We start from the raw sequence: 222,540 nt of genomic DNA, 5'->3' as shown, positions 1-222,540 counted from the left end.
CACGCGTAACTCATACTGCTTCTACCACAGCACCCCAGCACTTGATGGAAATCAACCCACGCTTAATGTTGAGCAAGATAAATCAGCGAGAAGAGGGAAAGCTTGAGGACTCTTTGCGGACACGGTGCTTTCCACAGCTTGCAGGTAGCATTTCAGGTCGTCTGTTGCACCAGTATTAAGTGCAGAGACACTGGGGAAGGGCCGACTGTCTTGAAAAGCAGGGTAAACCCCTGCGACTGCCCATAAAACAGCCCCCCTGGGATGGTGTGTGCTCGGGGGACCTGCAGGCCTTTTCTTTCCAAGGTGCTCTCCAGCCTGGGGTGAAGCCCGCAGAGGACAACTCCAGGCAGAGATGGGGGTGATGCTGCGCAAAGTTGGGACCTGCCCCAGGCTCCTGGTCCCAAACCAGGACGCGGGTCTCTCCAACCGGCTCCGGGGAGCACTCCGGGGGGCTGCGTTTCCCCGAGGGGCGCAGAGCAACACCGCGGTTTCTTCCGCACGCCCCAAAGCCGCCCGAGCCCAGGCCCCTCGCCCTGCGGGGACACCCCGAGAGGCGGCGGCGGGGGGCGGCCACCACGGCGGCCCAGGGGCCCCCTTCCCCTCCCCGCTGAAGGCGACCGAACCGCCGACCCCCGTCGCGGCTCGCGCCGGCCTTTCCACAACGGCTGCGCCACCGCCCGGCTCGGCGGAGGGCGGGGGGGGGAAGGGGCCGCGGAGGCCGGGCTGGGCGCGGGCCGCCGCCGCGCTGCGGAGCCCGTCCTGCACCAGGCGGCGGAGTCGGCGCGAGCGCCCCGGCGGCACCACAAGCTGCGGCGGCGGCGGCCGTGCCCGCTCCGCCTTCCTCCCCCCCTTCCTCCTCCTCCTCCTCCTGCCGCCTCGGCTCCGCTCGGCTCGGCGTCCCGCACGACGCGGCTCCCGCCCTCTATGGATGGCAAGGCAGCACCCAACGGCGTGGCCACCATCGAGGACAGGATCTTACGGATCACGGGCTACTATGGATATTACCCGGGCTACTCCAGCCAGAAAAGTAAGGCGCCCCCCACCCCCGCCGCCCCGGGGGGCTGCGCCAGGCGCCCCCCGCCCCCCGCCGCGGGGCGGCTCGAGCCGGCGGCGGCCGGTTGGTGCCAGCGGCGTGGCCGGGCGCTGGGCGCCGCTGGCGGGCGGGAAGGGGCCGCGGAGCCGCGCGGGGAGCGTCCCGCGGGGGCGGCGGGGCCGCGCGGGGAAACTTTCCGTGCTGCTTTGGCCTCAAACTCCGGGGTTATCCATCTGCCTCGCAAAACCACTTAGATTTCTTTTTTTTTCCAGAAACGTAGCGAATTACTGAGAATTTTTTTCCTCTGTGCCATTTAGTAGGAGACTTCATGTATTTATTTATTTATTTAAACAAGCAGCTGAAATTAAAGCACTTCGTCCTCGCTCAAACTCGCGGGTTTTTGAAGTTTTTAATTAGAAACAGCGGGTTTCTGGCGGCGGGGGGGACCTCAGCGGGCTCCTGCGCGGTTGTAGATGTCCCGGTGCTCGGCGGAGCTACGTAACGACGCGAGTTAGTGTAATGAAAGACATGATTCATTTCCAGCACCGCGGACGTGGATGCAGTAGGGTTTTATGGTAATTTTGCGGTTTGCAAAAGCTGCAAAGTGCCTCCGCTTAGCAAGCAGGAGGGAAGTGGAGGCAACTGTCCTGGAAAGGCAAAAAACTTAGGGGAGCTGAGCACGGAGGAGCGGATTTTCCCCTGCGCGTTCCCGCTCTCCGTGGAGTCGAAGGAGGTGAACTGCTTGCTAACAGACCTTGCTGCTCTCCAGCTTTAACGCCAGAATTAGCCGAGACCAAACCACCAGCATCAGGCAAATATATCTGCAGGCTTTTTATGAAAGGGAGGAAAGCCATGCAGTGAAGCCATTAAAAAAAAAAAAAATATATATATATATATATGTATGTGTGTATATATATATCTCCTTGGTGTAGTGGTCAGCTGAAAGGCAGCCAAGCAGGGTGGTTTTATTCAGCTGCTGTTCGTAGCGCTAATGGCATGGCAGGTGTTACAGGCATTCAGTGAAGTCTGTTGGTTTGTGCCTAGGCAGAAGAGGGGTTAGGAAGGAGCTGAGAGCAATCTGGAGGAATGGATGTATGAAAATCCAGGGATTACTGAAGCCTGAGCTAGGTGGGACCGAATCCTGTGTCTGATTCTTCAGCAGCCCTGGGGCGATTCACCAGAGGAGGATGAGGATATAGGCGTGATAGTTTGCCGCGAGTTTGCTTTGGTGGCAGAGTGCAGTTCTCCGGTCTGCAGCAGGACTCCCGCTCTCCGTGAAAACACAGTCCTGAATTCAGCGTCGGTGCTGCAGCCGGCTCTGCCCAGGTGCATCGGAGAGGGCTGCCCAGGCGCAGAAACGCTGCTGTTGCTGCTTGTAGTCCAGGACCAGGTTCTACGGATGCTACAAACTGCATCTGCTGGAAATTAGATAAAGCGTGCCCGGAGAGGCCAAGGTGTTCACAAGTGCTGACTCTTGCACTTTTATTGCTAATCTCTGAGCCTTTTGTACCTTTGCTAAAGACTGGTGCTGAGGAAAAAAAAATTGGGATTAGTATCTCGGGTTTTGTTGATTAAAAAAATAAGTAAATTTCGTGGTCATCATGCTCAAAGAGAAAAACTAGAACTGCATAACCCGGAGGTATCCCCATCCTCACATGTTGTTAGGTAAATGAAAAGCATGTACTACTTTTAAACTATGAACACTTTTTAAAGCAGTCTGATAGTTTTTGGAACCATCACTGTAATTCGTGGAGGGCTTGCAGCTGGCAGTATTGGAAGTGACTAACTTATTCTCGTTGTGTTTTCTGGGCGTTTTAAGGTGCCTTAGTGTGGTATGACTTTCAAAGAGAAGATGATCTACTCTATCTGGGGGAAAACCAGGCGTCCTTCAGGTGTCTTGAACATAGAGCCTCTTGGCACTGAAGCAGTGAGAGTTGCTCATCACTGCTGCAGACCTTGGCTTGGAGACGTTACTGTGCTCCTTTGCCGAGGCTGAAGTACAGCTTTCGAGTGGAGTTACTTTCAAGTGCTTTTGACAATTATTCTCTCAGCTAATTGTGCTGTACAGCTACGGATCTGTCATAGTGTCAACACTCAAGGTGGGAAGTTCATTCAACTAATTATTAACGTACTTGGTATCTCAGTGCCTACCCTCTCCCAGTGGCAGAAGAGCCGTTGCCCTGCCACATGCCCAGTCCTGTAGCTTGTGCAATTAATCTGCTTGTGCAGTCAATCTGCTTGCACTGTCACCTTGCTCCGTGCCTGGCACTGTAGGATGCCTGGGGAAAAGGGCAGTTGCGGGTGAGCTGTTGTCCCCAGGATGGCTTGTGCTCTCTGCTGCTCTTCTGCTTCCTGGGTATCCCTCGGATTTGATCAGGGAGCTGGCCGGGCACTGCATGGTGATGTTTGGATGACGACAGTCTGCTGCTGGTCACCACCTTCTTTGAGGCTCCACCTTGTCCCCAGGCTGCTGTGCCCAGCTGGGGACAAGGAGAATATTTCCCTTTTCGAGGAAAGGTGGAGGCTGGGAGTGGGGGGCTGCTGCTGCTCTGACCCTCAGCTTCACCTCGGGGGACCTGGGGAATGGCAAAAAGAGCCTGAGGTGATTTACATCCCTCCCTTAGTGGATCAGCATGTATTTCCTGGTTCAGCAAGAGTTGTGTAAGGGTGTGAAGGCTAAGGATTAAATGATCAGGAAATCTAATGTCAAAGGTCCGTAGTGTACAGAGCTGTTATTACACGACTGCAGTACTTTGTAGAGACCATTGCTCCATCTTTTCTACTGGGGCGTACTACCTGCTTCAGACTTGGGAGTGTGCATATGTTGATTCTTTTGTTAATTTTGAGTCACAGACATGGAAAATAGTGTCTTTATTTCTGTATGAGCCATTTGATTAGACAGAGACGTGCATTTTGATCCTGTATTTGCATCCATATATCTTGCAGGAAACATATCCTGCATAATAAGAATTGGAGCAAGAGAAGGTGTTTTAAGTTTTTTTTCCCACCTGCTCCTGAGATGGAGAGGGCCCTCCTGATTGCGGTCACCTTGTGTCTTTGGATGTATGGCTTGGTCCCTGAATTCCTGCATTTAAAATGTGCAGAGTATGTATGAGCTCTCTGGCTTGCAAGCGAAGGAAGAGGTCCTGTGTCTCTCTTCAAGTGAATTTCCTCAAAGTTAGTTCGTAATTTGTCCGTAAGCATCAGTTTTCTGCTGGCGTAGAACAGAGGCTCTCGTCTTTGATCTGGGGTTGCCAATGGTGCTTCCATGTTTGTGACTGCTTGGCTTCATGTTCCAATCTGTGCATTTTCATTTGATCCGATCCAGCTTTCCTATCTACGCAAACTGTGGGAAACCATATTCCCTCTCCTAACCTTTGCCCTTGCTTCTCATTCTTCTTTTGCTTTTTGCTGGTAGTACAATCATCTTTTAGTGTTTCCAATCTTAAGAGTATGTGCATTTTTTTCTTTTTTCTTTGACTCAGTCCAACTGCCACCCCATCTGTCTTTTCATCTCAGTATTGAAAGCTTTTTTACTTTCATAGTACTAAGTTTCTCTCCTTCAAGTATGTCCTAACACCCTTTCTGTGCCTTCCACTGAATTAAAACTGCTCTAGCCGAAGTTTCTTATCTCTCATCTTCATCAGCTTTGCCAAGTCCACACCCAAGTGGAGCAGTTTCTGTCTTTGTAGCTCTTTTCACCATCAGCAAAGTTGTATGTTTAGTCCTGGCTCTTGCCATCACAGACTTGCTTTTTTGCAACACCCTTTTCTCTGCTCCAGACAAGCGCAGAATAACCCTACTGAAAATGCTGTGGCTGCGGTTGTTCTCCTGGCTTATCATATAGGTTGTCACCTTCTGGTTCTTCATTTTTGAATAGATTGTCTTCCGTTGTGCAAAGCTTTTTTCCACCCTCCTGGTTTCTCTCATTTAGGTCTGGAGGGTTTGTTAGACTCTGAAACCGACCCCTCTGTGTGTTTTCCCATGCTGCTTCAAGCTCTCCTGCTTCTCTCCCTTCAGACCTGCCTTGGAAAACCTGGGGTTGCGTGAGCTCCTAGTAGCAGAGGATGTTGTCTCATGTGCGTGTGCAATGATGGAACTGCCAACTGTTCCTGGGCACATGGCGTAATGGTGGGTAGCCACCCCTCTCTGGTGCAGCTGTGTGACCAGATGTGTCTCCTGGGGTGCTGGAGAGCCGTTATAGCAACACTTGGCAGCTGGGAAGAAATGCTGAACTTGTCCTCACATTAGCACAGATGCCATACAACAAGCCTTGTGTTTTCTTAACTCACTAGAACAGCTCAAGCAAGGTTTTGTGGTTTTATGTGACAAGTAAAGCCTCAAGTCAGCAATGAACTTAAGTGTCTGCTTAAGTCTGAACTTGCTCTAAGCCACTGGGCTTTGACAATGTGTTTAAAGTTAAGTTCCTGCTTAATTACTTTGCTTAATAGAAGTGGGATTACACATGCTGAACCATCATCTGAGGCTTGACAATTTCAATCTCCTGCTCTCCTGAAAGCGTAGAAGTCTGTACAGGAGAAAACCAATTCCGAAACATTGGAGGGAATTTTCTTCTGGTTATTACAGCAGCTGTGCCAGCAGCTCTGCTGCAGTACGGATCACATGGCAAACCAAGATCATCTCAGCATTTACCGAATGCTGTACCCTCCTGGTGGCTCGTCACTTCCAGCGAGAGGAGCAGTCTGTCTATTTACTGGAGATGCCCCGCTGCTTTTCCGGCAGTTTGCATAGCCCGTGCTCCCTCCATGTAGAGCGTGCACAACGGGAGAGACCGTGAAAGCAGCACTCGAGGAAAGGTGCCTTGAAATTCTTGGTGGATGAGGCAGGTCTCACTGATTTGTGTTTGGTGGAGGGTCTGGGAAGGAGGTGGTGGTGCCTCATTCAGCTTCTGTGTAAGTTAGAGGTCTCAGGGCTACTTCAGACTATACCAGTTGCAGGAGCTGCTGCTGTGGCCCCTGTGCTGCTTGATAGTGTTTGAGTTTCAAGAGCTGCAGATGCACGCCTCGGCTGGAACGGGCCTTATTTCCAATCCCTTCCTTTTCGTGCTGGGCAGGGATTTCCCATATGAGAATGATTCCCAGCTTTTAGGGAGGGCATTGTGCAGGAGGGACCAGTTTGCAAACTGGAGATCTAACCATCTCTTTGCCAGCCCCAAGGGCACAGCATACAATACAGTCCTGCTGTAGTTGTTTCCTCCTTCCAGATGTCTTGTCAGTCTCTTCAGACCCCCAAAAAAAAGTTATGAAGTTTTTTTTTTTCTTTTCCAGAAAAATGTATGGCACAAATGCTCCTTTGCCCACAACTTGTGACAGGGCCAGGTATCTATTCTTCAGTGGATTAAGGCCAGACTGTGGGTGGATTTCTGTTTGGACTGGGATGGGCAATGTGGCAGGCGTGCACTAGCAGCTGGAGCGTGGATCTGAGTGACCTGACTTGAGGGACTCAAAGCATTTCAGGGGATGAAGGGTCTCATGAGCTGGAAATGGAGGAAACCAGGTTCAGTCCTTGGCTTTGTCTCCGTCACTGAGCCAGTTGCTTTGGCCCAAATCCCTGGCATGAAAATGAGGTGCCTGAATATCTTCAAGAACTGGACTGGATATATCTGTTTGGTTCCCTGTCTGGGGATTTGTCGAAGCTCTGTGGTCTATTGAACCTTGAACCCGTGAGCAAAGACTGCCCCTGTCGCCACAGCCACTCTCAGTCTCCCCCTTACCTTGGTATATAGGTGCAGTTTTGAGCAACTGTGTGCAAGGAAGATGAATTTAAATTGGGGATAGATGCAGGAGGGACACTATGGTGACCATGGCGATGGGGAGCTTAACCTTGCAAAAGGAGACTGACGGAGCTTGGCTTGTTTAGGCTAGCCAAGATGGGGACTTGGCTGCTGCTGCAGACACATCTTGGGAGGATGAACAGGGAAATGCTAGGAAAGAATAGTTATTTAAACTGAAGCAGTGTGTTGGCACACAGACAAATGGGTATGAACAGGCCATGAATAAATTAAGGCTGGAAATTAGCAGAAGGCTGGAATTAATGGCCAAAAAAAGTCTCTCCCAGTCTTATGTATCTAAATAAGAATTATTTCTCAAGCCTTAAAGATGCCTCATAAAGAAATTTGCCAAGATTTTGAGAAGGAATTACTCCTATTTGGCAGAGGAAACTGAGACACTAAGGGGGGTGGGGGGATGTTAATTTGCCAGAGGTTGCACAGAACAAGACATGATGTTTGATGGAGAGCTCTCGTCCTCCACTGGTGACTGCACAGCGGCTCTTACACCGAACCTGGCCTGGCCTGCTGAGATTGGCTAGAGGTGCTTGCAATTACTTGATGGCTTTCATTGCATGCTGTCTACCTGCTTTTCAGTTCCTCTGCCCTTCTGCACCCGTTTGTGCGGGCCGTTCCCATGGAAAGGCTTCCTCGCTGCCCGGCCTTTGGAGAGGGGACGGCTGGGCTGTGCCCTGCGCTGGGGGGTGGCACAAGCTATCCAGCAGCTTGATGCTTCACCTCGTTCGCATCCGTTTCCCTGAGGTGGCTTAAGCTCACTAAACGTCACGTCATTGTGGCAGTACGGAGCTGCGTGCCATGTTCTTTCCCTGTTTTTCTCAAGAGAGTTGCTGCTGCGTTATAGCTGAGTAAGAAACGACCTGGGTATGCCGTGAGCTCCAGGAGCTCTGCTGAATGCACGGAAAATGCAGCCCTTAGTTTCACTGTCTTCCTAGTGCTATTCCTTAACTGCCTTCCCCAGCTCTGGTCGTGGTTAAATGCTGTAAAATAATACTCCAAAGTGCCCAAATCATTCAGAGCAAGCTTTTGTCTCTCCCATGCTTACACTCTTTTTTTATTAACTGGTTTTGAAAGTTTGCGTCAGTGATCATTCCTTCTCCTGCGCACTTGGAAATTGATGGGCTTTAGCTCAGCTACCTGCAGGCCTGTTCACCCATGAAAGTGAATTCGCAGCTTGCTCCTTGTTGAACAGCCGGTGGCAGGAATTTTTTCACGCAGATCTGTTGCTGGATGATTGCAATAATGAATAATGAAAATACCTGCAAAAAATTCATTGTCTTTGTGGCAAATGTGCAAATGGGGTAGGAGAAAGAAAAAGGAAAGAGCTTAACTGTCTGGATAAATTACTCACCAAAAGTAAGTGGACCGGCTCTGCTTAGAAAGAGTAAAAAGAAAGAGTAATTTTTTTTTTCTTGCAGTAGAGTGAAATGGGCCTCCCTAGTGGCATATGTTTTAGGCTGGCCCTCTGCAGAATTGCGAATTTCACTGCATAAAGGAGAAATCTGCAGTGTTATGCCTAGCCAATACCCAGGGTCTGGCTTAGACAGTGATGACAGGGCTGTAAGCAAGTGTCCCAGAGACTTTGAGTGGCAACAGTGAATTTATTCAAAGGCATGCGGTATGTGTTCAAGTCAGGCTCTCAATATATCTGCCAGGCAAAGAAGACTTTTCTGTTGTTACTTTAAAAACATTGATTCTTCCTAGACTTCACTTGCAAATAGTGTTGCTAAAATGGACTTGCCCTTTCCTGCGCTCAGCTGGGCTGGCCAGGGTCAGGCGTAGCACAGTGGCATACTGGGGAAGGTGTTTCTGCTGTCCTTTTGTGGCATTAAGCAGAAGACAATTTGTTCCTATCTTGGTTTCATTAGGAGCTAAGGCAAGGGAGCAGGAGTCGGGTCTAGGTTGGAAAGCGTTGTTTCCCCGTTGTTTCTGGCTGTTGCAAAGCTACCCTCTCTCTATTTTATCTGGTGCAGGAAGAGCTCCCATGCCTGTTCTGAGCCTCCTTTAAGTTTCCAATTATATATTTTGGTGGTGCGGTGGCAGGGGAGGGGGCAAGCACCAAATGTGCAGTTCATGAGCAAATATGACTCCCTCCGCCAAAACTGTTCCACCAAACCCACTGCTAGACCAGTTGCGGGCCTGGCAGTGACAAGTCCTCTCCATCCAGAAGGAAATTGCAGCCTGAGGCTAACTTGACTCCTTCTGCAGTTTTATTCCTTCCTGTTTCATGCACTTTGTGCTCGTGTTGTGACTAAATTCATGGCTGGGAAGTGGCTGTTTATGGCACTGAAGTAGTATTGCTTGAGCAATTGCCTGCTGAAGCAATATATAGCATAGCTGTCTCTCTTCCTGCAGAGGCTGTCTGCTGGGGAACATTTTGATGAGGGCTAGCCCACATCTTTGTTATTAATGGGGTAGTTGCAGATGCTGTGCACCTCATTAAAAAATACTTTCCTTTTGGGGACTGATTTTTAGTGTGATTCATAGGAACACAACCGTGCGTGTCCATTACAGCCAGTGGGCATTGTGTACCTGAAAGTTTAAGGGTAATGCTGGAATCACATGCTACTAAGCCTACATAAGGTAGGTAAGAAGCAGGGCTGGGAACACAAGTTCTCTGTCAGAGTGCTCCGAGACAGCAGAGTGCTTGCATTAGCACGGTGTGATTGACATTCAGCATCTTGAACTAAGTTGGCATCTTCTAGCGCACTTTCATTATGACCCTTTTCTTCCTTATGCATAAAACGTGGGACTTTAGAAATCTTTTCTTAGATAGTTTGCTATGCAGAGTTTGCAGCCCTGGGATTGTGTAGGTGCAGATTGGGGTTTTTCTCTGCAGTGCCAGAAATAACCTGTTGTGTGATAGATTACAGAGGCTCGAATTTGTAGCAGCTCGTGTGCAAGTGGGACGCTTCGCAGTACCCACCGGAGGAAATTCTTCAGTGCTGACAGCATGGACAACAGGAAGGTGAACTCTTCATGGAGCTTCTTGTTCTGTGGTTGCACCTCTGCCTGAAAAGGATCAATTCTGTGCGTGAGAAAGCATTTATTCAATTCTCAGTACTCAATGAGGCTGCTAAGATGAAGAGTGGGTGGAAAATAATTGAACCTAGCATTTATTGGGAAGGTTGGAAAGAAGAATGTTTCTGATGAAGTTTCCTGTTTTTTAATCGGTTCTTGCTTCTTTCTAGGGCAGGCTGGGCTGAAAAGGAAGAAAGAAATTGTGAGGAATTAGATGAGAAATATCTTTAAATATCTTGTTTTCTCAGAATAGAAAATAATTTAGACTGTTGAAGTGTCTGCCACGTCACTGAAGGAGTGACACTTCATATGCATTGGGAAAAAACATTGGAGGAAGGGGCAAAAGACATTTTTTTTTTTTTCCATCTGAAAAACTTAGTTGAGCTGTTGTTGGTGTGCCGAACCATACGCGTCCTGTCAAGGTGATTCATCCAGCTCAAGGCCTGCCTTCTGTCATTCCTGTTGGGGACCCTTTGGCAATGGACATGGCTTTATCTGTGCTTGTGCACCACAAAGCTTCGCATTTGCAGGGAGCATTGGACTGACTTCAGTGTGCAGTTGACATCTGCTGTAGCATCCTTGTAGAGGTAAGGGTCCAGGAATATGCCTTCCAAAGGCCATCTGCTCTTGGAAAAACCTCTTCCACCCAAGCATGTAGGAAGCTTGGGCTACCTTGAGCTAGATCAGTATGGCACTGCATGCAAGTGATGCTTTTTTCTTTACAAGAATAAAGGTACTAGTTGTCCTAGCTTTCACTACTGAGGTTGGTTTCGCCAGGTAACCAAAGCAAGAGGTCTAGGGGAGCACTCAGCCTGTTTAGCCTGCCTGTCACACAGCTCATGGAAGTGTTTCTGTGCCTCACTTACTGTTTGGCAACTCCTGTGAGATTAGGACTGTCGACTTAAAAGCCTGAGGTTGTACTTCACCTATAGATGGATTGCAGCAGGCGATAGTGCAGAGGGGTTTTTCTGTGCCTCCTGTTCCTTTCCAACACTGAATGGGTGGAAACAGTGTTAATTGGATCAAATGAGGGCAGGGCAGCTTTCTTTCTAGGTAAAGGGCTGTGCTGTGTCTTTGTGTGCATCTGCTTTGAAGTGAACTCAGGCTAAGTGTCTTGAGTATCCTTGAGAAGACAGGCGTCCTCAGCTCTGGGCTGAGAGAGGTCAGCTGGAAGAAAAGATGCCTGTATGTGGGCTGACTCTAGAGAACTTGCTTAAACTTAGGTACTTGTATTGTATGCAAATGCAGCAGTGGCTGTTCAGAGAGCCAGAGTTTAAGGTGGACACCTAGAAATACTATTTTGGTGAGTATGTGCACGTGTTGTAGCTGTAGTGCCCTCATGTTCTGTAAGTATGACTTTTAGAGGCACTCCTTTGAAAATGTGCCCCTTGACTATTATTGTTTTAAAAGACTTAGTGACGTTCCGTAGCACTTTGCAGACATAAACCATTCCTTAGAGTTTATTGTCTTAAGGAGATGAGCAAAATGGGAGGCACGGTTCTCAGATCTATCTTACGTCAGGGAACGGAAGGTAGAAGAAATCCATCACCATCCCTGTGCACATTACTAGTAGCAGTTGTATTTGGTCTCTTATTTGAGCTGAGGTCTCAGATTTGCATTACAAATAGTAGTAAGGGACAGACCTCAGTTGTCTGGGCTCAGATTTACTTTAACTCCAAAGCTGCTCCCAGAGGTGGGATGTTCAGAACTGAGGATGTTTCTGGTCTAGCTGTAGGCAAAGATTAAGCACTTTTAAAATACTTTCTGGTGAATACAACTCTGGAGAAAAGCATCAAGGTTCTGATCACTTCCTCTGCTTTTCTCTAGGGTGAAGTGGTCCTAATGCTTATCACCTGGCAAGATCACCTTCGTGCAGGAATATCCTCTGATGGCTTAATGATTGTTGTCCTTCACATCCTCTCTGTGAGTGGTGGATAGTGCATGGCTAGGTGAAATGAGAAATCCCATTTTACTGGTGTTCCCCAAATTCTCCTGTGTCCCTGCTTGGGACTGTGACCAGGCACTGTCATTAGAGCAGATTGTGGGTTGCTCAGATAGCCAGATCTCCTCTGTGCATGTGGAGAGAAGAAATGTAGATCTTCCTTTGAGGATTATGGTCATCATCTCCTGCTGCATTCAGGTATCAGAGGCAGGCCTCTCTAGAAGCCAGCTGGACAAATACAATGCAGGTTGTGAACTGAATACATAAGATGCCAGGTCTTCTGTTGTATTTATGTTTGCTCTCTGTATTTCAGTGCCTTAAACCATTTTCCCTGGTCCTAACTTTCCCTTTTCATCCTGTCAGCCTTCCTTCTCTCCCTGTGTCTGTGGCATCAGATTGGGCTGGTTGAGGGGGAGATATATTTGGTGCCTTTGATGTGCTGAGCCTTTTTTTTATAGGCTATGAACAAAAAATGTGTCTGTGTATTCCCAAACTGAAGAATACACAATTACTGTTCCCAGCCTCCCTCTGAGAGCAGGCTTTGACATCATTCATCGTTTATAATTTATGATATTTTAGTAGCAGTCTGTTAAAGTCTAGAAGAGAGTAAAAGGGATGATTCTGAAAGGAAAGAATAGCCCTGTGCGTTTTGGCAGTTCTATGAGTTGGTTCCTGCTCTTTAGAGTTGCTGCTTGGTGTCTCTTTATTATGGAAACATTTTTTCAAGATGATGTTGTTTTGCCTAATGTAGGCACTTCCTGCTTGTCAAACACATCCTGGTATGCACTGTTAGGACTTTGCACCTCAGTCCTGGGTGTTTTAAAAGCATATTACAGAACGTCTTGTAACTCTTCTGTGAAATTTTTTAACCTGGTTTCTTCAGGAAACAGGGCTCATGTGAACATGATGTTTCTGTCCCTCATCCACTAACTTTTCAACGTATTGAGCAAATTTAACAGAAGGCAGAGAGCACAAAAGTCACTAAGCCTTGACAGACCTTGTGAAAATAGGTGGCCAGCTAGAAGAAGGTCCTCTTGGTTCTCCTGCAGCAGCAAGGCTGTGGAACTAGCTCACTGCTGGAGAACAGATGATGTACTGTGTAATTTTTTGTGGGGATGGGGGATCTTATCCAAGATGCATCTAGTTAACATCTAGCTTTGGGCAGCGGTCAACAGGAAATGTGCAGAAAAGGGTATAAAGCAGCTTCCTGGTATGCTTCCATCTTTCATTGATTTGTGCCTTGGAAAATTCTTGTTGTATGCATGTTTTAGTAGCCTATGATGGGTATTTCTTACATGAATTTATGTAATTGAATTTTAGACACTGGAGAATCTGGCCAGAAGACACAAATCTGTAGGAAAGAGCTTTGTCCGTTTTGCTGTTGTAGAATTGCTCGTCTCTGCTGCTGGTTCTCTGGATATGATCCTTCAGCTGATGAATGAGGGTAACTCCCATTAGCTCTCACAGTCAGACCATTCCCCCTCTCCCCAAATATATACAGAGACCGAGGGAGAGCAGGAGAACAAAGCAGTAGCTTGTTGGGTGTGAATAAGCATGCTGTGAAGCTAACGCATCTTTTACTCCGTGATTCTCTCCAACACACAGAGATACTGGCCTGGGAGGAGAGACCTTGGCTTCATTTGACTACTTCTCCAGACTGTATTGGGATGCTGAAGTCTCATGGGACCTACCTGTATTTGTGATGCAGTAGAAACAATGAAATGTTTCTACAGGACAGTTTCAAGTTTTGGTCTGAAATTCAATCAATAAGAGATTAATTTCCAGAACCACAGCTATTCGTTAAGGGCTCTAGAGCATGCTAGATGATGGTTGTGAACCCTTTGCAGTTTTAAAAAATGGAGAGAATGTAGTTGTTCTATTAAGACTACAGAAAATGTTATAAAGTATTAATGATGATCATTTCTTCTTATTTGAAATAATAAATCCAAAGTTAATTTTGCGCTTGCTGAAAACTGGCGGCTCACTATTAGCCCTGTATTTCTTTGCTGGTGGAATGTAGAGCTAATACTTAATATTTTATCTACTTTGCAAAGATGTTATTAGACTCACAAATATGTCATAGCGTCTGGAGGATGAAAAGTTAGCTTCCCCCTCTTCCTCCTGCAGGTTACTGAAACAGAGGGCTCTGCAGTCATTTCAGTTATCTTCCTGGCACCTAAGAGCCCAGGGAAAGAAGACATTGCTGCACAGAAGGAGTCTCAACCATATTCTATAAAGCATTAAGTTTGTCTGTCTTAACAGTGAATTTAATATTCAGTGTAACTCTTAGCTTTGAAAAAGGCAATAAAGAAATGACACTGGGTCTGTTTATTTAAAGGTGTAAGTTCCTAGAAATTAGTTCTGTCACCCACACCATCCATCGAGTTGCTAGTTGTGACACTTCTGACCTGTGTTGAAAATGAGAATTTGACACTGTGGTGACCTCACTGAAAAAGGAGAAATGCCCCAGGGGTTTTATAAATAGGATTCAAAGCAAATATTCCTTTGGTTGCCTCTTATTATTCTGCTGTATATTTTCTTTTTTTGCCAAAGAAATCAGCGCTGTTTATTAATATCACTGTGTAGCGACAACATGAAGCCTTTTTAGTCGCTGCTGCTTCAGAAAGTATTGTAAAGTCTGACATCCCTTTGAAGAACTGTTCTTAGCCACTGTTCTATTTTTATTTTTGAGTTGTTCTCCGCTAGATTTTTTTTCCTTTTTATTTTATCCTTGCCTGCCCTGAATTTTCAGAAACACTTTCAGATCAGCTTACAACAAGTCAATTGAGCTCTTTCCTCCTGTTTTTTCCCCCACTGTTACTAACTTTTACTGGACTGTGCCTTCCAAAAGCTAGTTGAAGGATAGTATTTTCCTTGAACTCCAAACTTGCAGTCTTTAGAGAAATATCTGCTAGAAGCACTGACGTACAAAATCTATTAGGCTCTCCCTATTGGTGTGAAACTCATTTATGCAATGCTGCTGGATTGGATAACTGCACTGTGCTTTGGAGGTAAAACACACAATTTAGTCTGGCTTTTGTAAGCATTAGCACAGAGAAGTGACTTATAATGAGATCATCTTTGCAAAGCTATGGAATGTGGGTTTATGAAGATCTCTCCTGGTTTTCCCATATGGTTTTGGGGAGATTCTTTGAGAGCGGAGACCTTTTGGCAGGTTTAACATCCAAGTGGCTGCAGCTAGGTGCTCTGGGCTGGCCCTTGACCTCCGGGAGCACCGGTAGGAAATGGCAGGCTGTGAGCACTAGTAAGAGAACACCGAGAAAAGAGATGCTGAAGGTTACTGGTGAAGATAATTTACTTATCCTGTCTCCCCTGTGCTGTTTGGGCTTTCCCAGCATAACAGAGGTCAGAATGGCTACTGGAAGCTGCATGTGCGGAGCCAGGTTGAATTCTAGCAATGCCTTTTCATTGCCCACGTCCCAACCCTTGCAGGGGGGAGGAGAGGGCTGGGCTGGAGCTATCTGACTGCTGGAAGTAAAGCACTGATGACTGCTGGACAGCAAATTAGGGCTGACTTTGGCTGCTTTGACAGAGGCTGCAGAGAGTCCTAGAGAGCCTGAGAAAAAGGGCAGTCCCCAGGTGGTTTTAAACTGCTTTTGCTTCTGTGAGGTTCCTGTGCCAGGATCAGAAACAGATGCAGAGGAGTTTGTGATGGAAGTCCTGGGAGTCCTGTGACTGCTGGAAGAGGCACAGCACTGGCAATTAAGGAGTTTGCTTTGCTGGCATGGCCAAAGACTCTAGGAGGCTTGGCTTTAGCTTTTTGTCCTGTACATTTGGTCTTTTGGAGAGAGGCGAATTTGGTCTGCTAATGCTCTAAGCCCGGTGGATGTAAGGCAACTCCAAGTTAGAAGCCATAGTGCCATGGAGCTCTGCACTGTGCTCGCCCCAATAAACCCTGTGGCTTCACAGTTTTGAGTTGGGGCTGGGTTATGTGTGGTGGGCTCTGAACGGGGCTACAACTTGCTAATGTCTACATGCAGAAGACTGTGGGGATATACTCAGAATTTCAGTAATGCTCTGAAAGAGTAGGATACAGAGAGAATGGGTTAAGAAGCTGCTGTGTCTGCATTAACAGTTTCTTCACTGAATTTTGCAAACATGTCCTTATTACTAGCCAGAAGGAAAAAGTTGTTTTTATAATTGTAAGTTAACAATGATCATATATGCGACTTGTTAGTTGCAGTGTGGCAGTGAGAGGTGTTGAGAACAAGGGAAGTCATTTGCGGGGCATATCCAAAAGAGAAGTGTTTCTTTCCTTCGTTTCTGAAGAGAGTAAAAATTTAGTGTAAGGACAGTCATGATGGTGGTTAGTCTTATTATAAGGACAGAAGCGTAAGCAAGAGTTGGAAACACATCCATAGGTGACATTACAGATAATTTTATAAATTATTTGGTGGTCTTCTGATTCTGATTGTTAAAGCTTTATTGAGTAATTTATTCACACTCTATATATTCTTTATAAATGTGCCCTTAATGTGAAGTGTGACTCTGTCAGATAATCGGCTCTCTGAAAGGATTTCCATCACAGTGGTGGAGATGTAAAGGCATCTCTGTCTGCTTCACCAGAGCATAAGAGCACAAGCAGTAGGTGAAATAAAACGTTGTTTGTGTGGAGTGGATCAGATGAGAAGTGGAACCAGCCCATCCATTTGAACCGGCACTTTCCTGGAACTGACATGTGAGATGGGCAGAGAAGAAAGTTTTGAATTACCTTCCAATTTTGGGGATTTTGGCCCTGCTGACAGTTCACTCAAGCCTCCATGCCGTGTTGGATGAGCACGGTTGAAGCACTGCAGCAGTCTCCACCACATAAGATTGTGAAGTAGCAAATACTATATCCAGCTGCTTTTGATTGCTTGGTCTAAGACAGCAAGGAACTGCTCAGAGTTGGATTAATTGGGGATGCAGCCTTTGGTGCAGATCTGGACCAAGACTTAACTTTACCTCAGTGGATTAGTGGAAGGGTGCCTTAATCCTGCTGCTGCTGCACCTGTTCTTAGAGCTGTGCATAGCCCATTTGGTTGTGGGGGAAAGGTTTCTAATTCCCTTTGACCTTCTTTGAAAGTCTTCATCTTTATCTTTTTGAAGAGAGATGTGAAAGATGTGAATCCCTTCAGTGCAATCCCCCAGGAACCTTGGCATTTCTAAAGTGCACAGGGGGATGTCTCCCAGACACTTTAATAAAACTCAACACCATGAACTCTAAGAAGGAGCTAACAGAATATATTATGTCTGCTCTTTCTTTGACCTTCCGTAATTGCCTCTGATTGTTCTATTACAGCAGATCATTTTAAAGTAATTATGGAGATAAGTTGGAAGTATAAAACCACAAAAATAATCCTAAAACTCTACGAAAAGCATGGCCAGGCATCCACGTTGTGAGTCAGTGTGCTAGGATGTTCTTTCTCAAGTAGGATGTTACCCAGGTTATATAATGATTTGCTCCTCAAGTGAAGTTACGTGACTAGGCATGGCAGAACCTTGCATGATCTTTGGTGACATTTTTGCCATTGATCCAGATTCCAAACTCAAGAGAAATTTTGACTAAAATGTTTGGGACTTGGCCTCTTTTAAAAATTCACTAATAAACCCCCTGGGTTGAGTAGTGATTGCCTAATCTGAGGATCACAGAACTGGAAGAGGCAATGACATATCACTAGTGTATCTGTCTAAGCAGGCTCACCTATGTCATTCCTAATGGATATTTTCATATCCACTTTTAAAACATCACTGATGCAGATTGCCCATCCTTCCCAGGCAGTCTGTTCTAGTGCTTATTTCCTAATGACTAACCTGGTCTCTCCCTCTGCAGCAGTCTCCTGCAAGTCTGAGGACCTTTATCTTGTCTTCCTTCATCTTGACAAAACAAACCCAATTCTTTCACTTTCTCCATGAAGTCATACTTTCTAGAAATTTACCAATTTTCTTTTTCTTCTGGACTGCATCCAGTGAGCTTACATCTTTCTTAAAAGCCAGTTCCTAAAATTGGACATAGTTCTTCAGGTCTTACCAACGCAGCCTTGCAGAGAAGAAGAATTACTTCGTTTCATTAGTATGCAATGGGTTATCCATCTCAGTTCTGTGTTCTTTGACAACAGTATAACATAGGTGACTCAGCTTTAGCTTGGGGTTCCCTCTAAACTCAGTCCTCTTCTAGAAAATTGCAGCTATTCCCCGATCTGTGTCTGTACAACTGATGATTTCCCACCTAAGTGGAGAACCTTTCACTTTCCTTATTGATTTTTCCTCCTTCTCCCCGACCATTTCTCCAGTTTACCAAAATCACTCCAGTTCTTCCAACAAACCTGTAGTGTCTCCGTTTAATATCACTTTCAGATATAATGATTAAGCTCTGTATTGTGAAAATGTTAAATGGTAGAAGGAACCTAATTTAGCATCCTTCTGTTTAGTAGCAAACTACTGTACTGATAGCAGCTCTAGGTTTGATTCTTGAGTGCTTTCACTCTTGGTGAAATAGTTCCCTTTTTGTCATGCTGGGCAGTATCAGAAGCTTTACTGGTGTCAAGATTTCTGTTCTTCTCTATTCACAAACCCATTATTTTGTCATAGAAAGAAATGACAGTCTGGTGTGATTGAGTCTTGATGAACCTCTGTTGCCTGTCATTCTTGTTTTCTTACAAGTAGCTTGCTTTATTATTTGGTCTGGTATTTTTATGGAAATTAGGGATGGACTGCCTGTTATCTCCAGCTACTTGTATTCCTTTTTTTTATGCTTTTCTACTCTTACAATTTCCTTTGCATTCCTAGAGTTGTCAGAGATCCCTGTCATAGTGCTTAACTAACTAAAGTCCCAGAGCTGAGGCCAGTGTTTGTTTTCTTGGATTTACCAGACCAAATAGTTGTTGATTTAAAAAAAAAAAAAAAAATTATCCCTGTAGATACAGAAGTTCTGGGTAGGTCTTGGTTCAGTGCCATCTCGTTGTTCTTCAGAATATACTGTTTCACAGGATGATTTAAGTGACTGCTAAAGCACATATGAGACAGTATTACATTACTCTATTAAAAACTTAAAATGTACATGTTAAGATGAATTCCTAATTTTCCTTTATGTTTATGAGATGATCAAGGTCAGAACTGAGCAGATAATGAGGAAAAATTATTGGTGAACTTGTCAGTGACTTTGAAATTAACTTTGTAACTTACTTTATGATCTTTCTTTCCAGCATTTTGCCAGCGTTTTGCAAGTGAAGTCATCTCAGCATATTGCTCACAGATGGTGACATTCTTAGATGTGGTATATGACAAGCAAAGGTTCAGGTACCATGTGGAGTCAGATTTAAGTGCTCTGTAGACATGGCCCTGGCGTTTGTGCAGGTTGAAAAATTCACCTATGTAACATTGTGGAAGACTGAATGAGTAGTGAAGCAGAGACTAATTGAATATCAGAAGAAATCTGTTAAATGATCTCATTAATATTTTGTAGCAGTGTTTAGGGAATTGCTGAAGATTGTCCAATGAGAGTCAAATCCAGGCCATCCAGCCTGCTACCTTTTGCCCTGTGATCTTGAGAAATCACAAATATCCATTAAAATAGTATATGGTCCCACCAGCAAACATCTCTCCCTGCATCACCATGTGAAAAAGCTCTTAGCTGGACCAAGAGTTGCTGCTGTATCCCCGTGAGGTCTGAAGGGTGATGGAGCTGGGATTCAGCATCTAGCCTCTGGTGCTGAAAAATCTGAATAATCCCTAAGTAGTCTGTAAAGGATGTCTTCTGGGCAGGGAGCAGTGACTAAGCCGTGTGAGTAAGGTTAGAGCTGTCTGGCCTGTCTACCACAGCACGTACCAGTTCCCACCTTGAGATAAGAGAATCTCCTTTCCAGCCCACTAGAAATGATCTTGGGGCCTCTTCTCTCACTCACATCACATCTTTCCTGTCTCTGTCTGTGGGAGGAAATGTCTCCCCTGCAGTTGTCTAGGGAAAAGGGCCAAACAGCTGAACTCTTCATCACTTGTCACACACCGAGCCCCAGTTGGATGTGTCATGCTCAGACCGATTTCTGAGACTTCTTGAAAATCATTTTTGGGCTCATAAACATCTGTCTCTGTTTAATATTTTAAAGATTTTTCTTACAGTGCTTAGTACCCATCCTATAAAGGGTTGTCTCTCCAACCAAGTAGTCTAACTTTGGTTTAAACATTCAAATTCTCGTACAACTCAAAGCAGGGGGACGCATCTTTCTTAAAACTACTGTTGCTGTCTCTTTGACGACTGTAGTGGAGTGTGGTGTAGGTGAAAGTTTTGGATCAAACTTTCAGCTTTATTCATGTGTGTGTGTAGTGAGAGAGTGAGTTTTTGAAAGCTAGAAATCCAACTTAATAGAGCTAAGAGTCTGGTGTAATCATGGGACTCCTGGAGCCTGATCAGTACTTCTGAATAACCTGAGTCCTAATCCAGTGTGGCAGATCACAAAAGCTGGCACACTTTGACCTGAGATCTGTCTGGGCCAGATCCTCGTTTGGCAGAGCCTGTAGGAGATGCTGTGGGAAAAGAAACGGGACAGGAGTGCAGTGATCCTTTGCTGCTATCCTCTCCTGACTTCAGGCCGTCAGCCACTTTCAGAACCATAAGTTATCTCTGGACCATTGTATTTTGTAGCTGCTGATGGACCTGTTTTCCTTAAACTCATCTAATCCCACTTCGAACTTGCTTACACTTTTGGCCTCCACAGCAGCCTCTGGTAGTGAGTGCCACAGTCTGCTTTTGCACTGTGTGGAGAAGCTGCCTTTATTCAGTGGCCCGCTGACTATCTCGTTGCAAACCATTTACTTTTCACGTTAGCTTGGGCCCCCAAACTTGTCTTCGATGTTGGTGACAAACTCTGTGACCTGCCTGTCGGCTGGAGCTGGTGGGTGCAAGGTGTTCGCTGTGCCGTGGTGAATGGGGAGAAGCTAATGAAAAGAAAAATCCTGCGCGCTGTTTATATGAGTAGAGAGAGGTGCTGATTTGCTGACGAGGTTTTTCGTGGTTGTTTGTTCAGCAGTAATTAAGGTTCCAGAGCTGGAGGCCTGACTCAGGCAAAACTCCTATTGAAAGTAATGGGAATTTTACCTGGAGCTGGGTCTACAGAATTGAGCCCACGATCTTTTCTTCTGGTTGCTGCATTTTCTCATTTGAGTCTGCTTGCAACTAGACTGTGCTTACTGGTGCATAAAGTGAGTTAATTTTGGTCTTGGCCCGTACTTATTTGCAGGTACTTGTCTATCAGCACTCTCTGTGATTGTGGGGTTTTTTTTTTTTTTTTTGGTCCTGTTCAGTGATTATTTCTACAAATCCTGAATTGCAAGCCTGCAAGAATCAAACAGAGAAAGCAGATCACTTGTGATGGATTCAGGTTTTGTTTGTCCTGTTGTGGAGTTTGTGTTTGCTTGTTGGGGTTTTTGCAAGAAAAACAAGCAGCTGACTAATAAGCCTAAATCTTATATACAATTAAGTGATAGCAGCACTGTTAATTTAGCAATCACATGAAAAGAGGAGTGTTGTGTGAAACTAGAGGACACTGTATCTCTGTTACTTTCTTCTATCTGAAAAAGCAAGAAAAGCCTGCTCTATTAGTTTTTCTAGAGCAGCAATATGTTTTTATCTTAAACATGCAATGTAACATTAATTATTAATCACTAGAATTAAAAATAGAAATAAATGTAGGATAGTAATTTTGTATCTAGGTAAATCCGAAGTCTTTCCATCTGAAAAAATAGGGCTTTACACCAGTGTAGACAAGTGAGTGAGATCAAAATCAAATCACTTAATGTTTATGTGCTTTGTTTGACAATTCTTGTGTCGTGATGCTTTTCAGAAGCCTGCTGGAGTCTATTTATAGCCTCAAATTTGAGCATCTGACCCATATGCTCCTGCGGACAGCGGGGGTAGTCTTTAAATGCAGACTATAGAGAGTGCTCAAGTTGAAAATGCTTTTTTAATATGTCCTTGTTAAACTATGACCTTCTCCCCCAAGATCTGAAGTGGGGTGACTTGTGAGCTTGGGTTCACTCTGAAGTAATTGCTTACAAACAATCCCTTTACAGCATAAGAACTTATTTCAGGTTTACACTGGTGTACCTAGGATCAGGATGCTGCCTAGCCCTTGGATGCAGAAATCCTACCGAAACAGTGATCAGTTTTAGTGCCTTCTACTAACCGGGAATTGAAATTTGCCTTTGAGCAAAGGTATAGCTGTTGTCCCTGCAGTCTGACTCTGGCCTGGGTGGAGACGTAGCAAACAGAAGCTGCATTCTGGGAGACTTTTTTAAAATGTGTAATAAAATCAGATTGATGCAATGGTTTGCTAGGGAGGCGTTTGAATAATATACTGAAACATAACATAGGAGTTAGAATAGCTCTCGCAGTTCTTGTGAACTTAGAGCTGAGTCTGCTGGAGTGTCTCGTAAGGGAAAATGAAAAGCTCTGTGCAGTCTTCCAGCGCTGTGGGTAGATATTCATGTCTATTAATGATTTTACTCCTCTCATTAATCTGTTTGGTATGCATTAAAGAAAATGTGGTGGTGGAGGGGGAAGCTCTGTATTTTCCCCTCTGTGGGGTTTCCCCACTAGTCCATCCAGATCTAGTTCACCCAGATCTAATGCACCTGGATTTCCAACTGTGGTTGGAAAAGGTGGGTGAGGGGGAAGATTTCGATAACCCCTGTAATGAGCAAGTGATGGAGACTCCTAGATGTCATTGATCCTCGGAGATCCGTTTGAATTTTCACAAGGACAGCTCTAGTCTGGAGCCATTCCTCAAGTATTTCTCTTGTCACTCTAGTATTGGGGCTCCTGTGGTCTCCCTCTTGTGTGTGTTTTCTTGTCCACTGAGATGAAACATGAAAGTAGAGGTTTAAAATGCTCTTGGTATAAATTCTGCTCAACCCTGACCTCCTTTGCTCACCTACTGTAGGTATCTGTGGTGCCATCAGAGGAGAACAACCCTACCAAAACTGGAAAATTTCCAGTAGGAAACCGTCCAGCCAGGAACACAAACTGAAAAGGACATCCAAGGTCACAGTTTTATTCAGTGGTATCACAGGCAGCCACGTGTGTGTAATACTTCCTTTGGTGTTAATCTACAAGCTGTGACTCATAGCACTGCTTACCTGCTACCACCAGTGACATCCTTAGAGTTCGGAGACACTTGGACCAGTGAGCTGTTTAGCTGCTTTCCCTTGACTGAGTTTGACAAGCAGATGATCAGCTGGATCTGTGTATGTACTCTTAAAGCCTTATGATTCATAGATGTTTTTAAGGCCAGAAGGAATGGTTTTGATTACCTCATTTGACCTCCTTTATTTTTATATTATATGACATTAAAATATGTATTATTTATCATTTATTTAATATATAAAACAAGGCATAAGTAATATGATTATAATAAGTGTGATATAAAACCACAGTATAGTAGCCAGTAATTTCTCTTTAAGCTATGACAAATCCTTGGAGAGTCAGGGTAGTCTCTGGCTATAGCTGGACTCAGTCCCTGGCTCTCGGGAAGGGAATATGAAGGTCTATGCCTCAAACTTGTAGCTGTGAACTCAGACATGGTGCCTGTCTACCATATGTGAATGTGGAGCTCATGTTCAGATATTGGTTGACCAGTGCCTGCTTAGGGGAAGGTCATTTCAGGCTCAAAGTGGATGTCTTACAGAAATGAAGCAGTAAAAAAGGCAGTACCATTATTTTTAGTCATCTGAGCAAATACAAACCTTCTTGTAGGGTGTGGACTCATTCTATACCGTATCCTTGGTGTTTGTCCTGGCTGAAGCTCATGCCAGTGGAGTTTGCTCATAAGTCACTTGCCCTTGGCAATTAGATCTGACCTTAAGTATATGCTCTAGTTGACAGGCTGTATCTCTGAATGAAAAGTTATGATTTTCATATTCTAAAAATAAAAAGGTACCAGCCTTATTGAGAAATCAAATTATAGACCCAATTCTTCTGTAATCATTACCAGTGTAGTTCTAGGATAATAATAGAAATCAGGTAAGTTATTTCCACCTGTTTTACCCCAATGGAAACCCACAGATTTTACTGGAATAACTGGAGACCTACCCTGATGTAGTCGAGGAAAATCTGGCCGATGTGTTTTTGTTTCAAACACTTCATACATATTTCATGCCCAGGGTGTGAAATCATTAAAATAGAAAGACATGCAAAATCTTAGTTAATCACACAGGTGGACTGGTTTTCATTTGCAGTTTCATTGACCTTGACCAATACGCATTCGTCTGTCATCCTCCGTTAGCTTAGCTTTTCCTCCTCTTAACTCGCTCTGTACAAACACACCCCTCCTACTAAGCATGTGTCTTGGCCAGATGCTCAGTGGGTGTAAACCTGCCCCGCTAGAGTCAAAATAGTGATGCTGATTCACACCAGCTGGACAGCTGCCCGTGGATGTGCTCTGTCCATCAGAGTTTTATTCAATTGAGAAGGATTTCTCAACTTTTTCTCTGGTTGTTCTGCCTCCGATCAGTATAAATCCAGGCTTCTAAGAGTATTTGATCATCCTTTTTGCCTATTTTGCATACTGTGCCACACATCCATTCAGGATCAGAATAATGCAAGGGTAACTGCAAATGTCCTGCTGTTTGCTTGTGGTAGAAATTATTGTGTGATGCTGAATTAATTAGTTTTTAACGCAAACAAGACTGGTTTATATAAGCACTTGGAAAGGAAAGACAGACTGCTAACAAAAAGGTTAACTGCTGTGTTGATTAAAAAAAAAGGACTTTAAAATGCTTTATAGTTTTGCAACACAATAAACTCTCTTTTTATTCAGCACTGCTAATATGAATTGTTTAGGAGTTTTTATGAAAAAAGCTGGACTTACTTCAGCTGTCTGATTAGAAGTCCTGGACTTTCATGCAGCTCAACTTGGTATGTTTGCCAAGCACTTTTATTACTTCAATCAATTTAAATTTGCAAGACTGATGATCCTGACAGAAGCTATTGGCACATCATGTGATCCTAGGAGCTAAAAATACCATTCTCTATGGGTCTTACTTATTTCATCCTCCCAAGCCCAAGAAGTATTAAAAAAAAAAAAAAAAAGAGAGAGAGAGAGAGAGAGAGAGAGAAGTTTGTGCTTTGTGTGTACCAGTAATTTACTGAGGGAAAAATACCTGGTGCTTTTCACGGAGTCTTCAGGACGCTTTGTTGTTGCAATAATGAATTATTCATTTTGTAGAAGTGCCTGAAGTCTCCAGTTGGAATCAGGGCCTCATCCTGCTATGCATGTGCACACAGTGAGAAACAACATCTGCATAGAAGAGAGCATACATACAGTGTACTTATGCAAGAGAGGGTGAGACTAAGAGGGAGAACGAGGCATACAGTCACAAACCCGTCATTAGCAGAGCTGGGAATAGAACCACTGTCTCTTCTGGCTCTAACATCTTGTTTCTTAATCCACAGTGCCGAATTTTGAATCTTAGTTAACTAAGATGCTTCTGCCCTCCTTGCTGCAATATGATGGCTGAAAGGTAGTTGCAGGAAGGGCATCAAGTCTGCCCTGGACTGTGACTTTTCATTTTTAGAGAGTGTGTTTTAGTGTCTTTGTTTGACCGTCCAGACTTTTGCGTTGACCAGGTTGAGGTCATTAGGATCCAGTGTTCACTGTGTGTGTGTGAGTGAATAGTGGCTGGATGCTTGCATTTTGACTGGTGAATTCTCTTGCCCCAGAATAGATCCTGGATCGTAGCGGCTCGTGCTTGCCTTCCTGTGCCCACTCACGATAGAACGTGCTACTGAGAACCTTAAAATCAGTCGTCTGCTGCTCAGCAGTCACTCAAAGCCAAGGAACCTGAGGAAAGTCTCCACGTTCTGTAGGCTGTACTCCATCTGACCAGCATTGCACTGTTATTGGCCTTTGCAGTATCTGACAAGCTACAGTCTGATCTTCTGAGACCCTCTAAACTGTTGGTTTTGTCTTGGTGCCCCAGCCAAATGTAACCAGAGCAGTGAACAGTAGCAGCCTGCTTGAAGGGATGTTAGGAGGGTGATGGAGCCCTACTCTTCAGTATAATAGCAGACAGTATAAGGGGCAATGGCCTCAAGTTGCAGCTTGGGAGGTTCATTTTGGAGAGCAAATTTTCACTAGAAGGTAGTACGTTATTGGAACAGGCTGTCCAGGGAGATGGTAAAATCTCCATCCTTGCTTCTCAAGATTCAGATGAACAAAGCCATAGCAGGTCTGATCTAGTGTTGGCCATGGTACCACTTTGAGCAGAGGTTTTATCGGAGACCTCCAAAGACCCCTTCCCACCAATGTTTCCATGTCTATATTGTAGAGCAGCTGCTTTTTATAAATAACTGATGAAGCAGCAATGCTCAGTTAGTCCCCTGCACCATGGGTTTGCCAGTGATCAGTGCTGTAAGTCAGTTCTGTTTGTGGTGTTTGTTCTAATTCTTGCCTGCTTCCTCCGGCGCAGGAAGCTGGGCATCAAGCAGAAGAGATACTCCTGTATCAATAACATGTTACCTAGGCTTGGCTTTTGCACCTGACTTCATGTGAGCACATGCTCACACCCAGTATGGGATGTTTCGGAGTGAACTGTTTTCTTTTTTGTGTTTGTCTTCCAAATTTGCAGAGATGAGCTTGGCTTCATCCTTCTCATTTGGAGTATTTTCTTCACTTGTTTTGTTCTTCATTCCACATGAATTTCCGCCCCATTCTGAGTTGAAAAGCCCAGACATGGTTGTCTTCTCTCGGCTCCTTAGATCTAACCTCTGAATTGTGTAACGTGGGAATGCCTGCATGGTGCAAGACCTGCTTACATGTTGCTTGCCTGGGAACTCCTTTAAAAGTAGTAAATGTCGCAGGATCTTAACTTGGAGCTCCACAGAGTCCTGTAATTTCTGTATGTAGCATCCTTCCACAGGCCTTGAGGGGGGAAGAGTTGCCTGCTTGCTGTTGGTGCCTGTGCCCTCTGCAGTGTCTGAAGCAGTGTGCAGCGCCTGGGCTCTCTTTGCTCTTCAGAAGCAGCAGTAAGAAACTGTTTGTAGCTTCTGTGTCCTGATGGACACTTCAATTTTCTCTTTCTGGGCCATGATGTGACACCTATGTGTTAACATAGTTCTTATAGGGCTAGGACAGCTGAAGACTGATGTTGTGGAGATGAGAAAGTTGGAGGTAAAGTCTGATATGAGGAGCTGGAGGGTTATTTAGAGAATTAACTTTTGTATAGTGAAGCATTTGACTCAGCATGGTTGTCCTGCCAGGGACTTAATATAATTTGCAAGGTGTAAGAGTTCTCTAAAGGGATGAACAGATACTCAAATGAAGAACTAGATAAAAATTTGCACTTTGGACATGAGCAGGTGTTCTCAGTCCTACTCCCTTTCCTTTTAGAGGCATTTCTATGCAGACAGCATCTCGGCATTGCTGAAAAATCTGAAGACAGCGTATTCACAGACAAAGAGCAAACTATCTCCCTACAAACAGCATGGCAATGAAAAAGGAATTTTTTTAGATGGCCTAAGGAAAAACTTCCTTGCAAAGTCTAATTAGGATCAAATTAGAGCAAATAAGGTTTGATTGGCTCCAGAAAGGCTAGCTTCATAGGGCTCATCCTTGTTGGAAGTACTTAGTCATCGGCCGACGCTAGGATTGCTCTCATCTGCTGGAGGCAGGAGAGAAATGAACTGAGGTAATGAGCAAAATACTGTAATCTTTTCGTCCTTATTTGTCTCTTTGGTATGGAGCAAAAGAAGTGAAAACCCTGCAGCATTTATTTGGATATGGTTCTTGATAATGAAAAGTGCCACTAGAATAGGTGCAAAATGTGCTTATTAAATCGGACATCTGTTCTCTAGTGAAGCCTGTTCGCTCTCCATTGAACCAGCGGTTCGGTCTGTGCTGTGAGTTAAATACACGTCTGAGCTTGCACTGGAGATGGTACCCTGCCATCCGCATTGGTGACGTGCAGGCTGGGCTGGAGAAAAGGCTCTTGTGTGGTCTCTGGTGGTGGAGCAGGAGCGTGCCTTGCCCGGGTGGTTGCCGGAGGCTCGCGTCTCTTGAAATTTTGTGTAGGATGCAAACAGACAAAGGCCAGTACATGGATTTTTCATGACAAATTTTAATTACCTGAGAGCTTTGAGTTTATCAGCTAAAGAAACTTTTCCTGTCATTCTGGATTCTATTATTATTTTGTCTGTAAAGAGTCTTTGGTGGTGAAAGGAGATAACAAGTGAAAGTAAGCCATCCCTAGTTTTAGCAACAGAGCCTCCACTTTCCTCTGTAACAGAGAGACAGCAACTGGATAAGAGAACATATATAAATATATGGGCTCATTGAACATTCTGGCAACCTGCGGCAGACAAAGTTTGTATTGAATTTACTCTGTCCCCTAAAAGATCAGCTTGGTGAGACATGCCCTTCAGGGATAACTTTCTCTAATCATAAATAAAACATGCACTTTCCAAAGAAAGCAAAGGAAGGAAGCAGAATTGAAAGATTCAGCAGTAAATTAAGACTCTTGTTTTGGTTTTCTCTGATGTTTTTCTCCTTAGCAGTATTTCTGTTGGTTTTGGTTGATGCAGATGAAGGTTCTGTTTCTGGTTTCACCCCAGCTAACTCACTGAATTTTACTTTATACTGGTATGAAATGATTCGGAGTGCATTAAGTGGTTTTTTCTTTAATGTTGTAGCATTATGCTTTTGTAGGGGTGCAAGAAAGAAAACTCAAATTTGGGAACGGATTCTCAGCCAGTTGTAGTAAGTTCTCTTGAGCCATGTGACCACAGCTGCTAAATTTCTAGCTTTCAAAGGTATTTTATTATAGAGCAAAATATGTAAGGCAAGGATCAATGCTGCTTTGAGCCTTCCTCAGTGAGTTTCTTAAGCTTTTGCTGGAATGTGAACAAAATACTTAGGTTTATCAGTTAAGGATGAATTCTTTGCTTCTTTGGGAAAATTCTTTAACTGCTGGATGCAGATCACCTCCCAAAGATTGTGAAACAGATATTAAAGGCCACATCAAACCTTTGATTTGCCCAGCTAAGCCTATAAAAAAACCCAACCATGTTTGCCAGAAGATCTGTGAATTGGAGTTACTGTTCTTGCCTTGCGATTGTATGAAAGAAAGTCCAGCGTACAAGCATTGCTGGGCTTGACTCTGCTTCCACTGGTGTTGCTGGGAGTTTTGTCAGAAGCAGCTGACTCAGATCTGCAGTGATTTGCATTGCTCCAACAAGAGCTTATCTCTCAATGAGTTTGATTGAGCACTGAGGACGTGTGGAATGGGATCCATCTGTAGCTTAGCCCTAAAAAGAAGGGAAGAGACTAGCAGCAGTAAACAGGGATTATAAATATTCCTGTATGCCGTGGGATTTCTTTCAGACTGTGTTTTTCTCCAAACTGTTGTACTGTGTTTTGGCTCAGTAGCAATAACCAGACTGTTTCCTCTGATGGGGCCAGATGTCCACTCAGCAGACGATGCTTGTGACAAGGATCTGCGCCGATTTCAGGATAGTGGGAATGTTTTGGTTGATCGTACTCTGAAGTGAAGACAAAGTGGAAAGCATCATCATCTTTGCATTGATAATATAGATCTGAGCTGCTTATTGCCATGATATAGGGCACAACAGCTGGACATCACAGCTAGACTGGTAAGAATGCCCTTCTTGTGGATGGCAATTGTGCAAGTAAAAAGCTCGCTCCATACCCACTTCCACAGACTTCAGGAGGGCTTGCCTCTTTATGCTCCCAAGGTCCAAGTCCTTGGACTGCTAGGCATTCAAGTAAATGGGAACTTCCCAGTCTGTGCTTGCCATTCTTTGGGCCTGTCCTTTCCAAAGGAATATGCAGCAGCATCAACCCTTTTGCAGAACTGCATGTTTAAATCATAGATGCCTTGTGAAATGGATTGCTTAATGGAATGAGCACTGCCATAATCCAAAGTAATCACCAATATGCTGGCATCTCAGGGGAGGGAAAAAAAAGAATCCGTGAAATCATTTTTTATTAAAACAGTAATGAAGTAGATGGCCTGGTGTGTGCATCACTGGATTAGTCACACTGGTTTACAGAGAAGCCACTATTTTTGACTGAGGTATTTCATTTTAATGAACATCAAAATTATATCCATGTTTGATTATTTGGAGGTGTAGTAATGAAACGGGTGAGAACACCGTTCTCATTTTACTTGGAAGAAGTGTATTTTTTTTTCTAATGCTTGATATCTCCACTTTGTTGACACAACCTAACAGCAAATAATCCAAGGCCTTTGTGGGACATTTAGTAATTTTGATCCTTAGGTAGTTCCACTGAATGTTTTGCTGAAGCATGAATAATTTTGCACTAGGTAGCAGTGCTGTTCTACATTCTTTGCTCTGATCCTGTCACTGTAAGTGTGACTTGTGGTTTCCCACCCTTGACCAGTAGTAAAACAAATGCACGTTCCACTTTGCTTGTCCACAGACTCCGGCTGATCACTCGGCAAAGGGTACCGTGCTGCTACCTGCCGAGCGTGGGATGTGCTGATTGTAATGGAACAGGACCGAAGGATTCTGGTGCGCTCAGAAATGTCTCAAGGGACTTTAGGACCATCCTCATGGATATTGCTGAGTGATTTGTACTTCATATCCCACAGAGCTGACACTCTTCTCTGCCAGCCTAGGTTCTGATAGACTTTCCTGCAGTGGTTGCTTTTGCCTGATCTCCCTTTTGGGGGTTTCCTAGAGCTGTGCCTCTGAAGTGGGTTGAATGGGCTGGATCATCTGCTGGGGTAAGTCAGACTATCTCCACTTGAGGCTACTACTAGTTAACACCAACTGAAGTTAAGGTACGTAGGGATCAAGCCTCTTTTTAGCCCTTACCTGCCTCTGCAGTGAGGAGAAAGAAGCACAAGGAGCCAGATAGCAGCTTGCATAATTGAACTGAGGGGAATTTCAGATGGAGGAAGCTGTTCTGGCCATGTCCATGCTTGGAAGCATGTAAGCCTTCCGATCTCCATGCAGTTTTTAGTGCCCTGTGGCTTTTTGTTGCTGCTGTTTGGTACTCACTTGCTCAGGACAGCTTTCCATCACTCCTTCATTTGTCTGTGGTGTGCAGGCGGCATGCCAACTCTGCAGAGGAGCTGGGCTCAGTGAACTAAATCCACTATGCAAATCATCTTGCCTGTCTTGCTGGATTGTTCAGTCTGTTAGTGAAGGCTTTCATACTCTCAAGTCAGTCCAAGCCAAATAGTGTGAGTGCTAAAGGCGACTGAAAAGACTAGTGCGGTCTGATTAAGACCTCATCATGCAGAGGGTAAGTTATCAAAATTGTACTGCAGATTTGTACTTGCTGGGTCATGTTTGCCCTGCTTTAACAGGGTGATGCAGTGTCTGTCTACTTGGACAGTGCCCGTGGAGTGAAGCAGAGCTTATTGCATCTCTCCAGAGCTCCCTGCCAACTGAGCCGTGAGATCCTCTGACTGCGGCCATCCAGACTGCCGTATGGAGGTTTTGCCTGAATACCAGAGTCCTGCCTGTGGAAGGGGTTTGGCACTTTTCTGCACCTCTTGGTCACCTAAATACTGTAACAGAGTTGATCCAGGGTAATTTAGAAGCAGCTGTGTTCTTGAGCAGATTCTTTTTCCTAAATCACCTAGGCACTTCAGGATTATCCAGCTGATCTTATGAATGAAATACTTAACTTCCAGGATTTGGATATTTTGCTATGCCTAGAAAACTTAGCACTTCATCCAGAGTTATACATCCCAACTTTACAGTGCAGAATGAACTACCCAGTAATTTGTAAGTGTATTCCCACTGTATCACACTAGGGTTGGCAGAAAATGGGGACAGGAGTCAAGTTAAGGTTTAACCCTGCTTCCCAATATATTTTATTCTACTGCTACTACGTTGCTGAAATATCTTCATTCTGTTCGTATGGCTCTTTCTTGATATGATTGGTAGGGCAGAGTTAAGGTTATTTTAGTGCATGAAACTGCATTTCCATCATAGGTGCGGATTTTCATTCTTAACTCAATCTTAAATTCATATGTTTACTTTGTACCAAAGCCTATAAAAAGCCTGAGTGTAAGACAAGCATTGCCCTGAAGCTGGGGGAGCAACGTGTTTTTGATTCGCTGTTCATAGTGTTCTTTTCCTACTTTCAGGGGAAAAATATGTTCAAACTTTAGTGTCCTCTACTTTAATTTATTGATATGCTCTCTGAACCTTTATCTTGATGTCATTTTTGTCTCAATTTTTGCATAAAATAGATCTCACAGCCTCAGCCTAGTTCAAATTGTTACTCTTGTTGTTGTTACCAGCATTGTTTCATTAGTCAGTGCAACAGCAATCAGAGGCTGGCTCTACTCGGTTATCATCCATCACTATTTGGAGGTATTGATTTGTCACTGGAAGGTGTCCATATTGTTGTCTGAATGCTACTTTGTCTCGTTTCCGAGCATGGAGAAGCATAGCCTCGTCAGACATGCATTTATATCAGTCTGTTTCTTCTGCGTTCTGGGCAACAGGCTATGCCTTGTGAAGAGCAGCCAACTGAGGCAGGACAGGTCTTGGATGTGAGCAGTGGCTTTATCACATAATACCCATCTGGGAATTTTTCAGTCGACGAATGTCACAAGATGGCAATTTGCTGGAGTAATGACTTCTTTGTGGGAATGCTTCATCTGAACTGACAAATGAGGAATGCCCTTCAGGTCTCAGCAGGAATTCTGATCAAAGGGAATAACTAGTAGTCCGTTGCCTAAGGCATTGCTGCTGGAGTGTGGAGTTCAAAACCTCATTGCTCATCATTTGCAGGTGGAATTTTCAACAAGGACGAGTGCAAAATCCTGCCTCTGGGATGGACAACATGTTGCGTTGGTGCTGGCTGGGTAGGAAGCAGCTCTCCAGAATAGGACCCGGAGGTGCCAGTGAGCAGAGAGTTGAACATGAGTCAGTGTGTGCTCTTGTGGTGGTGAAAGCTAATAGCATACTGGGCAACGAGTAAGTCAAGGAAAGTGATTATCTCCTCAGTGCTGGTGAGGCCACATCTGCAATGCTGTGTTTTGCACCTCCTGCTTAGCTCAAAAGAGGTCTCCAAAGTGGAGAAAATCCAATGAAGGACGTGAAGATGGTCAGGTGGCTTGGTCACAGGTCATGGTTGCTGTCTGCAGTTACTTAAAGAGGTATTATAGAGAAGATAGAGCCAGACTCAAGCTGTATACAGTGAAAGGACGAGAGGCAATGGACACAACTTGCAACAAGGGAAATTCTGTTGGATATCAGGAAAAAAAAAATTAATCGTAAGAGCAGGTAAGCACTGAAACTGGTGTCAGAGGTTGGAGAATCTCCATCTTTGGAGACATTCAGAACTTGACTTGATGAGGCCCTGGGCACCTGACCTAACTGAGTTGCAGTCCTGGTCTGAGCAGAAGGTTGACCAAGCACATGCAGGGTCCCCTCCAACTTCTGTTACTCTGTCCTTCTAATTTAAATGTTATCTGCAGGGTCCTGCTGAGCGCTCCCAGCTTTGGGATGGTTGGCTCTTTGTCTCTGCTGTGGGAATGGGAGAGAGGCAGCTCTTCTAGTCCTTCGAGAGCCTTCATTTGCTGTGGCTGTTCTCTATTTCCCTTGGTCTGTTGATGCCTGTATAAAAAGGATGCAAGTTTAGTCGTGAGTCTGTCCTTCCCGTTCTCAGTGGTTGCTGAACAGCATTGAATATGGTGCAAACTGAAGCTATTTATGGCCTTGTCTTGCTCAGAGCGCAGGGGTCAGCAGTGCAGGCCACAACTTCACCTTATCTATCTCCTCTTCCCCAGGTTTGCAGCTGCGCACATGAAAGCAGCATGGCTCCTGCTGTCCGTCAGAAAGCTGATGTCAGGCACAAAGCCACCCATCATCGCAGGACAGCTTGGCAATTTGTGGGGCTCTGCAGTTGTGAGAAATGTGGACAGGATGGTTTGCAAGAACAAGCTGTTCTGCTTCGGGTCTCTCAGCTGACTAACTGGGGCCTCTCCTTTAATTAATTATTTAAACAAAGATTCGTGATGCTGGCACAGAAGCCAGCTCTGTCCTGAAATGAATCAGCTGCTTCACAGAAAGTAAAGGCGCTGGGCTCGCTTTCCACCGTAGGGGCATTCAAAATGAGTACATTCAGTGTCTACCCCGGGCAGGGGTTTATCCAAGTGACCTCTGAAACGAGAAGGTCCTGTCCCTTTTCTCACTGATGGGCTCTAGTTGCAGTGCTGCTTGAATAATTTGAGTTCCTCATCGGAGGAGTTTCCTTTCTAACATTTTTCCCTGCAGTGGTGCTTGCCTCTGCATCGCCTCCCTTTTCTGCACCTTTTGGGGTAAAGGCAAGAGAAGCTTTTTTCCTGTTTCTGTAGCAGTCAGTGCTGGTGTTTTAAGGAGCCCAAGGGATGCTGAGAAAGTGAGAAAGGATATAAAGAAGCACCTTTACGTAATGTATCTCAGTTTTCCATTTTGAGTGGAGCTCGGTAGTGTGTCCGATCTGAGGGAGAGAGGTTATCCATGTTCTGCTCAGTGCGGTACTCTCTTGCCTCTTCCCCTGGTCTGTATATTTGGCACATTCCCGGTGGAGGCAACGTTGACTTGTCGTGTGTTACTCTGCAACATTTTACTGAAGAAACCTACCATGTAAACCCCACAAATGAAAGAAAGTTACCATGAAGCAAAAATGGCCAATGTTTTTGTTTGAAAACTGTTATTTAGTTCCCCACCCCGACTTTAAATTCTCAGATACTGGCACTCACATAGGAGTTGTAAAGAAGACAGCTCTGAGTTTTCTAGCCTGACCTCTTTGAGGTGCAGCACTTGGAGGGTAGTGTATTTGTGCAAAAGGGAATCTCATCCCTGTTTTGCTGTGCCTGATTGATGGTAGACTTTGGAAGCCAAGTTCTACTTCGGTTAGAAAGGTGCAGAGAAAATTCATGCAGGAAACAGCCTTTTGGGGCAAGTTAGAAGTAAATCTCTCTTACATATGTTAATGTTTGATTTCATAGTAAAGCTAGGAACTATGTGGTTGTTCCATTATGTAAAGGTAATAAAATTGAATAGGTTTATGAAGATGCATCTGTGCAGTCTAGTCTTGCTTACAGCTGTAACAGGCAGTGAAGGATCTCTGTAGAGCCTCTTTGACTCTGGTCTGTACCTGCCAAATTCGGCGAGCACACACCTCATTTTTGAAGGAACGTAACAATTGCTGCAGTTAGTCAACCCTTCCGTCCCAGCCTTCTGTGTCTGCAAATGGCCACGATCAAATTCGTCAAAGCAGCGTGTAAGAAACCCCACGATAATTCCTACCCCAAAGGAATAATCTTTCTCTCAGCCTCTTCTGCTGGTTAGAGGCTGGTTTGCATTATGGGGCTTCACCATGTACAAGGAACACTGTGTATTTAAATTGTCTTTGATCTCTGCACATTGATCTCAGTTTAAATCAGTGCTGTGATAGGAAAAAAGAGAAGCTGCTCCTTTTATCAAAAATGTAAGATTTTTTTTTGTTTGTGCTCTTTGAGTTGGTCGGTGATGAGAGCATAAACTAACAGGACCAAAAAATAGTAGTAGTAGACCTGACAAATCAGTTTGTTGGTATTCAGAGTGGCCTTGTGGCTCAGAATACCAAGAGGCAGCTCTCTGAATCACTGTCAGGTTGCTAGAATAGAGTACCTCCTTACTAGGGCAAAATAGTTCATTGTAATACTTGAATAGGCTGTTATTTAAAGGCCTGGGAATCTCATTCTATACACAGCAACATTTCAAGGGGTAAAAGACTGCATTTATATTGCTATTGTATTAAAATTTATGCTGGCGCTGCAGTCCTGGAGCTCCAGTGGAAGCTGAATTAGCTCTTTCATTCTAAACTCGTGTTCTGGCTGCTCATAACTATGTAAAAAATTACCTGTGGAGAAGAGGCTTCTTGTTCTTGATCTCAGCCCGCTAGGATGTTTGTTCTTTTAAGAGCTTCCAAATCACTCCGTATTGTTCTGCATTTTTCGGTGACGGGGTTGGAAGGAGGTGTTCCTGGCGGAGCTTTCCCTACTTCCAGGATTTGATCCTATATTATTTGTTTAGCTAATTTTTTGCTGTGATAGAGACTCAGGATACAGCTTGTCCTCTCCCACCCTCTTCCTGTAGAAAAGAGGGAAGCTCCTCACCTCTGTACTGGACGGGAGAGGGAAGGGAGGCCCAAGGACATGAGCTGCTTTGCTGGCACTGTGCTGCCTAGCCGACAGCAGAACTTGAGGGTCGCAGAGGTCCAGGCCACTGCTCCGTGCTCTGGACCACACTTCATCCTCAGCTAATTGCTGCCCTGCTTCTAGATACAAGGAGAGAGGCTGAAGTCAGCTCCATTACCTCTTGATCCAGTGGCAGTTGCTTGGCCTCTTGCCTTTGTGCTAGCATCCCCTGGGATGTGCCAGGACCATGTAGAAATGGGAGCTTGTTTCACTTTTGTTCCACACTGCTAATAAAAAGCAAAAATAATAATAAAAAACCCTTACAGTCGGAAATAAAGATGTCCTCTTTTTACTTAAGCATGATGCAGCCTAAATTGAATTGCATCTAAAGTGTGTTTGTATGCCATTAATGAACCATATTCTTATGGACTCTTCACTCAGGAGATGGTGGATTTTGAATTTATTGTTGGAAATGCTTCCTTGAGGAACCTTCGCTACAGTATATTGGTTGTATTGCTTTGCTAGTTGGGAAAAGGTTTCTGGGTTTTGGGTTTCTTTTTCCCCTTTAGAATTTATTTCTATTTTTTCCTCATTCCCATCTTTCATTTTGCTATCAGGACAAACTGAGCTGCACACTTGTTCACAGAAATGCCTTCTTGGTACTAGCTGAGGTGGTCTGTAGGCAATGGCCTTGGCCCAGGTGATGTCAGGGAATAGGTCGCTAAGATGTGTTCAGAGACAGGAGCCAGCTTGTCTTCCCCTCTGTTCCTCTGCTGTTTAGGTCTGACAAATCCCCACTGGGCTGGCTTTGAACCTCTGTTGAAATTCTGGCCCCACGCTGCTTTGAAAATCCTCCCACAAGTGTTTATGTTTGGAAAAGCTGTAGCCTTAAGGGCCTCCTGAGTTCTGGTCCCAGCAAACTTATTCCACCAAAGGATCTGGCAAGGAGATGTCCCTCATGGGCACTGACACCTCAGCAATGCTTGTTCTCCCCTTGCATTACAGCCCTGTTTGATTTCATTTTCAGCTTAATGGTTTCAGAAGCCACCACTGAAATCCTCGTAATACATAATATTCCTGGCTTGACGGTTACCGCCTGCCTGCTCAAAGGCCCTCTCGTAATTTCATCTGCATGAATTATCCTCTGCTTTGCATCTTAAGATCACCAGTGCTGTGGCTGATCCCAAGTGGCTGATCACTTTTATCTCAAAAGTGACTGTCAGGTGTAGGTGAACAGTCCCCAAATCTGCAGTGTCTGGACTGTGATTCTGGTCAGAGGAGCTGACATTTCCTTTATGATGATGATAGGGGCTTCACCCAGGAGATAACCAGGATCTGGTCAGTGGTGGTGGGGATATAGGACTTGTGTGTGGTGAAAATATCTGGAAGCTCTTGAAAGAATTAGGTAGGAAAAGAGGTGCCTCAGTTCTTGCTGGTCTTTGAGAGCTAAAATACATCCGTCCTCATTTGTACTTGTGACTTCAGGAGCTACGATACGGTCAAAAAGAGAAGCTAAAATGAGCAACTTGTTCTCATTTTTCCCTCTAGTAGATGTATCAAGAGGCTTATGACCAAGACTGGGAAATGTCTGATCTTGTTCTGGTCTTTCTTCTTAGTGAGTGGACAGCGGGTCTCTTTCAGGGTGCTTTTGTGGCACTGATGGCTTAGGTGGAAGCAGGCCAGGTTGTGAGACTGGTACACTGTGCTAGAACGCTCTTGTGCCTGTGCTCTTGCGTGTGGTGCTACAGTGTCGTCATGCTCTACGGTGTGTTTTATGATCTGATTAAGAACGTGTCAAGGCAGTTATGTTGGGATTCTCTGTCTTGTCTGAGCTGTTCATGCAAAGTCTCACTTAGGTTTTCAGGATGCTACAGTAGCTGCATTTTCTGTGTGCTCTGTTCCCTTCCCGCTTCCATTATTTAGGGCTCAGTACAGCACAGCTCTTAAGCCTGTACCTTGTTCTGAGCCTGCAGGTGAGTCCACTGAGAACAGATTTTTAGATCTTAGTTCCAGTTTTTGCTGTAATTATTTGAATGATAATCACAGAGACAAAATAAGACTATGGATACAGGTAGAACCACAGACATGAACTTGAGCTTTTTTTTTTTGTTTGTTTTTAATTGCTCACCTCTCTGCAATGAAGAAGCCAATGGAAAGATCCTGTGAAATTATGCAAATATGAAGTAGATGCTCCAGCTGGTCTGGAGTGGTCCCAGATGTGTGTCTTAGGAGAAATACGTTTCTTGGGTCTCGCTGGCATCTAGAACAGTGCTGGTGCCAGTGGTTCCACAGAGGGACAGTGTCTCTGCTGCTGACAGGCCCAAAAATGGCACTGCCAATAAGCAGCTCCTTCTGTCAGTCATCCAGCTTGTTCTATACATCACTTTACCCTAGGCCTGTCTGTTTTGATGACTATTAAAAATATGAGGTAGAGAAATACTGAGAAATTTTCTGCTTTGGGAGGGAATATTGTTGCTTGGTTGATTTGAAAGCCAATTAATGGCATCAGGTCAAAGGCAGTTGCTTCTGCTACTTCCCAATTAAATTTATTTATTGATGGATGGAGCAGGGGGGAGTGAAGAATCTTGATTTTCTTTTTCTCCTGGAAGAATTGGCTTGCTATTGAAGTGGTCATTTCTCCTCCCCTCTGATGAGCTCTTGCTTTATCTTAGGACCGTGATGATACCTGTAATCACTGTGGATGATGTTTTGATGCTGTGCAAATACCATCTGTCAAAAGTCTGTTACTTCAGTGAGTCACTGTCCTTATGAAGTATTTTGATGATGTGCTACAGAACAAGCACCGTCGTTCCAACCTTACAGATGAGGATTTGCTGCTCAGATGGATCAAGTAATTTGCCCAAAGTTACCCAGGCAATCTGTGGCAGGGCAAGGATTCAAACCTGTCTCCATCTCTCTGAATAATCTTATGCCTTTTGGATCAATATTCCTTCTACCAGCAGAGCCTCCTATGGCTGCAATGTAAGAATTCATGCAGGAAAAATGACTCTTTCCTGTACCTTCTCTCTGTGTTTGGGGTGATGTAACAGTATGTGTGTAACAATAGGAAGTTGTATCTTTGAGTGACTTGATGAAGGAGTCTCATCAGAGCTGAAGGTTGCCACTGTCAACTTTCCCCTCCTGGGTGTTTTTTAATGCACAGAATCTCACAGAATGGTTGAGGTTGGAAGGGACCTCTGGAGATCTTCTAGTCCAACCCCACTGCTCTAGCAGGGTCACCTAGAGCACGTTGCACAGGATTGTGTCCAGACATCTCCAAGGATGGAGACTCCACAGCCTATCTGGGCAGATACAGATAGGCCTGGTGTATGGGTGATCACAGGGACAGCCACAAGTTTGTCCTAGTCCTGGTCTTTGTGTGCCCCCATTCAGAGTTTCAGTCCTTCTGACATGCAGAAGGTGACCTTGGTGACCCCACAGTGTCTCAGCATCCTTGCTACAGCAGGTCACATTCCTGCAGTTCCTCCTTAGGGACTGGTGGTAACACAGTGACCACACAACCTGCTTGTGTACTAGCAGGGTGTAAAGGAAGAGAACATGCTTTCAGAGCAGCAGTCTGCCTGGCTGTCTCGCTATCCCATGGACGTGGTGGCCTTACTTTGTCCAACATCTAACACACTTCCAGGTGCAATGCTGAATGCTCCCTGTAATCCTCCAAGCAGCTGCTCCCTGCTCTCTACCCTCTGCAGCAGATCTGGAAAAGATCCATTCTTCAATCCTTGTGGCCTCTGGTGGGCATCAAGGGCTTAGCTGGGCTCAGCTAAGTGGTTTAGTAGCAGAAGGAAGTCTTTTCCAAGGTAATAGCTTGAGTGCTTTCGCTTAACAACCTACCCCTATCTGTCTGCTGAGAAGAGGCTTATTGTAAGCTTTTCTTTTTCCCTTTCCATTTGTCTCCCTTACAGACGCCTCCTCAAACTGACGTATTTATGCAGTAAAGAGCTTGCTTATCAGCCACTGTACAATGCTGAGGGAGTGGTTCAGGGCCAGTCTGTCCGCATCTGTGGACTCTGAAAGATACAGTATGTACCAGAGTGGTCAGTGATGCTTTTTGATCCCCACGGTTTGCTACTGTTGTGAGCAAAGCTGGCCTGTGCCCTGCTGTGCAGACAGAGCATGGCATGTCCGCTGTGTGACATAATCCTTTTGACTGGGGGATGCTGTGGGGGCTTTGGGGCGTATCATGCTCATTTTGGGGCACCACTGTCCAAGACTCCTAAGGGCAGTCCGAGGGCTGGTGAACACTACCTGCATGCTTTTGTTTAGTCCAGGCGAGACAGCACTAGGGAACACGTGAGCTCTCAAATATGGGTGGGGAGAGAAAGGACTAAACCATTCTCCTTGTCTACTGTGGATGAAGCAAGAAGTGATTGGGCTTAAGGTGACTGAAGGGAGTTTGGCTTGACATCAGGAGAGACTTTTTAGGGGAAAGTCTATGAATCGGTGAGAGTGACTTAGTAGGAGGCCGTGAAGTCCCCATTGATGATGATTTTTGTGATCAGGGTGGATGGAAGTCTGTCAGCAATGGTTTAGCTAGAATTGATCCTGCTTTGAGGCAGAGTGATGGATAAATGACTTGTAAGGTCCCTTCCAGCCATCTTTTGTGATTTCTGGCTTCGTTGAGGCCGGTGAATTTTGGAGCAGAAAAGGCTTGTGGAAAAGGATAGCTCCAGGTGACCCAAAAGATTATATTGATCTTCCCATGGGATAGAATAAGATGAAGCAGGAATTGTTGCTGCTGAAAATATGAAGATTTCTTTTATTTTCTTCACGTGGGTTTGATGAACTCCCTCCTCCTCTACTCTTTCTCACTGCTGCTCCTGCTATGGGGTACTGCAACATCTGAGCTGGACTGAATAGGCTCACAGTGCACATTAGTGCTCATGTCTAATGCAGATAGCTGTTTCTGCTGCTCTGGTAGAAGGCAGAGAGGGATGGGGACTGCCATGCTGCATATGTTGCCAGCCAGGCCTGGCTTTGCAGTGCTGTGCTTGCTCGTGAGGGCAAGGAGCTCTTGGCTGACAGGGGTTGGAGCTGGCAGTGCTGTCTCGAGGCAGACTTTAAGAGGTTTGGATCAGTGCAGCTTGCAGCCATGCTTCTCCTTGACCAAGTGGCACTTAGAGTCCCTGAAGCATGAGACGTAGACATACAGGGACAGTTCTAGTCCCCAGAAATTTCTTGTGGAAGAAATGAAAAATCGTGAGCAGAATCTACTCTTGCTGCTGCATTATCAGCCTGTAGCTTTGAAACGCTGCAAGTCAGATTGCAGAAGCCTAGCTGCATGCTCCCACCTTACCTTGCGCAGGCTCCGGGGCTCGTCTAATTCAGCAGTGAGCTGATTTAACTTCCTAAATGGCAGGAAGCTAACTCAGAGGAACAAAAGGGTCACTTTATTTTTTTTTAATCTTCTTTCTGGACTAGCAAGTTAAACTGGCTGTGAGGACAGATGTCTACCAAAACTAGTGCAAGGGAGAGCTGAGATAGTGTGGCTGGAAGGAACAGCAGGGATGGGTGATGGGCAGAGAGACCTTTCCTTTTAGTAGTCATAATGCATAGTTCTGATAGCTTAAAAAAATACACATTGCAACACAAGCATGTTGCACCAGGAGCTCAGGCTTCCAGGAAAAAAAAGGCTGCGAAATTTTCAGTATCAGTGTTTTGGCAGAGTCTGGGGAGTGGGATTTGCCCTCCTGCCCTTTGGAGGCCTTTTAGGTGAGGGTGGGAGACATGATTCATCACAGAGCTGGTCTCACACCACCTTGCTGTAAATCCTTTGGAGTCAGCAGAGCTGCTGGTCAAGGAGAGAGGAATGTGTCCCTTTGCTCAGCTTGGGACAGTGCCACCGTGTCATCCTCCCTCTCTCTAAGGCTAAAGTTTTATGATTAAAAAAAGAATCCTTGAATAAAGAAACCTGAAGAAAGCCCTTAGACTATCTGAGGAAAAGGGTTGGGGGAAGGTTAAGCTTTTGGTCTGCAAAAGTGCAAGTAGCTATTCTGCAGTCCCCTTGCCCTTCCTTCTATTCAAGTAAGATAACATTGCCCTGTCTCAGATGAATATTTTTAATACTCACGTGCTTGCACCGTGCCAGGCCACGGACTTCTGAAGTTAACTAACAAGATAAAGCTGCCAGTCTCGGTATTCAGTGAACAACCTCGGTTCTTAATCTTCTTCACTGAACTAAGCTTACTGTACACAACATTGTAGAGAAAATGCATCTGAGAAACTGTACAGTATTTTCAATAATTCCTGGCTTCAGATGGATGAAAAATGTTGTGGGAATTTCTTTCCTTGCTCTGTTTTAGCATGATTTTCCCAGGAAGATGACTGTGTTTGTGTACAAGCCTGATCCTTTTCATACGTATTCATATTAATGATCGTATAAATTTTATGAAAAATTAGTAGGTAGAGAAGAGGAAACCCTACTGATGTCTCTGCAGGAAAGACCTGCTCATTATTGGATATCAGAGAATTCATGCAAGAGGCCAGCGTGGAGCAGCAAATCCTTAAGAGCCAGGTTTCGCCGGCTCTGCTGTTCTAGATTTGCTTATTTTGACACTAGACTGAGACAAGGGAGCTTCAGCATGTCCAAAAACTGACTGGAGGTCAAAAGCCAAAAAATGTAGAGAAAGGTTTTCAGGTGCATCTTACTTTCGACATTTTTCTTTTCTTTTTGAGGTACACCAGACTTTTTCTATTCCCTGCCTCTAAATAAGGCCAAATCCTCCTATTTCCTAGAATCTGCGAAAACAAAGTGAAGTCATTTTTGTTTAATTCTATGTTGCATGTGCAACTAGGAAACGCTGCCTGTTACCTCACATGAGGCTTCTGATCACTAGTTGATGATGAGCCTGAATTGATTAAACTAAGTTCCTAGTTAAGTTTCTAATTAAACAATGAAGATCTAGCCAAACTTCCCAAACCTGGCTTAGCTACTTTAGCTGCATCCCTTTGATTTTTTTTCTACAGTTGGCAATGGCCAATTTGGGGCTGTTGACAGAGGCAAGCTGTGTGCTTGTCTGTCTCTCCCCTAAACAGCTGCTATGCAGCAAAGTGGAGGTTAGGAGGAGGGAACAGGGATTCATAGGGAGACCTTCAAAAAAGCTGTGATTAATTGTGTTGGAGTTACTGATCAACTTTGCTGAGCCCTTTCCAGGAAGCAGACAGGTGTGGAGCACTGTCCTAAGGGAAAATTTGGGTCATTTGAACAGCTGTAGCTCATCCTCAGGTAGAAAAATCATGCAAATGAGTGGCAGTATTGCAGTAACAGCCCAGCTTGCACAGTATCCAGGTAAGAAGAACTTAATGTGCAAACATGTAGCCTCACCTGTACATCCATTGCACTTCACTCATCCACCTTTCCTTCCTGAAAAACTTGGCCAAGAAGGACTTGTGACCGTGGTGATAATTTTATCTGTTATCTAGCTGTACGTCTTCATATTCTGCTCCTTCAAGCATCTAAAAGCTTCCTCTCTGACGTGATTCTGCTCACCAGAATACATTATAGTTTCCCAAAGAAAAGTACTTGTGCTTATTATAATTATTGCAAAAGTGCTGAGTGTTTTCAAGTGCTTTTCATCATCCCCAAATGTGGAAATACATGACTTAGCACTTTCTTTTTACTGGCAGCTGCAAAACAGGCCGGTTCTGTATTAGTAGAGCACAGACAAATCTGTTGCAAAGGAAGCGTTTGTGATGGTTGCATAGATGTTTAAGAACCACAGCCATCTAACTATGGAGGTTATGGTTTTTCTCCTCCCTTGTGTATAGACGATGAACCGGATATCTGATATTTCTTAGCAGCCACAGGTAGAACCAGTTCTTTAAAACGGACTCCTCGCCTACTTGAACTCTGCCAGACTTCCCTGTTGCCCGGTGGTCACGGCACTGCCCATAATGATTAGAAAGGCAGCTGAGAGGTACCATGCACTTCCAAAAAATCTCACCTTTATTGAGCTGGTTAAATGGTATCTGGATTTTTGTTTCCTTTATACCAACACTCAGTTATGGGGGCAGAATACTTTGGTGAGCTTGGTGTTCTTAAAGGGTTAATCTGCTGTCTTGGGCTTTCTCTGTCTCTGGCTTACTAGGGAGAGGAGCTGAAAGAAATTCTACTCAGCCAAGCCATGTGACCCTGATAGCTCAGATTAATCTTGGTGATAAATTACCCTGCACAGGAAACGTGAGATAAAAATGCTTTCTATATAAAGTGCTGTACCGAGATTGCTTGGGTGAGTGTTTGTGGCACTGGAGGTCTTAGTAACAGAGAGTGGTAGAACTCGTAGCAGTTATGAGCACGGGGGAACCTCATGGTGCCTGGCCACAGTCATCTCTGCAGCACGGTGCCACATTGCTGCCTCTCCTTCTGCCTCGGGGTGTCTTGGGGGAAGACGCTTGACTGCCCAAAGAGTCACAGCTGGGACCGGAGCTGCCCTCTCATTTGGACCAACGTACCCTGCCCCGAACAGCAGTACCCAAGGTAATGGGTGGGCGGATGGCAAAGACAAAAAGATGAAATGAAGCTGCGTCTTAATTTGTTGTCATTGTTACCGCTTATGCCCTGGTAGTATTGCTGCAATTCCTTTTTTTATGGGTGAGAAAACGTTCAGCCTCTGGAAGATGGTTGTGGGGTGCCGGGTTTGAGGCTGTGCTGAGCACAGAGCTTGGTGTGCCTTGTAGTCTGGGGAAGAATTTTTTTTCTCTGGCTTGGTTTCTAACTGGAATCGATTCTTGAAGGCGAGTGCTGGCCTTGGGCCCAGTCTCCGATGGAAGAAATGGTCCTTCATACTCTTCAGTCATCTCCTTTCAGGCAGCTAAGGAAGTTGCTGTTGGAATACATTCAGGGGTCTTCATTTCTTCTCCAGTGGGAAGCATAAATGAGAAACCTCTGGGCTTCTGTTACTCCTTGGCGATGGGGCAACATTCGGATTATTAATTGTTTGTGGAGCAAGATAGCACCCAGGTGGGATGGGCTCAATGTCTGCTAGGCACGGTACAAATTAAGGGCAGACTGATGCTATGTTAAGACTCTAACTACCCGTCACAGTGCAGCGCTTGTGTGGAGGGACTTTCACAGGTTCCTCTGTCAGATAGTTGCTGGTTGATAACTTCCATACCAATAGAAATTGGTAATGATCTGTCCTGGGGATTTTAAACTGGGATAGAAATCATCTAAGCTAACCAACATAACGAAGACCAGGAAATGTTATCTGAGGGGGGTTCCCCCTACCAAGTGTTTGATTTGGGCTTCCCCCCCCCCCCCCCCATTTTAAAGCAAATCTTGTTTTTCAGAATTATGCTCATATTAACCTGGTTGGCTGTGACTGTCTGCAGGTGAATTGACATTTTCTCCAGAATGTAGCTTATCTCTTCTTCAGCTTCTGACAACAGCACTGACAGTTACATTGTAAAGGCTTGGTATCTCGAATTAAATCCCCAATGTAAATTCTCAAGAGAATACAGTTCCCCAGACAGTTTGATTTGATTTATTATCCTTAGAAAGCTTAACAACCTACTGATTTTCAGGGAACAGGACGTATGCTTTGCTGAGCTGCACAAACATATTATGAACATGATAAAGCCAGGAAATTCTTCACATGCAAGTTAAAAATAAAATTTCTCTTAGCATCCAATAATTTAATTAACCACTAATAGGAGAACTAATACGCTCAAGCACATAAACTTCTTCAGCCAGATTTATTCTTTGCAGTGAGCAGCTTTACCTAAAGACATTCATGATTTGCTGGACAAACTTTTTCCTCTGGTTAATGCTACTTTTTAAAACATATCCCTGGCCCTTAGAAGCTAGAAGTGCTTAAATGTCAGATTTAATGACTATATATCAATTTGGCTAATGAAAGACAGCACCTCTTCCTAAAACACTTGCTTGCAGAAGATTTGCAAGTTATTAAAAAATAATAGGAAGCTAGGTTTTCTGGTAGGAAAACTGCTTTTGGTTTTCACAGGTGGTTTGTTTTATTCTATTACAATTATTTCCCTGTAGTTGTCTGTGCTGGAGTTTTCTTCTGGGTTGTTATGCGTGTTTATGTGTTATTATAGTGGTTGCAAAGTAGGTTTACGTGTGGCTAGTGAGTCATGAAGCTGTGGCATGTTGTCTGCAAAAGGTTTGAGAAACCACAGTTAAAAGATTGTCTGTAGTGCTTTTGGAGTATTTTCCATTCCAGTTGGAAGATAAAGATGTACGATAATCCGCGTGAAATTCTAATGGATGGCAATGGCTGACATCCCCAAAATGTTGCCGGCTGCTGTTTTACTGCTGCGTGTGTAGTGCAAAACAGTTACAGAAACGCAGGTGGGTCACATTTCTCCCCAGGTCTCCCAGTGCTGGAAGAAGAGCAAGGATCCTGTTTGTTCCTCAGAGCGTTTTGATCCTGAGTTTATAGCCAAAAGACTGATGCTGCTGCCGTGGATGCAGGAGCAGATCTCGGGCGAGCAGGTCTGTGTAACCCTGAGGAAGGGCGGATTTCCTGGGGATGGAGAGCAGCTGGCTGGTGGGGCTGGAGCTCCTCCTGTTCCTATCAGGCTCCTCCGGAGCCCTGCTGTAGTGGTCCAAGGAGATGTGAGTTGGTGCTTTAAAAACATATGATAGACAAGAGGCTTTTCTTCTCCGCAGAGCTAATCTGAGTTTGGTTTGAGGTTGTTTGTGGCTCGGACCCTGCCTGCATATGCACATACTCCTCCAGTAGAGCCAGATCAGCTTAAGGAAAGAGGTGCTCTTCTCATGAGATGGTTGGTATGTGGGGGTGATGACTGTAGCACTATCCTTAAAGACAGTGTCTCATCAGGTTATCATGGACCTCTCATTTCTTTGCCTCTGACTGCTTCTCTTGAGTGGAGGTAATGTGGGAGCAGGTAACTGAGATGCTGAGTGAAATTGCAGCCAGAGAGGGAATTGGTGGGCATCTTCTCTATGGTCACTTCCTCTAATACTTGGTTATGGTTAAGCTGGCAGCATCGACTTTGGGTATGGCATCCTTCCTTCCAAATGATAGCACCTTGTTTCCAGGGCTTTCTCTGGCATCCTGAAAGCCCTGAGAATTACCCCCTCTGACGAAGGGACAACTGCTGCAGTTTAAATTCCCACCCGGATTGGGATTTCGCTGGTAAGTGTGGTTAATGGGGGATAATAGGACTGCTAAAAATTCAGCAGGACCTTTGGGCACAGTGGTGGTACTCTGCGTTCAGAACAGGCTTGGAAGGGACTTCTTTGAATCTGGTGCTGTAGCGTGGCTTGTACCGCTTTGTGTTTGGGTAAGTAAAACTGGAAGCTGGGTTCGTTCTAGATGTGAGGAGTGAGTTAAATGCTGTGTCGGGAGAGGCTGTCAGGCCGCTCTGTTTTGTGCTTCATAGCTGTGGTGTTCTCCGGAGTTTTGCTAAGGAGTAATTCGGCATTTAGCAAAGCTCTGAGAAGATAAGGGACTATTATCAGAGTGATGCTGTGCTTCTTTGGAATGGCTTAAGTCAAAACTATAATTTAAACTCTGATTTCTGATACAGAGCTGCATCCCAAAGCTGTGCTCAGCACAACAGAGGTGGGTGGGTTTTTTCCACGCTCATGCAGTACCCGGGATCTGCTTTGTGCCCAGCAGACTTCAGAGCAGTCTTTGGGCTGCTTTAGGTTATCCCAGTATATTGTGCTGCTTAAGGGTCTCCTCTCTCTGCTCTGCCTTGGCAGAGCTGGGAGAAGCTGGCGTGGAGTCAGCTCTGCCTTCTTTATGCCCATTCAGGTTTTCGTCGGGATAGAACAACTCCCTACTGCCTGTTTAGTTCTGTTTTACATTTCCTGTGCTCTGTTGTAGCAATAAAGAAGGACTAAATCATAGGCTGGGATCTCATCTTTAAAGCTATTGCTCTAAATGCCCCTGGAGCGCCCAGGCCACAGAGCCACGGTGTGGGGATGGTGTGCCAGCGCGCTTGCTCTGCTCCCGGACTTGCCGTTGGCAGAGGTTTTTTTCCTGTCTAGATGGACCTTTAGTCTGATGTGGTAGGGTTGTTCTTGTGTTAACTTTCCTTTGCCCCAAAGGGAACGTTAATGCCTCCTATGAACAGGATTTTATATGTTCCTGTGCAGTGTAGAGATCGCTTGCTGCCTCAGAGGTGTCTTTTTTGGAACTCAGGTAACTCAGAGGAAACAAGAGTCTCGAAGCTCCCTGGGCTTTTTCTGGTGCTGCCTCTGCTGCTCCATCCCTTTGGAGGGGCAATCTGACGTCTCTGGTCCCTCAGAAACGGGGCTCTGCTTGGGCTCAGCACTGTTTTAATCCCGATCGGAGCAGCGATCCACATAACGCAGCAGGCCTGTGCTGACTGGTGCAGCCGAAGCGGGGAGGCAGGCTGAAGGGAGGGCAGGGCGTTAATGAACGTTCGGGAAGGGAATGGATGGGAACATTTAAAACTGGCTCTTCTGCCCAAACCAGCCCCTTGTCAAACCATCCCTAGGATGCGAGTCAGACCGCCACAGCCAGGCTGGGCTGGATGCGGAAAGCCGATCCGCAAGCTGCCGCAGCTCATCCTCTGTGCCCGCCGTCTCGGCGCGTCCCCGTGCCGTCGCAGCTGCGGCGCGCCGGGAGCTCGGCTGAGCTAAGCAGCTCAGAAAGGACCGTGCTGCAACCGGTCACAACAGCCCGTGGATATTCGCAGCAGGGAGTTTGGTTCGTATATGATTTAGCTTGTTTGCAGACAGGTGCTCGCGGCAGACAGACAGGCAGCTCCGCGCTGGGCATTGCGCCGTGGGCTGCAAACGTGGCTTTGCAATGCGTTTGAGAGGCCAGTGCAGCGCTTGCCCTTCTGCTCCGTGCTGGGACTCGTGGGGTCTGAGCGCTGCCCCAGCAGGAGCCGAAAGGGAGATGCCTGGAGACGCGTGAGCGAGCAGAGGGCATGGGCGGCCCGGTGGCACAGAGAGAGGGCACGGGCCTCTCGGGTCTGTTGTCCGTGGGACAGCGTTGCAACCTCTCACCTGACGCAGGAGCCGTCTGATGGGCTTGAGCACGGGGCAGCCGGGGGTTGCATCCTCGCGGGCTGCTCGAGAGACCTGCTGACCACGTCTGGGGAGCTGTGAGGCTCGCCGGGTGGGAGAGGTGCTCTGCGTATCACTTCGGCAACACAGGACCTTTAGCTCCGATTGCTGAGAGAGGGAGACCTTGGTGGGCACGAATTGCGTGCCCAGTGCATGAGACGTGGCAGCTCTGAAAGAGCAAGGCAGCTCCCCTGTTGTTAACATTTTGCAGTATCCGTGGGTTGTACAGTGATACTAGACATAGTGAGAGTACCGTGTATTTTATTACTGCCTGCCGTTCTTCTAAGAAGTCCAGCTGCAAATACTGAAGCGGTCCCCATCAGCGCTTGCCGGCCAGCCAATTTTTGAATGAAGCAGTGGATCGAATGAACACCTGCTTGCTCGTCATTCTCCTGATGAAGAGAGTAAGAAATCAGCTCAAAATTCATATAGGCTTTATTGGACTTGCCAGTAGGCTATACACTCTTCAGTTATTGCCTGCAGGAAACTTTTCATTTACTGGAAATGCTGTGGTAGTTTGGGCTAAAAAAAATAACACTACAAGGGCACAGGGCATAATTCCAATTTTCCAGGGTCTCTGCTCCTGGGAGATGCTTGTGCTGATCTAAGCCAGCTTCTGCAAGGTGTCTATACTGATCACAGGCTGTTCAGCGGGGCAGAGTCTGAGCTTAAATAATATTGACTACATCTAGTATGATTGTCTGTATCTGACTATTTATAGTCTAAAGCCATGTGTCAGGCGTTTGTCCCAGATTGTGTCTGAGAGTACGTTTTGATAATAGATTTACAACTGTGGGAAAGAAGTGAGGCTGTAGGCATAGCATTTAGATGGCATTTTGACATTTAGATGGTATTTTGCTTGCTGCTGCTGTTGCCCAAGTGGTATAATTTCTTCATATTTCTTAAGGAAGTTTAAGAAATGCAGGAGTGCTGCTGCAGCGTTGCGTGCGATAACTTTGTCTTTAGACTGACCATATTTTGTTATGTGATGGTCCTGTCTGTGATTAGTAGCTTGACTGGCAGGGAGCAAAAGACTAGTGGTCTTTTTAAGAAGTACATGTAATGCTATACCTGATTTTGGGGAAGAGTTTTTGCAGAGAGGCAGTGAATGCAGCTGGTACGTGAACCTGTGTGGGATTTGGGGATGCCAGGTGGATGTCTCTGGTGCAGGCTGATATACCTGCTTTGTTGGTAATCCTCTACAATTTGCAATCTTGACATCAAGGCTGAATGGCTTTGATTTGGCAACACGCCATGGCTTGGCTGAAAAGCAAGGTGGATTAAGGCAAGAAGCCCCGAGTGAGGTTCTGTGGTCTGCCGTGTGTGAGCAGGCAGAGCGGATCTTCCCGCTGGGCTGACTTTAAAGAATCGTAAAGGTTGTAAAAATGTCCAGAGTTTGCTCCTGCCTTTGGCCGTGCAGCTGGGTGGCTTGGAGCGGCGCTTCGCCTCCTTTCTGCTTGCAGGCTCTGGGGCTTTTTGCTTGATGCAAAGCTGGCAAAAATATTGGCAGTTGATAAATTGCCATCTTTATTTGTCGTCTTGGACAAGACAACTCATCTTCATAGCAGCTGTGGAGAACTTGTGAGACTGCAGGCAAATGCCTGAGTGCTGATTGCATCTGAATTAAGAGAGGAAAGATCTGCCCAAAGAGAAGGGATAAATGATATATAAATTATTGTTCCCCCATTGCTTTCTTTTTTTCTCTATCACAGGTAGAAAATTTCAGCTGTAGCTTGTCTATGACCACTTGGGTTTGTTCATCTTGAAGTGTTGGGCTTTAAAGGTGACTCGTGGAAGATATTAATTTTTCCAAAATATCATGGAAAGATGGAGCCATGGCAAAAGTGGAAGCAGGGTCTCTACACTTGTGTAGAAAAGGGATAAATCTGTAGGAAAACAAGGCATCATCTGTTCTGTTGCTCAGAGAACAGCTTGTTTTTTTTTTCAAAGATCTGTCCCTGCACATGGGAGGGCTTTGACCAAAAAAAAAAAAAAAAAAAGAAAGAAAAAACTTCCTGCATAACCTGCAATTTCCTTTGGTCCCAAATAAAATGAGGCGTAAGCACCTCTCTGACTTTAAATAGCACATGATAGTCCTCAGAGTCGGATGATAGCATCAGTAATACTGATTGGGTTCAGGGAATTAAACGAAAGAACCAAATCTGTGCTGCTTTCATCTGCATTCAAGTGGTTGAGGAGAAAATCGATACTTGTTAGCTAAATAGGGACAATATTGTCAGTGTTCAAAGTTATTTTCCGCCCTCCATAGTCTTTATTTTTAGAGCTTGCGAGTGATCTTGGATCTGCTCAGATTGAGGAGGCAAAGGATGATTTGGGGGTTAAGACTGGAAGAGGATCTGTGAGATTTAGTTTCAGTCCCCTGCTGTTCCACAAACTCCTCTGGTGACATTGTGAATATTCTTAGTCTTCTGTAAAATTTAGGCAATTTGCCTCCTGTTTGTTTGTCACACTCATTTAGATGAGCGATGCTGGGTTGGTGGTCTCTTTTATGACCAAGTCCAACATCTTCTGTGGCTTTCCTTGATCTTTACCAATGTTTACAGTCACTTCTGCAGTGCATTAAGTCTGTCTGCTTTTGCTTGCAGCGTCTATAATGGGCTTGGTTTGATGATGGAGTCCTTATTGTTCAACGATTGGAGTTGCTATACGAGTTTGCCACTACCTACTTGCATTGGTCAAGCTGCAAGATCATAGGGGGGCTGGTAAATCACAAGCGACCAGAGTCTTTGTGACTCTGGTCATGGCCAAGAGACCTTTGTTTGTCCCTTTCTGTAACTTTTCAAAATAAAATTCACATAGCACTGTTGGCATCCAGGAAAGGTGGCTGTGCTCTTTCTCTGCCCTAACTGTTGTCTGCACCATCTTAATTGGCTGAACAGTTTTTGATGGATTATAATTGAGACACTTTCAAGAGTTTGTATTTTTTTTTTGTTCGTTTTGTGTCCTACTTATGCTCACAGTGACCCCGTCTGGATTTAACGTTGCCTTCTGGATGCTTGAAGAGGAGCATGTATTTAAGTGCTGCAAAAGAAAGATTAAACTTACCTTTCAGCTAATCTTCATGCAGAAGAGACTGCCTAATTTTACTGTCACGTGTTTGAGGATTTGTATTATACTATAGCAAATCTCCAAAGAAGGATCTGAATCTTAATGTTAGCATCCCACCTTATACTAATTTTTACTCTTAACTGCACGTGGCAAGACTGCTGTTGGGAAAAGTAGTATTTGCTTCTTGAAAGGGGAGTCTTGTTGTTAGTCGTACTGCAGTGTGAGAGCATTTTGCAGCTTTGACTCCAAGGAATTTAATTATCTGTATCTATGGCTTGGTGATACTTCCCCTTTGGACCCAACACATACCTTAGCCAGAGCTGCTGCTAGAAGGTTTATGGGAACTTTACAGTCTTAGTATCCCCCAAGGACTTTTTGCAGCATATCTAATGGAGCTGCAAGGTCTCATCACCACTCAGTTCTTTGGGACATGTGTTTGGTTCTGCAGTTTGTCCCTTCCTGCAAAGCCTTCTGCCATAATGACTCTTCAAGGACACCGATCCTTTCAGTCCAAAGCCACTTGAAGTCTGAGGGATCTCAAAAGCCTGCAAACTGTGGCATTTCAGCTAGTCTGCCTTCTGCAAAAAAACCCTCCTTATGTATTTCCCAAAAGACAGTCATGGCTAATCTCCTCTGAGACCCTATTAGAAGAGGCAAAGATCTTCTTCGGCAGACTTGCGAGGGCTTGGCCCTGTATCCTGGCAGCAGGAGGGTCAGTGTGGCCTGTAAGGATGCCCACTGCTGGCTGTCATTTGTCCTATCCTGCCTTGGGGATTGTCCCCACCTCTTCGACAAATCTGCTGAGCTTGCTTTTTGGACTGCTGGGGACACCTAGCCTCAAGTTGCTGTCAGAACAAAATCATTTATCCATGCTTCTTCAGAGATTTCCCTTATGAAAACAGAAATTGTAAGTGTTTTAGCTGTCCTAAAAGCAGAAGACCTGGAAGTGGTGTCTTACTTCTTCTCGTACTTTGGCCTTTGCCTAAAGTGAAGTGACAGCAAACAGAACAGAGACATAAGAAAAAGCTTATTTCACTCCCCTGGGAATCTGAATTGTTTCCGTTAAGGGACATTTGTGGCTCATAACTTTAACATTTAATTCCTTGGTAAGGCACATGCTGAGGGAGCACTGTGGCTTCATTGCTAACGTAAGATACTGCTGTTCCACAAGCTTGATGCCTGAGTGTATCACTGAGGTGTGTGTGCAACAGACAGTCCACCTTTGATGAACTTCTCCATAGATCAACTGGCAACTAGATGGCACCCCAAGGGTCTGATGAAAGCTTAACCTTGGCCCTGCCTCTGTGATGAGAGCCCCTTAATCAGAAGCTGCATCCTCAAGATTGAAAGACTCAGCTCTGATGTTACTGAGTTTGAGTATTTGCAACTGATGGAGGCTCACCTGGAAGCAGATTGCCTGGTGGTTCATCCTGCACTAAATGGACCATGTGGATTAGTGCATTAGAGCATGTTTCCATATATGGATGCCTCTGTGATGAGTCACCTCAAAAAGAGATTTCTGTCATGGACCACAGCATAGAGAAGTGACATGGTTAATTGGATGGAGCTTGGGTCATGGCTTTGTGGCTCATTGCTTCCTGTGTGGTCTTTTGGGGTCTTGGTGTCGGAGGACTCCTCTGTCTGCTTTTCTAGAGGACTTCTGCAGAGAATGACCTAAGAGTCCTGGTGGACAAGAAGTTGACCATGAGCCAGCGATGTACCCTTGTGGCAAAGAAGGCCAATGGTACCTAGGGCTGCATTAGGCAGAGTGTTGCCAACAGATTGAGGGAGGTGGTCCTTCCCCTATCCTCAGCCTTGGTGAGGCCACATATGGAGTATGGTGTCCAGTTCTGGGCTCCCCAGTGTAAGAGAGAGATGGAGCTACTGGAGATGTCCAGCTGAGGGCCACTGAGATGATTAGGGGACTAGAGCATCTCTCAGACTGGGACTGTTCAGCCTGGAGAAGAGAAGACTGAGGGGGGAATCTTATCAATATGGATAAATATCTGAAGGGAGAGTGTAAAGAGGATGAGGCCAGACTTGTTTCAGTGGTGCCCACTGGCCAAGGGCCAATGGGCACAAACTGAAACACGAGAAGTTCTGTCTGAACATAAGGAAAAGCTTCTTTACTGTGAGGGTGACTGAGCACTGGACCAAGTTGCCTAGGGAGGTTGTAGAGTCTCCATCCTTGGAAGCTGGCTGGACATGGTTGTGGGCAACCTGCACTAGGACCCTGCTTGAGCAGGGGAGTGGACTAGGTGATCTCTGAAGGTTCCTTGAGATCCTGAACTGTTCTGTTCTGTGATGGCAGTGCAAGAAGCTGCTGAGCTTGTCTCCAGTGGTGCTTATGGAGGGAGGACTTGTCCATCCCAGGCAGGATCTGGCTTTCCCCAGTTGATCAGGATGCAGGTCCTTATATCTTCCAGCCAAACACTTGGAGTGGCCTGAGACGTCTCAAGCTGTTTTGTCACAGATTAGGAGAGATCTGGTTTAACTTTGTGCCAGGTAGCTCTGGAACAAGGACATTTTGTACGTACCGAAGGAAGTGATCTCCTCTGGATGTTGTGTGATTCTTCATGATTAAATCTGAAGTGACAATGTGAAATAACATGGAGTAGTGCTGGGGACTGCATGTTGCTTTCGCCCTGTGGACTGAAGGAAGTGGCAAGAGAAGAGCAGGAGTCTCAAGAAAAGCTGCTTGGTAATGTCTTGAAGGATGCTGGGTCACAAGATCGCTGGCACCTTCTGGAAAACACCAGGACACATGAAACCCTTTTTCTGAACTTACTGGCCTTGTGAAGGAGGGTGCCATACTTTGGCTTCCTTTACATCTTTGGAGGAAGGAGGGCTCCTGGGGCATTGTGCAGTGCGTAGCAGGGGCAAATCCTCTTCCTGAAGGACCCCTCTGATAATGTTATCTTTGGTGTGTATGACAACTGCCCGCAGTGTCACCCTGGAAGGGATGTATTGCATCATGTGTGGGCCAGTGGCAGATCAGTGTCTTGAGGCTTGGCAGAGTTGCTGTTTGCTGTGCTATGCTGGGCAGCTTGGGAGATCCTACAGGTACTGCAGATGGCCCCCAAAAGCTCTTTTGCTCCTCTGGCTTGCAGATTTTCTTCTTTGGATCTTCACAAAATCCCTCCAGGTTCTTCTGCCCAAATGCAGCATCTTGCTTGCAGCTGCTTGTCTTGAAGCTAATTCTTCTCCTTCAGAGTTTCTCTTCCTTTCCAGTTTCCCTATTGTTTATCTGTATATTCTTCTTTCATGCTAATTTCCCTGTTTCTCACTCTCCTTTCAGTGAATTTTGGTGGCATCTCTCCTTTTCCCTCCCTGTATCACCCAGTAATCTTCCTTCCTTCCTTCCTTCCTGAGCAAGCAGCGAGTCCTTTGTGCTAACTTTTGCAATCACTTCCTGACCACGTTTACAGTCATTTAGGTGGTGTTTGTAAAGCTGTCTTTTTTTAAAGTCATTCCTTGGCCTGAAGTCTGCCATATGGTACTTTTAAAACCTCTGGTTTTAAAAATCGTTACAACAAAGCCTAGGAGCATCTGCTTTGCTTTTACAGACAGTGTCAGCAAACTGCTGGGTTGGCCAAAATCGTGCGGTCATTAAATCACTGTGATGTTTTTCATTGTCAGTTGAAGTTCTACCACTCAAGCCTAAAAATAAAGTACTTCCAATTCTGCATGTGCAGGCAAACCGTCGCTTTATGTTAAATGGATTGATTAAATGTTCCGCTTAAGTGTGCTCAGTGAAGCAAGTGCTACCGAAATGGGATCATTTTCTTTGCTGAAACATCCTTTTCATTCCTAAGGTTTCTTTTAAGAAATCAGAAGGCTTATTTAAGCTCAGACTTGAGTATTGAAAATGCTGAATTTTGCCAAACTTGATCTCTTTGTTAAAGAGTTGCTTTTTATCTGTCATGCATAAATTTAGTACTGGCTAAAATGGAATGGCATCAAGTACATGACGGAGCCTGCGCAGCAAGTTTACACCCTGTCCTTGAAAGTCTGTGATTCCTGCTGACGTGAATATAGTCCTATTTGTAAGTGAAGCAAGAAATCAGCAGTTGCTTCCACTTTGGCTAGACAGCCTGGCAGTCAGAGAGATCGCTTGCACTTGGGTGTCATGAGGGCTGACAAGTTCCCAGGCAGCTTGAGCTGCTGCAAAGCTTCAATTTTAATTGTTTTCTTTAAAACTGCATTCTTGAGTTTAAACCTTTCTTCAGTTAGAGGTGGAAGCAGGTACAGGCAATTGCTAGCTGCAGTGTCGCTGGTGGAATTGGGTACAGCTCTGTCGAGTCAAGGTGGGCAGTTGCACCAAAGTCAATGGAACAATTCGCTTAACCATATGATTGAAACTGCTAAACCCACCTGGTCAGGAAAATATATTTTAAAGTGACTTCTCTGAGGCACAGCTTGAGCCTTCTCTTCTTGTAGTCCTGTCTTGAAGCTTTGACTGGTATCTTAACACTGTAGCAGAAGCAGTTTCTCCAAAGTGTGTTATTGCCTTCCTCATTTTTGCTGCTTTTTGTAAAGCAGATGGATTTCAGTGTCTCCTTGGTATAGAATTTGCTCTAGATTTTTTCCCTTTTTTTCATAGGTTCTTCTCCCCGAAGAAGATAGATGAAAGGTGGCCAGAAGGCCTTGGACACCTTGCACAGCCCCTGCAAAGGGGAGTTTTGAGGTGTACAATTTCTGATGAACCAGCCCTCTCAACTGCACATAAATATTCATTTTACAGCCAAATAAGCTGAGATGATTTTTATAAGCTGTTCTTTTTTGAATGGGGTCACTTTTTTCAAGTCTTCAGGGGCGGTTTTGCAAGGAGACTTGATCATCTTGTTGGCCTCTGAGTGAAAGGTGGCTGATTCAAAGTGCAGAGTTTTGCAAAATTTCCTGCTCTGATATTTTTGGCTGTATCCAGGTGACTTAGGCTGTACCGATGTCCCTGTGCTACTGTTTCTTATTGGCCGAATATGTCTCATGGTCTTTATCCATATAAGTGGAACTGGAGCCATCTTTGGCCCCTGAGTTGTTTGGCAAAATTTTAAACACCCAGGCGAATGTTTGCTCTGCCAGCTGCAGACCTTCTGCTGGTCCCATTGCATTTTCCTACAATCCTGGTCTTAGGTAATGGAGAAGCTGGGCAGGGAAGTCCTTTGCTCTGGCAGGTAAATTATAGCCCTGGGCATCATCAAATACCCACAGCTTCCAAACATATTTCTCACAAAGCTGTAGCTAAGTGCTCGAGCACTGGGAGTTACCTGAATCTCCTGCTCTGTTATTTGGTCATGTTCAGGGCGGTCAGCAGCCTTCCTTCTCCTTTAGCCGTTGGCTCTTGGTATGTGTAGAGAATTAGATTCCAGGTTGTGTTTCCAGGTGGCTTCATTCAAGTGTGCTGTATCGTTTCCTTCTTTCCAGATTGAATTACTCTTTCTTTTTGCAAAGTGAGTTTTCCACACTGTTTTAAGGTGGTTGGATAAGCTTAGGAGAGGAGATGAAACAATGCACGGTGTGCTGCTTGTGTGGGACGTGCAAGGAGTGGACGTATAAATTGAGCTGGTGGATACGCTCTGAAAAGCCACCGCCAGCTCACGTAAATTAGAGCAGCCATTTGGCTGCTGTAAATTACTCTGGCTTAGGTCAGGCTGAGATCAGCTATGATTAGAGAATTGTAGAGCTGATACCAGCTCTCTGATTTATGCTGAGAATATTTTTTGAAGCAGAGTTTGGCTTGATTATTTTTAATGAGTTCTTAAGACAAAAATGTTTAGGTGGGGGCTTATTTACTAAAAGTTTGTATTAGATCTACTGTTGATGTTTTGTAGCTTAAATACATTTACGGTTTCTTTGGCTGAAAGAAAGAAAGTGATTCTGGGATGTTTTACAGGTGATATATGGAATACCAGGTATGGTATCACAGCAATAAAGCACATCGGATGATGAGCTACAGGAATCATTTGTATCCTGTGTGTGCCGAGGCTTCGTGCATCGCTGGGCTTTGTGCCTGACAACTGCAAGGGTGTTAATTGTTACGCCGTAAGTCACTGCTTGAAGTGTCTTGCAGCGCTGTTACTGAGCCAAATTCTGCGGCCTTTGCTCAGTGGTTAAGGAGGAAGTAAGTAAAGAGTTATTTGCTCCATTATTCATCAATGAAATAAACATGTTCTGAAGTCCTGTGTTTAAAAAAACCATGTACTGGTTGGGTGATAAGGGTGTAAATTAAGCAAAAACATGTAAAAAGAAGAATAACTTTTCCCATCAGTTTAAATAATTTTGGAGAAGGATTATTATTTCTGCAGAGCCAAATGAGCCCCCACCAGTTTCTAATTTGAGAAGCTATTAAGCGCACTAGAAGGAAAGAAGAATTTGCTGGAATTTTACCCAGCCAAGTAAGTCTCATTCTTGATCTGGTTCCTTCCTCCTATCTTGTGAATCTGTCGTGGTACACAGCCAGGGCCCCTCTTCATTGCCCAGGGTAAGCAGGGTATAAATTATTCAATTCTATCCCATGCTGTGCTTGGGCTTACAGGTGTCTTGACCTTCTTGGTCTTGGTTTTAAGGCCCTCAAGTTTACAACCTATCTTGATAAAACCCAGACCTCAGAAATTGAGCTCTGCGAGGAGCGGCCGTGGCCGTCCGGAGGGTCTTTGGACCCAGGCAAACGAGCGACTTCATCTTCAGCAGTCACTGAGTCACTTCCTCCCAAATCCCCAGCTTTGGGTTATCCTGCAGTGCCTCTGCTGGCTCTGACACTTGGATTAGCCTCCTCTTCTTGCTTAAATACTCAGCTGCTCCGTGTGGTTTCTCCCTCCTGTTTTCTGCAGCGTGTGACTGAGCATGGGTGGGCTGGTTTTCAGGTGTGGTTTTCCAGACCACCTCCGTGGCCGCAGCGTGGTATGCCACATCAGTGGGAGCTGGGTGCTGTTAGCTCTTCTTTGGAAGCAGCGGTCATCTCCCAGTTTATGGGAGATGCCAAAGTTATGCCAAACTCCCAAACCAAACCCAGCTGTGGCCTCTGGACTCCTCTGTTGGCCCAGTGCTGCTGCCAGCAAAGCTTTAGTTGCCAGGGCCATCTCCAGCTTTGGATGTCTTTTGGAAGTGCCAGCTCAAAGGCTTTCCACAGGGACAGCAGATCAAATTTGGGAGCCTATCATCTGAGAACCCTGTAAGGTTTCCCGTTCAATTTTTGACCTGCCTTTGCATTAGTACCTGACAAGCTTAAACACCGTGGTACTGAGGGGTTACAGTAAATATTTGTTCTTATTTCTGCTGTGGTAGCATCTGGGAGGCTGCTAGTGAAAAGCGAAGTGTGTTGTGCTGAAACACTGTTCATATGCTTGAATTTCAGATTGGATCGAAGTGGACAAGGAAGTTGTGGAGAGATGAATGTATTGGGACAGAGTCACGAGGGTATCGGTAGCTGGGATAGGTATTAAACAAAATCCTCACTAGCTCCCTTCGCTTTCTTTCCCTGCAGACCATGGTACCTTTTGTAAGCAACCTTCTGACCAAATTGGAGCGAGACGGGGATGCGTTTCATACGCACAGCATGTTTTCCATCAACCCACCAAATAAAGGAAAACTGGATTTTTTTTTGCTTTGTTTTTTTGCATTGCATAAGTATGTAAGGAGCTAGGATCATTAGAATGAACTTTTCACCATATTTCAGGGCCAGTCACTTGTTTTGACATTTGCAATCTGACTCTTTGGTAGTGTTTTCCTGCTTGTGTCAAAATGAGTGGCCTGGATCCTCTCATTCTGTTTATGTGTTTTTAAATGAGAAATTCAGGCATCTGTTACATTCCCATGGAGAGAGGAGGACTAAAATGTGATCTAGGCAACATCTCATGCATCTCTCCTAATATTTATAGTTCAACGATTTAAAGAATATAAATTAATCAAGTTTGTTGGGTGAGAAACTCATTCCAGCATGTTCTTATTACCATGGGACGGCTGAGTAGGGAGGTACTAGCGGGTAAATAGAGAACTACAGTAGAGACGGAGCAGGGGACTGATGATAGCTGGCTGTTACCAGAGGCAGTTTCTCTTCTACTGAAGTGTCTATTTCTGGCTCGTGCATAATATGGCACAGATATTTCCCAGAAGATAATGTGTCTTTTATTTGAAGCAGGCTCTTTCCGCTGACTCCAGGTGAAAAGCCAGGATATTTGGATTACGGGCTTGTGTGTGTAATTTGCCTTCAGTGTAACGAGGCCCAGTTCTGCTCTGGGTTTTGTGCAAGGCTGAATCCTGCAATTACAGCGTGGCCAACCTGCCGCTTTTGAGCCGCGTTTGGCTTAAGCATAGCAAGTGGGATGGCCTTCCTGGGACAGCTTTGTGTGGCTGATGGTGGATTAGGGACAAGGTGGCTGGAGCGGGCACTACAGGAGTAAGGGGACAGCAGGAGATAAGATAACGTTAACTAAGGCCATCACAGCAAGGCCAGCCCAGCACCATGCCGTAGTCTGGTGGGGGTGTGTTGAGGCTTCTGGGAGTCCCGTCTGGAGATCACCTTACCTTCTGCTCTCTGAAGAACGGGATGGGTGGATCTCGGCTCAACGGGGGTACGCAGCCTGCAGAGTTGATCCCCCTGCAGTAATTCGTTGCTGTTAACTTACAGTGGAGTTGTTCTGGATCTAGTGTTGTCTTTGTAAGTTATGTATGGGATGATCAAACGCCTTCAGCTATAGGGAGGGATCAACATGCCTTTCCTCGCTCTGGGCTGGCTGGCAAATCAAGCAGGTGCTTTTTGCAAAATCTAGAGCTGTCCCAGGGCTACTCATGACCCTGGGGAGCCTGGGAAGGCTCAAACGCTGCTGACTCCTGTCTCCTGCCCTTATGCTGTGGGCAGGATATTTGTGCTGCAGACACATTGCTGCAAGGCTGCCGCTGCCTGAGGTTGTTTGGATGTGTGCTCAGGATACCTCGTCTGCCACGCCGTGGCTGTTTTGTGACAGCAGAGATGCTCCGAGCAGCCAGAGCCAGGGGCAGAGTCTGCGGAGGGGCTCTGCACTGCAGTTCAGGAGCTGTCTCTATCTCTTCAGAGTTGCATGCGGAGACGAGGACAAGCTCTAACTGCTGTATGGACACGAAGCCAAGCCAGATCAGACCTGTGATCTGTCTTCACCTGAGTTCAGCTTCAGATTTGTAAGAGAAAAATGTGAGGAAACTAGTCACCAGATGTCAGATCTGTCAGTATTTTGTCCATCATGGACAGATAAGGTGCCGTAAACTAGGAAACACACATTAAGGAGTCTAGTACTACGGTACAGAAATGTCCTGTTCTGCCAATGCAAGCAGCACAGGGGAAGGAAAAATAACGGTACAGAGCATGGTTAACCTTGGTCACAAATGAAGTGTCTAGGGTGAAGTCCATCACTGCTAAAGCTCTGCGATGGGAGAGGACTAAAGAAATTGTATGAATAAGAAAATCCAGTTGCAGTAGCTAGTTGTGCCATTCCTGTGTTGGGCTCACATGGAAAGGGTGTTAGCTACATCATGGGGACAGCCTTGACGAATCCTTTCCCACGCTTTGCACCCTTCCAAATGCTGCTATAATGCTGGCTGCCCTGATGCGGTGCAGCTGCTCTATCCTTGTGCTTTCTACATCCTTTCTTCTCTGCTACCTTGGATGTAAATGATGTGCCTCCTTTGCAAGGCTCTGCTGACCTGTCCGTGCCCTGTCTCCTGTCTGTCTGTGCTCTGCAGAGCTGCTCTTCACTGCCCAGTTAAAGCAGCTTCTCACAGAGCACCCTCCCACGTTCACCCGTGCTGCCCTTTGCACAAGGGAGGCATCCTCTAAGCTGCCACAACCTTTTTGCTCATCTCTCAGATTTCTGCTCAAAAATCTCATTGCCTGGGGTGCCTCCAAACCTCCGCAGCATGTCCTGTTACCTATAACCTGGTACCAAAAGGCAGACTCGTTGGCCTGCTGCGCAGGTCCAGATGCTCCGTTTTGTGTCTGTGTTCTTACTGTGTGTGGGAACAGAAGCTCCAAGCTGGGAACTTCCATGGAAAGGAGTTTTTTCTTTTTTTTCTTTTTTTTTAAGTCATCTTTTCTGAATATTCTCAGTTTCTGTTAGCAAAAGTGACCTGAAACTCCTGCTTTTCATCAAGTACCCTGGGGAAACCTTGCTATGAAATACTCTTGCTCCTTTGAGATAACCTCTTTGATTCAAAATGCTTTGAATCAGAAGGAAAAAGTGCTGGCAGTTATGTTTTACAGACCATAGCTACCACAATGGGGCAATGCCTTGTTAGACAGATAAATGTAATATATGGCCATAAAATCTGTCTGAACCTCCCTGGCTTTGGAGTTTGGAGTTCACCCAGAGCAGGACAAAAGGCCCATCGTGGGATGCTGTTGAACAGTATTGTTTGTGAAATACGTGAAGCGGAGACCTGGTAGTTGTGGCTGGTTGTAGTTTGGATGCTGAAGGTATCTACCAACCCAAATGGGATTTGTGATTAAGGAAAAAAGTGCCAATAGATTTTTTTAGCAGCCTGGGGAGCCTTGTTCTTGAGTCTACTGGATGCACAGCATCCATAAATGTGTGATGCAGAGACACTCAAATGACTGCAGCGGAGCCAGCGCAGGTCTAAGCCTTGCTGAACCCAAACTCATGTGTCCCTGCAGCTGGATCCCCGCTGTGTGCAATGCTCTGGGTACCCTGGCTCTTGTTTCCAGGATAATCACCCCCAAATCTTCTTCCTTATTTTACTTGCTAGAATAAATGTCACAGTGGGTCACACAGCAGTGGGAGGGGAGCAGCACCTGGGGATGTGACACAACCTGCTCTGGATGTGCGTGATCATGCTTTTGCAGGTATAAAAGCAGGAAAAAAAATCCACAGTACCTGAAATGTTCCATGTTTGTTGAGCCCGGGTGACTTATTGGAGGCTCCTGAATTTTTATGCGGGCTCTGAAACCAAATCGGTCTGCGTTTGTCAGTATTTTCCTGTAGTGAAGGACTGTGGTAGGTGGCCTCGGATGAGCTGCCAGAACATGGTTTGAGGTGTCTGGCTTCGGGCAATGAAACCTTGGCACCATGTTCTGACGAGGAGGAAACTTTGTCAAAGCAAGCGGGAGGGGAGGGGGAAGGAGAGGAGGAAGAGCCTGAGACGTGAGCGCCGACTCCGCAAAGCGGACCGTGGCCTGGCCTCGGCTATCACGGGACTCCTCCGGTGCCCCGCTCCTGCCAGTCACCTCTCCCTGACCGGCAGAGCCGTCAGGCTCCAGCCCTTTTCCAAACGTTTCAGACAGTCATTCCTCCTCTCTCACCCCCCAAAGCAGTTGAAACCTAAATTCCTCATGCACTTCCCTGTCAGCTGCTGTTCTCGTCAACTTACAGTATCTGCAAATGGCAAAAAATAAAGCCATTCCCTGTATACGTGGTGTCCGCAGCCCTCGCTTGCTGGCACGAAGAAGAAGAACAATGTATTTATGACAGCTGCTCGGGCGGTTGGATCAGCTGGGAAGGTACTAGCTGTTATGGAGTTAAGCACTGCAGTGCCTAAACAAGAGGGACTGAATATACGGCCCTCAACTGCGGGGGTTTTTCTCACCGAAGCACTGATCCATGAGGTCTTGAATGAGGCACTGGATGAGTTCAGCCTGCAGGCTGGCATCTGAGATGGAGAGAAGGGAGGAGGTCTCAGAGGTGTGGGCCGCGTCCTCCTGCCCCATCTCCGGTCCCTGGAGGCCCCACGGGGTGGGCAGTGAGGGCACGGACTCATTATGGCTTTGCAGATAGCAGAGGGCATAGATATGGGCAATAGTTCACACTGCCTGGTGATTTGGGGGCATTACACTTTAAAGGCATTTTACTTTTTAAAAGGTAGGTCCCGATACGTTCTCAAAATGAGCTTTCACAATGCACAGAGTCAACATTAGCTGTGGTTTTTCAAAATCCTGGCTCGGGAAATACACCTTGCAACGTTTGCAAAGGATTCTGGCATGTAAAGCCACCTACTGATGTGGTCCTAATTAATATTTTATTACTTTATTATTGCTATACTTTATTATTACTAACATTTTATTTTTCCTAATGCAAGGTATTTGTATTTTCTTTGGAATTAGATGTTGTAATTAGAGTTTCTGGGGCTTTCTAGGGAGCGTGCGCTCCCTCTTGCTCTACTGGCAGATGTTTGAATATGAGGCAGTTCCTCTCTCCGCCCTGCCCTGAAGCACACCAGGTAGCAGAGCTGAGGGTCAGGCTGGTTTTTCTTCCAGCCTTTCCTGGGTTCACTTGGCTGTCACTGTAGTTTTGTTCTGGCAGTGTTAAATCTCATGCTAACCTGTAGGCTATAAAAGTCTTGTTGGGACCAAGTGACTAGCTTTTTTTTTTTTTTTTTTTTTTAAATTTGAGACATGAGAGCAGGAGGAGGAGGAGGAGAGCCTTGCAATGAAGTTGCTGGACTGCAGGTGAGGTCTCAGTTCAGTTCTGATTTTGTCCTGTCTGCTCTGAGACCTTGAAAAGGATGAAAAGGCTTCAACCTGAAAACAGACTCGACTCAGTTTCTCAGCTGATGAGAAGCAAATGCGTAACTACCTTTGGCGGGTACATGGAGCTTAACTTCTGACTATGTCAGTCCCCTCCTCGGTGAAGTGAAGATAGTTATACCTTCTTTCTCTCCCATTTTGCATGTTTCTCTTGTATCTCTTTAAATGCAGGCTCTTTGGGCCAGGAACCAGGTCTTCTCTGTGTACGTGCAGTGCCAACTGCAAATAGGGTCCTGCTCGTGGTTGGATACAGTAATACAAGCAATGGGATAACTAAGTGGAGCGCCATAGCTGTTTTCTATGGATACAGGTTCGACTTTGACATATTTTGCCCAGAAGCAATCTGAATTACAATTTCTAGGAAAAGTGGAAAAGAGGCAGCGAGTTCGAGTCTGCATCGCGCTGCTGGTAACGGGAGCCCGCAGCCAAGCGTCAGTCGGCGCGGGTGTCGCTCCGTGCAGGGCTGCGCTGCCTGCACCACTCTCTGCGACTCCTTCCAGACAGGCACCTCGGGCACAACGTCCTCGTGGTGTGCTCCCTGCGGTGGCTTGAGTGCCCCAGGATAGCCTGGCTGTTGTTCTGACCAATGTGTAAATCGTAGAGAGGCATTTTTGTCTCTTCCTCCCACTCTAAGTTTTATGAAAAACAGAGTCCAAAGATGAGCTGTGTTTTGCTAGCTAGGAGCATGTTGCCTGCTGGGGTGTGTTGGCTGGCAAGTAAAAAGGTATTTGGGAAGATGTTCAAGTCTTAACCCCAGCAGGGTGAATGCTAGAACTTGCACTGATTTCAGCAAGGCAGAGTTTTATTGGTCTTTTTTGCATAGGAACAAAAACTAAATGGCTAAAATATCCAAGCCTGGCATCTCGTTCTGCGTTCTGTTAGCTGCTATTTGTGACACCCGCTCAAAAAGCGTGTAAATCATTGCACGCTCTTAACCTGACACCATTTCACACACTCCTGATGCACTCTTCCTAGGGATGCGTGAAACAAATGAATCCAGAAGCTGAAAGGCTTTTGAACCGGGCCCTTGGAGTGGAAAAAGTCAAGACAGCCAAATGAGATGGCTTTCAGAGGGCTGGTAAGCACCAGTGCTTTCTGTGCTGGAAAACTGCAAGGAAAACAATGCAGACTTGGGTTCCCCAAATGCCAGCAAAGTCGGCAAGAAACTGTTCATGCTGACTTTTGTTCAGATTTTTTAGAGTAAATAGAAGGCCAGTGCACACATTAGTTCATTGGTTAATGTAGTTAAAATCATGAATTAGCAGTATTCTCGAAGATCAGGTCTGTCATGCTGCATGATAATTGTTTATTGGTACCTCGGTCCACAAAGACATATCTGAGCTTTGGTTCCTCCCTGTGGGACTTACCTGCTTGTACTAATATTGCTGTGATAATGCTTCACTGTTTTTTCTGGCTTTCTCAAAGCAGTTCCTGGAGATTAGTTATCTGTTTTTTCCTACAGCCATATGAGGCAGATAAATAGCATATGCCCATCTGTCAGCTGAACTGTCCCAGTTCGCACACGCTGACTCGAGGTCTCGTGTAGGCTGCTTACAAAAGATACCTAATTTAGGTGTTGTGACTATCAGAATATCTGCGCCCAAGACGATAATGAAAAGTTTGAACCACTTGCTATCCAGGGATCTGGCTTCCTCCGTAGGAAAGAGGAGTTGTCCCAGCCCTGAGCGTTGGAGCTCAGTACCGTCCTTGCTGTAGAGCCTGATCTGTGATGCCGAGCGCCGTTGGATGGAGCCTGCCTGTAATCAGGGAACTGTGTCAGTGCGACAGCATCTCCGAGCCCGTTCAAGCGCCGCCGCCGAAAGGCAGGATGCAGAACCGCCCTCCAGGGATGAGCAGAGCAGGGTGCTTTTGTGTTTGCCCTGCAGAAGTCAAACGTGTGGCCTCGTGGGATTTATGTGCTAAACACACATTATCATGCGGCTGGGGAGGGGTGGGTGTCGGAGGGTATTAGGATAGTCTAGCTGCTTTGTGAGAATTAGGTTGGCAAGGAAATACGTTGTCTCTGGGAGCTGGCTGTAGAGTCTGTTCATGAAAAGGGCAGTCTGTCGTCTTTTAATCAGACAGGCAAAAATGGGCAGGGATGGGATTGCCTCCCTAACATGATCTAAACGGGGTAATCCACAGGAACCCGTCTCTCTCTGTAGTCAGTGAAGACAGGGTCCCCTAAAAAGGGATGGTGTGAACTGCCCTGGGAAAGGAGCAGTGCTGATGGAGGGCGCCTTGTCCAGAGCGATGTGGCCTGCATTAGCTGAAATGAATCTTGCCATGGACATTTTACTTAGCCTGCCTCGGTGGGACTGTCTGGAGACATTTGGATGGGTATGGTAGCTCCCCCCACCTACCTTGTGCAAACAGGCTGTAACCAGATGGCAAAGAGAATTAAATGGGAGACCCAGCAATCCTTTTTCCTTCAAATGCTGATGATTGCTAATGATTGCCTCTGTTTATTACTGGAGCAGACTGTGTGCCACCTGTAGAGCTGACTTCTGTGCAGGAAAATCCACCTTTGCATTGTGTAGGTCTTGCTTGGTATGTGCTCCTCTCTCATCATTTATTTTACAGGGAAATCCCTTTTAGGATGAGCTGAGCTGCATTTGTCAAACTTTAAACATCTTATTTACTTGTGCAAGGGTGGCAGCTTCCCTCCTGGATTTGGCCCTCAAAACCTCTAGTGTAACCACTGTGCACACTATTCCAGGCCTCCTGGTGATACAGCTGATAACATGCTCTTGGCCGCGTGTGAGAAAATTACAGTAGCTTTAATCTATGAACCCAGTAGCACAGACTAGGGAAGGATGTTAGGCTGGAGAGCAAAGCTTGAAAAGCTTGCAAGCTCTTCCAACCTGAGGTGGGCATCTTAGATTAATTTTTGTGGCTACTTGGAACAGGACAAGAAGTAAAAGGCATGAACTGCAGTCAGGCAGAGTCATGCTATCGGTTGGGGTAGTGAATCCCTGAAGTAGACTGTGGAGCCTTCAATTACTGAAGGTTTTAAATAGCAGGTTGAATGTGTGTCCTCCTGGAAGGCTGAGTGGGACCTTCACTGTGCCAGGGAAGTAGATTGAGTGACCTCTGGAGGTGTCCCATGAAATCCTGGATCTGCAGCTTTTAAGAGTGATTTCCTCCCAGTATTATGGGAAATTTCCCATATGCTGAGCAAGCAGCCACTTTTTAAATGTGTACGGTGATATAGGCTGTGTCTTCAGAAATGCTGCTTGGAATAAGAGTTGCAAATTTTGCCCTTAGGGCCCCTTATAGGCTTGGCCTGGCTGTGGCTCGGGTGGCAGTGGGGAACGGATGATAGGACAGGAATTGCGAGGGTGGTTCAGCCACTGAGCCGTTTAGCTCCCTATCCTGTCTTCAGTGGTGGCCACTGAGAGATGTGTCTTGGAAAGATAGAAGGAGCCACCAGAAAGCAAAGGTAGGATAAAATGTTTCGCATCAGTGTCTTGCTGATTTTGAAGAGCTGAGTTTGAAGCATTAAGAGCAATGCCTGCCAAGCTAATGGCACTATCAGAAAAATTTATATTGGGGAAATTGTACTCATTCACTTCGGAGTTTTGGCCAAAACATCCAAGCTCGGTGGTCCAAATTCAAGTATCATGTGGATTTTGCTTAAGCCGTCATGCTAAATATCTCCTGCAGGCTGGCTCTGGGCCATCAGAGAGGTCTGGGCACAACTGAGGCAGGCCTAGGTGAGCAGGACAGTTTATGGACTCCCCATTTAGAAGCAAAACTTGCATGCTCTGGATCACACTGTCTGTGTCTGCATACAGCCTCCGTGCCAGGCAATTTCCACAGCATTATTTCTGGTGAATAAATGGTCATTAAAAAGTCCTATGTCTGAAAGCAACTAAATTTATAATTTAATTTGCAATGTCTTGCTAAATACTCCATACTTAATACACATTTTGACATTGCATATAAATAATTAACATTGTGTATGAGTTCATAGCAGCTCTCTTGCTAAGACCCTAAGCACTGTGCAAAGAAAGTAAAATAAAAATCACCATTTCAAATTTCCTAAAGGGAAAAGGAGAGGTAAATAATTACCTAACCCCCAGAGGTTCTGCTAAAGTCAGCATCTTCCATTAAAATGACTGAGGAAGAAAAACAGCCTCCCTCTACACTAATTTAAGATTTTAATTGCAGCAAAGTTGGGGAATTCGATTAAGATTCCTAGAGCAAGTTGTAGCTGTGTCCCTCTGGTGACACTTTACCTCCTTTCATAGCTGTACATTTTAAAGGCAGCGATCCAAGATGCTGTATGTGTAAACAGTAAGTTCCAAGGGAAGTACAGTTTAAACATAAAATTAATCAAACTGGAAGTCATACCCAGCTTTTCTGGAGGAGTAACACTTCTTTTCCCTTCTATAGCATTTTCCAGAGTGTGTGTTGCTTTGCTTCAGCTGTACTATTGCATAGGAGCGAAATAAATATACTTGAGCGGAGGGAGCCAGCAACTTTACATCTCTGTTTCTTGATGTTGAACAATTCAAAGGTCTTGATTTTCCTTCCATGGAAAATCCGATCCGGGCACTCAGTCTTCTCTATGATGGATTTCCTTTTAAAGCAAAAGAAAGAGCACAGGTTTGCATAAAACATGTCATCTGGAGATTGTGCTGCTATGCGTGCCGATTATCATAAAGAAAATACTGAACGGATTAGATTTAAACTCTCCAAAGAACTTCACCTCCAGGCTGGATGCCAGCATGAGAAATACTGGCTTGAAAAGGAATGTTTTTGGAAGGTGATAAACCCCTGGAAATAAGTGAAATTTCCAATTGCTCCAAAGCTGTAACAACCAGCTGATAGTAATAAAGGGCTGGCAGGAATAATCCCCACTTTCAAAGAGCTTCTAGAGGATGGAGCATAATAAAGTAGCTTAATATCAGTTGAAAGTCTGGCCTCATTAGTGGAGACATTCCTTCAGCTAGAGATGGGCTCATCTCTGCCAAAGGGGAAGGGCAAAGGAGGGACTTGTCTGTGTGGAGGAATGAGGTGCTTTCAGGGGTTACATGTCCCATGGACTTGTACGTCCTTTGCAGAGTTCCCCTGCCCTAGCTCCAGCTCCTTTGACGGCGTAGGTGCCTCTGCCCTATGTGTGTCCCCACTGGCTCCCCTAAAGCCGTTAAGGTGCTGAGCCCGGGGCAGGGGCTGCCTTGTGTAAGGTTTGAGCAGGTTTAGGTTTGCTAGCTTCTGTCTCCGGGGGGGCTTGAGGTGTCTGAGGCCAGCTGGCAGGTCACCTTGACTGATAGATGTTTGTTTTTGACTGCTGCAGCATGGTTTAATGTTAATTGTGCATGGAGCTGTTCTTTGCACATCGCAGCCACTAAATAGTGATTCGGGATTGAAGTGAAACGTGTTTATGGTGAACCAGGGTACCCTGAATTGCCGTTCAGTACTTGTGCTCCCAGGCCAGCTGGTGCCTGGGAGCTTCACGGGTAGCCCTGAGGGCCTGGGAGGTGTCTCCTGGGTTTGGAGGGAGGGTGGGGGACAGGTGGCAGGAGAAGAGCAGTAAAGCAGGTGAGGGGTGGGGACCTTAGCCAGGCTGTGGGTGGTGAGGAGGGAAATTCAGAGGGGGATCAGCAGCTGGAGTTGCCTACATCCATGCTCCTGCAGCGGGCCCTGCCCTGTCACCCCCCACCTGCCCTCTGTTAGCAGTTGTAGGGGACCCCTTGGAGGGTCTGTCCCCAGGACATGGGTCCACATGGACATGTGGTCCCTGCTGCAGACCTGGCGTCCCGGGGGAGTTGGTGCCGTGGAACCAGGCTGCTGGTGCTTCCACTTGCTGCTGCCTCCGTGATGTGCTGCAGAGCAGCTCCTGCGGCGAAGGCTTTGTGGACAACCGTTTGCAGGAGGCTGATGGAAGCAGCAGTGAGGCTGTTCCCACCCTGCACTGCTGTGTCTTTCTCCGCTGGCTTTGATGGCCCAGTGTCCTAGCAGTGACAGACTTCTGATTCAGCTGAGGTCAAAGACAGAAACCCACTGTTGGCTTGCCAGCTACTGATCCTTTCAGACGTATTTGGCACAGTGATCCCTACCTGCGGCTGTGATAGTGTCACCTTGAAAAGTAGTTCCCACTCCAGGGTTCATTATGTGCATGGCCGTCTGAATCAGTAAAGTTCATTTGATGGTGGCTAATATCTGGTAACATCCATCAGAGTCTGGCTGCTTCGCAGGGAACAGCACACTGTATAAATCTCTTTTCCCTCTGTCACTGCCTTTCAGCAACAAGCTAATTCCATTTAATACATAATGGTGATACTTAATTGGTGACATAAACTGAGAGGAAATGGGCAAAAATGGATAGAAATGCATCTTGGCTCTGATTCAGCTGGTCCTCCACTTCCTCTGAATTTGGAGAGGAGTATTAGAAAGGGATAGTGTGTGAAAAGGATCATTGCGCGAATGTCAGTGAAAATATACTGTCTTAATGTAGCTGTGGTCAGGCAAGCTGACAGCTCCTTGCTGCAAAAAGCAGGATGCTTAGCATGTTTGTGTTGCTGCTCCAGCCAAGCCACGGGGTTTTTGGGGTGTCTTGCTACATTTGATTTTTCTCTTTGACTTTGTTCCTAACTCTTACAAAAAAAAAATTGTTCCTTTATTTCGAACAATGAATAATTTAGGTTCATAAAATGTAAGAATTGCTATTCTCCCAACTTGGCTTCAAATGTACTTTGAAACCTCAAACTCGGCCACTTCATCAGGTGCAGAATTACAGCAGTATGTCACTGCAGACTTTTCTTTTCTTCCTTCATATATATCCAGCTACAATGTCTACCCCAAAGCGTTTTGTGGAAAGCAGACTTCATCCGTTCACCCGGCTCTGTTTGACGCTGCCTCGAGATACTGATCTAGGACCTTGCAGCCTGGAAAGCACCGTGTGCAGGCAGGAGGCACGGAAAAGATGAGACCGCAGCTTCAGCCAGAGACGGTGCCGCTTTGTGATGAACTGACAGTGCAAGTGGGGCGAGTTTGTGCTTGGAGGTGAGATGTCCAGCTGCAAAGGGCAGCCCCCGAGTTCCTCGGTGCAAGTGACAGCAGTGCTTTAGTGACACAAGAGGGAGCTATGGACTCTCCTGAGATATAGCAGGGTTCACCCAGGCATAAGGGCTCATGTGAATGGGCAGGAGAAGCAACCTCAGAGCACAGTGGCTCGTTGAAAGAGGGTTAAGGCATCTGTTGTGCTTATATTTCTGGAGTTACCTAATTACTTGTTAGCCCTAAATGGTCTGGAGAGGAAGCTGGAAGGAAAGAATTCTTCCCTGAGGAATACAGGTAAAATAAGAGGTGGTTGTTTCTGACTCTGATACCATTATGGACATGTGGATGAGAGGCAGCGAATTACAGTTGCTGTCCAAGTGTCAAGCTCTGTTGCTTATTGGTACCTGCTTACTTTAAATTATACCTAGTTGTAATTTCATGTCGTAAGTGGTCAGTGTTTTTGTTTTTGGTTTTTTTTTTTTTTCATTTGTTGTGCATGAAGTATTTCTACCTTTATCTCACAAGGGAAAGCATGGCCATGAGGGCAATGTGCTAGTCTTGGACACAGGAGTCCAGAGTCTGTCTCCCTATGTGTAAACTACAGTGTGGGCTGTGTAAGTTATGTTGCTCAGGCCTGGACCTGCAAAGGAGACTTACGGAGATTTTATGACGTGAGATTAGAGCAAGAGTTCCCCCAAACCCTTGCCTGGTTCTGTGAGCCCCAGTTTCACCAGTAGAGTTCTCCAGAGGCTTCACTTCTGCTGCTGCATGAGCCCAGAGCTGTCAGCACTGCTTGGTACTCCGTGCTCTCCTGTGTAGGACCAGCCAGCCCCTTTGCAGCGGGCAGGGACATGCCTGCCCATCTCACTGTAGGGTCCTCTGCACGTAGCACAACGCTTTGCCTCAAAATCATGCCGAGGGAGGAGAAGCAGCATAAATACATAACGTACATGGTAGCATATAGAGTACTTCCTCAGATATGAGAGATTCAGCTCAGTGTCTTCCTCCAAGATGACTGCTCAAGAAGCAGGACTTTGGCCATTGTGAAGCTACTTGTCTGTATTGAATCCTCCTCCTTTTTTAAGGTCTGGTCACTTGGTTCTGCTGGGCTTTGTAGGCTTTTTAGTGGTGTTTATGGATGGGGAGGGAGGATTACATGTCTCTTATGTCCCTGCTGCCTGGCTCAACCTCACCTTCAGGATAACGTGTTGCTCAAGTTACCAGGTGGTCTGTAGCTCTGAGCACTATCAGATGTTTTATGCCTTTCCCTCACCGTTGGTCCATTCTCCTGCCCTGTGTGTCCCTCTTCTCAAATATCCAGCATTGCATTTTTGCAACACCTCTTGCATTTTTGTCCTCATTCTTGCCTTTCACCCCAGTTCCTGGGTGGATACTACATGCTATACTTGATACAGTCTGAGCTATAAATAAGATACAATTCAGTGGAAAGTAAAAATAGCAGGCCAGATTTTCAAACTTGCTTCTAAATCTGTGCCTAGCCACCTCAGTGTACGTGTCCTCGTTTTCAGAGGTGTTGAATCTTGTTGTTATGCTTGATTTCAATGGGAATTTTTGATGCTCAGGGCTCCTGGAAATCAGGTCACTTTTATATTTAGGACCTGAGCATGGATGGAAGAGCCTGATCACCACCACTATGTTATAGGTGGAGAGACTCACTTACGGAAAGGTTGGGAGCCTGCTCCAGGTCAGTCACTTGCCCAACAGCATAGTGAAGTGAGGATTTTGGGGAGGTCCCATATAAGTGATACGAGATTCTCTGTGAGTGACCAGGGACTCTCTTACATTGCAGTAAAATATTACAAGTCCTGGAATTCACGTCTTTCGTTTACTGTGGCTAATATGAAAAGTGGTTCTAAGTATTTGTCAAAGGCTTCGGTTGCTACCCTGGTCTAAACGTAGATGAAAGGAGTTTCCGTGCCGATAGGCTTCAGCAGTGCTGGTGATGAGTTACAGCCAGAGGTTAACCACAAAACTTTGTCTTTTTGTAATTATTATAGCGTGGTGCCAACTCTATGCTGTAAAAGTCATCACAGCAATACAACAGGGATTAATCAAGAGAATGGATGATAATTTCTTGCAACAAAATAAAAACTGGAATTTAGGCAAATGTCATTTGAAAAATACAGCTGTGATTATGTCATAGCAGCTCTCAGGTCAGTGTTTGAATTAAATTAGATTGCCCAGCTGAGTCTGTAGCACTTAGATACAATGCTAATGAGCATGACTAGAGATACCCACAGAGAGATTTCTTGATCTTTGATTTTTGGCACTCAGAGAACAGATGAAAATCAGAGCAGTGGCAGCTTGGTTGTGCCAGTGAAAATACATTCTGTTTGGGCATTGCTCACTGAATAATGCAATTTATGTTCTTTAAAGAGTCTGTAACATACTGGTATTACCCCAGTGATTTAGCTATTTGTGATCACAGTTTCCGGCTATTAGCAGTATTCTGCTAATGCAGAGGAAAAGACTTTTGCGTTATACGTTATTATGTGGATGGCTTCCTGTATCAAGGAGCTGGTACCCTGCCATAAAACAACCAGGACAGAGCTGCTGCTGGGGAACATAGCAGCCAAAATATCTCTCTGCCACTGTAATTTAAGGGTAGAGGCATTTGCTACACCAGCTGTGGTTGCCCTGGTTGGGGGTGCAGGGAGCCAGCACGTGCCCGTGCTGGGCGCCCTGGCTGCAGGGGCAGCCCTTACGGTCAGTGCAGCGGGCACATGATGGAGCCAGGACAGACTGAGTTAACTCCAGGGACCCTGCCCGGTGCAGCAGGTGCCGAGATCAGGGAGCAGCTGGCTTTCAGCCTCTCTTTTGAGCCGTCCTCTGCGCTCAGGTGAGAACCAAAGGATGTATTGCTTAGCAGCTCTGCAGCCTGCCCTTGCCTTCCCCTTTGCAAGGCTTGCTCGCCCGGGCGCGTATTGGAAAATGGGCAGAGAAACAACTCATTTCTTCTAGTTTATTAAAGCTCTATGAACTCTGTGGGGAAGAGTGTAATGGAAATGAGCCCTGTGGTTAATTTGCACATGCCACAGAAGCTCCTGCAGAAGCAAAAGGCAATATTGTCAAGCGAGATGCATTAGTTCAGGTGGAGGCTGCCAGAGGCTGCTCTCAGAGCACCTGCTGCCAGGTCCTGCGCAGGGGTGTCCGGTCCTCATGGCTCTGAAGAGTCCTGTTACAAGGTCTCCTTGCTCAGGGACGTGTTGAGAGAGCAGGTCTGAAAAACAGGGCTCCACAAGTGGAGAGATGGCCAGATCTCTCTGGGGTGCAGACATCACTTTTGTCTTTCCATTTGCTTAGTACTTTAAGACAAACACAACAGCGCTGATTGCCTGAAAGAGCAGAGTAAGAGGGAGCTGCAGCTGGAGCGGCCAAGGGAAGGAATGACAGAAGAGGGGAACGTTTGATCGATGCCTGTTGACATTGCAAAGAGATACAGTCGCTTCACCTGCCACCATGAAAATAAGTATGGGCTTTTGACTGTGGTTTTTGGCAGCTGTGCTTAGCACAGCTTTTGTAATTAAATTGAGCCTCTGGTTAGGAGAGCACAGGTAGAAGGTGATTAAAAGCTGCAGAGGATGCTGGTTGCCAGATTTCTCATATCTACAGCTATGTCACCCTGGGCTCTGCTCTACAAAACCAAAGCGTAGGTAGAGTATCAAAGAGAAAGGCCTTTGTATGCAGAGCATCCAAAAGAAGTTTCCTTTGTTACCTCCAGCTTCTCCTGCAAAGCCTCATGTTGCTCGTACGCCAAGACGAGTATTTGGCGTCCTGCACCGCTGCTCCGAGCCTTGCGGAGGGAAGAACAGCTGCTTCAGTCTGCATTCCCGATGTGCTCTCCCAAAACAGCTTTTTCCCTCTTTGGTAAGAGTGTTTAAATAGCTATCTTAAATGAGCAGAGGTGACAGGAAGAGGAGGTTAAAGCTCAGTCTGACTTCCTAAAGTTTTAGCTCAGAGAGCAGGTCTCCTATCTGTGCCACGTTCTCCACTGTTCCCCACTCCCTGCTAGCGCTAAGCACCTAATAACCATAGCTTCTAGCGGCGAAGTTGGCTAGTTACAGCAAGACTGTAGTGCTGTAAGGCTGGTCCAGAAAACTCTTGGCACCAGTGGCTTCAAACTCACCTGTAGTCAGCTCCCCTCCTACCTCTTCTTTGCCTCCATGCCTCTTCTCTTGCCCGGGCATCAGCCACCTCCTCCCACCTTCCTGGTGGCACCTGGTCTAGTGGGGACCTGGAGCTTATCAGCCCCATGGAGCTCATTAGCTTGTGCTCCACTTGAAGGACTCATGGACTACCAGTGTGGTTTTGGGATCAGTTTAAGAGCTCAGGCCCTGAGGCCGAAGGGTTGGCCTCTCCCCCATCATCCCTGGCCCCCATGCTGTGTATGCTTAGCCATGTGTTCTTGCTCTTGTGCCAGCTCCTCCCTTACCTTGACAAAACCATCATGAGGTCACTTGGGGACTAGGTTAAAACTAACTTTTCTCTTGCCCGCGTTGGAGCCCAGATCAGCACCACTCCATATCTCTGGGGATGCTTGAGCTGGGCAGGGGAAGGCGAGACTCCAGCTGTGCTGGCATATGCCAAAGGGGTTGGGTGCAGACTACAACATGCCATGCTCAGTGCTGGACTCGGGGAGCACAAGGACAAGTGTGTGTGTGTGTGTCTGTGACTCTCTCTCTTGCCTGACGCACACACGCATGCTCAGTGGCCAAAGAAGATGGGGAAGAAGCTTCATTAGTTCGAACGCTTCTCCACATCACTTGAAAGACCAGCTTGCTAATGTGCATAAAATCCCTGACCCAGATGGGCTGTCCTGTGCCTCTGTTCTTTTACGTTTTTATTATTGCTTTTGGCATTAAGGAGAGAATTGTGTTAAACACCCAGAATCCCTCAATGGAAAGAGGAGGGGGCAGGGGAATATGTATAAAAGAGAAAGGAGAGATAAAAGAACAAGAAGGATGAAACCCTCTGCAGTGTCCTTTTGAAGTAATTAGTTAGGTTAATGCTGAGATTTTCTTCAGTTACAAACCCCAGGAGGTCACAGCTGGAGAAGTTCTTCTGTAATAGGCTTCCTCAGAACAGAGCAAGACATCCCAGACGAAGGATTGCAGTCAGACAGGCTGCCTTTTCCGAGAGTTCAAAATACCGGTTAAGGGACAATCCCCGAGGGAAAAGTTTCTATTTAAAGAAGAACACAGCCTGACAGAGGTCAGGTTAGCTTGACTGTGGCAGCTTGTACCATAGCTAGAGTGATGCGGAAGGACATGTGTTATCCCGAGGTGCGTACATTGGATGCTTTGCATCATTATAGCAGTTTGTGTGTGCAGTAAATGCAGGTGTGGGTTGCTGGGTAAGCTGCACTGGTGCAAAGCTGTAAACTGAAAAGGCTTGATGGGGTGGGGGATATGACATAGGGCTTTTTTTTTTCCCCAGACTCTTGGAGTTTTGGTGGAGAGAGGAAAAAAGGTTCTTGCCCTGACTGAGCTTCCCCAGGAAACTGCATTTGTAGTAAGCTCCTGCAGAGTGAGGCCTACAGGCACTTTACATGCATGAAAAATATAGCTAAACTAGCGCAAAGATTTTTTGCTGCCGAGATGCATCTGTAAGAGGCAGAAGAGCCTGTGCAGCCTGCCAGGCCCTCTGCACCATTAGGCTGCATTATCCCGTTTTCCCTGGAGCACTGCTTCCGTAGGACCCGTTCTGCTAGATCCCTACTTGGAAAAGGCAGCAGCGTTGTTACTGCTGTTTCTCATGTGTGACTCCTTCTCCAAATACCCAGCTGCATCTAAACCTAGTAGTGCTTTTTTTGTTCTTTCCTTGCCCCTATGCGAATATATTCACCTCCGTCCCGAGTCTTGGATCCAGAAGGAAGCTTGCCACAAAGCACTCTACGGTGAACCCCAATTTTGTGGCCTTTTTAGTCTTCTGCCGAGGAGGGTGGTTTCGTTTCTTTTCAAGGTTGCATTTCGTCACCGATGTATTGCTGCCTGGTTTTGTACTCTTGCATTTTTAATCCCTCAAAGTTATCAGCTTAGTCACAGCCCGTGCTGGGCCAGCCTTGTTTTATAGTGCCAGCTCGCAGAGGGCCAAGCCGCTGTCTTTGCTGGAAGCAAAGCTGAGGCGAGCTGGCGAGACGCGCCGGGGAGGAGAGCCTGCAGCGCACGCGAGTGCCAGCAAAGACTCTGGCTCTCTGCAAGGCTGCACGCACCAGCTGTGTGTTAAAGCCCGGGTGGCCCATGCTCACTATGTGCAGTCCACGTGGCGCTGGGATCCTTATGCTGTAGGTTTAAGAGCCAGGAACAGCTGTGGTTCCTCCTTTCCCTGGGCAGCACTCGCCAGGAGGAGACCCTTCGTAAGCCGGTGCAGCAGGCGCGGTGCATCGCCTGTTCAGAAACATGATGCAGACTTGGGAATTAGCTGTTGGCTTCTGTTTTGTTGCTCAGCTGGGCAAAACATTTGCAGAAGAGTCATCAGCAAAAAATAAATAACTAAAAAAACCCCCCTTCCTTTCATTGATATGGATTCCAGGCACTGAAAGATTTTGGAAGAAAGGGGTGGGCAGCCCCTCTGCAGGTATTTAGACCAATTCGCCTAAATACTGAAGAGTCAAAAAGAAGCCTCTGGGTGGGTTGCTCTGTCCCACCAGCTGTGGGAATCTGCACTCCTTTCTGCTAGTTTGGTCAAGAACTGCCCGCGGGACCAGACGAGGCAGTTCCTACCAGTTAATGAAGTTGTGAACCATGTTTCCGCACGTTTTGCTGTAAGCAGAGAGGCACTCCTGAGCTTGAAAATGCCACTGGCCAGCAGAGGACGGAAGTGAACACTTGGGAGCCAAATTAATTGTTTGGGGGACTGAGTGCTGATAGCACAGCATGTTCCCTAACGAGGAGATGGGCCCTCCAGGAGCTTAATAGAAATCTGCCACCGGCTCTGATTTATCGCTGACAAGTTAAACCACTGCCAGATCAATACCACGCTCTGCTGCAGTAAATAGACTTAATTTTAAGTATCGAGTAAAAATTTATTTGAGATGAAGGGCTCATTTTTAAAGCAGAGAGCGCACCGGTCTTTAAAGTAAAGAACAGATCAAATCTGTAGACAACCTGCTGTCACGCGCTTGCTCCGCGTCTCTGCATCTGTGAAGCAGGGCCTTGCTGCGGGAGCCAGGGGAAGCAGGGTAAGCTCCTGGCCTGGCCGTTGCACAGTGGCCGAGATCCCCGTGGTGGCCTTGTCCAACTGCCCTCTCCTCCTTTGAGCAAATTCACCTTGAACCACCTCGTTTCCATGAACACTGTAAGAGGAAAGAGGACCAACCCTGAGATGATGGCTTGGTCCTGCCACCGCTACTCATGCTGAGCAGAAATTCGGTCTGTGGTCTCACAGGCTGGTCCGGGGACTTGAGCAACCGACCCTGTGAGAGTATTAGAAAACAGACCAGTTACGGTGAATATACGGCTTCAACATTTTCATTGTGTCACTACTGTTTAATCCTTCCTTAATCCCCTAATGCCACTCTGTGGGCTCTTCTTGTGTTGTCGTCATTGTCTTGCTAATAAGATGTTGCACGTAACAGATTTACACTGAAATGTATTAGGGAGGATTATATGAAGATTAGACAAGAATTATTCAGAAAAGGTTGGATATTTCTTACTACCAAAATTTTTAGTTTCTATAGTGCAAGGACTTTAATTTGGAATTTCAAAGAATTTGTAAAGAATTTCTACTACAAAATTCAAAAAATTGCTACTGCTCAAATGAATCCTCTTGAACTTCAGAACCAGCTATTTTTCAGACTGATTGAATTGAAGTCAAATAATTGAAAAGAAGAAAAAGAAGGAGATTTGAACTTGCATGGGAGCCCTCTCCTGCCCACATCAGCACCAGGGATGTCTACTGGTCTAGGTGTGTATTGTCAGCAGGGTCTGTGGTACACCTGCTGATCAGTATGGACAGACTCGGACATTCAGCAGAGACCACTGATTTCAGAAGGGCTCTGCAGATGCTGGAGGGATTTTTGTGCTGAGCCTTTACAACTGCAGTTACTCAGCTGCTAACTCCATGGTTTGGCTGCAGTGGAGCAAGGCTGATGTCCAGAGCTGAGATTTTGATCTGTTATTTCATTATCAGTAAACATGTGTAGCTTGAATTTTCCAGAGACAACGCCTGGCATCAGATCAGCCATTAAAATGAAAAATAAAAATGCTTTTAAATAAAATATCAGGAAGTAAGGGGTAGTAGGCTTTATCATGATCATGACTAACCATCAGAGCTACTTGAAATAAATCTTACTGTAAGTCCTAAACCAAATCTTGCATTTGAATATGTTACCCATTGAATCAGGTCTAAATTGCTTTTTTTTTCTTTTTTTTCTTTTTCCTCCTTTTTCCTCCCCTTCAAAAGATACAGCACTGTTCAATAGCAATTCCTGAAACCAAGTTTGGACACAGAGTAGCTTGTTCAGGTTCCTTCCCTATGAAGCTCTGATCCTCTTTAGTAGGAATTTTTCATGCGGCTTCACATCTGCCTGAGGAACCTTCTAAAAGCCGGTGCCTGATGCTAGTGGATGTCAAGCTATTTTTATTTTTAGAGATCTAAGTTCCTTCCAAAGACCCTGAGTAATAAGCGGTGCTTCCTGACAGCAGGCTTGCTTTTCTTGGTAACCTTTCATATCTGTCCTTAACAGTGGTCCCGAGATGCCTGTGCTGAACGTGCTGAAAACCACCACTTTTAATGATTTGAATGCAGCAAGTGGATGCTCATGTGGTGATTCTGCCACACATCCTACTTCTGGCATCCTTTTGGAGTTCATGACATGTTTCCTTCACCCTAGTTCTGCTGTTTTATTATTATCAGTGTTGCTTGATGAATACAAGCTGAGTGCATGAATGGAACAAGTTAAAAGAAACCCAAGGCCAGTACTTTCAGGAGTGCTTAAGTTCCCAGCTGTAATCACATTGGATGACTTGTATTCCTACATACTCATGTTTAGTACCTTCTGGAAATCTGGTTGTCTTCAGGAGGTAAGACTTTTTGTCGCAATCATTTTATGATAGGAAATAGGCCTGCTCTGTCCTCTTGAAATGGGGTTCACTCCACTTCATTCATCCTGGACCTTCCAACCTGTTCTGAAAACCATCCCATGATGGGAGTTTCATACCCTGGGTGATCTGCTTTAGTGGTTCACTATTCTCCCTGTTAAGCAGCTCATCTGTTGCCTGACAAAGCTTTGCATTAATGCAGTTAAAGCCTGTTACTCCTGGCCCTGTCGACACCAACGTGTGTAATTAATCCGTTCTTTTATGCAAACACCTCCAACATGCATGAAGGCTGTTTTGCTGCCTCCCCTCTGTTCTTGTCTTTAAGTTGCTTGACCCCACTTCTTCTGATCTTCACACAGTGTTTTTTAGACCTCTGATTGCTCTAGTCCTTTTTTAGATCTTTTTTTAAAGCGTCAGGTCTTGCTCCAAAAGCCCTCTTAATGCTACTCCCAGTCCTGACAATTAGAGGGGCTGTAAAAGGTACTGCAGCACCACTAATACGACCATAAACACTATCTCATGCTGTAATTTATCCTAAAAATTGTTTGTGTGTGCTTTGTCTGAGGACAGATGAACTTTGTGAGGCCATCTAGTGGTAATGGGAGCTGTAATGTTGGATGGTGCAAGCTTCTGCTCCTACCCCAGGACTTGCGTAGAGATAGATGTTTTGGAAGTAGCCGGCCCTGGATTTCTAGCCTGATGCTCTATTCTGATTACGGTATTGAGGAAAGCCATCTGGTTAGCTGCTGACAACCCAAAAGATGTGCAAATATAAGAAGTGATTTAGTGTCCTGCTGACATGCACTGCTGTCACGATGACACGCAGAATGGAGGTTGTCTCAACCCAGATGCTCTCCTCTGATGAAGAAGAGGCACTTCTTAATTGCAGAATTAGAAAATGTAGACAGCTTATTTCACTCATGGCAGTTTTGTTAATAAAACATTGGGAAGACAAGTAATTATCTGACATGCGATTACAGCTAAGCTGTTTTCCCTGAAAAAAGCAGTATGAGTGTTGGGCTTCTGATTTTATTATTCTGTCTGGGAAGTCTATATTGGATATTTGAAATTGAAACAAGATTTATTCTTTGCTGTTGCCGCAGACTGTCAGGCAGATGTATACTTGGGCTGTGTTTTACTGCCGGTGGGTTACACGTCGTCCAGGCTGAAGCAGAAAACTTTTCCCTGATCTCTGTAAGCTGGAGAAGAGTTTGAAATTCAGATGACTATTGAGGAGGGCTGTCCAGACTCTGCGTAGCTGAAGGCTCCAAAGGTTTGTCAGAAGCTCGCAGTGTGGTCTCATAAGCTCATAATTTTGCCAGTGCCGCTTCTCAGATGAGCGGCTCCTTTCACCCCGAGCGGACAGGCAGGTTGCAGGGAGTCTGCCGCGTTCTCCGTTTTCGGATGAGGTCTGTGCATGCTTCGGAGGAGATTTCTGCGTGTGTTGCCCATGAGATTCCTGCTCTTTTCTGAGCCTGGCTGTGAGTAAAGCCTGTAAGCTGAAATGTGTGATGCAGCGCTGAACAAATTTTATCTCGTTGATTCGGGATTAGGAGAGCAGCATCCATTCAGCCTGGCAGAGGCTCCGAGGCCAGTACCGCAGTGTGTGCAATGCAGCTGAAAAAAAGGTTCCTCTCGAGTCCTTTTTGGTTTTTGGTTAGGCAGCTCTTTTTATTCTTCTGATTCTTCCTCTGTAAATATGAATTTGAATGATTTTCTAATATCAGAGGTAACTTCTATTGCTTTTGTCAACCTGAGATTCAAGTCTTATTTCTTTTGATGTCAAAATGTTGAAGATGCACCTAAGTTTGATACATCTGCTGTTCCCATGAAACAGTGTGCCTCCAGTTAAAATTAAACAAAGGCTCTCCATGTCACAATTAGTATTTTTCCATATTTCTTCAACTGCATCAGCAGATAAGTATTTTTTACTTTATGATCTTTTCATGTTACAAATAGAATGAAAAACTTAAGAAGCTGGGTTGCCAGCTCTGGAGACTTTCGTGTAGATCTCATGATAGATTTTTTTTTTTTTTTTAAGGTTCTAAAAGCCACACAATTAAGGAAAATCTCAGGTTTATTTTATTTAAATTTTTAATCTCCATGTATCCCAGGGAGGTCTTGGAAACACTAGTTGTAAGGTCTGTAAAATCAGATAGCAAATAAGAGGAATTCCAAATGCACTGCAATGGATGTTAATATTTTTAAGTCAATTATATAATTTTGGTGAGGAGCGCTGATATTATGGAACTTTTGAATACTTTGGGCTTTTTAGTAAGCATCGTAGCACTGCATAAATGCAACATCTTACCATTTGGTAGTGTCAAAACTGCTGGGAGCTTTTCAGTTGTGCAGAGGAGCTGGCCTCTGGTAGCTAAGGTACAACTGGCTATCAGTGATTTGAGCATTTTTAGACTCCTGGTTTCACAGTGATCTGAGAGCCAGCAGCCGGGAATCATGACTGTCATCCATTTAGAAACAGCTCTTGGAGATCTGGTGGGATACAACGAGCTGAGAAGGCCTTTGCTCATGGCAGCAGTGAGAAGCTGTTGAGTCCCGCACAATAGCTGTGAGTAGCACTGCAAATCTTCAAATCATCATCTTTGAGTGGATGTTTAGCTAGTGCCATTAATCTGATTTCTATAAACTGTCTGCTTGGGAAGCCTAAAAATAGATCACATTGCATTTTTCTGTTAGGAAAAAAAAGATTGAGTATTAAAGAGCGAATTTCTAGGCTGGTTTATTCTAAATTGCAAGCCACGTTAATATGAGCTTCTGGATATCAGTATATAAACACCAGGCCCCCAAGGGAATTAAAACTTGTTCAAATTTAGTAGTACTTAATGCAGTTATTAGATGGGATTTTAGCAGATGACTGCTCTGCTTGTAGGTTTTTGTAGACTATGAAAAAGTCTGGATAAAGTTCAGTTTCTGCCTCAGTGAAGAAAGTACATGAGACTTTAATGTACCTTTGGTATGGATACCCTCGAGTATAGCATACTTGATGATCAGTTAAGTTGAGCCAAAGGCAGTCTTCCTACCACAAACCAAGTGAAAGCTCGGAGCAGCAGCTCCCAAGTAGAAGTGCCATGGCAGTGTCACTAGTCTGGCTCTTGGGACTCTTGGGACAGAAGAGCTAGAGAAGACAGGCAAGAGCTCATTACGGCTGACGTGAGAATTTGCATCTCCACCCTTCATCAGTAAGGTCCTTGAGAACGCAACTGCTCCAAACAAGTGAGTGGGGCCCTCTGAGCACTTAAACATTTTTGAGTCGGGGCCACGCAGCCTCTCCTGAGGCTCGTGCACAGGCTCATGCACGCTGATCGCTTTACGCTTGAGGAATGGTTAATTGCTATATGTAGCATCTGCTGGAGAAGTCACATGTGTTCAGGTGAACAGCCATGGGATGCATGCAGAGACACTTGTCGTTCCTGCAAAAGGGGCAGGGGAAAAGCTCTGCACCATCCTGTCCACAACAGGTGATGTGTGAGCACATGCTGGTGTTGCTGAAGGACCATGACCTGCCTGGTAGATGTTAATAGGAAGGTTATCAGAACAGAGTTGATGTTCTGGGTTATTTAGCAGAAGTATCCAATAGTATTTAAGCCAGTGAGAGTTTTGTCTGAGTAATGACCGAGTGAGGAATTCAGGATTTGATTCTTTAAAATGTTTGCCGTGACTTGGGACAGCAGAGCGATGTATGATCCTTTTTCTTTTCTTTTTTTTTTTGGCAAGTCCTGGAGGGGTCATTCTGGATTGAGTTCACTGTTGCTGTATACTTCTGGCTCTGCTAGAAGAGGGTTGAAATTCCAAACTGAAGCCTTGACTTCTATTTCACATAAAAGCCCTTTTATAGGATACATCTGTTTTGATCGCACTTTGAATTGTTTATCTCTTCCATGTCTTGCGTACAATTTATATTCCAGCAAAATAAAATGAATTTCATAATGGCTCTTTAGCTTGTCATCTCAAAACACCTACTCAGCCTGAAAGAGCCAATAAAATAGTCATGTTTATAAGAGTCTTATAGTCTAGTGATTGGGAATGGATTGACCTGTCAGCTTCAGGGACTTGTGCAAAGTGGTTTTCATACAGATCTTGTAATTAATGGTGTTCAAAGCACGGAAAGACTGCAGTTTTGGATCTGGATCCTGATCCAAAGCCTATTAGAGTCAACGGAAGTCCTTTTATGTCTTCATCAAACTTTAACACTAAGTACTTCTCATTGGAGTCACCTACCCTAACCTGGGTGTCCAAATGATAGATGTCCCGGTGTGAGCAAGTCACCTCACTGCCATTATAGTCAGTGGAAAAACTAGGCTTCTCCAGAGAGTTACTAATCTCTTTTTGCAATAGACACTTAAGAGAGGTTAGGTGAGTTGCCTTCTAGCGATACTACTTTCCATCATTTACTTTAAAAGGATGCTGTTGTCCCAAGTCAAATGAGATGAGTCCCATCATCAATGTGGAAATCCAGTGGAAATCCAATTTACTTTTGCAGCTGTTTTCCTTTAGTTGAGATGATTCTGTCTAGCTGGGACTATAGCACACTTACTGTCTTCTCTGGATCAGATATTCATTCACTCCCCATGGGGATTATCTTAACATTGTGATTGTGGTTATTAATTGTTTCCAGCAGGGAAAAAAAACCCTCTGACATGAGCCTGACATAGCTCAATTGATTTGTTGATGAGGACTGTAGATGCAATAACCAACTCGTGGCCTGAGATGATGCAGCAGCCTTCATGGGGACCAGCTGAATACCTTCTTATCTTCTATATCTTGCCCACAAGGTCAGCCTCTGATGTACTCTCTCTTGCCTCTTTTCTCAGCAGAAGCACAGGACATGCACAACATCTGTTGCTGGAGCATTGGTGATTATAAGCAAACACCCGTCTGTGGGTTTGACACATGACAAACCTGTGGTTTCATGGGGTTCAAACGGCTGCTTTTGGTATAGATTACAGCTTTAATGAAGGAGAGTAAATAGTCTTTACTTTTATACTAGGCCCCTTATTATGTATTACTGGCTACTGCGAACAGAGATTTTGTGAGCCATCGGGACGGTAAACATTTTGGCAGTAACAGCCCCTTTTTATTGCGAGCATGGAGTATTTGTTAGTGAATAGGATTCAGTGCGCTCTAATTCTCACTCTGCTTCCAGCACTGGTTAGCTGTTTGGTTACTGGATCAGCAAACTCTCAGCTACTCCATGTTCTCCTCTGGACTGGCATTTGCTGGGGGCAGTGTACACTGTGCCTGTCCAAGAAGGGTGGTAGGAAGTGATCTGGATGCCGCTCAGAGGCCTTGGACCACTGGGACTCTTGGCCAGGGTGTAATACGCATGGGAGAGGAATCCTGATTGGAGATTTTTTGCCATACTGTGTTCAATGGTTAAATATTACAATCAAACTGATGCAAAGGAATGGATGCTTCATCTGGCTTGAGAGCTTTGGTTAATGTCTTAACAATGTTTGCCTTAAGTATGAACACGTGTAGTCTCCTAGCATGCATTTTGTTTCTGTCTGCGTTATAATTTACAGTGTATAATTAAACCTTGGCACTCTTACACTGTATGTTTCCCTGACAAAAAGGGACACCCAGAGTGAAAATAGGTGAGTATGTGGACTGATTGTATGGCGCTCTGGATTGTTTTGGATTTTGTTAATTATAGGCGCGCAAAAGTGACTAACTAGTGATCGGGAGCTCCCAGTTGGAGATGTCTTGAGCCAGATTTTCAGATATCACAGAAGCTCCACTCCCTGCAGATAAAACTTTAAGGTGTTGCAGACCAAGAGCGCAGAATTTGCGGCAAGTGACAACACTAGCTACTTACAAAGATCTCAGTTTTAAAGGTACCTGGAATTAGTTTAGTCTCGATTTGGGGGAAAACAAGCCATATTTTCTCACTGTGCTGCCTTGCATAAATATGAGGTAAGTTGGGCGCAGGACCACAGATTTCATGTTGACTTGCAATCTATGGAGTAACTGTCATGGTGTCTTGGTAAAACGTGGACATCAAATTCCACTTGTGGGTGGATCTGTGCCTGGTGTACTTGAGGAGAGAGGGGCAGAGCTTGTTTTGCCCACTTCCACTCCATATTATTTTATTCCTTTCTTCAGCACACTTAAAGAGGAGATAGAGAATACATAGGAAGGCTCAGAGCACCTATGCGAATAGCATCGCATGCATAAAGGCAATCAGCTATTCATAGCAGGAACAGAAACAGATGGCCAAAGCTCGTATTTGTGCAGCTAGAGAAGTTGATCCTTTTCAAGCTGCAGTCTTCAACACGAAATATAGGTACCAATCATGCATATTTTTGAATCAGTTTTATATCTGCTTCTTTCTTGTAACTGTTGTCCAAAGCCAAGTACGCCGAGGTGAATATTTGAAAGGATTCGTTGTGTTTTGGCATGTGGCTTTGGAGTTACTATGTTAAAATGATGGCTGATTTTTCCTTTGAAAAATTGCAGCAACTTTTAGATACAATCACATTCTGCCATTAAAGCTGAAATTGTCTGAAAGAAGTGTCTCGAATTGCTTGACATTGTCTCATGTGTTTCACCCTCACCATTGTTAAGGTTCGTTAATGATTCCATTATAAACTCCCACTTGCAGAGATGGTTTTCTAAAAACAATCTCTGTGTTATATTATTATGTTGTTTATATTATACTAAGCATTCAAGGACTAGACATGTATTAATAGATAGCCTTGTGACTGTAGAGCCAGCAATTACTTGACTTGTGATCACAAAGTCTGCTGACTTAGGAGGGGAGAATAAAATTGCTTCTGCAAATTGGGAAGATAATTTTCTGTGGTTTAGGGGTTGTTACAGAGTGCTGGAAATCTTCTGAATGCAGATAAGCAGTAAAAGCTGGTGAGCTTTATGCGATGCAGTGTGATGCTTTGGAAGAGACTGTCACGGTAGAGAGCTTTATTAATCACGAGGGATATAATGAAGAAGATCCTGAGGGGAGCTCCAAGCATTCCAGGGGAGGACACGCTGGGTGGAAAAACAGGCAATTGTGACTGTTTTTCTTCCTTCTACCTCTTCTATAGTGTATCACAGGGCATAGTGTGTCCCAGGCCTCCCACAGTGTGGGCAGGATGGCCTTGGGAGAATACTTTGCCTTTTCTCATTCCCCTCCATAGGGTTAACCGCTCAAGCACTTCTGCAGTGCTCCCTAGTACTAAAGAGTACAGACCCTGCTCTCTCCTGAGCAGGAGGAGGAGACCACCATTAAGGGGATGTGCAGGGCAGGACTGTGCATTTAAGATGGTATCCATAGGTTCACTCCGTACCCCATCTGGGTATGCGGGAGTCATGGGCTGCCTCATGCATTAGGATGCCCTAGCTCAGTTCTCCTGATGGGCCAGGCTCTTCTTTGGCTGCATCTGAAGGATGGTCTGGCTGTGACCCTGCTTCCCCGTCCTTCTCCCTGTGTCCTAGCTCCATAGGGATGAATGAAGGGGACAGTCGTTGCTAGCGTGTTCCAAGCGCGGGAGCTGCCATTTTGAGAGGAGCTCAAGAGCAGGCTGGCGATAAGGAACTAGATGTGTTCCCTCACCCAGGCAAGTCAAGCCCTATGAGAGCATGGGGCAGAGCAGTGAGCAGCTCTGAGGACTCACCCTGTATCGCAGCTATTCTTCTACAGCACTCGAGGGGGGATTTCTGTAGTTGATGCCCTTAGCAGTAGTCATTTTGCACCCCAAAAGAAAATCTTGTTACCATATAAAGCATTTGAGATTCCTGCAGGCTGCCTTTAGGAAGCCTAACGTGACTTTCGAGGTCAGTGACTCTTGATCCTTTTCGAATCACTTTATTGCCTTCCTTAGAGCCGATGACTTCTCCCAGTTTGGCTGTAGAGGAGGGGATGGAGGATCAAGCCCCAAGCCAGGAAAACCTGCTCTCCTTTGCTAGCAAAGGCACAAGGACTATAGCTGAGAGGTGTATAGTTATGGCATTTAAAACATCAACAGCTTTGCCAACATTTATTGGTACAGTTAGCTCCCTTTCTGTCTTCTTTCTTTGTATTTCCTGTAGTTACTCTAGCAAATACCTTGAACACTAAATGATAAAGCTTCCTTCCTATGTACAAATGCTTGTACACAAATGTGAAGACCTGATGCTGCTTCTCTTGGCAAAGAGCTGTGAAGCCAGGACACCTAAGAGGCACTGATGAACACCTCCTGGCAAAGAAAGCTCCCAGCACAACACTGGCTTGCAGAAATGAATGGGGCTGTCTAAAAGACTTGCGGCAATTTTAATAGAAATCGCCGCTTTGTACAATGAAACTTTATCATTGCTCCAAGCAAACAACTTCCAAAAATAGACAAAATAATAATAAAGAGAGAGTGGAAGAGAGAGAAGATGTAGGAGAAAGAGGAAAAAAATGTCCTAGCTGCCTCAAGGGAAGTGAGGAAGAATCTAGACCAACTGTGGCCTATATATATCTTGTGATTGTGACAATTTTTGTAGGACGCTAAAAAAGAAGAGAGATTCCTGCAATACCAGTGCTTTGCTAGCTGATAGAGAGTTGGATATTACTGGCTCTTTTGCCCAAGGCATTCCTGATTTAGGAGTTCTGTAGGAGTTACATTATTCAAAGTTTATTTAAAATAATTGCTTTAATTGTGTGTATATTGTCACAGTGTAAGGAACCAGAAAATTGCGTTGCATAATTCCCTTGCAGTTGTCGCTGAGAGATCTCCCGTCTGCTTTGCTAACGCAGAGCAGATATTTGATGTGAAATCACTGCTTTCATGCAAAGGGGCTGCTGCACTTTTGAGTTTAAGAGGAGCGATAGCTAATATATTTATATTTTATCTGCTGTGCTTAACAATTGAATGGAAGAAAAGTGTTAGCAGAGGTCAAGCATTGTTTGAACGTGTTGCAAATGGTTTCCCAGGGAAACAGCAAATCAGTACTCATAGCCTCCTGCAGCATCTCCAGAACAACATCTAGCCACCAGCCATAGCTGAGTGTTTACTATAGTACTCGGGACCAAAAGCGATGCAGAGTAGAGACGAAGTGAACGTGTGAGTAGGAGAAAAATTTCAGAGGATGAAGAAACATTCGGCAAGGGTGGCACCATTACCGTCTTACAGTGTTTCTGAATTAAATTCGCCCGTACCAGACGGTAAATGCTTTTTTTCCTATGTATCTAACACTAGGCAAAAATTTACTTTGCATGCTACTCCTGCTCTGTTCCGTGCAAAGCAGAATGTGTTGTGTGTGTATATGTTTATATGTGTCTTTAAAGTAACTGATGCTTTAATAGCATTTTTAGCACTTTATTATTTTCTAGGATAAGTGCAGTCAAAAATTTCTATTTTTTTCAGTGCTTGAGTGATGTGATTGATCTCTGATAAACTAATGTTGGAATGAAAAGAAGTGAAAAAGTTTTGTTGTACTTCGATTTTTGCTTTAAAAAAGATATGCAATTAGCTCCATGCTATGTTGTTCAATTTTCTGTAGCATTTTAATACTGTGCTCTAGATTCATCTTTTATGTTTTAAAGACAGAGGCACCAACTTTTTGTGCTTGCTGTCCCTTAACTTGAGATAGCTAATCATTCCCCTAAACTGCTTTTCCCCCCACCTTATTTTCAGAATAGTGTCAGCCCTAAAGTAATTCCTTAATAAAAAAGCCACAAAACAGAAATTGTTGGGAAAGCCTGTTGTGTGCTCTTGGTTTGACGTGACATCCTAACGCAAAGTGCAGAGGGAATGAATGCTCGTTCCTTGCTAAGTGCAAACCAACTTTGTGTCGTACTGAGGTGTCAACTGAAAATTCAGTGATTTTGTCCAGCGTTAGAGATCCTTGTACTGGGTTAGCTGTGATGTAGATATCAAGCTTGACATGCTGAGAATATATAGGAGGCATTTTTGTGGTATAAATCGATAGCTGAAAAGAAAGCTTTCTAAAAAGTATTCCTAATTCTCCGGTTCATGGTTTATTTAATGCCTGTAGAAATCTCAGGGTTTAACTGCATTTTTACAAACTTACTATTTTCAGTGTCGGATATTTTGGAGAGTTGAGTAGTACTTTCCAAAGTTGCTTATTCTGCCGGAAATGGACTCTCTTCCCACTAGGTGTGATAAGTTGTTAAGGATGCTCTAGCTGTAAAATTGCAAGGTGTGTGCGCTCTCCGTTTTGGTTTTTGTTATTCTGAGCAGCAGTGAAAATGCAATTCCTTTGCACGTGTTAAATTCAGCACTACATCCCGGATAAAAACAACGCAAGCCCAAGCCTGTCTTTTTGGCCACGGTACAATGCTGGTCAGCAGAGTGTGACAGCGCCGTGACTCTGAGTCTTCAGTCGACCTGTCTGTGACTGACATAAATTAGGAATTGGGCTGACTTTCCAGTACAGCAGACAATCCTTTGGTGTCCTTTTCCTTCGGGCTGTACGCGTGGTACTGAGTATATTGCAGTCTTGGGATGCCTTGAAGAGAGTTGAAAGAGCTTAACCCGGTGCTGCCAGGCGCATCAGGAGTTGAGCTCAACCTTCTCCCCAGGCTGGGCTTATGGCAGCGTCGGAAATTGCACGGCCTGTTGCCGTGGGGAGGGATGCTGCAGTCGGGGCAGCAGGAAAGGGCATCAGCCTGGAAGTGACTGGATGACAGGCTGTGTCAGAGCAGACAGGCTGAGGATGGGAGGTTTCTTGCTAGGCATGAGGCCAGCCAAGCAGAGCTAATCCTGGAGCCTCTGCCAGCCCATACGTTAAATGTGGACGTGTGCAGCCAGTTTTACAGCTCGGGGAAGATTATGGCAGAGATTTCCAAAGAATCCTTATGGGGTAAAGCAGTGACAGGACGGTGGTGAGCAAGTACCTGAGCCAGGTGGGTTGTCTGGACACCATGTGGAGGAGACCTACCCAGACGTGCCATCAGAGAAAGGCAGGGCTGAGACCTTTGGGACTATTATCCAAAGGGCAGTGCAGAAAACACTGGGGAGGTGTCTCATGTGCCTCCAGGGGTTACAGAAAGCAACGGGACAGTGATAAATACTCACTCGTCCCCTGCTGACCTGTAAGATGTTATTTTATCCCACCCATGTTCAGAAGTGCTTCATTAGGACCTAAGTCAGGCAAGTAAATTGGAGCATGTGCTTCATGCGTAGCTTATAGGCATATGCTGAAGTGCTGCCATGACTTGAACGAGACAGTCAGATTTGGACTCATCCAGGTGCATCTAGATGTAAACCTCTGGTGCTAAGAAAGTTGTCCGAGTGTCCTGGAGTCAATGGGAGAGATGGACACCTCTGAGCAGTGAGTCATCTCCTCTTTAAGACTGGTATCTAAGGAAGGTAGCGTGAATCACTCTCTGGAGGAACTCATCAAACAGGAAAGGCAATAATTTGCTCAGGAAATAAATATAAACAATTTGATATTGCGTTGGATGTCAGTGTGTTGACTGCTTTTGCAGTCATATCTTAGGAGACCCATGAACCAGCCTGGATTTATTGCAGTGTTTCTTGAAAGTAGAAGCTATATGTTGTATCATTATTATTTAACAACAAGATGCATATGAGTGACTTTTCTGAGTGTCCTATGTTTAAACTCCTTTCACAACAACTTTATGTCAGAGCAGCAACATGGCCTTCATTGAAGCTACTCTTGACTTACTGCAGTGAAAATAAAAGGAGAATTTTTGGAAATGTCACTGAATTTCAGCTATGACCAGATTCATGGGCTTTCAAAGGATTGTTTTTCTTTATGGAGATTTGTAGCCTTTTGTTTCACAGTGAAGTGTATAAATTTGCAGAACTATTGGAGTTGCATCTAGTATAATTCATTTACCAAGTTTACAATAGAGATTTTCTTTCATGGGATAATGTGCAGTTTTGAACCAAATGATTTGTGTTCATCTATCGCACAGTCGGTGCTGAAGCGATGAAAAGTGGCTGTAATCCAAGGCCATTGAATGTTCTGATTGGTTTCGGTTAGCGTTGTGTCAAACATGCTGGGACAGGGAAAGTCACTTAGATGTGTTACAGCAAAGGACATCCCTTTGAAAGTGTTCAAGGGACTAATTCAGAAGCTGTTTGTGAGGTAAATGCATAGGGAGTATTTGTATAAGTAAAAGCTTAAAGTAAAGTCCCTGCTCTTGAGCTGAAATAATGTTCAAGTTTTACATCAACAACTGAGAAAGGGACAAAGGCAATGGAGGAGCTCTGCGAGGTCCCCGTTGGGTTGTTTCCTCAGAAGGATATGTCTTGACTTCAGGCGAAGTCCACCTCTGGTGAAGTCTGGTGTGGAAAGCCAAAGCTCACTAAAATCAGGTAGTCTTCCTAGTGACTGCATTGGGGTTTGAACCACTCCTCATGGCCTAGAGCTCTTCTCCAGGTATGGGCTTAGCACTGTAGTGGCCCAGCCTGGCTTTCCCTGGCAGCTGTTAGCCAAAAAATTGCCCTTTGAGAAGTTCACATTTTTTCATGCAGCTTCTTCGTGAGTTGGGTGGGTTAGACGGGAGCATATTTGCATGCCTGGTCCTGCTCTCCCAAGCTTCCTTCTGGATGTCCAGATGGGTAAGGAAGGAGCAATAAGCGGAGGCTCTTTGCATGGGTAAGGAAGGAGCAATAAGCGGAGGCTCTTTGCATGGGAAATATTCTGTGCTGACAGAGGAAATGTTAAATCCCTTACTAGAGGTGAATGTTTTCTGATTGATAAGTCATCATAGCTACGTATGAGGCACATCCCTGATCCGGCAGTAAGTTAGTTTATATGGTGATGATACGCTGGTTATTTACTCGCTGTGCTGCCTCTCTGCTCATTTTATACCAAGGATGGGAGGGCATGTGTAAATTGTTGAGACTGTTTTTCTGATTGTGAGTAAAGTTGCTGTCTGCTGATTTGTGGTGAATGACTGTGTGCAGACGCTGAAGGGATAATTGGCAGAAATTGCAGATGGATGTCACTGTTAAGGTACAACAGAAATATCTGCTTTTTTTGCATTCTGCTCTTGACAATGGTTAATCACAGCACAAGAGAAATGCCTTACACCATCACTGAGTCATTTGCTTCTCATTAAAATCTGAAAACCTTGTTTTCCCCTCCGACAAAAAAAAATGGAGTAACCTTCGCATCCCCTTCAAATATAAAAACTTCCAAAACAAGCAAATAGTAAATGAACAGAACATTACTCTGAAGGGACATGTGTGCGTTAACTCAGATACACAGAGAGCTGTTGCAGTGCCTCCGAAGGACGTATTTAAATGAACAGCATTGTTAATGTCTGAGATGTGGGGAAATCATTTTCCTTCATGGAGCAAAATAAGAAGTGTTTATTCCTCAAGCTTGTGTAGCGCACTGTCTGCCAAGATGCCTATGATTTTTGGCTTGGTTTTAGTAAATGCAGTTAGAGCTTGGTGGTCCTGAGTCAAACTGCTGGTTCTGGACACATTAAAGTTGGGGAGGGCTCGGTGAGTGCTCGCGCTGACAGGTAGCGTGGCAGGGTGAAGGAAGCATCGTCACTTCTTTCACCGGTGTCCAGGTTAGCAGGCACGTTCAGCTGACGCGCTTTCCACACAGCACCAGCCTAGCTTCTGTCTCCATCCATCTGTCAAAACTCAGCGGTTGTTTTTGCAGTAGTGGTATCGAAGGCATCGTTTTGTCCTGCCACGACAGTGGCATAGTGGGAGCTGAGATTTCAAGGACACAGTAAAATATTGCAGATTTTCCTAAGTAAAAGGGAGGTTGTAGATGCCTTGACTGACGTTTTAGAAAAACCTGTCTCCCTGCTGACTGCAGTGGGAGCCACGGGAGACCACTCCTGGTTTTGGGATCCTTGTCCTGAATGTGGACTTCTCTGCACCTCTTCAGTGTGCAAAGCCAGATTATGAGCAGAAAATACAAAGAAACTGCCCAGCTCATTAGCATCACCTATTTAACCGTCAATTTAGTTGCATAATCAAAAAAGAGTATGTGCTTTGGCACATACCAGCAAGCCAGATGCTGCTGTCTCTAAATAAGCAAACAGTTTGTGTCAGTAATCTGGTGTCATGGATGCATGGATGACTTTCAGATGAGAATTCAATTACCTGTGTGAGAGGTTCTAAATTTCCATCAGGGAAGTTGGTCTAAAAAAAACCAAAACAAATGTGTGACGACCAGGCCATACGGATTACTTTCAGGGCTGCATTTTTATATTGCACTGATTATTTTAATTGGTAACTCATTCCATCCATTTTTTTAATGACAACTTGGAAGCCAGAAAAGATGTCCCCAACAAAACAGCATGTTTTTTAGTATTCTAAGCGCTGCTGCCCCATGCAAAATATGTCCTGCACACCAAAATAATCTAAAAACCATTGTTTTTTGAATGTCAAAGAAGAATCCCTTCTCTCCAAGCCCCTGCAAAATAACGGAGTGATTTGTCTAGCCTGAATCCGAGGAGAGGGCAAATTTTCTCACTCTGTGAGCTGCATAGCAAGATCTGCCTGTGAAGGAAAAGCTGCAGACATATATCAGGTCTTTCAGAGGGCTGAGGGCAAGGGAGCTGAGAGCAGTTTACAGATGGGAGGTGAAAATGGCTCTCAGGACAAAGCTGCTGGTTCCCAGGCTGAATCAACACGCTGTGAGCAGCAGCTCGTGGTGGCTCACCTCCTCCCGCAGCCGGGATTCAAAGGAGTGTTCAACCGTGTGAAAAATAGGCACTTTGACGATATTAGTCATGTGGCTTAGGTTAGTCACAAGCATAATTTCCTTGCTAAATTGAAGTACACTGAAATAAGTGTATAATAATGAATGCAGAATGAGGGCAGACTTTATTAGAAGCCTGTGGAAAGCCACGAGTTCCCCCGGCTGGGTTCCTTTCGGTCTGTGTGTGCAGAAAAAGGGCTTTGCATCCTCTGCTATAAAGCCTGTGCACCAATAATTAAGTGATGTAGATGGATTTGACTCATTGGGATGTGCTTGATACAATCATGTGTGGGCCTTTCCTGTTCTCTCTCCCCTCCTTTGCCAACCCCATGGCAAGCTATATGTTGCCTTGACATTCGCTTGTAACCCCCAAGAAATCAAGGAACACCTCCAGCAATCTGGCAGAATTCTTCCTGTTTGTTAGATTTTCCCAATCTCTTGTGTTAGCATTCCCTTAACATGCCAAATGATGCCCAAAATGTAGATCATTTTCAGCCTGTGAGTTGTTTGTGCTAAAGCCATGAACCATGTTCATGCCCAGAGTTGACTGTGTTGTTCTACAGAAACTGGATGGGGCTTCTGTACCTGTATCTGAGTTACAGATCATTTATCTGTTACAAGCTCTTGCATCAAGTGGTCTGGTTAAAAGAAAGGTCAGGTAAAATAGTCGGATATAAAGTTCAACACAGCTTAAATGTCTCTGGTCGAGACGGTCGTTTTCCTCTTTATAGTCAAGGGGAGACGCAGACAGTTCTAAGGTGCTATTTCTCGCCTCGTAAGGTTGATAACTAAAACAAATCTAATGAATCCCACCAAGAAAGTGTCACTCCTCCTTCGCTCTGGAGGAGAGATATTATGGCACCTCTCCAGTGCGTAGCTGCTTCTCCGTTTGCACTTGGCACATGATGGTAGTAGCTGCTGCCTGGGAAGTGAAAGCCCCAGCTTCCCTGCTCCCCATCCCCACGTTCGTCAAGGCGAGCAGCAGGCCAGCAGCACCTTGCTGTTGTCCCGTCTGGAGGAGGCACGGTCTCATTGCTGAGGACCATGAGGTCTCCAAAGGCTTGTGGGATTCATGAAGGTAGACAGAAGTTCAGTGGCAAATGCTGCTCTTGATCTCTCTTGTTGTCCTTGCTGCTAATAAAATCACAAGTTTGAATAAATTAGCCCAGCGTATATCTATTCACCTTCCCTGTCAAAGTATATCCGTAAATATGTTCAGATTCAGTAGCACGAAATGGCCTAGTCCAAGGCTTTCTCGCTGTAACAGTGAAATACTAATAAATTATTGTGCCACCTGATTGCTTTCAAATATGAGAGAAGATTTCACTGAATCAAGCAGTGACTGTTGATTAAATACGATTTCTTAAATTGCAGTTTTAGTCTCAACTGCTGAGGTTTTCAATGTACAGGAAAAGATTGATACTGCTTTGTTATACCAGATACAAATAACTCAGAGCTCTGTTTACATGTGAGGAAAAATAGGTTTTCCTGAAATTTTTGGTTGCAGGTTGTCTGCAAGACTTCTGCTGAGTGTAATCTGAATCTTGATGTTGTTCTAAATTAGGTCTGAATTAAGATGTGGCATGTGTCGTTTAATTTGATGAAGTCTCTTTAAATGATACATCTCAAAGTGAGTACTGATTCGGGTCAAGGCACCTTGGTGGCTGATTCTCAGAGGACAGACAGTCAGCAAATGCTTTCTGAAAATGAAGTTTCTCTAAGTTGAGGACCTGAAAAAATCGTAAGTGCCTTTTCGAATACTTAGGCCAGAAAGCACTGATTGTCTCAACCTCGGGGATGTTGGTACGGACTTTCAGCCGTCAAATAAAGGTGTTGTACTGCTTCTTGTGGGGTTAATGGCCCAGGGCTGCCATTTCTGTTGTACTTTTCAACCTCAAAGTGATTTCAAAGATTTTTGCAAAGCCTTATGAAGTAGGTAATATCATCCTTACTTTATAAGTGGGAAAAGTAAGCTTTGGGGTTGTGAAATGACTAGGACAAAGCCACAGAGGGAGTTGTTCAGCTATTAGACCATGATTTTCTCCATTAAAAAGTAAATATATGAACATGAATAGCTTCTTAAAGGTTTGAAAATATCCTGTTTGCTCTGAAAAGCTCTCTCAAAGAGTGATGCTCACCAAAAGATGAAGATGAAAGACAATATAGTGCTTAGATACCATGTAGGTCTTACTCTTTCAAAGTTGACTTCGTGGGTCTGCTGTTGTAGATTGTATTTTGGATTCTTCATTGATTGAATTCTTAGGGCTGTGTGTTAGGGTGGGGGCTTGGATGTCACCCTCATGTTGGAGTTTTCCTATACTGGACAGAGGAAAAAGAGAATAACATCCTTGAGAAAGATTATCTTTAAAGGGTTAACTGCTAATTCAGTCTACTTGGTGGGTCAAAATTGACGTTGGAGATTCCAGATAGGTTGACAGAGGATTTTTCTCTATGATACCATGTTCTGTACATCTCTTCCTTTGTGGTCTTTGTAGTTAGAGCTGGTGAATCAAACATAGCTTTAAGTTCATTGATCATATGAACCCTAGCTTCCTCTGGCAAAAGGGTGTTTGATTTGCTTCATGCAGTTTCTTGAATACTGTCCCTACTTTAGAATGTATTCAATGTTGTTATTTGGCATGGAGTTATTTGCACAAAGCATACTGGAATGGCTCACACTGTAAAGGAGCATGTTGCCTTTTGAGATGTTTGGCATATTTATTCCATGTTTGGCACCATACACCATGAGGGTTTTATGTATATTTTTGTAATCTTTCAATCCTTCCAAATCATGGCAAATTCAGTGGCTGCTCTGCGTATGTATGACTTCCCCAAGATTGGGTAAGGTGGTCACCAGATGAAATAGCAGCTGCAAAGAAAGTGATGGGTACCCACAACTGATAATGAACGCATCTTTGTGCTTACCAAAATGGCCTATCATCTTGACTTTGTGACTCAGAAGAAGACTCTGATGTGCTGCTCATGTGCTGACTTGTTAAACAGATGCCTAACCTTCAATAAATTAGGGAGTTTGTCCAAGATGTTTGTCACACAGAAGATGACGGGGCTCACTTTGCCAGATTCCAGCCCTGCACTCTTTTCTGTTATTTGCTCGTTCTTAATCCAGTCCTTCAAGCCCTTGCTCATAGAACATGGTGTCCTCCTCATCGGCAAACTTTTCATCTGATGCCACTGGTATTTCTGGGTCCTGGGTCTTGTCTGCTGCCTTCCACATCTGTACATCCTCTGTGAAATGCAGCATTGTGATGTTATCTGCACTTAACAGAAGAAGAAACGGCAACTTCTCTGAAGACATGGAGATTCTGATTCGGTGCACAGAAAGGCTGAAAACTGATCTCTTTGATGATTTAACAGAAGTCTTCATCCTAAAGACCTGTCAGTGACCTTGGCTTCATTCCATACAAGAGTTTCAAGGACAAGTCGTGGATCATTCTGGAGGACGGAAAGGGAAACCCCCGCTTGAGAGGCTCTCAGCATTGACCCCAGGAGAGGATCATTCCACGGCCCTCCTTCCCACACTGTGGGAGAATGGTGACCTCTCCTTTTGCCTGTTTCAGGGTCAGTGCTCAGGAAGGGGCCCACGTGAGTACAAATTCCTTTGACTGTTCAGACCCTGTGGATGAAGCCTTGTGGCTAAGAATATACTGCAGCATAGGGCTGTCATTTCTTCAGGGGAAAGACTGGTTTTCATACAGCACCTTTTATCTATAAGGGGGGAGAGAATTAACAATTTATTTATTTATTTATTCATTTACTTTATTCTGACCAGAGCTGAAGCTTTGATTTTTGCAGTGTGCTTCCCTTCTCCCACTGAATTGTTTATATGCATTTCACTATTTCACTGACAGAGTGTTTGAAAGCCCCGCTTTCCTCCTGGGAGTTTACAGCCAAACTGATGCAAACTCTTTCTTCTCAGGTGTCTCACGATCATCTGTCATCCAATGCAAGCCAGGAGGCAACTGCCCCAGCACACACAGAGGCATGACTAGGCAGCTCTCCCCTTTATCTGTTGCTGAAGATTCTGCTGCTCCCATTCTTGAGCTGCAGAATCGAAGTCCCTCGGGCATCTATCGACACAGCAGAGTCGAGAGGCAGAGCAGATCAGGTAGGCATAACAGCCGCATTCCCGGCGTCCCAGTATGCCTGCGAAAGGCCTCTTTCGTCTGTCTTTTGAAAGATGGTGCAGAGTCGGAACGCGTTGACGTTAGTTTCTGGTGGTGTGAGCTGCAAAGCCACGTGAAAGTCCTTCCTGTACCTGTGTGCAAATTTGGGTTAGGTGGGAAGGAAACAAGGATGGGAGAAAAAGGCCTGGGTCCCAGTAGGAACATTCAGTGTGTTATCTGAGAAATCAGATGCATAAGGCCAGTAGGCGCAGAAGATCTTGAAAGGATGATTAACAGTAGGACATGAGTTAGTCTTACAAGGTGGTTATGTTTCCTCAGCTTCAGCCTGGCCAGAGACCAGGACCCTTAAAAGCCAGCCATATTCCTTCTCAAAGACAATGCCAGTCTGAGCTCATACAACGGACGGTCTGATGAAGAGGAAGAGAAGGAGCAACAGGTGGAAGGATATCTAGGAAAGACCATCACAGTTCAGATCATCGATCAGCTGCACATCAGGGCTTCCTTCAGGAATGTGTCACCCTCTTTACTGCAGAAGTTTAGCTCAAATGAACCTGTAGGTATGGTGAACACTGACTTCTTCACCACAATGTGCATCCATCATCCGTAGGGGTGGGATGGGAGCAATTGCAATATGCAACTACAGACCTTTGAGTCTACTGAATTGTACTGTTGAGGAGGAGGAAAGAGCAGTTAAAGGACTGAAACAGTGTAACCATCCAAGCTCTTTGGAAAAGTTTGTGTGTATATACTGGGAGCAAAAAGGGGAGGAAGGACAGGTTGGATCTCCCTTGCACACTGCAACTGTGGGAGATGAGCCTTTTTCCTGTCACTTCACTGACAATGGCACCAAGAGTCAGCCATTTTCAGTCTTTCAAAGTGTAGGAAATATGGAGAGAAGTAGTATTCCTGTAGGAGGGAGATGTATAACGGCAAAAGGGTCTGTTGATAGAGACCCTTAGTGAAATACTGGAGATAATTATTGAAGCAAGGAGTGGATGATGCAGCATCTTGCAGTAGGGATCATACCTAAGATATTGGAGACCTGATCTCTGAGTATCAGTCTGAGATGATTGTGTACATGCTAGCACTAGGTTACATCCAAAACTGGAATCCATCTGAAGTTCTCTAAGACAGGACCTCAGTCCACTTGAGAAAAGAGTAGGGCCTTGACATCATAGTCTTCCAAACATGTATTTTGCAATTTTTTTAGTTCCCTTTCTATCCTGATCTTCCCTTCCTCACCAGTGAGGTAGGATTGTCCTGATAGGAGGGTAAACAAATACAAAGAATCTTCTTTTCTAGGATATAGTTGTCAAATAGTGAAGAGTTTGGAAGAAAAGACATAGGTTTTGTTTTTCCTCATCTTATTCTTTCAAAACACAAAAGCAAAAGCCCTTTCTGTTACCATCTTGCCACAGAGGCATCGCAAGCAGATATTATGTTACCCATAGACAAAAGGACTCTGCAGGGGTTTTTCTGCTAGCTGTCTTTCAACACAGTGTGCATTGACCAGTGTCATTTGTGTGTGCCACCTGCAGTGTCATCTGCATTCTTCTCCTGTCATTTCATCCTTGTTGAGCGCTCACATTGCTTCCATGCTCTTGACAGATTAAGTCTGTTGTTTTGTTTCAGACTGAACTAAATGCAAACATGAAGGATTTCTGCCACCTTGCTAATTGTTAAATGCTGTCTACCAGTCACTTTGGCTAATGAATGTGTTTGCTTCTCATTGGCATATCATTCAGTATCTGAATACAAGTTCTACTTTCCAGTTCAATCCAGTTCCAACTTCATGACTTGAAAATCCTCCAGTCTATTAATGGATTATGTGCCTGCTACCCGTGTGTTCCCATCATCTTTGAGTTCAGGCCCTGTGGTGTGGTTTGTTTTTTTATTTTTTTAAGATATTTCTTATCTTGTCCTTGTGGGTCTTTGGTCAGTATTTAGGTGTGCACATCCCATGGATTTTCAAAGCCACCATCGTGCTACTAGGTCACTTTGGGCAGGGATCCATCTCAATTTCACTTGAGCTGTGTAAATCTAGATACCTAGTCTAGACTGGGTTTCTTCAGTAAGCAAAGGGAGAGACAAGCATCTCCGGTGGATGGTACATCCCACCTGCCTCAGATGTATTAGGGTGGGATCAGCCAGCTTCTCTATGCCTGTCCATTTCCATTGAGTATCAAAGGACCCTAACAACGTTTAGTCTGGACATACAAACTGTTTGCTAGTTACGTTACATGGCATGATGAATCTTACCCCTTATCGCTTACAAAAGCTCCCCACACTACATTTGATCAGGCTAAAACTTATGTAGGTCTTTTAAACCAAGCTAGGACTTGCAATATTATATTATTTATAATATACATATTGCAATATGTATATTTCTGTGGCTTTCACTAACATTCAAACCTGGGACTGTGAAGTTGAAATCAAATGCTAATGGTAGTGTCATGTGTATTAACAGTAATTACATAGTTATTTGGTAATTGAAAAATAGAAGGCATGCGTAAAGGTGCTTTAGTCTTCTGTCATGTGATTACTTTAACTGTTAGCTGAAGAAGGACTAATTGCATGGTAGGTTTGCTTAGCAGGAAAACCTGCAAGTGAATGTTACACAATATGTTCTTTTTAAGTCTTTCTAACTTGCAAATAAAGTATAATTTACCTTTTAATAGAAGATGCCAGTCACTGTTAGTTGCATAAAAATACCTATTTTCTCTTAGCAGCCAAAGAGAATGTTAAAATGATGCTTGTCTTTTCAGATCCATGTCTGGTTATTCTTTGCATGTTTTTAATAAATCTCTAATTTTATTTAAATCCTTGATTCACTGCTAAACTGGGGAGCAGCTAAATACTCATTATTTTCAGGAAAAAGCCACCGTACACTTACAAAATGCTCCATGTCCTGATTAGAAAATTCTTGATTACAAATGTACTCCTCGCTACGATGAAACGTTTTTTAGATGTAATGTTTGTCTAATTTAATAACTTGGAACCTCAGTCTTACATTTCTTTACAGGAGAAACAGTAGCATAAAAGGAAAGTCAAACTCAAATCTGAAACCTTACCTTTCTCACACTTGTGTTGAAGCACTTTCATCCTGAACATAGGACAGTATGTTCTCACTGCACTGGAGCTCCTCTTAACCTCAACAATCATATTATTTTTAATAGAATATCCCATCATGTATTGATGCCAGTGATAACTGATAGTGATAGTTCATTTGGCGTAGCTGCAGGTCATGACTTTAAAAGGAACTCCTGTTTCTCATATCAAACCAAGGTGATACCTTCCAAGGTGGTAGATGGTTGGAGCTCACTACTGCCGCATGCGCACGTGGGGCCTAAATAAATCAACAGTGTTACTGCTATTCAAGAGCCAACACAACTGGATCAGTTGTTCTCAACTGGGGATCTGTGAACTCAAAACAGGGTTCATGGGTTGCATCTCTGGAAGACTTGCGTGGAGGGCAAGTCATTAGTCAGTGAGGTTAAATCCTCTATGGGGTCCACCACTCTATTAGGAAATCTGCAGTGGTCTGCAGATTAGGACTGAAAGCTCCTGTACCAGAATGGGAAATGACAGCTTTCCGATTTCTCCTCGGTTTTCTGTAGAGGTTTATTTCTAGGCATGCCAAGCTCTAGTTTTGTCCAGTTTCCTTTTTTAACTTCAAAAGTGTAAATGCACAAACCTGACTGAAAAAAACCTGTCTCGACTTTGATATATGAAACCACCAGGCTGTTTCTTTTTCCCCTCTCGGCTTGCAAATAAGAATGTGGTTCTTGTGTTAAAATCTTGAATAATAATAACTTGTTTCTGGCTTCAGATGTACAGGCTCAGATAGCTTTTATGTTGCAAACATGCACAGTAATTGACTTTATAATATAGTCGGTTCCAAGGGATGTAGCTCTATTCTAGAGATTTGGCTGACAGAAGGAAAGAGGAGCTGATAAAGCAAACAGTGGCAACAGCTTAACCATAATGCTGTTACCTCAGGCCTCTGTATTTGTTTGTATTTTGCTCCTATCCCCTTGAAATGACAGAGATGGTATTACTGAAGTATTTCTGTGCAGGATTTCAGTGTCTGCAGGGCACAGGGGAATTATAGAGAGAAGGCAGGGGAATGGTTTGTGTCTGGATCAGAAGGGGAGATTTTGCTAAGAATTGTTTGATATGCATCTGTTACGTGTGCAACTCTTCTCTTTTTCTCTCTTTTTTTCTTCTTTTTTCCAGGGGAGGAAGGAACACAAACACACACAGAGAGCAGCAACCAAGAAGCTGAGGGACAGACACGATGTCAGTCTTGCACATCCACATTTCTTAAACTTATCTGGAGATTTCTGATCATTTTGTCTGTCTCTTCCTCCTGGGTTGGGACCACGCAGTTTGTCAAAATCACGTATGAGACCTTTGACTGTCCCTTTTTCATGACTTGGTTCTCAACAAACTGGAACATTATGGTTTTTCCCATTTATTATTCTGGGCACCTTGCAACTGCACAGGAAAAGCAGTCTCCAATCAAAAAATTCAGGTAGGCTTCATTGTGGCAGTGTCTCTTTAAACAGCGTGGTGCCTGTGGACAGAAATCACAGTTTCTCAGTTTGACCAGTGGTGTCAGAAGGCAGAATAAAGGTCATGCTGCAGAAAATCTCGTTCATAAATAGCTTACAGAAGGTTAACAGATGAGTGATATATGCTTGAATAAATGGATAATTGATTGTTAGAGGAGTTTTTATCGAGTTGAAAAGGTCAGTAAATTGGTTATAATCCTGCTATTATATAATATAGTATCTCTGTATTGTGTGTTCCTGTCTGGACTAGGCTTCCGCTGATCATTGATTAATCTGTCCTGGAGTATTTATGACAGAACTGTAGTGTAAAGCACAACCAGAACATAGCTGAGAAGGAAGATGCTCAAAGCTGAGGAGGTGGTTTCCATGGAGAAGACCATGGCTTGCTCCCTGTACTCAATGAGTATAGCTCAACGAGGATGAAAACTGTGACCTTGCCTCCTTGTGCTGGATCACAGCCTGGGGGAAGAGTGGCTCTGTAGCCTTCTCCGCTCTCTTTTGCGTGGGGTGGGAATTGGAGCAGGATGCAGACTCTTGGCTCTCCTCCCTCTGTAGCTCTGGGGGGTAAGTTGGCATAGCGGAGGGGCTGTCCTGCTGAGGATATGGTGTGAAGGCTTTGTCCCATCTTCCATCTGTTTTTCCTATGCAGGTAGGCCAGGCAATCAGGCTCCACATGGAAGTGATTTTTCCTCTGTTGTGAGAGCCAGGGAAAAACAGCTCTCTGACCCCAGCCCTGTCCTTATGCCGTGTGGCTGCGTGTTGGAACTGAACCCTCAGCCTCAAGTGCAAAGATTGCAGGAGTCCATGGTAGTAATTACAATATTTGCAAGGGTGGAGATGCATAAATGCTGTTCCTTTTCAGTAGCCATCTGAAATCATTGAAATATAAAGACTGGGGGAGGCAACAACCCAAAGAGACAGTCTAGTCCAACCACATGCAGCAGGACCAAGCTGTCTTAACTCTGCCCTAGCCAATTCTTAAGAAAGATGGGTCTAACTTGTTCTCAGAAATCTCTAGTGCTGGAAATACCCCCACCTCCTGGGACAACTCATTTCTCAGTTCCTTCTCCACTTCTATTATTCCACTAATCTAGTGATGTAGAAGCTGTTCTAAAGGATGGACCTAAGTTCAGCTTGCTAAGGGATAACAGACTTTGCCCATGAAGGGAAGGTATTCAGAGGATAATTTTGAGCTGGGTCCCAGTTCTGTTGCTCCAGTGCAGACTTGCTTGAGAAACAATCTTCCTAATTTCAGCAGAATTGGCTGTGCTGTAAGGTGTGAGCCAGCACGTGGCTCTCACCTGGTTCGAGCTGACGGAGGGTCCAGTGCAGCTCTCACTGAGCACCCGGGGAATTCAATTTGTGACTGTCTAGACTGGAGCGTAGCAGGGCCAAATTCTTCCCTCGGCTACTTTTGCCAGGATCTCAGCTGTAATTTGGCCCTAAATTATCATTTCTGTCAAATCAGCGTGACTGAAATTGAACAGTTGCACTTAATTAACTGCTTCTCTGAAAACCCCGGTGCTTTGTATGTTAATGATGCCTTTGTTCAGATTCTTGCTGGAGTATTTGTAAGAACATTAACAGTGTCAGCTTGGCTTCTGGGTGTGAGGTAAAGTAATAATAAATGCAGAGCAAGTAAGGAAGAAGGTAAGAATAAATATCCATCCGAATGGATCCTCTGCAGTTAGCTGGCTGTTTATGTGTCCATCAGAGCTAAATTTGAGGCATCATATTTGTGACAATGCTTATAAAGATGTGCATTAATAACAGATAGATTTCCCAAGGTGTTAGAGATTTGAGGACACATGCTTACTTACATGCACACACAAGTTTGTGCACACACAAAGATCTGAAGTAGGTTTGTGAATTTGTGCAAACAGGAGAGCAGTGTTAAAGCTGATGGGCCAATGTAAAGGATGTTAGAAATCACAATTTGCTGTCTGGTACTGCCCAGTTCCCCGAATGTTTCTTATTCTAGCTATATCAGGAGGTCAGATCCCAGTTTGGAGGTAACTGCTGGCAAGTGGTGGTGTGTTTATGATGGTGACCAGTGTGCTTGGTCTGCACTGGTGTATGACTTGACAAGCCAAGCTCTTTCTGTGTAACTGGGAATGGATATCCCTTCAGGATGAATGCTTGATGACTTAAAGAACTGAAAAGCATCATCTGTAGTTTTAAAATTCAGAGAGTCATAGGAAGATTTCATTTGGAAGAGGTCTTTGGAGGTCCTTTAATCCTGCCTGCTATCCAGAGCATGGATGATTTCAAAGCTAGGTGAATTATTTTTATAATTATTAGTTTTGCATTCTTGGTATTGTTCCTGTTATTTTCGTGGAGTAGCTAATTTCTGTCCATAAGACCTGTCCTGTAACTCTTCCAGGCCTGCCTCTGAGTCTAGAGGTGCTTTGCCTTTGCGTGGTTAGAGCATGTAGAGCATGCATTGGGAGCTTTCAAGAGCTATGACATTTTGTCCGTTAGATATTCCCGGTGGGTCAGAACAAGCAGTGTCTATGATATCTTGGCAGAGACCAGTGATCGTGCTAGTGACTTGCAGAATGCAGCCCCAGGCTGCCAAAGCTATGTAGAGCCTTTGTCCCTTCTTACGTCTTAAGAAAATAAATCCCACTTGGAGGGATAAAAGCTTAATCTTCAACTTCAGACTGGCTTTCTGAAAGGGTTATAATCTCTGAGACTCTAATTGTGTATTTCTTACCTTTCACACTTTACCGTAGAGATTAAACATTATGGTCTCCAAAACTAACTCCCTGTTATTACCTCCCCACTGCATTTCAGTACTGTATTTTAGCCTTCTTGAGGCAGAAGACACAACTCTTCATTTCTTCCCAGTACTAGTAGGTAACAGATGACCCACTTAAAAAGTTTGAAATGTGAGTGAGATCCTTGCAATAGTGAGGAATAAAATGTTCTGGAGCTCAGGAATAGGAAATCGGCCCCCACCGATATTTACCAGAGCAAAGACACTCATAGAATGGGAATAGGTTCCTATTAGAATTAGGACTTGGGAGAGGTGGACGATATTTTGAATGTCAAGAAATCTTGCTTCCTCCAAAGGCAAGCACTGTGATATTCAAAGGCTTTCTGCCAGAATATGCCCTGGATATAGGAGCCAAAGTTAATCCCACAGGTGCTACGCAGCTGTGAAACCCTGGCTAGGCACAGTGTTTTTAGCTATGAGTGTAGTGGAATACGAACGTTTTGGGAAGAGTTGTCGTTCTAGCAAGAGTGATAACAAGATATGAGCATCTCTCAAGCAAAAACAAAGTAGCTGTCATTTGTGTGTGGCTGTCACTTGCAAGCTTATATCATCCACAAATCCCTCCATTTCTGCTTGCAGCTGTAGCTCAGCCCAGCTTCCCCAGGAGCTTTGGAAATTGCGTTGCAAATCTAGATCCTTGCTCTGGAGGTCTTTTCAGAGGAGAGATGAGGATTTCCCTTTCCTGAGCTACCTTGGGTGGCTCAGTGGTAGGGGGAAGAAGACCAGCAGCAAACCAGGGCATCTCTTGGGCCAACCCTCTTGGGGGAGAGCACTCCTGTGGTCCTGCCTCCGTGAGCTAGACCCTAGTTATGTGAGAGGGTCACACAAAATTCCCTTTCCTTCTGCTCTCGCTCTTGAGCAGACCAATACAGCTGGCTGGGCTCTTTCTTAAGGCTGAGACATGAAGCGAAACGAGGTCTTGGTCAGTGCTGAGAGACAATCCACCAGTTGCACCGTTACCCTGTTTGGTGGCCATGTCCTAGAATGGAGCTAGAAGTCATTTTACTGCAGCAGTTGCTGTCATTTGGCGAGAAGGACCTACATGACATAGTAACAACTTGTGCTCACAAAAGGTCCAGCAGTGCTTCTTGCTAGCATAACGTCACCGGTGGCCTGGCCAAATTGTAATCTGGATGATATAATTACATTGCACCTATTCATATTACCCCAGGTAGTGTCTGTTAGCTCTGTTTTTTCCGTAAGCTGTTTTAAAACCAGCTGCAGTACGCTCCAGAGGCTGCTGGGTGTCGGGTGAATAAACCTATTCTTCTGCAGGAGTTGGCATCAGAATAACTAAGACACGACACAAGCTATTTAGTGGGTGCCAGAAGCAAAGCTACACGACTGCCTGAGGTGCTGTAATTCCTGAGAGCATGGCACACTGCCTAGAGCTGATGGCTGAAGGCTACCTGCAAATAAAAAGAGCTATTTATATTAGAGGGCAGGTTTTAGATAGACCAGTTACACTTTTGGAAAGAGTTTGTGTTGAGGTAGTTTCAGGGTCAACTGCCACTTAGACGTGTCTCTAAGTCAACAGCTTACAAATACTGTGTGTATCAGAGGAGGGATCCTTAGAGCCTTCTCCCCTTAGCTCAGGGTTTTAATCGGTGTCATGCTGCAATGACTTTTGCAAGTTTAATTTTAGTTGCATGCTAAAGAGGCTGAGTTAACCACTGAGCAGCCAGCCCTCAGAAAGCCTGGGGCAATTTACTCTAGACATGACTGGGAAAATAGTCTTCCATCTCCTCACTTGCTAAGCATTATTCATCAGGCACATGGAGTTCTCCTGGGCACAGTCACGAATTCCTCAGGTCTCTGTCGTCTTTGGCAGCAGCCTGTCAACTTCTTGCTGGGTTTTATACTGAGAGATGAGTAACCACTAGCCACTGTTTTGTCTGGTCATTGTATGCTCCTGTGTGTGATGAAGGTTCTTCCAGGTGCTTAAGCAGTCCATTAGCCAGGATAGGTGAAGCACTTCCAGATTTCTAGCTGTGAATCTGTGCTCCTTCTTCCCACTGCTTGTAGGAGCTCAAGAGATATGTGACATTTGCAGCGTTGCCACAACCGGTCTCTCCCAAATAGTTCCCCATCCCCTAGAAGCCAACCCAGAGTGATACAGTAATCGCTGAGGTTTCCTCCAGGGATTCATAGTCAGGACCCTTTGGACTCCATCCTGCTGACTCTGCTCCAAGTCCATCTGTGTGGGGACCCCCTGAAGATCTGCAAGCCAGCAGATGCTGCCCCTTTCTCGCATGGTTAATTGCTAGGACTTTGGGAGCCTCCCACCCTCCCCAGGGGTGAAGGAGAAGTAGTGCTGGGCCTAATCCCAGTGTCTCTCTGGCTGTCGGGGGCTGCCATGCAGGACTGTCCCCTGTCTGGTCCCGCCGCTCTCTGGCTCCTTGTGCTGGCCCCACTGATCTGCTGACTTTCAGTGCCTTACGCAGGGTGCTGTGGCGATGGATATAATTTCCCGTGGCATGTTTGTAGGAGCGGTTTTTGGGCTGCCTTGCCTACTCCACCAGAGTGACGTGCTTGGCTGGTTTTGCTTTTGCATGCTACCAGCGTAGCGCCGGGATGGTAATTGTGCCCTGCATTACTGCGAGCCGCCCAGCCTTTCTCCCTTGTTTTAATACAGCACAAGCCTATTCCCTCCGAGACAGATCCTGACATCGTGCTGCCAGTGTCTGAGACAGGTTGGATTTACAACCACGTAACGATCCAGCCGTGCATCGAAATCGATGGCAGAATCCCCACTGGTTTGCACAGAGCAGGCTCAGTGCAGGTCTGGGTTTCGCACCGCGGATCCGTCCTTGCTGAGAGCCGGGACGTCTGGCTCTGCAGCCATGCAACGCTAGTGCACCGATGTGGCTTCCAGGCCAGAGGCTGTTTGTCCTGAAATGAGGCATAATCTTAACTTAGAAGCGCTATCTGTATCTGCCTAAGTCTCACGGGGAGAAAAACACCTTTTAAATGTTAACTGCTATATCTGCAAGTCAGCCATCATTAAAGGCTGTGCTGCCAGTCAGTCCATTCTCAGTCAAGGAAAGAATTTAATCACTTTTAACTCCTGTTGAAATCAATGGTACAGAAGCATACATTCAAACTGAAGCATTCATTTATTTGCTTCGCTGATTATTTGCTTTGCATCTCAGATAAATAACATGCACTGCTAGCTATTCCCTTGCCATATGTAACATTTCTGTTCCGACCTTTGGAGAACAGGCCGAGTTGTGAGAGCTGCTAGGTCAACCAGAGTGAAGGAGGTAATTAGCAGACCCTCTGCCTTAGGATTAACTTGCTGGGTGCCCTGGCAAAGAGTTTGAGAAAGCAATGTGTTGTTACCGAGATGACTGCTTTGTAGCCCAGCTTGTTTCAGTGGCAGCATGGAATGAATGGTTATTAAGTAAGACATAGATGATCTTATGTATATATTACATAGGGGTTACTGCTCTACTTACCTAGAAATGAAAATGATAGTTTCCATTCTTAACAGTAAAAAATAAAATTTTTTTAATAGCAGGATTCTGCAGAATAACCAAAAGTGGTTTAGGAGAACAGAAAAGGATTCTGCCTTCGAAGAAAAAACCAAGTCAGGATAATTATTACCCCAGCAATTTTGACTAACTCTATGTTGCAGTGCATTCTTTGAAGTTACTAATTAGTCCCATATAATTAGCACCTTAGAAATCTTTCAAACGTAGGCAGATGTAGTTATGAATGCTTTGGGGCCTGAGACCTCGTGCAATTTAGATTAGTCCCTCAACGTTGCCACGTAACGACGTTTTGCAGTTTGACGGTACTTGGTGCACCCCAACTTCATGTTTTAAATAGACGTGGCAGAGAGACTGCTAGGTCAAGGACTTCAGTGTATCTTGAGTATCTCAAGGAGTCCCTTTAACGAAGAACAGAGGCAATTGCTAAAAACAGGCCTTCGGAGTTTGGAAAAGGTGGAGGTGTTGCAGGAAGGGTGCAGTAACGTGCCTTTAAACCCGCCAGATGTTCGAGTCCTTGGTCCCTCTTAGTCCACACCAGGTCCCACATCACATGGCAGCATTGCGCCTGAAAGGAGAGCCTTTTGTGCTGCCTTCTGCTTGTTGAAGTGTTGAGAAGCAAATGGCTCCCTTAAGCTGCCTGTGACACTGTGTGCTTGTGAAGCTGGAGCTTTTTTTCGCAATTTTATCCACAAAGAAATGCCTCCAAGTGAATGCAACTTCTCCTTCTATAATAAAATACACCAGTCACATACCTTTCCCTTTCCCCTTCCCTTTCTTTTCCTGCTCTCTTGTTCCACTGGCTCACTCTCCCTGGCTGGTGGCAATTTTCCCCACTACGGTGATATATCTGGCTGTATTTTTGAGTATCTTTAGGTGATTCTTAAAGCTGACTTGGTCATACTTTAGAATATATTTCAGTAAAAACGAAAACATGTCAGAGCAAAGCAAGAAGAAATCGTCAAGGTTCAGAGAAAATTGCAGTTATAAGCCCTGTGTTCATGGCCTTGAAGGCAGAGACTGAAAACTCTCGGTGTATTATAGATAACTTTCAGTTATTCGTATGAGAATCCAGTCCCTGGGATTGTTGTTGCATAGCGTGTGATTACTCCAGGTAAGTTACTTCTTTTCTGTTTGTGAAATTGCTCTGTTTTAGGAAAAATGTGGGTTATTTTGTCTATGCACATTAACCAGTACTTTCTTATGGGTGCACAGGGTAGCTGGGGAAAGCACGCAACTGGTTGCAGAATGTGATAAAAGTCTAATGAATGTTTTCTGTGCTGGAGTGAATGCTAAGCAAAATCCTGGCTGAGTTTCAAACTCTTTTCTTTTCTTAGGGAATGCAGTCGGATTTTTGGTGAAGATGGTCTGACGCTGAAACTGTTTCTTAAAAGGACTGCCCCCTTTTCTATTCTGTGGACTTTGACTAACTACCTGTATTTACTGGCTTTAAAGAAGCTGACAGCCACAGACGTCTCTGCCCTATTCTGTTGTAACAAAGCTTTTGTCTTCTTGCTTTCTTGGATTGTGCTGAAAGACAGGTTCATGGGAGCAAGGGTAATGACATACCTGATTTTCAACCCTCTTGTATTCATACTTACCCTTAAATCCATGATTTAAAAATAGCCATTATGCTGCCGTAGTACTGCCACATTATGGTGTGTATATACCATGAAACCATTGCTCATTAACTTTATGATGCAAATCTAAGCCTGAAATCAGTTAGAGATCTCAGGCTCCAGAGATAATATGGTGTGGGAAGTTCAAGAAACTATCACAATTAGGTGGTAATTTGACCGATTAGAATAGGAGGACTTATGGTTTCTTATAAATCTACTATCTCTTGGGTTAAAGTGCTGAAGTCCAGCCAATTAATTTCATTTTAAACTTTGTGCTAAATCCTTAGAGTCTAACCAAAGCAATTTTATTCCTTGCTTGCATAGATTACTCTGCTTTCAGTATGCACCATATTTTTATGCCAGCCCATTGCTTTGTATACACACACAAACATGTGTGTGCGTGTGCCAAATATGATTTAAAAGGGAGAGCAACTCTTTGCATGAAGGTGTATTTTGCACTAAATAAGTCTTATGGGACACACTGGCAATAGTATGGAAATGTTTTACTTCCTGCAAGAAAAATTACTCAAAACAATGTATATAAGGACTCGGGGGAAAACAAGTGTATCTCCTGAAATTTTATACACAAGAATAATATGCGGCAATTTAAACTCTTGCCTTTATACCTTGGCTAAGGAATAGCTGGGCCTCGTGCCATTTCTGCTGGTGCACCTTCACCCACTGAAATGGCTCCAGGCCTAATGGTCTTGTTGGGTGCAGTCCTGATTAAACTGTAGAGAGCCTTGAACTTCAGTAGTGATGACTGGGGCCAGATTTGATGTCTAGAACCAGACGGGGCCACCAGCAATTAGATTTAAGACCCATGGAAACCATGATGGATGAGGGCACTCATCCGAGCAGGATGTTCTTTTAAAAAATGGTAATGATGACAGCTTTTTTTTCAGTACTAATGTGATAAAATGGTTCTGAAGTGAAAGATCTGGCTTTTGGAGCGAACACCAGCGTGCTGAATTAGAGCAGCATGCTTGGGTTTTGGTAATGGAGGAGGCAATTCTGTGAAATAAAGCTGATGCTTTAGTTTTCCGGTGGGACTGGACTGGCTGGTCAGCTAGTAACGGCATGGAGCATCTGAACGTGTGTGTCGTCGCACGAGCTCTCCCTTGGGTGGGGGTCTGCCAGGAGGGTTGTGCTGGACTGGTTTGGGGAAGGCCTGTGCCCTGGCAGGGTTGATTCAGGACCAGACCAGGCAACATCGAGGAGGTGAACCAAAGTGTCTGCTCCTCACATGGTTCTGTGTCCCCGCCATGAGTCACAGCCTGGTCTAGGCTCCTGGACACTTGTGGCCACATCCTGAGGTCCAGGATGCTGACAGGGGCTTGGTACAGCAGCCTCAGTGAAAAATTGCCTGTGCATGTGCTTTGAGCACAGGGCTGAGATACTTTGCTGGACACTTTGGAGAAACTTGTGTTTCTGGTGTCTGCACTGTCACTTTTTTTTGTCCAGTTACCATTACTAACGTATCTGATAGCACTGGTGATGTATGATGTGCTATACTCCGGTGTTGCAAAGACCTCAACAGTAGTTTCATCGAAGGTAAGGACGCAGACATTTCATCTTGTGGTGCTAAAGCCAGACATCCTTATATCTATCTCATACATGATTTAAAATAGAGAAACATGAGGTTATATGATCCACTCTTATCCCACTGCTGGTGACTAACTCGGACAATGAGCAGGCTTTGGTGTTCTCAGTTCTTCCATACAGGTTTGAACAAAGCCAGCAATGTCTTAGGCTGTAGTTCCTTCCTTTGTCCCTTGATCATCTCAGCTTCCTGCTGTTATTACTCACCTGTGTAAAGATGCTTTCTAGCCCCCATGAGAAAATAGGGAAGTTTGTACCTTTAAAATAACTTATGTCTAAAAGCAATCTGTTTCTACAAGGACAAACACAACTACTGTATTTTCCCAGCCCACTCTCCTAGAGAAACCATAGGTGAAAATAGACTGAAGCTATTTTCAGTTATAAATTATTTTTCATTGACAATACAGTAAAAAAAAGTTGCTATAAATATGCATTAGTATTCATGCTGCAAGTGCCATCAGGTTTGCACAAGAAAAACCTGGCAGATGTAGTGAACTGCAAATCCTGCATATAAAAGAAACTATTTTTGCTGTTAACTGGCAGATTCGGGATTGCACAACGCTGGAAAGGTAATTAGCAGCGTTTTCCAGCAGCCCTCCTGCCAGAATAGCACTTAATGATGTTAATAACCATGCAGGAGAGTGTTTGAGAACTAAAATACGACAAAGCAGTACGGACCCAGGCTTTTGTGTTTTGACTGCATCTACCGCTTTCACTCCCAGGATCTCAGAGAGCAGGTGTAATTAGGTTATTTGGACGATAAAGGAATGACAAGAAGTAAGGGCTTAATCGTATACTCTGAGCTAGTGTTTTTGCAAAAGCACTCAGCACCCAGCCTACAGCCAGGTTTTCAAAGAGACTCAGCTCCTGGCAGCTTTTTCAGAGCTCGGGAGCCTGAGGGCATGTCTGCAGCACGTGGGAGGTGGGAATGCAGCCCGTACCTGCGTACCTGAGACCGCTTTCATCTGGCTGCGTTTGAGAAGAAGACCCAGGGGCTCTGCCGCCTATTTTCAGCGTTGCGGCCCCCAGGCCACGTGGAGCTGTTGCGAGCAGCCTCCGAACCACCTGCAGACAGGCTGCAGGCCACATCCGAGTGCGCGGCCAGACGGGTGGCTTACGGATCTCCTGGCTGCATGCAGGCACAGCGGTCCCACGCGCCTCCAAAAGCAGCTGCCAGCCAGGCCGGGGGGGCTGGGTTTCCAGATGTGCTGTCTGGTTGGACAGCAAACCTGCCTTGATGCCCACCTTATGGTGCAGCATATAGACTTGCCCGGTGGAAGTGTAGAGTAGCTGCAGAAAGACTTTGAGGGGGCTCCAGGCAAAGCTCACACTGCCCTGGCTGCCTGTAAGCTCTCCGGAGTGTGCTGGAGGAAGGATAGTAGTACAAGAAGGATATATTCTGTGAAGACTATATAGCTATTTACTTACAGAAGTGTGATTCAACATTGAAGGCTTTATGTGTCCTGAGCACCTACTGCACTGCTCGGGGAGATGCAGCACAATCCCTACACAACAGTCTTGTTTGCTTGGAAACTTCTGAACTTACAAATTCATAAGATACACCTTGTGTCCAGGTTATGCTACACCTTCTGGGCGTAAAGATGGCTATGGTTCAGAGCAAGCACAAACTTTTAAAAGACTTCACCTATTTGAGTACTCCTGTTGGTTTATGATGCTTAGATTTAGCCATGTGCTTAGATATTTTCATGTGCAAGCCCTCGGTTGTGCTTCATCTGTGAACTTGGGTTAATGCTTATTAAGTAGATGTAGAGTGGTTTGAGGACTTGTTTCCTCCCCAGGAAAGGTTGGTTGTAGCCATCCCGGCGGCAGGTTTCTTTACTACGACACTTCATTTTCTGCTGTCCTCCACATGGAAAAAAAAGTTCCTCCATAAAATGTTAGTTGGCCTAGCTCTTTTCCAGGAGAGAGAGGAAAAAAAAAAAAGCAAGCTAATTTCAGCCCTTATTTAGGAGGCTCCGCAAGGAAGTGTCTAACCTCTTCCTTTAATTAAAAGCCTTGTTTAACAAGCTGTCAACGACAACAACACCTTTGCTTCACTGTGACCTTGCTCCTTCTTGTCAGCGTGCAGAAGGCTGCAGGATGTGCACTCAGGTTTCTAAAGCAAACACGGGACAGTTGCTAGGCAGAGGTCAGCTGTGCTAATGTGGTGGTGTCTAATTTGCAGGAAGAGCTTTGAACATGAAATTTAAATAATGCTCTCGCTGCTTTCTAATGTCAGGTCTTATTTATCTAATGTCTCATGAAATGATGCTCCTTTTCTGTCCATCATTCTAGTTGTTTAAGAGAAGAGTTGCTTAGCTTTCCAAATTCTTGTTAAAATTAGGAAACTGACTCTCCAAATTCTCTGAGGTCAGACTGGGAAGGTGTTTCTCCTAATAGCAAGCAGATATTCATGTGGCATATGGAGATGGTGGACCTACTTATGGAAGTTTTCAGTCAAGCAAGAAAAGGATTCACTTGCTGGGTCTGAGTGTTGAGTTCATTAAGGATTAAATCTCAATCCTTTCAATTTGAAGACGGGGATAACCACATTGGAGTTTTCTGTTTTGTCTTGTGGGGGACATTGCTTGAAGTATTGTAGGTGAAATATGCCAGTGGCTGGTTGAAATATGAAATCTGAATTTATGTGCAATGCAAGGTGTATAATGCAGCCTAAGATGAAAACAGATGTGCAGTGTAGCAGGGCAGGGGGAGCTTTCGAGGAGGCTAACGGGGGGGTCATTCTGATCTCTAAGAGGTCCTGAGTATTATTCTCAGTTGTTTCAAGGCTGGACTTCTGTGGTAGTCATATCGTAGGATGAACTGTAAAGAGGAACAGCAGTATTACACACTTGCACCACTAACAAGCTACTCACTAAACAGCAGGAAACAAGGAGCAGTTCTGTAGGCACCATTCCTGCTGAATGGGAGTTTTGTTCAGCTTTTCAGCAGTGCTTCAGGTCTGTGTTGTGCTTGCAGTTACTACACACTGTTGATGTGTATCTGGTGGGGATGGGAACATTTCAGTGTATATTTATCATACACCTCTCTGTGAATGCCACTGAAACCCACTTTTCTAAGAGAGTTTAACTTTATTTTACTCACAAGTTTTGAAATAGATGTAAACTCAGGGATGAAAATAAGCATTGATGCCTGGTGGGTGTTCACATGTGTGTCCTCTGACAGATGCACCCAGACTTCATGGCAGGGTGGACAGCAGAGGGTGGTGTCTTCCAGTACCCCAAGTCACTTTAAGGGTGACAGCCAGGTTTCCATGTAGGCACTGGAAAATGCAGCTGGATAAAGACCTAACTCGTGGGTGAGGGCTAGTGCTGCAGAGGGAGGTGGATGCCTCCTCCAGCAGAGTGAGCAGCCCTGAACCATGTGTCCAGCCAGAAGAGTTAGCCACCGACCATCTGGACTCGGCCTAGGAAGACCTACCAGGAACAACCGTAGGAAGGGATCTGTTCTGAAGCCCAGCAGGGCTTAAGCTGAATTTCCTGATGGTGAAGAGCCTCTCTGCCCTTCCTTAAAACACAAAAGCAGTCCTTTCTTTCAGGGTACAGGATGGAGGGGAGCATTGCTCCCCTGCCCTCATCGCATCAGGGATGGCAGGCTTGGCTCCAAGTCCCTGCTCCATGTGAAGGGCCTCAAGCACTCCTCCCAGGTGGCCTGACTACCAGACTGTGTTATTTTGGGAAAGAGTGGGAGGGAAGCTGTCTTGTGCCCTCTTGCCAAAAGTGTGCCAGATCTCGTTGAACCACTGCATTGTGCCTGAGAAAGCGTGAGCGCATATATGACTCCAGCCCTATCATTAGGTCAGGGGAAGGGGAAGATAATAGCATCAATATTTTAAGACTGATGTATTTCACAGCATGCTTAGGGCTGGGGGGTGCCAGGTGACATTTCGTGGTGTGTTTGGAGGTACCAAAGGCATTTCAGTAGCCTCAGGTTTAGGTGACAGCAAGGAAAGCTCTTTGGAGGACAGCATCTTGGAGCTGGGATGTTTCACGTGGAAGTTAGGTGGGATATAGAAACCCACCAGGCTTGTGAATCTGTCCCTTTGGGGCTGAGGTTGCAGTGAGGTGGAAGTACCTGCGTACCTCGGTTACCGGTGAAATAGGGCTGACAGTGAGAGGTACTTAAAACTCCACCCAGGAGCGTAGTCCTCCATTGAAGGTGTTGGCTTAGATGCTTATGCCATATAGGAGCAGTAACATTTTTAGCTGTAGTCTCACAGATTGCCTTTACCCTGGAAGTGAATTGTTGGTTCCTAGTTATGTCCCAAGTGTGGACACCTTTACCTGAGTCAGGCACGTGTCCCTTGAAACAAGATTTTGCTCTGCTGACTGGCTCTGTTGACATAGTTCTGTGGGATTTTTTTTTCTGTGTTTATTACATCAGTCTGGCTCAGAGCTACTCACTGCAAATATCAGTGGGTTTTCTGGGACTCTTGGTAGAACTATGTAAGAGCTGAAAGTCAGGTTCCTCTGCAGAACGGTGCATGGGTTGATCAAGATGTCGTTAAAGAGTGTGTGTGTGGTATGTGTGTGTGAAATGCATGTGAGGCTCAGGTAGTAGTAAACATTTCTTAAATGCAATTTAATGAGGTCTGCCAGGAAGACCTTGAATCCAGTGTTGCTCTTGCATTGGTGTTGGCTCAGGAGTTGTACCAGGGCTGCAGGAGAAGGAAAGGAGAGAGACCTGCCTGGCTCAGCAGTCACGTTAGGGAGCACCTCTGTTTAGCAGTGTTTTTGGAGGTTAGCGCTAGCAAGGCCAACCACGTTTGTATCTTCCTTAGTACAAATGGTGAGGACCCTCCTTGTCTCTCTCACTGGGGTATTACGGAAATTAATGGAGATCTGATAATAGAAAACAGGCTGAACTGAACTGTAAGTGTTGCTGGTGGCTCTGCAGCAGCTTGCTTTGGTAACCCGCATTTGTGCATCTGCTGCGCTAGACCAAGCTCTAGTAGAAGGCCAGAATTGGACCGGCGTGAGTAAGTGCCCGTGGCACTAAAAGGGGCCTGCAATGAACAGTCTTTTCTATAACGATAAAGCACTTAATGTCATCATAACGTTTGAAAAAATTTATAAAAAGAGCCTAACAGAAACGGTGCTGTAATTTTCCACAGGTCTGAGGAAACATGTTTTCCTCTGAGGTCCGTGGAAGCTGGGTTTTCAGTGTCTTTGTATTTACCTGCGCAGGGCAATTTGATGGAAAAGGGGAATTTTTCAAAAGACTAAAGTATGGAAGGATCTCCATTGCTGCTCAAAGTTCCTGGATGTCAGGACCAAGGAGTTGAGATAGATGTAGTTAATGATTTCTGTTTTTTTCTTCTTTGAAGTTCCTTAGAAACTCCAGCTGGGCTTTTCAAATGAGGTTAAAAGAACTAGACAATGAGGTGAAGGCTTCTTAAAGAAATTTAGCCATGCCTAGCCAAGAAAGTTGGCTTGGCTGCAGTGAAAAACATCCAGGGCAGCAGCAGCCCTGGAAGAGCTCCCAGTTGCCTGCAGATATTCCGCAGTGAAGGGCTCAGGCTCCCAGACTGATGACTCCAGTGAAGGTTGCTCACCAAAATATTTCTATTTCAAGCCAAATTGGTGGCATTTCTAAATATTTGTTTTGTTGTATAGTAGAGAGTAATATCTTAAAAGTTCTTGATCTTGGAGTTGTATCTCCAAAGGGGATGTTTAGTTTATAAAATATTCAGTGACGACTGTTCTGGCAGTAGGTCCGAGGAGAATTTGCAGAGCTATATATCCACACTGCTGTCAGTGCGTACACTTTCATTATGTTTTCCATCACTCCCAACAGTACATAACCACCTATTTAAGGGAAAGAAAGAAGGCTTAAAGTTAGAGAAAGTAGCTAGTGACACTCGTTAAAAACCCACACCGCGATAATCTTTTGCCGTGTAATGAAATTGCGCTGAGCTTGACATTGCTTTGCTTTGTTTGTGCAGATAGTTGCAGCAATAATGGCAATCACAGGAATTGTAATGATGGCATATGCAGATGGTTTCCAGGGCGATTCAATTATCGGGGTAGCATATGCTGTCGGATCAGCCTCTACATCTGCATTGTATAAGGTAGGTCATAACTGTTTATTAATGTGCTTATATTCTTTAATATTGGGTGTTAAAAATGCACGAGCACAAAGCAAATCACTATAAAATAAATGTTTTATTCACCCCGTCCTGCATCATTCATGTTCCGAGCAGGCGATGTCACAGTGTCAGAAAATTTACTACGAGTATAATTAGTTTGTAGCTGCCAAATATTCAGAATGACTTTGCTTTATGAGCCTTTAATGAAATCTGCCTTATTATGCCACACGGAGTTTAGTATCATGTTTTAATCATTTCCTGCCACCACGGGTAATCGATGCTATTTGTAATGGGCTTGCCATATGCAGCTGGGGGGGGGGAAGACCGAACGCGGGTAGCATCGCGTTTCCTTCGGCGAGGACAGACATCTCCTCCCTGGGCTGCAATGCAGCTTTCTGGTTCACTCTGTGCTCGTGCCGGGCTGGGAGCCCCTGTTTGCCTGGTGCGGCCCATGCACGAGAGACACGCGGGGCTTTGCTGCCTGCTTGGAGGTAGGGCAACTGGGGCGGGGGGTGTGAAGGTAGGGGATGAAGGCAGCAAGGACATGTTTGATTTAGACTTTGTTGCCTCATCCATAACTTCATTGGGAACATTCAGAAGTTGCTCAAAATATATGAATTTAGGGTTGTGTAGCACAAATCCACCAGTGGCTTGTGCTGCCAGTGAGCCTGGAGTGAGTCTCTCCAAGCTGGAGCTTCCTCTCTCAGCCTGTTGATGCTGCAGAGCCCCCTCACAAATCCCCGCAATGCCCAGCACGTCCCCAATCTTGCAAATTTTGTTGCATAAACAGTGGTGCCTTTGGGTTCTTAGTTACACTTCCTCCTCATGGCATTTTGTGTTAAGCCTAATTGTACAGCCTCAGCCTCCCCCATTTTAATGACAGCATGGTATCCCCCTCGGTGCCAGAACATGCAGGAAAAGACTGAAACCTTAGCAAAGCTGCCCTTGCAAAACCCTGCCGTAGGAGCAGGCTGGACTGTGGCACCCTGCCCTGGTCAGGGCTCTCCCTGGCCCCTCTCTCCCCCAGGGGACAGAGGACTCAGTGCTAGAGGACTTTGCTTCCTAGGACAGGCACAAGGCTAAAACCCTCCCTCTTACCTCTCCTTCACAGGTTTTGTTCAAAATGTTTCTCGGCAGCGCAAACTTCGGGGAAGCTGCTCATTTTGTTTCTACTCTGGGCTTCTTCAATTTAATTTTCATCTCCGTTACCCCCATCATCCTCTATTTTACCAAAGTGGAGTACTGGTCCCCCTTCTCTGCTGTGCCATGGGGCTACCTGTGCGGAGTAGCTGGCCTCTGGTTAGGTATGTGTTCAAAATTTTACTCATTTTTCCTAATTCTTCCTCTCCCCAATAAAAAGTTAGCCTTAGACACAAACCTTCCCCCCTCTCCCTTCAGCAGCAGAGCTCCCTCGCCGATAAAACCCGATCCCTGTGCACACTGGTACTGCTTGGGAAATGATTAACACTTTTCACAGGAAGCCTTAGTATGAATATTAAGAACAGAGAATAAACATGAACCAGTCACCCTGACTGCTCAGTTGTCATCTCTGCGTTCCCACAGCAGGGCGATGGGCAAATCATTCGCTCTGGCGCAGTCCGATTGCTTTTAAGCCCATCTGAAGGGTTTGCGCATACTCAGCTGGTGTTTGCACACTGATGCAAGGACACCCCGTGCACCCTGGGGCGCCTCGGTGGGTGCCGTGGGCTCTGGGCAAATGCTGGCACGAAACCCTTCATTTCCCCCAGTCTTCACCTCTCCTCCTCTCTTCCACGGAGCTTCCCCTGCCGGAGCTGCAGTTGCTGTGCTCCAGCCAGGCAGCACATCCATTGAATCCAGCCCAGGGGCATTTTAATTTCCAGATACAAGAACATCCTTTCCTTTACTGAAGTCGCTATTACTTCGTAATTGAAGAGGTTTTTGTCTCCACTACAAGTGTATTAGATGGAAACAAAGAGGCTCCCGTTGTCGGTACATAGCCCCTCTACCCAGCCGGCCGGAGCCGCGGCAGGACTGACAGCTGAGGTGGCACGAGACGTCTCTGCCGTTCCTTGGAGCTGCTCTAACCCCAACTGCAGCAGCTCTGTCAGCACCTACAGAACAAGACGTAGGGATAAGGCACGTAGGCAAGACATGGTCTCATTGGAGTCTGCTTAGTCTGCAGTTAACTTCATAGGCTAATTGTGTTTAGTGTCCTTAAGAATACATATTGCCTATAGATGTAACCCACCCTGAGCTGAGAGGGGAAGCTGGGATTGCCGTCTCTCTGGTAGAAGAAGAAAAGGTATATGGAAGCAAAACTAGGTTGTTGTAATCTGCTTAAAGCGTGAACAAAGCACCAAAATGGAAATGTGATACCTCAGTATTGCAATTTATCAACAGACCTACAGCCCTCATTTCCCCCCCATTCAGAACTTCACCTATTTTATATCCACATGTATGCAAAAATAAGTAACTTCATGGTCCTTACGTTGTGGAGTATGTATTAAGCATGTATCATACCTGTGAGGCCAGGGCGGAGGAGAAAAATCTAACTCTAATGCTCTTCCCCATAAGCATGTATTTTTTTCTTTGTTTTTCCCCAGCTTTTAACATTCTGGTTAATGTTGGCGTCGTGCTTACGTACCCCATTCTGATCTCTATCGGCACAGTGCTCAGCGTTCCTGGAAACGCAGGTACAGCTAACACACGCGTCGGTCGAAAGATAACGTGCAGACAGCAGAAGCAGCTCGTTGTCTAAATGGTCAAAGTCTGCTGCCACCTATCTCAGAGGGGTTCGGTCTCATCCGGCTTCCACAGGTGCCACGAGTGATTCTGGGTGTTTCAGTTGGTGAATGCCATTTTTTTTTTTGTCCTTCCTCCTTTCGCTGGAAGTGAAGGGTATGTCTGTAGCACACAGAGGAGAGGCCAGGTTGGCCCCCCTCGCCTGTGGCACCAGAGCTGGTTGCTGCTGAGATGCTGAGGGTCATCATGCTGCTGTGGCAGCTCAGCGCTGTGCTGGTGGCCTGGTGCACAGCAGCAGGGTGAGATGTATGAGTGGAAGGTTATTCCAGAGTCCCCTCTTCCTGAAGCCCAGGTGAGCCGTTACGGCTGCCTGCAGAGTTGGGAGGCAGGGACTGGGAACATCGACTCTGTCCTGACCTGTGTGCTGGTCTCCATCACTGGTGGAACGTGCTGATGCAGCCTGCCACACATAAAGAGTTGCCATAAAGCACCTTCCCTTAGAGTAGGAAGGGAAACCAGAGGCTCAACTGGCTCTGTAAGGCTTCCTCAAAGTCTGCATGAAGGCGATGAGGTGTGGAGGAGACGTGGCATTTCCAGTACCACTCTGCGAAGTCAAAGCCATGCTCTGAATCCAAGGAGCTGGTTGATCTAGAGGATTGGAAGTGATGTGGCCCCTGTCACAGCCAGAGTCCAACACGTGGGGTATGGAGACATACCGGGCTAATCTGATGATGTAGTTCATCCTGCTGCAGTTTTTTGGTTGATGGCACCGTTGTTTCTTCTTCACAGCTGTGGATCTCTTGAAGCACAAGATGATCTTCAGTGTGGTGAGGCTGGGGGCCACCATCATCATTTGCATTGGGTTTCTGCTGATGCTGCTCCCTGAAGAATGGGATGAAATAACCCTGCGGTTCATCAACAGCTTAAAGGAGAAGAAAAGTGAGGATCACGCCGATGACATCACGGACTCCAGTGTGCACACGAGAAGCAGAAGTAGAGCTAATGGGACAGTGTCTATACCACTCGCCTAGAGCTGGTGGAGTTTGACTGCACGCAGATGTATATTCTGTGAATATAGCTGAAATTTCCTCACTACTTGTATGCTTAAAAAAAAAACATTTACTCTGAACTGGGGTTGAATTGTAAGATAAGAGAAATACATCTATCATAAATGTTTACATTTATACACTTATCAAGGAACAGGTGTAAATAACCACAATAAAATGTTTTGTAGTAAAAAACATTTAAGCTTGTGTCTTACTGAACTGGTGGGTTTAAAATGAGGATAATAAGGATCAAGTGTACATCACTAATCTCCTTTGGGTGGCAAAAGAGTCAAAGAGACCAATCTTGGACATTTCCAGCAAAATCTCAAAAGTAAACATTAACTTGCCTTGGAAATAAACATACCCTGAACTCTAATGCTTGGGCTACGCCATTAGCCAGCTTCAAACCTTTGCTAAAGAACTGACGCCACTCATGACACTCATGGTCTGCTCAAGCCTGCGACTACCCAGCTGCCAACACTGCTAGCGCCAAGCTACAAAGCTGCTGAGCCCACCCATGGCTTCGCCCCCTCTGAAAGTGCTCCCAGACCCACACTTGTCCGTGCATCTTTGCAACAGCTTCCCAGCAGCGGCTCTGGATTTTTTTGGGTGTCTTCAGTAAAAACAAAATAACCTTATTTATCTTTTCCTCCCAGAAAAGCTGCTCTCCCAGCTGAGCAGTGCACTTTCATGAGCGCCTGCGTACCTTGCATCACCAGCACCCTTGGGAAACGGCAGTTCCCATTTTCTAGCGCTTTTCCTTTGGGCCAAACAAATATTTTTCTTAAGCTCCACAGTGGGGGGGGGGGGGGGGGGGGGAACACCTTTCAAAAGCCAAAACAAACAAACCCACTTCCTTCCCTAAGACTGTCACTGCGCAATTTAGGCTGGCTGTTTCCTGGTACGGCAGGCCTAGGATAGATCACTCAGCAAGATGATGCTGATTTGAGAGCACTCGGTATGCAGAGGCATGTGTGTTGGTATCTAAAAAAAAAAACAAACAAACAAAAAAACCAACACACCAAACAAACAAAGACGATTAGAAACAACCTGAAAGTAATGCAGATTGCTCTGCTGTCCAGACTGCTCTTTGAAATGTTGATTACCAGTTAGCATGGTTTTGCTCACACTACTCTTGCCAGAAAAAAAAAAAAATATTAGCAGTAGGAAGTATTCATTATTAATACTGCCAGCTATATCTGTGTTACTAAACCAGCAAAAGCACATCTAGCAAAGCGCTGTGATTTCTGCTGGTCTCACCTCTCGGGTGGTGAGCAGCTCCTGGCCAGCTAGACGTAACACCCTCCCCCCCATGGCAGTAATGCCCCTGGGGGCCCCTGCGAGCCCCACAGCTAAAGACGTACCATGGCATGTCTCCTCGCCACCAGTTTTTGCAAGATGCTTTCCTCTTGTCACAGTCCTCTCCTGATGACTTTTTTTTAAAAAAAAAAAAGAAAAACAAACATTATTCTGCTCCTTCATCTTTTCAAACTGCTCCCTGCAACCAGGAGAACCAACAAAATCCCCTTCTCTATTAAAAACAACACCAGCAACACTGTCCCCTTCATCACACGGCTGCAGAACCAGCGCTGGAGAAGACAACCTGAAACAACCAACCTCCTTGACTAAACCCACATGTGTGAGGTTTGAACACACACACACACACGCGCGCGCTTTTGAAACTCTTCTAGCTGTCTGCTGCCTTCAAAAGCAGCTAGACATTGAAGATTGTCTAAAAAGGTGATTTATTCTACACAGAAGGTACTGATGGGATGATACGGCTCAAAGCAAACAGCACATGGCAGCTTGGGCATCACCCCAAGCTGCTTGTGGAGTCGATAGGTTCGTTTACACTAATAGACAGTTCTAGGGATGTGTTTTACTGAAATTTTTAGCTCCTCCAAAGGGAACACCCCTTTTTCCGCTTTAAGGCCCCCAAGGCCGTTCCCCGGGACTTTGCGACAAGAAGCGATGCTCTGGTGGATGTTCTCAGACAACAAAATGGGAGCAAAGCCACCCGGCGTCTCCAACAGCAGAGCAGGGTGCGGGGACCGGAGCTCCTCCCAGCCCTGCCTTTCTACACCACTGCCTTCGGGCATCGACCCGAACTTTAAATGGAGATAAAAGACTGTGTTAAATAATCCCCCAGTTACAGAAGCGGAGGGGTTTTGTGAGCCCTGGTGGGTCGCGACAAAGCCGTCGCACAGTTCACGGTCTCCCCTCCGGTCCTCCCACCCCGCACACAGCCAGCCAGCGCTAAATGCTGCCATAAGCTGCAGGGTTAATACAAGCTTTAACTTGTATTAATACAAGCTTAACAGGGTTAATACAAGCCTTTAGTAAGGGTTGTCGCAGCTCGCTTTAAACAGACCAATGCACTGCTGTAATCTTCGCCATCGCCTTACTGCGCGCCCAGCTCGCGGCTTCTTAATCCTCGCGGCATCTGCTGCGCCCTCGGCCCGGGGCTGCGGGGCAGCGGCTGTGCGCGATGCTCTTCCAGGCCCCTTCCAGCAGCGCTAGATCCTTTCGGTACCCAGCTCCGAGCCAAAACCAGATTGCAGTTTGCAAAGAGCCTCCTCCCGGCGTTCATTTGGAAAAATAAGACTCAGCTGCTCTGTTCCTTCATGCCACAGGGGAGCCGCTGCGGGGGAAAGTCCTGAGCGACGCAGCCAGAAGCAGGAGCCGCTCAGCCGCGAGCGCGTGCTCGCTCATGGGCTCCGCATTCGCTGCTTTGGGCACTTCTTGCAGCTGGGTTAATAGGTGCTCTCACTGCCTCCTGCAACCTTACCCATGAAAAAAAACCCAAAACCAAAAAAACCCCACAACCTCCAAACCTGACCCCCTGTAATATTAGTCTTGTTTCATAAATAATCCTCCATATATATAACACACACACACACACACACACACACACACATATAACCATTCTGCCTCAAAGTGGAACAAATCACCAAGTCTCCCAATAAATTGCACCCTCTGAACCTGATTCTAACTTTGTGAGCAGAAGGGAAAAATAGAGAACTAAAAACCTTTGCATGATGCACGGGTCCTGCTCCGCTTACAGGTGCAAACAGAGGCAAGAAAAGCTCCCGGAGACTTTGCTGGTGCAAAGAGCAACTTCCCAGGCTGCGCCAGCTCCATGTCACCGTAGGAGCTGCTGGCTCTTGGCCCCTCCTTGGGAGGGCTGGAGCCACGTCAATGTTTAACCGGCCTCAGTGGACGGGGCCGAGCTGGGAAGGACGTGGGAGAGCGGCAGGAGCGAGCGGCCTTGCCCCCGCAGGCGGGCAGCAGCCGAGCCCAGCGAGGGGTTTTTCCTTTTCTGCCGGAGGCCGCCGCTCTGGAAAATGGGCCTGAGCTCTTCCAGGACACACCGCAGGGTGACCAAGGTGGCCCCAGCGCGAGCCGGGGGTGACCTGCCCGTCCTGCCCTACATCCCGGCCCCACGCCGGTTTTCCCACGCGCCGCAAGAGGCGGCGGAGCAGGAGAAAGCCGCGTTCCCAAGGCAGCTCCCACCCCTCCGGGAAACTGGGTACGGGAGACCCACTGCAGGTAAGAGGGGCCTAAGCAAATTATTGCAAATAATGATTGCAATTAATAATAAATAATAATTGCAAGAGGAGCAGCTGGTGGTTTGCCCTCGGTGGCACATCGGCCCTTACTCAGACAGGACGCCTGGAGAAAGCCCCTGGGAAGGAGCTGCGGGGTCACTCGGTGCGGTGGGGGGTGACGCAGGTGTGTGCACATGCCTGTCTGCATTAGTAGCTTTTTGCCATTTCCAGTGAGTTTCAGCTTTGGGAAAAAAAAAAAAAATCCTTTTTTTAATCTCCTTGCAACTTGCTTTGGGAAACTCTCTCAGTCAGCAGAGCCTGGGTCACACACTGCTGACACAAGTTGCCCTCCCATAAATAGCTCCACTTAGACAGCATTAGATCAGTATACAGCAGCCACGGGCTGCGTCCAAAGGAGGATGCACGCAGCAGCCCCCTAACTCATTACACGTGTCCTGCATACGTGCCACTGTTGGGCATAGCTATATAATTACCTTAATTATAATTAGATCCTGGGGAAGACACTCAGCAGGTAAAATTCAGCACCCTCATAAATAATACCTGCGTCTTGCACAGGGCTAATGGTGCAAGGCCAGAGGCAGAGGAATGCAAATACAACCACTGCATGTTTTCCCACGAGTGCCGGCACCAAGAGCCTCTCCCGTGCAGGACCGGCCGTGGCCCTTTGTAGCAGGTTTTAAATTCACTATATGCCCAGAGATGAGAAATGGAGGCACGCGACAGCCAGCAGAAGCTGGTGTGCAGCTCTATAACGAGCGAGATGAAGAACGGCTACTGCCAGCCACGTTCGATAAATCCCGAGCGCAACCTCCGTGCATGCCAATGAGGCTGCTCGCTTGGCGAAGGCTAATGCAGATGAACAGGATTTGCAGCCTTAGCGCTCCTCCTCTCCCCTTTCCCATTTCTAAAAGTGAATTTCAGACATAAACCAAACGCTGTTTAGCACTGCCAGACATTTCCTCTTCGGTACAGTCTATGGAGAGACATCGGGAGCCCGGGAAAGCAAACGTGTCTCGAGCAGGACAGCAGTCACGTCCCCAAGCAGAGGCCTGGGGCAAACGCAGATCAGCGCTGGGTACGCGACCCGGTGCAGCGTGACAGCAAGAGCAATCACATGTTCCCGTTCCAGGCAGTGATAATCACTGGGCATTTATCAAGTGCTTATAAAAATGCGTATTTTTATAAAAAATTTTTTAAACTCAATAAATGTCATTTATTATTACATACTTCATTTGCAGAAATGGGCATGGTCAAGAGCACTTGAGCGACGTGTTAGCTTGAGCTGCTGCCTAAATAAGCAAAACCTCGTAGAGAAGGATCTTATTTAGCTTACAAGGCTTCATTTGGGCTGGCGTTAAATTCCCCACTCGCCAGCAGAGAAAATCAGCTATTAGAGCACAAGGCAAAAAAAAAAAAAAGCTAAGTTTTTTCCTCCCAAGATGTCACCCGCACTGGAATTTCTCCCTTCGGGCGTCCCCCGCTCAGCGGTTAATCATTGCACGGGTGCTCGGCAGAGCGATGCAAACCATTTCTCCGGTGAACTCGGCTGTGCTCGCGAGAGGATTGCGGCGGCCTCGCAGCCGGGAGCTGCTGGAGTTGCCCGTATGCTTGGGTTCACCCCTATGAGATGACTTCTGATTTTTATAACTAGGAAGCTGGATCTCAGCTATAATGTAAGGCCCTTTCCCGGGTCTCCCATGCCATTCCCCAGCCTCTGTCCCCAATTCCTGCTCCCCCCCCATCCTTTCCCATGCTGCACACCGGAGCGGCCGGCTCAGGGCAGGTTGGGGTCCTGCCATGTAGGAGCAGCTACACATAACCACACACGTGAAACAGCGTTCATGTGCAACAGGACAGCTTTAGGGGAGGGAGGAGGAATAGAAAAACTTATATAAAAGCAAATACTTCATGCACACAAGTGTTTATCTGTGCAAGCAAGGCAGCAGCCTCCACCTGGAGAGCAATAGCACAGAACAGATCTGGGCTAGCAGTCGCATTCAGGCCTTAGCTAAAACACTGCTTTAATAACAGACATGGTGATCGCTGCTTGGTAGCACATCCTCCCCATGCACGTGTTTTTGGGCTGGTTCCCAAAGAAGAGGGCTGGTGACTGTGCTGCCTGCGTGCCAGCACTGCCCTCGCCAGCTCCTGAGCCTACTGGCTGCAGCCCAGGTCTGCCAGGGCCAGTAGAAGAGTTAAAGACATTTCTATAGGGTCCCTTGAAAATAAGCAAGATCTCAGAGACTGGGCAGCAAGACGACACCCAAAGTGTTGTCTGTTCCCTGCTTTAAAAGGGCCAAGCGTAAGCTCAGCCAGCAAATGCAACCAGGAACCAGCCAAACATGCAGTTTTCTTGGCCAGCGGACGGTCACAGGCCACGGGGGAGACCAGGGAGGACAAGGGGATGCTGGAGGAGGGAGTGGAGCAGCTGGGAAGCTGGAGGAGATGTGGAGGGTGGTTGTTCTGCCATACAGGTTGCAGGAGGGGCTGAGGAGGGAAGCAAGAGGTATGTATGTGGTGGACACAAGTTCGTTAGAAACTGCAGGCGCAGATCTATCCACGCTTTATTTCTGCTGCTAATAGAACAATTTATATCGTGAGTCACTGGAGCACAGCAAGAGAGACTTCACCAGGACAGGCCAGACAAGCGCTAGGCCAAAAAATATTGCAGAATACTGCCTAGGAGCCGACGATCACGCCAAAGTAACCTCACTCATTTCTCCTTTTCTAATCCCTAAGGGCCCCTTTCTTTCAACACCATGCTGGAAAAGGGAGACACCAGCATCATTAAGCAGCACCCACCTCGGAGACCTCAAGTAAGACGAGTTTGGAAAGCCTCCCGCGGCGTTGTGCCGAGCGACCCGGCCCCTCGGCCCGTAGACACGTGCTGTCGCGGCAGCGTGGCCACATGCTGCTAAAGCACCACGACAGGGAAGCAAACATCCTACAGCAACGCAAGTAGGATGCCTTCATCTTGTGGGCCAGTGCCCCTAAAGGAGTGTTATCAGCAGCCCAAGCTTGAGTTGACTGATTTCCTAGGGCAGCACAGATAAATCATGAGTACCACCTCTGCAGTCAACCTATTAGTTTAGGGGAAAGGAGTTTATCTTTAAGATCAGCCAAAGAATGGCCAACACTGCCTTTGCCTGCCTCCTTTCTGCACCGATTTTTTTTTTTTTTTTTTTTCAATGAAAGCCCTGTGTGAGGCTCAGGCCTCAGAAAGTCCCCTTCAAATGCTTGCAGTACTAAGCTGGAGCTGCATTACAGGGGCTGCACAGTTCTTGTAAAAAATCAGGTCTTCTAAAAACCAAAGGGAGAAGAAAGCTTTTTTTTCTTCCATTCTACCTGCATTTTCTTTGCCTCTCCACACCCTCCTGAGCTGACCACCACCTCCTTTCAAACTCCCCCCATCTCCTCTCCTCTTACCTGCTCACCATTTAAGGTGCAAAGATGCTGGTGTTTGGCTGAGGTTGACTTCTCTCACCTTTCCCACCCGTGCAAGCCTGAGCCTGTGCCCAGCTTAGGGAAGCTCCTTCCCTTCTCCTGCAGCCAGAGGGACCCTTTGCCTTGCAGACCCTTTTCTCACCCGCATCACTAGCAGGAGCTTTGCAGCTGCCTGCAGTTGCCCTTCCCCAGGACTGACACCCAATTTCACACATCCCTTCCCAGCCCCTTTCCACAGCCCCCTGCACCTCCCAGCTCAGGGAAGCACCCAGCTGCTAAAAATAACAGCCCATGCTCTCGTTTGGGCAGGACTTTCAGTTAGCAATTAAGGGCTAATATCACCCCTGCTGCCCAAGCTGACCCCGCTCATCCTGCGTTGAGGAACATGGGGCCATGTGAGCCCCAGGGCCCCACCAGCCACTAAATTAGGGAGCCCTCAGCTGATGTTGGTCAGGGAGAAACAGAGGCAAATGCTCTTCTCTGGCTCTTTAACCCATGAAATATGTCTATGTGCTGCTGTTGGCCATGACCTTCTCCTGCAGCCTGCGGGTAGATGGCGGGGTGCAGTTTGGAGCAGCCCCGAGGCTGTTCCGAGTTGCCCCAAGAACGCCCTGGCCGCTCAGCTGCCCCCGCGCAGAGATGTGGCTTTGCTCACGTCTGGTGCAAAGGCTCAGCCCCAACGTCGTGCCTTTGGCAAGGTGTCACCCCGCGAGCAGGGCAGGAGCACTGCTTTGGCCCCATGTGATGAACATGTGCTTCACGCCGGACCCTGGCTTTGGGGCCAGGTAATGCAGGGTTTTGCTCAGAGCATATCGTTCTTTCAATTAATTCCTTAACTGACCAGACAGTAGTTGTTCCTCTTTCACTGTTCCCATAAAAGTAAAACCCTGGAGACTTACTTCCCATATAGCTGATTTCTAGCAGGGTGTCCCTCGGCAGCGGCATGAGTCTCGGAAACCCCTACCGTGCTGATGCTGGTTCTCTCTCTTCTCGGCCAGCTTTATAACTCCTTGCAAGCAAAACCCCTGGGCAAATTTCTTGCCTCCCTGCATTGCTTTGGGAATCCAGCTGCTCCAACAAGCCCTGCTCCTTCCTGCGGTGTTATTTATGGCTTTCCTGCTCTCCGAATATTTGGGAATAAACTCTTTGCATGTGTAACACAAGGGCAAACCAGCTGAACTGGGACTGGTTGCTCAAGCGCTCCTTTCTGTGATTAAAATGCCAGTCCAGTGCATGGGACCTGGTCTTTTCGACATAAAGCAGAAGATCAGAACCACCAGACGGGGCCAGTTTAGATCCCTCCACTGCTGCCTGTAGTTCTGGTCAACACTAGCAGCTTTGGAGAGCACATAAGGACATCAAATATTGAATAAAGTGCCCCTCTATTAGGCCACAGGGTGAGACAGCAGCACCTGTGATGAGTCTAGCTACACCCTGTAAATAGGCACATGTAACCAGAGCCTCATTTAAAAATCTATTACCAGCATGTATTTTTTTAGTCATTGATTTTTTTTTTTCTATTACAACTGTATTTGTGTATTATTACTATACTGATACTATTCATTCCGGGACAAAGACACTATCAGTCCTACCCTGGGCTTCTTCCACTGTCATTAGAGAGCGTCAACCACATCAGCAAAAGCCATTTTCCCTGGGGGAATATTTTCAAAGATAGTGCAGCGCTGGAAGACCATGTCCTCTTCAAGGACTGCCAGAGGGTTTCAGTCGTGGAGTATTTGCAGGGAAAAGTCCTGTGAGATTCACAAAGAAGAAAGGAAAAAAAGGCTGATTTTTTTTTCCAGCCTGTGATGCAAGTGAACTTTACCCGAAAGCCTGAGACTTCTCTGTCCTGGCACCTGCAGCGAGATGGGCCAAAAGGCAAGGGAGAGGATGCGCTTGCCCTTGGCCGGCCGCGGTTCCTGGCTCCCTGGCATCTGGGAGTGATGTACAGCCGGGACGGTAACTTGTAGTGGCACATGCTGCCATCTAGTGTCATTTCTTAAATGAGCAGAATTTCTAAGTCAGGTTTTTTTTTTTTTTTTTTTGGTGCTAAAAGACTAAAGAAAATAGCTGGCTCCATGCAAACTTCCTACTGGCCGAGACAGCAAAGAAGCTGACGGTGCGGATGCTGCTGGGTAGTCTTGCGAGGAAAACACTGGGATGAGATTTGGGAAACCGGCGTTTTTTTTTTTTTTTTTTTTTTTCCTGGCTCATGGTTCACCTGAGTCTCTGCTAGCTGCAACCTAGGGAAGCTGGTGAGCGTGGCCCTCGGGGCCGTCCCGTGCAGGACAGCCCATTCCCTGCACTTCCTAAGCAAAACAGGGGTCCCGTAGTGCATGTCTCTGCCTGTAAAACAGAGCTGTTAATAATTCGGGTTGGACTTGGGTTAGATGGCGAAGTCCTCAGGGCAGTGACCATTTCTCGTGGTGCGTTTGTAGAGTCGCTGCCATACAGCAGCCTTGAGCAGGCCTGGTGCCTTCGGGGCCGACGCAGCATCAGTGCTGCTTCCCGCCCAGAAGAGAATTAAGAATTAAAAGTTGAGATCTGATGAGCTGGGAGGAGAAAATGGCAAATTTGGCACCTTTTTAGCACAACACTTTGTACCAACACCTCTTCCTCAGAACAGAGGAGGAACCCAAGTGGCACCCATATCTTCACCCACAGCTCTGGACACATTTACAGTCAGGACTTAGCTTGCTTTCCCCTGAGCTTTATCTCTAAATCTTGTTCTGCACCGCTTCCTTACAGGTTCTTGTAGAAATGACCCTCCACGCTCTTCCCTTCTCCAAAGCACATTAAAGTCCCTCTGTTGGGCTCCCTACGCATCCCCCAGGAGCTTTTCTCCTGGGTAGCAGATGTGCTTTTCCTCAGCTGGAAGCTCTCATGGCTTCAGCTGCCGACTTCCCCAGAGGATCCGCTTGCATCCTCGTCTTCGTCATGGTTTCTGTGAGGTGTAGCAGCAAATCCAATGCCGGTTTGGTGTACAGCAGCACGGGAGTGCACCAGGCACTGGCACCAGTGGGGATGGAGATCTCATGGTGGAGCCACAGGACTAGTTTGTTGCTGCTGGCAGTTACACGTTGCAGATGTTCCTGGGAGGAAGCTTGCAGTATTTGGCATTCGTGAGTGGGTGTTGTGCTGACTTGACTAACACCTCCTGGATCAATCCCAGGACTTGATCCTGGGAAGGACATAAAATAAAAGACCTTAGTTCATATTAGGTGAAAAACCAAAAGATGTTAACGAGGGGGGAGAAGCTGAAGCAGAAATAGTGCATGAGCTGCACTGACTGCAGCGTAAGAGTTCAGCCTGGAGAGGAAAGTGTAGGCAAACATTTGCTCTGCAAACAGCTAAGCCCCTGGAAAATGCTCCTTTGCCTTTGCTGCTGCTCCTCTGCTGAAGGTTTCCAGGTCCACCTCTGCCGGCAGAGCTGTTCGCAGTGGTAGGCAGGCCCGTTTAAATGGTCTAAACTGGCAGCTGAAGGGGGAACATGCTGCTTTGGACTCAGTCAAACCAGGGAGTGTTCACACGGGAGGCTCTGCTGGAGGAGGTGTGGGACTGTCTCCACTCACAGGACGTGACGCAGACCCTTCCTCATCAGCTTAAGACACCAGCTCTGAAGTGACACAATGATATGCCTGAAAAGTCATCTCAGAGCTAAAGTACCTAGGAAACCTGGGGGAATGTCCCGCTGGTGACAGGTGGCTTTGGACTGGGCCTCTTCTGCTTTCCTGGGGTTGGTGTACCCACAAAACGGCGCTGAGTTTGGGTTCCCCTCTGGCATTCCTTCCCTGCTTACTCCATGTGATGCTGCTGACTTTTCTTTACTGCATTGTTGCATTTATTTATAGGATGCTCAAACATTACAGCTCAGGCTTTGGTAGCAATTCGGTCTGTACAGCTAAAGGCGAGGAAATTCATGTGAATGTCTCAAGAGGTTAATGTCCCACATAAAGTGTAAGTCAGGTCTTCTCACTGAAGTCCTTGATGATGCTCCACTTAATTTTACAGAAGCCACACTGAGCTAGAAGGGAAAACCAGCAATACCAAGCTGAGGAGTAATCCAATATCATCTGGTAGTCTGGCATAATTTAAGGAGATATTTTAGTTCCTTAAAATTGAAATCCATGCTCAGAGCAGTCTGTAAAGCACTCCTCTGCCTGCCTCCATTAGCCACCTGGAAGAGCACTTCGCACCATGAGCAACCTCTGCAGAGTGGGGTATTGCTCAGGCTAACGTATGGGAGATGGGTTGGACAGATGGGCAGTGCTCTGAGTCTCAGGTAGCCTCAGGTGACCTGGTAGGAGACATTTCATTACATTATGATGCAATTCTGTGCTTCAGTTTCTGGTTACATGTCGTATTTGTCTTGTTGGCTCCAACGTGAAGCTCTCCAGGCTGGGGTTTGTCCTCACTGTGGTCTTGGCTGGAGCCTTAGGCACTGCTATGGCAAAAAGAAGAATCGCTTTAGGGATGGAGACAGAAGGGAGCGCAGGAATTTCAGCTAGGCTTTTCCCGCTTTGACTCTAATGCAGGAGATTCCCTCAGTTTTGTCCCTTTGTGAAGCACTCCCGGAGAAGTCCATCTCTCCACGTGCTCATTACAGATGCCAATCTCCCTTCCCTATCCCCAGCAGCTGGGCCAGGATTGGAACTGGAAAAACGTCAAGGTAGTTTAATATCGGGTTCTCATGTTTTATGATTGCGGGGAATGAGGAATGCTGAACGTTATAAATATTGGACTTGTAGAAGCTTGAACCTGCTGGCCTTCTCGCTGCCGAAAAGCTCCCGAGTCAGCAAGACGCGGCAGCAGCTCCGAAAGCGAAGGTGAGCGTTCGGCAAAGAGCAAACGCCGGGGAAACTGGCACGTTCCCACCGACCGCGGGTAGCCTCCCACGTCACAGCTGCTTTAATCACTTTGGGGGCTGATCTGAGAGCTGGTGGCAGCGAACGTGGTGAGATTCTCCCACCGCTCGCGATGGGTTTTCGCTCTGTTCTGCCACCAGCTCATCCGCGCTGGTCGCTGGGCAGCGGCTGGTCTGCAGCTCACGGGTCCCCATCCATCGCGGTCCCGCAGCCTCGCTCAGGTTGGTGCCGTCACGATGCCCGAAACGAGGGCAGAGCTCAGTGGTTTGCACCAGCTGTGCTCTCATCCTGGGCTGGGCCTGAGAACCAGCTCAAAAAAAAATGGGATGTGGGTGAAAGGATATAGAGCCAAGTGGTAAGTTTTTCACATACGATGAATTCTAGGGGCTTGAGGGCTTTTTTTTAGGAGCAAACTCTGGAAGCTAAACTTCCTCGGTGGTGAACAGGACTCGTTTTAGTCCCCCAGCCTACACAAACTGAAGGTGATGGCACAGGGATCACCTCTAATCCCAAGCAAAAAGATCAGCCGGGCCATCTCCACCAGGGCCAAGAGGGCCGACTTTCCCACAGTGCTCCCTAATCCCGGGAGTGCCTGTTATTGAACCTCCAGCGTGAGATGCTTGGGCTTGGAAAATCCCTTGATGATGAGGACCTGATGAGTCAGGACCTTAAATATCTTTGAGAATAAAGGTCTTAGGACCTCTTTTATAAAACAACTGAGCAAGCTGAACCCATCACTTGCAGTCAGCTTGCAGCAGGGAGAAGCTTGCATTTGCTGTGTGCCATAAACACCTCCTCTGTGCTGGGAGGAGATGACGCTGGAGTTAGAGTCACTCTCCCACTGAACTATTTCTTTATATGTTTAGTGATTCACTTGGTTAGTGATGCTGCTGGTCCTTGTACGAATGCAGAACCTTTTGCAAACAAAGCTTTCGCTATGTCTATTCAGCCATCCAGTAGTTTGCTGAAAACTGAGGTCACATTTTGAACTTTTTAACATTGCCTTAATGAAGGCTGGGAGTCTCCATAGTACCCCAGAGCTGCAAGATAAACTGCAAGGACTGTGAACACTTGTGATAAATTTCTACAAGTTGGCTACTCAGGAAAATGCTCACTGCCTTTATCCAGAGAGCGCCTGAGGGACAAGGAGGGGGTTTGAGAGCTGCTGGCTGATTCTTTGTTTCAGAAAATGCAGGTGTATTTATTTATGTGTTTATATACCTTACAGGCTCTGGAGAAGAGGGGGCAAACCCTGAAACACTTCCCTGGCAGACGGCAGCACTTACACAAGCTGCAGATGCTGGACTTGCACCGCAGGCGCCGAGAGGTGAGGCTGAGACCTGGGGGAGCGGGCGCCTGCCTGGGTCTTTCCTCTTCTAACAGCTATTTGCCCCTTGCCCTCAAACATAGACAAAGAGGTGGAAACCTTTGCTTCTGCCTCACTTTTCTGTGCAATGATGTCCACATGGGTGACCATAAACTGATTTTGCTTCCTCCTAAACATAATTTTGCTGGCACTGCCAGCAAAACTCACCCTGTTCTCCCGGTCACTCAGGTAGACATGAGGCAAGGAGCACCCCCAGGACCCCCCTCAGGACCCCAGGTCCCTCCCAAGTGGCCAGCCATGAGAGTGGCTGGGACATTTACACTTTTCCCGTTAGTGAGGGAAGACCCAGGTCTTATGAGAAATGAAGTTACCCAGAGGCAAGGAAGGAAACACTGGGAACTGCGATTGTGGGTGCTGGTCCTCGCTCTGTTAATGACCTGGACCAAGTCCGTGCAGCTCCCTGTGCCTCAGGCCCCAGCTGAAAATGTGGATCCCGACGCTGGTCCCCTTCCTGAAGCGTTTGGGGACCTGCAGGTGACGGATGCTGTGTGGCCCTTGCGTGACTCGATGGGGGACAAGCAAATACCTACCTGCAGGCTTCTTTGTATTTCTTTCTCAATTCAGCTGTCACTGGGCCACAGAGCAGTTGAACTCAATCATTTTTTCTGCCCTAGGAAAAGTTCAGTAATTATTTCTGATTTTTCAAAGCTTTACCCTCATTTGACAGTTGCCCATGGAGAAACCAAAAACTCAGTCCAGGTCATGTTCTGTCATGCACCTAATTTGGCAGATATGATTTGCCCTGGTTAAACTACTCAACTGCATAATTATTTTCAGCACCAGCCCCCTAATGATATGCTGTGTTGAGCTGTTAAAACGTGTTTGCGCCTCCGTTGCTTGTGTTGATGACTCATTTGCAAACCCAGGCTGAGCTGAAGAGAAATCTCCACAGGGAGGCAAAAATCAATAAACAAAAAATCAAGGAATTCAACCCGAAGAAAGTCCTTGGCAATCTCCAGAGAAGCAACAGCTCCGAAAGTCGAGACCTCATCCCTGCTGAGCACAATCAGACCTTTAATGGAGACTGTGGTAAGTAGAGTAATTTTCCAAGGAGATGTGCAACTTGCTAGCATTTTAAGTGTCATCAAATAAGTTTCCCTACGGAAGCTGCTTCCACTGCTCCAACTCCTGCAGTGACACGGTGCAAGGTCGAAAGCCTTGGTGCAAAAGCAGTTCAGGCACAAGGCAAACCGTTGAGGTGTCTCACAGCAAGGCACAGGTCTCTGGGCTGCTTCTCTTAATAGACCCGAATAAATCTCAATTATGACCCCCCACAGTGAAATATTTATAGAGGCATAAAAACAAAGTCACTAGGACCAGGCTCTGCAAGACCAGGTTCCCACAGACAGACGAGTCCTGAGATTGCCCCATGGGTTCCCACACATCCCTGAGCTCTCCTCGGCACTAAATCCAACACTTGGATTAATCAGAACTGCACTGTGTTTAACGTGCATGCAGCTGGAAAGGTATAGATGGTTGTATGCATGAACATAGGTGGGTTGGGGGGGAATCTCTGAAGTTTCTTCCAGCTTAAGAAAATGACTGCTTGAAGATCAACCCTTCCACCAAGTTTTGCCCCCTCCCCTCTGCCCGCAGCACTGAACGCAGCTTGCCTGAGCCTGGGATGTGCTCAGGTCGATGTACGACTGTCTGTCCATGCAAACAGCGTGACGATATCACGGTGTTTTCTCCGGGAAGGTTAGCAGTCACTGATAAAACATGCCCTGCCAATTTTCCTTCAAGCAGGAGACATGAGTTACCGTGGCAGTCTCTGCGCTATAGCACACATCATCTCTAGCTGGGGAAACACAGCAGAGCAGCAGCCCACCACCGAAGACTGATTTCCCTGCATCGGCGCTGAACCAATTTCCTTCCCAGAGGGAGCACAGGGATGTAACCGTGCTGAAGAGCTGTGCAGCTGTGGTAGTTGATGTGTACACAATTATGAGATTCCCAAGCAAAATAGATCAGGGCACATGGTGCAAACAGCCGTATCGGATCGTCAGCTACTGTCAAGCAGGCTGGACTTCCAAAGAGCTATTGTACCACACTGCTTTAGCTATGGCCCAAATTTTTCTTCTCTGGAGAAATAGGAACTGCAACATGCCTTTGCGGCAAAAGGAAAAACTGGATGATCTGAGATTGCCGGTTATTTTCGGTGACCCTGCAAGTCTGATACTTGGAAGAATAGTCAGCTTTGTCACTCCTCCTTGACATGCATAAGGACCAAAGGCGAGTACCCACTGTCCCTGGGCTAGCATGGTGATGGCACAGCTAGTGGCTGGCTCTTCAGGTGCTTTCAGGGAACAACTTCCTTCCCGTTGACTCAGGGAAGGAAGAGTTTTCTCCCCAAACTTTCACATCTCTACATCTGGCCTCCTTCAAGCCTCTGCTGTGCCCGCACCTGCTCCATCATCACTGATGGGCTGTTGGGGGTCCATTGCCTGGCGGGTCTTGCCACATCGCTGACTGCACCTCATTTTGCCCAATTTGCCACGCTCTTGGTGCTGCTCCTTCCCACAGCTGCATCCGGGAGCCCAGAGCAAGCCGAACTGCCTGTGCGCATACAGCCCTGCTGCTCACTTGGGCTGCAGCCCGGGGCATGGGAGGCACTCAGCCCGAGATGGGGATGTCACGAAACGTGTCTGGTTCTCCGTGGGGGGAGGAAGAGGAAGGAGGAAGCAAGGATCCATCGGGTTTCAGTGACAAAGTCAGTAGCTGCCACCTTGTCCCCAGGACAGGCAGTTTATCCACATATTCCCAGCAGAGTGCAGAGCCTGGCACACCTCCATCTCTGTCCTGCTGCTGGCTTTCCCACCAAAGGGCAGCTTAGAGCGTGGCTGCGGACAAAAACCTGTGCTGTAAGGACAAGCAGGGGACTAGGGAGCAAAAGAGCTTGGCAGAATGGTTGTAACCAGTGAAAAGATATTGAAAAGCAAATGATTCCAGCACATCTATTTGTCCTTCAATGCTGTAATGCTCCACACTAAAAAGAACTTGCCCATGTTATAGTCGCTGTCAATGCCAGGAGGTGAACATAGATTTTTGGGGTGTTGTGTGTTCCAGTAAATATTCTCTGCCAGCAAAATCCAGCCTTCCTCAGACCTGCAATACCAGGCCCCTGATGCTGTCTAGATCCTTTATGAGCCACCAGAGTGCCTGAAGGACAAGGAGATGTCTTCTGGCTCTCCGATGTTGGGGGAAATATCCCATTGGGCCAAATTTCAGGATGAAATGAAGGCATGACTAGATGGAGGGGTGTGGTCAGCCATTTACTGTCAGGCAGGTGAAACCCTTCTCTAGAGGCTGATGTTAGGTTGGATGGTTTTGCTGCAGTGACGTACGAGCCAGTTCTGTTATCGGAGGACGGGAGAGGCAGCTCATCGGAGCTGCACGTGGAGGAGCTGGATTGCCAGCTGGAAGGCAGAGCACCCTTCGTCATGTTTGGAAAGCTGGAACCAGGCTTAGCGGAGTCATGCTGTTAAACAGCTTTAATGGTACCAGGAATTCGCCCTGCTAGGGAGGCCCAGGCAATAAAAGGGGAAAGAGCGGTTTGAGCAACAGCTGTCATAGATTTGCTCCTGGCTTAATCACTCATTGTCCACCACGCTATTGTATTCATATGCATATTACAGCCTCTGGACCACTGCCCATCCTACGTGAGTGTGGGGTAAATGTTACAGTCACTTAGGTTACTAAATTGTTAGGTCTAGTTTTATATGGAAACTTCTTCTCACTGCCCAGAGCCAGGCAATTTCCTTCACAGCTTTGCATCCCTTCGGGTGGTGCATAATTAAGGTGAAATGTCCCCAGTTAGATGGTTTCCAGCTATCGCTCTGTGATAGTCTCAATGCCTGACGTGAAAATGCATCATGTGGACTCCATTCAGAGCCACGTCCTCTTTTACTGGTGACAGATCCCAGCCTCTCTTGGGCATATTCCCCTGCTACAGGTCCCTTCACGGCACAGCAGGGAGTACAACATGCTCCGTATTAGCAGCAATGCCAGGAAATGCTGAGAAGCGACTTGCTGTTCCTCAGCGCACCTTGAGGAAGGGTGAACAGCAGGAATGGGCTTCTTGGACTCTAATGATTCAAAAGCCAGATTCTGACCTGCTTTCACAGCTTTCTTGTTCCCTCTGGTCCTTTCAGGTTCGCTCTCCTTAGCACGTCCTTTGTCCTCACGCAAACACCTTTCACGCTGCTCCGAGGTCAGGATCAGGTCTCACCCTCTGTAGTGCAAATCCGAAGGGCTGTCTTGCGGTGTTTGGAATTTGGGCATGACTCTCATCGCCTGAGGCCTGCTCGGTGAGCGGTTGGGATGGCCGGAGACACCTTGCATATGAAGAGACATTACTCTCTCCACTGCAGTGGAAACCAAAGAGAATCTCAGCCTCCCTGCTCTGCTCTGCTTGCCACAGTGTGCGCCTGATAACCATAGGACTGGAAAGGTGTCACTGAGGGCAAAAAGGCTTAAACCAGCGCAGATCTTGTCTGCCAGTGAACTTTTACCAGGAGAGAAGGGAGCAGACTTGGTTGCTCCTTTTATTCCTTCAGGTTTCTTAGCGTCATTGCTCTTCTGCTTGGGGATAAAAACTAAACTGGAAGTTTCATTACAGCCGGAGCAATTGCAGGGCACAGTTACCACCCCCGAAAAGCCTGTGCTGATTTGCCCTTGCAGGAAGGCTGCTCTGGTGGGCAGCCTGTCAGCCTCGGACTGCTCTGTCCCCGGCACGCTGCGACGGTCAAGGCATTAGAGAGCACAAGCTGCTCAGATACTGATACATTAGGAGTCATTTAAGCATCTCGGATCTGAACTTGCTCCCTGGGCATGCAACACGGGAATCCTGCCTCCCACGCTTGTGGGGCAGCTGTTAAACCATGATTCCTCTTGCCAGACTCCATAATTTTACTGAATATAATCCTGAATATATTGTGCTTGGCCCTGCCCAGCCCAGAGCATCTGCGCTGGTCTGGCAGGGAACTTTCAGGGACATCTTTACATGAATCCAGCTGCCCATAGCAATGTCCAGCTCAGCCCTACAAAACTGAGCATGCAGCTCAGCAAAATTAAGACAAATTTCTTTTTTTTTCTTTTTTCTCCAAGGAAATACATGGGATGGACAATTTTCAGGGCAACATGACAGGGGTGAATCTTCTCCAAGCAAGAGCAGCAAAGCTGATATGTGGTTCTGTCGGGAGCAGCCTGCAAGAGACCTGTTCTGGGATAGCTCCAGCACTGACTCGGAGGACTGGGAAAGGGAAGGGAAGAACTTTTATCACAAACCTACTCTTGTAAGAACCAAGACAGAGAGAATTCCTCTCTTCGATGAGCTTATCTTGGATGAAGATTTGTAGTTGCGTGTTGTGGGATGAGAGTGGTGTGCTAAAAAACAACCCAGAGCGCTCTGGTTGGGCTGAAAATCCCCTGGCTGGATATATTGAGGGTATAGACATGGTGTGGTGTTTGTAGTAAGCTGAATTTCTGTAAGCATGAGCCAGTGGAAAAGGCTACTGAAAAAAAAGGAGATCGCTGACGTGGGGTGAATAATAACTGTTTTGGGAATGTGGCTGAATCTGGAAAAAAAATGGCTTGGGCTGAGCAAGAGTTGAGTGAGGGGTGGAGGGAGGAGAAGGCTGGCAAAACAAACAAACAAAAGCTTGAAAATGCTCTGAGTTAACCCCAGTTACAGTATTAAGTTCAACTTGAAATGAAATGTTCCGCTTCCCTTTGGAACTTTTAACTTTAACTTACTGGTTAGCTTTTTTTTTTTTTTTTTTTTTTTTAACCTTATGTCCTTTTCTAAACCACAAAAATCTGGTTCAAAAAGGAAAAGTAAAATGATTGGCTTAGGATAGCTTTAAAATAAATATTCTGGCATTTCCAAAATTCCATTTTGACTTTGTTTTTCTAATTCCCACCTCCTCCCCCACTACCAGACACAGTAATACATATACTGTCTTCAGTACTAAACTCCAATTTTATAGATATTCTTCTGAAAAAGCTGGCCTTTGTTCACTTGCTTTCTCTGCCCAGGTTTGGCACTGTGCAATGAATGGTGGAAACGGAGAGATTTCTAACATCTCTCACATGCCCAGATCGCAGCGTGAGCAGTGTGCTGGTCTAGGCTATTGCATCTACTGGAAAATGCAGTTGCCTGCAGCAACCTGACAGTCCTAAGTATATTCAACGTAACAGTTGTATAAAAGGTACTAGACACATCAAAGAGAACCTTGAAGTTTCCATCCCTCCTAGACTGCATTTTTTCATAAAATTCCCTATCTTTCCATCTAAAATTGTTCATTATCTGCGAGTCAACTTTGTTCAGTTCTCGTCTCCTCTCTAGTTATCTTTGTAGGTCTGCAAAGGCCACCACGGCAAACGTGCATCGGCTCTGTGGAAGAAGGAATAAGTCATTCAAGCATATACACAAAATGATTCTCTGGGACTTCAGTTACCCATCATGTAGCTATTTTAATGTGGCAGGCTGGGATAGGCAGGGATTGGGGCTACGCGAGGAAGGGAGGGAGCAGACTGCCAGTCCTGGCACTGGCAGAAAGACCTGCCTGATTCTCAGCATGAATTTTGCCTCTGCTTGAAGTTGCAGAGCATGTCATGATGCTGAAGGGCATTAACTCTTCCTCCTACCTCCCTTTCCTGCCTGCCTCGCTGGTTTGCTTTCCACTTGGTCTCTCTAAAACCTGCCACAGGGTAAAACATCTTCAGATTAGCTTGTTGGCCTCGAGACTGCCCATCAGCTAAGACCAGTTAGAAATTGCATATACACATACACACACACAGAGTGAAACAAATCCTGCAGCCTTTCCATTGCCGGTCACTGACGTCCTCTTGTCTACACATCACCTAGTTAACTCAAGATCTGGACTGCTGTTTGCCTGGGTTTCTGTGGTGTGACTTGGTTGGCTTCACCTCAGCTGAGCTACTTTTGTTTTCCAAATATATGAGAAGGGAATCGGGTCCGTTCTTCCTCCCTGCTCACCAAGGGCTCAGCGCAAGATAGGAACTCTATAAATAACAAAAAAAATCATTATTGTCACAGCAGGTTTCATTTCCTGCAGCTGGAAATCTTACCCTCTTATTTCTCAAGACAGGCCATCCAGAATGACTGCATCAAGAGTCACTTAATTTTCCAGGACAACGCAGGGTTTGGATAGCTCAGGCCAGGTGAAGCGTAGCCTGCACCACTGTTTCGAACCTGAGCTCGCTCCCACAAAGCTGTCTTGGATGTGTCTGCACTGCATCCTCAGATTCCTGGTTTGTGTAGCCAGAACAAGAGCAGGAGAGACATTTTTATGCATGATCAGGGGAATTAGAAGCCCATGGCTGACTCAGTTTCAATGGAAATTAGGTTTTTGTCTCTGCCAGGGTTTGTTGAAAAACCCAGGCAAAGCAGGAGCTGCAAATCACAGCCAAAGCCCAGAGTAAAACCTGGAGCCTCCAGCACAGCTGCCCAGCATTCAACTTCTCTGTCCTGATTTCATCTCTCGCTCTTTGACATCTCCGCACATACACCCATTACAGCATGTCTGCATGGTTCATGGAGGAAACTGCTCTTTGGAGAAAGCCCGCATGCCGCATGTAATTTCGCTGAAAGGCCAAGAAAACAAACCCCAACACAGAGAAGGAGCAATAGCTGAATTGATTTTAATGAGAAAGGAGAACTGCTAGTGGCTAATGAGTCTGTGTCTGGATTCTGCGTTTTTAAAAAATGCCCCTGAGAACTTCGCTCATAAACATGGTCATCATGCGTGATCTGGAAATATTGTGAGAGCTTTGAATTCAATGTTGAGGGTATGCTGAAAAGGTCAATGATTTAATGGGCTGGAACAATTAATCTGGCACTTGTCTATACACCTGTCCTCTTAATGATTTGACATATCTCCCGTCTGTGTTCCCATCTGTCAACAATTAAGCTATAATTGGTGGCAATGCAATTTATCTGAAATAGAGTTGATTAGTTTTCCAATAGTGATGTTGCCAGTGTTTGGGAAGAGCGCTGCACACAGAGAAGAGTACATGGACCAGTCAATCCATATCACGCACTGCACAGGGAAGAGACTCTGAGCATTAATTTGTCAAATTACAGTGCACAAAATTTGCTCTTATAGAGGCAATAAAAACAGCAACCTTGCTTTCTACTTCTGGTGCTCAAAATTGTTTGATTATGATGCTTTCAATTGTATTAATTCATCATAACCTGCAGAGAGGCAGACAGCAACTCATTCTCTTCTAATGTTTCCTAACATCCTTCCAGAGGCTGGAAATGAAAATGTTTTCTTTATTACTAAAGGCAAAGCTTCGACTTTTCTACAAATCACAAATCACAAGTGATGGAAAAAAAACACTGCATGTGCTGCAACTCAGCAGCGAAGATTTTACAGAAATGTTTGCCTTTGAACAGCTCCCAATTTCAAATGCTTATTATCATCTCATCATTTTAAGGGTGTGTCTTTACAGTCATCTAGAGGATGAAATTTGCCACTCAACGTAGCCATCTGCAACCGCAGCCCGTAGCACTGATCACACACACATTTAATGCAATTCACAAACAACACACACCAGTGCCTCTGTTTTAGTCGAGCCCCTCTGCCTTGACCCCAACATCAAGAGTGTGCATCCATACAGAGGCCATATTTGCAAGTTTATACCTCCCTGCATGCAACAATTTTTTAAGAGAGATCATTTAATGGGGCAGTCTCTGCATTTCCTAAGAATCTCAGTGCTGAAGCGTGGCTCTAACATGAGCCATGAATATGCATCCATTTAGCACATACCCTCCCTGGTCATAGCACTACTGGCTGAAAGAGAAGTGATGGCCTGTTGTAGTAGAGAAATGCATTTTTAAGTCCACTTTGTAATTATCCGTATGGACTGTATGAAACTTGATTTCCTAGTGCAAATGACCATCACGTTGAATTCAACAAGTATCATCAGTACCTGTGACCAAGGTATTTCAGGTGTTTCCTCCTTCACGTACACGGGCTGGAATAGTGCCGTGTCCCATCTGGCAGGCACTGGTTTAAAGGATAACGACTAGACCATGAGAGGAGGAATTTTTTGGCAATGGGGAACAATGTGTGGAAGTAGAGTGGAATTTGTCTGACCTAATTCTAGCTATATAAAAGTTATGAAGCTAATACAAAGCACCCATCTGTTCTGTTCATAGCTCAGTGTGACAGCGAGAGGCATTTCCAGGGAATGACATTTCCCCCCTGTCTCGAGGTGAGATGAATGTCCCCTCTGGAGAGGGCACACTCTCCCCACCGGCTAAAAAGGTGCTTCTGTGACTAGCTTACACAGAGGAACCAGGGATGAGGTGCAGGATGCTCAGCCTAGATGCAATACTTTCAGAGAATTAATGTTGCCAGTTTTCACCAAATTTCAAAGAATGGAGATTTTATTTGGTTTATGATGTGGCCGCAGGTATCAGCAAATGGCATGGCCCTGAAGTAAGGGTAGATGTAGGTCGGATAGACTGCTGTCCTGAAGCACAAGGGCATTTGATCTTCCCAGTGAAATGGCTGTAGGATGTTTGCTGTTGGTGGTGTGGTCAGAGCAATGCAAGTCCCTTGTCCTTTAGCTCAGGATTAGCTGAACTGGTTTTGTTGAAATGTTAAAAAAAAAAAAAAAACAATAATGCTCACTCTGAAGCAGACAACTGAGCTGGGCAATGACAGCACTGATGGCTAATGCCTGGCAAAGTTATTTGCAATTAAACCTGCAGCTCCTAACTGGAAACATTGATGAACCTCACCTCTATATTCAAAACAGCAGAACATTGCTTCAGAGATCTTATGGCCTGCGTTGCTACAACAGCTCCACCATCGTTCCTGAGCTGAAAAATGGTTTACTTACACTTAGTCAAGAGAGGTGTTAAGTAAATACAGTTGAACAAAGCTCAAAGCCACACTAATTGGATCTCATCAAATAGTCTGGATAAGTGTGTTTATCTCATCTTCCTGGGCTCTGTCCCGCCTGGTGCGCAGAGTATTTGAACTCCTCAGGAACGCAAGTTCTCAGCACCGTGCAACAGCCCCCTCTTCCCCAAAAGGGACATGCACACATGGGAGAGAAGAAATACCATCATCAAAGGCACCAGGATATTTTCACTAACCTTGTTAAACGTTTTATCTCCACTGACTCACTCGAAGGTGTGTGGCAGGCACCTAGGATTGTTTCAATCTGCTTACACAAAGCTGCAAGAGAGACGAGCCCAAGAACATCGACTTGAGCAGCTCCGTTTCAGCCTGTACACGAAGATTAAAGTATTATCATCAGCTTGAAATATATCAACCTTGGCAAGTTTTGGGTTGCCTAACTCGGTAATCTCAGATTATGCAGCGATAGTGCAGCCCTGAACCTGTTGGATCCCGACATTAGAAGCAGCGACTAAACCATCTGTGTTTCCAGCTTTCTTAAAATAACTCCAGACGATGGTGCGGAGGGCCACACGATCAATAAAGAGGAGGGAGGCAGGGGCAGACTGCCCAGTGGGCCAGGGCAGTTCTTGAGGAGTTTTTCTCCCTTTTCCCCAGCAGAGATTATTGGGCAGGTAAAGCCATTTGGGGTCTTGGGGCAATTCCTGCTCTCATTCCCTTATTTCTCCCCCCAAATGCTGTTTCTCTTCCAGGCCTCTTCCCCTGCAGGCCACGTGGGATGCTGCCCTTTCTGGGATGTCCCCTCCTTCCTCGCAGTGCTAGTGCAAGGATCTCTGGCCTAAGGGGTACACGACCCACGGTAGCTCCTGTTCCTGCAGGAGCAGGAAAAATGTTTATTGCTTGGTTAGCACAAGGGTTGTAGGTTTTTGCCACCTACTGACATGTTGTGGGAATGTCCCATCCTGCAAATTCCTGCAGGAAGGCTGAACCTTGCACTGGCTCTGTATGATAGACAGTGCATCCAGCACCCTCCGAGCAGCTTTCCCAGGCAGCAAAACTCCTCTGTCCCGGAGCCAGGGCAGCAATGAAAGCAACCAGCTGGAGAAGTCGGTGCCTCCCTGCCTGCTCCAGGGAGAGCATGGACCAGCCACTCCATCCATCGAGGCAAAGCTGGGGAGCTCCTTGAAAAATAACCAAGGACGTGACTATACACTCACAAAACAGATATAGAGAATAAGCTGCCATGTGCATAGTGATAGCAGCAACCCCATAATACAGGATAAATCCGTAACATGGCATAGGGATGGTAGAAGTGTGCCTTTAACATGCGCGGTAGATATCCTTCAGCAGAAGAGCTGTGCGCCTTGCTTGAGCACTGCTTAAGCATCATTTAAATCCTGTTTTGAAGGCTAAAGCAATGCATGAAGCTAATAGTGCTAAATCACTGCTCAGAGTGAATTTCCACTTCCACAAGGGAGCCAAGAGTGCAAGTCTGTGTATCCTGCCAGAGACTTGGAATAAGGTGTCATCTCTGCAGCAGCACTTTAGAGGGGGTTCTCGTCCTGTTACGGGGTTTCAGTTAAGCTCAGCTGAGCTAAGTTCTGTCTGTGCTTAACAGATACGCTCACCCTTGGCCTCCCAATGACTCTTAACCAAAATACAAGCCTTTACAAAGTGTCCTCAGTATTAACAGATACCTGTGTTGGTCCCGGTCAACCTTAAATCTGGGGAATCCTACATCTGCTCAGAGCTTCTCTCATTTCGGTCCAGCAGCTTTCTCTCTCCTTCACTCCCGTCAGCAATGTGGTTTGCTGACACACACCCTGGATGACAGGATAGAGCAAAAACCTGTACGCAGTTAGGTTGCTGATCCACTTTTGAATTTGCCTGTTATTATTAAGTCGCTCTGAGACACAGGAGATACTCGGGCTGGTGATAGCTGGTAGTCCAGGCAGACTGGAAATGACACGTTTAATCAGAGCAGGTTTTATGCAGAATATAATTTTCTGGGAACATCCAAAAATATTTTATTTATTCAGTACTCTATTTAGATGCCAGTTGACGACTGTGTTTCATTCCTATCCTTTCTGGGACAAAAGAAAGAAAGAATCAGTCTTACCGTTAACCCTTGCAGAGTATTCCTATCATTAAATTTTCAGGGCCAAACACCTGCCTCTTGCTAGTTGCCACTTGGTCCCAGTTACAAACAGCACCCAAAATATAACCAAAGTGCCTCACAGCTTATGCCTATACTGAAGAAAAAGACCTGGGTTAAAAACCAGACTGCCTTTCTATTTAACACACCAATCACTCCCTTCAGTTTAGGCAAGCTGACCTAAAAATACAGCTTTTTTGCTACACAAAGGCTCCCTTGTGAGACTTGGTAGGGCAGATTTTTCTTACAGTGCTTCTCTGTCTTTAAGAAAGATACTCGCTGAACACAGTCTCCCGTCCCCTCGCAGTGCACAGAGACAATCTGAGCAAGCAACCGGTGCCCAGCTTCGAGAGCCAATAAATGTTTGTTTGTGCACTAAGCTCCCCTTTGCTTACATCGCTTTACCAAAGACCACGAGCATACTACTACTTCAGTGTGAATGGAATTGGTTAAAAAACAAACAAAAAAAAACCCCAAAACGCTTAAAGCTTTTCTGCATGTCAGATAGAGAATTAGTATATGCTGCTGTCACAGTTCTATACGTTTTTCCCGGTATGATTCGAGAGGTTGCTATTTTTTCGAGGAAAATCTTTTGTCTGAAGGTCATTGCAAAAAAATGTGAAAAATGGTACTTTTCCTGAGAATTTTCCAGTCTTGAAAGTCAAAATGAGCTTGACAGCGGGGTTTTGGTTTGGGTTTTTTCCTCTGTTTTTGATATATTGAAACCCTAATTTTTAGCAACAGCAACACGTTATTGGCACTGTTTTGGTAAGGATAATCTGTAACAACGACATAGTTAGATGCTACTAAAAATAATTACAAGAATGTGGATGAAAATATCGTGGTAAGCTGAAAAAAGGCAAAAAAACAAGGGGTCCCTTTGATCTCCGAAAACATTTTTTGCAGTACCCCTTGCTTTCAACCATTATTTTGAATTTTTCCTATTTATGAGGCTCTCCAAATCTGCTTTGCTGCTGCGAGCAAAAGGACTGGCAGCAAGCAGAAAGACCAAAAAGGTCCTGTGGACCCTAAATCTCCTGTGCTGAAGAATTATCTGCTAAAAATGAATTGCCTGGTCTCATTTCTGAGCTGGGGACGAGGGGCTGGGAACAGCCTCGCGCTGCTCTGGATTTCGATAACCACTTCCTCCCGTCGCTTTGGGCATGTTACATTGCTCTGCCCTCATTTATTTTTTTTTCCCTGGTTCAAAAGAAGATGATAGTTAATTAACTACCTGCAGGGATCTCGCACAGCTCAGTTAATGCCTGGAAATTGCTTTGAAGGAAGAGAGCCCTGTAGGGTTTCTAAGGGCGAGGGGCTCCTCCTTTTCCTGCAGTTGCCTCCCCGGGGCAGGGACCGGTCCTGCCCTGGTGTTTGCAGCATCTCACACGCGGCCCAAGGAGAGCGAGGAGATGGTGAAACAGCCCCAGCCCTGTTGCCTGCTTTGCAGGGGGGTTGGCCAGCCTGGTGGGGTACACGGGGCCGGAGGCAGCGGCACAGCCAGCCGGGTGCTTGGTGCTCTGCTTTGACTTCTTACCCCAGCTCTGCCCCCTTTCCTTCCTTTCCAAGAGTCCCTGGCTGAGCACCACCATCTCCAGCGTAGCAAACTTCAGGTTTCCCTCCGTCTCAGCTAATGGCTGGGAAAACAGCCAAGTGTGCGAATCACCAGTTGCTCCATAGGCAACAGAGCAGTTTTGCAGAGCACCATGCTCCAAACTCTTTGGGGTTTTGCTCTGAGATAGGGATGCGGAAATACTGGTTTCCTCAGTGAGCTTTTCTCCATGACTTTGACAAATCCCACCCCTCTTGAAGTGCTCCTTCAAAGGCAGAGTCTCGGGTCAACGTGTACCCTGGCTTGTGTTGATGGGAGGTCGTTAATGACTTGCAAGAGCAGAAATGAGCTTTATAGTCTTGTGGCAGCACATGGCTTGCACTGGTTGATAGCAGTCCTGATGGGATTTGTCACCTGTGAAGGTGACAAAGCTCTTCCCTTTAGGTAAAGTGGAAGAGCCTATGATTTTGCAGCTGTAGGATCAGATGTTTGATTCCCCACTCTGCAGGACTGTGGCCTTTACAGAAAGGCGACTTTGTTTCTGGACGTGAGGCTTGGAGGACCTTGAAAGCAATGCATCTTAACTTACCAAGGGAAAACAGCTGTTCAGTTGCATATAATACAAGGTGAGCCAATCATTTTCATTCTGTTGATTCAATTCATTGAAGATTTTTCCAGTCCAGGTGTTTAAATTATAGAAACTAGGTCTTCATCTGTGTAAGAAGGAGAAAAACAATTACAAACACCAAAACTTGGGAAAAAAAAATCTGTTATGAAAAACAGACAAGATTCCTAAGTATCTGAGTTGGAATGAGGTAACTGCAGAGATGGAAAAGGCTTTTGTTTATAGTCAATAAAAGTAATGCATGTGGTTATGATGGGGAAATAGTTAAAATGAATGTGGTCTTACCTCTCCGTTTCCCTGCTTTCAAGCGCCCAGATTTTGCAACCCATGTTCTAGTTAAGCGCAGTCAGACCTGCCTTTGTGCTCATGCAACCAGCTGGAGAGAGGCACGGAGACCTGGAGCAGGCAGTGAATCCCTGCCAACAAAGCCCTCCACAGAAAATCATTATTATTAACCCAGATGTGTTCAGGTTCAGGCCCCCCGTTGTGAAAATAGCACATCCACGGCAACGCTACCTACTTGTGCTGCTTCTTTTGTCTTTAAATGAAGTTGTCTCCTTTGGAGTCCATGGAAAGGATGGTCATTAAAGACTATTCTGTAGGGATGCACCTTGGACCTGCGGTGCTTTTAGAGAAGGCTCAACAAAATCAGGAAGGAGGGCGCTATAAAATTCGTCTCAACATAACAAAGTGCTTTTGTTCAGACAGCTTCTGTCCTAGGAAAAATAATGAAATGCTTTTAGGGCAATATTTTCCCTGAAGTTACTTCCCTTCCGAGGCAGATTTTGCTAACCGCACGCAGATTCTCCTGTTGGGCAAAGCGGGTGAATCAGTGCTAAAGCTACAGCCTTGGCCCCGTGTGCTTCCAGGACTTCCACTCTTGCGCTGAGGCCTCCAGCCACCGCCTTCAGCTCCCTGAGCCCGTGGCTATAACCAGATCTTTTTCTAGCCATTTCCCAATGGCCTGCTTTGATGTCAAAACGTAATATGATTCAGCAGAGCTGGTTTCATTGATTAGCATACAAATCACGCTCAAAGACTGGATGCTTCCTGCACTTAATCATCCTTTTGGTGCATTTCAAAGAGCCAAGGCCTGAGCAAGAAAGATGACGTTTATTTAAAAGACAAACAGAAAGATCCCGGAGAGAAATGTAAAACTAACACCCCCCCCCCCCAAGCCCATGAACAATGTCATCGTGGGCTTTCTGCTGAGTCTTTCTACAGCACCGAAAGCACTGGTCTCGCTGACTTAAAAAGAGGAAAGGCTTTAATTCAGTGAACAAACTAGTAAATACATACGAAGCTCCTAACCTTGAGGAGAACCGTCCTTGCTTTGAGGGAAGCCAGTAACCCAACACCCAGCGAAGCAAACGCATTTCCCAGACAATTAAAGCCTGTTAACATGAAACCCAGCCTTTTCTTGCAGATAGAGATCTTGGGCTAAATGTGCTGGAAAAGCAGGAGAGCAGAGCCTGGTCTGAATGCTTTCAAAGAAGCGCAAGCTTGGGTGGGTGCTGCTTCTTCTCCCATCCCCCCAGTTGACGTTATCTGAGGTTATTCAGCTTCCGTCAGGTTGCCGACCTGTAACATCTTTTGTTAGGGCAACATTTTTCTTAAAGGTTTACCTTTACTTTGGTCTTTTATAGCCAAAGTATTGTCCCACAGTCGTTTTCCAGAGTCCCGAAAAGTGATGTGTGTGGACCTCTGCTCAAGTTCCCTTCAGGGGCCTCAGGAGGGATGCGAGCGCCCCAGCGTTGTAGGACTGAACCAGCGGAAGCAAAAGTCCTGGTCCTTGTGAAGGATCTGAACATGCAGCCCTGAGCACCTGGCTCTCTGCGAGCACTGCAGAGCAGACACGTGAAACGGCCAGTCACTGCTGAGAAATGCAGCCTGCGGTTGCTAACGCGGCTCTCCCTACTTTAACAGGGCTCTTGCACTGGCTTTCAAGGGTTTTTCCCATTTCAGGTAGTTATGCTGACCGGCCAGAACCAGACAATAACCCCAAAAGTGTTCAAAAAAAAAAAAAAAACTTTTTCCTAGAAAGGGAACAAATGAATTTTTAAACGAAAAAGTAGGGCATACAATTTCAGGTTTCCTTGGTAAAGCTTAATCATATTCACCAAAAAGGACTGGCAGGTGTGATTATTTCCCTACCGTTAAACATGAAGACCTTGAGATGCCTGCTCGAGCCACCTCGGAGGCGGCTCAGTTCTCTGCGATAGGTGACTTGGAAACACAGAGCTCACCTGGATACGCAGCAAGGGAGTTGTTCTCTTCATCCTCTCCCACCCCTCAAGGCAGGTTAACGGGGTCAGAGAACCAGGGGGCTCAGCAGGAGACGGGAATTGCTGGAGGGCAGTCGGATCCCACGGAGGGACCAGCAGGCACTTACCACAAGCCATGGCTTCTGCTCTCCTGTGTGAGAGGGATGTCACCCATGAGATAGGGTGTAATGTCCCCTTCCCTGGCCACACACATCAGGGCAGGGGACGAGGCACCAGGCGGCTGCTTCCCCCTGCTCCGCTGACCAGGTCCTGCACGCTGAGGCACAGCACTTGCCTCCCCGCCTCAGCTTTGCTTTCCTTCAGCCTCTTTCTCCCGCGCACAGGGCCCTCAAGGAAGGTGGTGTGCCACCATCACCTCTCCGCCCCTGCCAAAGGGGACACATCAGGATCCCGTTCTCCACCTCCGGACCAGGTCTGCACACATCTGCACACAGAATTTGGTGGTGACTGCTTGAAACGTCCCGCTGCCTGCTTGCTGCTCTGCAAGTCTTCATTACTGCATCATATTAGAGGAATAAAGGTTAATAAGAGGGGGCGGGGAGTCCAGAGACTCAAGGACAAATATTTTTCTTCCTAAAAGAGCTGCACACAAAAGTTGGGTTTAATCTGGGTTTAAATTCTGCATTATTTTGTATTACGGTTGGAGGCTAGCAGATAGAAACACACCCAGGGAGAGGGCAAAGCGGACAGTTAGCGCTGCCAGTGATCATCTCAGAGCTGGACTATCTTTGGGTTAGGTTACTCACGATGGCTGAGCCACTCTCTCGGTTCCCAAAGCTGCTATATAGAGGTCCACCTTTTCCTTCCTCCGCTCTCAGCCTTTCCTCCGCTGTACGAACCCTTCTGGGAGCTGATTCAGCTCGCTAACCCTGCAGAAAATTACCCATGGGGTTTTGCTGGGTTAGGGGGTTGAATCAGCTCCTGGGGCCTTCAGTGAGCAGCAGAGCAGGCACAGGACAGCTGGTGGAAGAAACTCTACCTGGCAGGCGCTCTGTTTTAGACCCATCTTGTGCAACTTCACCCTAAGCAATGCCCTGAAGGTAGTTGGATGAGCTCACACTCTTACCTTCCCCCTCTCCTGTTCCACTTCTCTCTCTGAAGAGAAGATGCTTGGAAAACATGAGACAGGAGAGGGTTTCTGGAGTTGTCCTGTCCAGTACCTCCTATCAGAGGACCACATTGTTGGATAACTCCCTTTGCCAAAAAATATATCCTTGTAAGAGAAAAACTGAAGAAATATTCTGAGAACTGGAACTTCCCATTCCTCTTCTCACGAGGCATGGAAACAACCACCCTCCTGCCTCCCAGCAAGATGGCTAGAAAAATATAAACAGTCGAGTAATTTGTGATGTGGAACCTCTTATTATTTTCTAACAGCCTGTGCAGCGTGAGCTTACAAGCCAAACAGTAATCTGACCTTGTCTCTCACTTGTGTATTATTCTTGAGTTTCTCGGTTGAGCTAAAATGTTTTCTCTCTCTCCCTGCATCTCTTTCTAAAAACTCTTCTCTCCCTCCTCTTCCTCTGAACTGGCCCTTCTCTTTGGGGTCCCTGTTCTGTAGCTGCTTTTCCACTCTCCCCCACGGCAGGCTACCAGCACAGAGCACTGCTGGAGCTGACGTTGCTCTGCACCTCCTCCAGAAATATTTCCATTTTAAGCAACGAAAAGTAACAACTGAAAATATATGAAGCCAAAAAATATCAGCTGGAAGCCAAAGTCTGCAATCCATGAATGCTTCATGGGAGCTCCTGTGCGGGGGGTCAGAACCCCAAATTTCACCAGGCCACACACACTGCCTGTCCTCTGTGTCTCAGAGGACAATAATCCCTGTATGGGCCCACGTGTGATTTGATCATTGCCTTTAAATCAAGTGGGATAATTCTAGGGTATCATAAAAGGCCATAGCTACAGTCTTAATAGCTTTTAGAAGATATTTATAAATTTCAGAAGTATACTTTGATTTTTGTCTTCTCAGACAACAGCACACAACACCTGGTCTGCAGTCAGGACCACCTTTTCATCCTTCTTTTGGTTTTTCCCATGAGACCTGGTGTCCCATTCTGCACCAGGAGCTCAAGCTCTTCTGTTTAGTCTTCCTGATGTCATCTCACAGCCTTTCACATATCTCCTTCTGGCCACACACAGCCCTTGAATGAAGCAAGCACTGCCCTTTCAGTGCAGACCTGCTTGAACCCTCTGCAACTGGCATCACATTTTCATGTGTTTTACACAAGGGTTATCTGTAAAATCCTTCCTGAGATTCAGCCACAATGTGCAGGTGACACAGGAGAGATTTCACCAAAAGCTCCACACCTCTGATTTTCCATTGCTGGCTTCTTTTCCCCAATAGCTCTCTGCCCCCCTACCCCTTTTACCCACCTCTGCCAGGTAGTATGATGGGTGGGTAACTAGGGACTATTTATCATGGAAGAGTCTGTTTAACTAGATTTTGGTTTAACCCTGGTGTGTAATGCATGTGAAAATACAGTTCTTACTTGTTTTTGCTCTCCATCCTCTGCCCTGTAGTTACTGCTTTATCCATTGGCCTAGCCTTGCTTACCTGCTTTTTCTCCTCCTGCATATCAAAAGCCAGGCAGCGAGATTAGACCTGTATATCCCAACCTTCTCTCACTTCATTTCTCTGTAAAGCTCCTATCAGTCAAGCTAGCAAGCCCAAAAGGCTGTTGCTGCAGATACGTAACATATATGAGCTTATATGAGCTGGATTGTGCAGGTAGCAGCTGAGAAGCAGAATCCAGACGCATCGCAGATACTCCAGGTCTTTGGAAAGCAGGCTGGTAATACTTGTCCAGCTGGATAAAGAGTGGTGTGGGCTGCAGCTGTGGGAGCCAGCAGGCATTGCAGAGCTTTTCACAAGGGGAACATCTTAAACCGCAGTAAATTCTGTTTTTAAAAGGTACTCAGACTTTAACATGGAGTAAAAACTAGCTACGATTAATGAAACATTTCTCTTAAAGCAGGCAAAACCTTTCGTATGGGGTCCACACCCTGACATTTTTGAGTGAGCTCTATGAATTCAGAGCAAGCACTTAGAGAAGTTTGAAATCCGCCAGCACGGTGCCCAGCCACGCCTGGTGCTCCAGCCAAACCGATGCTGGTGCATTCGTGGCTGGAGCAGGCAAACCAACCTAAATCAACTAAACTAAATACGCAAGCCCAGTGCTAAAGCACAGTCTGCAAATTCACACACAAGCCTGCAGTAAGCCAACCAGTTGGGTGTCAGTGGGAAAACTTTCCCTTAGCCTCTAAATTAAGGGGGAAAAAAAACCTATTCATTTCTAAGCAAGTTGGGCTGGTCTATGGAAAAGTGAGCTGCAAGCACCAATGAAATCATGCATAGCCTAAGGTTTAAGAAAGGTGATTTCAGCTTCCATTCGCTACTTCATTCACTACTTAAACCCATGTATGCATAGGGATAAACTGGCACAGGTTAGAGTGGCACTGTAATATGCAAATTTGGGGGAGGAAATTCAGCTTGCCAAAAGCACTAGGAAACCAGCAGATTTCTGAATGAGATTCCATTTCCCAGGATCTGCAAATTTATCTACACCTGATACAAGCATGAGTGGTGGGAAAAAAACCAAAAACAACAAAAAACAACTCTCTTTACTCACCACCACACTCTTTTATGCTGCCTTTTGCAAACGGCTCTGCTCTCCACACCTGCTTTAATGCCTTCTCAACACCCGAGTCTGCAGGCACCCTAATGGGCCCTGGGGCTGCTTCAACATCTAAAAGCTAATTTCTGCCATCAGTAGTAGTATAAATCTCCATGTGCTTTTGTGGCCATCCAGTGAGTACTAGAAAAGGAGGAGACACAAAGGTCCTTGTGGGAAACCAAAGTCCATTTGTGGTGAGGAACCAGAGCTTTCATCCACCGGACATTTCTGTCCAGCAATGCACTCTCCTCTGCCTCTGCCTCCCCTTCTCCCACCCACATCACTGCTTGAATTGAACTGCCTTCACCTTAACTTAATTGAACTTAAAGTGTATAAATAAAAGACCATAAAAATAAAAGAAAGCAGGAGAGAGGAACTGGAAAACTGGAGTAAATGAGGAAAATGGCCATATTGCTTAGAGGATCTCTGAGGCTGTACTTCCCTGATCAGGGGGACCTTCTGGTGGCAATGCTGACTTATGGGGAGAAATGTCTCAAGAGCAATGTTCAAGCCAGAGCAGTTGTGGTGTACCTGCACCAGTCCAGACACACTAACCAAATCACCTGTTCTAAAAAGGTTGCTGAGAGCTACCCCAGCTGAAGCAGCCTTCTGACACAGCTGCTATTTCAGGTGACCATGGTTTGCTCTATTAAAGTTTTGTTAGTCATAACATACAGCAGGTCACCATTTCCCCCCAAAGTTCTAATTTTAAAGAAAAAACTGGTTTCTGCTTTGTGAAGTGAGGTAGTATAACCTTTGGGCCAACTCTGAGTCACAGAACTCAAAGGCCCTATCTTATGTGCCAAGACCAGCATTAAGGATTAACCCTTATGGCTGCATAAAGTCCACAGCAAAAACTGCTTTGGTGCAAGCCCATGAGATCAGCCTTTTGTAATAACTAAGTGCAGATAATGGGTTGCTTATTAGCCAAATTCTTGCTTTCTGTTTTTTAATGCATTTCCCCCACCAATGTATGATCATGCTGTTTTAAGTAGGCTAATGCTAGCTGAAATCATTCTTTCCGGTGCAGAGAGAAGAATAATGCGGAGGATGAAAACGGCAGGTTTTCTAAGGATACGAACCCACGTTGTATCACAAGTCTCACGCCCGGATGAGAATCGAACAATCCAACTACTCCAATACATGATGACAGGCCACTGAAGAGGCAGTAGTTCTGGTTTCCAAAATATGTATATCTCAAAGGTTACCAACCAGGGACACGCACAGACTCTCCTGCCTCCTCAGTTTCTCTCTTATCTGTGGAAGGATGAACTGCAGCTACTTCCTAACTTGCCTTAAAGCAGAGTCTTCTGATGTTGACTTCATCCAAGTGAATGCACAACAGTACCACGCTCTTTTCTGGTGGGTGAGGTGGCACAGGCTCTCTCTGTCGTCTCTCAAGTAACGCTGTCCTTGCACGGCTTCAGAGGGCTTCCAGAAGGACCATGAGAAAACAGGGGCATGCTTTAGGAGCAACACCATTCTCAGTATAAAATAGCCATGGCAGTACTGCTAGATTTCCAACACTCAGTAAAAGCAAGTGGTGTTGGGCCAGATACCTCAAAGAAACCTCAAAAAATTACCTTTGGATATCAAGGATCAGAAACCTGTGGCTTAATGAAATTTAAATCTTTCTGGAAACTATTTACCTAAGAGAACTTATTACAATCACCTGTTCCTTAAATATTAAAAGGTGTTGAAAACTTAAAGTTTGCAAGCTCAAATGGCAGTGGAAGAGCACTGAAGCTGGCAAAAGATGTTTAAAAAATGTTTTTCCAAACCATTGATTTAATTTTTATTTTCACATTTGGAAGTATTTACCAAGTTCTTTAGTTGGGGGGCAGGGGGAGAAGTCACTTCCAAGATTTACAAAAATAAAAGGGTTCTTTCTGTAAGTTTCAAAATGTTACTAGAATTTCAAAGCTGGAAAAGCTTTCAGAGTATATTTCTTCCAAAGGACTTTCCAAGAATACAGAGTTTACTGCACAACAATCTCACAAAGAACTACAGAATTCTTACTGAGCAAGAGATAAGTTATTTTCTACATGAACAGAGCCAAAACACTGAAGTTTTACATTGCAATAAATATATTTTTGATATATTGCAATAAGGTATATTTGATTGTATAGAGAACATATAGTGGCCATTAAATGCAGCCTCTTAATATATTTATGTAGATGTGCTCTACATATCCCATTTGTTGACTTGCATATGAAACTGTTCTAGTGATTGCTGGCTCATTGACAGTCCAGAGATTGCCAGATTTTCAATTTTCACTTCAATAAAACAGAAACCCCCCAAGGAGAACACTTTCTCTTTTTAATATCTAGTCCTGTTTTGTGGAAAAAAAAGAAAAAGAACTTCTTTTCCAACCCCGAGAGAGCAATTTTTTGAATGTCACTTTCAGATAGCGAGATAAAATCTCTGCAGTTTGCAGAAAAGGACTCTGACTGCCATTTGTGCTTTGAATCACTTTCCAATTTATTTATTTTTTACAGCTGTTTACATTTGCAGACTGGCCCAGCTCACTAGTTCCCAACAAACTAGTTTTAGAGCTGTGAAAACGCGTTCAGTGCCAGCCACGAGAAAGACTTAAGACCCAACTCTTCACGTAGCATATTTGATATATTCACCCCTGCTATTCCTGAGACAACCTAAAGGCTTCTGATCAAGTCTCTTGCGAGGGGAAAAAAACAGACTGGAAATTGAAAACCACATTTTCTGGCAAATCCTATCAATAAACAGCAGCATCAGGCACAGATGGTGCAAGCCCTTAATTGGGCAAAGGCAGGTTTCTACCTACCTCGCCATTCAGTCCCTGGAAAGCAGCAGGATGCTCAGATCCGCACGCAGCTGAGTGGAGAAGGGAGGGGAGAGGGGAGGACAGCCTTAATTGGCCTGAAGAGTGGCTGCTTTGCGTCTTAATATAATTAGCACTTACAGCAAGCTCTTAGGCTTAAAGTCTATGAGCTTGGAGCACTCAGCTGAACTCAAAGTGACACATCAACAATTTTCATTGAATGCATCCAACTCAGAGGGCGCGTTTGTTTGCTCTTTCCGACATTAGAGACTAATTTTGATTTACGCTAAGAGCCTTTTCCAGCACTGCCATCCCTTGGGAGCGCGCTGCGGCAACGCAAGAGTATTCGATCAGTCGTCTGCTGTACGTTACACACAGGAAGGAGTGCATTCACATGGACAGAGCACATATTCTTGGAAAGAGTTTGCCCAGTGGCATTAAAGAAAACAAAGGCATTTTATCACTGGGCTAAAAGAGTTTTGGCCCGCTCCTGTGTAATGCCAGCAATAACTTTAGCTTTGCAGAATATTATCTTACCTTAGCAAAGCTGCTCAGGCACCTACTTTTTCAAACTTCATCTTTATTGGTATTTAACCGCATGGGAGTTTCGGGGTTTTGATTGCTGGAGAATTTCTAAGACCCAGGATGGAATTTGTTGTTGATGCAAAACTGGACTTTAAATCCTTGTCTCCCACCTGGAATTAAGTTTTCCAACAATTTTGCAAGGCAACAACTGAAAATTCTGGGAATCATTCATTCTCTATCCCTGTTCAAAAGGGAGCTAAATACTGAGACTTAACACACTCCGAATTAATGTTTCTTTTCTTAGGTACCTTCAAATTTCTGACACAGTTTTATTGAAACTTTTCAGTATGTTTTTTGCTCTACTCAGGCCTCTTTAAATCAGGAAAACCTATCATTTCCTGCTCATAACCACCTAAATTCATAGAGCCTTCAACCTAAGGCCTATGGGTAATGTGAACATACACCATAAAAGCATGCAATGATCTACCTCCACGCTAGGTTTGGCAGAGGACTGTGCAGACCGTAAATCATAAAGGGATTTGACCATTTTCCTATCTTATCTCACTGAGAAAAGATCAATACTGATTGCTGGCAGACAGGATGTTTCTTTTATTTGGTGGTGTTTTCTAAATGGTAGCAGATGTTCAGCGAATGAAGTAAGAAAACAAACGTACTTCAGCACCGTATCGCACCAAATGGGATCCGAGCAAGGTGCAAAAACTGAGCATTGCTTCAGGCACGCATAAGGCACATAAGAAAGTCCTATGTCAGAAAATGCTTCTTAGCTCATAACAGGGTATCACACTCGTCTCTCCGACTGGCTGTAAAGGAGGAAAGATCCCCAGCTAGGAAAGTGTGTAGAAAACTGATTATCCCCAGGGCAGCTTTCCTGGCACTATATTAGAGCAGAGGAACATTACTGAACATTAAGAGCCACTTGTCCTACAGAGCCCCACATCCAAAGTCAGCACATCAAGAACCTTTTCACTCTTTAATCCCTGCAAAGATGGAAAATGGCCCCTATGAACCTGCCAGTTTCTCCTTCTGTGGGACTGTGACTCCGTCCTATTTTGCTACTGAATGGGCTGTCAGGCAGCACTGACACTGGCTCAAAGCAAGTGTCTGTCCAGTCTGGTATATCATCTCCAATACTGGTCATGAAGTGGGAATGCAAGAAGAGCTGCCCCAGGGAGATGCCTCAGGAAGAGGAAGAACAGGGCGAGTACATACACTGGGGGATACTTCACCCAGTAGTCTCCCAGCTGTTGGGGATTTTCAACTCTGGAAGTTTCCTGAACCTCCTATGGTTTGTTCACTTAGTACCTCTCAACAGCTCCCTCTTTCCAGTGTGTGTTCAGTCTCTCCTTAAAGCTCCATAAATCGTATGTGTCCACAATTTCCTCTGACAGGCAGTTCTACACCTGCCTCAGGTCACACAGACCTTCTTGAAGAGGGACTGTCCTCCTCTGGAGCACATCTAGTTTAAAAGATCAGTGCCTTGTCTGTTCTAATCTCCTCTGAATTTCAGGCTTTTTAACCTCACCCTTGAGCCTTAACAAGGAAGAGCAATGACCAAGAGTGAAGACCAGCCACAGTCCCATCTTCCCCATAGGAAGTCAGACAGAGTACAAGCCAGAGCTTGGGATCCCTACCTGCACTGTATATTTAAAGAAATGAGAGTTTAAAAGTTTGCATGGGTGGGCAACATAGAACACTCATTCCTAAAAATGTTAGTGAACCAGTATGAGTATTAAAAATTATTGTATAATCTAAACTAGCTATGACCAAAAGACTTTTTATAATTTCACATTAAAAGAAATGTGGAGCCTATTCAGATCTATTTTAGCCCACGTACCTTACCTGCATATATCAGGTTTATAAATACATCATAGTGTAAGACAAAGAATAATAGTTTAACCCACATCTTTCATAGAATTCAAGACATGGGTGAATATGAGGGGTGAAAACACAGCAGGGCTGTTTGTTGCTGTGTGTTATAACTAGGTGAAGAGTTATATGTAACATCTAGCAGCCAATTCCTAAAGCTGGAAAGAAATTCCCGTTTACATCCAACAGTTCCTACTGTTATGACAAAGAAAAGGAAATATATTCAGTGCTTAGAAAAGTGCCAAAATGTTTGTGAAGCCTTACTTCATGACAGACTAGTATTCAAACAGCCTAGCTGTAATGAATCAGAAGAAAAGTCGGAAGAAGAGAAGACTTCAAGCTGCTGTCAGGTGTTCAGCAATCTCTAGCAGATACATTAGCTGCAAATGTCATACATCCACACACCTCTTACAAACACGGTTCCAAACATGCACAACACTTGCTGACAAATTATCAGAAATTTTAGGGGCCTAAATGTAATTGCAGATGGAATAAAGCACAAAGGATTTTCAAAACCCACAGGCTCCCACATATGGTTTTAAGAGAGCTTGTTCAAATCTTCGCACAGGCTACAAATTGCCCTTAATTCCTGCTTGTTTCATTAGAAATAAGAGACTCATCTTCCATGAAAGCCCAGACTGGCTCCATTAGTCAAAACTTAATACACACGGAAAAAAAAGGATGCATTTTAGTTCAGCTATGAAACTGAAATTCATACAAATACTATTCAAGAGGACTCCAACACAGGCATGGAAATTAAATCAAACAGCGATACGAAAAATAATGTTCACAGTTCTCATACAAATTTTTTCCACCATTTCTCTCTTAAGAATCATAAGCGTATATTCATATATTTTGTAGACAAAGCAAAACAATCATTAGAACATTTTCATTCAAAAGGAAATAGATAAACAACTTAACCATTTATTTGACTGCATTGTATTTAGACAGCTTGTACATTTCATAACCCCACTGTTTTTGTTCTCATCAAAAAGGATAAAGGGACAGCAGAATATAATCCACTCCAAACAGCAGTCCAGTATTTTCAGATACACTTGATATTGTCATAGATGCCCATCTGATACCTGAACTCCAACACAGTTTGTTATGTTTATACAAGACCTGAAAAAATTTTTTAACATAGCACTCAGTTCTAGCAGCACCTCATGGTGCCCCGAAAAATAGTTTGTGATGTACTATGCAATACCAATTAGATTATGCCTACTTTTCTCAACGGTGATGAACCTGGATCATTTTCTTAAAGAAAAGAAAAAAAGAAAGAAAAACAATATAATGCAAACATCCATTCTGACATGTCAGCCAATAGCAATATTTGGGCACAGTTAAAGATAAAAGTAATCAACTCCTTAGTTAGATTTGTCAATGCAAAAGAGGTGAGGGAGAGAGGGCTGTGTTTTAGCAACAGACATGAGAAACAAACACACTTTTCTTTGCTCGATTTCATTTGAAAAACCTATTTTCTCTCAGCAAATTTGTAACTTCCCACCCTGACACCCAATCCCAAGCAACACAGAGAATAAATCTGTTTTAATACAAATCAACACATACAGCTTCAGTATCGTCTGTAGTGAACTGTGTTACACAGCAGCAATATTAGAACCTTTCAGGCAATATGCTCTTTGAAAAGAAACGGGCACCTATTTTGCGCAGTATTTTCAAAATTTGCATGGTGAGAATCGCTTCTTACAATAAACAAACAGAATTGTATTTGAAATTTACTCCACAGTGATATTTTTTTGGTGTTGCCTTCATGAAAAATGATTCGGGCTAGCTTCTAAGCCAGCTTTTGAATCTGAAGAAACCCCCAGTTTAAATATTAACCAATAGGAAACTTGCCTGTCTGGCTTTTCGGTTTTCCAGCATCAGCAGACACACAAAACAGCCTGGTCTGGCGTTTCGGATACAGGTCCAACAGCTGTCAACAAGGTATGAAACTTCCCTTATCTGTCTCGCTAGCTCAAGCATGCCAGAGCAGTTACTACATCCTAAGCCACAGATGAGAGAAGACTGCTTCTGGTTTGGGTTAGTTTCTGTTGATTTCATATTCCCAGCATTTAAGTCGTAATTGTGAATGGCACCTCCGGATAATCTGCTCAGAACAACTGAGAAATCTGAGGGATTGGGCTACTCTGAACATATTTTAGGTATGTCGCAAGGCAGCAGTGGAGGCACAGAGGTTTTGGGTTTTATTCCAAACTGCAGTATGTTCTGTGAATAGCAGACTCCGGTTTCTAATGCTTTGACTCAGGTACCATTTCAAATAAGAGTTTTCTTTATGGAGGGGAACAAACCCCTCAAAAGCACAGATGGTGTCTACAAGCAGAAAACTTAGAAGGGCCAACGGCAATTAAAAATTTTTATTTTCAAATACAACTCGTAATTTGTACATGGTAAGAAATGCCCATCACCATGTGAATGATTGGTCTGTGCAAAATAAGGCTATCCTTTAAAATCCAGTTTTCCTGCACAGGGATGATTTCCAAATGTTACTGGAGGTAGGGGTTTTGTTTTTGTTTTTAATTTTACAGTAATTAGCAAAAAAGACCAAAACAAACCCATGACTTAAACCAAACCCTTAACAAAAAAAATTAGTAAGGCAAATCTGAAGAGTACGCTCAATTACAGAAGAGCGGATTCACTGAGTTCATCCTTTTCCATAGATTACATAGGTTCTTCCACAAGTCAACTAATATCTTTTTTTCAAAGTGAAAAGACAACAGATTCATAGAACTGGGCTATATAATCACACTGAACAAGAAAGCCTTGACAATGTAATTACTGAACAAATTCATGAGTATTGGTAAAAATCTATGTAAATCCAATTAAGAAAAAAAAAGAGCAAGAGACAGAGAGAGAAGGAGAGTGAATGAGAGAAGGAGAGTGAATGAGAGAAGTCCCTTCCCTGCTGCTTTGATTCTAGAGGGAAAAAATATCCCCCAATAATTTAGCTCATGTAAGTTTAGAGAAAATGAGAGCAGCTAAAAAATGGATACAATACACCTTGAAATTTATTTCCAAGACCAAAACCCAAGGATTGAAGCATTTTAGAACACTGAAGCAAAGCAATCTGAAAAAGAATTGTTCCAACTATTTTAAAATAGCTGTTTTTCAGAGCTTCTAGCAATAATTTTGATTAAATAAAATCATACCAATTTACATTAATTTTCTATATCTTCTTTTAAAAGAAGTCCCTCACTCTTTTGAAAAAAGTGCATCCAAAACCAGCAGAGATTTACTGGTGACACCAGGTTCTCTTTTAGCAGCTACTCAAGGTTTTCAAAATAGCTTACACTTCTTGCTGTAAGAAAAGAAGGGCCTTCCAAACCCTCGTCTGGGAGAAGTATCCAAATTATAAAAATCTGAAATAATTTATTATCAAATCCGGAATTTAAATAAAAGCAGAAATTTTCTTGCAAAGACAATCGAAGAAAGTAAAAGAATAAAAGCATGCACTCCAAACTTAGAGGTGAAGACAAATATACTTATCTATACAGGCACTGGCAGACGCAATTTAATTGTTACTGTTACTCATTGTAACACACACCCCACCCTACAATACATTTTTTCATTCACTAATCACTGAGGTACCAATATTTAAGAATGGAAAATTCAATATTGAAAAATAAAACCTAAAATTGAAGCCTTTTTCCAGAAAACTATGGCAATTTTTGTATGAAATGTTAGTATACTTATAGAATTTTACAATCTACATTGGCTTTTTTCTGGAACCAAAAGTCGTGTTCCACATACAGGTTCTTTGATAAAATGTTCACTGTGTATGTAATACAGTCAGTAGACTTGCAAATGAATGAACATATCTTGGCTATCAACTGGCACATCTTGCTGGTACCAAAAGAACTCGAAGTTTGAAACAATCTGGTTTAATTCTGAACAAATGCGCCATGCCAAAGTGCAACAAATATGTGCGACACTCAATGAGACACTGACAAATAAGAGCTGCATGGAAATTACTAAGTCCACCTGCAAAGCAATTTTATACAAATTGCATTGCATGCAAAGGACAACTCTGCGCTGTTGGGAAGTCAGTTGCTTGATGTGATGGTTTCTTTTAACGCAGCCATAGTTTAAGACGCAGTGCATCAACTCCATTTAAATAGTATCTGAACAGCCTCTTGTCTCGCACAAAACCAAGGTTTTCATAAAGTTTCAAAGCAGACTTATTTGTGATTTCTGTTTCCAAAACAACCTTTAAGAAAAACAAAAAAGAAAGAGACAGAACATATCATATTAGGAAGCAGTTGTGTATTTTTCAGATTACATGACTACCGAACAAACTGTAAAGTTTTTCTTTAAAGGTACACTTACTAGCAATGAATGGAATTATTTTTCCTTGTCCTGGCTTGTTCAAGTAACCTCCCTCCACCCCCACATTTAAAAATACAATTTAGCAGTTATTCAACAACAGTACTTGTAGGCAGGTTTCACCCATATCGAGATTTTAGCCGTTTGCTGTAAATAGATTTTCAACTAATTACCTAATAGCTATAAAAAAGCAACCAAATAACTCAGCATCCAAGTCATAAAACACATTGTCAATTTTGAGTGAGCAATTGAACCTTCTTATGTCACAAGAGCTTAGCAGAAAATTGGTTTTGCTTAGTCACTGAATAACTTTTTACTCCATAATTTGATAGATATAGACCTAGACACAGACTTTGGCATTCTGTGACTAGCTGTCAGAAGAAATGTTTGTGGTGCTCCACAGAAGTAACACAAACTCAAATGAGAGTGCACGTTACGTAGATCCCAGACCCAGAAAGTCCCGTACTGGGCTGCTTGGGTGGCACACACCAAGCTTTCACAGCCAAGGGTACGCCCCATCTGTGAGAGATTATGAACAGCAAAGGAGCTGCAAAACACACCTGCCCAAGAAATAATTTATTAAGGTGAGGAAGGAAAGGGCATATAATTTAAGTAATGCACTGGTTTAAGAAGATTAAGCAGTATTGGCATCTATTGTTCCCAGCTAGTCTTGCACAAGCTAGGAAGAAAGAGCAGCTTTTTCCCATTTTTTCCCTGCATTGGTAAGACGCCAACTGCAGGAAGACCTGTCATGAACAGCTCAGATCAAACCCAAGTGTAGTCCAAGTTAAACAAGGGGTCAAAAGTGCCCCAGAAGTCTCAAGTATAGGCAAGAAAGTTACACTGGCATTAACAAGGAATATAAGACTGCTGAAATACACCTCTGAGCAGTTTTTTCCTCTTTTCTCCAAATGTACTGAACTGAGGTCCGGCATATCTGGTGAGTCATCTATCCATTCCAAACGATAAAAACCTGTTTTGTCTAGTGTAGTCCAACTCATATTTAAGGATTTTGCTATTAAGAGACAGATCATGGTTACTCAAGAACACAGGATGAACTAACAAGTTGACAAGACTACATATAATTCCATGACCATGTACGTTTACATATTAAACAAGAGCTGATGAACAGTGTAGAAAGACCATGTGATGAAAACACAACCTATGTAACTTCTGCAGCCATCAATGGCTATTTCTAAACTATTATTTCATATGCACTGTGTGTAGTTAGAACCAGCTACATCAAAATCCCTGAATCAAAAAACACTCCCTACCTCACCCTTAAAACCCAGGACCCCTTTCTCTTCCAACAAAAAGCAGCAAAATTGGAAAAAAATCAGCAATAAAATATTAGCCTCTAATTGCGTACACCAGTTTAAGCCAATATGTCTTACGGAGTCTGTGGCCCTGCAGCCTCCAGGCATGTATTTCCATTCCCCCTTGCCTGTTTTGCCAGCTCGCTAGGCTTGTTGCTGAGCCACTTCAAAAAGCAACCTGGGTAGAAAACTACCAATTTTTCTTTCCATCAGGTTTATTTTCTGCAGTCTGAGGAGTGGCTAAGCCAGCATAAGAGAGGGAAGCAGCCAGCAGTTAGACTGATTACCTTCAGTAAGATTTAACTATCCACTCAATGCATATATTTGACCATTACTCAAGTTTCAAGCCACTCTGACCACATTCCAATGGAGAATTCTGCCTGAGCTTCTCAACATACAAACATAAAAAGAATGGTAAACTCAGGGCTAACAACTCAACAGACAACGTACACCAGGGAAAAATAAAACTTCAAGTAATTTGTTTTTCTAAAAGGAACTAGAAGTCACCCATTAAAATATTAATAGTCAGAGTTCTTAAATTACAGCAGGTCAGTCTGTGTGGTACCTGTACTCTTGAGACAACCTAATTCAATTCTTAGTCTTATGGGAAGAATTAGAGATTGAATTTCCTCTTTTCTCAAACATATGCTGGCACCTTACTGGAATACTATTATCAGGTCCTGTGACTTGATCAATTACTCTCCACAATTTTAATCTATTAAAATGAATAAATATCAATTTGTGACCAATTATGGAAGTGTAATAGTTTTCCTGAACTGTTTGCTATCTTCTATATAATTATGCAAGCTGTACAACTTTTATATTCAAATTAAAACAAAGCTTTATGCCAATCAGGAAATTTGACCCATGTAAGAACTACAGCACAGGAGACTTATTTGAACTCTGTCTACAAACAGCATTCACTCTCATAAATGTTTAGTAACCTGGTAGAGTGATATAACATGTCTGCATCCAACTGCCAGCACACCTTGCAATGCTAAGAGGTGTCCAACACTGCAGATCACTGCATTTAAGGGAGTGGTTAAATGTTGAAATTCAGGTTTGCTGGAATCCCAGTACTTGAGTAAATGCTCATCTTGAAAGCTAATGAAATGGATGTGCTCTGGTATTTCTTACAGAGAAAGACTTAGTACAATGATAAATAATTCCCTGACCTAAACATGCTGTGCATATGATCTCATAAAGAGTTAAAAGCAGTGCCATACTAAAAGAAAATGAGTGATCCTATACAAATTAATTTCAGAAATGACAGAAGCTGTTTCTTGGTGGCTGAGAAAAGCAGAAGTAGTCTTAGCTATGCCCTGTTTTATGATACTCATCACCAGAAGGAGAAAAACCTCAGACCCTACTATTCCAGCTGCTTTCTATGAACAGCAAAATGGAAGCACATAGAAAAAGATTAAGTGATTAGATCATGGCCAATTCCTGGTGGACACAAACGCAGAACTCCGCTTAAACTGTGATCCTAACATCAAGATACCTCAGGACCATCAGTAACTACGCAGTCTATGAGAAAGTAAGTCTGCCATAATTTTGATCATCTATTATCAATCAACTGTATTGTTGAAAAATAGGCTAGATAACTAGAATTAAACAGTGAGGATGGTAATTCAACCTGCTTGAATAGAGAGACTTGTAATTGAAGCATATTTCTATATCTAACAAGAGAACCCAGTCTTATTTTATGTCGGTTTCATTAGCTTGGTTCTGTGAAGGAGTCTCCTCTTCCTGTGTGAGATTTTTCAGTCAAGTCCCAAACCTTCAGTCATTTCATTTATTTGTGGCCTACAGTGTCTTATGGTAAATTTTGTTGTATAAATATGCCTGTTAAATCCTCTGATAACACAATTACACCCTCCCCTGTAGACCAGCAAAGATCTGATTGGATTTAACAGCATTTTCTGCAGAAGTTGTAACCTTCTGAAAGCTGTATTTCCTCTTACATCCAAAATTTCATAAGCCTAGCATTTATCTCAAGTATCTTTAATTTTAATTGGTTTTTAGAAGCAAGGAATCTTTTTCTATTGTAAGAGCAAAATGCAATGTTTCCTGTTATTATGTTCTCATACGTACCTAGAATTTATTCATAAATTGGAGAGAAAAGAAAAAAAAAGGAGAAGGTGTCTTGCTTCTTCAGTTCAGACAAACTCAAGTTTAGAAACCAAGTCACGGAACAGAGCCAAATTAAAGAAACAAATGAAGAAAATATTCTTTCGGCACTCACAGAACAGGTTGTTATTCTTACAAATACGTATGGCAGATCAACAAAATCAAGTTATGGATGCTTGTCTAGTATCTTTAATCAGTTTAAGAGTCTGAAGTTTTAAAGAAAGATAGCACCTGAATTACAGTGCTTAATATATTATCTGTAGATTAAGACTAAATTAAGATGTCAATTGTTTGATAATTTTAAAGAGGATTGTATAAAATTAATGCATGTAATTTAAAAATGTGGTACTGAATTAAAATGACTCACCTACTAGCATCATCAAAAAAAGACCAACTTCATTTTTAACATGTCATGGTTATAACGGATCATGAATGCTTTAAAGTTTCAATAGAAATTCTCATAAGAAGCTGCAATTCCTTTTCAAATTCTGCATTTTGCTTTAAAAACTCTTATCATTTAGGCCTAGTCTTCTTTTGATCAGTTAGCAGTTACACAGTATTGCACTGATGTAATATGTGGTGTTGAAGAACTGCATTGCAGATTACTGGCACAGTCACGTTACTGATGGGAAACACATGAACAATCCCACGCAATTTCATTGATCCTACATGAACAATCCTCCTCTTCTCAATTTGATTAAGGGCTGTAACAATTCTACATGAAGGTCTTAACATGTACAGCTTTTCAAAATTGCTTCTCTAGAAAGACCAAGCAAAAGTGCAAGAGACAGGCAGGTACCCAACTTACTGAATTTAGCACCTACTTTGCTTCCTATACTAGAAAAAGAAAATCTCTTCAAAACTTTGAAAATAGGAGAGAAAAGTATTCACCCTCACCTGTTTGTTTAAATACTAGATCAGGATACTGCATTAGGTAGTTCACATTTAACATACAATCAGGAAAACTATTCTAAATCAGTGACGTAATGAAAGCATAGCCCATTATAACCCTGAAAACCACCAGTTTGCTATCTCAGATGTCAGTATTCATTAACATCCAATGCCTGAGAAACTCACCAAGGTCAAAATCAAAGATCCCTCAAGTACTCAGAAACTCCAGCTTAAAACATGCTGTTGAGCACTTTCTTGAAGGTTATTTCTAGTTCAACCAGCCACCCCGAGCGTCAGATTGCCCCCCTCCTCTCTGCTCTAATATAGCCCATGGCCACCTCCAGGCCCATCGCCTCCCCTCCACACCGATTCCATCCCAGCTTATTCACCTTTTCCCTTACTCTCCCCCTCCCAAATCCCTTGAGCCAGGAAGCAACCTCTGGCTGGCAGGATTTTGCCTCTCAGCTTTGAAGCATGGCACATAGCATAAGCTACCTCATAAGCAGGGGGCTGACTGCAGAAGTTCACACTGTAAGTCACTTGCTCCATAGGCCTGGCTTAGCGTATTCCCACCAAGTGAGCATAGGAGAAGAAAAAACAAAACAAAACAACCCCTCCACATCCCCCCACTCCGACAAGAACTTCTTTAATCACTAAATGTTGCATCAGACTTTGAAATCCCAGCACATCACTAATGATTTTCAAGATTTTCATCTGTGGTGTTGCATGAATCCTTTACTTTTTGTAACTCAATTTTCATACACCAAAAGTCTAATCTACAGAAATCTGAAAAATGTTACACTGAAATAAACATTTATCAGAATATATGTCACAAATTATTCAGAATTGAATACATTTATTGCATCTTCCCATGATAAGATTGAAGGAAAGTTTCCAAGCAGCCTTCAAAAGGGTTTTAGCTACACCCACAGGTACCCGTCCATGTTTTAAAATCATATCTGAGCAAGTTTCAGAAAACAGTATTTTTTCCAAACACAGACCATTTTATTTCAAGTACCAGTATCTTGTTTCATCCTCCTATTGATTTTATTAGAGGGGGTAGGAAAAAAAAAAAAACACACACAACACAACTTAGATCAATTATCTCTGATGCTCTTATCTACAAACCTCACAGAGACAAGCTACTGCAATGCACTGCTTCATATTAGGTCAGCCAAGCATCAACCACACCGCCAGAAACTGCTCCCCCAACTACTGTTGTAAAAACTGGTGAGGGGAAATTCGTCAGCTCTGTCAGGGAAAGCCTTAAGTAATAGGTGGCTAGATACATTTTTTTCAAATGCCGATCATGACCGAAAATTTTTCTGCAGTCCACTAGCAGGTTCAAGTAGCCAACATCATTATTGTTGTACCACATACAACTGGAAGAAGCCTAAACTTTGTGCCAAAGAATGAAAGAAAACCTGAAGACATTTGCTGTTTGACTGCAGATAAAAAAGAACAGCATAAATATAGGTTATCAAAACAATACGGACAAGCCTCTGACAACCAGCGTACAAAGTCAGAAATATACTCTGCTTGGGCTCCAAGCTGCCTGGACATACAAGGCCCCATTTCAAAGTCTTAACAGTGCCAGCACAAACTAAGCTCAGGCAAAAGCCCCCAAGAAGCAGGGCACGCTTCAGAATCATCATCCCACAAACACAGTTACGCAGTTTCCAAACTGGAACATGCCTGCACCCGTCCAGCACACACTTCAAGCAGCTTGGATTCTGGAGCATTTGATTAAATGGGGATAGCACTAGTCTTTGAAAAATGCCCTACGAATTTAGGATAAAGCATTTATACAGCACCACAGATGAAAACCTACGACTAAGGCTTAATCAGGTCTTACTGAACAGTAGCCTTCAGTCCCTAACACATTTATTTCATTTTTACAAAGACATAAAACAGTAAGTGCAGCTCTTGGGCTAATGTTTAAGCAGTGGGGAAAAAAAGAACAGGGGAGATCATTATGTGCATACCAGTTAGATGGTTCAATTTAGAAATGAAGTTATACGAGAAGTAGTACACATATACACTCATATATAACAAGGTATTACAACTCTGGTGGCTGAGGTAGAAAAACCCAGGTCTGCTACCAACTTCTCTAATGACAGTAGGCAATTCGCTTCACTTCTCCGCATCTCCGTTCTCTTGTTGTAAAGATAATAGTACTTTGTGCTATCACAACTGTGATACCATTCCTCAGTTTTTTTTAATCTTAGATCCTTAGCAATGGCAAATGAATTCGAGACTGTAACAGAAAGTGTTGGGGAACTAATGGAGAAAAGGGTTTCTTCAAGGTAGCAAGTAGTAAAACGGGTTAGGGCAAAATGTATTGCTTATGATGATACAAGCATAGAGACAACACAAGACAAAACAAAGAACTTAGAGAACAAGTACAGAAATATCAAATTGCACTACACTGCCCAAGCACAACATAAGTCTTAGGAAATATGACACCAGTAAATGGAGGTATGAAGGGATCTGGAGAGAAGAATGAATCCTTCAAACTGCTTCCTGAAATCAGAACATATGCAGCGATTCTGCAAAAGGGATAACTCAGCTAGTGGAAAAATAAACAAAGTAGAGTATATGCCAGAAGTCTTGTGACAAAAATCGTAGTTTCGCATGAAAAACTTCACCACACCATAGTATGATAATTGAGGGAGCAATTGAAACAAGAAAACAAAGAGATGAAAGGATCGCTAAATATGACACACTGAAACAACACTATTCATTTATCAGGAAGAAGTTAACAATTCCATTGTACCACGCAGATGAAAGAGTTAAAGGAATAGATAACTGGATTAAGGAGAATGGATGTAGGAAGAGTTTCTCACAAGTTAAACGTGGCACATCAAGATAGTTAGTTGCTTCATATATATCAAAGAAAAAAAAGAAAAAGAAAAAAAAGAAATAGGGACTCTAATGTAGTGAAAGGAAAGACCAGTAACATATAGGCCACAGAGTTTGTCATGGATTCAGCCATTTTTAAAAGTTTTCACTGACAAGCTAAATCATTATACAATTCTGTTAGTGCTATCTAATATGCTTATGCACTGTCTGGTGACTTGCTGTGATGACATAATCTGATGACTTGCTGTGATAAAATCATATTCTGCAGTATTGAAAGTATGGAAGTATTACATACAACATACAAGTTATACTGGTTCAATACCATCTTTAAACCGGAGTCTGAAGGAAAATGTGCCTACTACCAAAAGCTCATGCAGCTTCACAAAGCAAAACAAAACCTGAAGCACTGAAATCAAACACTTAAGACAAATTTAGAAAATCGTTCTGTTTGTGCCATATATGGGTTTTTTTTTTTTTTGAGGTTATCTTTTCTTTATAACAGATGGGAAAGCTGCTTACCAATGTGATTCCCACCAAAAAAACCCTGTAGGACTTAAAGAAAAACCTGTAAAACAAATCTACATATAGGAGAACACAAACCATTTACATTATACCCCGAAGAAGTTTTTGATTATAAAATCTTACCTCATCACAATCTCCTTCAACCATAGCATAAATAGCTTTCTTAACCAAGTTTGTACCTGAAATTTAGATTTGAATATATGTCAACACAGTTGCAATGCAAAAGATGTTTATTTATACAATATATGGGCTAATATATGGGCTACCTATATGACAACACCTGGGGGAGGAGAGAAAGAAAAAAAAGAACTTGCAGTCAAGTCACAGTCTCAAGTTTGAACATTAAAATCAAAGTTATCCAGAGACTCAAGCCTGAATGCAAGATTCTTCCAACGCAAGGATATTAAAAACAGGCTTCTATGTTTAACATAGGGTGAAATATAGCCTTCCAAGATGTGATTCATTCCCTTTAGCTGCATTTAATGTCAAAATCTGTTGGCATGTACTTGAAGGACATTCATCTTCCAAGGGAATTTCCTCTTACTAAAACAAATACTTCTATTAGTAACAGAACTTATGAAACCACTTTTCTTGTGGCTCCCTCCCATTTGGTTTTGCTGGTATCTATTCGTATGGTTGAAGCCCATCCCTTCCCCTCAGTTGAGCATTAATTTAATTCTTTATCATTATTTTTCATCCATTTCACAACAGATCTACAAACGTAATATCCCTACCTGTCTGTAGAATTGGGGTGAAATTGAAAGTTGATTTCAAAGTTATTAGTGGAAAAAACTGCTGTTCAGTGAAATTGCATAAATCTCACTTCCATAAGAAGGCTAAGGAAAAGGAAAAAAAACCCCAAGGAATCTAGAGATTGTTTTAAAGAATTCTCAAAATTTTAATCAATTAAGATTTTATTTGAACATATGACAAAACCATACTGTATATAAAACAAATCTTCAGATTAACACCATACTTTAAAGAGCAAGGTAGTGAAAGCAGGGAAAAGAAGTCAACATTTATATAATGTTAAAGTAAGCAAAACTTTAAATATAAATTCTATTTATATAATTCTAAAATGATGAATTGACTAAAGAGAGGGAAGAACCTTGCAGAGGTCTTCACAAGAAGAGCATTTGTTCTTACTAACTTATGAATCCAAGCACCTGCAATTAAATTATGGCATGCTTCTTCATGACTCAGCTAAAGGGAAAGGAAAGCACTGTTTCTCTATACCTTCTTCCCTCTGTTTCACTAGCAAAATCTCAAATGGCTTCTGAATTGTATTGAAGAAAAAGATATTCCCACATGCTTGACTAGTCATGATAATACTTAGTGCTGCTAGTTAGTTTTTTTTTTTTTTTTTTTTTTTGGAAGAGGAGAACACACACATTGGTAGTATTCTGTAACATATCCCCTTATTTTTCCGTTGAAAGTCATTTTCTGTCTTTAATCACAGAGTAGGAGCTCTTCAGTGTGAATGAGTGGTGAAGCACATTTCTGGCCTTTAAAGCTGACATTTATGTTTTAAGTTAAAAATATACATATATATTAGAAAATGAAGGAAACTTCACAATAACCAACTCAAAAGAATAAAGTTCTGTAAGAACAGATCTTTAACCCAGCCAACAAAGATAACTGGGGCTGGAAGGAAAAAACTCTTCATCAGACAAAACTGATTAACAAGGGAGAGGAAACCACCTGCCAAGAATGGCTTCCTTCACCATGTAACTTCTGAGTAAAATGGATCTCAGTTTTAGTCATTCAAGAAGACACAACTACTTTTTGCAAGTTTTAATACAGCAATGAGCTATATCTTCCTTATGGGCAATATACATATAACTGACAGGGAGAAGCCAGAGGATAAATTCACTGAAAATAAATGGCCTGAACACCTCATGGAAATAAAATGATGAGGGCACATATAAAGATGCAAAATAACTCCTATACATATTTGGCACTGACAATTTGCAGAGGTAAGGGGCTGCTGGTTGCCTTTCTCTTCATCCTTATCATATCTGAGATGCAAATCTGACAGGGCATAGACATTTCAGGTCATTTTAATTAAAAATCAAACCAAAACAAAAAACCCACCACGCTGGGGAGCATGCGTCAGAGTAAGGCAGGGATGACAGGGAGTGACAACAGACAAACCACCACATTTAGCAGTCCATTTTTGTTTAAATCTTTATGACAGTTACGGTTACCCCAACAAACTATAGGATTTCTAAGTTAAAAAAAAAAAAAAAAAAAAAAGCTATTCTTACCAATTCCTTTTCTTCTGTATTTGGAATCCACTGCTAACATGGCTATATAACCTCTGCGGAACATCTTTTTGTGCATATCCAGCTTGCAGACGATGGCACCTACACACTCCTCACCTACCATGGCCTTAAAGACAAACATACATGCATGCATTCTCAGTTTTTGATTTACAGTGCTACCCCAAAAAATACACCAGTGCATTTTTAATGAGACATCCACACAAACCTGCCTGAACAAAGCTATAAAAAAGACTACATAAGTTTTAAATGCGTCTCCAAAATACCAATAAGATTAAAGTTCTTATTCCTGTATTATTTTCAAATAAAGTTACAATCTGTTGAAAAAACAGTAAATTGTCCTTTACAGAACCACAGTATTATTCCATGAGGCTTAACAGCAAGAACAAGTGGTTGGGGGTGGGGGGAGGAGAACAGGTTAAGGCATAAATCACACTCTTTCATGTGGGTTGCCAAAAAGTCCATTTCTATTTTATAACGATCTCAATTTTCATGTACAAGGGCTGTAGCAGATAATATGCTTTAATTTGACCTGGTGTTAATGTCAAGCCCATAATGGGCCTGAGTAAAATGCCCTTACATTTAGTCTTCAGAAACTGTCACTTTTAGCCAGATAATATCCAAAGCACAAACAAAAAAAGCACAGTTTCACACACTTAAACTGTTCAGAGATTTCAGCTAAGAGCCATGCACTTGATAGTTAATCCCAACAATATTGTCACAAGAAGTATGGTAGGAGACTAAGTTATTCTGAAATATTAAAACAAGCAAAGCAAAACAGAAAACCCTCCCTAAACACTTATCAAACCACTTGCATAATGGCTGTGTTCACCCAAAACTTTACCATGAAATACACTGAAGAAAGGGTGGAAGAATAACCAAATCTAATGTTAACTGAAGGATTAGGCACCAAGAGAAATTAATGACATTATAACCTGCAGCAGTAAAAGTGAATAATGCTGCAAACAGAGGCTAGTGTCCAAGGGAGTATGAAGGGAAAGACTGACATAAAAAAGCAGCTCACGACTGCATGCATGGGTGTATAAACGGATCCACAGGACTCTGAATGAGACCTGTATTTGCAGGGGGAACCAGCCTTCAGCTCACACATAGCTCCTAAACTGGAACTACAGCACATGACCGGCACAAGCATGTGCTGGCACAAGCTCTTCTGGATAACGCAAGCTCACAGCAGTAAGATATGTCAAACCAAAAAGGACTTGCCAAAGCCAAGGCTGGCAGACCTCACTGAGGCCCACCTGTGCACCATTCCCAGCGCTTGCTTCTCCAAAGTCTATGGTACATACAACAGTCTGTAGGTTTCTGCATGCAGCTTGTAGGATAAGCAGGTCCACCCTCACTCTGTGGGCAGGAGACTCATTTATACAGATTACGTTGCAGGCACAGACTCGGAGGGCTTTTTGTCCCAAGACGAATAATCGAATAGCACCTCTTTCTGAATGGTGGTTATTAGTTATCAACCAGGAGCCCCAACCAAAGGTGAAATGAAGCAGCCCAAAATGAATGAGCTGCAGTTTCAAGACACTAAGATATAGTGAGAGCCTGAAATAGAGTCTAAGCTCATCAAGCAAGTATAACTATTGCTAAGTCTTTATTTGTCAGGAAAATAAACTTTTCTAACAGTATCCAAGAACTCTGAACAATCTAAACAAGTGGTTTCCAAAAAAACAAAAAACAAAGCATGATCTAAGTGGACTGAAATACATGGCCTCTAAGCAGTTCTTTGTTTGTCCTAAAACACACAGTCTATTTCAAAGGAAAAAAGCTGTAGTTATACTGAAACCATGTAAACAAAGTGTCAGCTCAAGGCAAATTTTGTATCTCAGCTCAGACCTGAGAATAACAGGGAGTTAAATAAAGAGTATCATCAGACAGACTGTTCATAACACTGCTATAATTATGCAGCGTACCTAGATGTAATCTTACACCTCGCTTAAAAAAGGAGCGCACCACAAACTAACATGTTATAGTTATGCTTTGCCCTGAAGTGAACACATGCAAATTGTTGATCACAACAGTCATGTGGAGAATTCTTAGATATATTTTTACACACTTCGAGAGTGGGGACACTCTAGTCACTATAGATCTGTTTCTTCTTGGTTAACACAGTTTTTAAAAAGCTATTTTCATGACTCATGTATTTAAAACACTAAATGAGCAGCAAAGAATTTTTGTTTCAGTGATCAAAGTAGTAAATACTCAATGATTCTGTGGCTGTTGCCAGATAGTTGCATAAAGTATCACTTTGTTACCAGTTTCCCCAACACTTAGGAATCTATTTCTCTGTCCTTAGGCAGGCAGGTTTGCCTGTTACTCTATGGATTTTCCACTTACATAGGGAGTGCAGCATCTGTCCCTTAATCTGAGTTCTTCTTTTCCCTTTCCTTTCCCCTTCTCTCCAACTTCATCTAAAGCTGAAAATGAACCTAAAATGTAATGTAAAACTGGATAATTTAATTCCTTGGGGAAGGTTAAACAGCCTAAAAAAAGACACTGAAGTAGGAAAAGGGGGGGTGAGGGGAGAGAAAAAGTAGTTCCTATATAACATCATTTATGAAGATATGATTATGGGCCAAATTCTCTTTTCAAGTATATGAGAGTAATTCTAAACATAGAAGTTTCTACAGACAGAACTTGGCCCAAGTTACTGAGTATTACATATTGTAAGTGCTATGGAGTATTGGAAGATTTACTTCAAGTATGTTAACTCTGCTAAAGACTTAGACTTGAATCCAAATTCAGTATTTGCATTACTTGGTTCTTATATATAAGTTCAAATGTTTAAAGCAGACTGTAGTATCTTCACATTGCAACCACGCATTACTAAAGATTCAGCACAAAAACTTCTATGTATCAGCAAGAACATTACCTTTCAAAAAAATAATACAATTGGCATTTATTTCATTAGCAAAGATGGCATTAAAATTGGCGGCCATGGGCTAGCTATGCATTTCACACTCCTGTCATATTTGTTCTCATTTAAAGAGGATTAAAACAACCAGCTAGCCCCTACAGGAGAAATATTTTGTGAATCAAACACAGCAGGATCTGTACTCCTACAATACAGCTCCACTCACACGTGCACCAAAATCCATTCTAAAGTATCACAGAAACAGACCTGTATGAATCCTTTGGTTTACGTTTATTGATCACGTTACTGAATGCCATCAGAGGATACATTTAGGCTACAACCATCAGCCTAAAGGCTGACAGTTAAGTCAGATCTGTACGACTGCAGGCAAATCACTAAGTCACTGCCTCTACTGCCAGTCCACGAAACTGGACCCTAGGAATTCCTCCCTGTGCGAGGGCATTGTCAGAATAACTACATCAGCAGTTGTTAAATACTCAGGTGCTAGAATAAGTAGTTTTCACAAAGCCTCTAACAGTGAGGAGTAGCACAGCAAGCCTCTCTCCGAAACCGTGATCATTCTTAAGGGGAAACTGGAATACACAGAGGAGTTGCAGCAGTTTGCAAGCTGGGAATGGATGTTACAGAATGTATTCCCAGTTTTGCCATGAGGCTATTATAACATCCTGGCAGTTTCCTGACTTCTGATTCTTCGTTTACACACCAGGTTCTTCACAATTGAAAAACAGAGATGTCTTACAAGGCTTAATTTCTACATGAAGGACACAGTCCCGAATAAAATCCAGTTTAAAAAAAAAAAAGGCAAGTATTAGTAGAAAACAAGATCTTAACTGCAGTCATTTAGGATTTACAACACATTTAAGCCCACTTACATGGAATTAATAGGTTATTTTTAAACTTGTCAAAGTTTAAATTATAATAGCTACTATTGCTAGCGGCAAAGTTAAGAACCCAATAAAAGCACAGATTTTCCAGATTTTTCTTAAAAGGGAGCTGAGCAGTGCAGTATGGCGAGTTACAAGAGAGGCTACAACACTCAGCCAGAACTCTGCTTTTATTGCATCCTGTCCTACCCAAACTTCAGAACAGTGCAAGGTTTTCCAAGCTCACCTCTTCCAGATTAATGTATTTTGAAAACAATCTTCCAAATATTTAATACACTGGTTCTAAATGGGAGGAGTTCTATAACTTTAACAGTGCTAGGACTGGAAGGTGCAAGAAGACTTTGAAAGGAATCTACAACTTTGAATGTTTTTACAATCAATATGTGCACATAACTGTTGTGTTGTTTAAATACGTTTCACATGAAATGGAAAGCTTTGCTCTGTCACTTTTTGAGTGACAAGTGGTCATAATACTTCATCTGAAGAAAAATTGGACTGTCAGAGTTCCTGGAAACAAATAAAAAGCAAGAGTTTACAGAGCATCTACGCCTAGCACATGGTGGGAACCTGCTCTTCCAAAGACAGATGAAATCCAAGTTTAAACAGACAGTTAGAGTTTATGAAGCAGCAGCTTATTACCTTGCAACAGTCCAGTCAGTAATGCTGCAATATCAGAATTGATCAAATACTTTCAACTTGTTACCTCAAAAATCAGAAAGACAGTTTTACAGATGAATTTGATGTTAGAACAAATGTTTTTTGAAGATTCCTAATATCTGCAGATCCTTTTAAAGTGGAATATGAATTGGTTTTTCAAGCACCCAGGAAGTAGTCTCATAGAGCAAAACCAAGCTAGTGACTAGCTAGGGGTGGTCTGATGCCTCCTCTCCAGCTGTGCATTCTCACCTCTTCGTTTGCACTGGCACTTGTGTGATCCCACCATGAATATGCTTGGAGAGTTAAACCAACAGAAAGCTGACCCTAAAACATACATACACATGCGTGTGTGTGCGTGCGTGTGTGTGTGTGTGTGTGTGTGTGTGTGTGTGTGTGTGTGTGTGTGTATATATGCATGTATATATACACACACACAAGTATGTGTGCGTATGTGTGTTCATGCCCATCACTTCACTTTTTTGAGGGTAGTGTGTAGAGCTAGCTTAACTTCCCAAATCAGATAAACATAAAGGTTTACACAAGGGAAGAAGAGCGGGCTGACAGGAAAGGAAGAGCAAGCGCCCCTTTTGGTTGCACTAGCCATCAGAGTGACCCTACACTTTGGGAAGGCCAAACCAAAACTCCTTAAGTTTCAAATATGCTAGATCATCATTCACAGGAATAGCGTTAATAATGCCCCCAGGAAAGCGTTCTGCATTGTCAGGTATCCAAAACGCTACATAGGAAAATCATGGCGTTTAAGATGGCTTACTGAATACATCAGCATGGGACACTTGCTGATCATTTAAGGGAAACATACATCCTGTCTTCAAATTTAGCTGGAGTTAGTACTTATCCCTCATGCTGGTGATAATGTGAAATGAGAATGTGCCCATGACAGTGTTATGAAGACAGTGGAGTATGCACTGAAAGACTTCACTGAAATTCACCACTACCGTTTCTTAAAAGAATTGATAGAACCCCTACAGATATTTTTTAAAATACAAATTACAGTCTGACCCCCTCCCTAAAACAAATCACAACCAAAACAAAACCTCAAGAGTGTGAGGCCATGAGGCAAGTGATTTGTGAGATCATGCACTATGTTTCTTCTCACTGTCCTGACACTGTTCTTGCTAATTGGAATATACAGTCCCTGACTGAAGGTAAATATTTAAAGATACTTATTAGAGAGAGGTAGTCCAGGAATCCATTAACTGCAAGAACAAATTAATTGTCATAGAAGGGAAAGTCTTCAAGAAAACCTCTGAAAACAAGCCTCAAAAATGCTAAAACCAGTCACAAAACACATCAATTTTGACTCAACATATTGCAAGAGTTTCAGATTACTACATATATAAAATAATTTGATAATTCCTTTAGATATTTGTAGCATCTATCCTTCTCTACAGTTTTATGTGCTTTATATTGTTCTGCGCTTCATAAAAATGGCAAATCCGAGTAGCCTTGCAGAGTTCAAGCAAAGTTTTGTTGATTCAAGGCTATTAAAAAAAATGAATCCCTCACTAGAAAATAAGCTTAAGAGATCTTTTCCTTGAGTGAAAACATGCTCTTTGAATGCATTTGTTTTAAAACAAATATTAGAAATCAAATATTTTAGGACTCCGTTAAACTTGCCATTGCTCTTTTCATAACAACAAAATTCTCAAGTTACTCTCTGACCAAAAAAAAAAAAAAAAAGAAAGAAAAAAAGCAAAAAAATCAAGATCTAAAGACTACAAAGATACACTGTGATCTCGCAGCAGCCAACATTTCCTTGGCATTATCAACAATACACTTGATGCTGAAACCAGGGACATTTGTAGCTCACAAGCATTACTTTTCAGTATGAGATTAATCACACATAACTAGGATAGGCTCAATGCTTGAAAAATATCTTTCTGCTCTGATCAGCATGCTTATAATTGATAACATAATGGCAATCATGAGTTTACATTGAACAGTGTTTTCACATAATTCTATAATTTTGTTTTGTTCCAGAAGGTAAATGTTTTGCTCAACTTCCTATAATCCTACTGTATTCCCTTTTTAGGGTTTTAAGAGGCACAGTTCTGAAAATCCTCCTATAAATCATACAAATCCTGCTATAAGTTATACCAGACCCTAAAACAAGAACAGTCAGGAAGTTTAAGGCCAGATGGATTCCATTAGCCTGACCTCCTGTATGCACATCCTATTAAAATTTTACAGATATACTCCTGAATTGAAGGGTATCTTGGCTCTGGCTAAAGCATATCTTTCAGAAAGGTGTCCAGCTTTGATAAAACATCAAGAGAGAAAAATGCATCATTTATTTTAGCTAAGAAGTACCATACACTCCCGTAAGTGTTCTGTTTTAGAGACTTAAGTTTTCATATGAGAAAATCAAACACAACTAAGGTCCCACTACGCACTTACACCCCTCAGGCCAACTTGCACTCAGTTTCGCATACCTGTGGATGGATTAGCATCCCAACAGCCTGCTTTTCAACTGAGATGCAAGTTCTAAAACTGCCCAGGAGTTGTTCTTCCATAAGAAGTACTAAACATTGATATAGTTTTTATGCAGTCTTTCTAAATCTTTTCAATAGCACAGTATGAAGACTAAGAAACTAAATGTCATTAGTACTGCAACACATTTTAAGCAGCAGGAAAATTTCTGTATGCCACATACTTTAAAAAAAGACAATTACAACTGTATTGCTTCGTACAGTTGTGATAGTGTAAGCTAGCAAATCAAAAGGTCTACAGAACCTTTAACACTGTCTCTCCACACACCACTTAACATTTATATGCTAGCCACGTTGAAGTCTGTTTCAAAACCATTGTGCAAGAATTACTAAGCACTCATAAGACACTAATAGGCTAAAGACTTTTTTTTTTTTAATACAAACCTAGGAACTGAGACAGAACAGTAAAAATGAGCTGCCAAAGGTCACAAAAGTCAATGTCAAAACCAAGATTAGAACCCTGGAGTTCCTGGATATCAGCCCTGGGTTCAAATCCTTTTACCACCACTCAAAACATCTATTCATGAGTGTAGGAACTTTAGGCATATGCTTTATACAGGCACAGGTGGTGAGGACAATTCATTAGTGATAGGTACTTCCAGAAAAGCTTGTCCTTTCCCCTTATGCATAAAAAGAATATTATAAGTATTTCCACAAATATCACCCTTTTAATCCTCCCCTCCCCAGCCCCAAACCACTCCCAATCCCTGCCACCCCAGGCACTTACCAAAAAGCAAAGTTGTGGCCAGTTGTGGATAAAATACCTATATGTATAAATGGAGTAGGGTTCAGACAGATCTTTGGTGATCAGTCTCATGATATCGGGCATCTGCAGCTCTGACTCATATCGGACATATCGTATCGTTAGGTCCTCCTCGGGCTGAGAGTCCGTTCCCGAGCCTTTCAAACTGCAGGCTGCTGCTAAGGACCTGGAGAGTAGCAGCAGGGACTCCTCCTCCTCCTCCTCCTCCTCCCCTCCTTCATCCCCTTCCTCCTGCTCTTCCTCCTCCAAGCCAGTCCCTCCTGCCAGTCCATTGCGGGCTGCACTCTGAGCAGCAGTCGTAGCTGTGGCAGCAGGCTGGCTCCTGTCCCCTGTTGCTGCTGCTGCTGGGGGAGAAGGAGGAGGAGGAGGAGAGGGTGCAGTCCTTCCCTGGGGAGGGAGGTGGTTGGTAAGGGGGGTCGAGCACGGTGCTGCGGCGGGGGGCGATGACTGCTGCTGCTGTCCGGAGCCCATTGTTTTGCTGGCTCGCTTGTTCTCCAGCCCCTCGGGGGCTGCCCCAGCCTCCGAGCCGAGGATCTTGCCCTTAAGGGAGGCCCGCAGGTGCCGCAGCTCGGGGCTGATGAGGCCGTTGAGCTGGTGGTTGTGGTGCGGGGGGTGGTGGTGGTGGTGGAGGCGGTGCTGCTGCTGCCCCCCCTTGCCGCCGTCGCCTCCTCCTCGCTGCTGCTGCTGCTCCCGTCCGCCCGCGGGTCCCTCCTCTTCCTCCTCCTCTTCGGCCTCCTCGTCCTGGGCCCCGGTGCAGGCGGCGGCGGCAGCGGAGGAGGTGGAAGAGGAGGAGGAGGAGGAAGAAGCAGCCCCCCCTCCTCCTCCTCCTCCGGGGAAGGGGGAGAGCGTGTCCCCCTGCGGGGAGAGGACGCTGCTAGGCCCCGGCGGTACCTCGGCCATATCCTACGGGAGAGACCGACACAAAACCCGCCGAGGAGGCGGCCGTCAGGCGAGACCGGGAGGGCGGCGGCGGCCTCACGGGCCGCGGCCGGGAGGGGGGGGGGGGCGCGAACAAAGGCAGAGACAGGGCCCGGGCCCCGCCTCGCCGCCCCGCCGCCGCCTCTTCCTGCGGCCCCGCTTGCCCCGCCGCCGGGGCCCTCCGCCGGCCGCCGGCCCGCCCCGGGCGGCCGCCCGCCGCCGCGGCCCCCGCGCGCCGCCGCCGCTCACCCCCGCCTCTCCTCAGCGCCGCGGCTCCCACTCTCCGCTCATCCAGCGGCCGCCAAGCGCCGCCGCCGCTGCCGTAAACCCGCGGCCAAGTTTCCTGTCAGCCCTTGCGACACTTCCTCCCTTGGCGGCGCGGCCTGGCGACGGCGGGGCGGGGTAGGCGGCGCAGCCGCCTCGTTAACCCCCGCGGGGCCGGGCCGGGCCGAGCCGAGCGCGCCCGTCGCCTCCCTCAGCCCCGCGGCGCCGGCGCCTCTGTCCCCGATGGGCCCCAGGCGCAGCCGCCCCGGGGCGGGGCCCGCTGCGGCTCGGCCCAGCTCCCCGGCGGGGGCCGCCTGCGGGGGCCCGGCTGCGGCCTGGCGCCAGCGCCGCGGCCTTCGCCCTCGAGGCGCGTTTGTGTCCCGGCGACGCTGCCATCGGCCCTGGCGCAGGGGTTTTTAGTATCGCCAGCCCCGAGCTGTGAGGCGGGCTGCCGACAGCCAGAGCAGGGCAGAGGCAGGGGCTGTAGCTCTTCCTTCAAAAGCAGCGCGAGAAACCTCCCCGGGTGGGGGGGGAAATGCGGTTCCTCGCGGTGCTTTTGAAGGGCCTGGGACTGTGAGGAAGTCGGTCAACTGGTTGATCTTGAAAAATCTGCAAAAAACTTAAAGAAATCCTCTCTCAATCGCTTTCTCCACCACTTTTCCCTCTCTCAAGTCATGGGTTTCTCTGCTGCTTTTCAGAATTGAGTAATTCCTGCTTTACGAATATGCCAGTAGACCTCACTGCAATAAACAAATCCTTTATCGTACTTATCCTGTAAAGACTTTACTGATAAGCACATACCCCTCAAAATGCAGAGAAACAGTGCTGCTTCCTCTTCGCAGGAGGAAGCTCTGTTGGCCTGTTGCATGTAAAACTCGTTTTCTTCTGCTACAGTTACTTTTCAAGGAAGTGACAGGTCTGGACTTATAAGGAAAATCTAGTAACTTCTCTGCGTGTCCCAACAAGGTTCTTTAATTAGGATGGAAATAAACCTTGGAGTTTCAGACTTCCGTTTATGAATTGCTAAGTTCTGAAGTAAAGTGGGAGAAAAGGCAAATCTCTGATGGAAAGCAAATGAACTAAAATGCTTTCCAGGCACCAAGGGACTTTTGTGGGCCTGATCTGAACTGCTCTGGCACACAGGCAGTGCAGTTGAGTTCACTGGTCTCAGGTAGTTTAAACAGAAAGAACAAACAAATGTCAGTGTAGTAACGGCCTAAATTCAGCTCTCGTTTACCATGTTGCAGTAGCGTGATAGGAAGTGTCTGCGCCAGCATGTTACGGGGGTGTCCATGTTAGGAAGACAACCCAGTGCCAGCAAAAATTGTCAAATATGGTGAAAATGATATAGCTGTTATCATAAAAACATACTGTGTTACTGCAGTGAGGTCACAGGTACCACGGAAAAAAGCCTCTCTTGTGAGCTCTCTGACAGTACTGGAAACATTTTTTGTTCCGCTTCCAGGACATGTTGAACCTCATCCAAACTCAGAAGGTCCTAGTTCAGATGTTGATCTTAACAGTTCATTGTCCAAAGCTGGGACCCATCTGACCAAAGGTAGACATAGACAGTGCAGGCACCTCTGTCTGAGCTAGTCGCCTGTGATCCCCCTAAAGTCCGTGGAGAGCAAAAGGCACTTTTGTGGTGGGATTCAGCTCATCCGAAACCAGATTTCCAAAGCAGGTCAGATGAATTGCGTCTTGCAGGTGCCATCATCCCATTAACCAAGGGACCTCAACATAACTAGTTCATTTAAGACAGATGCCCTGTCTGTCACTGTCTGAAGTTAGGTGTCCTAGGACCACTGTTGATATGTTCTCAGTGTGAAAGCCTACTCTGTCTCTCATTTGTCTTATTTCTTGTTTGTGTTATGGTGACAAGAAAGAAACCAGCTACCTTTTAAATGGACCTTCTGAACCAGAAGTGGCACCATGTTGTTTAAAAGCTTTAGGTGCATTTTTGTTCCTTAGATTTCTCTCACTGCTTTTTGAACCTTCAGCAGCCGTGAGCACCCTCACGCTGTTGCAAACCACTCCTTCCTCTGAAGCTGGGATGGGTCTTGAACACAAGTCTTATTGTCTTTCTAGTTCATTGTTCTCTGTGACCTTGCGGGTTTCTATGCCTAATTCATTTATTAAGAAAACAGTACACACTTAGGGAACTGTTCCTATATAGTTCTGTTATCTCTGAAAAGAAAGGGAGCTATTGATGGCCTTTCTTCTTTTTCTCTTAGGCGTTGAAGGGAAATATCTGGTCACTGAATCAGCTCTGCAGTTACTCTGTGTTTTATTTCAACTCAAGGAAACCTTTGTGGAAAACAGACATCTAAACATGTCATGTTCCCTATCATAATAATGGTAACATCTCAGCTGCACCAAAATTGAGGATGTTGAGCTGTACACAGAATATTGAACTGTACTTAATCAGGGGAAACAAACAGTAGGTGCAGGTCAATGTTTAACAAAGAAAGGACCTGAGCTAATATCTCCCCAGCACTGCACTGGCTGCACTAGCTGAGCTACGATTTCTTCAGAGCCAAGCAATGAACTGTGTGGGCAAGGATGCTGTCATTCAAATAAGGCTTGACTTCTGTCCTCTGCACCTCAAATTAATACAACTTGATAGTAAAGAAGTATAAGCGTGTCTAGAATTTCTGCATCTAACTGTATTTAGACAGGAAGTGCAACATGTGCCGGCATAGGTGGAAATAGCAGGTCTGTCTGAGCTCCTGAAAGAGCAAATAGAGAATCATATATATTAAATTATATAATGTTATAATCACAATAAAAGAGGAATTCAGTAAAAACAAAAGGTTTGTGTACATATCAAATGTTGTTTGGTTCCCACTGAGCAGACTGTCTGTTTAAATGGTAGGCTTTGTGCTGCTCAGAAAGGGAATCTTGATGTAAAACGGTCCATCTGGAAAAACTGAGGTTTAGAAAGAGTGTTGTAACAAGAGAAATCACAAGGGGGTAGTGTTGGACAGCACTCTAGCCTCTGAAATTCCCACAACGGTGACCCTCTGTCATAAACCAAGTTTATTTTACCAGAAGAACACACAAAAGTCACTGCATCTCTTCTGACAGCAGTCTTTGGGGATATGACATTTGTCTCCATGCAAGACAGGAACTTGTAGTGTCAAGATCAATACACCAGTGCAATTGCCATCTTCACCTTTGTAGCTACATTGAAATGAAGTGTGAAATGACAGATTTGGGAGATGCAAAAAGAGGGGAAAAATAAGCAGAGATCTGTGAAGGATGAGTCAACCATGAGAATATTTATTCCATTTCTGGCTCTTACATTTCTACTACAGGTGAAACTATCTGAGGCCTTGATAACTAAAGCCGGCCTCTCTCACCATGCCTACGCTCTATGGGAGGAAAAAATCATGGCTCAGCAGGAGGAGTAAGAGATGTGGTCAGTAGGCACGTTCAAGAATGCTCTTTCTAATAAGGAACTCTTGAGCCTTTCAGGAAAAGTTTTTTATGTCTTTGCTACTCTGCCAAGACTCCCGTGCTGTTAGAGGTCTCTCACTTCTCCCAGTCTCGTGAGGACACAGCAGCCTTCTCTGGTATTGGAAGAAACCACAGAAGGAGCAGAAGGAATCTCCCTGCCTTTACATTGCACCAGGGCTTTATGTGTATTTAGAAACCAAGGGAAAAATGTATATAAGAGTGGAGATGTTTATTTAGAGATGATTTCGTAGACGATCATTGATTCCACTGTGGCCTGTGGAACGTGGCCTGTGAAGCTAATGAGGAACGATTGATTTAAAATGATGTGCTTCATGGCAAATAGCCAGGGACAGCTCTTCTCTTTCAAACTCTTTATCAAAAAATAATGGAGAAGGAAGTGGGGAGGGAAGCTGCAGACATGATGTACTTAAAAAGTCAGTCTGCCACTGTAAAGTTAAAGCAGGTAGCTAAGATCTCAGCTAGTGTGTGTAGGCCCAACTCCACTGAAAACAATCCCTGGCAAGAAGGGAAAGTGCTGTGAGACTTAGGCATGTTTGACTTTCTCATCCAGCTGGCTGCTTGTTCCATCATTGTTGGGTGCTCTCAGTATTGCATAAGGAGATATTTTAACTTGAGCAAGTCAATATGTTGATCTTCTTGCATGAACTCCTCACCCACACACTCTGACCCATCCCACTTTATTGTGTGAAAGGAGCATACTGGCAAGCAATTCACGCAATAATACCAGTCAACACTTTTAAACTCAGACCACTTGAGTCAGGTTTGTTGTACAGCTGTCAAGCAAAAGAAAACGTAGTTATAGTATATTTAAAAATCATGTGACTCTGTGTCTCTTTAAACTTGCTTGCTGAAATCTGTACAATAGGCAGTATATTTACCATTTACCATATCAATGTACATGTAATAACTCTGAAGTTGGGGAAATGAACTTTTAAAATCTCTGAGCTTCCAATAGATGCAATGAGAAATTTCTTTCTTACTTCAGCAGGAACAGAGGCAGACCGACACTAGAGTCCTTTGAAAAACCAAGTAATAATCTACCTAAAACTGTTTAAAGTATGATTTAACATATTTAAAGTCATTAAAGTATGGTAATCTTTTTAGAAGGTCCTCTGCCAGTTGCTGTTTTTCTTTTGCTGATAGATTCTCTATGGTAAGAAATATTAAGGGGAATAAATACCTTTGAGAACTGTAGCGGATGAAGGAGATAATGGAAACTTATTAAAGAGAGGGAGGATGGAAGGAGGAGCTAGGGAATTATATGCACATCGGCTTATCTTCAATTTCCTGAAAAATACTGGAATAAATAATCAAACAATTTGTAAGCATTTAAGAGAAAACAAGGAGATTAGTGACTGTCAGTATGGATTTGTCGAGAACAAATCATGTCAAACCAATCTCATTTCCTTCCATGACAGGATAGCAGGCTCTGAGACAGAGGAGAAACAGTACAAATCAGAAGTCTTGACATTAGTAAGACTTTTGACAGGATATTCTCAAGAGCAGGCCAAGGGAACATGATATATATGAAATTATAAAAGGGTGAGTGTAGAGCATGTCAGAGAATAATACTCCCTGGTTCACTGTTAAAGCGTAAAACATGTTGTGTGAGAGCCTGTGCATTATTCAATGTTTTTGGTGGACGAGAAAGGATACTTGTTACTTTTGCCATGCAAGGATGGACCACGAAGACATCGGAGGACAGGGACAGAATTCCAAAGGATCTTGATGAACTGGAAATACAGTCCAAAAAGGGGAGGACACCATTCGATAGGGACGAGTGCAAGGCAGTATGCTTAGAAAGGAGCAAACAACTACACAGAGATAGGCTGGAGAACAAGTGTGTGGGCTGGAGTTCTGTGGAAAGAGACAGTACAAAAAGGAGCCCTTTACTTACGGAAAGCTCTTAACACCAAAAAATGCATAGCTGGTCCTGCCTTGTGACAGGAATAGATTAGAGAAGATTCTTCAGGTATTTTCCTATCTTGGTCTTATTGAGATTGCAGCAATGTAATAGTCTTCCATTGTCAAAAGTGGATTTTACATCACAACACGTGTGTCATACAGGAAGCTAACACCATATCACTCCTTTTATTAACTCTACTGGTCGCTGAGGACACTGAGAACAGAAGTAGCAAAGTATTTTGTGACTACTAATTTAATTATATTAGAGTTTACATTACACTGAATATTAAACAAATGTTTAAGTGTAAAGGGGCATATGAAACTGATGCTTCAGTTCTCTTATATGACACTACAATGTCAAATTTCCCCTTTAAGAGGACTCCCCCAGGGAGCAGAGAGGTAGAATAGCTGGCCTGAAAAGTGAAACTCCTGCATGCTCCACACCATGCTGCGGCAGTCCTGATCTTGCCTCTCTCTCTCTCTCAGTCATGGTGTTGATATTTAAGATAACTAGAAACAGAAACTCCAAAATGCTGCAGGGAATTAGGCAACTTAAAACATCATCCTTCTCAAAATTTATTACTGTGCATGCGTAAACCCATTTTTATTCACTTAAGACCAGTACATCCAGTACTTGAATGTGACTTGGGACTGTTCATGACCTTAAGCTTAGATGTGGGTTTAAGTATATCTCAGACTGAGATCTCATAACTTTGCCTTGATTTTTCTTTCATTCACACTGAATCAGATCTTGATGCCACTGAACAACAACTCAGCTCTGACTTTCCTGGGGCAAGAATTCAACTCATACTGCCTATTCCATATTGAGGCTTCGTTGACTCATGCAGGGCCGGAGATAGGCAGTGGTATTTTTGCTTTTAGTGAGGAAATATAAATTTCCACATTCCTTTCAGAGGCAGAAGAGTTCCCTCAGTGCTCAGAATAGTTCAAGGGAATTTTTTTAATGCTTTCAAAAATATCCTCCAAATGAGCCCTGACAGTATATTCTGTAGCACCTGTTACTGATACTCAGGAAATCAGGAGTAGCTGGAAAAGAGTGATTGGAGTAAAGGTTGCCTGGGAATCTCACTTTTATACTTGTTTTGATGGTCAGCAGAACCAAAGTTCAGATTTAACTGAGTTATCTGTCTTCCTTCACTGTTCACTATTTTCTCTCAAAGGAAAATAACAGGAACCTTGATACTCTGAACATTTTTATTTTCTGTTCTTTCACTGATGCCCTTTGATGACCTTGGACAAAGCTGTGACAACTAAAGGCTTGATCTAAAACCCATGCATTGGAAAAAAGCTACTGGCTACTACAGCCTCTGGAGCAGACAATAGTTCAGTAAATCTACACGGTGTTTAATGGCAAAGCTGTCAACGTGACAATGGACTTGTACAGCAGAAACCTGTTTCTCCACTACGTGACTCCACTATGCTCCTTTTAATGTCTTTCCTGCTCTTTCTACTCTGCTCCTTTAAAATGGGGAAGTACCACCTACATTCTCCAAGGCATTTGGAACATATATTGCAAGCTGCCTAAGCACTGAATGAGCACTGCTAGCCAGTCCAAAGCCATGGTTATTTCAGGGGCAGATCCTGAAACTGTGACTGTACATATACAACATAGCCCATTTTGGCCAGTGCTAATAGTCTGTCTAGCCCTGTGTTTGTACAGGAAACATCGACCTACTGCTCTCACTACAGTATTCGTTGTGTCATGTAATTCAGCAGCAGACCAAGAAGCCAAGAACCTGACTGGAGAGGTATTTAACTAAAAAGCTTTCCTCCTTCAGGACCGAGATATTTTTTGTTGATCGTTGACATTCTGGGTGATGTCTGGACACAGGCTCTATTTTGTGCATGCTCAGAGTATCTGTCTAGCACAGCACAATGCTCCTAAAACGTCAGACCTACGAAACGTGCACAATGAGGGCAAAGGGCAGGGTGGAAAGCAGTGAAGCTGAACTTCATGCGTTGCATGGGCCCAGCAAGCAAGGAGGTGAACCCAAGGGCATGGCTGGATGGAGAGCAGCTGTTGGTGAGAGATCACACTCAGTGTGTAAACTGTACAGGATTGTCAGGATCCTTCATCAAGAATAGGGTTTCCAGAAGTGCTATACAAACATCTGTCCCTCAAAATCCAAGTGGCCAATATTTCTACATGGAAAAAGAAGAATGTGCCTTTGAAAAATGGTTAGATGACAGCCTTATTCAAGAGGTAAAGATGTCCTAAATCACTCTTACCTTAAAACTCTTCTGTAAACACATCTAGGAATACATATTTGCATCTAATTTGGTCCATTAATCATTTTCATATTTTCAGGTAGTGGCTATTCAGCTCTGTGGATGTAGATTATCACAGCATTATCTCTTTCTGTCTTGTGTAACAGGAAGGCATCACACAGCAGACAGCAGAACGAAGGGTAATATATCCTTAATACAACCTGCCTACTGTGAAGCCCGTTGTCGAAGTCGAGGTCTTGTTAGATCCTTTGGGAGAGCGTAGTGGAGAGCTCTGTGGTCAACAGCACGGACTCGGGGTTGTGTGTCTGCTTCAGCTGTAGTGGTGAGGTACTCACAACCGGGTTGAGTGGAAGGAGCCTTCAGCAAGGCTCAGGCTCACATCCCAGGAGCTGCAGTGAGACACCTTCCTCCCTCTGCCGAACCACCTTGTGAAGGTGAGGATTATGGAAATTCAGAATGGCCCTTTCCTCCAAAGGCTGGAAAACAGGACCTCTTGCAAACAACACCTTTTCAGGGTTTAGCCTCGAGGATATGGTGAAAACAACAAACAACTGTGAGTTGTTCAGCCACAGGGTTTGCAGGGGCTAGTCTCATTAGACTTCATTGCATGCTCTGTGTCAAGTCTAAGTGCTGAAACTCAGATACAACACGCGATATATTTTACCTGTGCATATATGATAACCCTACTTACATTACAAGATAGCAGGCAGTCTGGATTAAGCCAAATATTAACTATTATTTGGCACAGAGACAGAGACACTCAATTTTGATTTGAAGTGGGATCAGGGGTTGTAATTTCCTGAGTCGTGTCTGAGTGTCTGCATCTGAACTGGCTGGTGGCTTCGGCACTCTGGGGGAGCTTCAGACAACATAGGCCCTGGCCACAGTTATGGAGAAGTTCCCAAATCCTGTGTCTCCTGGCTCACAACCCATCTGAACTCACCCCAGCCACTGTGCTGAAGGATCCTTGATTATTGCCTAATTTGAGCCTAGGGAATCAGTCATAATGAGTAGGTGATTGAATGAATCATGCCTCGCTCTGCCTTCCCCAACACAGCAATTCACCCACATTCGTTCGTTACTCAGACTTGTTTGCCAAATAATTTATGCACATAATTTCTGGTCTGTAATTCATTCATATGCAACCCGGGTGGGTATTTAGCAATTGAAATGAGAAAGTCAAGATGTTTTGTTTGGGCTCACAAGTTTTTATTTCTTGATTAAACTCTCAAAATCATGTTGTGGGGTTGAATACTTGTGTCAATGAATTCAAAATGTAATTTCTTCATTTATCCTCTAATACACACATACATTCATGATGTCTTCAGTTGCCAGTAAACATTGATTACAAAGTCTGTGAAAAGTGAACACAAAAGGAACCTAAATTAAACCGATTATTTAAAACAATAAAACATATGAAAAACTAACCTGTTATATGATCTTTTAATTCTGCATGAAAGAAAAAAGACCACATTGAAATCTGTCCAAAAAACAAAGTGATAAAATGAGTACTGGATGTTTTCCAGCATCCTCTGAAACATGCAGGATAGAAAATGTCAAGCTTCCTGAATTTTGATATTATAAAGAGAAAATAAGCCTCAGCAGTGTAACAAAAAATAGTATAAACATGACACTTACCAGAGGAATGGAAAGTGGTAAATGTGACACCATTTTTTTCACATTGTTATGCCATGGTGTAAATCCATGACTTGCTCCATGTTGAGTAGCTGGGTCTGGTTCCTTTATACCCTTTTTACAGGAGGGGTTTAGCAAAAGGCTATACATAACGTGGAATTGTGAGTGGCAACAGTTTATGTGGATTCAAGAGGCCAGACAGAAACATCCACTGAGGGCTACTAAAAACCCGCCAACGTGTCTGGCTCGGGAAGTTCCTGAGAGGTAAATTGGAGAAGACTGAGATAGTATCGGTGGAAATACCACTTTATGCTCATCCTGCTCTTACATTCTTCCTAGGCATTCACTTTGGCCAATGCTGGAGACATAAAACCAAGTGTTGCTTGAACCAGTCTGATTCAGTGTGGTTACTCTTATGTTAAGTGTTGTAAGAGATACCCTGGAAACCACAGACCAGCAGGTCCTGTTTCCATAGCAGGCAAATTAGCAAGATATATCATCTAATTTATATACCAAGATGCTTGGAAGTATCTGAGAGTGGGGAAGGCCTGTCACTACAGAAAGCTTTTAGCAGGTTTCTTGCAATAAATTCTTTAAGAGGTGACACTGTCATGGGGTAAGAGGGAAGCTCCTCACCAGAATTACTAAATGTTTAAAAGAGAGGAAACAAAAAATATATATAAAAAGATCTTTTTTCACCATGGAGAGGTTATCAGCAGGATCTCCATGAATATCCAGTGGGTCACCTCCGCTTCCTCCACGGTGACATGGAGGGTGGATCTTGTTCACCTTCGAAGACAAGGTGACTCTTACACCCACATCTGCTCCCTTTTTGGAAGATGTTGCAGGGCCTTTTGGGACCCACCTAGTGCCAGGCTGGTAGCCGTGGACAAGGAACTGGTGGGGATCAAGGCAGAACCTTTAATTTTGTGATTGTGAGGATGGAGGCAGAATAATTTCTCCCTCAGCAGCTCACAGTGCAGAGACCAGAAGAGCTGCTGATCCTGACTCTTTTTGCTCATATTTATTCCTCACATATATGTTAAGAACAATGTGTGAACGTATATGTAGTATGCCTGTGTGAATAATTACGGGGATATGAAACTGCATGAAAAAATATTTAGGGTTTTTCTTAAACCCATATATACTAAAGAGAAAAGCAATTATTTAGAATTGAATATTGGCAAAACAAACCAATGCCAAATGTTAATAATAAACAGATAGTATCTGTAGGACTTAAGAACTCATACGGATATCACTTGTGTTTATTTGCAAGTACCTGTTGCGAGGGCTGAGGTGGTATCATTCCAGGCTTCTCCTTGCTTTTAAGGTTGCATCTCACCTTCAATAATATGTTCTGAGAGAAAACACTGAGAAAGCAAATCATGGGCTGCTTACAAGTAAACCATAATGTTAACTCATGTACTAAGTAAAAGGGGAGAATGTAATAGAAAACTCACAGATTAAAATTTGCAAACTCACCAAATCAGTCATGATAAATTCCTGAGCTAATGGCCAAATCCTGGAAAAATAAAAAGGAAAAATAATGATCAACCTGTGCGCATTCTTTCTACCTGACTGAAAGCAGCACAGAATAGTTTTGTCTTACAGCGAGAGCAGTAGAAGAAAGTTTCCAACGGGTTGTCTGCTTGAATGCTTTCATAGTGTGTATGTTACATTCAATCCTCCTACCTGCATGAATAAGAAAAATTGATGTCAAGACAATGAACAGACAGGCGAGGACACCAGTCCCACTTTTATTTTGGAAGAAGTTAGACAGTGAACCAGGAAGAACCATGGCCTTCGAATAAGCAATATGTCATTTTGCTCTTGCTAGGTTGTGAGAACATCTTGAACCAAATGTCTGTCTTGGCCCTCTCATTTTGCCTGGATCCCATGCAGAGAAATGGCTGTGTCCAAGTAAGCTAATACAGATGGCAACTGCCGGCAGAGTTTGGTCTTCATTCGCAAATGCAAAGTGACAGGGAGATATTGCCAGCCTGAATCCATCTTCCCCATCACCTTTGCTTTGAGGGAGCTTGGCTTTGCACCAAGCCCAAGGCTTGACAGCTTGACTGGATTCCTACAGCGGCTCCCAGACAGGCTGCTCTGTCCAGATACCCGTGGACATGGGAGTGCTCAGCTCCAAACCAGATCTAAAATCCTCAGTGCGAGCCCACCACGTGGAGCTGGCTGCTATGAAAACTCTCAGCCCTATGCAGGTGAGCAGTCGCTTTTAGCAGTCTGGTACGTACATCACCATGAATTTAAAGGCATGGAGCTTTACACTAGAGCCTGTCTTTTCTCTGCAAGCAAAAATCTCTTGCCTTTCTGTTGGGCCTTGCAGCTGGTGTTGGCTGCAGAAGGCTGTCCATCTGTGCAGAAGGCGAAGCCATGCAGCATTGAATCATCATTCCACCACCTACTTCTGGTAATTACCAGCATGGGCTGATTCAGAGCACCTTGGCAAAATAGATGGCTTGCAGTAAAGGATCTGAGATGATGCTCAAATGATCCGAGATCAAGGCACACTCAGAGCAGTCCTTTCCAGCTATGTGAGCAGTATACTTCTGTGCCCAGTCCTACATGGAGAGCAGATCTCAAACAGCAGGACTAAATTTCCAAATCAATTTGTTACATTGGCTCCCCCTAAAAGAATGCCCCAGGTTACCGCTTACCCCGAAGTATAATGAGAAACACGTACCAGATCAAGCTATTGGGGGTGAGATTTGGTGACCAAATGCAATGTCTACAAGCATAGGTGCCTATAGCTGGGCTGGACACCCTTGGGTCCCTTTACGTGGGGAAAAACAAGTATTTTAATGATGCAATCTATGATCATCCTGCAGCCATTGACTGAAACAGTTCAGATGGATAGTGCCCTAGAAAAGCCTATTTCTTTTCAGTGCTTCAAAGGACCTGGATAATCAGGTCAGCTGAAGTCAGCAATTAGGAGACCCCTTAAAGACTGGTGTGAAGAATCCCACCCCACAGATGATGAGACTCAGCTCCTGAACTTACAGCTTCAAAGAACATTACTGAGGCCCAGTGCTAAATTCTTGGAAATAAAAATGTCCCTGGGACAGAAAATCCCTATTACAGGCACATAATGAAAGACAGATCCTGCTCCCAAACTCTTGGCTCTCCCAGCCTACAGTAGGATTGTGGCTGTTCCTTGGATGAAAGGAAGACCAGGACTCTCCCAATATAACTAGACCTTGACTTAGCTATTTGGGCAAAACCCACTTTTTCTGGGGGCAGAGGAAGATGGAGGGAGCAGTAAGGATTGGCAGGGGTCCAGGAGGAGTGGGGTGGCTTCCAGAAAGGGCAAGGGTGTTTTAGGGGTTCCTGTGTAGGTGGGAGAGTCTGGAGAGGAGTTTGGAGAGGAAAGGGCACTAAGGAGGGCAGTGAGGCATCAAGGGAGGAAGAGGAGGGAGAAGTGGGGTTTCAGGGGCTGCAGGACACATGGGGGTCTGAGTACAGGTCACCTCCTAGCTCTTCTCCCCCAGCCCACATCCTCCTCCTGTGATTCATGGACCAGACTTCCTCCATGCCGCCAGCCCACAGGAACCTGCTTCCTTTGCCTTTCCAGCAGTCCTTCCTGATTGCCCCGTGCCCTCCGTGCCTCAGGCAAGGAAAGAGAGGGAGGAAAATGGGCCAAAGCCAGGACCTTTCCTTTACAGATGGGAAGAGGAGGCACAGATCCGTCAGGGGCAGGGACCTCCCAGAAGCATCTCAGCCCAGGCAGGTGGTGTGGGGCTGCCAGATCACTCCTGTCCATCCTGTCCATCCTTATCCCAATGGACAGGGCTACTAACTTACCCCAGCTACCCTGGGGGGAAAGGAGGGAGAGGAGAACACAAAGCCTCCCTTTCCTCCCAAGATGAGTTACTGCAATATCAAGACTGAAAGAGTAGAAGAGGTTTAACAGAGTCTTAGCAAAATGCTAACATTTTCTCAAAACTGTGGTCCAGGCACACTCTCGTGGTTGCAGGGAGCTAGTGCACGCTCAAGCAAGGCCATTTCTGCACACGAACAGCTGGGAGGAGCAACGTCTGTGTCGCCTCTCGTCCTCCCTGCTCAGGGCATAGGTTGGCAACGGGCACTGAATTTGCCCCACTGAGAAGGCACCAGCTAATGTATTTCAGTCTGTTTTGTATCAGTAACGATCCAGGCTATCGCAGTAGTCCCCAAAATGCTTTAAAAGCCTGGGTGAGTGCTTTTATCTGCCTTGGGCTCAGGGAGGTGGTACATGCCCAGAGGCAGTTAATAATTTAGCACTGCGGCTGCTCACCATTCTGCAGGAATGAGCCTGTTTCTGAGAAAAGGGACATCCCAGCTGCTGGACTGAGGAAGGGAGGTATTTTGGGTCCCAACTCAACTAACAGGGAAGGGATTCGTGTCAGGAGGCATCCTGAACAACTTTTTTTTTGCTCTGCCTACACCTCATCTGCAGGTGAGCACCTTTGGATGCTCTCCAGCTTCCCCCCTGGGCCCTTGGCAGTGAGCCTTGCCATGCTGACTGTCTTCCACCCCTGCTTTTTGTGGTTTTGCTGAAGGAAGCTGTCCCTTTTGTTTTCAGCCCGCGTGAAGCCCCTCAGCCCTGCTAACACCTGGTTGATGAGGAAGGTGTTGGCACTTGGCTGCGGAAGTCAGAAAGTCCCAAAGTGGTGCTGATTGGATTTTTTTCCTTTGCTTCATCTGTTAAGAGATCTGCCAGGATACATGGATCCCATCCAGGTCCTGGGCATCAGAGACACAGGAGCAGTGACCACACGGAGTTTTCTGCAGTCTGAGTAAAACTTTCTTGTCTCATATTTTTGGGAGTGCCTAAAAGACTATCCTTGGTTTGTTCCCTTCTCCTGACCTTCCCGCCACATCTTCCTATCATCTGGAAAGCACACAGGCTGTGGCCCTGTCCTACTGATCTTATGGACAGTCCTGCTAATCTAGCCTCTCTGCTTGCAAAAAGCCTTCTCAGCATAGCTATGATCTCTGGCTTTTCAGAGCAGCCTTTAAATGGAAAGGGAACGCTTCCCCCGTGAGATCAATGAAGAAGGCTGTCTGATGCCTCCAGTCCAAGCTATACGTATGAATGGCTTCACAGCTGTGAAATGACTTTAATTTGTGGCTATTCATCCTCAGTGATACAGGCTGGGTGCTTCCTACCTGTATTTTGCAGGTAATCCCAGATAACCCCTTCCACAGTCTTGGAGGACCTCTCCCTGCTTTCTGTACCCTGCGGGTTTTGATGGGAGCTGTGCTAAATCCTTCCTAGTGACTGACCACTGCAGTTGGTTGCGTAGCTCTGGGCCTGACTCTGCTGCATGATTGCTTTCAGGGGGGTTAAATCCTTCCTAAGTCCTTTCGGGCAGCAGCTCCCCCTGCTTCCATGCTCCTCCCTGGGTCTCAGGTGAGGGCCTGTGACCTCTGCAGATAAAGGGACAGCCTGTCCCCTTCTGGTGCCAGGTTAGCTATATGACCCCCGAGGAGATCTGTGTGCTGCAGGACATCACTGCTAACAGCCTGATCTGGTTTGGCTAACGGCGTGTGACTGCTCTGCACGGCATGCAGCCGGCCCGTTTCTGGGTGGCTCGTGCCCCCAGCCCTCTCCTGCACCTGGTCTACAGTGGTCTGGTGGGTGCCAGCCCCAACGCAGGCACAGGCACGTGCGTGCAGGGACTGTGCCTTTTACTGCCTTGGTGGCACTGTCCAGGCATGAACCCATCACCTCCTCTGGAGCACCCACATCTGCGTTTCCCCTGGCTGAGCATGACTGACCAGAAAGCTTCATGATTTTTATGAAAGCATCTGTCTCTCAGCTGGGATCTGCCGCCAGCCCTTGTTGGCCATTCGGGTTGATCTGCTTCTTTTCTCTATTGCTTGTGCTGTCTCTCTGCTCTGACTCCTCTGAGTAGCCATGGCTGGGATTTGGCTGGGATTTGGCTTGCTCTCCCCCCAGCTGGCATTTCCTCTTTCTCCCCTTCTCTCTGCTCCCTCCGGGTTCTTGCCACCATTAAATGCATTTTGTTACAGCGCTGGTTGGAGGGGACGGTCCTACGGTATGGTGTCTCCAGTAGCAAGAGGAATGGAAAGGTTTCCGTGCCGCGATGCCTGCCCTGGCTATTCCTTTCTGTCTGTCCTCCGTCCTCGCTAGCGAGACTGGAAAGTGGATCGCTTAAATTGTCCATTGGCACAACGGAGGGAGGTGGCAGACCCCAGCAGGGGCAGGCGGCAGCTGGAGACAAGGCCGTGCAGGATGGAGAGACCGGACGCAGAAAGTGCCCACTGCATAGTGTAACTACCCCCGAGCGACCGTGCCAGGACGTGGCGTTAGGAGAAGCTGCCGCGGCGAGGCCGTGGGAAGGATGCGCTCCCCTCTGCCAGCCCAGTCCCGGAGCAGAGGGTCAGCAGCGGGATTTTCCCGGTCCTGCCCTTCCTGGGCTCCCATTCCCACCTGGGGTCCCTCGTCCCCTTCCCTAGCTGTCACACGGGCTACAGTCACCTTGGCTAATCCTTGCTCGACTCTCCTAGCCGAGGGACTGACCATCTAAATTACAGATATCAGGGTTAGTTATCTGCTTGGAATATATTGTGCACTTCAGCACCGGGTTAGGCTTTGAGAGACCGGTGGACCCCGAGTTTATTTCCCTGCATCAACATGCTCCCATTATTCCCCGACACTGGAGAGATCATTTGACTAAGTCTTGATTAAAAAACACCCCCAACAACAAGCAATCCGAGCCCAAACCAGCCCTGCCCTGTTCAGTGGGGCTGGAACAAGGTGTTTTGGAGAAGTATTTTGAACAAAGGCTGGACCCGTGCCTTGCAGTGATACTGTCAAAAAATCCAAGGGACTCTGGATCTCATATAAAGTTTCTAAATATTAATTTTTTATTTTCTTGCTGATGGGAAACATGGCATATTTGCATTTTTGAGCCTGAATAGTTTTAATTCAGCTTTTTATTGTACAAGCTCAAGAGGAACATTTACTTTGTTTTCACTGATTAGTTATACAATTATTCCTTTCGGATACTACATGAGCCATGAACCATAATATTGTATTCTTTGCTAATACATTTTGGCAAAGGTATTTACATGAAAACACAATACATAAATGTAATGAGTTTTTCAAATGAACACATTGGTAATATAAAGTAATCACATTTTTTTTTCATAAAACAAAAATTCATTAAACTTTTCCCAATTAGCAAACCGACTTTTCTAAATAAGCTGCCGATTGAGCAAGAGCCAGTCACGCAAACCAGCTGGGTTTATAATGTTGGATGGTGCATTTCGCTAGGGAGCACACGAGAGAAAAATTAATTTCCGCAGGCTGGAGGCAGATGTCTTCTGCTGGATCTAACACCAGCTGAAGGTGGTACCACCTCCAGCTGCCCCTTCCTGCCCACCGGTGAGAAGTCAGCGTGACCTAGGACCTAAAGGAGAAAAATCCGTCTAGGCGGATGGTGAAATGAAGGCCTGGGCCGTATCCAGCCTACAGACTAGTATCAACATCTGTACTGTGGTCGCGTGGGCCGGGGAGAGGATTCAGCTGAGTACGAGGAGAAAACCCGGCTGGCGTTCAGCTGGGTCGGGGAGCAGATCTGGCCGATCGCGGCCCCGCAGCCGCGTGGGGAGGAGGGAGGCGCAGTGATGGCAGCGCCGGTGGGTGGACCTCTTCTCTCCTCAGCTGCACAGACCTAAAATCAGCTTAATCCAACTGTGAAAATGCTCCTGCCGCTAATGAAGTCAATTAACAGGTCTGAGAGCGCGGAGAGCTGTAACTGTCTGTTGCTCTTGCTTGAGTTTGGAGGATCTAACAGGGGACACTGCCACCACGCAAATGACTTTCTTGTGCTGCAGAATTGTTCTTATTGGATTCGGGAGCCTGCAAAATTGTTCAGCTTTTCCTGAGTGAGAGTCTGAAACACGTGGTCATCTGGCTTGTCTTGAGTCTGCTAGGCTGGGTTAGATCAGCAGTGATCGCGGTCGCTGCCGACATCAGTAGGTTGCCGTAAGACCTGTTACATCTTGTGGAAGTAAACTCATAGTGCTGCTGAAATCGCCACTGCACCCTCACTTTTATTTGCAGGTTTACTCATGCTAAACACAAAAGGAAAAGACCTTTGTCCTCTCTGATGCCGTCAAGGCCTAAAAAATTATGGTGTGCCTCGTGACTCCGATGGGGAGGAGGAGGCAGACCTTCAGGCAGCGTTGCTCTGCCTCGCTGTGCTCACCCCAGAGCTGGCCGGCTGCAGCCCACCCACGGATGCTCCGTGCTTTCAGAAACCTTATTGCCAGCCCCTGATTAAAGAAGATTTATATGGGTAAAAGCCTGGGCATGTGTTTACTCACTGTTATCCTCAAAATACCACATTGATCTGTGTCCAGTTTGGAGAAATGCACCCCTGCCACCAACCCAGTGAGTCCGGCAAGCTCAGGCATGGCCACACTTGGGACCCTGCATTCCGGACACATCTGGAGAGATTAGGCCTTGGGTGGGCACAGCTGGCCAGGCAGTCCCAAACAACTCAAAAGCAGAGAGACAGGGCTGCTCTGAAGTCCTCTTCTCAGTGCAGGGAAGACACAGCCATTTCTTTAGCAGTGAAAAGAGGTAACTTATTCTTTGTCTAGACTAAAGAAGAAATGGTAATGGTAATGGTATAGGGTATGGTAATAGCTATGGTAATACAATGGTGATTCAGTTGCCAGATTGCTGTTTCTTCCTGTGCCCATGCTTTCCAGACAGTAATTCCTTTTGTGGTCCTATTAAAATATCCCCTGTACACACCAGTGAATGATGCTGAAATTTCAGTCACGCTGAAGTTAGTGGGGAGTGGTTGCTACTGGTTTTGTTGGGAAGACAATTTGGCTTCGATCAAGCCTGTCATATAAAGAAGAAAAAATTGTTGTGCCTCAACACAATGAACACCTTCCAATGCCTTTTACATCGATCATACAGTTATACCATGTGCCTGACCTACTTTGCTTTAATAAGCTCATCTGTATGCAGCGAAAGATAAGCAAACCCACTCTTCTGATTCCAAAAATCCATTCTGACTATCAATACATATGAGCTGGCTTTTCTGGGGACTGATACTGTGCTGATAAGGGCTGTTTTTCCTTCTCCTGCAAGCGAAACTTCCACTGGCACCCAGTGAGACCTTTGCAGGCTCAAACTAGGAGGACCAGACCTCGTGACAGTAGTGGAAAGGACAACACCGCCACAGTCACCTTCAGTACCAGGACCAGGAGATGAGTGGGCAGTGGGTTGGTGGCATCTAGGAAGAATGGCAAGATTGTCACTGTGTTGAGACATGCAAGGCTCAAAGGAGGGTTTTCAAAGGTCACAGGTTGTGTGTGTCCATCTCTTCCTGATGTCATGTGCCTGTTCCTCTTTGAAAACTTCCCGCATTCTCAGCAGTACAAATCCCCAGGACCCCCATGGTTCCCCTTCACTTCTGACAACGTTGTCTCTGTCTCCTGCAAGGCAGCTACGTGCTTTTGTTTTCCATTTCGTTAAGGTCAGGCTGCAACTGGAACTGCCTCCAGCAGCTCTTTCTACTGACGGGCACGCTCTCTTTACTCCTCCAAAGGAGCCCCAAAGATATCTCTTCCCAAATCAATTAACTAAATTCCACCTAAGTAGCCTGTTCTGGTGTTTCCTAGTAGCTAAATGCCCTGAAAGGCCAAGAGCCAACCCACAAGAAACTCTTGGCACAGGGACTCGGCCAGAATTTAGGCCAGGTGAGTAAGTCCGAGGTGTATAACTGAGAATTAGATGCTTAAATAGCTTGGGAGAGCTGTGCCTGAGCCTCCAGGTCCCACCTCGATGCAGCGGGCCAACCTCCATCAGGCTCCTTTTGAACCCCCCAGCCTTCGTCTGGAAACCCTCCACCACGAAGTGACCCCGGCTAGCTCGGGGTGCTTCCAAAGTGGCTAGGTGCTGTGTCTTCTCCATTTTCTCTTCTCTTCTCTCTTTCCTCCTCAGCTGTCGCTCACCAGCACAGGCACGAGGGGAATTGCACTAAATATGTCATGGTATGTGTTGTGGCTATCATCGTTCAGAGCCAGCCCTGAGACAATCCATCCGAGTTCAAAGCATTTCAGCATCAGAGGAAAGCTGGTTTGTCTCCCAAAATAACTACCGCACATGATCTGGCAAATAGCAAAGCTCATTACCTGGGTCACGTTCTGGGGCGTAGCTGGCAAATGCCTCTGCGAGAGAAAATCCTGCCTGTTAAGAAATGCCCTTGACCAGCTCTAAACCTGCTTTTCTTGGGCTGGGGAGAGCTGGGAGCTGTGGTAGACCTGTCTGACTCACACAAAGGTGAGCAGGACCCTTCTCGTGAGCGTGAACACTGCTCAGCGGGAGCAGGCTGCAAACACCTTTTATTTCCTCCCTCTCTCTTTTATTATTGCTTAGCCAGTAAATCTGGGTTAGCTTTTCTTTCTTTCTTCCTTTTTTTTTTGTTCTCTTTGCTTCTTTGCTTTTGTAAAACCCTGAGGAGAGAAAAATAAATAAATAAAATGGAGAGTGGAGGGAGAGAGATTTGCTTTTCATGTACTCTCTACATATTTTATTTTGGAGATGCACATATTCTCCAGATGTTGTTTTGTTTGTCTTAGCCTTGAGGAAGAGGGGTGGAAAAGAGCATCACTTCACCCAAGGAGAGATGAAGCTGCATTAGTTTCAAGCCCCGATCCTGAAGTGACTTACCCCAGTTTTGGACTTGATCTATTTACTCCACCTTTGCTAGCCCTGCTGAAGCTGCATAACACAGTGGCTAGACCTCTATGGCCTAGGCCCGGATCCTGGCTCCACTGGGCGTGCTGGCAGTGCTGGTCCTGGGGCTGTTGCAGGATGTGCTACCTGAGCCCTTCCAGACAGGAAAGCTTCCCAGCTTGGACTAACCCCAGCTCTTTAAGGGCCTGAGGCTGCTGGTATAAAAACACTTGTCTGTGACTAAACCAAAAGAGTTTTCCTCCAGATCTGGGGGCAAGATGAACAGAGATTTCCAGACAGAAAGAACAGGGAGATGTGCTGGCAGCCTCGGATGGAAGTGTGTCACCCTGGGAATCCTGCATCTGGCTGTGACCCACAAGCTGTTTCTGGATTGTAGCAATCAAGTTTGGGAAGAAAGATCAGGTTTATTCAGTTTAGGTCCCTGTTCAGCATAATCCCAAAGCAGGAACTGAAAATTAAGCACATCTTTATGTGCTTTGCTGAATATCACCCTCGCTTAAGTGCCCTGCTGGATCGGGATCTTGTTTGTCTCAACAAATGATGGTGCAAGTAGAGTAGCATCTGCAAGAAGAGAGCCTAGTTTGTCTTTGGCAGTAATCTGTGGAAGCAACTCTGGAGATGAATTTAACCCTTTTTTTTATTGTTGGTGAGATGAGGCATGCCAGAAATCATGCAGTTCCACAAAGGATGGTTTTATTCCTGAGAACAGGATACCCACAGATCTCCAGGGTCAGCAGCACCTTTGTTTGCTGCTACTAGTGTTAATATTTGGTCCTGTGGGACATCTTGAGTTCGTGTTGTTTCTCGTTAATAATAGCCTTTGTGCAGTCTTCACTTTGCTGGGAGGAAAGGCTAATGCAACACTCACTGTGCTACCGCTGCTGGCTGGGAATTGTCAATAGGTCATAAATAAATCTACCACCACACAGGAAAGACAATGAGATTATACATACTCCTACTACTGCCAATTACAGTAAGAGCAACAATTATAAGGTAGCACTCCTACAGCTACCCTAGGGAGAAAATGAGAGGAAAATGTTCCATTAGCCTAATGAAGAGAGTGTGGTAGAGCTACAGTCAAATTTTCTCACTATTAGCCCCGACTGCGTGCCACTAACACACAAGGGAAGTAGGAGTCATAGGGTAACAATTAAAGTTTCTGACAATTAACCCCTATGATGTACATGCCTCTAACCTGATGAGAAAATTAAAAAGAGGCACGTTTACATTTTCTCGCCACTAGCTCCCAGAATGAACAACGCGGCATTTGCCCATGACAATGGAAGTTTCTCACCAGTGAGACCTCTGAAATGCCAGGCGTGTTGCGGATTTGGTGTTAAATGCTCTTGGGAGCGCTGGGGTGACGAGAAGGCATGCAGAGATGGCTTAAACCCTCTCTCCTTTAACACAGATGAAAGAGTTACTGGTACATTTCCTCATTAGTAAGAGCGAAGGATGGAAATGCTGTGGATAATTTTCTAGTGTCCAGCCCCTGCAATATTCCCAGAGGAGAGCAGAGAAGAAATATCAGCTTCAGAAGTAACAAAAGGAAATAGAGGAAATATCTAGCTGGATTCATATAGGCTATTAGTGCAAAAGGACAATGTGAGCCGTAGCTCATGATACCCACTGGTCTCACCAAAAGGTGCATCTTTTCATGTAGAGTGATTTGGTCAGTGCAGCTCTAAGTATTTTCCAGTCCAGTACTTACCAAGGTTTACTCTAGTGTGCTACCTGAAATACTGCTGTTTCCATGGCTTTTTAAGGCAAGGGAAAGACAGTGGTGTCTTGAAAACTTTCCTGTTGCAAGTGTTAGGTGTGTTGATTTTTAATGGTGACTCCTAAAGTACATTGTGAAGTCGTAGAACAACTTCCATGTAAAAAATCCTTGAGAAAAATTCAAAATCTATGGTAATGTAGACCCAGGTCCTCTCTTCATAGCAAAGATGAATATGTCTCCGTTTCTCAGTTTTTGCTTCTGTGACAAGCTAATATGATCTTGAGAATCACAGTGAGAAGCCAGATTGGCATCTGGCTAGGGGATTTGGCCTGTAATGTAAATTGGCTTTACTTCCACACCCCATAAAATGTGAGAAGGGAAAAATCTGTTTTTGGAGCTCACACAGGCTCCTGGTGCTAGACTATCTCAACGCTGCCCAGTCTGTAACATACTTATGCTCAAAAAAACCCCTTGCAGAGGACACAGGTGAGGCAGAGACCTTCTTGGCAACACCTACAGGTTTGTCCCTGCAGTGGCAACCGGCAGCTGCCCTTTAACCACAGGTGCTCCTGGATGCTGGTCCCCCAGCGTCTCTTGTCTGGAAGCAATGTCTGTGGAGCAGCGGTACATATTAGGCCACACTTAGTGCCGTGCTGACACATCTGCAGGACCTCCTGCCTCTGGTCCAGCCTGCGTGGCTCTGCACCGAAGTGTTTGCCCAAGATCTTGGGAAGGTTTGTCGTGACACTTTCTCACTGTGGACTTTTCAGCTTGTCTTTCTCAAGTGCTGAGCTAGTGCTCGGATTGCTGGACCATCCCACCTTTGCCATGGAAGAGGATTAAAAGGGCAGGAAAATGAACCCGTTTCACCAGAGCAGGAAACATTTCCCAAACAGAGATCAGTCCCTGGCATCTCAAGTCCTCCCATGCCATGTGTGAGACCCTGGGCACAGGCTGGGACTAATTGCCCTTTCGCTGCGAGTCAGAGCAATGAGGTCTGCAGTGACAGATTCTTTCCCTTGCTGTGTCTGAGAAAACCGCTCTGAGATGGTTACAGCCTTGTCATTTTGGGAAACAGCCATGGATTAAGACATGCTAATTTCCTTGTACAGCTTCAGATCATCCTCCCTCAAGCAATTGTGAACCACAGTTTTTCTAACTTGCTGCTCAGCAAAAGGCCAAACACACTTCTTTCATTACATCCGCTGGCTATGCCTACAAACACAAAAAGACTCTCCATCTCTCTTTCCCTTTCTTTCCCACTGTAGGCTGTCTGCCTTCCTAAATGTCCATCACTGCTACAGATTTACTGTATTTTCAGTAACCCATTTCTGAGGCTAAAAGAGAACTTGACATCCGCTTATTTGTGTGATGCTGGGAATGAGCTTCTGGATGGGACTTTCGAAGCCAGCAGGGAGGTTTAGAAGCACAAATGAATGATAGCTAAATCCCACCACCCAGTCCCATGGGTGATTTCAAATTACCTGATAAGAGAGTATGTCCAGGCACATATCTTCTCGCTATCAGAGACCTGGCTAAGCACTGGTGCTTTTGAACCTCGGTTTTGATGGAAGGAACATGCAGGTGTGTAAAAGGGTTGGGAGCCATGTGATCCCCAAATTTGGCCCAATCTTGATGGGTTGGATGACATGCCCCCAGCACGGCACAGCACCTGGAGAAGTGGATTGATGACGTCCACACCACCTCCCTGCTGCGGCACATTGTCCTTCACCTGCTTGTCTGGGTTAATAACTCCAAGTTGTGTGGCTTCAGAGATGGCTCTTTTGCTTGAGCCCTAGTAATATGAAGCAGAGGGATGTGTTAACGACGCATCTGGAGATGTACTCAGATGGAACAATCTCAAATATTCCCCCTTCTCCCCAAGAAAATCCTATTCTTTGAGAAGGAGAATCATACCAGGATGGGAAGCTGGAGCTGGAAGGAGCTGGAGGAGGAAGATGACAGCTATGAAACCACATCAGTCTCCTCTGGAGACTTTACAGGAGTTAGAGGCTGTGGGACTCAAAACTTCACTGCTCTGAGTGATTTACGTAGCAATTTCAGAGCTGACGGGCACTAAATGGCAAATCTGAATTCCACTTTTAGCCCTGTTAAGAGATAAGGAATAATGATTATTATAATTATGATGTGGTTACTTTATTGGTTAAATTAACATTTCGTTGTTGGGGTTGCTGTGCAATATACAATATTATTTTACCTACTGTGCCTTCAAAGTCATCTTGTCACAGCAACAGCATGGCAGCATGGAAAAAGCCTTTTAACAAGTAGGTAAATACATGCCTTTGGGGAAGTCAGGGCGATAATTATGTCAGCTTCAATACATTTGAGGGTGAAAAAAGGCTAAAAATAAGTTGAAACAAAAATGATAGAAAATATTGAATGCTTTAAATAAAATCACTGGAATTAAGACAAGGAATTTCTCTGAGCCTTTGAGATGTGATTTTAAAGCAGTGATCTTGCTCCTTACACCAGATGTCAATAGCCCAACTATTCACACTGCTAGAGTTGCTTTAGGCTTACAAGGGTGGGTAAAGGGATCCTATATCCATTCTCTAGTGACATGTAAAGATTTATTGCTATTCCCAAGTAAAATGGATGGAACAGTCTCTTCCATATGTGATCACACCTTTGCAAAAAAAACCTGTTGGGCACGTTTCCTCTCCATCCTTCCCTAGTGTACAATGATACTCCAAGTTTCACTGCAGAATACAAGCTAACCGGACTCTCACAGGAGTACCTGTGAATTTTCAGCTTGAGCAAGTTTTTAGGTGGTGCTTGTCTGAAACATTCTGGTAGCACTGTGCAAGACACCAAGCAAAGAAGGTCCTTGCTTCTGGGCTACATCACCGCTCAGACACAAGAGAGGAAGCAGGAACACTGGAGAAGAGCCATAGAAAGGGTGTTGTATGCCAATTTTGGGCTATCAGGAGGAAAAGGAAGCAGTGCCTCCTGGTAGGCACCCAAGTCTCGCAGCAGTAGCTTTGCTGGCCTGAGTAGTCTCACTGGAATTCAGTCTGGTGCAGCTTTGGAGATCGAGATGGACCTCAGCCACCATCACTGATCTTAGGGCTGGTGGAGTGCAATACCAAGCCTGCAGCGTAAGTTGGAGTTGTTACGGCTTGTTCTAGCCTTTGCTAGAGAAGATCCAGAGTGCAGTCTCATACTAATGTGTGTGTATTTGCTGCCAGATGCCTCTTGTTGGATTGCTTTGGGACTTACTGACCAGCTGCACCCCTCGTGTAGGGCAGGCGAGAGGTTGTGGCGCTCCTTTGGGGACTGCAGGCAAAAATTCCCTCCTCCCAAAATACTCTTCCCCTCTCTCATTATGGCTGTGTCTGCACAGCCCTTGCCTGGTGACCCCACACCAAGGCAGGCCAGACCCATGTGGCTTCTCCCGGGGTGGGAAAAGCACTGGCGGCTTTCTGGATAAAGGCAAGGCCTGGGCATGCCGGTCACCAAGCAGCCTTGCTGCCTGAGAGCACCCTACAGCCAGATCCTGCCCCTTGAGAGTTTGCTGAGTCTGGGACCAGGGCCAGCATTCGCCTGACTCAAGGATCAGGAACTGGCTGCTGCCCTCGCTTTGGTCTTTCCTTCTACTCTGCCCCCGATGTCAAGGAGAAGAGAAGGAAACCACAAAAAGTTGGACAACATCCCCTCCTGTGTGCAAGTGCTCCCTTGGCTCGTGTCTTTGGGCCAGCAGGCATGAGCTGCAGAGGAGAACAAAGGATTTTTGGCTTCGTTTTCCCAAATAATTGGCAAGGACAGGGCTTGCTATGAGAGGAGAATTTGAGATCATCACTGAGAAATACATCAGCACTAGATGTGCTTTCTCCTGAATGCCATGTGCCCCATTACGCAAGGGCCAAGGAAGAAGGTGGGAATGGATATTTTTCATCTACAGCACCAATACCCAAGCTTTTTAGTTCAGACTCCCAGAGACGGTGCCCCCAATTTGGACAGATGAGGTCAGAGCCCTGCCCAGAAACACAAGCTCTGGCTTGGGAACCATTGGGCTGGAGCCAGCACTGCCACGAAAGAGAGGGAGAAACTACTGCGCTTAATCGCTGTAATTATTCTTCCAGTTGAAACCATTCAGTTGGGCTCTAACTGGGCATATTTCCCTGCCCTTTTCTCCCAATGTTTTATTCTGCAGATGCATTAGTGCTTTATTATCTATAAAATAAAACCTGTGACATAGGTCAGAAGAAGGATGTTTCATGATGTGCATATGATTTGCCTCCTCTCCCCCAGTTCAGCTTCCCCTCCTTCCCCTTCTCCACTGCTGATTTAAAGTCAAAAGGTTCAGTGGAAATTGTAGCTATGAACATGCAATTATTCTTTTTACAAGCTAACGAATATCCCATGCATATTTGATCACTATATTCAATTACACATCCACTTAAACAATACCCACACACTAGTTTGCATCTGTATAAGGCTTTGATTGGACACTTTGAACTGATTGTTTGCTGTGTACTCTGGTCTCCATGTAGAAAATCAGCAGGACTGTTTCATAAAGCACATGTCAAGTCAGCCATATGCATAAAATGACATTATTTTCAAGAGAACGTGATTTGGAATCAGGAGAAATCCCTCGCACTGTGCATTTCCTAAAGAGAATGAGTCCTGGGGGAAGAAAGCTTTCTCTTGAGTGCAATCTTCAAAACTTGAGTTTCCTTTCATTAGGCTGGGAGTGGGAAATATGATTTTTTTTTTCACAATAAAATGCTTGTTTCCGCTAGTCTTTCCCCAGAATAGTGCAGTCTGACCAGACCAGTTGAAGAGGAGGCTAATCTATCTCCAACACTTCAATAAAATGTAAATGTTTGTCATAATAATGCCTCCATTGTTAGTAGCAAACCAGGATTTTTCAACCTCTGACTCCCAGCAATGACTAGCTGAGTAGCAACAGCATAGTGCTGAAAGAATTTTTCAACAGCAATTTGCTTGTTCCAATTTGCTTTTCAGGGTTGCTGATCAGGATTGCTAGAGAGCCTGTAAAAGGATCTCGTTCTATTAATTCGGCCCAGCCTCTCCTCTTGTTCTAGTCATATTCAGTTTCTTCGGTAGTTCCACTGAGTAAGTTAATTGAATTAGAAGTGCCACCAGGAGTTTGCATGCAGATCTACGGTTTCATGTATAAACCCAGCTCCCTTCGGCTGCAGAAACAGATACGTGCACCTGTTGAGAAGGTGAAGAAATGTCTAGAGATGACTTATTCCCCTGGCGATAGCCCCTGATTCTCTTCTCAGGTTGGTCTGACAATGGAAGTACCCTAAGCTGGCACACTCGGCTGTATCAGTTATACGCCGGCGCGTTCTTTGGACAAACACGAGCAAGATGGAGAAATATAATCGTCAAATTAGAAAAAAGATTGAAAGTGCAGTGATTTGAAAAGTGATTTTGTAGGAATGGATTGATGTAGCTCCATTGCTGATTGTCCCCCTCTGACTTGAGCCTAAATGTGTCTGTTTTAGCAATTCCAAGTGTTATTTTTCTAATTGCTTAATCTGCATTCTCAGCTCACCCACAAATATTGATAAATAAAATGATACCAGCTGGATTCTGACCTTTTTTCTACTGGTGCAAAGCCTACTAATTTTCAGTTAAGCACAAGATTCAATATAGACACCCTTTTTCTATCAGTAAATGAAAACAAAATCATAATTCATGCTTGCATTGGATTTTTAATGAGATTTTGGAACAAAAGTCCCATAAAATTGTGCTCCCAAGCCTGAAAGCTCTTCAGGAGCTGAAAGAAACCCTGGGAGTTAGGTGTCTAGGTAGGTTTGGAATTTGTGTTCGGTCCTTTTTGGAGAAGTCCTTCAAATGGTGAAGTGATTTCCTAGCGATTTAAGAACATAATTCTGAATCCATTTCGAAGGTCTCTTGCACACCTCATCTCAGTCATTGGATGTTTTCCCAGCAGGATGTTCCTCTGCTCGCCTGGCCCGTGCCTGTGACAGCTCCAGCCCCGGCTGGGGACGGATGCTGTAGCTCTGCTCTACACGTGGAGGGACCGAAGCTGCTGTGCCGTTACGCTGAGCATGGACCTCAGTATCTCCAGAGGCCAAGTTTCGGTAACACGAGCTATTCCTGTCCTTCTTCCATCACCACAATTAAGCTATTCCCAGCAAGACTCTGAGGAAACATCTTCTAACCAGAGGAGCAATGAATGAAAGAATAAAATAATGAGTGCAAAGAACGGGACGGCCGAAACCAAGGCAAGAGAGCGATGGCTTCTGGCACCACTCGCACGCTATAAAGGTGCAATGGAGACGGCATGCGAGCGGGTTTGCCTATTCCCTGCCTCGCCACTGAGTGACCTGCCGCATAACCAGCACGATACAGTTCTGCAGCATAAATGAGCAACATAAAAGCAGCAATTGCTTCTGCCGCTACTTTTTGCAGCTGAAGTAGTGGTTTAGTACCACCACCGGGGGGCAGAAAAGGCCTTTGAAGAATATGAGCCTTTTTCTTGAAAACTGCAGTGTTTCTGGAGTCAGTAAAGTTCTTCCTTTTCTAATTTATTCCGGTTTATTATGAAAAGTAGTAAGTTGACCTGCTCTGCACCTTAAAACAGAGGTCTGTGCAGTGGAAGGTGTTCTAAGGTGTCTGTGCTCTAGAAATGCTGCTAATGGACTGGAAGGAAAATATCTGCACACTAGTTATGTTGGAGATACCTTCTGCTTTGGGAACAAACACCTATTTCTTAAGAAATTAAACAGTGAACTACTATGATCAATTGGGAAATAACCTTTAGCGTAATCAGGATAGAATATTGTCCTAAATCATGTGTTTAGTGAAAGTGTATTATTGCTTGACTTGGGAAAAATAGCAAGCAAAACCAATAAATGCCATTCAGTTAGTCTTATATACTTTTTATCTTATTTATAATCTATACATATATATATTTATGTAGTATATATATATACATGAACAAACACAGACGTGCAAAAATACTGCAGAAAAGGACTTCCCTTCCTCCCCCCCATTTTTGTTTTACCTTAAATCACAGCAATGCATTTCAAGGCATTTTCTGTATCTCATATAATACAACCTAATCTTCCTAAATAATTTAATCTGGTCATTAGTTAAATCGAATCATCAGTTATCTGTCAACAGCGAGGCAGTATAGTGACCAGCACGGGGCTTGTGGGCTTCCGTTTGATTTTTTTGGTCACTATTTGTTATGCTATAATGTTAGGCAGACAACATTTTTGGCTTTTTTCAAAGTGTAATTTCTCTCCCTCATTGGCATGTTGTGGAGTTGATATAATCGTGCTGGTAAGTACATAAAATGTTTTAAAATCCTCCTCTTTTATTTTCACCGAATCATGAGTACATGTAACGTTATAGTTGAGAGAGACCCTCAACGCTCCCTCAGCAGCCTCACAGACTATCACGTTACTCCAGATTTTGGCATTTCTTAAAAAGGGATTTCTTTCTTAAACCCACTACACTGTAATGGCTCTTAAGAAGCTGTTACTGTCTAGAGTGTAAATCCGTCTTAGTTTGTGTATTATTGACCCGATAAAGTGCGATGGGGGCCTCCGACGAGCCGGCGGGGGCATTTTGCGGCTGTCGTGGGCCAGGAGGCTGCGCTTGCAAATGCTCAGGAAATTTTCATTGGAAAATTTCCCTGGAAATGGAAGTAAATGAGGAGCTGGGTCGGGGGGAGGCAGTCCAGGCTACAAGCGCTTCACGTGTGAGCGCTCACTCTGCAGAGCAGCTTTTTGGAAACTCGGGTTATTTAACATCGGGGCAGAAGAACACACATGACATGTTTGAGGAGTGGATTAAAGGTTGCTTGCGGAACGTGAAAATGCCCAAATACCATCCTGATTCTGCAAAGATATGATTGCACCTTTTTTTTAACTTTAGTAGGCTGATTTCAACAGATCCTACTGGCGGGGAATTCATTTAAGCAAGTGCTTTAAGTCTCTGGAGGGGTAAGGTCCTAAGACGGGAATAAAATAATTTTTCTCCCCCTCAGCATATAATTAGTATTTGCATACAAACAATCCCCCCTAAAATGAGCGAGTTTAGAGTGAAAATCCTGGCAGCTGCTTTAAGCAAAAAAACCCCGCAAAGGATATTGTTCCTCCTTTCTCCTTGCAATAAGAAAATACAGCTTTATGCCCAGTCCCATAATCAGACTCTCCCTGGCCGACCCAGCCGAACGCAGGATCCGGACCTCATTCCCGGCGTTCCCGACGGGTATCAACAACTGTTTGCAGATCACGCGTCCCCAAAATGATGCAATAATTCAGTGAAAAGGCAACACGCTGGTGAATGAATGAGGAAAGGAAAACTAGATTACTCAAATGTCGGACAGCCACAAATCACTTGCCTGGGGTTTGAAAGATTTGATTTTAGGGAAAGACTTCTGTAATCTGTTGCGGTGTATTTTCCTCTGTGAGCAGGTTGTGGCACAAAATATTGAACTGTGCCGGTATTAATAGGAGCGTCGCTGGAGAAGCAGAGAAGAGACTTTTAGCAAAAGGCAAGGGGAATCCTAAGGAATAACATTTCAACAGATTAAACTGGAAAATATTGTGGTTTATCAGCTTTTTCAAAGTCAGAGATCTTTTACAAGCACCACGTGCCACTCGGCAATAAAACAGCAGCTTTGTAGGACCGAGGAAAAACCCAGCTGTAAAACAAGGCCCTGTCCTTTCGGTAGGTTAGGCACGCCGCAAAAATTACAGTTCGCTGCAATATCTCATTTTTGGAGATGAACAGGCGTCGGCATGCCAAAATCATCCTCGCCACAGCAGAGCTGTTTATCCCGTTACGTAAGAAACAAACTCCGTTTGGCATTCGATTGACTTTCTAACTTGGGAGACAGGACTTTACCTCTTCAAATACTGGAAATAGATTGCATTCCTGGCCCGTGCTTTGAAAGGTTATGGAGAATAAACGCACACCCTGGTAGCGTTCTAGTGAGCTCCCTAATCTCAGTTGCACTTTGTCAGAACGAGGTAACTGGTAGTTAAGTGAAATACCTTAGATCAAAGGGGGATTAATCGCCAACTGAATCCGTGCTGAATAAACCTGTCATTCAAGAAAATTATTTCCACTGAACTTAGCAGCGGATTGAAGGTATTTGCATAACAGGGACCAACGTGCTTCAGCCAGGTTAAAAGGTTCAGAATTCATCCAGTGTTTAGCTTTTTGGCTCCTTTTCCTTTCAGCGGCCCTGTACAATGGTTTTTAATCTGATAATGCAGCTAACTATCTAAATGATGTCCGAACAGGAAAGTATTGCAAAGTTTGCGTGAGGGATGGATCAATTTCACTTTCAGGAACTCCTAAATCTGATTTGCTGGAATTTAAGATGTAATCCTTAAAAAAAGTCCCTTAAACCCGAGGGCTGTTTATTAACGTCCTTTTTTTATTTGACCTTTGTCTTAGAAAGAGCTCGTCCTGCCCGCTGCCTTCCCCGGGGCGCGTTATGATCATTTAGCATACGGGCTCGGAGGCACGGCTGCAAGCGACGCCTGTACGGCTGCGTGCGCGCTATGTGCCGTGGATCGGGACACGCACGCGGATGCAAACAGATTTTCGGGCTTTCTTTTTAAGCCTGCCTTTCCGAGGTCATGATGAATTCACATGGAAGTGAGATGGATATAATTAAATAATCGGACCCAACAGGCTTCCATCATTTTCGAGGATCAGCCCTCCTAAGAGCTTTGACCACCACGCGCTTGCTCAGTTTTTGTCGCGCGATTGTGCCGACGTTTTTAAACCGCCCGAATTATCTCTGTTTTATTGTTGTTGCTTTTGCGGAGAGTTCATTTGCAGTGGAAGAGAAAATACGGGGTCTTCTGTGGCTGCAAGGCAGCGGCTTTTGAATCTGCGCTGTAAGAATTGGTGAAAAACACACTTAAAAAAAAAATGTAGATTTCCGGAGAAAGCCTTCTTGTCATCTCCCTCCCAAGCCTCCCTGGGGTTCATTTGCAAGCGCTTCCACCTCTCCTACCTTTTGGGCGTATGGAAGAATGTCAAGCTACATGGCGGATGTCAGATTTCATAATCAGATTTTGACAATAAATGGAATTTAGCCACTTCGGCATCTAGAATGCGCCTGACACCATTCATTCTTTCAGTGGGAGCAGTTCATATTCATTGCAAACTCAAAGCATCTTTCAACTTAAAAAAATTGCAAAGAATGGTTATCAAAGAAAATGAATAAAATCCATATTGAGATAATTTTTTAGAAAATGATTGAAGTTTTAACCCAAGAAAGGACTCTTAGAGTTTCTTATAGCTTAGAATAAGAACATGTCAATCACGATTAAGCTTCTGGAATTGGAATCCCTTTGAAATGCAGCTGTTTCTTCTTTAATTGTGGCAGCGGACTCAAAAGAAAAGAAAGGTCCAGCCTTAAAGATGAGTAAGGAATACAAAATAGCTCAGGATTAGTTGTGGAGTTCAAAGGTCGCTAATTACACTAAGGAGTTCCCAGACACAGGGAAAACATTAAACAGGTCACCTACCAAACGGGAAACAGACTTTGACTTCAAAAAAAAAATAAAGATCCTGAAGAGATAGGTTTCTAGAGAAAATCAAAAGCATCGCAGTGAGAGCACCTGATCTCAACGGGAAGCAAATGGGTTGGGTTTGGTTCGCTGCTGTTGCGTGTTGCTACAGATGGCATCAGGCTTTGAAAAAATTATCTAGAGCTCAGCCAGGTTTCTGGAAATCCCGGGAAGGTGGGGAAGGGAGAGGGGCAGGCATCGAAGCAGCTGATTTCCAGTTGCAATGCTGGAGGCGAGCCCCTGAAACGCGGTCAGCAGGAGGGCTTGCGTCTCCCCGTCAGCGAGTGGCTCATTTTGCCAAGGCCGAGCTGTCCGTACAGGTGGGCACAGCTTGGACGGAGATCTTTTCGCCAGGCTGCTTGGACGCGCTGTAGCAGGGACAATGCCCGGTTGCAGACTGAGAGGTGGATCTTCATGGTCAAGGACTTGGCTCCCCCGGGACCTTTGGTGCACGCTTACCTCCAAGCTCCTCTCTGGTCACGTTGACTTGGGTTGCACCGATGGGGCTGCTGTCCCTCCTGACGCCCCGCACACGTGTCAGCCCCTTCTGGGTCAGCGCCCGAGCTCCGAGGATGCTGCTTTCTTGGGGATATGCTGCTATTTGTCCTTGCTGTGGGAAGGACTACAGTAAGCAATAAACCCTTGGTCGTCTGGATCTGGGGTGCAGGTGGAGAGAGCCAGGGCTTTTATCCCCAGTCTGTTCACAAGAGCATTTTTAGGAGAACAGAGCCTTTATTCTCTCAGATCCTGCTCTCCTGCCCAAATCACCATTTTATTCCAGCAAAAATTGGTGGATCTTAGACTGGTGGATCTTAGGGAAAAATGAGATTTGTGGAAATAAGGAAGGGGAATTCTAGATAATCCGAGGGATGCAGCTATCAGAGTGGTCTACGCTGGGCCCACACAGGGTCCTACTCATGCCCAAGGCATCTTTATCAGTGGTGTCCATGGGAGTGAGACTGAGGCTTAAGCCTCTATTCTGTCTTCCCTACACCTGAATAACTTGGGTTTGACATCAAAGGAACTGAGTTTAGAAACAACCCCAAGGTGCCCTTGTGTGATTCCCACTGACAGCCACATGCTGCAATAGCATCTACCCCAACCTCTTCCAAGGAAGCTTGCACTTCCCGAATTGGGACCCACAAAACTCTCATCTAAAGGCTTCCTCAGGGATTCCAGCTGCAGTGGTGCTCTAGGAACAAGGACAGCTTTATGATGGTGATCTCCACCGCAGAAGGTGCTGTTGGTAATACATGGTATTTGGTGTGTGCTGACTATTCTTGCTTCAGATGCAGCATGGCCAGGTTCAGGTCCCAGCTGAGCTCTAGGCTACTTCCCTCAAACTGGGAGTTGAGGAGGAGGAGTTGCTTCCAGGGGGTGGACAATGCACCGGGAGGGGAGATTCCTTGGGATTTGGTACTGAATATGCTGGAGGAGCCTGCTGCCGACAGGACAGCGGAAGGCAGCGTGGGGGACGGTGACAGTAACACAAGGCATTGAGAACCCCATCAGAGGAAAGAAGGGGAACAGAAGCAAATTTCAGTATGTTCAGAAAGCTGGTAAGTGGGAGTCTACGGGAAATTAGTCAACGAGACAAGGCAGCCCAGGGGAATAGGTGTTTTCTACAGCAACAGGATGAAAGAACAAGTGTAAAGTAAGCAGTGGTGAAGGAAAGACAGCAAATACAGTAAAGGACAAAGCGGGCTTACACACAAGCTCTGTTATGACCTACAACTCCAGAAGGGCTTGTACAAATAGGACAAAGTGTGACAAATTTCTAAGGATATGCATAAAAGATAGCATACATAAGTAAAGGAAAGCTGCTGCAAAGGCTAATGTTTAATGCCTTTTTTGTTTCAATATATGATAAAATGCTTAACTGTTATCAAATTGCCAAAGAACTTAACACTGGAAAAAACAGAATAAAAATGCAGAAGAGGGAAGAGGAGGGAAGGAGTAAGTTAGAGACAACTTAGAAAATGTAACTGCTTACAAATTATCTGAAATAACAGGATTTACCCCAAAGTACTTGAGGAACTGGCAGAGAGCGTCTTGGAGCTGTTGCGACATACTTTAGGACCCTGGTGGGAGGAGTGGACTTCCAGAACACCAGAAAAGTACAAAAATACCTCTAAACAGAACAGCAATAAGCAACAGCCAGTATGGATTTGCCAACAGCCAGTCCTGTTAGGTACACTAATTCCTTTCTGCAGTGGGAGGAACAGACCCTGTGAACATGTTGGGGACACTTGAATTGAAGAAATGGGCTGAGGTAAATAGGACACAATTCAGTGAGGACTAGAGCAAAGCACTGCCCTGGGTTGGAGTCATCAGCTCCACAAGTCCAGGTCAGGGCACAACTGCTGGGGTGGGACCCCTCTGGGAAGCTTGAGTGCAGTAAAGCTGACGGCCATCGAGGCTGGCTGGGCTTTGGAGGAGGAGGAGCGCATGTAAGGCATCGCAGGGGATCCCTCTCCTCACCTCGGCACCTCAGGACAGTGACACTTTTGGGACATGACACTTGGAGGCCATACCGAGAGGAGCAAGGTGACTGAGAGGTGGGCAGGCATCGAAGAACCAAGGCGATTTAGGCGAGATTTAGGGAAAATCTTTTTGTGACAAGAACATGGAAATCAGCTAGGGATGAATGATGTAGAGGTTAGGGAACATCCCTTGGAAGGATTAGGGAGAACCGGACGCACTCTAGCCCTCTTCCAACCCTGCACCCAAGGCGTTTGTCCTCTCTGAGCCCTACATACTCTATGTTTGTCCTCTCCTGGAATCCTTCATCCTAAAACATGTCTTCTAGTCCTTAACCTTGGCCTTCTCATGACTTGTCTCGGGAGCTCCCCAGTCTGGATGTTTTTCTAGCAATGGGGGCACTGCAGGTTCACGAGATTTGGCAAGTGCTCACACTGCTGCCAAGTGCTCCTCCTTCTGTGTTTTTCTTCCTTAAACATTCAGTGGTTATATTGGTCCTTCTGGCTGCAGCAATGCACACCTCAGCCTTGTACTAAGTTTTTTTGACACTTGTATCCTTCCTTGGCCCCCTCTTCCTCTCACCCTATATTGATGGCATCTGTTCCCAGACAGGTACCGTTGCAACTGCTTGTGCTGGAACATCTACTTTTGTTTTTGCTGAGCTATTCAACTCATCTGGGATGAGGGTTTCAGTATCTTCATTAATCACTGCTTCTCAGTCATTGCCCCACCCACAAATTTCATCAGTGCAAATTCTGTTTTCTTCCACAAACTTTTAAGTCACACAGCTGGGATCCAAAACATTTTGATGATTGTTCCCCATTGCTATTGCACTCTGAAATGTCAGCTAGTTTTTAATGTGTTTAATGGGTTACACATGGACTTTGCTTTGCTTTAATTTCTTACAGGTCTGTTACATCAGCTCTATTATCTTTACCAACTGAACTTGCAATCTCATCCAAAAAAAATTGCTATAAATTCACATTACTTGGCATTACTTATATTACCCCAGAATTTTATAAAATGGAATTCATTTTATTAATGAAATGAGTTCTATATTAACTTTGTGCTTATTTATACCCGCTGTTTTATTTGGGACCCTGTCAGGTTGATAAACCAACACTTTCAAGTCTTTCTGTTTATTCTTGTCAAAGATTTGCATGTTCATTTCTTCTAGTTCTTTGAAATGCAATACCAAGTCTGAAGAACTCCTCAGCCAGCTCTTTTAAAATTCTTCATGCAAAGCTATCTGCATGTATCTGCACGCAATCTATACCTGTGAGGAAATTATAAATACCAAGCACTTGAAGCAGCAAGTGCTCCTGTGGAAGAAACAGTGCTCTATACCAAAAGAGAATTCTTAATTTTTCCCTTTAAAATTGAATATTTTTTAAGCAATTGTACTATCTTCAAAAAGGTGTTGACACTTTAAATAGCTAAAGGAACACCGCAGATACAGTGCTCAATCACCTGCCCACCAGAACTTCTGTTAGTTACCACCACTGCCATGGAGTTCTCAGACTCTGGTGACCTTATAGTTGTATCTTCCTTATTTATTTTTTAGTGTTCATTTCTCCCTCTTATGAACATGAAAAATGGCCAGAGCATGCAGAGAAACAGTGCAACCGTTGGAGGAACTACCAAGGAATGCACAAAGATCTACAGAAGGATATAGTCATTTGTAACTCCTTGAACATTGACTTCCAGGAACACCAAAACTGTAGTCTCCCCGATGTCTCTATTTGCTGCCCAGCTCTGGAGGCACCTGAAACCTCTACACACGTCACTTACTTCTCTCCCACGTTCTGTGTTCTGGGCGTGACTAAAGCTACCTCAGTCATGACAGAGCTGAGTTGCTTGCTGTCTAGTTTGAATGAGATCAAGTGTTCCTCTGCTTATCTCCTTTGCAAAGCATGGTACTGGTTCAGGCAGCTCTCACAGACTAGGTGCTACAGAAAAAGCAGCCAGTGCCAGAGAGAAAATCAGCATGTTCTTTCCCTTTTACCTCACAGGGGATGGAGAATGCATGTTCAATTCCCTTCTTTTCCATGAGGATGCAAACCCACCTCCTCCATATCATGGGAGACACTCTCAACTGAACGTCTCAAAATAGAAGTGTAGCCATCAGGTCAGGAGAAAGGCTTAATCAGACTCTCTACCAGTGTTGGTGTCTCATGGTTTTTGCACATGGCTGTTGGATTAAGGCACGTGCCAATTTAACCTGTTTTGGTGTCTGACAAGTTCAAGGGTCCTTTTCAAAGACCAGAGTAGGTTGCATGTGCATGATTGCCAGAGGCTTCAGTCACACTTTGCTAGAAGGCACACACAGCCTCTCTTCCCCTCTTCTCTTACTATAGAGCTATGCCTGAGCAGGAGCAGAGCACTGCAGCAAAAGCAGGCTAGGCCTATAATCCAGAGGTTTATGGAGCAAAACTTTTCTAATGT

At 44.9% G+C, this 222,540-nt stretch overlaps 3 protein-coding genes across 7 annotated transcripts; 2 read left to right on the top strand and 1 right to left on the bottom strand.

Moving 5' to 3' along the window:
- Positions 1 to 858: 858 nt before the first annotated feature.
- SLC35F4 (solute carrier family 35 member F4) lies at positions 859 to 123,591 on the top strand. Of its 2 annotated transcripts, XM_026099991.2 has the most exons (8): positions 859 to 1,027; positions 99,249 to 99,437; positions 103,693 to 103,990; positions 111,638 to 111,857; positions 119,487 to 119,612; positions 120,742 to 120,934; positions 122,216 to 122,305; positions 123,144 to 123,591. In XM_026099991.2, the coding sequence occupies exons 1-8, from the start codon at positions 925 to 927 to the stop codon at positions 123,383 to 123,385; spliced, it is 1,461 nt and encodes a 486-aa protein (XP_025955776.1). In that variant the 5' UTR covers positions 859 to 924; the 3' UTR covers positions 123,386 to 123,591. The 2 variants fall into 2 exon arrangements, with proteins under 2 accessions (XP_025955776.1, XP_064367961.1); XM_064511891.1 differs by lacking the exon at positions 99,249 to 99,437 and having other exon boundaries at positions 860 to 1,027.
- A 3,038-nt stretch (positions 123,592 to 126,629) lies between these two features.
- On the top strand, positions 126,630 to 142,548 carry CCDC198 (coiled-coil domain containing 198). The gene is made up of 6 exons (XM_026099988.2): positions 126,630 to 126,949; positions 129,709 to 129,785; positions 135,162 to 135,239; positions 136,507 to 136,605; positions 137,532 to 137,694; positions 141,772 to 142,548. Exons 1-6 carry the CDS (start codon positions 126,745 to 126,747, stop codon positions 142,020 to 142,022), a joined length of 873 nt encoding a protein of 290 aa, XP_025955773.2. The 5' UTR covers positions 126,630 to 126,744; the 3' UTR covers positions 142,023 to 142,548.
- Positions 142,549 to 162,739: 20,191 nt separating this feature from the next.
- On the bottom strand, positions 162,740 to 185,453 carry NAA30 (N-alpha-acetyltransferase 30, NatC catalytic subunit). 4 transcript variants are annotated; one of them, XM_064511887.1, is made up of 5 exons: positions 185,295 to 185,453; positions 184,092 to 185,030; positions 176,406 to 176,529; positions 174,262 to 174,317; positions 162,740 to 166,301 (listed from the first exon to the last, which is right to left on the bottom strand). In XM_064511887.1, the coding sequence occupies exons 2-5, from the start codon at positions 185,025 to 185,027 to the stop codon at positions 166,164 to 166,166; spliced, it is 1,254 nt and encodes a 417-aa protein (XP_064367957.1). In that variant the 5' UTR covers positions 185,028 to 185,030; positions 185,295 to 185,453; the 3' UTR covers positions 162,740 to 166,163. The 4 variants fall into 4 exon arrangements, with proteins under 4 accessions (XP_064367957.1, XP_025955814.1, XP_064367959.1 ...); XM_026100029.2 differs by lacking the exon at positions 185,295 to 185,453 and having other exon boundaries at positions 184,092 to 185,170; XM_064511888.1 differs by lacking the exons at positions 162,740 to 166,301; positions 174,262 to 174,317 and adding an exon at positions 174,358 to 174,974.
- Positions 185,454 to 222,540: the final 37,087 nt, after the last annotated feature.

The sequence above is a fragment of the Dromaius novaehollandiae genome, chromosome 5 (genome assembly GCF_036370855.1).
Source record: "Dromaius novaehollandiae isolate bDroNov1 chromosome 5, bDroNov1.hap1, whole genome shotgun sequence".
Taxonomy (NCBI): Eukaryota; Metazoa; Chordata; class Aves; order Casuariiformes; family Dromaiidae; genus Dromaius; species Dromaius novaehollandiae.
The sequence above is the reverse complement of the archived record's forward strand: the minus strand, read 5'-3'. Positions and strand labels throughout refer to the sequence as shown.

Coding starts and splice junctions, on each gene's coding strand:
- NAA30 (XM_064511887.1), bottom strand. CDS start 185,027: ATGGCCGAGGTACCGCCGGGGCCTAGCAGCGTCCTCTCCCCGCAGGGG. Junction 174,318..176,405: donor ATACAGAAGAAAAGGAATTG/GTAAGAATAGCT, acceptor TCTAAATTTCAG/GTACAAACTTGGTTAAGAAA. Junction 166,302..174,261: donor TTGAAGGAGATTGTGATGAG/GTAAGATTTTAT, acceptor TTTTTCTTAAAG/GTTGTTTTGGAAACAGAAAT.
- SLC35F4 (XM_026099991.2), top strand. CDS start 925: ATGGATGGCAAGGCAGCACCCAACGGCGTGGCCACCATCGAGGACAGG. Junction 103,991..111,637: donor TCTCCAATCAAAAAATTCAG/GTAGGCTTCATT, acceptor TTCTTTTCTTAG/GGAATGCAGTCGGATTTTTG. Junction 119,613..120,741: donor CTACATCTGCATTGTATAAG/GTAGGTCATAAC, acceptor TCTCCTTCACAG/GTTTTGTTCAAAATGTTTCT.
- CCDC198 (XM_026099988.2), top strand. CDS start 126,745: ATGGGCCTGAGCTCTTCCAGGACACACCGCAGGGTGACCAAGGTGGCC. Junction 126,950..129,708: donor GTACGGGAGACCCACTGCAG/GTAAGAGGGGCC, acceptor CTAATCCCTAAG/GGCCCCTTTCTTTCAACACC. Junction 137,695..141,771: donor GACCTTTAATGGAGACTGTG/GTAAGTAGAGTA, acceptor TTTTTCTCCAAG/GAAATACATGGGATGGACAA.